At 39.2% G+C, this 243,793-nt stretch overlaps 1 protein-coding gene across 2 annotated transcripts; it reads right to left on the bottom strand.

Moving 5' to 3' along the window:
• Positions 1-418: 418 nt before the first annotated feature.
• Positions 419-205,039, bottom strand: RPS6KA5 (ribosomal protein S6 kinase A5). Of its 2 annotated transcripts, XM_036882248.2 has the most exons (17): positions 203,905-205,039; positions 138,215-138,286; positions 105,095-105,313; positions 83,629-83,744; positions 80,627-80,734; positions 46,765-46,848; positions 44,266-44,369; positions 26,376-26,526; positions 23,474-23,635; positions 22,230-22,355; positions 21,718-21,851; positions 20,956-21,049; positions 17,380-17,550; positions 13,643-13,834; positions 5,119-5,278; positions 3,629-3,792; positions 419-2,276 (listed from the first exon to the last, which is right to left on the bottom strand). In XM_036882248.2, the coding sequence occupies exons 1-17, from the start codon at positions 204,005-204,007 to the stop codon at positions 2,037-2,039; spliced, it is 2,400 nt and encodes a 799-aa protein (XP_036738143.2). In that variant the 5' UTR covers positions 204,008-205,039; the 3' UTR covers positions 419-2,036. The 2 variants fall into 2 exon arrangements, with proteins under 2 accessions (XP_036738143.2, XP_036738144.1); XM_036882249.2 differs by lacking the exons at positions 44,266-44,369; positions 46,765-46,848; positions 80,627-80,734; ... (2 more) ...; positions 138,215-138,286; positions 203,905-205,039 and adding an exon at positions 43,333-43,494.
• Between the last annotated feature and the right edge of the window lie 38,754 nt (positions 205,040-243,793).

Genomic DNA, 243,793 nt, shown 5'->3' with positions numbered 1-243,793 from the left:
TTTTTCTGGATCATTTTCCGGTAGCAACAAAGTGCCCTCAGTTTTTACTTTACAATTTAAGTTATTTACTTAGATCTTAATAAGTATTTTCTAGTAGGATGCAATGTTTTCTACTTGGATGCAGAGTCTCAAAAATGACTTGAACTAACTTACACATCTCCAAAGGTATTCAACAGAATGATAGACAGAATTAGACATTTTTCTTGACTATTCTAACTCTGTGCCTGATCGAATCACTTTATGTGAACTGGCTCTAGCTTGGTATTCAGGTAAGCTTCCCTCACTACTAGGAATGACTGAAAGCCGGGAGTACAAAACATTCGTTAACTCAATGAGAATTGTGTGGCCATTTTGTCCACCAAAAAGTACAAAAAATTATTTCCAATAACCACTGTGGACAAAAATGTGAACAGGATAATATATTTTGAAAATATTTTAATATTTGCCATTTTGATGCCTGTGCTATTAATATATACATTGATTCAGTAATAAATATACTATTACTATTACATAGAGTGCAATATTTTTAGTATTCATAACTGGTTGAAATTAATGCTGCTATTATCCTAAGAAAGGAATAAATAAATATCATGCCCAAATTCCAAACTAATGCTCAAGAGGTTGTCATTAACAAAGACTGTAAAATAAACATGTCGGACATTATCTTTTTAAGCATGATTCCTGTAAACATAGCAAAGATCACTTTTCTCAGTCCTGACATTTCATGTGATGGCTTTAAAAGAAAATATACAAATCCCATCACTTCATTTTTTTTTTTTTTTTGCATAGGGATTGAATTAGCCATATTTTAAAATGCAGCAATCTTTCACGTAAAATGTCTTCATCATATAGCAATTGTTTTCTGTATGAATTCAGAACTTGTGAGCAATAAAAGTGCTCTGTATAAGTTTATAAAATATGGTTTCTGGATTTAAAATTTAACGGAAAAATTTCAAAACAAGTTATAGTTATGATTCTAAAATATTATGTACATAATACCCGACTACAGGAGGAAATGCCTCCCTGTAGCACAACACAGTGTACGAATATTAAGCACAGTGTTGAATAGAATTTCCCTTTAGGTTTTCTTCACATCGTTGCCCAAGTGGCTAATGATTATGCCCATCTACTTGCTGCATACAAAGTAGAAGGGGGATGTTTTAAAGGAGGACAGATTTAAAGTAGATAATGGCAAAAATGGCAAAAATACAGTACATACATTTTCAACAGTGCACTTTATAAAACAGTTTGCTTGTTTTGATTCTTTTATAAAGTGCAGTGTTATTTAGAACAGAGACATGTACCTTAATATTCTGCAATAACCATTAAAACAAATTGCCAGGAAAGAGCAGTGCAAAACTTAAAATAAAAGGAGCTTAGCATGCATCTCAGATGGGTCCCAAATACAGAGCATGGGGCCTTAAGTTCTTACATATTTTTTTTTTACTTTTTAGAAAAAGATTAATAACAGCAGGTTATCATCATATGTAACTATAAAATAAACACAATAAGTTAAAATCCTTTCTCAAGAAATAAGTATACACCACACATAAAATTCATTACAGAATCTTTCTGAAAAACAGACCTTTTTCTCTGATAAATCGCTTTCCAAGGGCACAAATCTCTTAAAAACCCACTTTATCCACAATGTGAGACTAAGGTATCATCATCACAGTACAAGTGACTCTTGCTGGCAGATGTCTGAGAAACGTGTGACTCATTTCGTAAGCAGCTCAGATATAACCAGTCCCTAATAAGGTTTACAGACACCTTTGCTCTTTCAAGAACAGTCCTCTCAGCGACGTGCTAGGTCGCTAAAACAATATAACAGGTGCTCTGTTCACAGTAACACTCTCTGTCCAGTGCTTTTGGACAAGGATAACCACTTGGCTCTTCCTGAAAAAAATTCCCTAAGAGGCAGATTCCAATGAGACCACGGGACACATTTTTAAAAGCACAAAACCTGGCCTCAGGCACATGCTGAGGGAGTAAAGGTGCAAAGACCATCAGTTCCGTTCCCACCACTGGCACGTCACTCAGTCTGAGAACTGGAAGAGGGCCTCTGGGTTACTGCCCTCAGCAGGGTTGCTGGGCTGCAGCGTCTTTGTAGGTGTGGTTTTACCGTGAGAATGAGAGGAAGAAGAATGAGAACTTTCGCTCGAGCTGCTGCGTGTCTCCGTACTGGTGCTAGTTTTTTTCATTTTCCTTCTCTTCGCCAAAGGAGCCTTATCGACATTCTGAAGGCAAAACCCTTCTCTCTTGTACTTGTTGAAGGCCTAGGGGAGGAAAAGGGAAGCTCGGTGAAGGTGAGAGGACTGGTGGGTCTGTGGCAGTCACTCACAGCAGAAGACATTTTCGGTGGGTGGCCACAGCTCCAAGTTGTTTTGTGAACAAAGTCCTGAAAACCTTATATCCAAACTCCTGGCAGGGGACAGAAGTTCCTGGAAAGATTCCCAAGGGCTCTGTAAAAATCAAACTAGCCAGGTTGTCCAGGCATCCCAATTCTAATACATCTTTTGAAGAAATTAATACTGCCTCTCAGTAAAAACACATGGACTGACTGGAAATTCCTGAAGAATATCAGCAATCCAAAGGTCCCCTCCCATTACTTTTACTAGTTCTGTGTCTGAGATTTAAAACTCTGACCACAGTGTTCCAACTCAGAGCAGGCTAGACCCACTTTGGGGCCTCACCCTCCACCTCTGTGTCAATGTGATTTGGGTGCATCACAGACACTCCACAGAGAAGCTTAGCTCCCTGTACACACCTTAGCCTGGCTTTCTCTGCACAGCAGCCTGCCTGCTTTTCTTAGTTCCAATTTGGGCATCACTGAAAACCTTGCATCAAATGTCACTGACAAGACTTGGATCATCTGCCACAAATTCTTGCAGTTAATGTCTTCACACCTCAACATATCTTAGTTTATTCACTTTTTCATCCATTTCTGCAGATGAAGAGGAAATGAGCTTCTCCTTTCTTAAGAGAATCCCTTTGGAGGCAATTTTATTTCCCTCTAACTCATCTACTCCTTGTACAATTTTTTGTACAGGTTTTTCCCCTGCTGAGATTTGTAGGCTTGATGTATTTGCATCTGCTTGGTATAAATGTGCATAATCTACAGTTACTGCTATGTAGTCTCAGCCTTTCAAATACACAATTGAAACTTAAAACCAATGAACTCACTTATCCTTCACAGTCTCTAGGATATGTTATGTACACACTGGTTGCTAACTCAATGGACTTGCACATGTGCCTTAGTTCTTAATGTTTATTTATAATTTTTAAAGAAAATGACTTAGCTATTTGAGAGAAAGAAGTTCTAATGCTATGAATATTGTTTTCATTACCTATTGAAAATTTTCAACTTTCAAATATCAACCACTGCCTCATCTCGAACTCATTCTAAAAGTCAAATAAGTATTTTGTGGGTTAGCAGTGAGTGGTCTGGTCCCCATACACTTTCTGTTAATGAATGTGTTTACATCATGAAGGGGATTTACAAAAACATACCTAAAATCAAAAGAATACATTACTTTAAAGGCATTACTAAGGGTGCGTCTCCGAGATTACAGAGTAAGGACTTGTGATTCTTCCCAGCCCATCCTGCGTGGGCAGAGCGGGGCCTTACGTGGAAGGTGGCTTTCACACAGGTATGCACAGCAGCCCCTGAAGACCCGAGGATGTCTGGAGTCATCAGAGGATTGGAGGACAGCTGGCTGCCATCTTGAAGCCATTCATTGTATCTCAAATCTGACATTTTAAGCCTTTTATTTGGATCGACTGTGAGAAGTCCTGTGGGAATAATTAATATGTTTTTATTTTATGAATTGTCATTTCAAACATAGTTTAAAATCAACCTCACAGATAAATCTCAATTATATTTACATGCAATGATGGTTTCTGTAGCTTTAATCTTCTACAAAGATGGTAACATGTTCATATACACCCAGTCCCCTAGTGAATACTGGATGTTAGGGATAAAGCCCAAAATAGCCTGTTTCAAGGAGGCTGGAGGCCATTCAGTCAGGATGAGTTAGCCCCCAAAACAAAGACTCCCACTGGTGACTGGGTCAACTCCAAATGAACAAAGTGAAGCTAGATCTACTTCATTCGTGTACAAATAGCTTCTGCACGTCAGGGAGTGTAGGAAGGCACTAGAGATAAGGAGATGGACTCAAAGAGGAGCTATGAGGAGATACACAGACAAAACCCCAGCTATTATAACATCAGAAGACAAGTGTGATAGCAAAATCCACATGCAATGTGTCGGCCGGGCCCAGGGCAAGGGCTCAGACTAGGGAGTGTGGGCACCATAGCAGAATTCCAGAAGATGAGTCCTGGGGATGAGTAGGAGCGTCCTGCTAAGAAGAGCACAGGTAAAAGCACGCAGGATTCTGAAAGCTTGCAAGTGCTCTGCAATGGCAGCCCAAGGGGGCAGGAGGCAGGGGGGGGCAGGGCCAGGTCACGAAGGACTCTGAATTTTGAATGTTCTACTGTGGAGTCTGACCTGAAGCTAACAGAATTCTCCGCAGGATTTTTAATAGGAAAGAGGCACGATTTTAGGATAGGTCACTTAGCAGATTAATAATGGACAGGCAAAGTCAGAGGAAGTGAGACAAGCTGAAAGGATGTTGTGGGGTTCCAGGAGAGAAATGATGACAGGAACTAACTTGACGGCCGTGGGGTTGGAGAGGAGATCTGGCGAGGCAGGACGCTGCCTGCGCAGCACTGAGACACAGGCTTGGAAGGCGAGGCGGTGAGGGAAGGAGGATGAGGCCCAGGTTCCTGTTTAGTGATCTGGCTGCTTGGCAGTGCAAAGAGGGAGACGGGAGGAGGCACGTGTTTGGGGGAAAAGAGAGCAAAAAAGTACAGGTTGTTTTGGAGGCGCTAGATCAAGAGGCTGGTGGGTCCAAGCACTGGTTCACTCTGTGAATGTGGCTAAGATGACTAACGGACAGTGTTCAGATAGGAAGAAAAGAAGGCTCACCAGGGCAGCCTGGAAATCTTTCAGAACACCCAATGGTTCCTTGAATATTTAACAAATACATGTGTAATGGGTATGATTCCACTTCAACCAGGACCCATCATACAAAATGTAAAATCTCATTATGTTCTTACCTTGGATCAAATCTTTAGCCTCCTGGGATACATTCTTCCAGGCTTCTCCTTCAAAGGAGAAGTCTCCCTTTTTAATTTTCTTCATGATTTCCACTGCACTGGTACACGTCAAACTTCTGTTGTGCGACTGGAACGGGACTTGCCCTGACAGCATTGTATACTATCAAGAAAAGGAAGGAACAAACAGAATGTCTGCCAAAATCATTGTCAAAGCCATTCTGCTAAAATTATTACTAACTTCACCAGCACAACTCACCAAATATTATACCTAGCACTAGTGGGTTTAAAAGGTGATTGACTTCAATCACTGGAGCAACCAATAGATTTCAAAACCTTGTAAATAAAGTGAGATGGCTTACTATGATATTATGATTTAAAATCATTTTTGTAGCTATATTCAGAGCAAGAAGAACAAAAAAGGGATAATTCAACTGCTTCAGAAAAGATGGTATTAATGTTAACAGAAAATTAAGAGAGAGCACAACTTCCTAGTAACTAGTTTTTTCTATCCAATTCCACATATTCTTTCTGTAGGATATCAACTATGGTTAAAGACTTAACATTTTGTATTTAGGCCTCCCTATTTTGGTTCTAATTACCCGCCATTTTAGTTTTATTTTTCTCATTGTTGTGATAAATATAATGAATTCTCTATAACCACCTGTTTTCACTGTAGCCATCCATGTGTTTGAAAATTTATGTTTAAGGTTTCTGCCCTTTAAAAAGTCAACAGAAAAACTGAAAAGCTAAGACTTGTCTTTGTAGCACAGACTGGGTTTTTGAAAAGTGACCTTTAAACTTCTTGGAGGTTTTCTGGACACATCTCTCCAGGCAAGGGAAACAAAATAAAAATTATTTATCTGATAAGGGGTTAACACCCAAAATATATAAAGAACTCATACACCTCAACACCAAAAAAACACAAATATTATTCAGTCATAAAAAAGAAAGAAATCTTGCCATTTGTAACAATATGGATGAACCTAGAAAGTACTATGCTAAGTGAAACAAATCAGGGAGAGAAAGACAAATACCATACTATTTCACTTATTTGTGGAGTCTAAAAACAAAACAAAGTGATCAAAATAGCAATATATTCACAGACACTGAGAAGTGACTGGTGGTTACCATGGTGGGGGGGGGCGTTGAGATGGGTGGGTGGGGAGGGTGAGGGGGATAAAGGGGCACAAAAATTCTCAATCATAATATAACTTGGTCATGGGGATGGCAGCACAGCATGGAGAATATAGCCAATGATTCTGTAGCATCTTTCTATGTTGATGGGTACTGACTGCATTGGTTGGGGTGAGGATTTAATGGTGTGGGTAGCTGGTGAACCACTGTGTGTATACTTGGAACTAAAATAAGATTGTATACCAATTATACTTCAGTTTAAAAAAAACAACTTCTTGGGGTTTTTGCCCTGCTGAGAGATTCATAGGCTTGCAGAGATGGAAGGGGAGCTGTAAATGGTGGTGGGCTGGCTGGCACTAATGATGTCAGTGTGTCTGTGCAGACCAGACAGAACCAGGGCACAGTGTGAGGAGAGGGGGTGTATGTCAGCGGTAGCCCACTCACAACAGCAGGCAGCTAGGAAGGGACACAGAAGGAGACGTCCGTTTCAACCCCGGCCCTAAGGAGGAGTGCAGCTACAGAGAAGTCCCAGCCATCTAGAAGGACTCTGCCGTCTTTCTTGGTTGGTCGTAAGTCTGACAAGCAGGCTCACTCTTGTGATGACAAGATGGTGAAGCAGCTCTCTCAACACACTGGTTCTCAGGAAAGAAGCAAGTTTTTATTATCTCAGGATAACGTAAGGTACAAAGGGAAACCAGGAGACACAATCAGGTGGGCAGTCAACCAAACCTGAGCAAGGAGGCTGCAGGATGAGGCCCAGGCAAGAGGAGAAGCGGCTTGGCACCTCCAAGGGTGCCGGACACTAGGAGGCTCTAGGCAAATTTGGACTTTTTGAAAAAGAAAACTGTGCCTGAGAGAAGAAAAGCTATACTCAAGGGCATGGGGACTTTGAAAATAGAAGATGAGGAGGAGAAGAAACCTTAGTTTATAATTTGAAGCAACCTAGCAAGGAAGATACTTGCTCTAAGGAGGGAAAAGCTAAGACATCTGAAGAACAAAGACAAAACAACTAAAAAAACTCCAAACCTTCCCAAATCCTCGGTGTGGAAGGCAGGCTACGGCTGGATCTGACTGTAGTGCCCACGGCTGGGGGTAACTGCAGCCGACTCCCGCCTGATCCCAGGCTCTCCCTGCCCCTGCTAAATGCCTTCCCGCCTTTATCCTTCGTGCAGACAGGGGTACTTATACCACCGAGCTTATCCCAACATTCACCTTTCCAAACCCCTCCACTGGCCTCCCAACGCTTATCTGGTACCTTCCAAGCTCTGACTTCACCTCCCCTCCAGCCCCGGCCGCTCCCACATTCTGCACCCACGGGTCCGAGGCCTCCCTGACTTTGCACAAGTTACTCAGTCTCCTCAGAAGGCCATTTTCTTTCTTTGGCTGGCAAAGGCCCACCCATCCCAGGGTGTACCTTTCCAGGGTGTGTAACCAGGGCCTCTGTTCTCTGACATCACTGCTCCGGAGAGAACGTACATGGCATTGAAGGGGAGAAATGAGCTGCACAGTCAGAGAGACCTGGCTTCAAACAACTGCTTTTCTACTTACTAGCTTTTATCTACTAGCCTGGACAAATTAGTTAACCTCTCTTAGACCATTTCTTCATCTATAAAAGAAAAGTATCAAGATCATGTAACCCAGGGAGCAGTTCAGGGGTACACCCAGCTCACTGTTTTCCCTTCCTCCCCTTTCTTGAGTTACCGAGGAGCGCAGCCCCCAGGGGGAGGCCCTGGGAACGGGGAAGGGCGCACACACTAAAGGCACTGCAGGTCCTGCTAAAACGGGCCGGCAGGGATCAGCTGCCAAGCTGAATGTGGAGCAAGTCAGTACAGCTCTGGCACTGATGAGCACCCATGGGGTCAACGGAGTCTTCTTGCTTTCCATCAACAGGAAAGATAAAGCAGTAAGTCTTTACATGGCGAGGACAGCATTCACTGTCTTGCCCCAGAGCTTTGCTAACTCTCCTGCTCTGTTGCAATACAGTCTGTGGAGCTCCTTGGTCATCTTGACCTTCTAGAGAACCCTATGCTGGTTCTCGATGTTGAGGTCTTCGTTAAGTGAGCCCTGGAGAACAGGAGTTAGCAGGTATCCTAAATGGCCTATGAGCACACGAATGCCAGAGGGTGGGAGGTTAACTGCACACACATTCAGGGACAGTCACACTGGTAAAGACCTAAGAGCTCCCATGGTCAGGCGCATAGAGAAACTCCCCTCTGAAAGACAAACTTCTGTATCTAGTATCACTAAGAAAGAGCCACAGCACTGGCGGGCTTCTTTGGATTTTGGTGGCAGCATATACTGCCCCCCCAACATTTATCAAGTGACTTGGAACACTGCCAGTTTCAAGGGGGGCCCAGAGCAAAGACAGTTTTGCTATAGTCCCAAGAAGTAATATAAGCTGCCCTGCTCCTGAGGCCACAGGATTTGGCAGACCTGGCTGCTAGAGGTGGCTGGGACAGATGAGAATCTGTGTGCAATCTCTGGCACCTCCAGTAGAAGAGTCACAGACCTGAAGGACTCTGGTGCAAGGTCTCGTGGCAGAGAACTACTCTTTGAAGAACATCTCCAGGGAGGCTACTTGTTCTGAGTAGGTATTGCCTAAACCAGTGATACTGAGAGAAGTGCACCATGCGCTGGGATCCACAGAGACACAGATTCTTAGTCTCAGCAGCAATCCAGTGCACTGTGGACACAGCACACAAAACCCTGGGAGGTCCGGAAGGCATGAGTAAATTATAGGTCTAGGTGCAGGGCACCTACTTTTGTTGCACCAATGCTTTTTCCTTAACTCAAACCTCTGACCTCATTGAGCAGGGGTTTCCCTATGATTCACTGATAGAGGGAGAAAGGAAACTGGGCCTACTTGACAAATAGGCTGACACTTCCTTCACTTGGATGCAGCTGGCCTGGAGAATATGAAAGCTCGGTGAAGGCTCAGGACAGTATCCTGTGGGGCTGGAGCTCTGTCCTTGAGGACAGGTCAAACCAGGGGCCCATCTGTTGGTGCTGGGGCCCCATACCTAGATTCTGTGGGTGCATGACTCTGTGCCTGCAAACTTAGGGTCTGCTCAGTTAGAGAGAGGTCTTGCTTCCATTAACTCCAGTGACCGGTTCTACCTGGTAACAAAAGTACAACCCAACAGTGCACCTTCTGCTCTCCTTTCCAGGCCTGCCTCCTGCTTCCCTGGGATTATGCTCCTTGGGATATCATAAAACATAAACTTTGGCTTCAGATTTGGCTTTCAGGGTACCCAGACTAGAATATCTTTCTATTATTGATGAATATTTGTTTCCAGTTTGGAGCATTTTGAAATGTGTTGCTATCTATCCTCTTGCACATGTTTTTTGGTACATAAAAACACACACACATTTCTGTTGGGTAAATTCCTGAGAATGGAACTGCTGGATCATTTGGTCTTTGTCTCTTCAGTAGATACTGCCAAACAGTTTTCCAAAATCTACTCCAATTCTTATTCCCACCCTACTTCCTAGCAGATACAAATGTGGTTAAACATAAGAAAGTGCCCTTTACAAATACAGTTTTCTTACTTTCTGATGTGTAATAACACAACAGGCTGTTGGGTATCTAAAGGAGACTGGTGATCAGGAACTTTGTAGAAAAGATCCCTTTCTCTGGAAAAGGGAGAACTAAACAAACTTAAGACTTCTCTCAACTCCAAGTTCTTACAATTTAATTGTCCAGGAATCAACTTCTATTAAGAATAATTTTGTGTCTGCAACTCTTTTGCAAATAGTGTGTCAAAAAGTATCTATATACAAGAAGATATATATATCTAAATATATGTATGTATGTCTGTGCATAAGTATTATATCTATATATAGCTATTATATACATACAATAGGTATCTATTATATTTATACATATACATACATACACACAGAGAGTATGTACATGTGTGCACACAAGAGAGAATTAGAAAGAAAAAGCAAATGTGGCAAGATGTTAGATGTTCACAGTATTACTCCCTCAAATTTTCTCTAGGTCTGAAATCTTCAAAATAAAATTTGGGGAAGAAAGTAAAGAAATAAGGTCTCCTGAATAAAGCACTTGGAAGAAATATGTTATGAACAGAGTTATATACCACCCCACAGGTATGTTATGCCCTTGGGCAGCATATAATCCTACCCTACATTTTCTCAATACTGTGTGTTATGGACTGAATATTTGTATGCATCCAAAATTCATGTGTTGAAGACCCAACCCCAGTGTGACTGTATTTGGAGATAGGGCCTTTATGGAGGTCATTACAGTTAAATGAGGTCATAAGGGTGGGGTCCTGATCCAATAGAAACAGTGTCCTTACGAAAGGAGACCCCAGAGGGCTGGCTTGCTCTCTCTCCAGAACACGCACTGAGGAAAGGCCACGTGAGGGCACAGCGAGCAGGTAGCTGTTAGTAACCCAGGGAAAAGCCCTCACCAGACACCAACCCTGCTGGCACCTTGATGTTAGACTTCCCAGCCTCCAGAACTGTGAGAAAACAGTTTGCCATGGCAGCCCCAACAGAGTAAGATGCCATGTAAGCTCTGCATTAGGTAAAGGCCTGTTGAGTTTCTGACAGGGATGCACATCCATGAGGCAGACTGGGGTGTAATCAAAGCCACCTGGTACTACATGATGCAACTCCCCCAAGTATTTGTTTCACTCCTTGGGGGCGATATAATCGATCTTCCTGTTAGAATATTCACATTTGTGTTTATTAGATGCAGCATGCAAAAGGGCCATAGATTTCTAAGGTCAATCAGCAGACTCCAAATAAATTTTGTCTCTGTTGTGGCTGTGGGTTAACTCAGGCTTTGTATCCCTATCTTCTAGGGATAAGTGTTCATTTACATGGGAAAAAAGCATTCTTTTTTTGACAGTTGGATGCAGACAAATTGATTTTTTCTCTGTAAGTTTTTCATTATGTATCTCCAAAGGCAAGGATTTTTAAAAACCACAACCACACTACCATTATTGCACCTAAAAAAATTAGCAGTTATTTCTTCGTATCATTCACTAGCCAATCAATATTCATATTTCCCCAAATGTGTCACATATGCTGACATCTGTATGACATCTGTATGACTTCGATTTAGAGTTTGAATTTAATAAATAGAATTGAAATCAGAATTTGCCTGAATCAAAACTCAAGTAAGATGCAAACATTGTTTCTTAAGTGTCTTTTAATCTATAGGTTCCTAGGCTATTTTTTCTTACAGTTAGTGGAGAAACTGGGTTAATCATCCTGTAGAACTTTCAGAGTCTGGATATTGCGCTTGTACTCCTGTGGTATCGTTTAACTTGTTCTTTGTCTTCTATTTCTCTTAAAAACTTTACCACTAGATTTAGAGAGAAGCATAGCTTCTACCCATGCCACAATCAAAGTTATTTCCATAGAAATGGCATTTGGAAACTGTAAAATACCTGTCTGCATGTCTAAGACTGTCTTCTAATACCTTAGAAAGCATGATGGTTGTTATAATTCGCCTGTATTTAAAGTAAGGGTTCTTTTACTATGGGTAATTTTATATTATTATTAAAAATGAAAGGCTCTTTTTTATTTAGACTAAATTTTTAGGAGATGGCTACTAATGAAAATATAACCCAGTTTAAGCCCTTAAAACTTTCAAATCTACAGAAGTTAGTTGTTTACTTTTATTTTAAAAATCTTATACATATATATGTAATTTTAGTTTGAAAATGATAAACGATGACTTAAAAATTACTGAAATGAAAATGATATAAAGCTTAAAAATAAAAGAAGAGCCATTCTGCAGGAACAACTGCTCAGCGACCGGGGGGAAAATAAACCAACACCAAATAAATCCCACAAGGAGTGCCAATTTAAGCATAAAAATATAATTCTAGAGGAAAATTTTTTTTTTTTGAGAGTATTTTTATAATGTTGGGTTGGGGTAGGGGTAGGGGTGGGGTAAAAAATCCTGACATCAAAGTCCGATACCATAAAGCAAGAGAATGACATCTCTTACTACACAGAAATAAATAGTCTTTAAAACCCTTTCAAAACAAAAATAAAATCCTACATTACTATAAACAAAGTTTCCAAACAAATGACAAACCAGAAAAAACATTTCCAATATTAACGGCAGACCAAGGATTAAAATTAATGATACAGCTTTAAAATTCAATAAGAAACAATTTTCCCATAGGAAAGTGGACGAAGTTCATAAATAGCAATTCATTAAAGAGAAAATACAAGTGTTCAAAAACATGAAAAGATGCTCAAAACTGAGTATTCATCAAAGAAATGCATGCAAATTATAACAGGAGTAGGAAATAATTTAAGATTGAATCAATAGTATCTAATCTATATGCACACAGTTGATGAGAACATGATCTGATAAATTTTCTAGAACAAAATCTAGGCATACATGTCAGAATACAGATGAACACACCCTCCCAGCAATCTGTTTTCAGGAAATAATGAGCCAAGTGCAAGTACATATATAAACAATATTCATTTGTACAGTTTAGAATTAGTGAAAACCTGAAAAATGCTAACTGCTCATTAGAAAATAAATGGTTAAATAAACTCAAACTACATGTATATATAATCTCTTGTTAAAAAATTCAAAAATATGTATGTACATATAGAAAAACCTATAGAAAGATATAAAGCATGCATACTGTGGCAGGGCGGGGCACTCAAAGGAGAATGAAACCTTGCACAGTATCATCTCTGTACGATGAGATTAAGAGTGATTTCACTTTGTTCCTTGTATCTTTCCATATTGTCTGAAAATTTCTCCTTAATATTACGTATTATAAATTATATGCAGAAAAAGTAAAGATTTTTTTGAGAAAAATAAATAAGCTAGATTTTCCCGGCTTAATGTTCTGTTTCTGATCATGCCAGCCCAGCACATTTTGTAAAAACCATGCTTACCATGCCTACTATAAATTACTATAAAAATTTCTAATTTTATCTACTAATGTATCCTAAATGATATTCTTTCATTATAGTTTTAGTCTGAAAATCTCATAGAACGTATTTACTAAGGTTTTTCTGTTAATGAATCACTTTGCTATTTTCATATTATATCTAATATGTCTATCTTTTGGGTATTGTATCTATATAAACAATTTATACTATTGTTTCTTTTAAAAAATAATAAACTCTTTTAATCACATAAAACTCAGATGCCTTAAATATTTCAAAATAAATCAAAATAAAAATTCCTCCATTTTCTGCAATGTAAATTTTAAGAAAGGGAGATAGTCTTTGGTCAAGCTTTTAATTGGTTGTACAGAAAAGAAATCGATTTGCCAATTTTTCATGAATTTAAGGAAAACAACAAAGAGAGACATAGGTGTAGGCGACATTCAAGAACTGACTGGGCTTAATGGCTCTACTGTCATGAACTCACCAAAATGACGCCCAAGCTCCAGAGGTCACAGGACTCGTCGTAACCATTATGATTCAAGAGCTCCGGGGCCGCGTAATGAAGAGTGAAGCACGGGGTCTTGAGAGGCTGATTATCAGGCGGTTTTAAGCGTGCAAAGCCGAAATCAATAACTTTGATTTCCAAATTGTCGTTTTCATCAGTAAATAATAAATTCTGCAAGATACAAACACTTAAATAGTCCCTCATTACGATGCCCTGGGACTTAGTGATGTCATTTACGAAACATCCATCTACATCTATCAACACCGGATTCAGACACAGGGAGAGTTCTGATGGGGGGAGTCTGGGAGCTGGATGCCAGTATACTGTTGCTGTTGCTTTACATATATATTTTTTGTATTATTATTTTTATTGAAGTATCATTGATATACAATCTTATATTATTTTCAAATGTACAACAGTGATTCAACAGCTACCCATATTATTAAATCCTTACCCCCACTAGTGCAGTTACTATTTAACATAGGAAGATTTTACAGAATCATTGGCTATATTCTCCATGCTGTACTAATATCCCTGCGACCAACTTACATACATTTTTGAATTACCTCACTTTTACAGTGTCATGTGAAGCATTTTTCCACTGCACCATGCCTCTGCTGACGCCAGAGCCTGGGTCTCTGCCTTCCCCTCTGACTGAGTTTGTCCTCTACCAACTTCCCTTACGCCCTGGCTATGTACAGATACGTACCCCTCCTCTAGAGATACCATCCTAACTACGCCACTGAATTGAAGGTGGACTTCCTATATTTTCTCCTAGTAAATTTACTTCACTTCCTGGCACTTACCACCTCTGCATTATTAGTTCAATGTCCTCAACTCTAATAGACCATAATTCCATAAAGATAGGGACTATGTGTCCACCTTATTTATGAGTCATATAGTAGGTATTTTGGTGAATATTTGGTCACTGAATGAAGTCATAAATAAAATAGGTATATAATATCTAGAATAGCCTATTAAAGAAGACATGGTGGAGATATACATTACATTTCAGAAATATTTTCTCCAAAATGTTTAAAATACTTAGACATATTTTGATGCCTATGGATATTATTCCTCATGTATTCAGAAAACATTACTATTTTGAATCATTTATTCACCAAGCCTTCTCAGCCACTAAGGTTTTCCTGTAATACTTTTGTATTTATCACATTGAAGAAATCCTAGCTGCACTGATGCATGAAGCATCATTCTTATTAGTACATGAAGTGCTAGTACCCCCAGGAAGAGAATCTGATTATATTATCTTTAGACATCCCAACGAAACCTGCTATGCCTTTATATTCATTAAATTATTCCTCAGCTCCGGAACATCATTTGCTTTGGTAATATTATTCTAACTGAAATAAAAGACATCATAGAAAGCTTCAATCACACAAAGAAGGAAAATCTTTTAAGCCTTCCATTCAAAAGCTAAAAATGAATGAAGTGGGAGGACGGAAAAGCAAAAACTTAAAAAGTTTTCTTAAATTTTCTATCATATGCATAATCCTGAATGTGTGATGGAATTAAAATGTGGATATAATTAAGTGTAAGGCTTCATCACAATTGAAGTCACAGCTGGGGCCTGGGGGCTTGTACCTGGGAGAAGTCTTTCAGCAAATGCCCCCCCACCCCTGGCTCCACCACAGAGCGAGCCCTGTGCTAGGTACAGGGCAGGGAGGAGCCCCATCTGGCTCCTGCTTCACCGAGCCTACTAGATCTTTGGAAATAACTTCAGTTTATTCTGTACTAAGACTGGTGAACGGCTTCCTTCATCTTAGTGTTTGATATGGAGGAGACGTGGCCCTCCCCTCTCCATGTGTCTCCCAACTCTTAAAGTGGACTTGGATGTGTATGGCCAGAAATGGTAGGAAGTCACCATTCAACCTCCTTTTATCCTCGTCTCAAGTTCTACCTGAAACTAATTTGATGTAATTTTTCTTAATCTTGGAGTATGGGGGACCAGTATGAAAATACAAAGCAGCCTACTAAGAATGTCTCCAGTTTCTAAATTTGTGTGATTCTCACTTAGAACTTAGGATTTGGTCTATGCAGAAAATGAATGCCACATAAACATCTACCAAAATATATATAACCAGGTTTTAAAATGCTACATCAAGGGGAAAGGTGTTAAACTTTTAGTTTGGAAATAATATACTTTGCCATTTAAGTCACAATGAAAGCTATTTTATTATGAAAATGTTAGTATGAAGGCACATTTCATTTCTCTAAAATATATTTTGATTAGGATTATAATTATAGAATATCCTAAATTACCTGAAAATTCTTCATTTCAAATGACAACTTGAAAGAAAAGCTTTATAACAAGTAAGAAGAATTAAACTGCATAAGCATCTTTTTATCAGTAAAATAAGAAGGCAAATTTCAACTCTGCTGGAGAGGACAGTTGCAACATTTGAGACTCATGAGATGACAGATGGCCAGTTATCAAAGAATAAAACATGAATTCTATACAGTCATGGAACAGATCTTTTCGATTAAAAAAATGATATGCTTGTTCCTTGTCTATCAAGAAAACATTTAAGTGGTGTGCTTTCACATTAAATATAGAGAGCCGATCCTCAATGTACAGAGCACCGTATTTTTAGTGGGCGTTACGTAGGAGAGTGAGAACTAAGATGAAGGAAGCAGGGGAGTAGCTCTCATGGTTGCAAGTTCACAAAACACAATTCACTTCTGATTAATTACCAGCAGTATGAATAACAGTAATAGAAAGTACAAAAACAGCAGTTTAAATCCTTTAGGAAGCATTCAATTACATTTGAATGCATAGAATTCCATTTTAAGAACATCCTCTTCTCACCAATATGTTATCCAAGGTAAAAATGGTGCTTTTTGAGAAATATTCTTTTGTGGTCTAACACAAAAATACCAAAGAAGCTGTTATTTTAAACAGACTTGAAGATACATTATAATCACATGATAATTAAAATAGAAGTTCTTTCTTAAAGAGAAAAATATGTAATTTTGCATATGTTAAAGGATGATTCATAGTTATTCTTTTACAAATTTTTGGGTTTTGTTTTTCATTTCTCATTATTATTTTGACAATTTTCTAAAAGGAAGGAATTTTCATATTTTTGATACTAAAAAGGGATCATTCTAGAGTTAGAATCTTCTTTATTAACCTTTTGAAAGAATATATAAAAAGCTGCACTTTTACATTGCTACACAGTTCTATAAATATACAGCACATGAGCAAAGAAAAGCACAAAGATAGCCTATTTAAACTAAGACCATTTCTTATGTTTAAATATTTTGAACAGAATCATATACATTCCTATTCATGTGCTAATAAATTCGATTACAAAAGTGAAAAAATAAGCTTGCAAAATACATCATTAAAAAAACCCCTCTCAAATGGTATACATATAGAGGGGATATTATTTTCTGTTACAAAAATTTCCATTGCTATTTTTAGTCCACAACTGTTGCAATAAAGTATTTCTTCCATAAAAGGCTCTCACACTTACAAATATAACCTCAAGATGATCAGCTGGCAAGAAAAAAAAGACAATTTTATTTTAGACTGAAATAGAAAACAAAAAAATTCAAGAAACATGGTATTTGCAAGTATCTATTTAGCAGAAAGCCCTGAAAGTTAAAAAAAAAAAAAAAGAAGCCCACACATATTTAGGGGATGTTTAATAATGATGCTAGATTAAATTATATGAACACATGTTATTTTATACCTCAGGTTTCAAATCTCTGTGCACCACTCCAACATCGTGCATGTGGCTTACAGCTGAAACAAGCTTCCGCATGATGTAGCTGGCTTCCGTCTCACTGAAATGTTTCTTTTTCTTGATGCGCTCAAACAGCTCTCCCCCGTTCAGAAGTTCCATCACTAGAAACGTGTGAAGCTGCAGAAGAAAAAAAAATAATGTGGGGGGCTTTTATGAAGAGCAGCTTATTAATGTAGAAAACATTTATTGATTGCTAGCTATCACCAATAAATTTAAATAATCCCTTGTTAAAATAATCACAGCAAGCCTTGTATTTTAAAGGAAAGAGTTAAAGGATAATGTGGCTTTTTTAGAATTCTATTCTGGTAATGGAAAATGTCAAGTACTGCAAGGAAATCTTTATATATCCTTTCCTTGACTAATTCTTTCATTTGAATTCCACTCCAACCCTCTATCAAGTTTACATATCTTTCTTTTTTAAAGTGAGACCTAGTACAGATAATAATGTGAAGTCTTCTGCTTTAGATGATATAGGAGACTGCTGACAGAGTATGGGCAACCACCCATGGGAGGCCTGGCACATCCATTTAATGGCAAATTTCTTTTTAAAAAGGTACTGTTTGATGATGCCATTCAGAGCCCCTATTAGGGCTCAAGAGCTAAGTTTCAGGGTTCCTTGTTAATATCCATGGAAAGTACCCATAACTCACAATGGTTTTTCTCTAATAATTGCTTTTCATCCCAATGGTATTACTTAATTAAACAGCTTTAAAAAGTTATATATTTACTATGCTTTGCATGCATTTCCATAAAGAAAATAACATAGGAGCTATTAAAAAATAGAGGAATCATATTAGCTCTCAAATGAACACAAATCATTTAAAAAAGGGTATCAAATCAATATTCAGATTCAGGCACTACGCGTTATAGCACTCAACAAACAAAATAAAATGTGTTTCCTTTTGAACTAGCAAAATCCAAAAACAAAGTTTCATAAAAAAGACAGTTATAAATACATCATCCTGCGTAAGTTGGGCAAATTGTAAAGGGTGAGCTGCCCAAAGAGAATTGCTCCCAGGCTACTAGAGATCAAACTAACTTGAGTTTCTACATCAGACAAATAAGGTTAAAGTTGAAGGTCTGCTACAATATATGCTGGTGAACTTCAATAAAGCAAGGAGGGTAATACCTGCAGTGGTTTAAGACAGCTATTCAAGTCAGATGTGGATCCAAATTCCAGTCTACTGCTCATGACCTAGGGGACGTTACTTCTATGAACTTTAGGACCCTTACCAATAAAACGTAGATCAACAGTGAGAAAATGTGTACGTGGCAGCTTGAACAACAGCCCTCCAAAGCCGTCCATATCCTAAGCCCCAGAACCTCTGGGTGTTTACCTTACATGGTAAAGGGGCTTTGCAGGTGCGATTAAGGGGCTTTAGGTGGGAAGAGTACCTGAGTTATCCATCAGAGTCAACAGTATGAGACCGGACTACTGAAACGAGATTGGAGGGATGCAAGGAAGGGTCGCAAGCCAAGGAGTGTGGGCGGTCTGCAGAAGCTAAGAAAGGCAAACTGCCCCTCTGGAAAGAGCCAACCCTGCTGGGCGCTATGGCTTCATGCCAGGGAGGCTGGTTTGGAGCTTCTGATCTCCAGACTGTGAGATGATAAATTAGCATTGTTTTAGGTTTGTGGTAATTTGTTACAGCAGTTAATAAGAAACTGTTAAAGTGGTAAAGCAGAAATCAGGGTGCATAAAGAACTGTACAGCCTGCACAGAGGCTGAAGACCCACCCTCAGTCAACTTCACCCATCCATTGAAAAGAAGACTGTGGATTTGGGGATGTCGAGGCAATTATGTCACCATCACGAAACAAATAACTCAAGGCATCAACAACAATATTAGAGTGATAATATATTTACACTAGTATATATGTAGGGATATATCATTAAGACAATTTATATTCTAGTAACTCTTGAATATAAAAATAGCATGTAATAAATTTCATTTGTGACACAGAGAAAAGGTTAGGGGTGCAGTTCCTGAGACCTGATGTCAGTCTGAAGGTCAGAGAGCAAGATCATATATCTTTGCTGGGATATAGCTAGGGGCACGGCTGCAGAACCACTGGGGGCGTGGTCAAGGGCATCCACCAATCCCTTGATTGACGTGTGAAATCATCTTCAACAGGAGATTGTCCAGGCTCTGCCTAAACACCTCCAGTGGGCAGAGCCTCAGAACCTCCACTGTAGCTGAACAGAAGGGCTGGGAGAGCAGTTCCTCCAAATCCTTGCTTCAAAGATGCTTCTTTTCTGACTAGAAGAACAGAAGAGCAAGTGGATGGTGATGCTGTTTTGGGGTACTTGCTCACCTGGTGTGAAACCCAGACTGTGTTTCTGCCTCCCCTAAGGCAGCAGGGCCAAGTAATGAAACCCTTGTCCTGCGGCTGGAGTGCCTGGGCTCAAGCCTCTGCATGGGCACTTACCAACAGTGAGACCCTGTTGCTTCGCTTCTGTGCCTTTTGGTTTTCTCCCCTCATAGTTACTCTAGGACTGACCCAGATAATACAGGCAGTGTCTGGCACAGTTCCTGAAGCTCATGGGAATGCAGGAAGAAACAGCAGCACTTGTCACTGGTGACACTGCTGTTGCTGTCTGGTTTCACGTGATGCACCATCCCTGCACGCAGCATGTTAGATTTCAGTGGCGTTGAGAACGGGGCGCCGCTTCCTAGGGCATGGATGTGTGGCAGCACAATGGAGAGAGCCCAGAACCGGACGCCAGGTTTTCCTGACTAGATGTTCACCACCTTGCTGGGTGAGCTTGGACGAGTCTTGTGGCCTTCCTGAATCTTGGGTTCTTCTTCAGTAAAGTTATAGGAGACCACACCCAGGGTTGGGGTTGCCTTTTGCACCCCTAGCATGTTGTCTCGAGTAGGGCTGTGTCATCCCACCCAGGCCCAGGGAAAGACAACTGGAATGGAGCAGTTTCTGGCATGGCAGGTGGCAGTGGAGGGCTGGGGAGGAGACGTGGACCTGACACAAAGGCATTCTTCCAAAGTCACATGCCTCTGTGTTAGGTTCCCGTTGGAAAGCAGGGCTGGGAGAGGAGGAGGGGACAGCATGCTGGCCTGCAGTCTGAGCAGAATATGCCACCTAGAGTAAGGATGGAAGGGGAGCGAGCGTCTTCCCTTTTGCCTCCTGCTCCCATAGCTTGCACTAATTAGGCTTAAGGCTTTCTGAATTCTGCTTAGAGAAAGTTGAAGGCTGAAAATTACAGAGTACTGAGAGGTAAGCGGCAATTAAGCTGAGCAGGGCAGCAGCTGAGCTGGCTATTATAATAAGCAGAGAGTGCCACTGGGCTCCTGCCCTTCCGTCCTACCCCCAGGCCATCCGTGACAGCTGTGAGTGACAGAAGCTCAAGTGAAAGGAAGCACCAGCTGTGGGGAGCGGTGGTTCCGCTGCCCTCTCTGGTGGCTGGGTCACGTCCCAAAGCCCTGACTGGTGCAGCAGCACCAACAAAACTGGTGAAAGTAGAACCTTGTACGTGAACTAGTGTGCGCAGGAAAAAAGTGTGGCATACCTGGTCATGAAAAACTTCATGCAATTTCACGATATTGGGGTGTCCTTCACAGAGTTTCAGAGCTGTTATTTCTTTCTGAGTGTTGGCTTCCATCCTGCAAGATGAAGCAGTTAGCCTCAACATACCTCTTCACCAAGCTTTCATGTCAGTATTGTCCCAACCCTGATTGTATTTTTATTTATAAGAGATTCAGAATATAAGTGTCAGAGAATCAGAATGAAGTTTTCATGAAAAAAAATGAGTCACACTACCTACCAGAACAAGTGATGCATTATTCCTGAGGAAATGATTATTTCTTGAGTTAAAAAAGAGCTAATCATAGGAGGGGATGGATGCCTGGCAATTTGGCAATAAGAACACACAACCACAGAGGTAAAAATCAGTCACCAAAACAACTAGCTGGCTCTCAAAGCTACTAGCAGATGGCTAAGTAATTTCAGAAAAGAAGTATTTCAAATATACAACTAAGAGGAATGGCAAAAGCTGTTGAAATTACTAAGCAAGTCTGATGAAATACCACTGGCACAAGAAAGTTTTCTTGTAAGAACCTCAAAAGTGTATCCTACTATGATTTATGTCTAAGATGGATAACTTGATGAGAAAGATCAAGACGGACAGAGCTAGCAGTAGAACAGATCACCTGATGAGCCGAATGGCTAGACAGCCTTATGATATACCGTTGATTTTAAAATAAACAACTTAGTGTACCATGTTCACGGAATAAAATGAATACACAAAAGACACTGCCAGAAATGCTCATACCTGTTGCTGATTATTTTGACTGCAAATGCTTGGTTACTTTTTTTGTGTATGCACTTCCGACAAATTGAAAAGCTTCCTTCTCCCAGTGGTTTGTCCTTCAGATCTAGATCGTAGTGTTGATAGAATGGAGAATCCTGATAAAAAAAACCCAACATCATTTAACTTATGAAAATATTAGTAATAAACAGGGATAAGTAAAATTGTAAAGAATATTGTTAATGTTAATAAATATGCATGGTATACATTTATAATCTTCCAAAAATTCATCTTACTTAAGTTCATTTCTTACTTTCATCTATGTAATTTAACACACATAATTTTCTTTCATTATAAAAAGGAGCTTATTCAAATTGATAATTCTTCAGGGAAAATACTACTATTTCCATGTACTCATTTCTTAAAATTACATCTTAGTCGAATGGTAAGTCTATTAAATTTACTGGACTTGAGAATGTTAATTAGTGTTGGTATTTAAACCATAAACATGTCTTTAATAGATGACATCTATATACCTTCATCATTGCACTCCTGGCAACATTTGTCACTCCAGGACGGTCAGCCCCCATGTGGAACTGCAAAGGGTCTATGACGGCTGCATTACGCTTGAACAGAATAGAAGGAGCAACAAAGGAATAGCCCTGAAAAATGGAAAGAAAGGTAAAAAACAAGGATTTGCAATGTTCCCGCTTAGCCCAGACAAGATTGCAATAATTTTTCTTAAATCAAGAAAAAAGAATGAAAAATGCTCAAATATTTGTTAAGATCAATCTTATTTTATTTGTGATCCAAAATATAGTTATTTCAAACCAACAGAAAAATGCTTTTAAGAAGGAGATAATGCCATCTTCTGGTAGAATTAAACCAATTCAAAATTAAAGGCAGAAAAATACTTCTTCCTTATTCCACCCTCAATATCTGACTCATAGCTTTAAGTTTTTTGCATTGCTGATAAAAGGTTGCTTATAAACACAACTGACTTCTCAAAAAAGGTAGAGTTAAGGTATTAAGCAAAGGGGTCCAAGTGTACTGGTTTGCAAACTAGAAAAACAGCAAACTTCATTACAGTAAATTTCTAATTTAGCCATTATTGGACTCTAATTATATTTCCTTAGACTAATAAAATTTTAAATTGAGTTTTCGAAAAGGAATAAAATCAAGTAGCAGAATGATATGCTGGACGAAAAGTGGTTAAATGATGCATAATTAATCTGTTTAAGCTAGAACATTCACTAGTTCAATGAACATTATTTTTAAACATCTACCACGTGCCCAGCCATGTGCTAGACATCACTGTCTGGATGGCTAGATTAAGTCACACTTACATCATCAGACTTACGGGAGTCAAAGCTGTGATGCCAATTAATAGTTAAAATATTGTATCTTAAGTCTGAGAAAGATCCTTTCCTAAACATGAAATCCTTTCTATATTTTTTTTTAAGAGTCGGAAAGCAGTTAAGATTAGTCACTGAAGATAAAGAATCAGATAATACTGTTGATGAACTAAAGAATATTTTACAAGAACAGAGGAAAAATAAAGTAGTACTGTATTTTTCTATAAAGGATCCCTCACAGAAATAAAATTTCAAGCATAAAGTCAACATTTCCTTACAGCAAACTGAGCACAAACAATATCCCACTAGTTAACAAACCATCAGTTTCAGTTAATTTGCAGTATCTCTGTATTTAAATGGGAAGAGGTGTCTTTCCTTCCAAAGCACCCGGGCCTGGGTGCACGTGTGCGCTCTCGAGAGGTTACCTGGAACAGCCTCTCTGAGCTCGGTGGCAGCGCGGCTGGAGAATAGGTGGGGTCCATCTCCGTGAACTCTTCTGCAAAGTTACTCACATCTAATTCATCTCGGATGACTGGCTTAAAGGGTGCAGCCACTTTTTTGGCAGCTAAGTCATCCCAATTTATTTTCTAAAAACAGAGAAGGAAAGCTGGGTCACAGCAGAAATCAACAAAAGTCGAAATATATTTTCTAAGAATAAAAAAGATAGATTCAGATTTTAATTCATCTATAGGGAGAGAGGCACATATTCCAAACCAATGATCACAAAAATTCCTTTCCAAGCATGACTGCAGCTCAGCCAACACTGTGTCTGCAAGATGAGCTACTTTCCATCACTGTGGAGTGTTACCATGTCCTCTGGTGGGGGGCAGCAGGATGCCCCAGGTTACTCTTAGAGATGACAGAAAAATTACTTTTGTCCTGAGCCTCCTGAGAAAGGTGTTAGGCCAAAAGAAAACTAAACTAAAATAAAGGGTTTTACAATGCTCTTTGGTATGAATACTAACTTGGGAAGGCTATTCGTATTTTTCTAGAGGCAGTGTTAATTAGCTCTCCTCCTGTACTTGCTTTTCCTCCTGGTCATCTGGACAGATTAGAAAATAAACTCACTGTAAGTCATGCATTTATTTATGCCTATATGTTTAATGATACCATCATGCTGATGTAATTATTCTTTTCTCAGTCAAGTGCACTCAAGCATTTTAAATATTGTCTCTTCTCTCCCCCATGGGATAATCCAAGCCCCATTTCCACACACCCCAGATACTTACTGTCTGATAAACCACTATGTTTTTTATTATTCAAATTCAATTCTGTTCAGTTTTCTTTATGCTCGTTCTGTTATTTAAAACAACCTTCTATAATGCTTACTGAACTAAATCCTATAGATACCTTATTAATATATTTTTTCAAGTCTAAGATGTCATCATTGACAGTAAGATACACCATTATTTTATATACTGTTAAGAAATAAAAATCATTACCAATTAATATAATAAGATGTAGCCCACTGTAAGATGCACACTGCTTTCAGAGATGGCAAAATGTGAAACCTGCATTTTTTGTTTGATGACATTCAGTAAGTTTGATCAACTAACATAAAATGTTTTTATTATGCCCTCTTGTGGAGGCAGTGGAGATAAAAATCATTAGATTACAGATGTCCAAATTTCTCACCTAAAATGGGTTTGAGAGGTCATTTAGTTCATCTCTTTATTTGATTCAGATGGAGACTGAAGCCCAGAAATAAGAACTAACCTCTTCACTTAAACATTAGCTAGTGGAAGGGTCAACCTCTTGACTTTCTAGTTAGTGCTCTTTCCTCTATTTGGCTGTAATATGTTCCATTATAAACAAATCATTTGTGCTTGGCTCTTGTATATACATTAAGAGAAACTTTTGGAGTGAAGGACTCGTTAAAGAAATATGTTGTTAGCAGGAGAACAGTCCGTATGTGGAAAACTGAATGCTATTATGCTCCTCTCCACCTCCACTCCATTTAAGTCTTTACAAGCAGAATCCTGGTCTTTCCTAAAGTGTCTGCTATTTAAAGAGTCAAGGCAATTAAATGATCTAAAATTACTATTCCCAAGATAAAGAAAAGAGAAATTTCTCTATGTGAAAGACATACTGTAATATTCACAAATACAGGGAACCATGGAGAAAAAGATCCTAGGAAAACATGACTTGGGGGTATTTTGTTTGAATACTTTCTTGAATATTACCTGATTGTTAACTTTTGAGCCTAACTTCTGAACAAAGTATCTGAAATAGTGTGTTCAAATATTAACCTTAAGTCATACCAACCTATGAAATAAATGCACATACTGACAAATAAATCTTATTCTAAATAAATTTCTTACTATGTAACTGAATTTCTGGAAGACTTACAGAAATATTTTTTAAATGGTTACAACTAAGAAGTAAATATGCCCTTTTTTGAGCACAGAACTACAGAGATAATTCTTATTCTCAATCACTATTTGTTTTTCTGTATTTAAAAACAACAAACAACATGAAAGCCAACTCCACAACAGATTTTTTTACTTTGTTTTCTTATGCTATTTTCATCTGTTTTCGTGATACTAATATCAAGCTCAGTTTTCAGAATAAAAATAAAACTTGGATGGTCTCTTTAGACCATAAATATTTAGGTTTTTCTTGTTGGAATGATGAAATTTTATTTAAAAGTCATAAGCTCAGGGTTTTAAAAATCAAGGCCATGGTATCCCAAGTTGACCATTAGCCAACTCAGTCAACTTAACTTCTTTCCCCAATTGTTCAACATTTTGGGGATTTTTTTGACTAAATTGAGCAAACTAAGTTGAGCAAATGTCCTGGTCTCTGTTGAATGGTCTCCTTAGGCTTTTTCAGAATAAGCAAAGAAAATAAATTACTAATCCTCTCCATATTACAGATATGCAACTGAGAAATAGGTAGGTTTAGAATTCTAAGATTTCTCCTGGGAATAGATGAGCGGAAACCACTATCTAAAAGGTGGAACACATTGGCGGTAATAACAGCTCAGGAATTGAGGGAGAAGTAAATAAAAACGCCTCCTCTGTCCATACACCTAAATTTCAAGATCATAAATGGAAACTAATACTCAGAAACTCTAACCAATTAGTATGTAGAAAATTGAATGCTATTTATGTTCCTCTCCATTCTCACCTCATTTAAGGCAGGAAAAAAACATTTAGGTCTCTATTAGAGAACTCTGAATATTCCCAAAGGGTTCCTGTCATTTTTAAACAGGTGCTATCTATGAAAGTAGGGAGAAAATGTCCCCAAAAGGGACGATGTTCACTCATTTCTCCAAGAATGCTGAAAGAGAAAGGCCTATAAAACCATCTGTTCAATAAATTTCACCTGAAAAAAGAGATGTTCTTTGATTTCATCCGCATCTCGGGGACCACATCCCAATCTTTTCTTGGGATCTTTCATCAAAAGCCGCTGAATTAGGTCTTTAGTTAAAGCACTCATTTCTTGAGGATATGGAGGCTCACTTTTTAATATTCTCCTGTAGGCAGATAAAAACTTGCTATTAAAACAACCAGAGGATGAAGTCATAGTGATGGTATTCTTGGCAAAAACAAGTACAGTGCAACACACTTTGAAATTGAACTACATGTGAAAAATGGAGCAAAGATGTTTAAAATGAGACACCATGAAATCAAATTTCTGAAACTTAAACAGGCAGAAACAAAAAGTAGTAGACCATTTTTCAGCATAAGTCAATCCTAATGGGAAATCACAATCCCAAATATTTAATTGGAGGAGGCGGGGGCGGGCGGGCATGGGGAGGAAGGCTTGGGGCTAGATTAGACCTCCCATCTATGGACTAGACTCTGATTAAAGATTTCCTACTGGAAACAACTCTTAATAAACTCAGGGACGTGAATTCAGCACTCAGATTTGAAAGGGCAGAAGACACTTCAGCGTACTGCCTCACTTCTCTGTCCCTGGGTGCCAGTGAGCAGAAGGGGCCAGCAGGAAAGCAGAGGAAGCAAGACCGAGACAGGGAGAGTCAGAACTATTTGAATATGGCTCAACCCTTGATACCTGGAAATGAGCACCAGATCGGGGGCTTTTCACGGGATGAAAGCATCTGCTTCATTATCTGCTACTATAAAACAAGCAGGCACTACAAGGAACTCAAAGATGGAGTAAAGTCTACTATTTATCATGGAAAGTAAAACACTATGACAATCGAGTTTCTTGATGATATATTTAAATATATTCTAAGGTCACAGTAGAAATCAATCCAATCCAGATCTACCTGTGCCCATCTTAAAAGCCAGATCAATCATTTAATGAGAAAGAAATGTCAGGGACTGATTGAAATTAAGAAGCTTAACACAGTATACATGGAGATAAGAGAGTTACCCCTTTATTTGGGTTTGTGAAAAGATCTCCTGTTGTGCATTAAAATATTAGTAACTGTTAGGGAACAAAAAAAGTGTGTAAGAGACAGTACAGTGTGGTGAGTAAGAACATGAACTTTGGAGCCAGACTGAATTCAAATGCTGGCTTTGCTGCTTATTGGCTGTGTGACCTTCAGATAGTTCATTAACCTCTCAATACCACAGTTTCTCTACACTAAAACAGGCATTATGACATTTATTGAGTTAGGACATGATGGACAGTGCATCATTAGCTATGTACTTGGAATGTACCACATGCTGGACAAATGTGGGCTATGGTTACACTCCTTCATCAAAGGCAACCACAAAAAAACAAAAACAATCACCCACTTCCCCCCAGAAAACTAGACTGCAGCAAGTAGCCACTGAGAATCAGTGAAATGAGAGTGGAACTAAAAATTCTGACTAAAACTCCATCATGTTGTTCACTTTGAGGCCAATTCTACCTCCAGCAGTCCCTCCTGGGAACCTAGGAAACCGCTGGTGGAACACAGAAAAAATAAGCAGCACCCTCTTTTCTTTTTGATTTTTTTGTATTCTCCGATCACTCACTGCCTGTCAGGGTTTTCAGAGTTAGAGATAATCTTCTCAGATCAGGTGCAGGTGTATCTGAGAGAAACTGGGAGCCCCATCTCTCAGGGGAAAGTGAGCATAAGTCTTTTCCATTTTCTCCACCTTTAAGATATTTTTGCAGGCAAGAATTTTTCTGTATTAAAATATCAGGCAATAGATTCACTGTTGCTGACAGTCACTTTTGCTGATCAGGGCACAGAAATAAACACTGGGGGGACTGACTCTGTACCATTGGTTATTTCTTAACCTCAAGTCATCTGACGTTTATTGGAAGTCTACTCTGCCCCAGGCCCTGAGGAAAGGAAGAGTGGGTGATGGAGGCCGTGGTGGGTTCATCCGCAAAAGAAGGGACATGGAGAGAACAGTGAGCCCCAGAAAACAGGGAGGGTCCACTGAGATGCCAGGTCCAGAGGCAGGAGCAGCGGGAGGCCCATGTCCAACTAGGGAGGCGATCTGGGCACACTACCAACAGCCACCGTGTGCAGCCGAGGGGTGCGGCCGGTGCCACCGCAGGGGACTGGGGTTTTAGATTTGGATGAGGCCGGGGACAGATCAGGAAGAAATTGAGCAGAAGTCTCAAGGAACTTCTGCTGAAAACAGGGCTGAAGAGGGAACATGGAGAACTGGCGGTAGCCTCAAACCTTTCCCTTTCCTGAGGGGAAAAAACACGGCCAGGCCAGCAGCAGGCCCCTAGCAGGCCGTGATGCGCACCCAGCCCAGCTCGGAGAAGTGAGAGCAGGACCAGGCAGGAGGGACCCACAGCTGCAGCGGGTGTAGGCTCCCCACTGCCTTGGTGAATGGAGCGGTACAGGGGTTCCTTAGCGTGTGGAGAGGCCCTGAAGCCTGGTCCCGTCAGGAAAATGCAGTGCAGGAAGAAGACTGAAAACTGGGGGTGGGTGGTGAGGAGAAAGGGCTCCCGGTAGGCTTAAACTTTTTCCCCATGGGAAGATGAGCTCGGATTTACCTTCTTATATTGTTTCTTTGAAACATTCTGGGTCAAGATAAATGTGAAGCGTCAGCTGTACCTGGTCATTGTGGAGTTAGTCCTGAAGGTGAAGGGCACCTGGCCTGAGGGGTGTGAGCAGGCACGCAGGCCCTGAGGGTTTTCTCGTCCAGGACTATTCAAAACCCTTCCAGAGAACACGAGCTTCTGTGTTACCTCTTACACCCACGCCCCGCCCTTGGTGTCCTGCAGGGCCTTGGAAGCTGTGCTTATGGGCGTTAGAGTTCCTGGGTTGAGCTTTCTATGCTGGGGTGATGTACACATCTACCTGGTCTCATCACTACCGGCTGAGTGGGTTCTTTGTGGGTGAGAAGCCAGGCCTAAGTTGTTAGAAGGACCCCCGATACAGACGTGTGTGATGTCACGTCCACACACACTGTGCTTCCTGGCCTGTATTCTGGGAAGCTAAGTAAAACTGGTGCCAGATCCCAGACTACTGCGAGCTGTGAGCATGAGTGTGAATGCAAAGCCCAGACCAACATGGCAACGCAGAACGGGCGCTGTAGAAAGGGGGTGCGGGTGCAGGACCCCCCTGGACCTCTAGTCTGGTGACACCTAGAGAACCCTGCTACAATGGCGGGGAGACATTTCTCAGGTGGTGTGACCACTTCACCTCTTCCAACGTGTTCTTGTTTCTGAATTATAATAACTCAGAGCCATTTCCTTCTAGCTTCAGAATGAGTCTGAGAAACTCCAGAAATGAACTGCAGTTGGGTAGGGTCCCAATAAATCTTATGTAAGCCTTCTGTAAAATGAGACCAGGCTCTGAGTTGATATATCATGTTAAATACTTCTTGTGTGTTATTTAAATCCATACAATAAACCCATCAAAAAGCTGCTATTCTTCCTTGTTTAAAGATGAGGAAAGGTTCCTTTCAAATAAAGCATTAAACATGCAAGTAAATTAAAATTTCAACCAGTTATTTTAGAATATAGATGATTTTAATATTTATTCATAAGAAAAAGCACATGACACAGCTAATAAAATTTTGAAAAATAAAACAATCGGGGAGGATTTGCCTAATTACACATTAAATGTATTATAAAATGTAAAAGTGAGGTGCTAGCAAAATAAAACAATAACCAAATCAAATGAACACAAGAGACAAATTGAAACAATACCCAAACATACATCAAAACTTATACTTTTTTAAAAAAGTGACTAGCCAACATAGGAAATGCTGCCTTGTTTTGACAAGTCTGTTAGGGAAACAAGCTACTTGGGAAACAAACAAAGCAAGATCCTTGCCTGATGCCACAACTTGAAATGAACTCAAAATGGACTGGGGAATTAATTACATGTAAAAAGCAAAATGAAATAAAATTCAAATCTGTAACAATATATAACTGAATATAAACTTTCTTTCTATTCATGATTGTTAAGTTTCTGAAAACTGGGGGAAAAGAAATTCACAACTGATTAGCTTAAGAATTTATGGATTAAAAGATACAGACATCAAGATTAAAATTAAACCTCATTATGCTCAGTGAAATAAGCCAGGCGGAGAAAGACAAGTGCCAAATGGTTTCCCTCATTTGTGGAGTATAACAATGAAGCAAAACTGAAGGAACAAAATGGCAGCAGACTCACAGACTCCAAGAATGAACTAGCGGTTACCAAAGGGGAGGGAGGGAGAAGGGGACTGAGGGCTATTATGTTTGGTACACATAGTGTGGGGGATCACGGGGAGAACAGTGTAGCACAGAGAAGGCACACAGTGGATCTGTGGCAACTTCCTGCACTGATGGACAGTGACTGCATTGGGGTATGGGTGGGGACTTGATAATATGGGTAAATGTACAAACCACATTGTTTTTTCATGTGAAACCTTCATAAGAGTGTATTTCAATCATAACTTAATAAAAAATTAAAAAAAAATTAAGCCTATGACGGAGAGACGGATAGATAGATGGGTACATGTAAGCCAGGATGGTAAACTATTCATGGTGGAACCATGGCTGCGAGCATGTGGGTGTCTGCTGTTAACAGAGATTTGAAAATTCACTAATAAAATGTGGTAGAAAAAGTGAACTATGAAACTCTGCATGTGTCTGGTATGTTCACTAAAATATAACAATAAAGAAGGACCCAGCTGTTTAGTACAATGGTCCTGTCACTCCACTAACGTCTTCGCTCAACTGTCACCTTTTCAGAGCAGCCTCCTCTCACTATCCTAACAAAAACCGCTGTTTCCCCTGCACTCTTTGTCCCTTTCCTTTGTTTCATTTTCCTTCATGGAATTTATAGACTATGGTATATTTATTTGTCTGTTACTTATCTCTTCCAACTAAATGGAAGCTCTACGAGTGTAGAGATCCATTTTTTTTTTTAAAAAGCACTTTTTCATTGCCTTATTCCTGGGGCCTAGAACATTGCTCAGCATATAGCAAGTCCTCAACAGACACTTACTGAATAAATGACTGATCATTTCCAATTTTCCACACCTTCTTCAATCAGGATCTATCTTCCTCAGTTTCCACAGACGCTTGCGGATGACTGTTCAGCTGTGTGCAGATGGCACGCATTCTTACGGGCTCTTTATTTCTATCTGTCCTCCACCCAGAAGTTCACAGTTTTACCTATTTTGTGGCTTAACGTTGACGACTCTCACTTCCTGGTTCCCATAATTACCGAATTACTTAGGTGCCTTCCTGAGTCAGAAAGTTTCCAGTAAACTTGACTTACTCTAAATAGTTAAGACTGTGATGGTGTGTATACTCAATGGTATAGTTTACAGTCATTATAAAATTGTTCATAAAGAGTTTGAAATTACAGAATGCTTATAACTTTAAGCAAAAACTGCAAAATATGAAATTGTATTTCTGGCATAATCATAATAAGTACAGAGGTGAAAAAGACTAAAAGGAAATATATCAAAATACTAGCTGGGCTCATCTCCAGGTGTTATTACTGTTTTACTGTACATGTGATGAACTATAATGAACATTACTTTTAGAAAAGGAACAATAAAGTGAACTTCATTTATGAGATTGTGGACCCACTAAGGGCACCACATGGAGCAGCAAAGAGACAAGGAAGTTCTGAACCTTCCACATGCAGAGCCCTTTGGGGACTTTCCATGGTCTGGAAGGCATTTTCCTCTACCTTTTTAGCCTTTGCGAACCTAGTCGGTCCTCCCAGGCCTGGCCCCTGCTTTCTCTCACTCCCAGTCCCCAGGAGTCCACTTGGCCTTTTATTTCCATGGCATTCATCTTAGCAAACACTTGTCAAAACTCCCGGCTATTATGAATTGTCTATTTTTTCTGTATCTTCCCAAATAGTACGTACATTTTCTTAGGATACGAAATATGCCTGCATGTTTCTCTTTCTTCTCAGGAGTTAAAAATTACTCAACAAGTACTCCAGAGATTAACGGAATCAATCCCCCTGTTGTCTGGGGGCCCGTAGTTCGCAGTCCTTTCCTGAAATGAGCACCGGTCTCACCAGGAAAGAAAACAGCAGCACAGGAGTGATTGTTACCCACAAGAGAGCATGAAGCAACTTTCCAGCCACTGTACTTGACCCCAGTCCCACCTCCCGGCTGCTCTGAGTCCTTAGGTAAATGGCTCAGCTTCCAACTGGAGAACAGCACATACTGCTTACCTGTCTTCCAGCATTGCAAGGATTCTGGGTATCATCTAGTTGACTTGGCACAGAGGCTGGCCCACTGCTGTGCTTTGGTGACTGGTGCTCTGAGTGGGGCTACTCCACTGGAGTGTGCTTTCTCTGAGCCATGACACAGGCTGGACAGAGGGGACAGACCCATGCGGTCACTTCCCTCTGGGTGTTACTGAATTCTTCCTTGGTCCACCTACCCTGTGTTTCCCTAGGCCACATTGGGTCATCAAGAATGTTAAAATGAGATTCCTGACCTGCTTTTGCAAAATCTGTGACTCCATTCAAAGTCTCGTCCAGGAATTGCTGGGAGCAGCCAGGGCATGTCTCAGGTGAGCCACGAACCCTCCTCTTTGCTCTCACATAAAGCATCTCATTTCTTTCTTTTACCTAAACTCCTACCCCACTGCCTGGCAAGCCACCGGAGGGACTGGCCCTTCTGCCAAGGCTGCTGGTACAGATGGGAGAAAAATCTCTAATCCTTAGGAGATTATGGGAACCAGAGACGGATACTGGATCTTGTAAAGACTTTAGTGAAAGCAACTTTCTTTTCTTTTCAATTTATAGCATCTACTCCCTCAGAGTGATAGATACGACCTAGAATTTCCTTCCTTCTTAATGGCTCAGGCCTCCTCTGTGAGCTGAGCAGGCCTGCCCGGGCCCCTCTCCCTCAGACGCTCGTCCACTTGGATTACCGGTGGGTCTACTAGACTGGGTGATCAAACATGCCTGAACACTCCTTAATCTCAGCGTGGACACAGTTGAGGCTCGGCTGGGATCCCGTCACACTGACTGTGGCTTTTATTGGAAGACCTCTTCCCCATCCCTCTTCCTTTCTACACTGCTTGCTGAGGCCCAGAAAATGCTCTTGAAACTTGTACACCTCACCCACTCTAATATCTTATCCTAACAGGGGCAAGATGATGGGAAGGGGAAAGGGTAGAGACCACACACCTCGGGAGTTCTTGGCACCAAGTGGCTGCGTGTGTCAATGAACTGAGGTAGTCCCTCAGCCTGGAGTCAAGAACAGAGTAGAATGCAAGGAATTTCAAAGACATTGCTCAACAGAAAAGAACCGGCAGAGAGCAAGAGCCAGCGTCCAGAGCCAAGACTGTCATCCGAAAGGATGGGGCTCTCGAGGGATCCATGGAGAACCATGGGCGTGTATGAACGGCAGGTCACTTCAGACCAAAATACATGACAGTCATGAATGCAGAAGACCATTTCTTTCCCTCCATGGCCTTTTTCATTATGTATGAGGCTGACCTTTGGATAGCAAGTTGATGGGAATAGGGGAGAAATAGCTTGGGTGGAAATCAGAGGTGGCAGTAAAGTGCCTACACAAGGGCCTCACCTGGAAACAATGGAAGGCCAGGTCTCAGGTAGGAGCAGAGAGAGGCTGAGGGGAAGCACAGGAAGTGGCAACCGTTCTGATGGCGTGACTGAGGACCCTCTCCACAGCTGGAAGGATGACCCTATGTTCTATTCAGGGCTCTAAACCCTCCACCCCACTAGGAAGTGTTTCAGAGTGCAAATTAATAATACAGTTGATTCAGCTCTGCGCCCACATGTTATATGACTAAAGCAGGAGTAAAGAGATCTGAAGGATGATGAAAGGAAGTAAGATAGGAAGTGGAGGAATATGAGCACCAAGGGAAGGGTCATTTTCGCCCTGCTCCTATTCCTGTTCACCCCTCCCGTCTCTGGACTATGGTCTGGAGCTGCTGTGGTTGAGTGTAGAAGAAAGTGTAGATGAATAGCTACTGTGACAAACATTCACAGTTTTGGGGGAAACTACTAACAAAAAAAAAACCCCTGGAAACATAGATGCTGCTACTGGGTACAAAAATAACTTAAGAAAAGAAAAATGAACAGCATATTGGGAATCAAGAAAGCTTTATAAAATATGTCAATAAAGGATTTTATCATAAAGACATTAGGACAATAAAGCCAAGGAAAAATAAATATGATCTCTTAGAACAGGTTTAGAAATAATTATATTTGTAATTATTCTATATATAACTCTAAAGGCAAGACATCTATAAACAGAGTATTTTAAAAAATACAAGTGAGCCAATTCAAGGTGTTACTGATGAATCAACATATAGAAAATACATAAATACAACATAATTATTGTCCTGATTTTGTTATAGCATGTCACACAATACCAATGTATTAAATAATTACCTAAAGAGAAGCACTCCTTGGGAGGACAAATAATAAATTAATTACCTAAACGAGGGATTGGCAAACTCGTTCGTAAAGGACCCATGGTAGACAGACCTCTGAGACAGTCTGGAAGATCACTGTCTGCTTGTGCTCACGGACAGGTTGATCCCCTCCCCTTAAATGAGGGGCTGGACCTAGTGACTTTTTCATAACTAACATTATACAGTAAAGATGACAGGATGCCACTTTTATTATTAAGTTATAAAACATTCCATCTTCCCAGGAGACCCTGTTGCTGTCCCGGCTCACATGTTTTGATGAAGCAAGCTGCCAAGTTAGATGGGCCCACGTGGCAAGGAACTGGGGGTGGTCTTCGGCCAAGAGCCAGCAAGGAACTGAGGCCCTCCATCCAACCAGCCAGAACTCGAGCTGCCAACATCCACATGTACCTGGAAGCAGATCCTTTCCCAGCTGAGCCTGGAGAGAACTACATACAGCCCAGCCAACACTTGGATTGCAGCTGTGAGTGACCTTGAGTAGAGGACTTTGCTAAGCTGGGCCCAGATTCCTGATCCCCAGAAGTGTTGTTTAAAGCCACTAAGTTTGGAGGTACTTTGCTACTTAGCAATACATAGTGGATAACTAATACAGGCCAGATAATCACTACTTCAGGCTTTGCAAGTTAATAAGGTCTCTGCTGCAGTAGCATGAAGGCTGCCAAAGATGATACACGAATGAGTATGGCTGTGTTCTAATAAAACTTTACTGATGGACACTGATACTCGAATTTCATAGAATATTCACATGTCACATAATATTGTTCATTTAAAAATTTTTTTCAACCATTTAAGAATGTCAAAACCATTCTTAGCTCAGAGGCCGCACAAAAACAGACAGCAGAATGGATTGGGCCTGCAGGCTGTCATGTGCCAAGCCCTGACCAAGACAGCACTGGAGCTCTGTTTAACATCACCATTTTGATAATATTTAGGTCTGAATTTATGTAACACTGAACTTATAATATTACAGTGAAATATATTAGTAAAGCATATTTTATTGGGTAATGAAAAAATACCGAACAAACCTCTCTGGGCAAATATTTTCTACATTTAAAAGGCAGGCACTGTGCGACAAAGCAACAACCCTGTCAGTGAAGATGGAAGAGCTGCAAACAGAACCTCAGATTCCTAGATGAGGGTGGATTCAGTTACCATGCCCCAGGCAAGGAAAGGGCTCCTCGTTGGAGCGGCAGGAAGAACTGATGCAGACGCGCGTGACTGGGTGGACACCTGCCCGGGCAGCAGTAACAATCCCCTAGAGGTTCTACACAGAAAGGCAATACAGGCGAGTGGGAGACACACAAGTAAGAGGCTACATATATGAAATAAAAATAAGAAATACACTCACAGAGAAGTTAAAGGGCTATAATGTTGACAATTTAATATTTGTCCAAAATGACAAGATGTGAGGAATCTAGAAATGATTTTGTGTGAACTGAGAACTAGAAAGGTTTCCCCTAGATACAACTATCTTCAATACCTAAGGCAACATCTGGAAGGAACAACAGAACTATTCTATGATCTTTAGAGGACAGGACGTGCAGAGGTTAGAGAAGGTAATTTCAGTTTACCTTAAGGGGGGAAACTAAAGGTGTTTAAAACTATAGTTTAAGTAAAAACTAAAGCTGTTCAATAATGGAAGGGGCTTCCCTGAAAATACCTTACATAACAGAGCCACCGATTTACTGATAGGACACCGGTGGGAGGGGATTACAGGGACACTGAAGAAGATTCTTATGTCATGGAGAAAGTTTTCTTCTCATTCTAAATTCTTATACTTTGAAATTTGATATGCCAAAGAAAGTTTTGTTCTGATTTTAGGCTATCTGTAGACAACAGGCAAGTAGGTAACTTGGATAATAAATTTTTTGGAAGCATCTCAAGGGAAAACTGTAGAAAGCATGCAGAATTCAGGGAAGATTATAATAATTAAGGAATGGAAAAATTCAATGATGAGAAAAAGCCTTGATTAATTAAGACATTTGGGGACAAGAAAATGATACTTGATCTGAATGGTGTACCTTTTAAAAAGTACAGACTATGAAAGATTTTATACCAGGTAAGATAATCGGAATGAATATCTTGAAAGTAAAAGGTAATGTAGAAATAATTCAGTATTATACTGTTTGTAAAATTCATTAATAACAACCAAAAAAACCCCCAACAAAAACCATGGAATCATAGGTTGACACCAAGCTTTAAACAAAACTATAAACAACATGAAAAAGTGGATAGTTCATTGATTAAAGGAAAAAAATCTAATTTTTAATTCTTGAAAAGTCCGTTCTAGTTTAAGATTTTAGACAATCTGATTCAGGCTCTATTTCTCTTTCTAATACCAGAATGCCAACTGACTGATCTAATGGCAATAAAAACAATTTAAATTTGAATATCACTTGTTTCAGAATAATCCTGCCATAATAATCAGCAATATACTACCTCTGTACAGGCAGACCTGTGATGGACAGGAAAACTGTATAAAGAAGACCACTTATGTATGTGGAATCAGAAAGAGGGGCACCAGTCAGAGGAGCTACTATTTAATGTTGTCAGGTTAAGATGGCCCTTGCACCTGTCACCGTGACAGGAATGACCTTGCAAGGGGTCCCAAATTCTCAAGACTATAGCTAAGATTTCCTATAATTCTGAGGCATTTTTAATTGTCAAAAAGTCCATTTAAATAAGCAAGGTCATACTTAGGATTTTTAATAAAAGGCATGATTTTAACAAGAAATATTCCTTATCACTTCCCTTTGGTATTAAATAAGCTGGAATACTGAGAAATTATTTACTTCCTCATCTTTCCTGTAAAAGTATATTAAAAACTTTTTAAAGTTTTATTTAGTAAAACTATGTACAATAAACTTTCCACATCCAAAGTATACAATTTGATAAGTTTTGACATATGTTTGTGAAACCATTGCCATAATCAAGATAATGAACACACACAACACCCTCCAAATTTCCTTGTGTCCCTCTGTCATCTTTTCTGCCCTCCCCCTAACCAACTGCCCCTCAGTCATTTTCCACACTGGAACCACTTTACATACCCAGACCCTCTTTAGTAAAGGGATGGTGGGTCACCCTGAGGAATGACCCTGGAAATTATACTGTTAATTTTTTCCCCAGCCTTCCCCAAAGGAACCTATGGTTCTTTACCAGAGTGACTGTACACTGGGGAAAAGGAAATAATCAGACCCTTCCACGACTATTGGACACCAGTTCTGAAATGACACTGATTCCAGGAGACCCAAAACATCACTGTGGCCTACCAGTCAGAGTAGGGACTTGTGGAGGTCAGGTGATAATGGAGTTTTAGCTCAGATCCACCTCACAGTGGGCTCAGTGGGTCCCTAACCCCATCCTGTGGTTATTTCCCCAACTCCAGAATACATCACTGGAATAGACATACTTAGTTGATGGCAGAATCCCATACTGGTTCCCTGATCTGTGAAGCGAGGGCAATGATGGTGGGAAAGGCCAACTGAAAGCCATCAGAACTGCCTCTAGCCAGGAAAATAGTAAACCAAAAGCAGCACCACATTCCTGTGTGACTGCCAAGATTTGTGATGCCATCAAGGACTTGAAAGATGTAGGAGGGGTGAGCACCACATCCTCATTCAACAAGTCTATCCGGCCTGTACAGAAGACAGGGCATCTTGGAGAATAACAATGGACTAATGTACGTTTAACCAGGTGGCAGACTCCAGCTGCAGCTGCTATACCAGATGTATTTTTATTGCTTGAGAAAATTAACACATCCTCGGGTACCTGGTAGGCAGCTATGCATCTGGCATATGCCTTTTCCCCCATCCTTGCCCATGAGGCCCACCAAAAGGAGATTCTTTCAGCTGGCAGGGAACGTCCCTTCACTGTCCTTCCACAGGGATCTATCAATTCTCCAGCCCTATGTCATAATTTAGTTTGCAAGGCTCTTGATCTCACTTCCTTCCATAAGATATCACACTGGTCCATTACACAGGTAACCTTATGCTGGTTGGATCTAGTGAACAAGAAATAGCAACTACTCTTGACTTATTGGTAAGACTTTGTATGTCAGAGGATGAAAAATCTGACTAAAATTCAGGGGCCTTCTACCTTAGTGATTTCTAGGAGTCCAGTGGTGTGGGGCATGTCAAGATATCTCTTCTAAGGAGAAGGATAAGTTGTTGCATCTGACCCCTCCTACAACCACAAAAGAGGTACAATGCCTAGTGGTCCTCTTTGGACTTTAGTGGCAACATACTCCTCATTTGAGTGAGCTACTCTGGTTCATTTGCCACGTGACCCAAAAAGCTACTATTGAGTGGGACAAGAGAAGGCTCTGCAACAGGTCCATGGTGCTGTTCAAGATGCTCTGCCACCTGGGCCGTAGGACCCAGCAGATTTAATGTGATTTAATGGTGCTTGAAATGTCAGTGGCAGATAGGGATGCTTTTTGGAGCCTTTGGCAGGTCCCTAGAGGTGAAATGCAGCACATGCTCTCAGGATTTTGTAGCAAAAACCTGCCATCTTCAATACATAACTACTCCCCTTTTGAGAAAGCTGTTCATCTGCTACTGGGCCTTTGTAGAGACTGAACACTTAACTATGTGTTCCCAAGTTACATGTGATCTGAGATGCCCATCACAGATTCATCATCTGATGTTATCTGATCCATCAAGCCATAAAGTTGGGAGTGCACATCAATATTCAATCATCAAATGGAAACAGCATACATGAGATTGGGCCTAAGCGGGCCTTGAAGGCACAAGTAAGTTACGTGAAGAAGTGGCCCAAATGCCCACCATCCCCACTCCTGCCACACTGCCTTCACTCTCCCAGCCTGCACCTGTGGCCTCACGGGAAGTTCCCTGATAGCTGCCGGAGGAAGTGAGCCTCAAGCCTGGCTTAAAGATGCTTTTACACAATATCCAGGCATCACCAGGAAGTGGACAGATATGACACTATAAACCTTTCTGGGACATTTCTGGAGGACAGTGGTGAAGGGAAATCCTCCCAGTGGACAGAACTTTGAGCAGTGCACCTGACTGTTCATGATGCTTAGAAAGAAAAATGGCCAGAAATGATTTTATATCAATGGGTGGCAGCCAATGGTTTGGCCAGATGGTCAGGGTCTTGGAAGGAGCATGATTGGGAAATGGTGACAAGGAAGTCTGGTTCACAAAGATATTTGGGGAAGAGGTATGTGGACAGACCTCTCTGAATGGGCAAAAAAATGAGAGGGTATTTGTGTTCCATCTGAATGCTCACCAAAGGGTGATTTCAGCAGAGGAGGATATTAATAATCAGTTGGATAGGATGACCTGTTCTGTGGACATCGGTCAGTCTCTTTCCCCAGTCACCCTGTCATCACCCAGGGGGCTCATGAACAAAGTGACCATGGTGGCAGGGATGGTGGTTACACACAGGCTCAGCAACATGGACTCTACTCACCAAGGCTGACCTGGCTATGGCCACCCTGAGTGTCCAATCTGCCAGCAGCAAAGACCAATATGGCACCAATCTCCAGTGTGACTAGCCAGCCACCTGGTAGCAGGAAGAGCATACTGACTGCTTCCATTATGGAAGGGCAGCATTTTCTTCCAACCAGAACAGGTACTGGGTAGGGATATAGATTTTGCTTTCTGTGCCTGCAATGCTTCTGCCAAAACAACTATCTGTGGACTTATGGAATGTCTTATGCACTGTCATGGTATCATGTACATCACTGCGTCTGATCAAGGAACTCACTTCACAGTAAAGTAAGTGTAGCAATGGGCCCATGCTCATGGAGTTTGCTGGTCTCTCCAAGTTCTCCACCCCCTTGAAGCAGCTGGCTTGACAGGAGGGTGGAAGGGTCTTTTGAAGACTCAGTTACATTGCAATTACAGTTCCAGGAGGCAGTACTTTGCAGGGCTCTGGCAAGGTTCGCCAAAAGGCTGCGTATATTCTGAATAAGCATCCATGGGTGCTGGCTGGGCTGAATGATCCTGACTACCCAGGGGAATTGAACTACTACTCTACAATAGAATTGAGGAAGAGTATGTCTGGAATACAACAGACCCCTTAGGGTATCTGTTAGTATTACCACACCCTCTGAGAAGGTCAACTGAAAACTACAATTACTCAGTCTATCAGGACTTCTACTGGTCCAGATTTTTCAGAAATGAAGGTTTGGGTCATGCCACAAAGTATCTACTGAAGGTAAGTAATACACAGTGGGTGGTGGAAGAAGGTATTTATAAATACCAGCTATGATCTGATAGCCAATTATAGAAACAAGGATTATAATTGCCAGGAGTTATTTCTTCCTTATTTTGCTATGAATACATTTGAGTGTATGTATAAATAAATATATATGTACACACACACACACGTTATATGGGTATATGGATGGCTTTGTTTTCTTTCTTCTCTTTTTCCCTTAACATGTAAAATAAGAGGTATTGACTTTATATTGAGGTATTTAAGTATTGTTACTTTTGTAGCATAGTATTTAAGCAATTTCAAGGAGAAGTGTGAACACACTCAAGGACTCCGTCCTCTTCTGGGGAAGGGGATAGTATGGTTTTGGTTGTATGTGGGACAGTTGTATCATGTTAGATGGAATGGCCTTGTTACTGTCTTTATTTGGATATTAAGTATAGTTTAAGAGCATGCATATGGCTGTCAGGTTGACAAGGGATAAACTAGTGATGGTTAATTTTAAGTCATCTGACTAGGCCACAGGTTACCCAAATTAAACATTATTTCTGGGTGTGTCTGTTAAGGTGTTTCTAGATGAGGATAGCATTTGAATTGGTGGACTCAGTAAAGTAGAATCCCCTCCCCAGTGTGAGTGGGCACCATCCAGTCCCTTGAGGATCTGTTCCTGCCAGCCTGCTTAACCTGGGACACTGGTCTTCTATCCTTGGACTGGGATTTAAACCATTGGCGCCTCTCATTCTCAGGCTGTTGGGCTTGGATTGCAGTTACACCACTGGCTTTTTCCAGCTTGCTGACAGCAGATCAAGGGACTTCTCAGCCTCCATAATTGTGTGACTGATTCCTTATAATAAATCTCTCTCTCTCTCTTCCTCTTCCTCTCTCTCTCTCTCTCTCTCTCTCTCTCTCTCTATATATATATATATATATATATATATATATATATACACACACACACACACACACATACACACACACACATATATATACACATATATAATAAATCCCATATATATATGTGCATATATATAAATCTTATATATGTATATGTATTAAAAATACACATACACACATAGATACACAAACATATATATATCTCCTATTGTTCTCTGGAGAACCCTAATAATCGGTCTCTATTTTAGCCATTTCAGTGAGTATACAGTGGTATCTCATTTTGATTTAATTTGCATTTACCTATAGGCTAATGATGTTGGTCACCTTTTCATGTGCTCACCTGCCACCCACAGATCTTCTTTGGTGAACTGTCTGTTCAAATCTTTTGCCCATTTTCAAAAATGGAGAGTTTCTTCCCCTTGAGTTTTGAGAGTTCTTTATCTAGTCTGGATACCAGTCCTTATCAGATATACGATTTGCAATTTTACCCCAGTCTATAGCTTGTCTTTCCATTCTCTTAACAGTTTCTTTTGAAGAGCAGAGGTATTTAATTTTGATGGAGTCCAATTTAACAATGTTTTCTTTTATGGATTGTACTTTTCATGTCTTATCTAAGAAATCTTTGCCTAACCCAAGGTCAAAATGATTTCCCTTTATGTTTTGTTCCAGAAATTTTATAGTTTAAGGTTTTTCATTTAGGTCTATGATCTGTTTTTTAGTTAATTTTTCTATAAGGAGCAAGGTATTTATTAAAATTCATTTGTTCCCCATATGATAGCCAGTGATTCCAGCATCATTTGTTGAAAAGACTTTTTTGCTGCTAAATTGACTTTGCACCTTGGTAAAAAACAAAACAAAACATCAGTTGCCTATATCTGTGTGGTTCTATTGCTGGACTCTCCATTTCACTGACAATTTGTCTATCTTGATACAAACCACCACAGTGTCTTAATTATTGTAGTATTGATTTTGAAATCAACTTTGGTCTACTTTTTCAAAGGTAACTTGGCCATTCTAGGTCCTCTCCATTTCTATATGAATTTTAGACCTAGGTTGTCAATTTCTACCATTAAAAAAAAAGCCCGTTGATACTGTGATTGCAATTACACATTGCCATCTATAGATCAATTTGGAGAGAAATAACCTTAATTATATTGAGTGATAAACACCCACGTGTGCTTATAAGTACTTAGCTGAATGCTTGAGGGGTACCTTCTGCAAAACTCTGAGCTTCTCTGTCTCTGCCGCTTTCTCCTCTCCAACATCCAGCCCTATAAGCTCTACATGTGTTGGTCTTCCTGGACTCTCAGTTCCGTCTCCTCCACTCTGCCTGGTCTCCCCTCCCTGCACTGCAGCCTGGACACTCTCTCAAGGCAGTAAGCTGGGCAATCATAAGGCTCACCTCGTTTATTTTCCGTCTCTCAGTGTTCACTGTCCTTCATTGCTAGATGTTCAATGTCTTCAATACTGTTGTTTCATATATTTTGCCCATTTAAAAAATTGTTTCAGGCAGGAAAGTAAATCCGGTCCCTGTTATTCCATCTTGGTAAGAAGTGGAAGTCTCAATTTTTAATTTTTAATGTCAAATCTGTTCTCAAAGTTATAAAATTCAAGTAAAAACAGGACAAAAACATAACTAGTAATTAGTATAATGTTTTATCACTGTTCGTTTATTTGTTCATTAATTCATTTCATTCCAAAAATATTTATTGAATTCTGCACAGTAAGCACTGTGCTGGCTCCTGACCATACAATGCTAAGGATAAAGCCGGATGTGCCCCTTGCTCTCCCAGAGCTTACAATCTAGTGGGACAGACAGACATTAACTAAATAAGTATAAAAATAATTGCAACACTGCAATTGTGATACCTGCTATGAAGGAAAGAATAGAATTATGCTATGATAACCTATAAGAATGATGTTAATAGTATTTTCTTCTACTGAGCCTATATCCATGAGGTGAAAAATAGCACTACTGTTTATGTTAAAGTCACAAAGAAATTATTATTATATAGTGGGAAAAAAGTATCCTTCAAATAAACTTCTCAATATATAATATATTTACTAGGTTACAACAATGTGCTAAGTGCTTTGAAGCATATAAAAATTATGATACTATCTCCTTGAAGCTTAAGATCTAATTAGGCAAATAAAATATAAAGAAATATAAAGGTTAGGTATCTATACCCTATGTGAATATAAATGGAAATTTATCACTTAAACATCATTTTGTCTTCTCCCATTTAAAAAATTATTTTTCCACGAGCTTAATTACAGAAATTTGATCAGTTCTTTTGAGAAAACAATACATTTACTTTATTTTGTTAAGACTTACCTAGATATCTCAGCTTGGGAGTTCTTCTCTCCATCAACAGTGAAAGGAGATGCTCCAGTTAGTAATTCATACATTAGAACACCTAAACTCCACCAATCAACTGCCTATAAGACAACAAGAATTTCATTTTCTAAAATATTAACTAATGTATATTTTATGGGAAAGAAAAACAAAAGAAGCTATATATTTGGAAAATATTTTAACAAAAATGTTTTGTACAGTTTTCTATGTAAAGAGCATTCAATTAGCACAAGCAAGAAGGACACTTAGAGAAAAAAAACCCATGTATCCTCAGCACAGAATTTAAACATTAGTGAAGTCAATCAAGGGACTAAAAATGTTTTTAATTATTTCCTAGGCAAAATGTTTTAAGTTTGGTTAGTTTTTTTAAATGTTAAATTTAAAATACATTTATTAGACTTATAATAGGGGAAAAAAGTACCAATAAGCATTTTGTAAATTATTCAGCTCCCATGAATATTAAGAAATTCCTTAAAGTCAAAGAACAACAATAAAACAAAACCATCCAAAGGTGTTATTTTTCATAACTACTTAACTCAATTACAGAACTTTTCACATAAATCTAAGAGTCTTCATTTGTAGGAAGCATTAAGAGATTTAAAATAATATAAAATAAGATGTGATCTAAATTGGAAACCAATTTATAAATGTAATTACATGAAATGAGAGCATAGCAAGTTATATAATTTAAAGAGTCTTGATGTATAGAAAATCAGGTTTTTTTTATAATTAGGCAAATCATGATTTCAATAACCTGAATATGAGCTCATACCAAAAGGATACTAGCTAAAAATTTTAACTCTCTGCTTCCAAATTTTAGGGCCAAGGTTTCAGACAAATAAAGTGAAATATATGAGCCTAGGGATATTTTAAAGAAAATCTGTAACCAATGACATATAAAACAGGACCAGGCAGACTGAAATCATGAAAGGAAGAGTGAGGAGCCAGACAAAGTGATGAGCACTTTGCATACATTATCTCATTTAATGAGCTCAAAGTCATCAAGGTGCTCCATAAATGGAAAAGAATATTTACACAGTAGCTATATTCTGGACCTCAGGTTTGCAGAAATTCTGGGGATGATATAAACTTTTCCTTTCTAAAAATTGGTTCCATTAGGTCTTAGAACATAGTTTTCAAAGTTTAGGAGTTACAAATTCCTATCAAATTCCCCAACAGCTTCCAAGAATACCATGAAGCAAACTAAATAAGCAATTCAATTATTTTATTTATACAAGCAGTTTTACTGCCATCTGAGTCAGGACCCTCGGAATGTTTTATTGTTGGATTTGAAACCATGTTCTTAAATTGACACAGATCTAAAATCAGATTCCTAATCATGACCTAAAACCAATACCACACAAACTTGAAGAACAAGCTTTAAAATATATGATTAGTCATTAGAAACGAGACCAAAGATTCTCCACACTTAAGATATTTGGACTGAACATGTGAGATTTTGAAAGGGGAAGGAGAGACAATGAAAAAAAATATAGCCAGAATTCCTTATTTGGAGAACGTTACTAATAAAGCAAAAGTGTTAAGAAGACACTGCACAAATTTGTACCCCTTAACACTGAAGAAAAAATATGTGACTTAGATTTTATAACACAACTCCTTAGAAAGTCTCTTCTACAGTCTTCATTTTGTACATACAAAGGGAAACGAAGAACGAAATCAAGCTTTTTAGAGGGTTAGGAAACAGACTGTCTTGAATGCAGAATTTTTTTCTTTCTCCAAGGATTGTTACACTGGTTATTTCTGTTGAAAAGATATTCCACAGTCTCTAGTACCTTTACAGGGAAAATACAGAAACTGGGAATAAGGACATATGAGAGACTCCCTTTTTAATGATCTCTTAGAAAGCAAATACCAACTAAAGGGGAAACACTTGACTGTGTTTCGGTATGTTTTTCCAGCAAAACTCAATGATGCCAATAAATGCAGTCTAAAATCACTCAGCATGTCTCAGACAGGGACAATGTGCAGTTTATGCATTCAGTGGGACCTCTGTATTGAATTGTGGTTCAGGTGTATCCTAAAAGACCAGGTCCTGTGCAAAGAAAAGGAGTGATTTTTGTTTTAAATAGATTTACAACTGGTGCTTTGCTCAAGATATAGACTTTTTGAATGGAAGTAAAATAAAGATTATTATTTGAGGAATTATAATTTTCAATTTTGAGAAAGTTGGTTTTGATGTTTCCTTTAACATGAGGTGTTACCTATAAAACAAAAATTATCCTCACCAAAAAAAAACATTTCTGAAAAAAGATAAATTTAGGATGCCATAGCCTTTCTATTATCTCTTTCCTCCAAAACACTAGATATATCATGAGCTCATATATACAAAGCAAAGGAGAGAAAAATATGAAGGCTAAACAATATCAGAAAGAGGCTTTGCTATCCCAAATTATTAACTAGGATTCTTACTATACATTTTATAGACATATATAAAAAGGTGTCAAAAACAGAACATACCTTGTCATGTCCAGAATCTCCCCCTCTGACAATATCTGGTGCCATGTATTCAATAGTTCCACAAAAGGAATATGCTCTTTCATCCTTAAACAAACAAACAAAACAAAAGGAGATCAAACAAAAAGGGGTTTGATTTCAAGCTAGTATGACAAGTGACAGAAAAAGAAAGATACTATGTGTCAGTGGTTGAGATGGGACCACAGTAGCAAGGTGGTGGTTGGATCTACTTGTTAGACCCTCTTCTCATCAGGACAGACCATATACTCATCAGTGTATAAGTCCTGGATAAATGTCCTGCCAGAAAGCCTTCCCACGCCTGAAGCCCTACCATCATTCATTCATTCATTCATTCACCCATCCACCCATTCATGAATCCATTCATTCACTCTTCTTCTTTTTTGTACATGTGCATATTTCAGTCATTGATTTCTTTCACCATTCTTTTTCTTAAGAATGCAAATAGTCCCAGTAGGGTAGCATGGACTGTCTAACAATGTAGTATGGATGACTTTATTTCCTGTTGTCAAGATTGGGAAAACATCGGGAAATGTGAAGGAGGAAGGAAAACCAAATGCTAAAAAGGGAATAGGGAACCCAAAGATGAAAAAGGGTGAAAAGTATTTTTTCCTACTTTGCCATCTTGTCTAGGTTTGGCACGGCCAATGGTATGTTTAATGATGATGAACAAAACTGTCTTAAAAAAAGATTGTCTCTTATAGACAGTTATTTCTCTTTTACAGAACTTTAAAAGGGGCTAATTTACCAGCTTGAAAATTAATTAAAATATTTTTTAAATGACCAACTGTGTCATATGACTCATCCCAATATAATAATGGAGAGTAAATATCTAAATTGTTAAACAAATGTATTAAGTAAAGAAAAAAGAATTCTTTAATAAGATATATTTGTATGGTTACAATGAAACTTTAAAGGTGTTTTGTGACACTAAAATGTTTTAAAAACTATTTTAGAAGAACTTTTCCAATTTACACTTTGCTTCCACTATAAGGCTTCAAGAAAAAAAAAATCCTGTTATTTATCAATTTTAAATGTAAAGAACACTACTTTAGCAATGTTATAGAAGTGTTGTAAGTCCCCTACTGTACTGGCTGAAAGTTAAGCCCAGTAACAATGAAAATAATGAATTTATTTAAACACCATAGTAACAAATGTATTAAAAACACTTCATTGTTTTCTTGTTTACTTTATAAACACTGTATTGTTTACTTTTATCATAAAGGTAAAATATGTTTATGATTCATTTCTTTTTTATGTGCTACATATATTAAAAGATTACTATCCCCTACAAACTAAAAGAAATAGTTCAATTACGTTTAGATCTCCAGAAAAGTTTTTTATGTTAGCTAGCGTATTGTTACTGATAAATAAATCAAACACCAAATGTCATTATTTTTCTGCTTCATCATTTCAGTACCAAATGCTAATATTATGTCAAATTACTGGAAAGATTAAAGCTAAATAAAATTAAATTCCACATAAATTTGTGTATAAGAAATAATGAATAACTGATGTTAGACATGCTTAGAAAAAAATGTATTAGGAATCATTCTGTTCACCGAATTATTAAAAGAAATACTACAAAACTACTTAAAACCCCATACTTCATAAAACTAAATAGTACTTTTAAGCCTTTTTTTTGGATATTAAGCAAAAAGATGACATAAAAATTACTAAGTCTACAGTATTTATCATTTGACCTCATCTTGAAAGATAGCTCTAAAACATTATACGCCAAATCAAGTTTAGATATGCTGAAAAACAAAGATAAAAATAATTCTCCAAATTGGTTTATGAGTAAAACAATGAGTTTATATTTATTGCTTCTTTAGATTTTTATTTATTTAGGACACTAGTGTTTCTAGCAAATACAAATTTTAATTTCCATTTATAGGCAGCTCTATGGCACAAACCATTTTGAATTATGCGTATTTCCTTCTGAGTATGAGATAAAGACTTAATTTTACAAATTGAAAATCAGGAAAATCTGCATTCTCTTCTTCGAAACACTAGAAAGTCATAAGTTTTGTGCAAAAGGGTATGAAACATACAGATTCTATTGGTAATGCTAGAAAGGTCTGAGAATCACCACCATGTCTCCCTTTACCTGACAATGAGAACTACATAACTCTTTATTGTCTTGACACAGAGGAAGCTCAGAACCACGTAAGTGTTCAAAGATATGACTTCCACCTTCTTCACGTGACTTTTGAGCTCTCTTTTAATTCAGTTTAGAATGTCTGTGTTTTTTTGGGGGGTGGGCAGTAAGTATTGTCTACAGTAATAAATAATTAATGGCTAATTATTTATTTGATAGGAATTCCAGGAGACAGAAAAATTAAAGCTTAAGTGTTGAGAAGTTGTCACTGAGAAATAATAGTAAACAAAAACAAAGCATTTCTTAAGGCTCTCTGTTATTCTAAAACATTGCCACTTTAGACTCTTGAAATTCTCTACCTGTATCCTCTTCCTCTGCTTCAATGGAAGTGTCACTCCCCCTGGGTTCTAGTATTAAGTGTGTCAGCCTCCATTTCCTAACAGTTTATCTTCTATTTCTAAAAAGATCCCCAATGTTAACTTTTAAATTTGTGTTTATCTGCCTTGGGAGATTCATGTTATCTGCAGTGTATACTGAATGCCTTGCAAATAATCCTACCAAGAGGACCAAATCAGGTATTACAGGGGAAGGCAGGTAAGAGTTCAAGGAAATATTTTATGAACTATGATATGAAAAGGCTAGGATAACATAGCTAAATTCTATTATGATCATTATTATTTGTTCAAAATATCTTTACAGTAACTTTTTTTCAAAGAGACAGGCAATCAACCTAATTAGCATGTAAGTCCACACTATATTACAAGCAACATTACTTATTAAAGCTACCACAGAGTTAAATGACTGTGAATGAGAATTTCCCTGAATGAGAAAATAATAAAAGCAGCATGTGTGCACCATCCTGGCAGAAAATATGGAGTATTCTTGTGCTTAAGTGAACAGCTAATCAAGGAGGTTTCACTGTTCCTTAGAGAGAAGGATCAGATAACACTGGACATGAAAATGGTTTCCTTCTAAGGAAGAATCCAAAGAGGAACTCAACTGCCAAATCCTCAGGTGTTTCTCAATAAACACTAGATTTAATCATTACTAGCTTTCATTTGCTAAAGCTTTATCCTGATCATATCGGCTTATGATAGAAGAATTTGTGAGTTAAATGTAAAATAACAAGTGAAAATAAGTTTTTTCCCCTAATTCTGTATGCTTTTCCATCCTGATATTGAAAAAATCTCGTCAAAACAAATATCTAGAAATACTTGATTTTTAAAAAGAAGCGAAGAGAGGATTGGAATAAAGTTGGCAGCATGAGAGGTGAGACAGAGGCTTCCTCCTAAAACCACATATAATATGAAAATATAATTCATACTACTAATCCTGAAAGAGAAACAGGAAAGAGGGCTGTGCCAAACTGCATACACCTGGAGAAAAGAATAAACCTCAAAGAACAGGGTAACCTACAAAAGCTGTGGCCCGGCAGGACCCAAGCCGTTCCCCCACCCAGATCACCAGCAGGAGGAAGAGAAATGGAACGGGGAGAGAGTGGAGGCCTGGGGCTGCTGAATACTTAACTCCGGAGATCTGCTCTGGGAGCACAAACCTACATTTCATGGTGTATTCATGGTACTCTCGTGATTAGGGGGTTGGAAAGCTAAGACTGGCAGAATACCTGGAGAGACTGAGATTCCAGCTGCTTGCGGAAAGCAGGGATCCATACCTGGCTGCTCTAGGGCAAAAGAAAGGCGGGCAATCTGAGAGACTTCCTAACAGCAAGAGGGCTACTAAAGGGGCAAGAATAGCACAGAGCTTACTGCTCAGAAGAAAGGACAGGTAGACAAAATTGTCTGGGTGCACTCTGCCCAGCAGGTTGGGAACTTTCACGATCTTCAGGTGCTCCAGCTCCCTGGCTGGCTACAGAGCTCCAAGGACCCCCTCCATGATATGCAGCCTACTGCACCTTTCTCTAGCAAACCAGCAAATCCTACCTTGGCGTTAGGCCAGCCAGAGGGAAGCTCCATCTACAGCAACCACAAACGCAAAGCATAGAGGCTTATACCTGTGTGCACGGCCCACTGGTTCTGGCAGTGGAGGCAGGCATAGCTACCGGGAAGCAGGAAACAGCTCTTTCCTCCCACCAGACACCAATACCACTCCCCTGTGACCCCCGACATTGCTTCAGGGCCTGAGCAGCTCCAGAGAGTAGAGCTTCTGGGCACTAGAGGGCTCTACAAATATGAAACACCAAAGGAACCTTGTTCAAAGTAAAATTATGAATATTAACACCTGAGAAAGATTCAAATGAAATCGACCTCATGAATCTTCCTGAAAGACAGTTCAAAATAAAAATCATTATCATGCTCATGGAGGTACAGAAAATTATTCAAGAACTAAACAATGAATTCCAATCAGAGATCCACTCATTGAAGAGCACAATGGAAGGTATTAAAAGCAGGATAGATAAGGTGGGGATGATAAATGAAATAGAAACTAGAGAAGAGGAATACAAAGAAGTTGAGGCACAGGGAGAAAAAAGGATCCCTAAGAACAAAAGAATATTGAGAGAAATGTGTGACCAATCCAAATGGAACAATATTTGCATTATAGGTGTACCAGAAGAAGAAGAAGAAGAGAGAAAAAGGGATACAAAGAGTCTCTGAGTAGGTAATTGCTGAAAACTTCCCTAATCTGGGGAAGAAGATAGTCTCACAGGCCATGGAGGTGCACAGATCTCCCAACACAAGGGACCCAAGGAAGACAACCCCAAGACATATAGTAATTAAAATGGCAAGGATCAAGGATGAGGACAGACTATTAAAAGCAGCCAGAGAGAGAATAAGATCACATACAAAGCACATCAGGTTATCATCAGACTTCTAAGCAGAAACTTTACAGGTCAGAAGGGAGTGGCATGATGTATTTAATGCAATGAAGCAGAAGGGCCTCGAACCAAGAATACTTCATCCAGCAAGATTATCATTTACATTTGAAGGAGGGAATCAAACAATTTCCAGATGAGTAACAGCTGAGAGAATTTACTTTCCACTAACTGTCTCTACAGTCTATTTTGGAGGAACTGCTATACATGGAGGTGTTCCTAAGGTTTAATAGCTGTCACGAGAGATAATAAAACCACAGTGAAGAAAGTAGAACAGTTAATTACTAAGCAAATGCAAAATTATATCAACTATCCCCAAAGTCAATCAAGGGATAGACAGAGTACATAATATGATACCTAATATATATAGAATGGAGGAGGAAGAAAAAGGATGAGAAAAAAAGAACCTTTAGATTGTGTTTGTAATATCATATTAAGTGAGTTAAGTTAGACTCTTAGATAATAAGGAAGTCAATCTTGAACCTTTGGTAACCATGAATCTAAAGCCTGCAATGGCAATAAGTATGTAACTATCAATAATCACCCTAAATGTAAATGGACTGAATGCACCAATCAAAAGACATAGAGTCAATGAATGGATTAAAAAAACAAGACACATCTATATGCTGCCTACAAGAGACTCACTTTAAACCCAAAGACATACACAGACTAAAAGTGAAGGGATGGAAAAAAATATTTCATGCAAACAACAGGGAGAAAAAAGCAGGTGTTGCAGTACTTGTATCAGACAAAAGAGACTTCAAAACAAAGAAAGTCACAAGAGACAAAGAAGGACATTATATAATGATAAAGGGGTCAATACAACAAGAAGATATAACCATTATAAACATCTATACACCCAAGACAGGAGCCCCTACATATGTGAAACAAATCCGAGAACAGAATTAAAAGGGGAAATAGAATGCAATGCATTCATTCTAGGAGACCCACTCACTCTGAAGGCCAGATCAACCACAAAGAAAATAAGTAAGGACACAGAGGCACTGAACAACACATTAGAACAGATGGACCTAATAGACAACTACAGAACTCTACACCCAAAAGCAGCAGGATACACATTCTTCTCAAGTGCACATGGAACATTTTCAAGAATAGATCAAACATTAGGCCACAAAAAGAGCCCTGATAAATTCAAAAAGACTGAAATTGTACCAACCAGTTTCTCAGACCAAAGAAGTATGAAACTAGAAATAAATTATGCAAAGAAAATGAAAAATCCCACAAAAACATGGAGGCTGCACAACATGCTTGTAAATAATCAATGGAGCAATGACCAAATTGAAACAGAGATCAAGCAATATATGGAGAGAAATGAAAACAGCACAACACCCCAACTTCTGTGGGATGCAGCGAAGGCAGTTCTAAGAGGAAAGTATATAGCAATTCAGGCTTATTTAAAGAAGGAAGAACAATCCAAAATGAATAGTCTAAATTCACAATTATTGAAACTGGAAAAAGAAGAACAAATGAGGCCCAAAGTCAGCAGAAGGAGGGACATAATAAAGATCAGAGAAGAAATAAATAAAATTGAGAAGAATAAAACAATAGAAAAAAGTAATGAAACCAAGACGTGGTTCTTTGAGAAAATAAACACAATAGATAAACCCCTAGCCACACTTATCAAGAAAAAAAGAGAATCTACACACATAAATAGAATCAGAAATGAGAAAGGAAAAATCACTACGGACACCACAGAAATACAAAGAATTATTAGAGAATACTATGACAAATTATATGCTAACAAACTGGATAACCTAGAAGAAACAGACAACTTTCTATAAAAATACAACCTTCCAAGACTGACTGACCCAGGAAGAAACAGAGAATCTCAAAAGACCAATTACCAGCAATGAAATTGAATTGGTAATCAAAAAACTTCCCAAAAACAAAATTCCTGGACCAAATGGCTCCACCGCTGAATTTTATCAGACATTTAGAGAAGATAAAATACCCATTCTCCTTAAAGTTTTCCAAAAAATAGAAGAGAAGGGAATACTTTCAAACTCATTCTATGAAGCCAACATCACTCTAATACCAAAACCAGGCAAAGACCCCACAAAAAAAAGAAAATTACAGACCAATATCCCTGATGAACACAGATGCAAAAATTCTCAACAAAATATTAGCAAACCGAATTCAAAAATACACCAAGAGGATCATACATCATGACCAAGTGGGATTCATCCCAGGGACACAAGGATGGTACAACATTCAAAAATCCATCAACATCATCCATTATACTAATAAAAAGAAGGACAAAAATCATATTATCATCTCCATAGATGCTGAAAAAGCATTTGACAAAATTCAACATCCATTCATGATAAAAACTCTCAACAAAATGGGTATAAAGGGCAAATACCTCAACATAATAAAGGCCATATATGACAAACCCACAGCCGACATCATACTTAACAGTGAAAAGCTAAAAGCTTTTCCTCTAAGATGAGAACAAGACAAAGATGCCCACACTCCCTGCTTTTATTCAACATACTGGAGGTCCTAGTCACGGCAATCAGACAAAACAAAGAAATAAAAGGCATCCAGACTGGTAAGGAAGAAGTCAAACTGTCACTGTTTGCAGATGACATGATATAGTACATAACAAAACCTAAAGAATCCACTCCAATACTACTAGAACTAATATCTGAATTCAGCAAAGTTGCAGGATACAAAATTAATACACAGAAATCTGTTGCATTCCTATACACTGATGATGAACTAGCAGAAAGAGAAATCAGGAAAACAATTCCATTCACAACTGCATAAAAAAAAAATACCTAGGAATAAACCTAACCAAGGAAGTGAAAGACCTATACCTGGAAAACTACAAGACATTCTTGAGAAAAATTAAAGTGGACACTAATAAATGGAAATTCATCCTATGCTCTTGGGCAGGAAGAATATTGTCAAAATGGCCATCCTGCCTAAAGCAATCTACAGATTCAATGCAATCCTTATCAAAATACCAACAGCATTCTTCAACGAACTGGAAGAAATAGTTCTAAAATTCATATGGAACCACAAAAGACCCCGAAGAGCCAAAGCAATCCTGAGAAGGAAGAATAAAGCAGGGGTATTATGCTTCCCAACTTCAAGCTCTACTACAAAGCCACAGTAATCAAGACAATTTGGTACTGGCACAAAAACAGACCCATAAACCAGTGGGACAAATAGAGAGTCCAGATATTAACTGAAACCTATATGGTCAATTAATATATGATAAAGGAGCCATGGATATACAATGGGGAAATGACAGCCTCTTCAACAGCTGGTGTTGGCAAAACTGGACAGCTACATGTCATAGAATGAAACTGGACTACTGTCTAACTCCATACACAAAAGTAAACTCAAAATGGATCAAAGACCTGAATGTAAGTCATGAAAGCATTAAACTCTGAGAAGAAAACAGGCAGAACTCTCTTGAATATAAAAATGAGCAACATTTTCATGAACGTATCTCCCCAGGCTAGGAAAACAAAATAAAAAATGAAGAAGTAGGACTACATCAAACTAAAAAACTTCTGTACAGCAAATGGCACCATCAGTAGAACCAAAAGATATCCTACAGTATGGGAGAATATATTCATAGATGATATATCAGATAAGGGGTTGACATCCAAAATATATAAAGAGCTCATGCATCTCAACAAACAAAAAGCAAACAAACCAATTAAAAAAGGGGCAGAGGATCTGAACAGACACTTCTCCAAAGAAGAAAATTCAGATGGCCAACAGACACATGAAAAGATGCTCCACATCACTAGTCATCAGAGAAATGCAAGTTAAAACCACAATGAGGTATCACCTCACACCAGTTAGGATTGCCACCATCCAGAAGACAAACAACAACAAATGCTGGCAAGGATGTGTAGAAAGGGGAACCCTCCTACACTGCTGGTGTGAATGTAAATTAGTTCAGCCATTGTGGAAAGCAGTATGGAGGTTCTTCAAAAAACTAAAAGTAGAAATATGATTTGACCCAGGAATTCCACTCGTAGGAATTTACCCTAAGAATGCAGGATCCCAGTTTCAAAAAGACATAGGCACCCGTATGTTTATTGTAGCACTACTTACAATAGCCAAGACATAGAAACAACCTAAGTGTCCATCAGTAGATGAATGGATAAAGGAGATGTGGTACATATACACAATGGAATATTATTCAGCCATAAGAAGAAAACAAATCCTACCATTTGCAACAATGTGGATAGAGATAGAGGGTATTATGCTCAGTGAAATAAGCCAGGTGGAGAAGGACAAGTACCAAATGATTTCACTCATATGTGGAGTATAAGAACAAAGAAAAAACTGAAGGAACAAAAGAGCAGCAGACTCACAGAACCCAAGAATGGACTAACAGTTACCAAAGGGAAAGGGACTGGGGAGGATGGGTGGGAAGGGAGGGATAAGGGGATTAAGGGGCATTATGATTAGCACACATAATATAGGGTGGGGGTCACGGGGAAGGCAAGTATAGCACAGAGAAGACAAGTAGTGACTCTATAGCATCTTAATATGCTGATGGACAGTGACTGTAATGGGGTATGTGGTGGGGACTTGATAATGAGGGGAATCTAGTAACCATAAAGTTGTTCATGTGATTGTATATTAATGACACTGTACCATAATGAAAAAAAAGTTGTAGAGATCTCTCCAACAACGTGAATATGCTTAATAATACTGAATTGTATTAAAAAATGGCTAAGATAGCAATTTTTATGTTACATGTATTTCACCACAATTAAAATTTTTTTTAAGATTCAAGGATTATATATCCTGAAAGATTAGTGAATTTGATTATATTAAAATGTCAAGTTTGATGATGCAAAAAACACATTAACAAAGTTAAAGACAAGCAAAAGATTTCAAAAATAAGTTCTTAAAATACATAATTATGAAGGATGGGTAGCTAACATATTTACAGAACTCTCAAACCAATAATATCAGGAAAAAACTACAATACTGTGATGGAGAAAGCATAGAAACCTGTTATATCAGTAGGAGAAAGGATAAATAAACTGGATAATTTACATAAAAGATTATTATACATCAGCTAAAATGAACTTAACATTCATATTTATCAACTTGGATGAATTTCAAAAATCAGTCAAATAAAAAACAGTATGCAATATGCTATGCCATTTATGTGCATTTTAGGAACACATGCTAATATTATGTATATATTGTTTACAGATATGCACATACAAAGTTAGAGTATTAAAACAAGATTAAATTCAATCAACCATCCAGTCTTTGCCTGACTTGTACAGGTAAATGTGGTTGGAGAAACACAGAATCAGGTTGATCAATTTCACTTTAAATTCATGATAATGAACACCTCAAGTGGACCTTCAATGCCGCACAGCAAACATGCTCATTTCCTAATCCATTCACTCTCCCACTATCTTAGGGGCTTATTTTATGTTGTCTCCTACCTCCTCAAACCTCTGATGTTTCCCTTCCCTTCCTCACTCTCAGTGAGAAAACAGAAGCAATCAGAAAAGACCTTCTGTACGCCCCCACTACCACCTCTTGGCAGCCACCGCCATCTGTGCCCTGTAACTCAACTTTGTTCGTAAGGATGAAATGACCAAGTTCCTAGCTAAGGACTACATCTCCACTTCTGCACTTGAGTTTATTTCTCTCAAGGACAGTGTCCCAGCAATGTCCCTTGTTCTCTCTTGTATCATTATCCTACCTACCTCTACTTTATTTCCAGGGCGGTGCTCGCCAGTGTATGACATCTGTCATTTCTCCCACCTTAAAACAAAAATGTCACTCTTGATACCACTTCATCCTCTGCTATGCTCTCCACACAATTTCACTATTTCTTTTTACAGAAAAACCTGAGTTGTTTTTATTTGGGGATGACAATACATCTATCTCCATTCTCTCTCCCCGTAAGTTTAAATTGAAATGTTCAATTTCCAGTCCTTATCTTACTTGACCTACAACAATATTTGACATAGTCAACCATTTACACCCTTGAAACACTTCACTTGGCTTGCAAGACAACACCCTTGCCTGTTTTCTGTCCAACTTCCAAGCACCTTTTTCTCAGTCTCCTTTGCTGGGTCCTTCTCCTCTCCTTACTCTTAATGTTGGAGTAGCCCACAGTTCAAGCTTTGTCTGTTTTCGTTCTCGAGCTATAGTTACTCTCTTGGTATTCTCATTTATTTTTGTCATTTTATATATTACTTATATTTTGGCAAACTCCAAATTTGCACCTCTAGATAAGGCTTCTCTCCAAACTCCAGACTTCTATATCCTACTGCTCATTGGACACCTGCTTGTATGTCTAATAGCCATCTCAAACTCAGGGTGCTCAACTGCCCTCCTCTACCCACCCCAAACTCTCTTCCCAGCAGCAGCACCCCACATTAGTTAACGGCATCTTCATCCTTCTAGCTGCTCTGGCCAAAAACCCTGGAGCTACCTTAGGTTCCTCTTGCTCTCTCATACCCCACCATCCAGCCCATCAAGAAATTCTATTAGCTCCTATGTCAAGATATATCTAAAACCTGACTACTTATTACAACCCACTCTTGCTACCCTGGGGACTAGATCAATATCATCTCTTGCTGGAATAAATTCAATAACATCCTAACTGGCCTCCATTCCTCTAGGCTTGTCCCACTACAAGGCTGTCATACTTAGCAAACAGAATTACCCTTCTAAAATAAGTCAGATCACATCACTCTTCTACTCAAAACTCTCTAGTGGTTCCCCATTTCACTCAGAGAAGCTGTGGTCCTTACAATGGTCTCAATGCCCTCTGTGATCTGTACAGTCCTTCTTTCACATGATCACCTCCATGTCCTTATTTCCTGCCACGCTAACCTCACTCGTTCTACACACCCACATGGGCTACTTCATGGTTCCAAAAACAGCGGAGCCACCTTAGGGCCCCAACACTAGCTGGTGCCTCTACCCAGAAATCTCTTTCCTAAGATACTGGTATGGCTCACGCTCTCACTTCCTTTGTCTCTACTCAGCTGTCACCTTCTCAGCAAGGCCCTGGTCCATCACCTGATTTAAACATGCAACCTTTTGGAACACAACAGCAGCAGACTCACAGAACCCAAGAATGGACTAGCGGTTACCAAAGGGAAAGGAGTTGGGAAGGGAGGGAGAAGGGGACTAAGGGGTACTATGATTAGCACACATAATATAGGGGGGGCACGGGGAAGGCAGTATAGCACAGAGAAGACAAGTAGTGACTCTGTAGCACCTTAATATGCTGACGGGCAGTGACTGTAATGGGGTATGTGGTGGGGACTTGATAATAGGGGGGAATGTAGTAACCACAGTGTTGCTCGTGAGAAACCTGAGCATAATATTATATACCAATGACACCTTAAAATAAATAGATAAATAAATAAAATTTAAAAAAGGTGCAACCTTTTCTCACCCACCTCTTTCCTACTGCTTGTCTTGTAACTTACCACCACCAAACATCTTCCATATGTATTTTACTTATTTACTTGGTATTGTCTGCCTCCCTGTCTAGAGAACATTTTGTCTGTTTTGGTCATTGCTAGATTCTAACATCTACACAGAACAGTGCCTGGATCATAGTAGACAATCAATCAATATTTGCTGAATGAGTGGAAAAAAATCTCCACAAAATATTCATAGCTGCATATTAAATAGTGGATGCACAGATTCTGTTATATCTTTCTATATTTTATTATATTTGAAATATTTATAATTAAAAATATTTTAAAGAAATTTAGAAAATACAAACACTATTAGTATTCCAGGATGTCTTTTGCTAAATTCCCCTTATGGGTTCTAAAGTCCCTGACACTGAGCATAATTTCAAATCATTTTCCCTTCTTAAAAAAATAGATATCTGGACTGGTTAGCCAGAGACGGGTAAGATTCCTCAAGGGAGGAACAACCTAAGACAGGCACAGTAGCAGGGGGGTCATCAGATGAGAAATTGGGGATCAACAGAGGTGAGGCTTAGAACCTCACCCCCCGTGTTTTGAGAGAAATCTTCTGCATCCATGGATGTTTTGTTGCCCTTGTCTAGCTTGGATTAATACTTAGTCTATAGGCACACACCTGATCATCTACATTTCCCCTCTTACAGCACTAAATTATGTGTTCTACCTTTATCTTGCATCTACCTACCACTTCAGCATTTTATTAAAAAAAAATAATAATAATAATAAGGGAGAAATGTGGGATTCACATATAAGTCAAGTATAAAAATCAAACGAATAATCATAATTGACCTGATCGTTTATAGTTCATGATGAGTGATCAAAACTGAAAGTTTCTGTGATGACTGCCCTTGCACTGTTCACCATGTAAGAACTTATTCACTATGTAAGAACTTGTTCACCATGTAAAAACTTGTTTGTTATGCTTCAGAAGATTTGAGACTGTTGAGAATTAGGCTTGGGGTTGATTAATGATTGTGCATTGAGTCCCCTATACAGAATTTTATTGTTGTTAACAACCATATGATCAATAAATATGAGAGATGCCCTCTCAAAAAAAAAAAAAACACAGAGACTGTCATCCTAAATTTATTCATAGTGATTTTACTCTTTTTGATGCAATTGTAAATTGGATTGTTTTCTTAAATAAATGGGATTGTTTTATTAAAAAAAATCTTCAGGGGGCGGAGCCAACATGGCGGCGTGAGTAGGACAGTGGGAATCTCCTCCCAAAAACATATATACTTTTGAAAATACAACAAACACAACTAGCCCTAAAAGAGAGACCAGAAGACGCAGGACAGTGGCCAGACTGCAGCTACACCAGCGAGAACCCAGCGACTGGTGAAAGGGGTAAGATACAAGCCCCGGCCCGGCGGGACCCGAGCGCCCCTCCCCCCAGCTCCCGGCGGGAGAACAATAGGCAGAGCGGGAGGGAGACGGAGCCCAGGACTGCCGAACACCCAGCCCCAGCCATCCGGGCCAGAGCGCAGACACAGTATATGCCCAGGGGGCCCTGGATACTGGGAGAACAGGGGGTAAGACCTCAGAGCGGGTGCTGAAGCTGATGCCCCTGTGACAAAGAAAAGCGGGGGCTTTTTGAAAGTCTTAAAGGGACAGGGACTTAACAGCTTGACGGAAACAACCCAGGTCACAGTACAGCAGCTGGAAATTACAGGGAAAACCGGGTGCACTAACCCCCTGGGCAACAGCTCTGAGACCCCTCACGGAGGCAAACAGTCAAGCAGCCCCCCCATCCATCACCCCACCGGGCGCTGCGAAAGCAGAGAAGCAGCCTGAGACAAATTCCGCCCACAGAAAGGGAAATTTCTCCCTCCCGGCCAGGCAAGACACAAAGACCCACTCTACACGCAATTACCCAACACAAGCCACTAGGGGTCGCAGTTGCCCCAGTAAAGAAAGGCCAGTAGTAAGTGAAAATTTTGGCCCTCCCAGCTGACAGTCAATAGCACCTGTCAACATGAAAAGGCAAAAAAATATGATTCAGACAAGACTAACCCAGACAGCTTCGGCATCTGCTACATCTTCCCCTGAGAAGGAATCTGGGGAGATAGATTTAGCCAGTCTACCTGAAAAAGAATTCAAAACAAAAGTCATAACCATGCTGATGGACTTGCAGAGAAATATGCAAGAACTAAGGAAGGAGAATTCAGAAATAAAACAAGCTCTGGAAGGACTTCAAAACAGAATGGACGAGATGCAAGAGACCATTAATGGACTAGAAAACAGAGAACAGGAACGCAGAGAAGCTGATGCAGAGAGAGATAAAAGGATCTCCAGGAATGAAAGAACTTTAAGAGAGCTGAGTGATCAATATAAAAGAAATAATATAAGAATCATAGGCATTCCAGAAGAAGTAGAGAGAGAAAAGGGGATAGAAAATGTCTTTGAAGAAATAATTGCTGAAAATTTCCCCAAACTAGGGGAAGAAATGGCCTCTCAGACCACAGAGGTACACAGAACTCCCATGACAAGGGATCCAAGGAGGGCAACACCAAGACACATAATAATTAAAATGGCAAAGATCAAAGACAAGGACAAAGTATTACAAGCAGCCAGAGAGAAAAAAAAGGTTACCTACAAAGGAAAACCCATCAGGCTATCATCAGACTTCTCAACAGAAACCCTACAGGCCAGAAGAGAATGGCATGATATACTTAATGCAATGAAACAGAAGGGCCTCGAACCAAGACTACTGTATCCAGCACGAATATCATTTAAATATGAAGGAGGGATTAAACAATTCCCAGACAAGCAAAAGTTGAGGGAATTTGCCTCCCACAAACCACCTCTACAGGGCATCCTACAGGGACTGCTCTAGATGGGAGCACTCCTAAAAAGAGCACACAACAAAACACCCAACATATGAATAAGGGAGGAGGAGGAATAAGAAGGGAGAGAAATAAAGAATCATCAGATTGTGTTTATAATAGCTCAACAAGCGAGTTAAGTTAGACAGTAAGACAGTAAAGAAGCTAACCCTAAACCTTTGGTAACCACAAACTTAAAGCCTGCAATGGCAATAAATTCATACCTTTCAATAATCACCCTAAATGTAAATGGACTGAATGCACCAATCAAAAGACACAGAGTAATAGAATGGATAAAAAAGCAAGATCCATCCATATGCTGCTTACAAGAGACTCACCTCAAACCCAAAGACGCGCACAGACTTAAAGTCAAGGGATGGAAAAAGATATTTCAAGCAAACAAGAGAGAGAAGAAAGCAGGTGTTGCAATTCTGGTATCAGACAAAACAGACTTCAAAATAAAGAAAGTAACAAAAGACAAAGAAGGACATTACATAATGATAAAGGGCTCAGTCCATCAAGAGGATATAACCATTATAAATATATATGCACCCAATACAGGAGCACCAACATACCTGAAACAAATATTAACAGAACTAAAGGAGGAAATAGAATGCAATGCATTCATTCTAGGAGACTTCAACACACCACTCACTCCAAAGGACAGATCCACCAGACAGAAAATAAGTAAGGACACAGAGGCACTGAACAACACACTAGAACAGATGGACCTAATAGACATCTACAGAACTCTACATCCAAAAGCAACAGGATACACGTTCTTCTCAAGTGCACATGGAACATTCTCCAGAATAGACCACATACTAGGACACAAAAAGAGCCTCAGTAAATTCCAAAAGATTGAAATCCTACCAACCAACTTTTCAGACCACAAAGGCATTAAACTAGAAATAAACTGTTCAAAGAAAGCAAAAAGGCTCACAAACACATGGAGGCTAAACACCACGCTCCTAAATAATCAATGGATCAATGACCAAATCAAAATGGAGATCCAGCAATATATGGAAACAAATGACAACAACAACACTAAGCCCTAACTTCTGTGGGACACACCAAAGCAGTCTTAAGAGGAAAGTATATAGCAATCCAAGCATATTTAAAAAAGGAAGAACAATCCCAAATGAATGATATAATGTCACAATTATCGAAATTGGAAAAAGAAGAACAAATGAGGCCTCAGGTCAGCAGAAGGAGGGACATAATAAAGATCAGAGAAGAAATAAATAAAATTGAGAAGAATAAAACAATAGCAAAAATCAATGAAACCAAGAGCTGGTTCTTCAAGAAAATAAACAAAATAGATAAGCCTCTAGCCAGACTTATTAAGAAGAAAAGAGAGTCAACACAAATCAACAGTATCAGAAATGAGAAAGGAAAAATATCACGACGGACCCCACAGAAATACAAAGAATTATTAGAGAATACTATGAAAACCTATATGCTAACAAGCTGGGAAACCTAGGAGAAATGGACAACTTCCTAGAAAAATACAACCTTCCAAGACTGACCCAGAAAGAAACAGAAAATCTAAACAGACCAATTACCAGCAACGAAATTGAAGCGGTAATCAAAAAACTACCAAAGAACAAAACCCCCGGGCCAGATGGATTTACCTTGGAATTTTATCAGACATACAGGGAAGACATCATACCTATTCTCCTTAGAGTTTTCCAAAAAATAGAGGAGGAGGGGATACTCCCAAACTCATTCTATGAAGCTAACATCACCCTAATACCAAAACCAGGCAAAGACACCACCAAAAAAGAAAACTATAGACCAATATCCCTGATGAACGTAGATGCAAAAATACTCAACAAAATTTTAGCAAACCGAATTCAAAAATACATCAAAACCATCGTACACCATGACCAAGTGGGATTCATCCCAGGGATGCAAGGATGGAACAACATTCGAAAGTCCATCAATATCATCCACCACATCAACAAAAAGAAAGACAAAAACCACATGATCATCTCCATAGACGCTGAAAAAGCATTTGACAAAGTTCAACATCCATTCATGATAAAAACTCTCAGCAAAATGGGAATAGAGGGCAAGTACCTCAACATAATAAAGGCCATCTATGAAAAACCCACAGCCAACATTATATTGAATAGCGAGAAGCTGAAAGCATTTCCGCTGAGATCGGGAACTAGACAGGGATGCCCACTCTCCCCACTGTTATTTAACATTGTACTAGAGGTCCTAGCCACGGCAATCAGACAAAACAAAAAAATACAAGGAATCCAGATTGGCAAAGAAGAAGTCAAACTGTCACTATTTGCAGATGACATGATACTGTACATAAAAAACCCTAAAGACTCCACCCCAGAACTACTAGAACTGATATCGGAATACAGCAAAGTTGCAGGATACAAAATCAACACACAGAAATCTGTGGCTTTCCTATATACCAACAATGAACCAACAGAAAGAGAAATCAGGAAAACAACTCCATTCACAATTGCATCAAAAAAAATAAAATATCTAGGAATAAACCTAACCAAAGAAGTGAAAGACTTATATTCTGAAAACTACAAGTCACTCTTAAAAGAAATTAAAGGGGACACTAACAGATGGAAACGCATCCCATGCTCATGGCTAGGAAGAATTAATATCGTCAAAATGGCCATCCTGCCCAAAGCAATATACAGATTTGATGCAATCCCTATGAAACTACCAGCAACATTCTTCAATGAACTGGATCAAATAATTCAAAAATTCATATGGAACCACCAAAGACCCCGAATAGCCAAAGCAATCCTGAGAAAGAAGAATAAAGTAGGGGGGATCTCACTCCCCAACTTCAAGCTCTATTATAAAGCCATAGTAATCAAGACAATTTGGTACTGGCACAAGAACAGAGCCACAGACCAATGGAACAGACTAGAGAATCCAGACATTAACTCAGACATATATGGTCAATTAATATTTGATAAAGGAGCCATGGACATACAATGGCGAAATGACAGTCTCTTCAACAGATGGTGCTGGCAAAACTGGACAGCTACATGTAGGAGAATGAAACTGGACCATCGTCTAACCCCATATACAAAAGTAAACTCAAAATGGATCAAAGACCTGAATGTAAGTCATGAAACCATTAAACTCTTGGAAGAAAACATAGGCACAAACCTCTTAGACATAAACATGAGTGACCTCTTCTTGAACATATCTCCCCGGGCAAGGAAAACAACAGCAAAAATGAACAAGTGGGACTATATTAAGCTGAAAAGCTTCTGTACAGCAAAAGACACCATCAATAGAACAAAAAGAAACCCTACAGTATGGGAGAATATCTTTGAAAATGACACATCCGATAAAGGCTTGACGTCCAGAATATATAAAGAGCTCACACGCCTCAACAAACAAAAAACAAATAACCCAATTAAAAAATGGGCAAAGGAACTGAACAGACGGTTCTCCAAAAAAGAAATACAGATGGCCAACAGACACATGAAAAGATGCTCCACATCGCTAATTATCAGAGAAATGCAAATTAAAACTACAATGAGGTATCACCTCACACCAGTAAGGATGGCTGCCATCCAAAAGACAAACAACAACAAATGTTGGCGAGGCTGTGGAGAAAGGGGAACCCTCCTACACTGCTGGTGGGAATGTAAACTTGTTCAACCATTGTGGAAAGCAGTATGGAGGTACATCAAAATGCTCAAAACAGACTTACCATTTGACCCAGGAATTGCACTCCTAGGAATTTACCCTAAGAATGCAGCAATCAAGTATGAGAAAGATCAGTGCACCCCTATGTTTATCGCATCACTATTTACAATAGCCAAGAATTGGAAGCAACCTAAATGTCCATCGATAGATGAATGGATAAAGAAGATGTGGTACATATACACAATGGAATACTACTCAGCCATAAGAAAAGGGCAAATCCAACCATTTGCAGCAACATGGATGGAGCTGGAGGGTATTTTGCTCAGTGAAACAAGCCAAGCAGAGAAAGAGAAATACCAAATGATTTCACTCATCTGTGGAATATAAGAACAAAGGAAAAACTGAAGGAACAAAACAGCAGCAGAATCACAGAACTCAAGAATGTACTAACAGGTACCAAAGGGAAAGGGACTGGGGAGGATGGGTGGGTAGGGAGGGATAAGGGGGGGAGAAGTAGGGGGGTATTAAGATTAGCATCCATAGCGGGGTGGGAGAAAGGGGAGGGCTGTACAACACAGAGAAGACAAGTAGTGATTCTACAACAGGTTGCTACGCTGATGGACAGTGACTGTAAAGGAGTATATAGGGGGGACCTGGTATAGGGGAGAGCCTAGTAAACAAAGTATTCGTCATGTAAGTGTAGATTAATGATTAAAAAAAAAAAATGCAGTTCCTATGTGGTGACCTCTAATGAGTTCTACACAATGATATAAAGGACATATAAAAGTGTAGGCAAAGGGTCTGTTTGTGTTTATACAGAGGATCAAAGCCTAATTTGGCTACCCCGAAAATGAACTAAGAAACGATATGAAAGAGAACTTCCAACATCTGCACTCTCGGGAAGACTCATGCCAGAAGATGATCATCAAAAAACCCCAACAAAGATCCACGCACCGCTACAGCTGTAGATGCACTCATCCCACCAGCTCCTGGACTTGCCATGGGAATGAGGAAGGAGATATCTGAGCTGGCCTGTGCATACAGTAAAACAACAAATTTGACTGGATCTATACTGTTGGAACTCAACCAAGAATTAGGAGAAGTGCAAATTGTAGCGCTCCAAAATCTTACAACTACAGACTATTTACTGTTAAAAGAACATATGGGATGTGACAGTGCCCAGGAATGGGTTGTTTTAATTTGTCTGATTTTTCTCAAACTATTCAAATTCAGTTAGATAATAACCATCATATCATTGATAAGTTTTCACAAATGCCTAGGGTGCCTAACTGGTTTTCTTGGTTTCACTGGAGATGGCTGGTAATTACAGGTATGCTTTGGTTATGTAACTATACTCCTATTATGTTAATGTGTGTGCGCAATTTAAGTAGTAGCTTAAAATATATACATGCTGAAGTTACTCTACAAGAAGATATGTCAAAGAAATAATCAATCTTCCCATGTTTTCTCCCGCCTGCTACTTCTATAGCTTTTCTTCTTCCTTCCTAATTACAACGAATTCTTAAATAGAATTCGTGCCTCATATCAAATTTACCGAGTATCATAACTCCTCCAAGTGGTAAAGATACCTCAAGACAAATACTGGGCATAGAAGCCACAGGGCATAAATATGCAAAGAAATAAAAAGCTAACCATTTCAAACAATAAGGCTTCTCTCTCACTTACCAACTTAACATTTCCCTGTATGGCCCCGGAAGATGACTGGTTAGCCAGAGACGGGTAAGATTCCTCAAGGGAGGAACAACCTAAGACAGGCACAGTCGCAGGGGGGCCATCAGGTGAGAAATTGGGGATCAACAGAGGTGAGGCTTAGAACCTCACCCCCCCTGTTCTGAGAGAAATCTTCTGCATATGTGGATGTTTTATTGCCCTTGTCTAGCTTGGATTAACACATAGTCTACAGGCACACACCTGATCATCTACATTTGCTCTCTTACAACACTAAACTATGTTTTCTACCTTTATGTTGTATCTACCTACCACTTCAGCATCTTATTAAAAATAATAAAGAGAGAAATGTGGTATCCACATATAAATCAAGTATAAAAATCAAATGTGTATTCATATTTGAACTGACTGTTTATAGTTCATAATGCATGAGCAAAACCAAAAGTTTCTGTGATGACTGCCCTTGTACTGTTCACCATGTAACTTATTCACTATGTAAGAATTTGTTCTCCATGTAAGAACTTGTTCGTTATGCTTCAGAAGATTGGAGACTGACGAAAATTAGGCTTGGGGTGGATTAATCATTGTGCATTGAGCACTGACTCCCCTATACAGAATTTTATTGTTGTTAACAACCATTTGATCAATAAATATGAGAGATGCCCTAACAACAACAACCAAGAAAAAGTACACACTTCCAATTGTAAAATAAATAAGCAACCGGGATGTAATGTATAGCATAAGGAATATAGTCAAAATATTGTAACAACTTGGTATGGTGATAGCTGGTACTTAGAATTATCATGTATATAAATGTTGAATCACTGTGTTGTACACCTGAAACTAATGTAATGTAATACTGTGTGTCAACTACCCTTCAATAAAAAAAAAAAAAATCTTCAGTGTTAGAATCATATAACCAATACCTAGCCGACTATCTGATTCACACTAAGAACTCTACAAATGTTTGCTGAACTATACTCTTAGAAAATACTATGAAGGACAAATACTAGCCTGCAGATATTTAGAAATGTCTTCTTTTACTCTCAAATTTCAAAGGATTTATCAAGTTCTGTGGCTGAGAAAAGAATATATCAGTAAAAGTACCAAATTTGTAAAGTGTTCACTATCATACAAGATTTTTAAGGTTTCTAAAATAAATTAATTTTACCCTGTATATGATTCAGTTTAGCAAACTATAACCTAGAAATAATTATATGAATATTTGGCCAACACCTCTAGAATATAGGCTCATTGGGCATGGAAGTGGTTATGTTCACCACTATACTTCTAGGGCCCAGTACAATATCTGGCACATAGTAGGTACTCAGTAAATATCTGTTGAACTGTTAAATTAATGAACATAAAGACATGATATTACACCATGAGCAAAAACTTCAAACAAATATAAAAAAGTAAATTCCTTAAAATAGAAATACATTTCCCAGACCAAATCAGGGCTGAATTTGTAATACATAAAACTGTGATATCCTGCAAGAGAAGCAGATTTGGGTTGGGGAAGATTAGTTCAGTTTTGAAAATGCTGGGCTTGAGCAGCCTATGGGAGGCAAGCAGAGAAACACTATAGACATGTTGGGGCCTGGAGCCCACAGGTGGAGTCAGGCTTGGCCATATCTATTCGGGAATCGCCAACATACAGGGAGACAGGGTGGCATAACAAGAGAAGAGTACCTAGTACTGAATTGTGAGGAGCCCTCAGGTAGGAGAGGAGAACCTACAAAAGATGGTGGGAGAGAGAAGGACCCAGGGGAGTGTGGCACCAAAGAAGCCAAAGTGAGGGGTGATTTCCAGTTCAACACTACTAGGTGGTCAAGATGAGGACTCAAGGATGTTCTAAAATTCCAGCCAATAGTGACCCTCGTGAGAACAGGTTGAGTCAGTTGGTAGAGGGTGCAAGCCAAACTGGAGAAGGTTATGGAGTGAGTGACATGTGGGTAAGTAGAGAATGTGTAAACCAATATTGACAAAGGAAAACAAAAAGACAAGAACTGGTAGGAAATATGGGATTCTTAGGTTGCTTTTCTTTTTAGCTGTTAATTAGTCAGTCTATCCATCCATTCATCTCTCCATTTAAAAAATCTTAAGACATGAGAGATTAGGCATGCTTAAATGGTGAGAGGAGGGGCCCAAGGGGAAAAAGAGGTTCAAAGAAGAAGGAGCGAGACAGATACAGAAAGAGAAATATAACCTCCATATATCAACTAGAAACCAAGGAGGAAACTGTAAGCTGGAGTTTAAACTGAAAATCAGAGGTAGAACAGGGATGCACAAAAGAAACTCATTCTAAGAAAAATGGTATTTTCAGTGTGAGAGCCGGGCTGACACGTGAAACCAGAAAGGGATGCTAATGAATCAAAACCAGAAATTGTTTGGTGGGAATATTTTTAAGATGGAAAGTGTCTAGGGTCTAGGTAGGGAAACTTGCTGAATAGGTGCTGGGTGGAATCAGGGGAGCAACGGGCCATTCAGTCAAGCTGTCGGGGACTCAGGAAAGGCTGGTGTCTACCCAAGCCTGAGAGTTAAATTCGAAGCCGAGTACGGCCGTGTGTCTTCTCTGGCTAAGAGGAAGAATGGACTGGTGGTCTGAGAAGTGGGGAGATGAGACTGCATCGCTTAGTAACACATGACTGTATCAAATGCAGCTGGGCTGATTCCAGTGAATGATAAGGAAATCTATAAATTACGTCTCCACTTCTGATTAAGTCCCAATATTTCATTTTTACACTTAAAACAATTAAACACTCAAAAATTACAGCACCCACTGAAAACTCCCTATACTCCCTTGAAGAGTAGCTGTTGGCTATTAGAAAACACAGGTCTCTTGTGAGGAGTGACCGAGCTGGTGTAGAAGTACAGCACTTCTGACTAATTTGTTAGTGTATTATTGGATCTGAACAACTTGGATCCATGTTTGACTTTTGTTTATTTTTGTTTTGGTTTATAACAGTAGCGGTTGCCCAGGGCCAAAGTCTGCCAAATGACCAGCCACACATGCCCCAAAATAAAGAATTCACCATGTGATTATTTTCATTGTTGTGTTACCAGAACGTAGCCTAAGATCAAGCACATAGAAGACTGTCAACAAATTCTTAGGGAGTGAATGAGCAAATGTCTAGATGGTTCCATGGATTGAGGAAAAGGTGATCACCAAGTCTCTCTGCAGGGGATCCTTTACATGCTAAGGACCCTTGGCAGTGTGTTGAAGCTGACAGACCCCTTCTCAGAGTATTTTTAAATACATACTATGACAGAGAAAACTAATTATACTGAATACAGATAGAGGAAACTAGTTATATTAAAATATATTGAGATCAAAATATGAAAAGAAACTGTGACACTCTCACAAACATGCCCCTATGGCATAAGCTGGGCTTGTCAAGTCAAAGTCACAGGCATCGCTGCATGGAGGCCTGGCTGGGCCAGTTCACTGGCAACACCACCAAATGACATCTGCAGGCTTTTTGTTCGGTTTCTCAGACAGGAATCTTCCAAATTCCTGTCTAGGATGCCAGTGATCTCAGAGGGAAGTGGCGGAAAGAGGCCAGAGAAGTTCTCCGCTCAGTGAGTCAGTTTTCATATCGCCCACTAGTTCCCACGTGGTGTCATCACCCTCAGCTGTGCCCACTGTCCCCCAATCCACAGGCTTTCTGTTCAGCCTCTTCAGTCTGCACCAGGGTAAGAAAGGCATAGTTGTCCAAGTGAACAGGGAGACATGGGATGTAGGGCCCACCTGTTTCTTACACAGACCTCCAGCCAAGCCTCCTGGGGCCTGTATCACCTGCACTCCTGTTCTGAAGGATATTTGTGCCTCAATCCATGAGCCTTTTTGGGGGCCAGAGGTACAAAGGAGCCCGCTTTCAGACTTCTCACTTTACTCGCTTAGGATTCAGCTGTGATCAGAGATGCCTCATCAGTTACACCTAGTATTTCTGCTGCCCATCTCCCAAAATCGGGTTGCAATTTTCTTCTCTACCCTCTGAGTGCATGCCTATTTCCCTCCTTTACTTTTACCTATAGTGAGGGTTAGTGAGGAAGAAATGGTATATATATTTAATCTGTCACATTTACTGATGTTGCCACTTTTTTTTTATAAAGGAGAAAAAGTTTTAAAAATAAATCTTTGCAGTAAATTCCTCAAAAATGTATCTAACTTATTTTATCACTATGGTTTTTCTATTAAAGATAACCGATAAATTGTTAAAACCATGGCTTCACGAGGGCCGACACCATTTCCATTTTATTTACCACTGTACCTAGCATAAGAGGCAGTCAATAAATATTGAATACATGAACTGAATGAATATAGACACAATAAAAAATCGGGATCTCCTGTTTTAATAATTTCAGTACTTATCTAGTTCACCGAGGACTGCAATATTCCCAAAAGCAAACAGTCAGAAATAGGTACAACTAATTTGGAACCAAAGAATGATGGTTTTATAGTAACAAAGTCGTTTACTACAAAAATTCCACTCTGATTCTGTGTTCTATACTAATAATTTATTGGATAAAAATGAATTGGCAAGAGGGGCGGAAGATGGCGGCATGAGTAGAGCAGCCGAAATCTCCTCCCAAAACCACATATATCTATGAAAATATAACAAAGAAAACCCTTCCTAGAATAAAGACCAGAGGACACAGGACAATATCCAGACCACATCCACACCTGTGAGAACCCAGCGCCTCGTGAAGGGGGTAAGATACAAGCCCCGGCCCCGCGGGAGCCGAGCGCCCCTCCCCCCAGCTCCCGGCGGGAGAAGAACAGGCAGAGCGGGAGGGAGACGGAGCCCAGGACTGCCGAACACCCAGCCCCAGCCATCCGGGCCAGAGCGCAGACACAGTACGTGCCCAGGGTGCCCTGGATGCTAGGGAAACAGGGCAGCAAGAACAGTGAGCGGGCACCGGAGGCCGGGTGCCGGAGGCCATAAGAAAAGAGCGCGACCATTTTTTTTTTTTTCTATTTTGTTTTGGCAAGTGCTTTTTGGAAGTCTTAAAGGGATAGGGCCCCCAATACTAGGGAAACAGGGCAGCAAGACCGGAGAGCAGAGTCCTGAGGCTGGCGCCGGAGAATAAAGAAAAATGAGCGGCCAATTTTTTTTTTTTAATTTAAATTTTTTTTGTTTTTGCGGGTGCTTTTTGGAAGTCTTAAAGGGGCAGGGTGGGAAAAATAATCCAGAGGTAGGGAATCCGGGGATCTCTGGGCACCCTAACCCCTGGGCTGCAGGGAGCAGGGAGGCCCCTTACAGAGATAAATAGCCTCCAGGCCGCTCCCCCTCCAACGCAACTCCACCACTTTGGAGCAGGGGCCCGAACCAGGCCACGCCCACAGCAACAGTGGAGATAAACTCCATAGCAGCCGGGCAGGAAGCAGAAACCCTGTCTGCGCGCAGATGCGCAGCACAAGCCACTAGAGGTCGCTGTTCTCCCAGGAGAGGAGGGCCACAAACCAACAAGAAAGGAAGTCCTTCCAGCCGTCACTCGTCCCAGTTCTGCAGACTATTCCTATCACCATGAAAAGGCAAAGCTACAGGCAGACAAAGATCACAGAGACAACACCAGAGAAGGAGACAGACCTAACCAGTCTCCCTGAAAAAGAATTCAAAATAAGAATCATAAACATGCTGACAGAGATGCAGAGAAATACGCAAGAGAAATGGGATGAAGTCTGGAAGGAGATCACAGATGCCAGAAAGGAGATCACAGAAATGAAACAAACTCTGGAAGGGTTTATAAGCAGAATGGATAGGATGCAAGAGGCCATTGATGGAATTGAAACCAGAGAACAGGAACGCTTAGAAGCTGACATAGAGATAAAAGGATCTCCAGGAATGAAACAATGTAAAGAGAACTGTGTGACCAATCCAAAAGGAACAATATCCGTATTATAGGGGTTCCAGAAGAAGAAGAGAGAGGAAAAGAGATGGAAAGTATCTTAGAAGAAATAATTGCTGAAAACTTCTCCAAACTGGGGGAGGAAATAATTGAACAGACCACGGAAATACACAGAACCCCCAACAGAAAGGATCCAAGGAGGACAACACCAAGATACATAATAATTAAAATGGCAAAGATCAAGGACAAAGAAAGAGTTTTAAAGGCAGCTAGAGAGAAAAAGGTCACCTATAAAGGAAAACCCATCAGGCTAACATCAGACTTCTCGACAGAAACCCTACAGGCCAGAAGAGAATGGCATGATATATTTAATACAATGAAACAGAAGGGCCTTGAACCAAGGATACTGTATCCAGCACGACTATCATTCAAATATGATGGTGGGATTAAACAATTCCCAGACAAACAAAAGCTGAGGGAATATGCTTTCCACAAACCACCTCTACAGAACATCTTACAGGGACTGCTCTAGATGGGAGCACTCCTACAAAGAGCACAGCACAAAACACCCAACATATGAAGAATTGAGGAGGAGGAATAAGAAGGGAGAGAAGAAAAGAATCTCCAGACAGTGTATATAACAGCTCAATAAGTGAGGTAAGTTAGGCAGTAAGATACTAAAGAGGATAACCTTGAACCTTTCGTAACCACAAATTTAAAGCCTGCAATGGCAATAAGTACATATCTTTCAATAGTCACCCTAAATGTTAATGGGCTGAATGCACCAATCAAAAGACACAGAGTAACAGAATGGATAAAAAAGCAAGACCCATCTATATGCTGCTTACAAGAAACTCACCTCAAACCCAAAGACATGTACAGACTAAAAGCCAAGGGATGGAAAAACATATTTCAAGCAAACAATAGCGAGAAGAAAGCAGGGGTTGCAGTACTAATATCAGACAAAATAGACTTCAAAACAAAGAAAGTAACAAGAGATAAAGAAGGACACTACATAATGATAAAGGGCTCAGTCCAACAAGAGGATATAACCATTCTAAATATATATGCACCCAACACAGGAGCACCAGCATATGTGAAACAAATACTAACAGAACTAAAGGGGGAAATAGACTGCAATGCATTCATTTTAGGAGACTTCAACACACCACTCACCCCAAAGGATAGATCCACTGGGCAGAAAATAAGTAAGGACACGGAAGCACTGAACAACACAGTAGAGCAGATGGACCTAATAGACATCTATAGAACTCGACATCCAAAAGCAACAGGATACACATTCTTCTCAAGTGCACATGGAACATTCTCCAGAATAGACCACATACTAGGCCACAAAAAGAGCCTCAGAAAATTCCAAAAGATTGAAATCCTACCAACCAACTTTTCAGACCACAAAAGCATAAAACTAGAAATAAACTGTACAAAGAAAGCAAAGAGGCTCACAAACACATGGAGGCTTAACAACACGCTCCTAAATAATCAATGGATCAATGACCAAATCAAAATGGAGATCCAGTAATATATGGAAACAAATGACAACAACAACACTAAGCCCTAACTTCTGTGGGACACACCAAAGCAGTCTTAAGAGGAAAGTATATAGCAATCCAAGCATATTTAAAAAAGGAAGAACAATCCCAAATGAATGATATAATGTCACAATTATCGAAATTGGAAAAAGAAGAACAAATGAGGCCTCAGGTCAGCAGAAGGAGGGACATAATAAAGATCAGAGAAGAAATAAATAAAATTGAGAAGAATAAAACAATAGCAAAAATCAATGAAACCAAGAGCTGGTTCTTCAAGAAAATAAACAAAATAGATAAGCCTCTAGCCAGACTTATTAAGAAGAAAAGAGAGTCAACACAAATCAACAGTATCAGAAATGAGAAAGGAAAAATATCACGACGGACCCCACAGAAATACAAAGAATTATTAGAGAATACTATGAAAACCTATATGCTAACAAGCTGGGAAACCTAGGAGAAATGGACAACTTCCTAGAAAAATACAACCTTCCAAGACTGACCCAGAAAGAAACAGAAAATCTAAACAGACCAATTACCAGCAACGAAATTGAAGCGGTAATCAAAAAACTACCAAAGAACAAAACCCCCGGGCCAGATGGATTTACCTTGGAATTTTATCAGACATACAGGGAAGACATCATACCTATTCTCCTTAGAGTTTTCCAAAAAATAGAGGAGGAGGGGATACTCCCAAACTCATTCTATGAAGCTAACATCACCCTAATACCAAAACCAGGGAAAGACCCCACCAAAAAAGAAAACTACAGACCAATATCCCTGATGAACGTAGATGCAAAAATACTCAACAAAATATTAGCAAACCGAATTCAAAACTACATCAAAAGGATCATACACCATGACCAAGTGGGATTCATCCCAGGGATGCAAGGATGGTACAACATTCGAAAGTCCATCAACATCATCCACCACATCAACAAAAAGAAAGACAAAAACCACATGATCATCTCCATAGATGCTGAAAAAGCATTTGACAAAGTTCAACATCCATTCACGATAAAAACTCTCAGCAAAATGGGAATAGAGGGCAAGTACCTCAACATAATAAAGGCCATCTATGATAAACCCACAGCCAACATTATATTGAACAGCGAGAAGCTGAAAGCATTTCCTCTGAGATCGGGAACTAGACAGGGATGCCCACTCTCCCCACTGTTATTTAACATAGTACTGGAGATCCTAGCCACGGCAATCAGACAAAACAAAAAAATAAAAGGAATCCAGATTGGTAAAGAAGAAGTTAAACTGTCACTATTTGCAGATGACATGATACTGTACATAAAAAACCCTAAAGAATCCACCCCAAAACTACTAGAACTGATATCGGAATACAGCAAAGTTGCAGGATACAAAATCAACACACAGAAATCTGTGGCTTTCCTGTATACTAACAATGAACCAACAGAAAGAGAAATCAGGAAAACAACTCCATTCACAATTGCATCAAAAAAAATAAAATACCTAGGAATAAACCTAACCAAAGAAGTGAAAGACTTATACTCTGAAAACTACAAGTCACTCTTAAGAGAAATTAAAGGGGACACTAACAGATGGAAACTCATCCCATGCTCGTGGCTAGGAAGAATTAATATCGTCAAAATGGCCACCCTGCCCAAAGCAATATACAGATTTGATGCAGTCCCTATGAAACTAGCAGCAACATTCTTCAATGAACTGGAACAAATAGTTCAAAAATTCATATGGAAACACCAAAGACCCTGAATAGCCAAAGCAATCCTGAGAAAGAAGAATAAAGTAGGGGGTATCTCACTCCCCAACTTCAAGCTCTACTATAAAGCCATAGTAATCAAGACAATTTGGTACTGGCACAACAACAGAGCCACAGACCAATGGAACAGACTAGAGAAACCAGACATTAACCCAGACATATATGGTCAATTAATATTTGATAAAGGAGCCATGGACATACAATGGCGAAATGACAGTCTCTTCAACAGATGGTGCTGGCAAAACTGGACAGCTACATGTAGGAGAATGAAACTGGACCATTGTCTAATCCCATATACAAAAGTAAACTCAAAATGGATCAAAGACCTGAATGTAAGCCATGAAACCATTAAACTCTTGGAAGAAAACATAGGCAAAAGCCTCTTAGACATAAACATGAGTGACCTCTTCTTGAACATATCTCCCCAGGCAAGGAAAACAACAGCAAAAATGAATAGGCAGGACTATATTAAGCTGAAAAGCTTCTGTACAGCAAAGACACCACCAATAGAACAAAAAGGAACCCTACAGTATGAGAGAATATATTTGAAAATGACACATCTGATAAAGGCTTGACATCCAGAATATATAAAGAGCTCACACGCCTCAACAAACAAAAAACAAATAACCAATTAAAAAATGGGCAGAGGAACTGAACAGACAGTTCTCCAAAAAAGAAATACAGATGGCCAACAGACACATGAAAAGATGCTCCACATTGCTAATTATCAGAGAAATGCAAATTAAAACTACAATGAGGTATCACCTCACACCAGTAAGGATGGCTGCCATCCAAAAGACAGAGAACAACAAATGTTGGCGAGGCTGTGGAGAAAGGGGAACCCTCCTACACTGCTGGTGGGAATGTAAGTTAGTTCAACCATTGTGGAAAGCAGTATGGAGGTACATCAAAATGCTCAAAACAGACCTACCATTTGACCCAGGAACTGCACTCCTAGGAATTTACCTTAAGAATGCAGCAGTCAAGTATGAGAAAGATCAGTGCACCCCTATGTTTATCGCAGCACTATTTACAATAGCCAAGAATTGGAAGCAACCTAAATGTCCATTAATAGATGAATGGATAAAGAAGGTGTGGTGCATATACACAATGGAATACTACTCAGCCATAAGAAAAGGGCAAATCCAACCATTTGCAGCAACATGGATGGAGCTGGAGGCTATTATGCTCAGTGAAACAAGCCAAGCGGAGAAAGAGAAATACCAAATGATTTCACTCATCTGTGGAGTATAAGAACAAAGGAAAAACTGAAGGAGCAAAACAGCAGCAGAATCGCAGAACTCAAGAATGGACTAACAGGTACCAAAGGGACAGGGACTGGGGAGGATGGGTGGGTAGGGAGGGATAAGGGGGGGGGAAGAAGTAGGGGGGTATTAAGATTAGCATGCATGGGGGGTAGGAGAAAAGGGAGGGCTGTACAACACAGAGAAGGCAAGTAGGGTTTCTACAACATTTTGCTATGCTGATGGACAGTGACTGTAAAGGGCTTTATAGGGGGGACCTGGTATAGGGGAGAGCCTAGTAAACATAATATTCGTCATGTAAGTGTAGATTAGTGATACCAAAAAAAAAAAAAAAGGGCAGTTCCTGTGTGGTAACCTCCAATGAGTTCTACACAATGATATAAAGGACATATAAAAGTGTAGGCAAAGGGTCTGTTTGTGTTTATACAGAGGATCAAAGCCTAATTTGGCTACCCCGAAAATGAACTAAGAAACGATATGAAAGAGAACTTCCAACATCAGCACTCTCTGGAAGACTCATGCCAGAAGATGATCATCAAAAAACCCCAACAAAGATCCACGCACTGCTACAGCTGTAGATGCACTCATCCCACCAGCTCCTGGACTTGCCATGGGAATGAGGAAGGAGATATCTGAGCTGGCCTGTGCATACAGTAAAACAACAAATTTGACTGGATCTATACTGTTGGAACTCAACCAAGAATTAGGAGAAGTGCAAATTGTAGTGCTCCAAAATCTTACAACTACAGACTATTTACTGTTAAAAGAACATAAGGGATGTGAACATTCCCCAGGAATGGGTTGTTTTAATTTGTCTGATTTCTCTCAGACTGTTCAAGTTCAGCTGGACAATATCCACCATATCATAGATAAGTTTTCACAAATGCCTAAGGTGCCTAACTGGTTTTCTTGGTTTCGCTGGAGATGGCTGGTAATTACAGGTATGCTTTGGTTATGTAACTATACTCCTATTATGTTAATGTGTGTATGCAATTTAAGTAGTAGCTTAAAACCTATACATGCTGAAGTTACTCTACAAGAAGATATGTCAAAGAAATAATCAATCTTCCCATGTTTTCTTCCGCCTGCTACTTCTATAGCTTTTCTTCTTCCTTCCTAATTACAACTCTTAAATAGAATTCGTGCCTCATATCAAATTTACCGAGTATCATAATTCTTCCAAGTGGTAAAGATACCTCAAGACAAATGCTGGGCATAGAAGCTACAGGGCATAAATATGCAAAGAAATAAAAAGCTAACCATTTCAAACAATAAGGCTTCTCTCTCACTTACCAACTTCACATTTCCCTGTATGGCCCCGGAAGATGACTGGTTACCCAGAGACGGGTAAGATTCCTCAAGGGAGGAACAACCTAAGGCAGGCACAGTCGCAGGGGGGTCATCAGGTGAGAAATTGGGGATCAACAGAGGTGAGGCTTAGAACCTCACCCCCCCCGTTCTGAGAGAAATCTTCTGCATACGTGGATGTTTTATTGCCCATGTCTAGCTTAGATTAATACATAGTCTACAGGCACACACTTGATCATCTACATTTGCTCTCTTACAACACTAAACTATGTTTTCTACCTTTATCTTGTATCTACCTACCACTTCAGCATGTTATTAAAAATAACAATAATAAAGAGAGAAATGTGGTATCCACATATAAATCAAGTATAAAAATCAAATGAGTATTCATATTTGAACTGACTGTTTATAGTTCATAATGCATGAGCAAAACCGAAGGTTTCTGTGATGGCTGCCCTTGTACTGTTCTCCACGTAAGACCTTGTTTGTTATGCCTCAGAAGATTGGAGACTGATGAAAATTGGGCTTGGGGTGGATTAATGATTGTGCATTGAGCATTGACTCCCCTATACAGAGTTTTATTGTTGTTAACAACCATTTGATCAATAAATATGAGAGATGCCCTCACATAAAAAAAAAAAAAAGTATACACTTCCAATGGTAAAATAATAAATAACCGGGATGTAATGAATATAGTCAAGATATTGTAACAGCTTGGTATGGTGATAGCTGGTACCTAGAAGTGTCATGTATATAAATGTTGAGTCACTATGTTGTACACCTGAAACTAATGTAATGTAATACTGTGTGTCAACTACCCTTCAATAAAAAAATAATTATCTACAAAAAAAAAAAAAAAAAAGAATTGGCATTCAAATTAGTTACATAGCAGTAGTGTAAAACTACTAATAGTATAAATTACAACTGCTAAATAAAAAATATTTGGTTACAAAAGATGTTTAATTTAAAATGTCATTAATGCATTTGTAATATTAAACAAGTTCTAATCAATACTGGAAATGCAAAGATGATCTTCACATTAGCGGTTAAATTTTAGTTCATATGAGCAAAAACACAGCAAGATTGTTAAGAATCATGTCTGGCAGATCCTTGTCATTCTTTTCAAGAGAATTCAAAGGGTCATTAGACAAATCCAACTTTGTAATTATAACATAAGCTGTATGTGCTTTGCTTTGTAATTCTCAATTGCCTACCTCTAAGCCATCATTCTCTTCGAGGATCCAAAGGTCCTTTATTTATATTTTTCAGTTACACTTAAAGGGGAAAGCTATTAAATGCATAGTTCTGTTTTGTTTTAAACTGGGGAGTTCTGATATATCAAAGGTTTGCTCCAGTTCTAACAGAATGGTTCCATAGTAATTTTAAACTAAAAATGTTTATAGTCATTCACACAAAGATGTTCCTCCAGTAAACCTGCAACATGAATATATAATCCATATGGTCTATCCTGTTAGATGCTTATTCTACAGCGAATTTTTCATCATTGTTTGCATTTTGTTATTACTAACCTCAAATTTAAATATAATACTCACTTCATCAGACACAAACTCCTTACTCAGACCAAAATCTGTCAGCACCACATGGCCATTAGAATCAAGTAGAATATTCTCAAGCTTAATGTCACGGTATATAATCCCCAGCTGCGAAAAAAAACAAATATGCATCTTAAAATAACAGTTTTCAGAAAATAAATTAGGAAAGTCTTATCTACTTTAAAAACAAGTCTCACAAAGGCATTCTCCTGCTCAGGATGCTATAATGCCTCTTAGTCACTGGCCAGGGTAAATGTAAATTCTCCAATCTCAGGGCACATCTGCTGGGCTCCCTGGACCTTCCCAATCATGTCTTCATTCTCTTGTGTAATGAGGGTCCATTCCTACTGGACCAGCTTTTGAGGGTCTCCCCACTGACTACTGTTCTTTCCTGTCTCTGTACTTCTTGATATTTCATCCTCACTCCAGGAGATTTTAGCCAAGTCATGTCCATCACTTCCTAATGGCTTCAGAGGATTCCCCAACCAACCAGATCCCAAACTGGTCATTTCTTTGATTTTACTCCTACAATACCTATATTTACATTGTACTGACCTAACTAGTATTTTCTAGGTATTTCCTGTTTATCTTGATATAAACTTAACTCTGTTTTTTCACCTTAAATGCATTTATCTAGTATCTACTACATTGTCAGGTTATCAAGTGTAAACATATAATTAATAACAGCTTAGATTGAATAATAAGCTCCTAAACATTGAAGATCATAGGTTTATTCTAGTTGATCTTTAGTTCTAAATATGCAAGTAAGTCAATTAGATAATATTTACATGTCCCTCCATTTTGTTTTGCATGTTGTTTTATAGCAAAACACTTCAGCTATTACTTCAGCTTATAACATAAGTAAACTTATCCAAAACATATAAGTTCTTGATATATGTGAATTCCATGTTTCATGGTATGTTAGCCTGAATTTAATGTTTTTAAACGTAGAAACACAACACTAAAAATATGAAAAAGCAGATTCTTAATAATCTCTTAAAATTGAAATAAAAATTACACAAGGAAAAACACTAGGCAATTTTTCTCCAAGCACTTAAACAGACATTTCCCTTGAAATCTTGTAAACATCTAATAACCAGTACAACGTTTTTTTTTAAACCTTACTGGAAAAGATTTTAGGAATAAATAAATCATTTACTATCTGGTTTTTACCTCATCACTTCCAAGTAAACTCCCATTTGGTCTCTTCTTGGGAAACTCAGGATTAGTAGGTATATCAAGATTAATATTACCAGCTTTGTGTTACTCTTCTCTGCATTTGTTTTTTAGGGCAGTAAGGTTAAAGGAACTTAACTGAGATCTGGTTTGCTGTGTTACTTTCACTCATTATCAATTACATTTGTATCCAGACTCACCATGTTCTCTACTACTGCATTTATTATTACCCTGTTTTAATTAATAACAAATGTTCATGGTTTTTTCCTTTGATAAAAAGAATCAACAAAATTAAAGCGTTCACACAAATTAAAAAGTGAATTTACCAGCTGACCCATCAGAGCGTTGTATTTGGTTTGTTTTTACTCTGGTATTTATTTACAGCTAATGCCCCTAAGCATGACACTTAAAGATCTTTTCAGCCTGTCCCTCAGTCCAATTTGGTTCATGTATAAAGATATCCCACCTACTTTATACCCCACAAAAATCATCACAGGCATAAAGCTTGTCACCATGGTGACAGTTCTATCAAAAGGAACACAGGTGTCTGAGCAGCGCGGGCCCCCCCTTCTCGGTGCTCTTCCCTTTCTCCCCATGGCACGGCAGCCATTGCCTGAGAGCCTGTTCTCTTTCGGTTCTGTTCTTACACATGTGTCTCTCACTCCCCTAAGATTCCTCTTCTGAACCCCAGCTTCCTCTGCCTGCCCAGTCTTCTTCTGTTCTGGGCTACATCTGCCTTTCCTGGATCCCTCCTTTGCTTACATCTTCTCACGTCTTTTCTCACAGCTGCTCCTATTAATTGCCTCCATCCTGCAATTCTTGTTTTCCTGTCCCTTTAAAACTTCATCCCTCTTCTTTGCCTTTTTCCCTCCTTTCTGTCCATTCTTTTCTGTGCTCCATCATCAGCCTTTGGATCTGGCATGGGATCTGAATACAGGACAAAGGAGAAGAGTGGCTCTATGATGGACCTCTATCATCCTAATTCAGCGACTCAAGTCATGTCGGTCTCTTTATGTTCTCACACACTTAATAAAAATTACTCTAGTGCTTTCTAAAGAAATGCACACAAGCCTAGTATAAATATGGATTGTTTGCTTCTTCAGTAATGCTTCCTCATTAAGTAAAAAAATTCAGTCAAAATTTCTTGGATCAAGGTTAACAATACCTGAAATAATATATATTTTTTAAGTTTAAGTTGATTTTATAGAGCTCAAATAGCATCACAGACATGCATTCCATTTAAAGATCTGTATAACTGAGTTCATGTTACATGGAGGCAATGGAGGAGGAGGGAGGGAGAGGGAACAAGAGAGGACCTCAGGGACAAAACAAAGGGCAAAGAGAGCCAGAGAGGGAAAGACAGGAGCCTGGGAGGCGCAGGCAGGTCTTTTCAAATAACTCGTATTCTCCAACCTGATCAGGAAATACACCCTTATGATGTACAGGCAGAGCCTGCAGTGCAGTAAGTCACAATTGAGGAAATACATATTCTGACTGTGGTTTTATCTTAAAGATTATTTTAAGAATGAAAAGCTTTTATTCTAATGATCCTTTATGATAAGCATTAGGATTCTTCATGAACAAAACCAAAGAAGTGTTCAGGTTCTACCTTTTTAATCTGTATCCTAAGAACTACAGAAGGAAAGTGGATATTTAAGAACTAAGGAAAGGGGAACTATGCAATTGAGACAATTTGTAAGTCTATAAATGTGCTTTCACAATCTCCACGAAGACCATGACATGTAAAAACACAAACTTTTAGTTTCATCATTACCTTGGTTACTAGATTTTTCAAAATAGGAAATCCCAAAGATGGAGCATCTTACCTTGTGGAGATGTTCGAGGGCGAGCACAATCTCCCCAACATAGATCTGCACCTCGTGCTCCGTGAAGCGCTCTCTTTGAGAAAGATGAGTAAAAAGTTCTCCACCGTTTATGTAATCTAAAAATGAAATACATTTTTTCTTTCTTTGACTTATATTCATAAAATAACAGAAATATTTCCTTTTTAATCACTTTGGTTAACCATAAGGCACTGATTTTAATATATTATTCTTAGGATATAGAATACAGTTTCACACAGAATATAATACCAAACTCATACAGCAATACAGTTTCATAGGACAACTATCCTAAACTGCAATTAAATGAATTACTATACAGAGTGTGGCCATAAAACGACTACAGGAAATCTGCAGGTATTTAAAATATTTTCCTAATACAGAAACCTCTACCATCACCATGCAATACTGAGCTTGCTGTGGACTGTCAAAACATCAGCCACTTCAGTGACTAAAATAAAAAATGCACAAAAATCCCAGCCTTTCCTTCATAATAGTTGTCGGTCACTACTATTAAACAGACTCCTTATTTTCCAGAATTGCCCTTGCAACCTTCCAAATTTGTGTATTAGGTAGTGGGTAGCCTTCTTATTGCTCCACAGGCCCCAAAAGTAAAAGTAACACGACACAGCTGAATCAAAACACTTGTACTAAAAGATACCGTTTCCCTTATAATTGGCCTTATTCATCTGAAGAGGAATAATGAGACAAAAAGTCTATAGTGAGAAATACATACAAATATAAAGCTGTATAATAACAATTTAAAAACCCCAATACAATTATGTTTATAAATGGTTCTAATAAGGCATTTATTGATGAACTGATAGTAGTTTCATCAGAAAATAACCAATGCTACCTTAACATACATTAACACTTGTGTGTGAGAAAAAATATGTACCTAGAAAACAGCCAAAGTAGCTCAAAGCTTTTCTCCTAAGAAATTTGAAAAGCATGAATCCCTATTGTCAAGTTCATCACATTTGATAAAAGGACAAAGCAAAATCTTCATGGACTCACAAATTTTTGTTTTACCTTGCCCATTTATTATTTCCAAAAAGTAGATGCAACAGAACGGAAGAACTCTTTAAATAGCTGGTTGTTTTGCAATGTAATTTACAAAGCTCATGCTGGCAAAAAAACATTGCCCTTCTAAGGCTCCTGTGTTTTGCCAAGGGGTTTAATTATATCTTAACACAAAGCTAATTATTAAAAAGGTGTAAAGGAACACAACATTCCTGCAAACTAACAGTGAATTTTTTCTACCTTTAAGTAGTTATTTACTTAAATCTAATACTGATGCTTATGCATAAATGGTTTCCATGGTTAGATGTGACAGAAATAGGCACCCACAGGCCAGCTGACCAACTAACAAACTCCTACACATCCTTAAATGTCCTACTCAATTACCTCCTCTTCAATAACCACTCGAGCACTGCTGATCACTTCCTTTTATGTTAACCATTATACTTATTAAAGACTTCTACCACTGCAATTATCTTGCTGTGTTGAAATGTTTATTGCATTCTTGCTTTCTCTGCTAAACTCTAAGCTTTTAAAAGTCAGGATCAGTATATTCATCCCTACAAGTTCAACACAGTGCCTGCATGCAGTAAGCATTCAACAGATGCCTATTGCATTATTAATCACAAATTCTTTACATTAGATAAATATTAAGTACAATCTGAAAAAAAATTATTCTGAAACCCAAAGGCAAGTGTATTATAAAAAAAGATTGGATATACTCCAATCTTTGAGGCAACTTCATACAGTCCAAAGGACACAGACTTTGTAATCAATACACCTGGACTAGACAATGGCTCCACTGTGTCCTGCCTTGAGCGAATTAAATTTCTCACAGCTTAAGTGCTTTAGACAATGGGAGGAAGAGCTGCTATGGATTATTGTTGCTTGGAGCACAGAAAGTACTGAATTTTCCTTTTCCAGGGGAGACTGAGAAAAGGTAACTACACACCTGAGACGACAAAACTAAAACAACGTCAAGTAACTTACTTCCTACTGTTGGAACAGACTGACAGATAAGGTGAAGACTTGACACTCATAAAATAAATGTTTTATTTATAGGTACATGGTTGCACTTTACAAGGTGAATAGTCAACTGTATCCAGTCGTCCAGGCTGGTAAAGTAGATGCAGAGGCTGCCACAGGGCTCTGACGGCAGGAGCTGTGGGACCTAGAGAGTCCCTGTGGGGTAAGTGCTCGCATCAGTGGCCGGGATAGGAGGTCTGGGTATCTCTGTAAGGTAAGTAATTGGTACTATTCTCAGTCATCATGCTTTTGATGTTCTGTTTGGTGTGTAGTGGCATCTCATTACTATTTAAATTTGCATTTTCCTGAGTAATAATGACATCTAGTATCTTTTTATGACTCATTGGATATTTCTGTATCTTTTTTTTTTGTGAAGTGTCTATTACAGAGTTTTTTTTTTGGGTTTTTTTTGCCCTTTTTGGTTTTCTTTCTCTTTATGTGAGAAATAATTCCATGCCATGAAATCCACCTAATTAAAGTGTTAAAATTCAATGGTTTTTAGTATAGCAGAGTTGTGTGATCACCATCCCATTCAATTTTAGAACATTTCCATCATCCTACTCTCCCAGAAATCCCAGTTTATCTGTTTTTTTTTTAGTTGCTTATGTTTTTGGTATCATACTTAAGAAATCATTGCTAAAACCTAAGGTCAGAAAAATTTACCCGTTTTCCTCTAAGAAATCATAGTTTTAACAATTACTTTTTAATCTTTGATCTATTTTGAGTTAATTTCTATATATGATGTGAGGTATGGGCCCAGTTTCATAAGGGCCCATATGAAATTGGCTATCCAGCGTCCCAGCACCACTAGTTGAAAAGACTGTCTTTTCTTCATTGTCACCGTTGTCGAAAAATCGACTGATTTTTTGGTATAAGTAACAAAGTGCCAAGAGCCTGGGCAGGAGAGAGACTGGTATTCAAGGATCAGGAAGGAAGTCGGCGTAGGCAGAACAGAATCAACAGGTGAAGTATTGGGAGAGCCAAGTTCACAGAAGTAAGGAAGTAACGGAGGCAGGTGGTGGGGCAGCCTGTTTGGCCTCGCAGACCACTGCTGGGGCTGCTCTGTATGCCTGCACCGCACAACATACTGTGATTCAAAGCCACAGTGGCCTCTGCAATGGGGCAGCACAGAGGTTCTGGCCATTCTAAGGATTTCCCTTCTTACTCTGGAGTGGGAAGCCTTTGGAGGATTCTGAGTAGAACGGTTTGACCAGACTTGCATTTCAATAGGATCAGTGACTCTGGCTGCTGTGTTGAGAACAGCAGGGGTGGAAATAAAGAGATCACTTGCAATGAACAAGGTGAGAGACAATGGTGGCCAGGAGGAAGGTGACAGCAGTAGTGGTGGTAAGGATCCAGCCCTATATGAGCACCTGGAGAAATGGGGAAGGCTGAGATGGGGAGGCTGAAGCGGCAGAGGCTGAGGTGGGGGAGGCTGAGGTGGGGGAAGGCTGCGGCAGGGGGAGGTTGAGGTGGGGGCTGCTGACGTGGGGGATGCAGATGGGGGCGCTGAGGCAGGGGTGAGGCTGAGATAGGAAGGCTGAGGTGAGGGAGGCTGAGGCGGGGGTGCTGAGGTGGGGGGTGCTGAGGCAGGGGAGAGGCTGAGATGGGAAGGCTGAGGTGGGGGAGGCTGAGGTGGGGGGAGGCTGAGGAGAGGGAGGGCTGAGGTGGGGGAGGCTGAGGCAGGGAGGAGGCTGAGGTGGGGGAGGCTGAGGTGGGGAGAGGCTGAGGCAGGGAGGAGGCTGAGATGGGAAGGCTGAGGTGGGGGAGGCTGAGGTGGGGGGAGGCTGAGGAGAGGGAGGGCTGAGGTGGGGGAGGCTGAGGTGGGGGAGGCTGAGGAGAGGGAGGGCTGAGGTGGGGGAGGCTGAGGCAGGGAGGAGGCTGAGGTGGGGGAGGCTGAGGTGGGGAGAGGCTGAGGCAGGGAGGAGGCTGAGATGGGAAGGCTGAGGTGGGGGAGGCTGAGGTGGGGGAGGCTGAGGTGGGGGGAGGCTGAGGAGAGGGAGGGCTGAGGTGGGGGAGGCTGAGGTGGGGGAGGCTGAGGTGGGGAGAGGCTGAGGCAGGGGGAGGTTGAGGTGGGGGATGCTGACGTGGGGGTGCTGAGATGGGGGCGCTGAGGCAGGGGGAGGCTGAGATGGGAAGGCTGAGGTGGGGGAGGCTGAGGACAGGGAGGGCTGAGGCAGGGGGGAGGCTGAGGCGGGGGAGGCTGAGGTGGGGAAAGCTGCAGGAGGAACAGGTTTGGAAGGGACAATCTGGAGTTCATTTGTGAGTATGAGGAATGCTAAGTGTCTGACAAATAGTAAAAGCTCAATAAATGGGAGTTACTGTTATCATCCTCATAATTATTCATTCAAAGACTGTTAAGAAAAACAAGAGAGCCCTTCTGGAACCCTTTCAGGAAAAGGAAGGTAGATTTGTTTCGGCCAGTTTTAGAACATTAAGAGGAGGTTTTAGGAGCCATCCTGAAAGTGCTTTGTGTAAATTCCTTGAAATTATGTTCAATTTTTATTTATTTATTTATTTATTTATTTATTTATTTATTTATTTATTTATTTATTTATTTATTTATTTAAGGTATTATTGATATACAATCTTATGATGGCGGTCACATGAGCTATGTTCAGTTTTTTAAGTATATATAAGCATATATGCATTCTTCTTAGAAGAGGGGGACCACAGCTTTTATCAGATTCTCCAAGGAGTTGTAAGCCATAGAAGTTTAAGGAACGTTACCCCAAAGGCGGCTTTATAAATCGGAATGGAGAATTTCCTATAGAATTTACTTACAAACCAACCAATGAGTGCTGCCCGCCAGCACACAGGAACCGTCTGAGCGTAGCGTCCTGCAGCTCGCTGCCCGTAAGCTTGGTCCTCGGCCCACGCACCTAGCATCAGCTGCCCCTGCGCGCTCAGCTCACTTCTCCTTAACTTCTACCCCTGCTTGGCAGAGCTGTCCTGGAGCCTATTTGTATTTAGAATAGGACTGGTGAGGTTCAGGGCTTAAAGGAGTGAAATGGAGCAAGGAGTTTTCACTGTCAGCAAATCTCTGAGTATGGAGGGTGTGCTCGAACTGCATTCCCGCGGTCTCTCCACCTCTGTGTTTGTCAGGACATGGAGCAACTCTGTTAGGCTGAGGCTGGGACCTGCCCTAAGTAAACACAACTTAGCCAGACAGTGAAACAACAAGTAAAACAAAATTTAGAGAAGATCCAAGGGGTATTATTAAATGTAAGTCAAATTATAAGGTTTTTACTCTCTTGAAAGAGAACACTGGGATCAGGGATGCAGCAGATTCTGGCATAGAGTCTGCAGTGGCATAAATATGGTCAGTGACATCATGAAAAAACCTAGATCCTTGCTGACATCTGAGAGGATGATCTTTTTCAGCTTTGTAACTCAGGGAAACTCCCACTTTCCCCCCAACCTCATCCCTTTCCAACTGGGCAAAAGTTGTATTTCATCATATAAAAGACCTATTAAAAAGCTCAGACTGAATAAAGCACCTGAGTGGAAACTGGCTACTACTTGAATTATCTGAGGTTCACTCTGCCTGGTGGGCTCTTGGTCCACGCCAGCTTATCTACCCTGAAGAATTTTCTTATCAAAATTACAGACTCATTAGATTTCTAGGTACTTGATTTCTCAAGTTCCCAATTTCTTCCAAAACAAGTTACAAGTGTGAGGGGTTTTCTTTTTTTAAGCCTACATGACTGTGTTTATTCTTTTTATGATAGGAAAACTACCAGAAATAGCATGAAAATGTTCAGTTTTAACTGACGTTCCTGAGGCTTTTTTTCCCTCTGTGGTAATATGATGAAAACAGACTAAACAGTACACACTGACTTAATATATACCCCTGGCTACTGCTGCCTGCACAGAAGCAGCACCTTCACCCAGTTAGTCAGGGTAAGTGGGAAAGGGCTGCTGGCAGGGAAGAATTAAGTGACATAAAACAGGGTTTCTACTGGTCTCACTTAAAATCTGTATCTTGGCACTGCGCATGGCATTTGAGATTAGACAAAGAAGTAATACCACCCAGAGATACCAGGCACCTTCCACGTTCTTGTTCTGTTTCGATACGATAAGGAAGATAAAGAAGCTGATTCTCATGAACAGTGCTCTGGGGCCGTTACTATTATGGTAACAGTGAAATCCCCAGAGAAAACAGGGAATCTCTAGAGAACAGTGAAACCAGGAGTGGTTATATAAACCATGGGAGTGGCATATCCTCTGAGTGGGAGAAGGGTTATGGGCATGGGCAGTGCGGCTCCAACGACAGCGATTCTGTACGCTGTATTAGAGTTGCCCTCACCACCCCCCATGTGTTTTTACCATTGCTTAGGAGGAGCAGCCTCATCAGGTAGTTGGTCCTGTTAATTATGTCAGAAAAAATTGCCTTAAGATCGACTGTTCCCTCCTTCAAATATTTAAGTGGCTTAGAACCAATAATTCTATATATTTGGTCATATATATATTCATATAATTCCACTATTTTACCTGCTTTCCACAATTAGTTTTGGAGGGCTTATCAGAATGTCACAGCACTCAAAAAGACATAGTTCCACGGGTGCTCTACTGAGATTTCTTTTTAATGGCCACAGTAAACAGTAAGTGTGAATCTTTTCTGAGAATGTGCCAAGCTAAAATTATATCTGACATATTTATGGAACAGAACTTAAAGAGATAATTTATATCTTGTAGGAGCAGGCCCCAGGGCTGTTTTCTCAAAAAAAGTACTTGGCCTGGCCTGCAGGAAGACTCACTAATCTTTCCTAAGAGGTTATCACCCTACCCCACTTGCCTGTTAAAGCAAATGGATCTGAATTTGGCCACATGGACCAGCTACGTTCTAGGTTCTTGCCAGAGATTCAAATCTCAAATTGTCAGTAGTCCAAATCTCATCAGATGTTTAGTTGTGAGAAATAATACATACAAAGGACATTGCATGTAGTCTATACATCTTTCCTGATATGCTATAATGGCTTGGCACAAAGAGCAGGAGAAACGTACAAACTTGGATAGCACTGTTTTGGAAAAATTACACTCAGATCTTGCGCCAGCGGCTCATTATTATAAGGAATAGTGGCATGACACTTGGCATTGTCTTTAGTCAAAGAAGGCTGGTGAAAATTGTCCATTACATCTGGGCCCTATTTTTCCTAGTCACAATGCCTTACCTGTGGGTTTTATTCTTTTACACTAATCTTGATACAATTTCAAACTTACAAAAAAATGTTTGCAAGAATAGTACAAGGAATCCCCATATACCCATTATGCAAATTCGCCAATTGTTTACATTTCAGATCATTTGCTTTAGCATCCTCTCTGGGTTTGTATATGTGAATGTTTTTCCTGAATCATTTGAGAGTAAGTTGGACATTGTGCTTCTACCTCTAAGTCCTTCACTGTACATATCCTGAGAAAAAGAACATCCTTCCTTATAACCAGAGAATAATCATCTATATCTGAAACTTTATGATAAAAATATTATTTTCTAATCTACACTTGATCCAAGTGTTGTCATCTGCCCCACTAATGCTCTCTATAGCTACTTTTTCCAGCCTAGGATCTATATTATGATCACACAATGCATTGGATATCACAGCTCTTTGGTCTGCACCCTCTGTCTGTCTGTCTTGATCTTGACCTTTTTGATGACAGGCCAGTTACTTTATGGACTAACCCTCAATCTGGGTTTAATTGATGTTTCCTCATAATTAGATGCAGGTTGTGCATTTGTGGAAGGAATATCAATGAAATGGTGTTACCTGTCTTAGAAAGTATCAGGAAGCAGGTGATGCTAGTTCTCCCATAATGATCACATCATTAATGTGGAGTCACTATGTTTTCTATTGTAATTAATGGGTAAATTGTGGGGAGATGAATTGAGACTTGTGTGAAAACATCCTGTTCCTCATCAAACTATTACCTACCCATTTAGGATCCAATCATACTTGTTTAACTCCACCATTCCTTCTCTGTATTGTTTGGACACATATTTTGTTCACTTGGGCAGGTACACATTAGTTGGACAGATTCCTAAAGTTGGATAACTGAGTTGCAAAATACTTACATATTAAATTTAGATCACTTCTGCCAATTTTTATAAGTACTTTTGTAAGTTTCTCAAAAAGGCTATAGACATTTATATTCCCCACCATCAGGGAATGAATGCCTTAAAAAACCAAGTTCTCACCAACTCCTGGTATTATCATTATATGTAATTTTTTACTAATCTGATGAGCATTTCTAAGACACAGAAATTTTTAAGGTGTAGAAGAAAGAAGAGAAGCAGGAAATCTGAGAGTCTGCAGCAGCTGGATTTGATATATTTTCAATGCAGGTAGGGCAAGTGGCCACCTCAGACAGGCAGGAAGATGGTGATGGGGCTGCAGGGCTTAGAGGTAGTAAGGGGCTGGGAAAACTCATAAGCAGCTCACAAGAGAAGTAAAATGTTTGCTGACCTCTCGGAAGTTCTGTTTGAGATTAACAGCATGAATTTCATGCCAGACACAGCTGACACATTTTGGAGACATATGAGGAAAGCTTAGAAAGCTGGCCTCGGGGGAAAAAAGTTCAGCGAGTAATCCAAGTGACTGCAGTGGCTGGCCCAGAGGAAGGCTAACCGGGAAGTGATTCTAGTGTGTCAGACAAGGCAGGGTCCAGGCTGGTAAGAAGGCACATGCAACCTGAAGGAAGTGAACAAAAAGGTCCAGGAAAGATTGGAGGGAAGGCTAGGCTCAAAGAGGATTAAAGAACTGGTTCAGAGATTGAGAGAATGGAGAAAAATGGAAGATTATGATCAGAGAAGAAATCTGACTTTGAGGTCTTAAAGGTGCAACAAGTGTTAAGACCCAGTGTATCACTATGCTTATGAATGGCTGAAGTGAAGGTCAAAATGTCACAAGTCCAGGATGTTGGCATGGTGTTGAACTGGTTATCAATAGGGTTACTAAAATTAGGGAAGGGGTGCAAAAAAACTGGAGGGAAGGGAAGCTAAACCTGATGAGTAAGTCATCAGAAAAGGCAAGCGTGCATCCTAGGAGTCAGCTAACGATGGGACTGAGGCTAGGTGGTCAGAAGAGCTCCTTCCAACACAAGGCTCTGTTAAGAACTTCTTAAAGTGATGTTTAACTATTATCACTTTGTTGAGTGCAAGAAGCAGAATGGGAAGATAAACGGTCCAAGGACAGGGAGTTTCACTTAAGATGAAAGGATAAATAAAACTTGCTTGGCTAAGATTCAGAGAACTTGTGTGCACAGGGCTGTCCTCAGAGCACAATGGGAGGGACTAGCAGAGGATGATAAGCAAAGAGAATGAGGCTTAAATATTTAGGGGAAGAAAAATTTTTTAATTCCTAGAGACATTAAGAAAACCTCCAAAGCTTCCAAAACAGACATAAACAAAGTTAAGCTTTACAGAGAGTATAGCCCATAAACAGATTCATACCTCTCTAATGACATATTTAACTTTTAATTCCAGAAGCTAATTTAAATGAATCCTTCCCAGAAAGCAAAGTTGAAATCTGGCACCAGTGAGGCAGATCAAAGTCTCAGGGCAATTTTTTTTCTGCCAGGCACAGGGTCTAGCACTAGCAAATGTACAGCATGCACTAATATTGTTTGCATGAAATGAATGAACATGTAATATTCCACTTGCTGACTGCTATAGCCACACTGAGCATTAGGGTAGATTCTTCATCCAAGGTTTTAGTAACAACAAAAGTAGAAAGAAATAGTTAAATATTGTAATCACTAAAAATTGCAATTGAAATGGGTCAATGTGGCACAGAAAAGGGAAAAGAAAGGGACACAGTAATAACATAGTAAGAACACCTTTTTTGTTGGATATCTCTCTGAAGTTATGATCTCTTCCCCTGCTAAGAAAGTTTGGGATAAGTCTTAAGACTGAACTCTGTTCATAAACTAAAGAGAAGGGGACCATCAATAGAACATCTTCATGACAATGATTATACAAGTGAATAAATCTGTTATGTTCTCCAAAGCTGTGAGGCATATTTCATCAATGTGACACTTCCAAAATAAATTTATCAACTTATACTGGAAAGTTGATGCTATTTATTGTACAGTCCATACAATGGAGTATCTTATATGATACTTGTATACTGGTTCATTGATTAAACTTGAAGGAACTTCTTAAATGAAAATGTATCTCAATTATTTTGTATTTGATAAATGATCTTTATTTGTAGAATAGCTCACAATATATATCTGTAACATATTAACATAAATAATTCCAACTCCCACATAAGATTGACATGAGGATTAAATGAGCTATTGACAGTTAAACCGAGGCCAGACATACAGTAAACACTTACTAAATAGTGAGCATTAACTATTGCTATTTATAGACATCAATTACAATTTATGAAATAAAAAAACATTGCAAATATAACTATAATGATTAAAAATTACATTTCACATTTATGCTGTCCTGACTTCTCTATTTTCCCGATCATTTCAAGGCTTATAAATGTTTAACATATATTTCTATGACTAGGGTCTAATTTAATCAGAGAAATTTTCTTATATAATTGATATTTTAGCAATCCTCAACTTTTCAAATTGCAGAGATATGTGGATTTTATTCTAATTAACTTGCCTGTAAAGATTTTTATGTGACAGTAGTTGTGCCAGATGAAACGCTCTGATGTTGTCTCTAGAAGCATCAAAATAACACAGAAATCACACAAATAATGTGAAAATTAAAAAACAAATTTCTCCCATTTTAACACACACTATCATCTGCCCTAAATCCTGCACATCCCATCTTCTCTTTCTTCTTCTTTTTATAGCAAAACTTCTTTAGAGAGTGATCTACATGTCTGATCTGACTCTCCTTACCCTCTGCTTGCTTCCCCATTGCTGCTGCAACAAATTTCTACAAACTTGGTGGCTTTAAACAGCACAAATTTATAATTTTATGTTGTAGATTAGAAGGCTGACGTAGATGTCACTGGGCTAACTTCACGGTGTCAGCAGGGCTGCATTTATTCTAGAGGCTCTAGGAGAAAGTCTGTTTGGTGACCTTTTCCAGCTTCAAGAGGCTGCTCAGGCTCTGCCCAGGTGCCTGGCCTCCTCCTCCACCTCAAAGCCAGCAGTGGCGGCTGAACTGCTTTTCACACTGCATCACCCCACCCTCTTTTCCATCTCCATCTTCCTCTTATCTTCTGCCTTCCTATTCACTTTTCAACACCCCTGTGATTACACTGGGCCCACCCTAATAATCCAGGAAAATATCCCTACTTTAAGGTCAACTGACACAATTTTAATTTCACCTGCAACCTTACTTCTCGTTTGCCGTGTAACCCGACATATTCACAGGCTCCGAGGGTTAGGATGTGGGTGTCTCTGCGTGGCCATTATGCTGCCTTACAGCCGCTCGTCACCCTTTTACACACTACAGAAGAACTTCCACCTTCTAACACCACCACAGTCTAAGGTTAAAGACAACCTCATGTTACTCAAGTCAGTAGACGCTTTTCAGTCTTTTACTGAGTTTTCAGCTGTACTTTGTAACCCAAGAGAAAGACTATTCAAGAAGAGCAAAGTGAGACTGGCACAAGAACCATCCCTGTAGGTCCAGCCCAAGTTGAGTTTCCCAAAAATGGTTTTGTGAAAGGCACTTAAGTTTGGGGTAGTTATGCAGAAAGGGCCAACGGATACATTAGTAACTTGTAGATCATGCTTGTAACCAACTGACTTGCTCAAGATCACATAGTAAGTGACAAAGCTGGGATTTAAGTCCAAATCCATCAGATGCCAGAATCTAAAGGCCCTGCCTGATCTGACTTTACTACCACGCTGCCGCAGGACTCCACTGGGTTCGCGTTTACCTTTTTTTCAGTCCTCCAGAGCTCCACACGCCTTCCTTTCTTCAGGCTATCAAGAAGCTGGTGGAGCCCGGTGTCTGGACTGTTCTTCTATCCCCTCTTCTTGCTCCTCTAACTTCTACTTTTTCTCTTAAGTTACACTTTAAATGTCACTTCTATGGGAGGTCTTACCTGAGAACTCTCGAATAATCTTAGGTCTTTTTGTTATATGCTCTCATTAGTACCCTCTGCATTTCCTTCCAACTACTTATTTCAAGCGTAATTACTCAGTCACACACTCTTTAATGCCTGTCCCCCTTTCAGATTATAAGGCTCTAAGACAAGAATCTTGTCTAGGCTATTTGCCTCTATATCCAAGCACCTGCACACACAAAGAAGCCGTGAATGAAGAGTTTAAGGATTGACAATTTCTTGACGTGGTTCACCTGCTGTATCAAAAGGGTAGTACCTCACAGAGTCCTCCGGGAAACCTACACAATGAACTGGAAGAATCTGAAGCCATGTGTCATCTCTCGGATGAGTAGTCATTTGTTCTCTCACTTCTGAGTCCTGCAAGGCTGACTGTGTTTCTAAACTGACTCAGCATTAGCCTCATGGACTGTGCAGAAAAGGCAAAACCCAAAAGTTTGGGTGAAGTTTATGTCTAGAGGAGTAATGAGTTAGAGTGCTCAAGATGTCTACCAACGTGCAATAATCCTAGTACTGTGACACATTAATAATCTCCCTTTAAAAGTTAATTTTAAATTGCAATGTTACAATGCCAGATTCTTTATTGTCCCCTTTTAAACAAAAATCGTTTTTTCTATTTAACTATAATGATGTTCCTTTAAATTAGGCCAAACTTTTTTCATATTAGGGATGCAATTTATGTCTCATTTCAATGACATTTAATTTATACAGATATTTAACAAGAGCAAGTAGATTTTGTTTTGTTGTAAGGTTACCTCACCATCAATCATGTTTCCTTCTTGGATTTAGGACTGCACCTGTGCATGTGTGGGGGCCGGTGTGCTGGCCTGTGTACGTATCTGTCTGTCTGTCTGTGTAGGGAGGTGGGTAGAGACTGGAGGAGGGAGAATTAGCCTTTAAACTAGTTTTGTTTTTTAAAACACTGAATTAATCTTAAGAACTTAAGAGCCAGAGACGGGTAAGATTCCTCAAGGGAGGAACAACCTAAGACAGGCACAGTCGCAGGGGGCCATCTGGTGAGAAAATGGGGAGCAGCAGAGGTGAAGCTTAGAACCTCCCCCCTCATGTTCTGAGAGAAATCTTCTGCATACATGGATGTTTATTGCCCTCGTCTAGCTCGGATTAACACATAGTCTACAGGCACACACCTGATGATCTACATTTGCTCTCTTACAACACTAAACTCTGTTTTCTACCTTTATCTCGTATCTACCTACCACTTCAGCATTTTATTAAAAATAATAATAATAATAGAGAAATGTGGTATCCACATATAAATCAAGTTTAAAAATCAAATGAATAGTCATATTTGAACTGACTGTTTATAGTTCATAATGCATGAGCAAAACCGAAAGCTTCTGTGATGACTGCCCTTGCACTGTTCACCATGTAACTTATTCACTATGTAAGAATTTGTACTCCATGTAAGAATTTGTTCGTTATGCATCAGAAGATTGGAGACTGACGAAAATTAGGCTTGGGGTGGATTAATGATTGTGCATTGAGTATTGACCCCCCTATACAGAAATTTATTGTGGTTAACAACTATTTGATCAATAAATATGAGAGATGCCCTCACAAAATATATATATATATATATATTTAAACACACTTCCAATTGTAAAATAAATAAGTAACCAGGATGTAATGTATAGCATAAGGAATATAGTCAAAATATTGTAACAACTTGGTATGGTGATACCTGGTACCTAGAATTATCATGTATATAAATATTGAATCACTGTGTTGTACACCTGAAACTAATGTAATGCAATACTGTTGTCAACTACCCTTCAATAAAAAATAAAAAAATAAAAAAGAAAAAAGAACTTAAGAACTAAGAACTTAAAGATCTCCACAAAATTGCCAGGATTTCAGCAACTCCCTAAGGCAAAATTATTCAAACAGTTGACAGTACCTTATAGGGTAAGTATTAACAATACTGTGTATTTGAATGTTGTATATTTGATATCATAATATCATATATTTGAAAGTTGCTGAGAGTACATCTTAAAAGTTCTTACAAGGAAAAAATTTTAACTGTGTGAGGTGATGGATGTTAACTAAACTTATTGGGGTAATCATTTTCAATATATACATATATCAAATCATGTTGTACACCTTAAGCTAATATGTTAGATGTCAACTGTATCTCAATAAGACTGGAAAAATATATATCTTATGGGATTAACATTAGGGTACACAGCATCTGTTTCCAATCAAAATTATTATTTTCTAAGTGCATCTCATTTAATTATTTACATTTCAAAACATAAAAATTGGGGTTCAAAGTCACTTGTATTTACAACTTTTTCAATTCACACTACTAACATCACTGTTGAGAAGTCACACTATTTGAGCATTAAAAACATGGAACAAACTCACTTTGTTGCGAAGGAATATACATTGTTAGTTGGTAGAGAATAGTTTCAGTTGGTCAGAATCTCTGCGTATCTGATTTGAATTGAACTAGAAACCTCTCCACTGTTCGTAGTTGATATGCTTCTATTACCAAATGAAACAGAAGAAACTGAAATAGAAACTGAAATCCGCAGGAGACACTGTGTTCAATAAGCCTACAGAAACTACCGGAACAGCACTGTTTTCCATTGAGAAACCAAAACCATGGAAAGAGCTGGTCAACTTTTTAAGGCTATGCTTTGTTCTTGGAACTTCATGGAGATCGGCTGGCAGGAGAGGAAGAGGCAGAGTTAACTGACAAAAAGAAGGGCTAAATCCTGTATCTCCTGCTTTCAAGGAAAGATCCTCTGTTCTGCTTCTACTCTCCAAACACCTACTTATTTCTAGTAATACCCTGACCTCTAGTCACCTAACCTTTTTATCTCAAATTCCCTAAGAAATTCTCTCTCTCATATTTCTTCTTATGGTGACATATTCCAAAGAGCTAACTGCCATTAGCTGGTTCTTCCCCGGTGATTCAGACCCCGCCCCGCCCGGGCCTGCACTATTATTTGGGTCTTCTTTTCATCTTTTTTCCCCCTACAAACTTCCCTCTTCCCTCAGCTATGCCTCACACACATTAACTCCTACACATTCTGGGTCTCATTACCACCTCCTCTTCCTCCCTCAGACCACCTAAGACTCTCTTGATTGCCTCTCTTGTCTCGTATCTAAAATAACAGTCTTAACGTGCCGACACACACCTGAAAGTAATTCCCTGTCAGTGTCACGCCAGTCACGTCACTTTTTCTTCTTTTGGCTTTAGCTCAACCTTGTAATAGCGCTCCTGCAACGCATTCGGCTTATCAAAATCATTACAAAGTTCTGACTGAGGCATGTCTATTTATCAGTGTTGCGAATTAGTCTTACTCACTTCGAAGCAAGGCAGCGCTTCAGCTGCTTGTACTGCGCACGTCACGGACCGCTCTGTTACTGTCTCAGCAAGTATGCTCATCCTTGCAATTTTCAAGATGAAATTAATAGTCAAAAGGGAGACTTTCATGTTTTAAATACCTTTTAACTCATATTAAAAGGGTGACTCATGATGACAGACTGTCTACAAGGCTGGGGTGGCATTCATTACTGAGAAGGCTCTTTGGCATCACCTTTATAAACACTTTTGTGATTTGCTTCTTTAGTGTTCTTTAATGTCTTAATTCTACTGATTAATCTGACACTTTATACAGTCATAAATCAGCTGGTGTTTTGACAAAACTACCACTAACAGATCAGAGAACACTAAAAGAAAAATTGTTTTTCACAGATTATTTTTCACAAAGAATTCCCTCCCACTGTTAGCTGAAATGAATATGAGTTTTAAGGGAGAGAGGGAGAGAACAGATAATATTTCTTGTTGTAACCACGCAGAAGTATAGAAAAAGTTATAAAAGGAGGCATGGTCTCGCTGTTACAAGATTTGAAAAGGCCAAAGAAACCATAAAGAAGAAGAAAACTCATCAAATCCATAGGATATCACTAGATAATTGAAAAAGATATTGATATAGAATTAAAAAAAAAAAAAAGAAATGTGACTTATAACAGATGGGTTTACAGGAGAGGTCAATAAATTACAGCCCAGAGGACAAATCTAGTCCAGGGCTGCTGAAGACAGAGGTTAGCCGAACAATGTAAATGTATGTAAGGCAATTATAACTAAACAAAGCACATTGTAGGAAACAATCACACAGACGGTTCTGATGGAAATTCTATGTTCCATACCTGGCAAATGTCAAAGGTAAGGATCTGTCAAGATAACACTAGCATTATAATAATCTTATCATCTAGAGAGGCCTATGCCCATCAGGCAAATTCTATCCCTAAAGAATAAGCCTGGTCAGGAGCTGGCCAGTGAGCTGTGAATCCTAGCAGGGGAGTGATGTCAGCCTAGACCCCAGGCTCCGTGTCTGCTCCCAAAACACCTCAAGGAACAGCAAGAATGATTACAAATCTCCATGACCTATTCCTTCAGTAAGACTCTGAGACAAAGAAAACCCATACACACCCAAGAGCACGCACTGCGGGCAGGCTAAGAACAAGGCAGGACACAGCACTGCAGGGAGGTAAGAAAACACAGTAAGATAGGATAGAAAAATCAATGAACAAAGATCAATTGCGCTCAGGTAGAAGCTATGGTGGAAGAGAAGACTCTGTTTACAACAGCAACAGAGGATAGAATATGTGTGAGGAATTCAAGGAAAGTGGGCAGGAGTTAAACGAAAAATCATTCCTGAAGGTCCCAGAAGTAGATTTTACCATAAGACATACTATGTTCTTGAACAGGAAAAACCAATACCATAAAAATGTCAATTCTCCCTAATTTAATTTTTAAAATATAAAACAATCCCAATAAAACACCTTAACAAGTCCCCCAACCCAGAACTAGACAATTTGACCTAAAGTTCATTTAAAGAATAAGCATGATGAGCCCCCCAAAATCTGTAAAGTAATAGCAATGAAAGATAAAGGGGAACTAGTTTTGCCAGGTTTTACAGTAAAACATACTGTAAAACATTGACCAACTAGAAGAGTACAGTAGTGGCTTATGATTCAACAAACCAAAGAGAACACAGAGTCAAGAAACAGAACCCAAATATATTTAAGAATTTAAATATGAAAAAGGCAACACCTCTAGTTAGTATAAACTTGGGACTTTTTACTAAATGGTGCTGTAAAAACTCAGGAGCCATTTGAAAAGTTTAAGTTGGATACTTCCTTCATGTTATACCTAAAGAAAAACTCTCACGGACCAAAGTCCTCTATGCAAAAATAAAACTATGCAAGTAATGGAAAAAAACATCAGCAAATCCCTTTATTACCTCAGAGTTGAAGAGATCTTTCTAACCATCACTTAAAATCAGTAAGCCATAAAAATAGTTTTGAAATAAATTCCATTACACATAAATTAAAAAATTTTACATAGTCAAAGCATCATAAAGTTAAGACAAATGAAAAACAGGGAAATATTTACAATGCGTATCACAAATGAGTAATCTCCCTAAGACCTCCTAGGAAATTGAGAAGAAAAACTGGGCAAAGGGTAGAAATAGATAATTCTCAGAAAAAATACATGACCCTTTAAACATATTAAAAAGTGTTCAGCCTTATTAACAAGAAAAATGCAAATTAACTCTACACTGAGAAACCACTATTTGTCTATGAGACAGGCAAATACCCAGAACTTTGATAATATGCTTATGGAGGGAAGAGGCACTCTAATACACTGCTGTTGAGAGTATAAAATGGTTCAAGTCCTATGGGAGGGTATATGCAAAATTACAGAGGGCAGAAATACAGATCTAACAACCTCCTTCCAGGAATCAGGACTTCAGTTTATTCTATGCAAATGGGAAATGACATATGTACCAGTTATACCCTGAAACATCAAAATAAAAGACTGGAAACAGCCCAAGGATCCAGTCATAGAGAACTGGTTGAGCACACCATGGAATGGAATCCAACACTATGCAGGAATCACAAAGAATGGGGAAGAGCTTCCCAATCGGATACAGAATGATCTCTAGGATACATTGTTAAGTGAAAAAAACATCAGAACAGTACCCAGAGCAGGCTTCCTTTGGTCATGACTGATGGTGGTTGGTATCAGGGCCCCTGAAGTCACAGCACCATTTTAATTAGCTGTTCAACTTCTAACTTTGAATACTAACACTTCAAGGGAATGAATCTTGCCTTTCCATTTGAAATTGTATCTCAGGGTAACCAAAGATTTACAGTGGATGAAAGAAAGCCATATTTTACATAAGACTGCCAACTACTAAATATAGAAGAAATGACAGATTCAGAATATCACCATTTTGCAACTGATAATGAAATAATTGATTTAAGCAAGGAATTATCAAGTGTTAAATGTTAAACCCATCAAGTGTCAAAATATCACACAGGTTATTTTCACCTCTAAGGTAAAAATGTTAACTTTCTTATAAAGGGATCAGATTGTCATCTCTGCAATTCAGTCTTAGCATTACCAATGACTAGATAATAGATTTGAGGTGATACAAAATGAAATATGCAAAATCACCTATGGTACATCCCAGCTACAGTGCCACTCTATCAAGGTTTTAGGTCTAACTTCCCAACTACTGGAATTCAGTAGAGGGAGGAATAAGCTAAAAGGCACTTTTTACAAGATCATTTTTCAGACCAATAAACCAATGATACAAAAGACAGAACGTTCCAGATTAAAAGACTTTAAGGACATAACAACCCAGCCTTGATGTGAGTGCTCCTGGACTTGATCCTGGTTTGGACAAATCAGCTGGAAAGGATGTTATGTGACAAACGGTGAAAATGTGAATATGGACTTGTGCAGTAGCTCTGGCTATGAATTCTCTGCAATCCCCTCATCAGGAAGTGATGTCTTTGGCAAGGATGTGGAGAAAAGGGAGCTCTTATGCACTGTTGGAAGGAATGTAAATTGGTGCAGCTACTATAGAAAACAGTATAGAGATTCATCAAAAATCGAAAACAGAACTACCACATGATCCAGTAATTCCCTTTCTGGGTATTTATCCAAAGACAAAAACACTACCTTGAAAAGATATGCACCCCCACAGTTTACATTATTTACAGCAGCCAAGATATGGAAACAACTTATGTGTCCACTGATGAATGAATGGAAAAATTGTGGTGTGTACACATACACACACACACACACAGGTATATTATTCAGCCATTAACAAAAATGAATTTTGCCATCTGCAGCAACTTGGATGCACCTTGAGTGCATTACACTAAGTTAAACAAGTTGGACAGAGAAAGACAAACACCGTATGATCTCACTTATATATGGACTCTTAAAAATAACAATAAAAACAACAAAAAACCAAGCTCATAAATACAGAGAACAGACTGGTAGTTGCCAGAGGATGGGTGTGAGCGGTGGGCAAAATGGAAGAAGGTGGTCAAAAAGTACAAACTTTCAGTTATAAAATAAGTCAGTCACAGGGTTGTAATGTACACCATGGTGACTATAGTTATAATATTGTTATTGAATACTTGAAAGTTGCTAAAAGGGTACATCTTAAAAGTTCCCATTGCAATAACAAAATTCTGTGATCATGTATGTTGACAAATGTTAATTTGACCTACCGTGGTGATCACTTTACAGTATATACCAATGTTGAATCATTATGTTATACACCTGAAACTAATACAGTGTTGTAGTTCAATTATTTCTCAATTTTAAAAAATCTTAAAAAAAAAAAAAAAAAAAGAAGGGACGTCTGTTTTCCTGTCCATTGAATCTGGCTGGTCTTTTGTTAAAGGGGAGGCCATGCAGGTCCCAGAGCCTGGCCTCAGGAGGACTCGCAGCCTCTACCTCTGCCCTCTGGGCAGTCTTCACAAGCTGTCCTGAGGCTGCTGTGCTGTGAAGCTGATGGTGCCCTTAAGCTCAGATGTAAGCAGAGCTACTCATTTCTATTTGTTTCCCATTTGAAGGTTTGTGTTTTCATGTGAGGGAGGGTTCTGCTGCTGAAAGGTTTCAAACCACTGTATTAAAATGCTCTGTCCCTATAATCTACTGGGTAAACATACTGAAGGAATACATTCACAAATTGGTAAATAACACAGCTGAGCAGATACACACAGGAGGCAGAATGAGGGACCAAATGATACTGACTTGCTGGAACAACAGGCAGACGACAGTATGAGTGAGGACTCTGACAGGACAGGGAAAACATGACCTGTCTGTAGAAAGATTGAGGATTGTTTGTTCATGGTAAGCATTGCACGAGACTGAAGTGTAACCTTAGGACTCAAAAAGTGAATGCAATTTTAGGCATCATTAATAAAAGTGTAAGTTCCAAAATGAGAACATTCAATAAAATTGCCAAATATGTATTAAAAAAACCTGTTTGTACTATGAACAGTCAAAGAATACAGGCAGCACACTGTTTGGCAGACTTTGAAATGGGTCAGACCTGAGTTCCAATCTTTGTTCTCAAGCTTACACAAAACATGTAACTTTGGGAAACACAGCTTCCAGAAACTTCTGACATCACTAATGAGGAGATTTGGGTAGCGCTGTTGTGAGAGTTAGCGACACTATGCATAGCTTTGGCATTCTGGAGGCACTCAAGAAATAGCTAATGCTTACAGAGCACTCTGTGAAATTTTATCTCCTCTAATTCTTAGAATAGTTTGGTAACAGTATTATAATACATAAACGTAAGTTATCACCAGAATGGGATTAAAGTTGTAACATGAAATATTCAATGATGACAGAGTATAATGCTAGAAGTATTGCCATTTACTTCTAGTAGGAAGAGAAAATGGAACAACTTTTCAGCAAAGTAATTTGGTTGATGTGTAGAGGACTTTTCCAGAGTTCATATACAATGGTCCAACTCTATTTGGGAAAGGAAAGGATTTAGAAAGTGCCTGTGGGAAGAAGTGGGAGTGATCAAAGGGTTGACTGACTAATAGATATCTCCATTATATGCAGGTTTTTCACCAGAAAAGCAAAGCGTCTCTAAGAATAGAAGTGTCTCCTTTCTTTTTATTTTTCCCAGTTGCTGATTTCCATAAATATTGCATCAACCCAAACCTGTATGTTGTGACACCTCCTAAAGCAGGACTCTGTGGCCCACCTCACCATTCAGCTCCTCACATGGGAATGGAGCACCCTACCCAGGAAAGCAGACACTCCTATCTCAGGTGTTTTGTAAGATTAATGAAGGAGTGTGGAATAGAAGTATATAAATTCCTTCAGCTTGGGAGGCCCCAAACCCACAGCAAGTTGTGTTCAGGGAAATGCTGCCTCAAAGAGAAGAACCGTAGTCAAATTAGTTCATTTCTTCTAAGTCTGAAGTATGTTGCCCTTTGAATGAATTACAACTCAAGAATCCAGGAAAAATGTTTTCCTAAAAAGTTTGACAGCTGACACTTACCTAAAATGAGATGAAGTTTGGTTTCTGTCTGGAAGGCATAGTGCAATGTCACCAAAAATGGCGACTGCCGAATGTGCTCCAGAACTTGTCGCTCTGTCCTTGTATGTTCTGTAGTTTTGGCCTTTTGAACGATTGTTGCCTTTTTCAAAACTTTCATGGCATACAGCTTTCCAGTATCATGGCCACTTATTTTACGAACTAGAAATACTTTTCCATAAGCTGAAAATGAAGAGAAAAAAATGAAAAGAATTAAAATGCTACTTCAACAGAATGGTAATTTACTGGAAATTGAAAGTTACAGTGCACAAAAAAACACTCTTTGAATGAAAATGTTTCCTTAGTGCTGTTTCAAATGGTTCTTTGATTGACTTCTTCAATTCTATGCCAAATACATTTCTAGGTCTAACCCTTAGCATTTATATATCTAACCACTGTTCACGAAGTTATGCTTTCACTCTTTTGCTGTTATTCTTGCTTCAATATTTTTAGCTGTAGGAAACTCGCTGTTATTATGTGGTCAATTAACCACAATCCAATTCTGGAACTAGGACATTTTTAGACATCAGATAAAACCTCTAGGCTTTGCTATCGATGAAAACAGTTCTTAATAAGAATGCCATGCACACATACAAATAAAGTACCTCAAGTACGCTTCCATACTTAAAAAAAAACAAACCCAAAACTAAAGCAACCTAAGCTGACATTATATAAACAAAACAGGTCTTCAGATTAAAAAAGCATTAAAAGACACTAAATTGCAAGCAATATGGCAGAAGCCCCTTAACATCTCTGGACAGTAATTCATGGCTTAGTAGATCAACCTCATCGTGTTTTCTCTAAGTGAGGGCTCAGCTAGGCAAATCATGTGTGCAGCGCCAGTCCTGCAGGTGAGAAGTTGGGGTCACAGGGGCACTATGCCTCTGGCAGAGCATTTATTTCCTAGAGAAAGGGGAAGAGGGCAGAAAGAAGTGGGAGGGAGAGGGACGAGAAAGGGCTGGCAAAAACAGTGTGAGAGGGAAGGGGTAGGTCCCCAATTCATCCCGACAAGGTATGAATTCTTTTCCCTTTTAAAAATGTTAACACCTCCTGGGAAGGCTAGGCCCAGTCCACTCTGGAGTTGAAATGCTTTTTGCCAGACCACTCAGGAGCTAGCCTGAGTTCTGACCCAGAAGGGTGCTTCCATACACTCCACCCACACCTCTCCAGTATTCAGCATAGGATTCTGTTCTGATCCACCCACTAGAGTAAGAAAGCCTACAGGAAGGGCTCTTGTACCCTGTATAGTTATTCAGTTCAGTACTTTGGGAAGTAAATTAGTACTGACACATGACACATGATACAGAATTGGGTCACTTGCCCAAGATCACACTCCCAAGGAGGAGGAGAACCAACACTTACTAAGGACTGGTCTATGCCAGGCTCTGTGCTAAACACAGTCCACATACTGATTCAGTTAGTCCTTGGAACAGCCAATGAAGTTGGTACTTCTAGTAATTCCATTTTATAGTTGAGGAAATAGGTTCAGAATACCTACGGAACTAGCTGAAAGACTTGGGTAAGATGTGGATGAACTTATTCAAACTCAGGCAGTGTGACTCCAGGGACCACATTCTTAACCATAAATTTAAAAAAATTCTTTGTGAATACTAGAAATTGGACATTCTGGATTTTAATAAAATCAGCACCATAAACATACTAAACACATTCTGTATTATAGAAAAAGTTCACAATTGTTTGTGTCTTATCTCATTGTAAATAAAATCATCATAGATTGAGATTTTAGTAAGACAGAAATGAACCAAAAAAGGAAATGACAACTTTCAGAACCTACCAATTTAACCTAAAGTATAAACATGAAAAAGGCTCAGCTATTCAGAAACACTGAAATAAAGCTAGAAGATATTCTATGAAGTGTACTCTGTCCTCCACAGAGTAAGCCACTACACAAATTTGGAAAAGTGTAAAGTCCCTACAGATATGGGGCTTTTGTGTTTCCGACATGCACATGGCATCCACCTTAAATTCCTGTTCTCCGAGTCCTATGTCCAGAGTGCTGAGGTCCTTAGAGATTGTGTTACTCATCTATGCTCTCCAACAAAGAATATCTTTCTACAACATCACTGAGAGATGGCTGTTCGGCTTCTTTCTAGCACTCATATTTGTCTTTCAGCCTAGGTGTTGACCATGGGGCAGACTGACTGCAGGGTGTTAGTGCCTGGCATCTGAGCACTTGTAGGACACTTTAGAGATACATTAACTCACTTGATTCTTATTAATATCCCTATAAGGAGGTGAAAGATTACCTCCATTTTACATATGAAGGAAAGAAGTGTGAAAGAATTGGGTCACTTGCCCAAGATCACACTTGCCCACAAGGTCCTACTCCTGAGCTGGGTTCCCACTGCCTTAAGTGAATGACCTCATCAGCAAATAAATAAGGAGGCAGACTTTAAATTCAAGTCACAGTACAGATTCTGTGTTATAGTGGAGGAATGGACACAGTGCTACTACTTCCAAGAGAGAAAGGTTTGTAAAGGTTGTTATTGACTTGGGGCAGTGGAAGGGGGAAACCTAAATATTAGAAAATGTTCCTTATTTTGAGTGCAAACAGGCCTTTATATAATACTCATTTGTTGGTCCTTCTATAACCTCTGGACTTACAAAAAAGAGTATCACTCCTCTTCTGTAAGATAATATGTAAAATATTTTGAAACATTATCATGCCATCTTATCTGGGCAAAAAGTCCCTCTGTGAATTTGTAGATTTTTTATTTCTTTCTGTTGTTTAAAAAAAAAGTCATATTTCACTTCAAACATTTGTGAGGTAGCACAAGATGCTAATATATGTTGTCAAATAATATAAACTCATCCTTATTGCCATGTTATGTGCTATATGGTCAAATAATAAACAGTCATGTGATGATAATGCAGTTTTCCAATAACATGAAGACTACATATTCTGCCAATGATTATTTTCATCTATCAGAAAATGTCAGGTAAAAAAGTATAATGAAGTTCACAAATCTTTTGTTTTTGCTTTTATAACTACCATGATTAACTAAAGCTACAATACTTCTATCGCACAGTAAGTGCTAATAGATGCTTATGTCAACAAAATCAAGGAGTGCCTTACAGCGTCTCAAACAACAAATACTTCAGACTAACAGTGTCTTACTTATTAAGTAGGCTGCCTAACTAAAACATAGGTGCCTCCAAACAGCCTTGATTTTTGAAGCACCCATAAGGCTGCTTATCATATTGCAAAGGAGAAAGAACTACTGGAGAGACCTTGAAGAAGCCACCTTCCCGGTTAGGTGGTTTGCAGACTATACGGAGAGAGAAAGTGAAGTGGTTCTTCTGTTGAATAGTGCCATCAACTCAAGAGCCGCCTATATGCTTTCCAATATTTTAAGAGGGGCCATTGAAACTGGAACTGGCTTTTAGGTTGCAACTAAATGAGTGACTGACTGTCTTCTAGTGCATCCAGCTCCTTACTTTCATTTGTTATGTGTAGGCTGACATCATCAAAGAATTCCTATTTTGAAAGTCTTTTTTGGAAAGTGCAAAGGCTACCAATGGTGAAAACTCTTTTGGCCAAAAAAGATAAAAAATAGTACTTCCCACTCAGATGCCGTACCTAAAATGGATGTTTGGCTGTCACACACTGGGTTTTGCTGTTTAGGTAAAGAAACTAAGCTTTGTGCTTTAGCATGACTCTAATTTCTACATCAGCATGCAGTGGCTTCAAATGCTTCATTACCGATCTTCACAAAAGTCTTGTATATCTTAATTCCATCAGAGCCAGTGCCTTTTGAATCTTAATTTCTTCAGAGCCAGTGCCTTTTTAAGATACTCTTGTCAAGAAATGTGAGGAAATAAGTTCTGGGGCGCCCTGGTTTTCCAGAGGACTAGCAGTCTTGCAGCACTTGACTGAACCAGAAGTTTTGCCTATTTTGAAATTGAGGGGAAATACATTCTAAGAATAAATGACAAGAAGGATTAATCCAGACATCATATGTATGAGGTAAATATTTCAATTTTGGGCCCTACTGACACCATTTTGAATTCTGCTGAAAACCTGCATGCTCATTTAGCCAAGCAGCCATTTCAGAAGAGAACTGGATCAACACAACTACGTAAACTTCTCCAAAGCTGGAAAAAACTTGCATAGGTTGGAGGAAAACTACAGGTATCTTATGAAAGTTAATTCTGTGCAAACTGAAATGTGGGTTTATAATCTGAATCTACCTGACACAGCACAACGTTGACAAACCTTGTGGACAATGATTTCAATGGCTTGATAAAGAAAACAATGTAAAAGGAACAAAACAGAGTGCCACAGGGAGTATCTAGTTCCTTGGAGATCTTGTTCCTTGGAGTTGTATATGTTATTCTTATTTTATAATTTAACTAAATATTACATAAATTACTGAAATGTAAATGTGAAAGAAAAGAGAAAAATGAAGTTGAATGTTCTGGAAGAACTAGATAAAAGCAAGGCACTTAAAAAAAAAAAAGAACTGCTGAAAATTGAGGTGTGGGAGGAAAAGCTAAAAAAGGCTAGGGAAAAACTTGTGAAAATCTAGAAGGATTTTGTACTCAGATTATTTCCAATGTGTCTGGTTCTCACTCCACTTTGAAGACTCCAAAACTTAATTTTAGATGATGCATTCTAAGTGTGGTTTACACAAAATAAGCCATTGTTTAAGAACCGATTTTCAAAGAGAGTATTGTGCCTATATCCAAAGACTGGCAACTGAATATATACTTAAACATTTTAAGTGAAAAATAATACATTCAAAGTTCATATTTACACATATCTTTTTAAAATGATTTTTCCACTGTAACCAACTTTTTTTTGATTAACTGCAAGTACCAATCATGTCATATAAGAGAGTTTCCACAAACTAAGGGATCATATTCATCACTGCTGGGATTCATCGTCTCTCATCCTTCTAAATTTCTATATCAGCATCCAGCGGCTTCAAATGCTTCGTGGAGTCTTGTAAAGGGTGACTTGGCCACCAACCCTACTAGTTATACTTCCTGGCTTGCTTCCTTCCTCAATCTGGAAATCATACCTTGTGGGTTCTCCAAATTGCTGATAAAAATGTAACCTGTCTGGCTCAGAACATTTGAATTTTCATTGCTTTTAAATAAAGAGAATCCTTCAATAAAGAGGATCACTGCTCTTAAATAAAGAGAATAAAGATAATCTAAATTATCTGGCTTCTACCAACCTTTCTCCACCTTCTTACCATCTCATTTTAATTAACTCTTTCAGACACCCAGCCTTTCCTGACTTCTCAGACTAGTATAATTCCTCCAATTTCATGCTCTCATTATACCATGTGTTCTCTGTCATAGAAATTATCAGAAACACGCATTTTCACATTATCTAATGATTGTTTCATTGTCTAACTTCCACTGGATTGTAAACTCTACAAAACCTTGGACTATGTCTGATTTTACTCACTTTGTATCATTAGCAAGTAACTCTGGAGCAGGCACATCGTGGAAACTCAATGTTGAATGCATGACAAAAATGAACAAACAAGCTAGCCAACAGGTTAAGACCAAAGAAAGAGCTCCACAGCACAGAGCCAACTACCCTCCTCTCAGTCGATGATTCGGGTCTAAAGTTAAAGCTGGGTCTTCAGCAAAAGAAACCAGCAAAGCAGATCCGTGGTACAGGGCGATGGCTCCCAACTCTTTCCCTCTGGGAAAGGAATAGTGGGCTTTCCTGAAGTAATCCCTTTTAATTTGGGTGTTAAATATGATTCCTGACAACATTCCCTGGTGAAAGTGAACTCAGGATCCTTAGCCACCATCATTCTAGAGCAAGAAAATATCTTAACATAGTGACATCTTTATATGGCCACTGCTTTGTAATCTGCCACAACTACATTAGAACTAATCACAATGCCTGGTCACATCCCTTTCCCATATATAATTCAACCTGAGAACAGGTTTCTATCCTCCATATGTGCTATGTCCTGGGCACTGACAATCGTCCACCTGCCTTCCCTTCGCTCTTCCCCTGTAGAACTTCATTCACCCAAGAAAGCGATGTCGGAAATGGAACCACATAAGAAATACACTCTTGGAACTCTAAATTTCACTTGTCCCGCCCTTGGAAACTGGTATACTGGTTAAAAGGCCAGCCAAATGCACATGGTAAGTAATGCAGTAATGCTACCAAAGCGTCTTTCATTCAGGAAAACCACCATCATTGGAAGGATTCTCAGAGAAGCAGCTTCATTGCAGTGTCCCTGCAGCACAATCAGTACACAAAGAGCAGACAGGTCAATGGAATGACCATAATTTGGTACTTCTAAAAACTCATATCAATCATCTGATTGATTAGACTTCAGAATAAAAAAAAACATTACTGTCCATCCCAGTAATATTCTAAAATTTATCCTGTGTTAAGACAGGTCAACAGAAAGCACTTTACTTGGACCACAGTAGTAGCTAAGTTCTACTCAAAAACATGTTAACAAATTGAACTTTAATTTCCTGTGTGTCACTTGTTCAAGAGAATACACAAAATTGTTTTTTCAAGAATATCTCGATTGCTTAGACTAGAGGGGCGGAAGATGGCGGCGTGAGTAGAGCAGCGGAAATCTCCTCCCAAAACAACATATATCTATGAAAATATAACAAAGACAACCCTTCCTAGAATAAAGACCAGAGGACACAGGACAATATCCAGACCACATCCGCACCTGAGAGAACCCAGCGCCTCGCGAAGGGGGTAAGATACAAGCCCTGGCCCGGCGGGAGCCGAGCGCCCCTCCACCCAGCTCCCAGCGGGAGGAGAGCAGGCAGAGCGGGAGGGAGACGGAGCCCAGGACTGCCGAACACCCAGCCCCCGCCATCCGGGCCAGAGTGCAGGGCGCTAGATACTAGAAAACAGGGCAGCAAGAACAGTGAGCGGGCACTGGAAGCCGGGCACCAGAGGACATAAGAAAAACGCGCGACCTTTTTTTTTTTTTTTTTTTTTGCTTTTTTGCTGTTTTGTTTTGGCGAGCGCTTTTTGGAAGTCTTAAAGGGATAGGGACCCCAATACTAGGGAAACAGGGCAGAAAGACCGGTGAGCAGAGGCCTGAGGCTGGCACCGGAGAATAAAGAAAAACGAACAACCACCTTTTTTTTTTTTTTATTATTAAAAAAAATTTTTTTTTTAAATTAAAAACATTTTTTTCCTTTTCCTTTTTTTTTTGGTGGTCGTTGTTTTGTTTTGGCGGGTGCTTTTTGGAAGTCTTAAAGGGGCAGGGTGGGTCACTTAATCCAGAGGTAGGGAATCCGGGATCTGTGGGCACCCTAAACCCTGGGCTGCAGGGAGCAGGGAGGCCCCCTACGGAGATAAATAACCTCCCAGCAGCTCCTGCTCCAACGCGACTCCACCATTTTGGAGTAGCTGCCCGAGCCAGGCCACGCCCACAGCAACAGCGGAGATTAACTCCATAGCAGCCGGGCAGGAAGCAGAAACCCTGTCTGCGCGCAGCTGCGCAGCACAAGCCACTAGAGGCCGCTGTTCTCCCAGGAGAGGAGGGCCACAAACCAACAAGAAGGGAAGTCCTTCCAGCCGTCACTCGTCCCAGTTCTGCAGACTATTCCTATCACCATGAAAAGGCAAAGCTACAGGCAGACAAAGATCACAGAGACAACACCAGAGAAGGAGACAGACCTAACCAGTCTTCCTGACAAAGAATTCAAAATAAGAATCATAAACATGCTGACAGAGATGCAGAGAAATACGCAAGAAAAATGGGATGAAGTCTGGAAGGAGATCACAGATGCCAGAAAGGAGATCGCAGAAATGAAACAAACTCTGGAAGGGTTTATAAGCAGAATGGATAGAATGCAAGAGGCCATTGATGGAATTGAAATCAGAGAACAGGAACGCATAGAAGCTGACATAGAGAGAGACAAAAGGATCTCCAGGAATGAAACAATGTAAAGAGAACTGTGTGACCAATCCAAAAGGAACAATATCCGTATTATAGGGGTTCCAGAAGAAGAAGAGAGAGGAAAAGAGATGGAAAGTATCTTAGAAGAAATAATTGCTGAAAACTTCCCCACACTGGGGGAGGAAGTAATCGAACAGACCACAGAAATACACAGAACCCCCAACAGAAAGGATCCAAGAAGGACAACACCAAGACACATAATAATTAAAATGGCAAAGATCAAGGACAAGGAAAGAGTGTTAAAGGCAGCTAGAGAGAAAAAGGTCACCTATAAAGGGAAACCCATCAGGCTAACGTCAGATTTCTCAACAGAAACCCTACAGGCCAGAAGAGAATGGCAAGATATATTGAATACAATGAAACAGAAGGGCCTTGAACCAAAGATACTGTATCCAGCACGACTATCATTCAAATATGACGGTGGGATTAAACAATTCCCAGACAAACAAAAGCTGAGGGAATTTGCTTTCCACAAACCACCACTACAGAACATCTTACAGGGACTGCTCTAGATGGGAGCACTCCTAGAAAGAGCACAGCACAAAACACCCAACATATGAAGAATCGAGGAGGAGGAACAAGAAGGGAGAGAAGAAAAGAATCTCCAGACAGTGTATATAACAGCTCAATAAGCGAGCTAAGTTAGGCAGTAAGATACTAAAGAGGCTAACCTTGAACCTTTGGTAACCACGAATTTAAAGCCGGCAATGGCAATAAGTACATATCTTTCAATAGTCACCCTAAATGTTAATGGGTTGAATGCACCAATCAAAAGACACAGAGTAACAGAATGGATAAAAAAGCAAGACCCATCTATATGCTGCTTACAAGAAACTCACCTCAAACCGAAAGACATGTACAGACTAAAAGTCAAGAGATGGAAAAACATATTTCAAGCAAACAACAGTGAGAAGAAAGCAGGGGTTGCAGTACTAATATCAGACAAAATAGACTTCAAAACAAAGAAAGAAACAAGAGATAAAGAAGGACACTACATAATGATAAAGGGCTCAGTCAAACAAGAGGATATAACCATTCTAAATATATATGCACCCAACACAGGAGCACCAGCATATGTGAAACAAATACTAACAGAACTAAAGGGGGATATAGACTGCAATGCATTCATTCTAGGAGACTTCAACACACCACTCACCCCAAAGGATAGATCCACTGGGCAGAAAATAAGTAAGGACACGGAAGCACTGAACAACACAGTAGAGCAGATGGACCTAATAGACATCTATAGAACTCTACATCCAAAAGCAGCGGGATATACATTCTTCTCAAGTGCACATGGAACATTCTCCAGAATAGACCACATACTAGGCCACAAAAAGAGCCTCAGAAAATTCCAAAAGATTGAAATCCTACCAACCAACTTTTCAGACCACAAAGGCATAAAACTAGAAATAAACTGTACAAAGAAAGCAAAGAGGCTCACGAACACATGGAGGCTTAACAACACGCTCCTAAATAATCAATGGATCAATGACCAAATCAAAATGGAGATCCAGCAATATATGGAAACAAATGACAACAACAACACTAAGCCCCAACTTCTGTGGGACACAGCAAAAGCAGTCTTAAGAGGAAAGTATATAGCAATCCAAGCATATTTAAAAAAGGAAGAGCAATCCCAAATGAATGGTCTAATGTCACAATTATCGAAGTTGGAAAAAGAAGAACAGATGAGGCCTAAGGTCAGCAGAAGGAGGGACATAATAAAGATCAGAGAAGAAATAAATAAAATTGAGAAGAATAAAACAATAGCAAAAATCAATGAAACCAAGAGCTGGTTCTTCGAGAAAATAAACAAAATAGATAAGCCTCTAGCCAGACTTATTAAGAAGAAAAGAGAGTCAACACAAATCAACAGTATCAGAAACGAGAAAGGAAAAATCACGACGGACCCCACGGAAATGCAAAGAATTATTGGAAACTACTATGAAAACCTATATGCTAACAAGCTGGGAAACCTAGGAGAAATGGACAACTTCCTAGAAAAATACAACCTTCCAGGACTGACCCAGAAAGAAACAGAAAATCTAAACAGACCAATTACCAGCAACGAAATTGAAGCGGTAATCAAAAAACTACCAAAGAACAAAACCCCCGGGCCAGATGGATTTACCTCGGAATTTTATCAGACATACAGGGAAGACATAATACCCATTCTCCTTAAAGTTTTCCAAAAAATAGAGGAGGAGGGGATACTCCCAAACTCATTCTATGAAGCTAACATCACCCTAATACCAAAACCAGGCAAAGACCCCACCAAAAAAGAAAACTACAGACCAATATCCCTGATGAACGTAGATGCAAAAATACTCAACAAAATATTAGCAAACCGAATTCAAAAATACATCAAAAGGATCATACACCATGACCAAGTGGGATTCATTCCAGGGATGCAAGGATGGTACAACATTCGAAAGTCCATCAACATCATCCACCACATCAAAAAAAAAGAAAGACAAAAACCACATGATCATCTCCATAGATGCTGAAAAAGCATTTGACAAAGTTCAACATCCATTCATGTTAAAAACTCTCAGCAAAATGGGAATAGAGGGCAAGTACCTCAACATAATAAAGGCCATTTATGATAAACCCACAGCCAACATTATATTGAACAGCGAGAAGCTGAAAGCATTTCCTCTGAGATCAGGAACTAGACAGGGATGCCCACTCTCTCCACTGTTATTTAACATAGTACTGGAGGTCCTAGCCACGGCAATCAGACAAAATAAAGAAATACAAGGAATCCAGATTGGTAAAGAAGAAGTTAAACTGTCACTATTTGCAGATGACATGATACTGTACATAAAAAACCCTAAAGACTCCACCCCAAAACTACTAGAACTGATATCGGAATACAGCAAAGTTGCAGGATACAAAATCAACACACAGAAATCTGTGGCTTTCCTATATACTAACAATGAACCAACAGAAAGAGAAATCAGGAAAACAACTCCATTCACAATTGCATCAAAAAAAATAAAATACCTAGGAATAAACCTAACCAAAGTGAAAGACTTATACTCTGAAAACTACAAGTCACTCTTAAGAGAAATTAAAGGGGACACTAACAGATAGAAACTCATCCCATGCTCGTGGCTAGGAAGAATTAATATCGTCAAAATGGCCATCCTGCCCAAAGCAATATACAGATTTGATGCAATCCCTATGAAACTACCAGCAACATTCTTCAATGAACTGGAACAAATAATTCAAAAATTCATATGGAAACACCAAAGACCCCGAATAGCCAAAGCAATCCTGAGAAAGAAGAATAAAGTAGGGGGGATCTCACTCCCCAACTTCAAGCTCTACTATAAAGCCATAGTAATCAAGACAATTTGGTACTGGCACAAGAGCAGAGCCACAGACCAATGGAACAGACTAGAGAATCCAGACATTAACCCAGACATATATGGTCAATTAATATTTGATAAAGGAGCCATGGACATACAATGGCGAAATGACAGTCTCTTCAACAGGTGGTGCTGGCAAAACTGGACAGCTACATGTAGGAGAATGAAACTGGACCATTGTCTAACCCCATATACAAAAGTAAACTCAAAATGGATCAAAGACCTGAATGTAAGCCATGAAACCATTAAACTCTTGGAAGAAAACATAGGCGAAAACCTCTTAGACATAAACATGAGTGACCTCTTCTTGAACATATCTCCCCGGGCAAGGAAAACAACAGCAAAAATGAGTAAGTGGGACTATATTAAGCTGAAAAGCTTCTGTACAGCAAAAGACACCATCAATAGAACAAGAAGGATCCCTACAGTATGGGAGAATATATTTGAAAATGACACATCCGATAAAGGCTTGACGTCCAGAATATATAAAGAGCTCACACGCTTCAACAAACAAAAAACAAATAACCCAATTAAAAAATGGGCAGAGGAAATGAACAGACAGTTCTCCAAAAAAGAAATACAGATGGCCAACAGACACATGAAAAGATGCTCCACATCGCTAATTATCAGAGAAATGCAAATTAAAACTACAATGAGGTATCACCTCACACCAGTAAGGATGGCTGCCATCCAAAAGACAAACAACAACAAATGTTGGCGAGGCTGTGGAGAAAGGGAAACCCTCCTACACTGCTGGTGGGAATGTAAGTTAGTTCAACCATTGTGGAAAGCAGTATGGAGGTACATCAAAATGCTCAAAACAGACTTACCATTTGACCCAGGAATTCCACTCCTAGGAATTTACCCTAAGAACGCAGCAATCAAGTTTGAGAAAGACAGATGCACCCCTATGTTTATTGCAGCACTATTTACAATAGCCAAGAGTTGGAATCAACCTAAATGTCCATCAATAGATGAATGGATAAAGAAGATGTGGTACATATACACAATGGAATACTACTCAGCCATAAGAAAAGGGCAAATCCAATCATTTGCAGCAACATGGATGGAGCTGGAGGGTATTATGCTCAGTGAAACAAGCCAAGAGGAGAAAGAGAAATACCAAATGATTTCACTTATCTGTGGAATATAAGAACAAAGGAAAAACTGAAGGAACAAAACAGCAGCAGAATCACAGAACTCAAGAATGGACTAACAGGTACCAAAGGGAAAGGGACTGGGGAGGATGGGTGGGTAGGGAGGGATAAGGGGGGGAGAAGTAGGGGGGTATTAAGATTAACATGCATGGGGGGGTAGGAGAATAGGGAGGGCTGTACAACACAGAGAAGGCAAGTAGTGATTCTACAACATTTTGCTATGCTGATGGACAGTGACTGTAAAGGGGTTTATAGGGGAGACCTGGTATAGGGGAGAGCCTAGTAAACATAATATTCGTCATGTAAGTGTAGATTAGTGATACCAAAAACAAAGCAAAAAAAAAAAAAAAAGGCAGTTCCTGTGTGGTAACCTCCAATGAGTTCTACACAAGAGTATAAAGGGCATATAAAAGTGTAGGCAAAGGGTCTGTTTGCGTTTATACAGAAGATCAAAGCCTAATTGGGCTACCCCGAAAATGAACTAAGATACGATATGAAAGAGAACTTCCAACATCAGCACTCTCTGGAAGACTCATGCCAGAAGATGATCATCAAAAAACCCCAACAAAGATCCACGCACTGCTACAGGTGTAGATGCACTCATCCCACCAGTTCCTGGACTTGCCATGGGAATGAGGAAGGAGATATCCAAGCTGGCCTGTGCATACAGTAAAACAACAAATTTGACTGGATCTATACTGTTGGAACTCAACCAAGAATTAGGAGAAGTGCAAATTGTAGTGCTCCAAAATCTTACAACTACAGACTATTTACTGTTAAAAGAACATAAGGGATATGAACATTCCCCAGGAATGGGTTGTTTTAATTTGTCTGATTTCTCTCAGACTGTTCAAGTTCAGTTGGACAATATCCACCATATCATAGATAAGTTTTCACAAATGCCTAAGGTGCCTAACTGGTTTTCTTGGTTTCACTGGAGATGGCTGGTAATTACAGATATGCTTTGGTTATGTAACTATACTCCCATTATGTTAATGTGTGTGCGCAATTTAAGTAGTAGCTTAAAACCTATACATGCTGAAGTACACTACAAGAAGATATGTCAAAGAAATAATCAATCTTCCCATGTTTTCTTCCGCCTGCTACTTCTATAGCTTTTCTTCTTCCTTCCTAATTACAACCCTTAAATAGAATTCGTGCCTCATATCAAATTTACTGAGTATCATAATTCTTCCAAGTGGTAAAGATACCTCAAGACAAATGCTGGGCATAGAAGCCACAGGGCATAAATATGCAAAGAAATAAAAAGCTAACCTTTTCAAACAATAAGGCTTCCCTCTCACTTACCAACTTCACATTTCCCTGTATGGCCCCGGAAGATGACTGGTTAGCCAGAGACGGGTAAGATTCCTCAAGGGAGGAACAACCTAAGACAGGCACAGTCGCAGGGGGGCCATCAGGTGAGAAATTGGGGATCAACAGAGGTGAGGCTTAGAACCTCACCCCCCCTGTTCTGAGAGAAATCTTCTGCATACGTGGATGTTTTATTGCCCTGGTCTAGCTTGGATTAACACATAGTCTACAGGCACACACCTGATCATCTACATTTGCTCTCTTACAACACTAAACTATGTTTTCTACCTTTATCTTGTATCTACCTACCACTTCAGCATTTTATTAAAAATAATAATAATAAAGAGAGAAATGTGGTATCCACATATAAATCAAGTATAAAAACCAAATGAGTATTCATATTTGAACTGACTGTTTATAGTTCATAATGCATGAGCAAAACCGAAAGTTTCTGTGATGACTGCCCTTGTACTGTTCACTATGTAACTTATTCATTATGTAAGAATTTGTTCTACATGTAAGAACTTGTTTGTTATGCCTCAGAAGATTGGAGACTGACGAAAATTAGGCTTGGGGTGGATTAATGATTGTGCATTGAGCATTGACTCCCCTATACAGAATTTTATTGTTGTTAACAACCATTTGATCAATAAATATGAGAGATGCCCTCACCAAAAAAAAAAAAAAAAAGGACAGACTTCCAATGGTAAAATAAATAAGTAACCGGGATGTAATGTATAGCATAAGGAATATAGTCAAGATATTGTAACAGCTTGGTAGGGTGATAGCTGGAACCTAGAATTATGTATATAAATGTTTTATCACTGTGTCGTACACTTGAAACTAATGTAATGTAGTACTGTGCGTCAACTACCCTTCAATAAAAAATAATTATTTAAAAAAAAAAAAAAGAATATCTCTGTATCTTTTATCAAAGATGCTATTATCATGATATTATTTAATGCCCACTATATAGGAGCCATTTGATTACTTTGGTGCTTGTTAAAACATTTCTCTAGATAAGTTTTTTAAAAATTGTGGCTGTGACCCACTAGTGGATGATGGCATCAATTAAGTGGGCCCAACCAGCATTTTAAAAAACTAAAATAGAATCAAATACATCGTTAAGTATTTCATGAAACGTTTCCTCTTTATATACACGTGCATGTGTGTTATGCATGTATGAATGTAGACGAGTCTGAGCACATGGGAGTGAAAAAAAGAGTGTATAGAACAATGGTTAAAAACATAGACTCTGGGGCCAGACTCACCTGGCTTTGAATCCTAGGCATTCTAGTTAGTCACTGTGTGACCGTGGGCAAAATAGTTAAGATAAACTGTGTCAATACTATCAAAGGGATAGTTATAGTTCTTACCTCATACGGTTCAGGGAATAAGTCAATATAAGCAGCTAGAATAGGGTCTAGCAGATAACAAACACTATATAAGTGTTAGTGGAAAAAAGTGTGTGTATAAGACTATACACATACATAAATACACATACTGAGTTGCAACATAAAAATGTACCTATTTCTTCCTATGTGTTAATAGTCAAAAAAGCTTGAAAGACACTATTTAGATGAATTTATATGCCTTTCCCTTAAAAAAAAATTATGTAGGCCAAATAATTTTCCCTTTCTCCCTAAAACTTTCTTTCCCAAAACTCCCTTTATAACCTCAGAGTTAAATTTAAGACTCAATTACAATGACTATCTCATTCCCGATGTCTATAATATCCATTTCACTTTCTTTTTATCTGAATTTTGCTGTTTTTGAAGTTTTTTTCTTTTAAAGTTCCCTTTTTTATTTTCTATCTCTGGTAATTCCCTTAAATCTCCTTTTAAAAACTGTTAAATTTCAAAACACATTTAAAATAAAATGCACTTGATTTTACATATTTATCTAACAGAAGCATCGATTCATGATTTCCTTTATACAACAGATACCTTAATTGCACATTAAGGTCCAAATATTAAAAAATACATACCTATAAAACTAAGTATTTCAATATAATTTTAGAATGAAAAAGGAGAATTTGAGCCATTATTTAATTTTTAAACAATTTTTTAAGTTAGTCATAGTTAACTATTTTTAACTATTTTTTAAGTTAGCCACTGTTGCCAGAATCTACAAAATCATAAAAACAAAATTTCTAAGACTAATAAAGGTAGACTGATTAAAATAGATTATTCTTCTAAGATTATAAGGAAAAACTATGAACCCAAAATATGCCTGATTAAATAAGCAGATGCGAAAAGTAAACGAGAGACATAGCAAACGCATATGAAATCATAAGCAGTAATTTTTATAAAAAAGACTGAAGTAGTTCATTTCTTTTAAGCATAAACATTTATATCCTCTTCAGAAGACATATAATAAAGAGGATCTGGAGGAGACATAATGAAAGGGCAAGCATTCTAGATTCAATCCAATTATAGTTTTTAAATTAACCAGGTCCATTTGAATCATTTACTGAACTACTTTAATGGTCAAGAACAGATGTACAGCTGAATCAGGAATACAAACCAGTACATTTTCTCATGGATGGTGACAGCTTCTAAAAAAAGACTTAATATGTAAAAAGGTTGAAAATAAAAAATAGTTACAGAGTTAACTGCCTATGGTTCCATTTATGCATACTACATTACCTTGAATAATTAAAGACTAATTGTACAATAACCTTCTAGAACAGCACTTTTTACGTTTCAGAGAATGCCCTAAGACACTACCTGCATTAAACCAGCTCACAACTGCCTACATTTATGTGCCTGTGGCTGGCTCCTGACTATCTCCATATGGATGACCCATATCAACCATAGGCCATTTCTCACCCCTCGTCCCAGACGACTTGAAAACCAAATATTCTTGTCCAGCAGGATAGAAGAAAAAGCTGCAAAGGAAATCATGTCCTATGGTGAGCTCTAGACTTGGAAATGACTACCCTGGATGTGATTCCCAGAGGCTCTTACTGAAAGAACAATACAGGAAAACAAGGAAATGAGGACAACTAAGAAGCACATAAATCATTCTTTATACCTTAACAGACAAGCTGCTGGCCTGAACCATTATGTTCCAATGGCCAGTGCTAATGACCATCCACAGCAGATGCAAACATGCCTTGCCAGATCACACTTGTGTGGGCTGGTGTACCCACATCCCAGCTGCTAACAGCCCACACCTGCCCCATTCTCTGGAGAAAGGACTAGATAGACAGGAGCCACAACCTCACCTGAAAGGTTATATTCCACCATTCCCTACCCTGCGCCCTCTCAATAAGCCTGCAACCAATGACTGGTACAAAAGCTTGCCTCCTTACTCTTACTACAAAACTCCTCATGGGTTCAGGCTGAATTTAGTCCCCAGCTTAGACCACACGATGCTTAGGCTTTTCTCCTGCCTGCGGCTTCTCACTCTCTCCCGAGTGCACTCCTGGAGCAAATCACATGTGCCCCAAATCCCATCCAGGGCTCTGCTTCTTGTGAACATCACCTAAGACAGCATCAGTAAAAAACTGAGTACATTGACACTAGGGAGACAATGTCAGCCAAAATCTTCATATGGAATCATCTTTTGATTATGGCATAAAACATCACATTTAACTAAGATTTCCATAAACACTGTAGGCTTACACTAAAGCATAAGGTATAGTGGGTATACATAGATGTAAAATTATAAACATTTTCGAGTGACAATTTTGACAATTTAATGAAGACATGCTTTTAAAAGTACTATTTTAACAGGAATACTTCCCAAACACCTAAGAGAATAAAATGACAAATGATGACTAAGTCATCATACTTTTTAAAACAGTCTACATGACTCAACCAAAGTTTCTTTCCCTCTACCATTATCACCAAAAAGTATCTGTGCCTTTAAGTCACCTAGTGCAATTTCTAGCACCCTCTAGTGGCAAATTACTCAGGAGAAATAGAAATATGTCTTATTTTAATAAATAAAATGTGTTCCTAAAAAGTGTGCAGTAAAAATGTTTAAAAATTTTAAAAAAACTAAAGGCTGTCCTGTCAGGGATGACTTTTATAGAATCTGGGACCAATGAGTAAAGAACTATCAAAGTCAACATTTCAAGGATGACACTTAAGACTGGAATAAGGAACCCAAACATAGCCTCTCTGAAGGATAAGTATTTCCACAGAACAGTGTGCAAGATCTGCTGTTGATTAGATGAAAAAAAAAAAAAAACGTAAGGAAAAAGTGACCTTACAAGGGCACAGGGACTGAGGTAGATGCAAATGCTGCTTGTTGGACATTACTCGAGGCAAGGCATTTTCAATTTCTATACTCTGCCAGCACTCATTCTGAGGTTTCATAAACCCAGAAATAACTCTATATTAAATGAAGACCAGATCCATACATAATTTTTAGGCTTGTAAGTAATAAATTGTTGTTTTTTAATGTTCACTATTCCATTCTCAACACCCAAAGCTATTTGGCTCTTAATAAATACATGTGAATGAATGAATCCCAAAAGCAATGGGATTGAACTGAAAGATTTTAAATAAAGAACTGACATGATCAAATTTATACTTAAGAAAGATCGCTCTGGCCATAGTGTGGAGAATAATCAGGGAAAACTAGCCTGAAACCGGGAAGATCTTTTAATGGCTGTATTTTCCTATTGCTGGATGTATTTTAGGCTTTACAGTAAAATATTTGTTAAGAAATGACATGCAGAGAGAGGAAAAGATGGTGGCGTGAGTAGGGTGGTGGAAATCTCCTCCCAAAACCATATATATTTTGAAAATACAGCAAATACAACTATTCCTAAAAGAGTGACCAGAAGATATAGTACACCAGCCAGGCTACATCTGTGAGAACCCAACATCTCACGGAAAAGGGAAGGTCCCTGGCGGGACCCGAGCACTTCCCTCGCCCCAGCTCACTGAAGGAGGAAAAGAATCAGAGTGGGGAGGAAGTGGAAGCACAGGATTGCTAAATAACCACCCACAGACAGAGGAGATGGCTACAGAGTCCAGAAGGCATAAAGGGGCTCTGTTCTCACAACAGAACAAATGCCACTCACCTGTGACCACTGCCAGTGCCACAGGCCATCCCGAGGGGCACCCCACCCACAGCACGTTAGGAGATTAACCCAGAGGCTGCACCCTGTGTGCGGTTAACTGGCACAGACAGTGGAGACAGGCAAGGCGAAGAGCAAGCAGGAAGGGACTTTGTTCTCCCAGCTAACACGTGTGCCACTCGCCAGAGACCACTCCCATCACCATGAAAAGTCAGAAGAACCTGTTCAGTCCAAAATCCCTCAAACATCAGAGAGACAGCTTGGTGAGACTGAAATCAGCAATCTTCCTGAAAAAGAATTCAAAATAAAAATCATAAGCAGGCTGATGGAGCTACAGAGAAATATGCAAGAGCTAAGGGATGAATTAACAGAAATGAAACAAACAATGGAAGGATTTCAGAGCAAACTGGATGAGGTGTAAGAGACTGTTAATGGAATAGAAATCAAAGAACAGGAATATGGAGAAGCTGAGGCAGAGAGAGATAAAAGGATCTCTAGGAATGAAAGAATATTATGAGAACTGTGTGACCAATCCAGAACAGAACAATATTCAGATAATAGGGGTGCCAGAAGGAGACGAGAGAGAAAAAGGGATAGAAAGTGTCTTTAAAGAAATAATTGTTGAAAACTTGCCCAATTTGGGGAAGGAAATAGTCTCTCAGACCATGGAAGTCCATAGATCTCCCAAGACAAGGGACCCAAGGAGCACACCACCAAGACATATAATGATTAAAATGGCAAAGATCAAAGACAGAGTTTTAAAAGAAGCCAGAGAGAGAAAAAAGATAACCTACAAAGGAAAACCCATCAGTCAATCATCAGACTTCTTAGCAGAAACCTTATAGTCCAGAAGGAAATGGCATGATATATTCAGTACAATGAAACAGAAGGGTCTCGAACCAAGAATACTGTATCCAGCAAGATTACATTTAAATTTGAAGGAGGGATTAAACAATTCCCAGATAAGCAAAAGTTGAGGGAATTTACCTCCCACAAACCATCTCTACAATGTATATTAAAGGGACTGTTCTAGATGGAAGCATGCCTAAGGCTAAATAGCTGTCACAGGAGAAAATAAAACCCCAGCAAAGAAAGTACACCAACCAAATACTAACTAAATGGAAAATAAAATCAGCTTTCCACAAAATCAGTGAAGGGAAACAGAATAAAACACCTAACATATAAAAATTAAAAGTGGAAGAAAAAGAATCAGGAGAAATAAAGAATCATCAGACTGTGTTTAGTAGCATAATAAGTGAGTTAAGTTAGATGGTTAGATAGTAAAGAAGTTGTCATTGAACCTTTGGTAACCACGAATCCAAAGCCTGCAATGGCAATAAGTACATACCTATCGATAATCACCCTAAATGTAAATGGACTGAATGCACCAATCAAAATACACAGAGTAACAAAATGAATAAAAAAGCAAGACCCATCTATATGCTGCCCACAAGAGACTTACTTCAAACCCAAAGACATACACAGACTAAAAGTGAAGGGATGGAAAAAGATATCTCATGCAAACAATAGGGATAAAAAAAGCAGGTGTTGCAGAACATGTATCAGACAAAATAAGCTCCAAAATAAAGAAAGTAACAAGAAATGAAAAAGGACATTACATAATGATGAAGAGGTCAGTCCAACAAGAGGATGTAACCATTATAAATATCTATACACCCAACACAGTAGCACCTACATATGTGAAACAAATACTAACAGAATTAAAGGAGGAAATAGAATGCAATGCATTAATTTTAGGAGACCTCAACACACAACTCACTTCAAAGGACAGATCAACCAGACAGAAAAAAAGTAAGGACACAGAGGCACTGAACAATACATTAGAACAGATCGACCTAACAGACATCCATAGAACATTCTACCCAAAAGCAACAGGACACACATTCTTCTCAAGTGCACATGGAACATTTTCCAGAATAGACTGCATACTAGGTCACAAAAAGAGCCTCAGTAAATTCAAAAGATTGAAATTGTACCAACCAACTTCTCAGATCACAAAGGTATAAAACTAGAAATAAATTGTACAAAGAAAACAAAAAGGCTCACAAATACAGAGAGGCTTAACAATATGCCCCTACATCATCAATGGATCAATGACCAAATTAAAACAGAGATCAAGCGATATATGGAGACAAATGAAAACAACAACAGAACACTCCAACTTCTGTGGGATGCAGCAAAGGCAGCTAAGAGGAAAGTATATAGCAATTCAGGCCTATTTGAAGAAGGAAGAACAGTCCCAAATGAATAGTCTAAATTCACAACTATTGAAAGTGGAAAAAGAAGAACAAATGAGGCCCAAAGTCAGCAGAAGGAGGGACATAATAAAGATCAGAGAAGAAATAAATAAAATAGAGAAGAATACAACAATAGAAAAAATTACTGAAACCAAGAGCTGCTTCTTTGAGAAAATAAACAAACAGATAAACCCCTAGCCAGACTTATTAAGAAAAAAAGAGAATCTACACACATAAACAGAATCAGAAATGAGAAAGGAAAAATCACTACGGACACCACAGAAATACAAAGAATTTTTGGAGAATACTATGATAAAGCATATGCTAACAAACTGGATAACCTAGAAGAAATGGAAAACTTTCTAGAAAAATACAACCTTCCAAGGCTGACCCAGAAAGAAACAGAAAATCTAAAGAGACCAATTACCAGGAATGAAATTGAATCTGTAATCAAAAAACTTCCCAAAAACAAAACCCCCAAACCAGATGGATTCACCACTGAATTTTATCAGACATTTAGAGAAGACATAATACCCATTCTCCTTAAATGTTTCCAAAAAATAGAAGATGAAGGAATACTTCCAAATTCATTCTATGAAGCCAGCATCACTCTATTACTAAAACTAGGCAAAAACCCTACAAAAAAAGAAAATTACCAATATCCCTGATGAACATAGATGCAAAAATACTCAACAAAATATTAGCAAACCGAATTCAAAAATACATCAAGAGGATCATACACTATGATTAAGTGGGATTCATCTCAGGGATGCAAGGATGGTACAACATTCAAAAATCCATCAACATCATCCACCACATCAACAAAAAGAAGGACAAAAACCACATGATCATCTCCATAGATGCTGAAAAAGCATTCGACAAAATTCAACATCCATTCATGATAAAACCTTTCAACAAAATGGGTATAAAGGGCAAGTACCTCAACATAATAAAGGCCATATATGACAAACCCACAGCCAACATTATACTTAACAGTGAGAAGCTGAAAGCTTTTCCTCTAAGATCGGGAACAAGACAAGGAAGCCCACTCTCCCCACTTTCATTCAACATAGTACTGGAAGTCCTAGCCATGGCAATTGGATAACACACAGAACTAAAAGGCATCCAGACTGGTCAGGAAGAAGTCAAACTGTCACTGTTTGCAGATAATAAGACTCCACTCCAAAACTACTAGAACTAATATCGGAATTCAGCAAAGTTGCAGGATACAAAATTAATACACAGAAATCTGTTGTATTCCTATACACTAATGATAAGCTAGCAGAAAGAGAAATCAGGAAAACAATTCCATTCACAATTGCATCAAAAAGAATAAAATACCTAGGAATAAACCTAACCAAGGAAGTGAAAGACCTATACCCTGAACACTACAAGACACTCTTGAGGAATTAAAGAGGACACTAACAAATGGAAACTCATCCCATGCTCTTGGCTAGAAGAATTAATATGTGTCAAAATGGCCATCTGGCCTAAAGCAATCTACAGATTCAATGCAATCCCTATCAAAATACCAACAGCATTCTTCAACGAACTCGAAGAAACAGTTCTAAAATTCATATAGAATTACAAAACACCCTGAATAGGCAAAGCAGTCCTGAGAAAGAAGAATAAAGCTGGGGTATTACACTCTCCAACTTCAAGCTCTACTATAAAGCCACAGTAATCAAGACAATTTGGTACTGGCACAAGAACAGACCCATAGACCAGTGGAACAGAATAGAGGTCAGATATTAACGCAAGCATAAATGATCAATTAATATACGATAAAGGAGCCACAGATATACAATGGGGAAATGACAGCCTCTTCAACAGCTGGTGTTGGCAAAACTGGACAGCTACATGTTAGAGAAGAAACTGGATCACTGTCTTACCTCATACACAAAAGTAAACTCAAAATGGATCAAAGACCTGAATGTAAGTCATGAAACCATAAAACTCTTAGAAAAAAACATAGGCAAAAATCTCTTGGACATAAACATGAGCAACTTCTTCATGAACGCATCTCCCTGGGCAAGGGAAACAAAAGCAAAAATGAACAAGTGGGACTATATCAAGCTGAAAAGCTTCTGTATAGAAAAGGACACCATCAATAGAACAAAAAGACATCCTACAGTATGGAAGAATGTATTCATAAATGACATATCAGATAAGGGGTTGATATCCAAAATATACAAAGAGCTCACGCACCTCAACCAACAAGAAGCAAACAATCTGATTAAAATATGGGCAGAGGATCTGAACAGACATTTCTCCAAAGAAGAAATTCCGATGGCCAACAGACACATGAAAAGATGCTCCACATCGCTAGTCATCAGAGAAATGCAAATTAAAACCACAATGAGATATCACTTCACAGCAGTCAGGATGGCCACCATCCAAAAGACAACCAACAACAAATGCTGTTGAGGATGTGGAGAAAGGGGAACCCTCTTACACTGCTGGTGGGAATGTAAATCAGTTCAACCATTGTGGAAAGCAGTATGGAGGTTCCTCAAAAAACTAAAAATAAAAATACAATTTGACCCAGGAATTCCACTCCCAGGAATTTACCCTAAGAATGCAGGAGCCGAGATTCAAAAGGACGTATGCACACCTATGTTTATTGCAGCACCATTTACAATAGCCAAGGAATGGAAGCAACCTAAGTGTCCATCCGTAGATAAATGGATAAAGAAGATGTGGTACATATACAAAATGGTAATATTATTCAGCCATCAGAAGAAAACAAATCCTACCATTTGCAATAACATGGATGGAGCTTGAGGGTATTATGCTCAGTGAAATAAGCCAGGCGGAGAAAGACAAGTACCAAATGATTTCACTCATCTGTGGAGTATAAGAACAAAGGAAAAACTGAAGGAACAAAACAGCAGCAGACTCACAGAACCCAAGAATGGGCTAATAGTTACCAAAGGGAAAGGGACTGGGGAGAATGGGTGGGAAGGGAGGGAGAAGGGAATAAGGGGCATTATGATTAGCACACATAATGTAGGGGGAGGGACGGGGAAGGCAGTATAGCACAGAGAAGACAAGTAGTGATTCTATAGTATCTTACTAGGCTGATGGACAGTGACTGTAATGGGGTATGTGGTGGGACTTGATAATGGGGGAATCTAGTAACCACAATGTTGCTCATATAATTCTACATTAATGATACCAAAATAAAGAAAAAAGTAATAAGAAATGACATTCACTTATGTATCAAGCTAATCTGAGAACCTGGTAATACATTATATTAGCTCTTTTAGAAGCTGGGCTTCTTTCCCATTCAGCTGTATAAATAGCTGAAGATTATATAGCATTTACTATGTATCAGGCAATCTATATGTTGTATTACTCATTTCTTGCATATTTTAGCATAAGACTGTTAACCTAACATACACAAAAATGTTATTTAGAATATAAAATATTTGAATAGTTGAGAGAGAAAAAAAGAAATACAATTATTTTCTTTTGACCTGTTATTTTTAAGGTAATACACAAATCAACTTAGAAATGCCAATGAAATTTCATTAACATCTCATTTGTGAACTGTTTTGTCATTTGTTAGATTTTCATAATTACTAGAAATATAACTTTAGTTGAAATTACTCCCAACAGAGTGAATGACTAAATGAAGTAACTAATAATCTATCTTTGCATAAGTCCTAAAAAATTTTGTTCTTCTAATTTAGTATTCAGCTTAATAGTTGAGCTCCCTGTTCAACAAATAACCTCAACTGATGGTGTTTTGGCAATTGGCAATTCCTATCCAGTATTCCATCAGTCTTATAAGAACAGTGTGAGATAGGTATTACTAACTTACACCAACAGGGACTTAGGCTCGCAGAGTTCGTGTGATTTACCCAAGAAACACAAAAGGGCAACGGCAATGTCAAGATTCAAACCTGAGTCTTTTAAGTGACCCTCAATACCTACCCAAGTACCTCACAACTGCCAAAGCCCAAAAACTGGAAAAGGGAACCAACTCAGCTGTACCCTTTACAGTTACATGGAAAAACTTATCTTTCTTGTCATAACGGCAAAAGATCTCCAAAGTACCAGATCATGTATGATGAATAAAGAAAATTCAAAGAGAATACTTAAGTCTTTTAGCTAAGACCTTCATGCTCCACTTCAGCAGGCATCCGAATTCCTAATAATGCATACAGTGGGTGTGTTTAAAGACTTTCTTCTCTGATACTTGGATGAATGTCTCAAAGAAAGCAAAGTGGTCAAAAGGAAGGCAGCAGAAAAGTTAAGGAGAGAAATAAAAACGCAATCATTATTCTCAACAATAATCCAACATTTCATCATGAAACAAAATAATTCTAAAAGATGAATCAAAGGTATTTCCTGGACTTGGGACTATCAATCTCAAGAATAATGCTGAGACAAGAGCATAAATTACATACTTTATTTAGACTATTATTATGCTTCATTCTCTTATGGGCCATGGGGATGGGGCAGGGCAACAGGGTTAGAAAAATATATAGGAGTGACCATAAGAGTTTATAATCTAGAAGAAAATAGTAGATGTGAAGGAAAATTCAGAGAACCACTCAGTGCTATGTTCTTGACATAGCCTCTCAGTGTTGCATTTCAGAAAATAAAACAATTATGAGGATTTGGACAGGCAGAAAAGAGGAGTTGCAATAGGATGGGAGAACAAGATAAGGTAGGGCACCAGAAGATGGAAAAGTACACATAATTGCAGGGGTATGAAAGAAAATTAACCAAACCAGGAAGTAGGCAGAATATCAGGGTAACTGGAGAAATAAGGCAGGAGAAAACTGAGCTAAGCCTGAAAGCAAGATGAGAATCTGGACTTGCATAATTAACTAGAAAAAAAAGGCACTAAAAGTTCTGAAACCAAAGAATAGTGCAATAATATTGAATTTTAATGATGCTGCATATTATTTATAACAGAATATGTATAAAATGCATAAAATGGAAGAGAGAACTTGGGAGACAGACACACAAGAAAACCCCAACAATCCATGCATAAGGTAACATGAGTAGCAGCACTAGAAATAAAAAGGTAAATACCAGGTTCATTTTGAAGGAAAAACATAGGACTTTGTGAGAAACAAGAAATAAAAAGATCAAAATAGAAAAGAATCAAAATTGTCTCCAAGTTTCGCCTTAGGAAATTGATCAACAGATTAGTGATAAACCAAAAGAAACAAGAGAGCTGAAAAAAGAAATAAACCAAAACTCTGAATAAAAGTGAGTTTTTTCATAAATATTACATGTATTTAAGTATGAGATCAAAAAGCCAATCTTCTATATTCCAACATTCCATGAAGTCTTCAAGATATTAGATGAACAGCATTTCTTTTAGTTCAAAATATATAAAAATTCATCAGAAGAGTTTTCAGTTTCACTTCCAAAGAAAACCTGACATGACATGTAGAGACATCTGATGAGGCTTTTCTATTATTCTAATTAAAGGCCAGAAAAAAATTATCTTAAAAAGGTAACGAAATGGAAAGATCAGTGGTGAAATTTTTTAATAAAAATTGAGATTTTATTATATTCATAATAAAAGTTTCCACCTACTTCATTTAGTCATCAAAACTGATTTTCAATACAGAAATACCTACAATGACATTTCTTAGTTATTCCATCTTCTCATGCAAGCAAATATACCATCAGAGGACAAAAAGGAAAATCAGTATCCATGGCTAACAATAGGCCAATTTTAGGGTGGCAAAGAAGCATGAAATGCAAATGCAAGAGTAAAACATTACTAGTAAACTCTTTCCTCACCTTTGCAGAATCATCTTAAAGACCTGTGATCAAACCAGTCAAGAAGTTCAGATAGATAATGAGGCACAGTATTAAATGTGTTGAAAGACAATATACACACGGTTTGATTTTATAAATCTGGTATTAAAAATTTCACATGTGTGAAACTGGCCCATAATTTTCCTTCTGCATACTCTGTGTGTTTTTGGAATCAAGATTATACTAGCCAAAAACAATGAACTAGAGGAAATAATTCCACTTTTTTTGTTCTCAGAGTTTGTGAAGATTAGAATTATCTATGACTTGAAAGTTTGGCCTAACTTATTCTGAAAACTTTATCAAGTGTTTTCCTAGTCAGAGGATTTTTACTTACCAATTTCTTCATTATATGACTGTCTGGCTTTCTATTCTTTATTCAGTCATTTTGGAAATTTATAGATATCAAGATTCCTGTGCATGTTAAAGTTTGAGGAACCTACTTCTGAACACTAACTCCCATCACTTCTCAAACTATATGATATTTGTCCCAGTATTTCAGTTTTCTTTTGTTAACCTCTCAATTTCAACATTACAACTATGGTTTTACACTGACCATATTGTTTCGATTTTCTATGCTCACCAATCAATCCTTTTTGCATTTCAGAAAATCTCCTGATTTCACTTTGCTTCTCCCTACAAATACCTCTTTTAGAAACTGTTTTAGTGAGGACCTATTAGTGGAAAACACACTCAGCTTTACAAGTCTGAAAATGTCTATTTTGCTCTCTCCTCTGGAAAAAAAGTTTTGCTGGGTATACAATTCTAACTGACAGTTAATATCTCTGGGCATTTTGTAGACATTCTTCCACTCTCCTATGGTTTTCATGGTTGATGCTGGAAAAAAAAATTGCTAATCAAATCATTGTTCCTTTAAAATAAGTCTTTTCTCTGGTTGGTTTTCAGGTATCTCTCTCTCTTTCTGGCATTCAAGAGTTTTCCTATGAAGCATTTATGTGGGAGTTTCTTTATACTTTGGATTTGATCTGTTTCCTAAATCTGCAAAATTTTTAAACTTTTTTCCAGTTTTATTGAGATATAATTGACAAACAGAACTGTATAAGTTTGAGGTGTAGAGCATAATGACTTGACTTCATATATGTTGTCATGAGATATGATTTTATATTATATATAATTACCATAGTAAATTTAGTTAACATCCATCATCTCATACAGACACAAGAAAAGAAAAAGAAGTTTTTTTCTGGTGATGAGAACTCAGGATTTACTCTCTTAACAACTTTCAAATATACCATACAGTGGTGGTAACAACTATGGTCATCATGTTGCCCATTACATCCCTAGTACTTACTTATCTTGTAATTGGAAGTTTGTACCTTTTGACCACCTTCCTCATCCCTTAATTCTGGTAATCACAAAAACATGTTTTATTTTGATGAAGTCTAGCTTATCAATTTTTTCCTTTTATGGGTTGACCTTTTGATGTTATATCTAAAAATTCATTGCCTAACCCAAAGATCACAAAGATTTTCTCCTGATAGTTTTGTTGTGTTAGCACTTACATTTAGCCCTATGAGCCACTTTGAGTTATTTTTGTGTATGATGTGGGTTCAGGGTCCAAAATCAACCTTTTTGCAAGTTGATACCCAGTTGTCCTAGGACCACTTGTTGAAAAGACTATACTTTTTCCATTGAATTGCACTGGTGCCTTTATGGGAAATCAATGCTAATACAATGTCTTGATTACTGTAGTTTTATAGTCAGTAAGTGTAAGTCTTCCAATTTTGCTCTTTTTTTTCAAAATTGTGTTGGCTACTCTTGGTCTTTTGCATTTCCATATAATTTTAGGATCACTTTGTCAACTTCTGCAAAAAAAAAGCCAGCTGGGATTTTGAGAGGGATTACATTGAATATGTAATCAATTTGGGGGAGAATTGCCACATGAAAAATACTGAGTCTTCCAACCCAGGAACTTGGAATGTCTGTCCATTGTTTAGCTCCTTTTTTTTCTGAATAATGTTTTTGCAGTTTTCAATAAATAAGCCTATTTATGATGTTAGATGTATGTTTTCCATAGATGTCCTTTATCAGGCTGTGGAGGTTTTTTTCTGTTCCTAGTTTGTTGAGAATGATTATCATGAATTGGTGTCAAATTTTTTTCAATGCTTTTTCTGGGTCTATGGAGATCATCATGTGGTTTTTGTCTTTTTTATTGAGGTATCATTGATATACAATCTTATATTGGTTTCAAGTATACAACACAGTGGTTCAACAGCAACCCATATTATTAAATCCTCACCTCAGCTAGTGTGGTTACTATCTGTCAACATAGAAAGAAGTTCCAGAATTACTGACTATATTCTGTTCTACTATCCTCATGACCAAGTTATATTATGATTGAGAATTTCTGTGCCCCCTTTCCCCCTCCCCCTCCCAACTTTATTCCCCAATGCATCCCAATTACCCCACGGTAACTACCAGCGACTTCTCAGTGTCTATGAGTTTACTGCTATTTTGTTCATTTTGTTTTGTTTGTTTTTGCTTTTATATTCCACAAATAAATGAAATCACATGGTATTTGTCTTTTTCCACCTGGCTTATTTCACTTAGCCTAATAAGACCCCCTAGCTCCATCTATGTTGTTGCAAATGGCATGATTTCTTTTTTTATGGTTGAATAATATTCTATTGTGTATATGGACCAAATCTTCTTTATCCATTCATCTACTGATGGACACTTAAGTTGTTTCCATAACTTGGCTATTGTAAATAGTGCAGCAATAAACACAGGGGTGCATATATCTTTTTGAATCAGTGATTTTGTTTTCTTCAGGTAAATTTCTAGAAATGGAATTATTGGGTCATATGGTACTTTTATTTTCAGTTTTTTGAGGAATCTCCATACTGCTTTACATAGTGGCTGTACCAATTGGCTTTCCCACCAACAGTGTAGGAGGGTTCTCATTTCTCCACATCCTCACCAACACTATCTGCAAATAATATGTTCAGTCAATCCTAGTAAATTCTCAGCTATTATCTCTTTAGATAGTGTTTCTCCTTACTCTCTTAGCTCCTTCTGGGATTCTGATTAAGACAAATTTATTTCTTCTCTGTCTGTCCTCTTAATCTCTCTTTTATATATGCCACCTCTTTTGTCTCCATTCTATAGTCTGCATATTTCCCTGAAATTCATCTCCCAAACTGTTAATTCTCTCTTTAGCTACATTTCATCTGTTAGAAAACCATTAACTAAGCTTATAGTTTGAATTAACTTTTCACTTCTAGAAGTACTATTGGTTCTTTTCCAAATATGTCTGGTCAGTTTGTAAAGTGCCTTGTTCCTTAACATTACTATTAAATCTTTAATTTTAAAAACCATATAAGCATGTATATCATATTTCATATCTAACAATTCCAACCATCTCTGTGGGTCTCATTCTGCTGTTTGTTACTTTCACTTCTTTCACTTGTGCTTCTTTGCTTCTTGGATATCTGTGGTTATTGATAGTAAGATCATGTCTGTAAACTTTCTTTGGTACTTCTTTAAGGTCTGGGTAACAGTTTATTCTTCCAAAGGATTTCCATTTGCTTTTATTAGGCACTCGACAATACCACCACCTCAGTACTACTATAAACCAAATTCTTACTTGTTTTTTGTTCTCTGGAATCACACAAGTGCATATCAATTCAAACTGCAAAATTGCATGATACCTGTCTTATGTTTTGAATGCTCTGGGATGGATTTTGGTAATTTTTTCTTCCCTTCACAGCCAAATCTAAAATGAAAAGTTTCCTCTCCATCTCCCTTTGCAGGCTGGATTTTTTCTCATTTAGTCTTTTTCTGAGCAGTAGTCTTATCACCTCTTGGGAGCCTTAGATGTTCTCTCTCACACCAGGTGTGAAAATGGCAAATCCAGAGAACTAGCTCACAATTCACTGGTAGATTTCCCCAGCATAACCTCTGCCTTCAGGGAATGTACTTACTTCTTTAGATTCTGCTCCTGTTTTCCTTTTTGATACCAAGGATTTTCCTTATTCTTCCTTATTCCTTATTCCTATTCAACCTATACAGTTGAATAGAGTTTTTTATAAAGGTATTTTTAGATAGCATTCTGGAGTTTAAAAATAAGAGGAATATTCTAGGATATCTAAGTTGTCATCAGAAAGAGAAAATAAACTGCTTTTTTATTTCTACTCATCTATTTGGAATATACTGCCAAATATAAATTTGAGAGATGAAGGAACTGAATTAGTTTCATGACTCTTGTTATATACTATAAAATTCAGTGAAAAAATTAATACATACTACATTTTAATAAAGTGCTTGGGAAGATCTGTAGATTCAAGGTGTATTCTGCTATAGAGAAGTCTTCTATTGATACTGAAAAAACATGACCTTAATCTGAATTTTCATAACTTATTTTCTAAAAGAGCAGCTACAAATTTATTTTTTAAACAAAATCAGTAACAATTGGGTTAATCAAAAGCAAAAGTAAAAATGTAATAGTTTAATTAATTGTACTAATGTTTTTATTAAGTTTTTGCTTTTGCTAAAAAGCATAAAAGGTAACAACATTTAAATTTTAGTATGAAAAAGGATGTGATAGGGTGGAATGGGGCTAGTTTCGGGGGGAAAAATACATCTTTACAAATTATCTGAAGGACAGAATGCACAGGAACATTTTCCAGTTGACAATCAGTCTATATATACTCTTCCTGACAATAAAATGCTTAGTTGGTGAAAATAAACTCTAAGTCCTATTCACTGGCAGCTATGAAGTTTGACTCTATATAATATGTTAAACTACTAAGGGAAATGATGAAGACCTTGTATAGCAAAGCACTATGCATGAAGGCTCATTACCAAATGATGTAAAGACGAATTATATATATGAACTTAAACATACATGTAGAGCAGTGGCTAGGACTGACTGTGGAAGCCCAGAAGAAAGTAATTTGGAAAGTATGGGTAAATACCCTTAAAAGCTCAGAGGCAATCCATCCTGTTAGGGACTGGGAATCTAGGAAGGTACACAGGCACCTGAGAATGTGATACTAAACCTCAGTGGAAAAGAAGAATGGTCTACCCTTTAAGGGGCTCTCTCTTCTTCCAGGGAAAGAGACAACAGGTCTGCTGAAGATGGAAAAAAAAATTAATATCCTCTTTTTCACTTCTACCTCATGGAAGGAAAATGAGAGTAGCAAGATCTCACAGCAGTGTTGACTGCATAGCAGCACATTCCAGGAACACTCCTGACAGGAACAGTTAGGTAACTGACAGGATCAAGTGCAAAATGAACGTGAGGTGCCCTGTTCATGAATTATTTAGATTTCAGAACAGTGAAAGCAGAGCATTGAACCAAATGTAGTGCTCTTCTGAATGCAGGGATCTCTGGACTTCACAGGTGGCACACCCATGAGGCCCTGACTCTTGAGCAGCAAGAACAGGAGTAGCAAAAATTCAGAAGGCAGAGAAAAGCATAAAATCAAGATCACCTAAAATTGTATTTCCCAGGGACAACCACTGCTATCATTTTTGTGTATATCCCAGAGATTTTTCTATACACATATATACATGTAGACAGATTGATACTATTTTTTTTTTTATGGAAGTGGTATATTGTACATTCTCTCCTGTAGCCTTTTTTTAGACTTAGTACATTACGGAGAGCTTTCAAAAATGTTAGTAATCAGATAATTTCAATCTCATTATACAGATTGTATATATATATATATATATATATATATATATATATATATATATATATATACACACATATGAATGAATATATATAAGAACATACAGATCAATGTTCCATTTAACCAAACTCACAGATTTTTGAAGGGTCTTGAGTTTTTCATTATTAAAAAGAATAAGCACTGAATATCAATAAAATTGAGTGAGGAATAAATGAGTCAATCAGTATAAAGTATTTCACAGAATACTTGGCAAGTAACAAGCTTTCTATAAATGTTAGTGATTTTTTAAATATTGTGTGCTGTGTAAAGATTGAACTTATTTACATTCCCAAGAGCAGGGTAAAAAAAATCGGTTTTCCTAAATCCTTGCCAATTCTTTCAAATTTTGTCTTTTGTATTTCTTCTATGAACTGTTTGTTCATGTTCTTTGATAGTTCTCCTACTGGATTTTTTATGCTTTTTAAATTTGAGCTGATTTCTGTATTGGGGATTATCAGTGCTGTTATAAGAATAACAAGAACTTTTTTAACCTTAAAAAAAAATTAAGACTTACCTCCAGTTCCTAGGACCTTCAGAAGCTCAAAATTTTCAATTCCCACCTTCTCTGCATGTCCTGTTAAATTAGCTAAAAAAGAAAGAGGAAAAAGAAATTATTTGAGGGGATCAGTAACAGAAGGGGCCCACAGGAGCTTCTGAGGTATAAGCAATGTTTTATTACTTGATTTGGATGATTAAGCCAGGGTTCACATTATAGTTATTTGTTAAACTGTACAGCTATGTTTTGTGTAATTTTCTATATGTTATACCATAAAAACTTCTTTTTTAAGAATTCAGTAACTATATATCATTTGTACCAAAGGTTACATAAAAACAAAATGTTCATAAACTCTCTACTTAGCAATATGATCTGAAAATAACCACAAATTCTAATATATAGCTTGATATGTAGTAGAAAGAAAACTGGACAGATTTAAAAGATGATTCACATATTCAGCAAATATTTACTGTCTACTAAACACCATCCCCAGGTTTTAGCCTGGATTCTACTCCCATTTCTGCCACTATGTACCTGCGCATGATTTTTCCTGCATCAGTCACTCTGTCTCTGCTCCCTTATCTCTGAAATGAAAGCACTGGTCCCAATAAACTCTTAAGATCTCTGTCAACTTAAAATTCTAGGACTATGTTTAAAAATATAAACTTCAGAAATATATTGTCTTAAATAAACAAAATTAGGATATCATATAGATGAGCATTTTTAAAGTCTATTATATCCTGGTCCTCTCCTATGAGATATTAATAGGTGTTATGTTTGGGGGAAATGTGCTTTCAAGTCAAACAAAGTTGAAAATGGTTGGCTTAAACAAAGTTAAATGGGTTTCTTTACTGCTGAAGGTCACAGGTTCTGTGCCATGCAAATATGCATGTGAATCCAAAATTTCTCAATCATAATATGTTGGGCACAGGAATGGTAGTACAACATGGAGAATATAGCCGATGATTCTGTAACATCTTTCTATGTTAGCAGATCGTAACTGCATTAGTAGGTTGAGGAGTTATTAACATGGGTAACTGTTGAATCACTGTGTTATATACTTGAAACCAATATAAGGTTGTCTACCAATGATGTTTCAATATAAAAAATGCATGTGAATCTTCGAGACTGAGATACTGCATTTGTCAAATTTATAGGACCATAAAATTATTTTTTATAGCAATACCAATTAATATATGTAAACCAGTATTCTGTAGATGTGATTAAGGCAGGCTTGGTCCAAATCTTAGCTCTATCACTTAAAAGCTGTGAAATCTTGAACAAATTACTTCTCTTTGTCTCAGGTCCCTTTGCTATAAAATAAGGATAATAAAAATACCTTCCCTCAAAGTGTACTGATATCTGCAATTTACTTTGAAATGCATAAAAAATAAGATGGATTAATGGACGAATATAGGTATAAATACAGATGTGACATAAAGTAAATACAACAAAATGTTAATTATAGAATCTAGAGTGTGAAAGTAAGGGTATTCAAGATACAGCTCTTCCAAATTCTCTGTATATTTGAAAATATCCATTAAAATAGTAGAAAATAAAATAACACCTACTCATAGGGTTGTGATGAGGATTAAATGAGCTAAATTTATACAATACTTGCTGTGTACCAGTTGCATTATTGTAAGTGTTTGTAAATAAATAATGCTTTTGGGACTACAACTTCAAGAAAATTAGAACCAACTAAGAACTTCTAGAATAAAGTTTCAGGGGTTAGATAAGTTATTTCAGTATCTCTTCAAAGTTTAACTAAATTTTTTAAAATTGTGGTAGAAAAACATAACAAAATTTGCCATCTTGGTATAGGGGAGAGCCTAGTAAACATAATATTCGTCAGGTAAGTGTAGATTAGTGATAGCAAAAAAAAAAAAAGGGCAGTTCCTGTGTGGTAACCTCCAACGAGTTCTACACAAGGGTATAAAGGGCATATAAAAGTGTAGGCAAAGGGTCTGTTTGTGTTTGTACAGAGGATCAAAGCCTAATTGGGCTACCCCGAAAATGAACTAAGATACGATATGAAAAAGAACTTCCAACATCTGCACCCTCTGGAAGACTCATGCCAGAAGATGATCATCAAAAAACCCCAACAAAGATCCACGCACTGCTACAGCTGTAGATGCACTCATCCCACCAGTTCCTGGACTTGCCATGGGAATGAGGAAGGAGATATCTAAGCTGGCCTGTGCATACAGTAAAACAACAAAATTGGACTGGATCTATACTGTTGGAACTCAACCAAGAATTTGGAGAAGTGCAAATTGTAGCGCTCCAAAGTCTTACAACTACAAACTATTTATTGTTAAAAGAACATATGGCATGTGAACAGTCCCCAGGAATGGGTTGTTTTAATTTGTCTGATTTCTCTCAGACTGTTCAAGTTCATTTGGACAATATCCACCATATCATAGATAAGTTTTCACAAATGCCTAAGGTGCCTAACTGGTTTTCTTGGTTTCAATGCAGATGGCTGGTAATTACAGATATGCTTTGGTTATGTAACTATACTCCTATTATGTTAATGTGTGTGTGCAATTTAAGTAGTAGCTTAAAACCTATACATGCTGAAGTTACTCTACAAGAAGATATATCAAAGAAATAATCAATCTTCCCATGTTTTCTTCCGCCTGCTACTTCTATAGCTTTTCTTCTTCCTTCCTAATTACAACCCTTAAATAGAATTCGTGCCTCATATCAAATTTACCGAGTATCATAATTCTTCCAAGTGGTAAAGATACCTCAAGACAAATGCTGGGCATAGAAGCCACAGGGCATAAATATGCAAAGAAGTAAAAAGCTAACTTTTTCAAACAATAAGGCTTCTCTCTCACTTACCAACTTCACATTTCCTTGTATGGCCCTGGAAGATGACTGGTTAGCCAGAGACGGGTAAGATTCCTCAAGGGAGGAACAACCTAAGACAGGCACAGTCGCAGGGGGGCCATCAGGTGAGAAATTGGGGATCAACAGAGGTGAGGCTTAGAACCTCACCCCCCCGTTCTGAGAGAAATCTTCTGCATACGTGGATGTTTTATTGCCCTGGTCTAGCTTGGATTAACACATAGTCTACAGGCACACACCTGATCATCTACATGTGCTCTCTTACAACACTAAACTATGTTTTCTACCTTTATCTTGTATCTACCTACCACTTCAGCATTTTATTAAAAATAATAATAATAAAGAGAGAAATGTGGTATCCACATATAAATCAAGTATAAAAACCAAATGAGTATTCATATTTGAACTGACTGTTTATAGTTCATAATGCATGAGCAAAACCGAAAGTTTCTGTGATGACTGCCCTTGTACTGTTCACTATGTAACTTATTCATTATGTCAGAATTTGTTCTACATGTAAAAACTTGTTTGTTATGCCTCAGAAGATTGGAGACTGACAAAAATTAGGCTTGGGGTGGAATAATGATTGTGCATTGAGCATTGACTCCCCTATACAGAATTTTATTGTCGTTAACAACCATTTGATCAATAAATATGAGAGATGCCCTCACAAAAAAAAAACAAAAAAAAAAAAAAAAAAAGAAGGACAGACTTCCAATGGTAAAATAAATAAGTAACCGGGATGTAATGTATAGCATAAGGAATATAGTCAAGATATTGTAACAGCCTGGTAGGGTGATAGCTGGAACCTAGAATTATGTATATAAATGTTCTACCACTGTGTTGTACACTTGAAACTCATGTAATGTAATACTGTGTGTCAACTACCCTTCAATAAAAAATAATTATTAAAAAAAAAAAAAAATTTGCCATCTTAACAGCTTTTAAGTGTATAAAACACTATATGTACATTGTTGCAAAACAAACTCTGTATCATTGAACAGCTCCTCTTTTTCCCTCCCCCCAGCCTCTGGAACCACCTTCTACTTTGTTTCCAGGAGTTTGACTATTAATGCCTAATTTTATAGTGGGAACAAATCAGTGTGCATGGCCTGGAGTTCACAATGACATCAAGATCTAAAATGAATACCAAAAACATTGCTAGTACTTTACAGTGAACGCAGTACCATACCCTCCTGTAGTATGTCAAGCAGATTATGTTAAAAGCCAAACTCACAGGATACCACCAGGTTTGAAATAATGATTTGGCTCTAACTGAATGTTAAATTTTGTTATTTTATTATGCAAAGATAAAAAAGTGTAAGATATTATTAAGGAGCCATATGTTGAAATGTTAAAAATTATTATTCCTGATTCTCATGATTTAGGAGTCATCCTTTACTGTGAGATATGTAAATGCCCAGCTTTCCAAAAGCATTGTCCACATACTTCATTTCTCCCTTATCTATATTTGCAGTTAGACTAGGAAGAACTATTTTCTGATACACAGCCACTTTGGTAACTAACTAGCAGAACTGCTTCATAGGAAATAAAAGAGGTCACAGATTAATTCCACTTTGTTCTGAGAGCATACCGTCCAGGAAACCCTGGTTACTCACAAAGGTCTTTCAGAAGATCTGTGAAGGGCAGTTTTTGTTCATCATCTACTACTTCTATTATTTGGTTTCTGACATAAATGAACACTCTGCCTGCAAGGGGAGCTCAAAGCTTCCCCAACCTCCTATCCTGGGGTACAAAGAATTGACAGAGCTCAAGATAAAGGGAACTGATGTCTTCAGTACTTGGGGGTGGGGTGGCGGTGAAGGTTTCCAGGTGATAAGGAAGTTAGTTAGCTCTAGTTTCTTCAAGGTATAATCTCTTTGGGTTCTCCTTTCTTTGGCTTAGCTGTTGCAAATTTATTTACTCTTTGTATTACTTTTCTATCAAGATTGTTCCCAGGTTGCTGGTGAGGTAAGGCAGAGTTGGGAGAGGTTCTTCCTCCTTCATACCTCCAGCCCCAGGTCATGGGAAAACCCAAGAATCCTAGGCTTGAAAAGAGGTTAGTCCTGGGCTTATAAAAACCCACTCTTTGGCACCTCAAGTTTATCTTTCCTGGCATTTTGTTGCTTAAGAATGGTGAGATTACAGAGAACAAGCTTAGAGGCTATCCACTTACGGCATAACGCACCAATAAATCTTAGGCAGGTCCATGTCGTCCAGTGCAGCTCACCAAGGGCAAGGCTTCATTTAGGGATAAGGTAACAAAGATCGAGTTTGTCATAACATACTCCTTGGCTTCATTTTGTCCTGTCTTAATGGCATCTGAGGGCCAAGCAATTGTGACTGCAGAAGGCTAGGTAGGACTTAGAGATCTTAATTCTCACAATAGTTCTCAAAGCTTTTGCCTAGGATTGACAGACAACATTCCTTTGGTTCATAGCTTTTACTCTGAAGATATGAAAAACAAAAATTATTTATTTATGAAATTAATTATAATTTCTATGGTGTTGAAACAAAAATATTATTTACCATTTAACCTTGATTTTCTTTTCTCATTTTGTTTTTGAAGTGCTGAGAAATAGAAGCAAAAAGTTCATGGGTCAATTTTTGCTCAAGGGGAAAATTAACTGAAGATATTTGAGTACCAAAAATCTACAATTTTTAACCGATTTTTAGTTTTATTGAGATGTAATTTATATACAATAACACTCACTCACTTAAATAGTTTGATAAATTTTCGTAATTATGTACAGTCATGAAACCTCCACTACAATCAAGATATAAAACAGTACTATTGCCTTGCAAAATTTCAGGATATCCTTTTGAAGCCAGTCACCTCCCTGACCTGGGAACTGGTGCAGGCAACGAATGATTTAACTTCAGTCATTATAGTTTTAACTTTTCTAGAATTTCATATAAATGGAATCATACAGTGCATAGTTTCTTTGCATTCAACTTCATTCAATTAGTCTAATATTTTTTATTTTCATCCAGGTATGTGTGTGTGTGTGTGTTACTACTTCATTCATTTTTATTACGGAGTAGTATTCTGTAATACTGATATACCACAGTTTGCTTTTCCATTCACTAGTTGTTGGACTATGTTGATCAGATTTATGTTGCATGCAGTTTTGGGCCATGAAGAAGTATTTCTGTAGACATATACGTTCATTTCTCTTGGGTAAATACCTAGGAGTGAGACTTGCATATATGTTACATCCACATCTACCTTTATAAGATATTACCATACTATTTTATTAAAATGGATGTGGTATTTTGCATTCCCACCAATAATACATGAGAAGACCATTTGCGATACATCCTCTTGAAGACGTGGTAATATCAAATTTTTTAATTTTAATCACTCTAGTGAGTGTGAAGTGGTATCTAATTGTGTTTGTTTATGGACTCTATTTGTAGAGCAGAGTTAGGGTCACAGCAAAACAACAGAGATATACCCTCAGCCTCCACTCATGAATAGCCGCCTTCATTATCAACATCCCCCACCACAGTGGTACATTTGTTACAACTGATGAACCTACACTGACATACCATTATTACCCAAAGTCCATAGTTTACATTAGGATTCATTCATCACGCTGTACATTGTATGGGTTTGGGCAAATGTATCTCTCATTGTGGTATTTAGTATCATACAGAGTAGCTTCACTGTCCTAAAAATCCTTTGTGCTCCACCTATTCCTCCTTCCCTACCCCCAACCTTTGGCAACCACTAATTTTTTTACTTTCTCCATAGTTTTGCCTCTTCTAGAATGTGATATTGTATATATCTTTTTCAGATTGGCTTACTGCTTAGCAAAATGCAGTTAAGTTTCCTCCATGTCTTTTCATGGCTTGATAGTTCATTTCTTTTTGTGCTGAATAACAGTCTACTGTTTGGATGTAACACAGTTTATTAATCTATTTGCCTACTGAAAGACATTCTGGTTGCTTCCAGGTTTTAACAATGATGAAAAAAGCTGCTATAAACGTCCATGAGCAGGTTTCTGTGTGGACATAAATCTTCAACTCCTTTGGGTAACCGTTAAGGAGCACAAATACTGAGTTATAATGAGTACGTTTAATTTTTTAAGAAAATGCCAAACTGACTTCTAAAGTGGCTGCACCATTCTGAGTTCCCAAAAACAATGCATGAGATTTCCTGTTGCCCCACATGTTCCAGAGCATTTGGTATTCTCAGCACTCTGTGTTTTGGCCATTCTAATCATTGTACAAAGGCACCTGAATGTTTTTTTTTAATTATTTAATTATTTACTTTTATTTTGGCATCATTAATCTACAATTACATGAAGAACAGTATGTTTACTAGGCTCCCCCCTTCACGAAGTCCCCCCCACATACCCCTTCACAGTCACTGTCCATCAGCATAGTAAGATGCTGTAAAATCACTACTTGTCTTCTCTGTGTTGCACAGCCCTCCCCGTGCCCCCACACACACTATACATGTTAATCGTAATGCCCCCTTTCTTTTTCTCCGCCCTTATCCCTCCCTTCCCACCCATCCTCCCCAGTCCCTTTCCCTTTGGTAACTATTAATCCATTCTTGGGTTCTGTGATCCTGCTACTGTTCTGTTCCTTCAGTTTTCCTTTGTTCTTATACTCCACATATGAGTGAAATGATTTGGTACTTGTCTTTCTCCGCCTGGCTTATTTCACTGAGCATAATACCCTCTAGCTCCATCCATGTTGTTGCAAACAGTAGGATCTGTTTTTTTCTTATGGCTGAGTAATATTCCATTGTGTATATGTACCACATCTTCTTTGTTTATGGACTCTATCTGTCCATTCATCTACTGATGGACATTTAGGTTGCTTCCATATCTTGGCTATTCTAAATAGTGCAGCGATAAACATAGGGGTGCATCTGTCTTTTTCAAACTGGAGTGCTGCATTCTTTTGGTAAATTCCTAGAAGTGGAATTCCTGGGTCAAATGGTATTTCTATTTTGAGCATTCTGAGGAACCTCCATACTGCTTTCCACAATCGTTGAACTCATTTACATTCCCACCAGCAGTGTAGGAGGGCTCCCCTTTCTCCACAACCTCGCCAGCATTTGTTGTTGTTTGCCTTTTCGATGATGGCGATCCTTACTGGTGTAAGGTGATATCTCATTGTGGTTTTAATTTGCATTTCTCTGATGACGAGCAATGTGGAGCATCATCATTTCATGTGTCTGTTGGCCATCTGAATTTCTTCTTTAGAGAACTGTCTATTCAGGTCCTCTGCCCATTTTTTAATTGGATTATTTACTTTTTGTTTGTTGAGGTGTGTGAGCTCTTTATATATTTTGGATGTCAATCCTTTATCGGATCTGTCATTTATGAATATATTCTCCCATACTGTAGGACACCTTTTTGTTCTATTGATGGTGTCCTTTGCTGTACAGAAGCTTTTCAGCTTGATATAGTCCCACTTGTTCATTTTTGCTTTTGTTTCTGTTGCCCGGGGAGATATGTTCATGAAGAAGTCACTCATGTTTATGTCCAAGAGATTTTTGCCTATGTTTTTTTCTAAGAGTTTTATGGTTTCATGACTTACATTCAGGTCTTTGATCCATTTTGAATTTACTTTTGTGTATGGAGTTAGACAGTGATCCAGTTTTATTCTCTTACATGTAGCTGTCCAGTTTTGCCAGCAACATCTGTTGAAGAGACTGTCATTTCCCCATTGTATGTCCATGGCTCCTTTATCGTATATTAATTGGCCATATATGTTTGGGTTAATGTTTGGAGTCTCTATTCTGTTCCACTGGTCTGTGGCTCTGTTCTTGTGCCAGTACCAAATTGTCTTGATTACTGTGGCTTTGTAGTAGAGCTTGAAGTTGGGGAGTGAGATCCCCCCCCCACTTTATTCTTCCTTCTCAGGATTGTTTTGGCTATTTGGGGTCTTTAGTGTTTCCATATGAATTTTTGAACTATTTGTTCCAGTTCGTTGAAGAATGCTGTTGGTAATTTGATAGGGATTGCATCAAATCTGTATATTTCTTTGGGCAGGATGGCCATTTTGACGATATTAATTCTTCCTAGCCAGGAGCATGGGATCAGTTTCCATTTGTTAGTGTCCTCTTTAATTTCTCTTAAGAGTGTATTGTAGTTTTCAGGGTATAGGTCTTTCACTTCCTTGGCTAGGTTTATTCCTAGGTATTTTACTCTTTTTGATGCTATTGTGAATGGAATTGTTTTCCTGATTTCTCTTTCTATTAGTTCATTGTTAGTGTATAGGAAAGCTACAGATTTCTGTGTGTTAATTTTGTATCCTGCAACTTTGCTGAATTCCGATATTAGTTCTAGTAGTTTTGCAGTGGAGTCTTTAGGGTTTTTTATGTACAATATCATGTCATCTGCAAATAGTGACAGTTTGACTTCTTCTTTACCAATTTGGATTCCTTGTATTTCTTTGTTTTGTCTAATTGCCATGGCTAGGACCTCCAGTACTATGTTGAATAACAGTGGGGAGAGTGGGCATCCCTGTCTTGTTCCCGATCTCAGAGGAAAAGCTTTCAGCTTCTCGCTGTTCAGTATGATGTTAGCTGTGGGTTTATCATACATTGCCTTTATTATGTTGAGGTACTTGCCCTCTATGCCCATTTTGTTGAGAGTTTTTATCATGAATGGATGTTGAATTTTGTCGAATGCTTTTTCAGCATCTATGGAGATGATCATGTGGTTTTTGTCTTTCTTTTTGTTGATGTGGTGGATGATGTTGATGCATTTTCGAATGTTGTACCATCCTTGCATCCCTGGGATGAATCCCACTTGGTCATGGTGTATGATCCTTTTGATGTATTTTTGAATTCGGTTTGCAAATATTTTGTTGAGTATTTTTGCATCTACGTTCATCAGGGATATTGGCCTGTAGTTTTCTTTTTTGGTGGGGTCTTTGCCTGGTTTTGGTATTAGGGTGATGTTGGCTTCGTAGAATGAGTTTGGGATTATTCCTTCTTCTTCTATTTTTTGGAAAACTGTAAGGAGAATGGGTATTATGTCTTCTCTGTATGTCTGATAAAATTCTGAGGTAAATCCATCTGGCCCGGAGGTTTTGTTCTTGGGTAGTTTTTAAATTACCGCTACAATTTCTTTGCTGATAATTGGTTTGTTTAAATTTTGTTTCTTCCTTAGTCAGTCTTGGAAGGTGGTATTTTTTCTAGGAAGTTGTCCATTTCTTCTAGGTTTTCCAGCTTGTTAGCATAAAGGTTTTCATAGTAGTCTCTAATAATTCTTTGTATTTCTGTGGGGTCTGTTGTGATGTTTCCTGTCTCGTTTCTCATTCTGTTGATGTGTGTTGATTCTCTTTTTCTCTTAATAAGTCTGGCTAAAGGCTTATCTATTTTGTTTATTTTATCAAAGAACCAGCTCTTGGTTTCATTGATTTATTCTATTGTTTCATTCTTCTCAATTTTATTTATTTCTTCTCTGATCTTTATTATGTCGCTCCTTCTGCTGACATCAGGCCTCATTTGTTCTTCTTTTTCCAATTTCAATAATTGTGACATTAGACTATTCATCTGGGTTTGTTCTTCCTTCTTTAAATATGCCTAGATTGCTATATACTTTCCTCTTAAGACTGCTTTCACTGTGTCCCACAGAAGTTGTGGCTTTGTGTTGTCATTGTTGTCATTTGTTTCCATATATTGCTTGATATCTATTTTAATTTGGTCATTGATCCATTGATTATTTGGGAGCACGTCGTTAACCCTCCATGTGTTTGTGAGCCTGTTTGCTTTCTTTGTACAATTTAGTTCTAGTTTTATACCTTTGTGGTCTGAGAAGTTGGTTGGTAGAATTTCAATCTTTTTGAATTTACTGAGGCTCTTTTTGTGACCTAGTATGTGGTCCATTCTTGAAAATTTTCCATGTGCCCTTGAGAAGAATGTGGATCCTGCTGCTTTTGGGTGTAGAGTTCTGTAGATGTCTATTAGGTCCATCTGTTCTAGTACATTGTTCAGTGTCTCTATATCCTTACTTATTTTCTGTCTGGTTGGTCTGTCCTTTCGGGTGAGTGGTGTGTTGAAGTCTCCTAGAATGAATGCATTGCATTCTATTTCCTCCTTTAATTCTGTTAGTATTTGTTTCACATATGTCAGTGCTCCTGTGTTGGGTGCATATATATTTATAATGGTTATATCCTCTTGTTGGACTGACCCCTTTATCATTATGTAATGTCCTTCTTTATCTCTTGTTACTTTCTTTCTTTTGAAGTCTATTTTGTCTGATACTAGTACTGCAACACTTGCTTTTTTCTCCCTGTTGTTTGCATGAAATATCTTTTTCCATCCCTTGACTTTTGGTCTGTGCATGTCTTTGGGTTTGAGGTGAGTTTCTTGTAAGCAGCATATAGATGGGTCTTGTTTTTTTATTCAATCACTGACTCTATGTCTTTTGATTAGTGCATTCAATCTATTTACATTTAGGGTGATTATCGATAGGTATATACTTACTGTCATTGCAGGCTTTAGATTCATGGGTAGCAAAAGTTCAAGGTTAATTTCCTTACCACCTAAGAGTCTAACTTAACTCACTTAGTATGCTGTTACAAACACTATTTTAAGGTTCTTTTCTGTTTCTCCTCCTTTTTCTTCCTCTTCCATTCTTTATATATTAGGTATCATATTCTGTACTTTTTGTCTATCCCTTGATTGACTTTGGGGATAGTTAATTTAATTTTACATTTGCTTAGTAATTAGCTGTTCTACTTTCTTTACTATGGTTTTATTGCCTCTGGTGACAGCTATTCAACCTTAGGAACACTTCCATCTATAGCAGTCCCTCTAAAATAGACTGTAGAGATGGTTTGTGGGAGGTAAATTCTCTCAGCTTCTGCTTATCTGGAAATTGTTTAATCCCTCCTTCAAATTTAAATGATAATCTTGCCAGATAAAGTAATCTTGGTTCCAGGCCCTTCTGCTTCATGGCATTAAGTACATCATGCCACCCCCTTCTGGCCTGTAAGGTTTCTGCTGAGAAGTCTGATGTTAGCCTGATGGGCTTTCCTTTGTATGTGATCTTATTTCTGTCTCTGGCTGCTTTTAACAGTCTGTCCTTATCCTTGATCTTTTCCATTTTAATTGCTATGTGTCTTGGTGTTGTCTTCCTTGGGTCCCTTGTGTTGGGAGATCTGTGGATCTCCATGGCCTGAGAGACTATGTCCTTCCCCAGACTGGGAAAGTTTTCAGCATCTATCTCCTCAAAGACACTTTCTATCCCTTTCTCTCTCGCCTTCTTCTTCTGGTATCCCTATAATGCAAATATTGTTCAGTTTGGATTGGTCACACAGTTGTGTCAGTAATCTTTCATTCTTAGAGATCCTTTTTTCTCTCTATGCCTCAGTTTCTTTGTATTCCTCTTCTCTAGTTTCTATTTCATTTATTGTCTCCTCCACTGTATCCAACCTGCTTTTAATACCCTCCATCGTGCTCTTCAACAATTGGATCTCTGACCTGAATTCATTCCTGAGTTCTTGGATGTCTTTCCTTACCTCCATTAGCATGTTGATGATTTTTATTTTGAACTCCCTTTCAGGAAGGGTCACGAGGTCCATATCATTTAAATCTTTTTCGGGAGTTGTATTAACAATTTTACTCTGGACAAGGTTCCTTTGGCGTTTCATGTTTGTATATGGCGCCCTCTAGTGTCCAGAAGCTCTATTCTGGAGCTGCTCAGCCCCTGAAGCAATGTCGGGGGTTGCAGGGGAGCAGTATTGGTGCCTGGGAGCAGGAAAGAGCTGTTCCCCGCCTCCCAGCTGTTGTGCCTGTCTCCACTGCCTGAGCCAGTGGGCCGGGCACACAGGTATAAGTTTTTGTCCCAGAGCAGCTGGATATGGATCCCTGCTTTCCAGAAGTGGCCGGAATCCCAGTCTCCCCAGGAACTCTGCCTGTCCCAGCTTTCCAACCCCGTAATCAGAATATGATGAAAGCACCATGAAATGTAGGTTCGTCCTCCCAGCGCAGATCTCTGGAGCTAGGTGTTCAGCAGTCCCAAGCCTTCCACTCCCTCCCTGCTCAGTTTCTCTTCCTCCTGCCAGTGAGCTGGGGTGGGGGAGGGGCTCGGGTCCCGTGGAGCCACAGCTCTGGTACATTACCCCGTTCAGTGAGGTTTTCTCTTTTCTCCAGGTGTGTGCAGTCTGGCGCCGTCCTCTTTCCTGTTGCTCTCTCAGGATTATTTGCGCCAACTACATTTTCTAATTGTATCCAGTTTTAGGAGGAAGACCCTGTCTCTCCTCTCATGCCGCCATCTTTAATACTTTTAACTTAAGGATCTTGAACTTAATATCCATATGATTCTTTCTTTTACATTACATCTGTTAGGCAAAGTAAATTATCACACATGGGAGCAAATCAAAAGAAACTGTCATACTGAGGGGCATGGGGAGTATATATTTTTTTCACTATGTCAAAATACATAAAACCAAATAGTAAATATTATGCTATACAGAATCCTGAGCAATGAAAAACACACATATTGAGGCATGTGAGTCTAGGTGTCTAAATGGTTCTCATTTTTATGTCATTACTTGTCATTGTAATTAGAAGCCTTTGAGCATGAAAGTCTAAAAATAAACTACATTTCTCTTAATTAAATTGATAACCTAAGATCAGGAGCTCAAACTTCTCAGCAACAATACTAACATTTATTACAACAACACTTAAAATATTTTAACATTTAAAAAAATATTTTAACATTTTATTTCACCCTTAAGATGAAATAAATATCAGCCAATTACACAGATCTTCTGCATTTGTGAATCACTGCCTGTCTTAGTAAAGTCCAAAATGATATGTTGATCAGATGCATTCCTGCTTCTGCCTGCCTGTAGCTACACTGTACCAGAAATGGTCCTGCAGTGTTGAGAGAGAGAATTCTTCACAGGTCAAAGTAAATAGTACTCTATGGTGGTTGCAGGAGCTCTTTTTCCTGTGCCAGGCATGCCTCTACCCAACCCCATCTAGTTCTCCACAAAGGTAAGAAAACCTACTAATCTAATTATTTAGGAGTCCAAAATTCTGACTGGGCCCAGTGCACAGGCGGTGGAGTCACTGTGTTAAAAGAACCGTTTCCACACAAGGGCCATTGTTTGCTTCAAACATCTGGCCTGGCCTCCAGGGGAATGACCATCCTCTTCACTTTACCCTTCACCACATGGAGCAGCTAACTAAGTGGATTCAGAGGTTCTCCTAGGACCTGGTGTTCACTCACTAGTTTGTTCTCCCCTCTAACCTTCTAATACACCTCTACTTGCTGGTCCCAGGATTATGGATAGATGGGGCTGAGAGAGAAACAGGAGTCCTTGCATAGGCTGTAAGCCTAAACTACATGCACTAATGCTGCTTTTAAGCTTTTAAGTTTCTTAAACACTAAAACACTAAATGGTATGTTTGAAGTTTGCACAGCTTTTCTTAATGTGGTACTGTGAGTTCTTTGCAGACAGTTTCCTTGTGGATCTAGAAGGTGAGAGTAGATAATTGGCTGGGCAGAATTTGGGCATTTTTGGATTCTGGGCTATAATAGCTTAATGGCACCAAAACCTCATCCTCAGCCCTAAATCGTAACTAAAAGGATAATTCCTTTCCACACAAACAATGCCTTATTAAAACTCTTCACAAACATATAAAACAATAAAGAATGCCAACAAACTTTACAAACTTAGACTAGAGCTATTTAGTTGGTACATAACAGCATGACTACATCAGTTGTTTTTATCTGGCATCCATTTTGATGCCCACATCACATGAGTTGTTAAATATGAGTAAACTTGGACTAAAAACAATAAAATATTTTAAAACTTTTCAAGATCCATTTGAGGCTTAATCTCTATTGTTATCTTGAGGCTTAGACAGTCTCCTCTCACCATGTGTATTTGATTTTTCTTTTTACATTAATGTGTTACTAAGTCTATTCTTCTAGAAAAGATAGGTACAAATAGTTTTAATGCATTCACAAAGCAATTTCAACCAATTTTTTCCTATTAAAATATTAGGAGCCATCTCATTGAAAATCCTTCACTTATTGATTAGTGTTATTGCCCTATAATGCATACTTCCTAGTTAGGAAATTACTTTTAAGACTGACTTTGAACCCTTTATAGGAAGTCAATGGATTTTTAAAAAAATGTTTGCCACAACTCAGATGAACTGCAATATTTAAATGATTCCCTATAGAAAATTATTAACATTTTGCCTGAATTATTAATGGTTTTTAAGGGAAAATCTCATACAATGAATATAAAATTATATAATATAAAATATAAAACTGTATATTTGGTTCTTTACACTATAACTGGATTTCTTCAGCGCCTTGTATATTAATATTGTTAATTGCATTGTGGGAAAATATGGCTGATGTAATTCTTAAAATAATAAATTTAGGGTAATTGTCTTTTCTCCCCAGTTTAAATAGCTTTGTTGTTTATTACTATAAAATATTCCAGGTTCATGGTTTAAAAAAAATAGATAATATAAAGAGGCTTAAAGTAGACCCTGAAAATCTCCCATATTCCCACCATACTACTTTTATCTTCAGTATGTTTCTCCAAGATTTTAGCAATAAACCTAGGATTGATCAATGGCTTCTTAACCCAACTTTCTAGGCAATTCCATTACCAAACGTACTTTGTAATGCATGTTATCTATGATTATTTTTTTAAAGTTGTGAAATATTTAACTTGGAACTTCCCACTCTTATGGAGGAAAACAACCAATAAAAACACATTTTTTATTCTGTTGCTATAGTTTCTGCTAAGCTGCACAAATGTAATTACACAGAGCATATGCTGAAATCATTTGGTTAGATCAAATGATTCACTTGTGTTAAAGCTAAGAAAATGCTTAATTTAAAAGCACTTTTACAATTAAACTAGAAATAAAGAGAATAATGATGCTTTTGAAGCCACTTCAAGTAAGCTTGTTCGTATATGACTAAGATACTCATACACCAGATTTTATTTAATGAATTAATCACCTATGAAAACCTGCAATAAGCTATGAGAAATGTAATTTAATAAAAAGGATTATGGAGCCTGTGGACATTAAGGAGGATATCATAATGTGAAGCTAGTTAGAAATGCTCATTGAGAATATAAGTCCTCAATCACTCATTTAATAAACATACACTGCATGTCTGTTAACAAGCTAGGTGTCAGGTCTGTAGCTAAGAAGTACAGGATTTGAACTGGAAAAGATGAGAGAATGGCCGGGGAATTCAGGGCTAGAAGACTAGATGGTGCAAAAGCATAAGTAGAAATAAGTATTTTCCTTGTAAAGAATGATAAGAGGGTTGTTCTAATTAGCTATAATGGGTTTATATAAGAAAAACAGTAAAAATGTACCGTCAAGTAGGTACAAAAAACTAGCTGACTGAAAACCTGGAATGACAGACTAACTAGTTTTCATTGAATCCATAAGGAATAATGGCTCTTGACAAGAAGGAAGCAAAGTTTTAGGAAGATCACCCCAGCAGTAGTATGCCAAGTGTACGGCATCAAGGAAAGGCCGATGCTAACACAAGGTGCAGTTATTGCAATAAACTATATGTGCTGAGGAGGGTCTGGTCTGAGTAGAAAACAGAACGAAGAGGGAAGAATCAACCCAAGAATCACCATAATATGCAGTTCAAGAAACATTCGCTGAGCATCTGACTTGGGGGCAAAGACTACAGAAGCACACAGGACACGGTCTCCACTTTCCAAGAGAAATTCATTGAACTTCTGTTCCATTTTTTCCCCACTGACCCCACCTCTAAAGTACAAGAAGTGAAAGTCTGGTGAATGGTAGTATTACTGACAAAATTTTGTTGAAAGGGGAAGTTGAAAAGGAAAATTGAAAGGGGAAGTTTTGGGTTTCAACACTGATCTTGAAGTGATGGCAGGACATCCGCAAAGGGCTGCCATGTAGGCAGTTCTAGACAAGGAACTAAAGTTCCGCAGAAACAGCATGCTAATGAGGTTCAGGACATGCTACCCCCAAAATACAGCACCATGGCATACTGAGTATCTTACGCTGAAGGAGTGTGAAAACCAGCTTGTGCAGGAAGGGCTTTCTGACCTTCCCCTGAAGCAAGTCAGGAGACCCTCATAGGAGAGGGACCCTCCTTCTTTACCCAGAGGAAAGGAGGAGCCTTATCTCTGAAGATAAGGGACTCAGGGAGGAGTCTGAACAAACAAGCCTTGCTAAGTTTCCCCTGTTTACTACACTCACCTCATACCCTCTGTCATATCATGCCCTTTTGATGACTTTCTGCTCTCCATCAAACCTAATATGAAAATGCTCAGGTCTAACCATTTTTTCACATCTTCATTTTCTTATGAGGGCTCCCATGTCATTAATAGAATGTACATTAAATAAATCTGTATACTTTTTTTCTTCTTAATGTGTCATATGTTACAGGGGGTCCTAGTCAAGAATTTAGAAGGGTAGAGGGAAAAGATATTGTTGCTCCCGTCCAAAGCACAAAGATATCAGGAGTCGGGCAATGGCTAAAGCTTTGAGAAGAAAGCCCTTCAGGAGATCACACCAAAGAAGAGCGAGTCTTGATGGTGACCAGAGCTAGGATAAGAAGAAAACGAGCCAGAGAAATGGTTGGGAAATGAACAGCATAGAGAATCCAAGGGAAGACAGATGTATTCTGTTGATAAAAAACTAGTTACCAATGAAGTCAAACTGTGATGAAAAAGGAAATACATACTTGGTTCCTTACCCCAGGACCCTCGCACATCACTTCCTAAAGGTTTAGGAATATCCAGAGTGGTAAGAGCGGCTTTTGTATGTTTATGAGATGACCAGGAGGAGCCTACACAGCTTCAGCATAGGGGCTGGTTGCTAGAAAGACCTAGGGTTTTCAGCCCCACCTTCCTCCTTTCTCCTTCCAGGGAAGGGTTGGAAATTAAACTCATCACCAACAGCCAATGATTTAATCGATCATACCTGTATGAAGAGACCTCCATAAAAACCCCTAAAAAATGGCTTGGAATAAAAGCGCCATGGATATAGACTGGGGAAATGACAGTCTCTTCAACAGCTGGTGTTGGCAAAGCTGGACAGCTACATGCAAGAGAATGAAACTGGATTATTATCTAACCCCATACACAGAAGTAAATTCAAAATGAATCAAATACCTGAATGTAAGTCATGAAACCATAAAACTCTTAGAAGAAAACACAGGCAAAAATCTCTTTAATATAAACATGAGCAACTTTTTCCTGAACGCATCTCCTCAGGCATGGGAAACAAAATAAAAAATGAACAAGTGGGACTATATCAAGCTGAAAAGCTTCTGTACAGCAATGGATACCATCAGCAGAACAAACAGGCATCCTACAGTATGGGAGAATATATTTGTAAATGACATATCCAACAAGGGGTTAACATCCAAAATATATAAATAACTCACATGCCTTCACACCCACCCAAAAAGCAAATAACCCTATTAAAAAATAGGCATAGAATATGAACAGACACTTCTCCAAGGAAGAAATTCAGATGGTCAAAAGGCACATGAAAAGATGCTCCACATCGTTAATTATCAGGGAAATGCAAATTAAAACCACAAGGAGATATCACCTCACATCAGTTAGGATGGCCATCATAGAAAAGACTAGGAACAACAAATGCTGGTGAGGATATGGAGAAAGGGGAACCCTCTTACACTACTGGTGGGAAGGTAAACTAGCTCAACCATTATGGAAAGCAGTATGGAGGTTCCTCAAAAAAACTAAAAGTAGAAATATCGTTTGACCCAGGAATTCCACTCCTAGGAATTTACCCTAAGAATGCAGCAGCCCAGTTTGAAAAAGACAGATGCACCCCTATGTTTATTGCAGCACTACTTACAATAGCCAAGAAATGGAAGCAACCTAAGTGTCCATCAGTAGATGAATGGATAAAGAAGATGTGGTATATATACATAATGGAATATCATTCAGCCATAAGAAGAAAATAAATCCTACTATTTGCAACAACATGGATGGAGCTACAGGGTGCTAGGCTCAGTGAAATAAGCCAGGTGGAGAAAGACAAGAACCAAACGATTTCACTCATCTGTGGAGTATAAGAACAAAGCAAAATCTGAAAGAACAAAACAGCAGCAGAATCACAGAACCCAAGAATGGATTAACAGTTACCAAAGGGAAAGGGACTGGGGAGGGTGGGTGGGAAGGGAGGGAGAAGGGGAATAAGGGGCATTACGATTAGCACACATAATGTAGAGTGGGGGGGGCACGGGGAAGGCAGTATAGCACAGAGAAGACAAGTAGTGACTCTATAGTATCTTACTATGCTGATGGACAGTGACTGTAATAGGGTATGTGGTGGGGACTTGATAATGAGGGGAATCTAGTAACCACAGTGTTGCTCAAGTGACTGCATATTAATGATACCAAAATAAAAATAAATAAATAAATAGATAGATAGATAGATAAAAATAGCCAAAAAGGTTGGCAAAAAAAATGGCTTGGAGAGCTTTAGGTTGGTGCACATGGAGGTCACAGGTGTGCTGGCTGGTGGCGCTCCCTGGGAGAGCATGCAAGTATCCCATTCCCCACCCACATACCTTGCCCTGGGACCTGCTACCATTTGGCTGTTCCTGAGTTGCTGCATCCTCAAGTCTATGCAAGGAGGTCAGGGTGTGAGGATGGGAAAAACAACATCCTTAAAAGCAATGGATATAGGTCATTCTGTTAAAGGAATGGCAATATAAAAGGAAGGAATACAGGGAAAATGGGAAAAATTATGAAACTTTTTTCCAGCTTAGAGGGCAGATGAGAGAGAGGGCAGATGGACAAAGAGAATATAAGGAAGAATGGGAAAAGTGGAGATGGGAGGGGTGGTTCCTAAGGGAGCAGTTCTTTCAGGAGGTGATAAATAATGAAATCCAGAACATAAGTATTAAAGGACACAGAGAAGGATAAGGGTATGTAAAGGTGTAATGTATGGAAAAAAATATTATATAGAGACTTTTTAATAGACACAGATGGTCTCTGAAGGGAGTACCAGAGAGGAAATACATTGAAACAAGAGTAAAATGCTTCAGAAATCAGCCTGGCTAAAATATATAGCAGAAGATTCTGAAATGAGATCTATGAAATGTCACCTTAAGGGATAAAAATCACTATTGGCAGTGGAAAAGGATCTGAAATATGCTATTCAAAAGAGCTAAAATATTAAAAGAATGGGCAACAAAGGAGAGTCCAGACAAATGAAAATTAAAAGAATGCCAAATTGGGTAATGTATTTCTAACACTGTCCTGGGGACACCTATTCAGCAGCTTCAACCACCAGGTCCCCTAGGAAGGAACACCCCTCTCCTGGAGACAGCTGTACTTGGTCCTGAGCCTTTATTTTTTAGCTATTAGAATATACAAACAACTCCCTTTTTTCTAATTTATGCTCACCAACCAATCTAATTTTAACTTGATTCCCTTACCCAAAAGGAAAACTGCAAACACAAATGTTTCTGTACTTGTTTATTTGTATTTTCCACTGTAAATTGGTAAAGTGTCATCTGGGTTTATATATCAGTTTTTTTGTGATTATAACTATAGCTATACAAAGGAAATCAGAGCATGAAGAGAAAACATAAATAGCATAATGATTGAACATTGAATCCTATTTGCCACTATCAGGAAACACTTAATTAACAGCAATGCATACAAGATACTGTGACCTTGCCAATGGTTTTCTGTACATTTCAGAAGAAAAGGAGAACATCATAAAAAGCAACACTGTGAGATTTAGTTATGAATGCCATAGGAAATAGAGAGACTTACAGCTTGTTGCAGCTGAAACTGAAATAATTAAACCATAATTTATTATAAATCTATGATCTAAAGAACACCAGCAACGTCTAAAACTTAAACATTGTCTACACAAAACCTTGTCCAGTGTTCAAGTACCTAACATTTTTTTTCTTTGAGACATTAGCTCATCAATTAAAAATAAAAGAGGAAAACAAAGCATAACAAGCTAATAAAACAGTTCCTGGTTTTGGTAAAGAAAGGAGTTTCAGTTTCTGTGATGACTGCCCTTGTACTGTTCACCATGTAAGAACTTATTCACTATGTAAGAATTTGTTCACCATGTAAGAACTTGTTCGTTATGCTTCAGAAGATTGGAGACTGACGAGAATTAGGCTTGGGGTGGATTAATGATTCTGCATTGAGCATTGAGTCCCCTATACAGAATTTTATTGTTGTTAACAACCATTTGATCAATATATGAGAGATGCCCTCTCAAAAAAAAAAAAAGAAAGGAGTTTCAGTCATGGCCCAAATTCTCTATTCCTCAATAATTAGTTTCACCTTCCCCTTTCCAGCACCTTCAATATTAAAGAAATCAACATCAACCTCTAACTTCCAAGTACTGGTGTTTGAGTAAAATCACAACACAATATTGTAGACATTTTCCTCTCTTTAAAACTCATCTTTTAGACGGCACAAGATGGTGGTGTGAATAGGGCAGCAGAAATCTCCTCCCAAAACCATTTACATTTTTAAATATACAACTATTCCTAAAGGAGAGACCAGAAGATACAGTACAACAGCCAGGCTACATCTACATCTGCGAGAACTCAGCATCTCACAAAAAGGGTAAGATACAAAGCCATGACCTGGTGGGACCCGAGCAATCCCTCCTCCCTAGCTCACCGGAGGGAGAAAAAGAATCAGAGTGGGGAGGGAGTAGAAGCACAGGACTGCTAAATAACCAGCCCTACTAATCTGCACCAGGAGCACAGACACACACTGCATGGTATACTGGGTATTAGAGAATCAGAAATGTAAAATCCAAGATGGAAACTGTGAGCAGGTCCCCACAGCTGGCTCCTCTGGGACCAAAGAAAAGTGGGAGCTTTTTAAAAGTCTTAAAGGGACAAGGGCTAAACAGGTGGGCAAAATCATCCCAGCACACAGCCTAGCAGACTGGGAATCTTGAGGAACTTCAGGTGCCATAACTCCCTCAGGGGTAATGCAGCCCCAAAGCCCCTCACAGTAATAAGCAGCCAGCCATTCATTCCCCCCAGCCAGCGCTGCAAGCAAACCAGCTGACCTACCACAGCTGCAGAGCAGACGGAGAACAGCCCTGCCCACAGCAATGACACAGAGTCTTCTCCCAGTGCACAGCTAAATGGGACAGACCCAGAGGCTGCCAATGGCTCACAGCTACCCAGCACATACAGAGGAAGCTGGAGCAAGGTCTGGAAGGCACAAAGTGGTGCCATTCTCACAGGAGAACACATTCGGTACATTTGTGACCCCCACAGGGCCCTAAGGTTTCCTGAGGGCCACCCTACCCACAGCAGCTCAGAAGACTATCCCAGAGACTGCCCCTGAAGTGCAGGTACATGGCACAGATAGAGGAAGTCGGAGCAAGGTCCAGAAGGCACAAAGGGGCACTGTTCTTGCAGGAGAACACACCTGGCACGTCTGCAAACCCCCGCAGGGCCCTAGTCTATACGAAGGACTGCCCCGCCCCCAGCAGCTCAGGAGATTATCCCAGGGTGCAGGTAACCAACACAGGCAGTGGTGAAGGGCAAGGCAACCAGCAAGCAGGAAGGGACTTTATTCTCCCAGCTGACACATGTGCCACCTGCCTGCGACCACTTCCATTGCGATGAAAAGGCAGAAGAATCTTGTCCAGTCAAAAATCACTCAGACAACCCCACAGAGAGGGCCTGGTGAGAGAGATATAACCAATCTTCCTGAAAAACAATTCAAAATAAAAGTCATAACCATGCTGATGGACCTGCAGAGAAATAAGCAAGAGCTAAGGGATGAAGTCCACAGGGAGATAACAGAAATGAAACAATCAATAGGAGGTCTTAAGAGCAGACTGGACGTGCTGCAAGTGATTGTTAATGGAATAGAAATCAGAGAATAGGGATGCAGAGAAGCTGAGGCAGAGGGAGATAAAAGGATCTCTAGGAATGAAAGAATATTGAGAGAACTGTGTGATCAATCCAAACGGAACAATATTCACATTATAGGGGTTCCAGAAGGAGAAGAGAGAGAAAAAGGGATAGAAAGTGTCTTTGAAGAAATAATTGCTGAAAACTTCCCCAAGCAGGGGAAGGAAATAGTCTCTCAGACCATGGAGGCCCATAGATCTCCCAAAACAAGGGACCCAAGGAGGCCAAAACCAAGACATATAATAATTAAAATAGCAAAGATCAAAGACAAGGACAGACTATTAAAGGCAGCCAGAGAGAGAAAAAAGATCGCCTACAAAGGAAAACCCATCAGGCTATCATCAGACTTTTCAACAGAAACCTTACAGGCCAGAAGAGAATGGCATGATTTATTTAATGCAATGAAACAGAAGGGCCTTGAACCAAGAATACTGTATCCAGCATGATTATCATTTAAATTTGAAGAAGGGATTAAACAATTTCCAGACAAGTAAAAGTTGAGGGAATTTGCCTCCCACAAACCAACTCTACAGTATATCTTAAAGGGACTGCTCTAGATGGAAGCACTCTTAAGGCTAAATAAATGTCACCAGAGAAAATAAAATCACAACAAAGAAAGCAGACCAACCAAATACTAACTAAAGGCAAAAAATAAAATCAACTATCCACAAAAGCAGTCACAGGAAACACAAGAAAAGAGTACAGAATAAAACAACTAACATATAAAGAATGGACGAAGAAGAATAAGAAGGGAAAGAAATAAAGAATCATCAGACTGTGTTTATAATAGCTTAATAAGAGTTAAGTTAGACAGTTAGATAGTAAAGAAGCTACCCCTGAACCTATGATAACCACAAATCCAAAGTCTGCAATGGAAATAAGTATGTATCTATCGATAATCACCTTAAATGTAAATGGACAGAATGCTCCAATCAAAAGACACAGAGTAATAGAATGGATAAAAAAGCAAGACCCATCTATATGCTACTTACAAGAGACTCACCTCAAACCCAAAGATATACACCAATAAAAAGTAAAGGGATGGAAAAAGATATTTCATGCAAACAACAGGGAGAAAAAAGCAGGTGTTGCAGTACTTGTATCATACAAAATAGACTTCAAAACAAAAAAAATAATAAGAGATAAAGAAGGACATTACATAACGATAAAGGAAGCAGTCCAACAAGAAGATATAACCATTAGAAATATATATGCACACAACATAGGAGCACTGACATATGTGAAACAAATACTAACAGAATTAAAGAAGGAAATAGAATGCAATGCATTCGTTCTAGGAGAATTCAACATACCACTCACCCGAAAGGACAGACCAACCAGAAAGAAAATAAGTAAGGACACAGAGGCACTGAACAACACACTAGAACAGATGGACCTAATAGACATCTACAGAACTCTACACCCAAAAGCAGCGGGATACACATTCTTCTCAACTGCACATGGAACATTTTCAAGAATGGACCACATACTAGGTTACAAAAAGAGCCTCAGTAAATTCAAAAAGATTGAAATTCTACCAACCAACTTCTCAGACCACAAAGGTATAAAACTAGAAATAAATTGTACAAAGAAAACAAAAAGGCTCACAAACACATGGAGGCTTAACAACATGCTCTTAAATAATCAATGGATCGATGACCAAATTAAAACAGAGATCAAGCAATATATGGAGAAGAATGACAACAACAGCACAAAGCCCCAACTTCTGTGGGATTCAGCAAAGGTAGTTCTAAGAGCAAAGTATATAGCAATCAAGGCCTATTTAAACAATGAAGAACAATCCCAAATGCATAGTCTGAAGTCACAATTATTGAAACTGGAAAAAGAAGAACAAATGAGGCCCAAAGTCAGCAGAAGGAGGGACATAATAAAGATCAGAGAAGTAATAAATAAAATTGAGAAGAATAAAACAATAGAAAAAAAATCAATTAAGCCAAGAGCTGGTTCTTTGAGAAAATAAAACAGATAAAACCCTAGCCAGACTTATTAAGAGAAAAAGAGAATCTACACACATCAACAGAATCAGAAATAAGAAAGGAAAAATCAAGAGAGACACCACAGAAAAACAAAGAGTTATTAGAGAATAATATGAAAATCTATATGATAACAAGCTGGATAACCTAGAAGAAATGGACAACTTTCTAAAAAAATACAACCTTCCAAGACTGACCAAGGAAGAAACAGAAAATCTAAACAGACCAATTACCAGCAATGCAATTGAAGCAGTTATCAAAAAACTACCTAAGAACAAAACTCCTGGACCAGATGGTTTCACCACTGAATTCTATCAGACATTTAGAGAAGACAAAATACCCATTCTCCTTTAAGTTTTCAAAAAACAGAAGAAGAGGAAATACTTCCAAACTCATTCTATGACACCACCATCAATCTAATACCAAAGCCAGGCAAAGACACCACAAAAAAAAAGAAAATTACAGACCAATATCCCTGATGAACATAGATGCAAAAATACTCAACAAAATATTAGCAAACCAAATTTAAAAATACATCAAGAGGATCACACACCATGATCAAGTGGGATTCATCCAAGGGATGCGCAGATGGTACAACATTTGAAAATCCATCAACATCATCCACCACATCAACAAAAAGGACAAAAACCACATGATCATCTCCATAGATGCTGAAAAAGCATTCGACAAAATTCAACATCCATTCATGATAAAAACTCTCAACAAAATGGGTATAGAGGGCAAGTACCTCAACATAATAAAGGCCATATATGACAAACTCACAGTCAACATCATACTTAACAGCGAGAAGCTGAAAGCTTTTCCTCTAAGATCGGCAACAAGACAAGGAAGCCCACTCTCCCCGCTTTTATTCAACGTAGTACTGGAGGTCCTAGTCATGGCAATCGGACAACACAAAGAAATAAAAAGCATCCAGACTGGTCAGGAAGAAGTCAAACTGTCATTGTTTGCAGATAATAAGATATTGTACATAGAAAACCCTAAAAACTCCACTCCAAAACTACTAGAACTAATATCTGAATTCAGCAAAGTTGCGGGATACAAAATTAATACACAGAAATCTGTTGCATTCCTATACACAAACGTTGAACTAGCAGAAAGAGAAATCAGGAAAACAATTCCATTCACAATTGCATCAAAAAGAATAAAATACCTAGGAATAAACCTAACCAAGTGAAAGACCTATACCCTGAAAACTACAAGACACTCTTAAGAGAAATTAAAGAGGACACTAACAAATGGAAACTCATCCCATGCTCTTGGCTAGGAAGAATTAATATTGTCAAAATGGCCATCCTACCTAAAGCAATCTAGAGATTCAATGCAATCCCTATCAAAATACCAACAGTATTCTTTAACAAACTGGAACAAATAGTTCTACAATTCATATGGAACCACAAAAGACACAGAATAGCCGAAGCAATCCTAAGAAGGAAGAATAATGTGGGGGGGATCTCACTTCCCAACTTCAAGCTCTACTACAAAGCCACAGTAATCAAGACAATTTGATAATGGCACAAGAACAGACCCACAGACCAGTGGAACAGAATAGAGCGTCCAGATAATAACCCAAACATATATGGTCAATTAATATACAATAAAGGAGCCATGGATATGCAATAGGGAAATGACAGCCTCTTCAACAGCTGTTGTTGGCAAAACTGGACAGCTACATGTAAGAGAATGAAACTGGGCCATTGTCTAACCCCATATACAAAAGTAAATTCAAAATAGATCAAAGACCTGAATGTAAGTCATGAAACTATAAACTCTTAAAAAAAAAACATAGTCAAAAATCTCTTGGACATAAACATGAGCGACTTCTTCATGAACATATCTCCCCGGGCAATGGAAACAAAAACAAAAATGAACAAGTGGGACTATATCAAGCTGAAAAGCTTCTGTACAGCAAAGGACACCATCGACAGAACAAAAAGACATGGGAGAATATATTCATAAATGAAAAGGGGTTGACATCTAAAATATACAAAGAACTCACACACCTCAACAAACAAAAAGCAAATAATCCAATTAAAAAATGGGCAGAGGATCTGAACAGATACTTCTCCAAAGAAGAAATTCAGATGGCCAACAGGCACATGAAAAGATGCTCCACATTGCTAATCATCAGAGAAATGCAAATTAAAACCACAATGAGATATCACCTCACACCAGTAAGGATGGCCAACATCGACAAACAACAACAAATGCTGGCAAGGATGTGGAGAAAGGGGAACCCTCCTACACTGCTGGTGGGGATGTAAATTAGTTCAACCATTGTGGAAAGCAGTATGGAGGTTCCTCAAAAAACTAAAAATAGAAATAGCATTTGACCCAGGAATTCCACTCCTAGGAATTTACCCTAAGAATGCAGCAGCCAGTTTGAAAAAGACATATGCACCCCTATGTTTACTGCACCACTATTTACATTAGTCAAGAAATGGAAGCAACGTAGGGGTCCAACAGTAAATGAATGGGTAAAGAAGATGTGGTACATATACACAATGGAATATTATTCGGCCATAAGAAGAAAACAAATCCTACCATTTGCAACAATGTGGACAGAGCTAGAGGGTATTATGCTCAGTGAAATAAGCCAGGTGGAAAAAGACAAGAACCAAATGATTTCACTCATATGTGGAGTATAAGAACAAAGCAAAAACTGAAGGAAAACAGCAGCAGGTTCACAGAACCTGAGAATGGACTAACAGTTACCAAAGGGAAAGGGACCGGGGAGGATGGGTGGGATGGGAGGGATAAGGGGGAAAAAGGGGGCATTACAATTAGCAGACATAATGTAGTGGGGGGCATGGGGAAGGCTGTACAACACAGAGAAGATAAGTAGTGATTCTATAGCAGCTTACTATGCTGATGGACAGTGACTGTAAGGGGGTATGTGGTAAGGACTTGATAATCGGGGGGAGTCTAGTAACCATAATGTTGTCCGTGTAATTGTAGATTAATGATACCAAAATTTTTTTTAAAACTCATCTTTTTTATAACCTATAGCTGACAAAGTCTCAGGGGTAGGGGAATTGGGGGATGGTGCTCACTACCCCACCCATCCTAATGAGATAAGCAGGGAAATGGGACAAGGGACATGCCATTGTAAAATCTACTTAGCCTGTGAAAAAGACCAGGCTTATTCTTTAACTTAATCTTTATGCCTTTCTTCTTTTAGCCCCTTAATCAATTAAATAACTTTCTAACCAGGATGAAAGACAGACCTCCAGAGTATAAAGGAACCTACCTAGGTAAAGAATGCTGAGATCCAGATCAATAAAGTGACCTAAATAACCTTATTCTTAAGATAAAACTTCAAAGGAATTGTCAGTCACCTGCATACATCATACTTTCTGCAGACCCTTACACAAAGGTCCTATAAAACCCCAAACCCTAAACCCTTAAGTGCATCTTTCTGCGTTTGTGCACACTCCCATCTGAGTGTGTACTGTCTTATCAAATAAACTTTCTTGCTGCGTAAGCCTATTAAACCTGTCTCTGAACTCTTTTTCACGATAATAAAGACAAGAACTTGCCGACCTCCACCTCGGTAGTGTCTTTATCACTTCGCTATTTCACTCAGCATTGTGGTCTTAACACAATCCCTTTTCTCTCTCCCTGTTTTATTTCAGACCAGTAAGGAAGACGAAGTTCTCAGAACATAATCTCACTCCATACAGTGTTCTGAGGATCCTTCATATTCTGGGGTAGTAGGGATATAATTCCTGCCTAGTGGCGATCAAGCAGATATGGGATGCCAGGTGACCCTGGCTTTAGGAGTTGGCAAGGGATTTGAGCAGGAGTTCAATGAGCTTTCCTTTTCTTCCTCTGTTCTTCCTTGTTTTCTACTGCCTGCATTGCTCCTGATATTCGCCACTACTCTAGCAAATGAATTCCTTTCTGGCTGTCACTTGTTTGACCTGATTTCGAATTCTTTCCTGCTCAGGGTTAAGAGCCATCCCCATCTGGGGTTGAGGTTTCACCTAGTGCGCAGGGGGACTTCCCCAGATGGGCTGCCCGGCAGTAACTAATACTAGATACTCCCATTTTGTGCTTTCACGTCCAGCCTTTTCTTGTTGTGTATATATCCTAGTTGTTAGCTGAGGCTTTGCTGGCTCCTTATACTCTAGACTAAATGGACTCAAATCTGGCAGAGCCATGGTTTATGCAAGTCCAAAGCTGCCCCCTCCCTTAAGGTTTCTATTAACTCCCAGGAGGGCTGACATGCTCAGCACCCTCTGAGGTTCTTGGCTCTCATCTCGATTCTGTAGGGCACCAACCCAGACCTAACACTGGGTCCTTCTCTGAGTTCTCTAAAAGACAGTAACAAGAGCCAAGCACAAGCAGAAGGTGCTCCTTAGCATAAGAGACTCAGTGAAGTTCTCTGGGGAAACACAGAGGAGTGTGACACAGGGCAACAAGGGAAAGGGAACTAGAACTAGGAACATTCTTAATCTCTCTCCATCTTCCATCCTTGGGAAGACAGGTCTTTATCTTACCTGTTCCCTGGCTCTGCATCATTTTTCTGACCTTTCTCCTTGTTTGTACTTTCTCTTTCCCTATGAGGAATAAAACCAACAAATCTGTCCCCTTTTCCTCCACATCTGACCTCTTCGTCCAGCTAACACCCATACTCACATCCGAAAGTGAGCTTGACATCAAGGCAATACCCCAGGGCAGTTCCCTCCATACAAGAAATTAGGGTGCCCTTTGCCGTGAAAATATGTTTTTCTTCTCCTCACCTACTTTGCAGGTTTTATGTAGTCATCGTGCTCCGCATCGAACTATATAGTGCACTTAATGAACAAACACTCTGAATGCTTACTGGTATCCCATATTACGCAAAGCGTTAGGATCACTCCCAGATGCCCACAGCACAGGGACCAGAGGAGATCCTCCAGCAAGTGAAGAGGCCCCAGGAGCAAGCGCTGTTAGAGACATGTGCGGTAAAGAGAGTACCAAAAGAGCATCAGAGAGCATCTCACCGCATCTGAAGGTCTTGGTGGAAAAAAATCTGCAAATCAGAAGGAAACACACACAAAAGCATCTAGACAAAAAATGCCCTATCTGGCAATCTCCAGTTAGTGACACAGGAAAACACAGGGGAAGGAAGAGGAAAGAAGACACAGCAAGACACGAGGCAGGAACCAGTTCCTCAAAGACCCTGCTTGATTTGAAAAAGCATGTGTTTTGTTCTAAAGGCAATGAGAGCCAATGAAAGATGCTAAGCAGAGGATTAAGGTAAACAGTTCTGTACCTTAGAAGGACACCAGCAGCAGCATGGAAGATGAATTAGAAAGGAACTCCCATGGAAGACAGTGAAGCAAATACACAGGTTGACGCAACAGGCCGAGGCTAGAAATGATTAAGGCTAACTAAGGCACTAGAATTAGGACAGAGAGGAAAAAGCAGATCTCTTAGTATGGGACTTACTAACAATACTGAGCACACAGTGGGAACACTGGGAATTACTAGAATCATTAAATTCTAAATAGATACAGTATGATCTTTAAATGAAATGATAATCCTTAAGTGACCATGAGATTATGAAGTACTTGGAGTAAAAAACAAGTTATGATCAATGTTCAAAATGTTGTACATCGACTGTATTCATCTGTCAAAACTCAGAACTGTATGTCCAGAAAAGTGAATTTTACTGTATGTAAATTTTATCTTGATACAAAAAAAAATTAGGTATATAAATTAGAACTGCAAAAATATTTTTTAAACCTGATTATTATAAAGGAAAAATTTTCAGATTCAACAAGAATTTTCTTAATGTTTATTTGGTTACTGCTTTGCACATATATCTATTTACTTAGCAAAGTTAAAGTTTACTTTTTAGAAGAATCACATGTTTCTAAATAACAATACAAAGCTCCTAAGACATTTTTTTAAATGCACACATTTTTGGTACATCTGAACTACATCATCTAAGCAACTTGTTCTTCAATTTTACAAAAAACAGATTATTAGCTTAACACATTATTCTTAAATGCTGTAAGTTTTTCTGTCCTTGCTGTAACAGCATGTGATTTAATAGCGTATCACTATTTAGTATGCGGCTTTGTGTGTATGTTTATGTATGTGTGTGTATGTGTGTATGCACAGATTTGGGGAACATACACTTTATGAACTAAAAATAAATACATGAAACATCTGTGGGGTTTCCAAATGATGATGGAGAATTATTTGAGAATTGTTTTGAATATAAGATATTTGAAAATCTGCAATTATTTATGAAACACACAGCGTTAAAAGAACAGTCAACTCAGATACTTCACTTCCTGGGCATGTCATATGGCTAAACTTAATGGTCACAAAAATGTGAAGAAAAAGATAATTTAGGGAACAAGTTAGCACACCAAAAGGATTGCGCAAAGTTTTTAGAAGGCTTATTTTCAAAAGCAAATTCCCATATTATAATTTATAAATCATTACCTAACAGTTTCAAGACAATCATGCTTCACACCTAAATCTAGATAAAGAACAGAATGGGGCTGCTGACAACTCAGCACAGCTTTCCTTAACTTAAAGTATACTTTCATTTACAATGGAAATCAGACGTTAGTACTTTAGCAAACAAAAATTAGATAACTTACAAGTGATAACAACTTAAACAATCACAGGCAAGGCAAACATTCTGGCTTCCAAAGTGCTACCAAAATTATTTTGATATTTGTTGATATATTTTAAATTATATCTGCCATGCAAGACATAAAGTAGTTTTTAATATTCCAAAGTAATATTCCCAAAGGTCAGATTTCAATTTGATGTAAGAAAATACAGAGTCCTCCTAAGTCCTAACCTCATTTTTGCACTGCAATTCTACTGTAACCTACACTAATTCTATTACGAGTAAGTACTTTATCAACACCCTTTCCCTTTTCTATTTTCCAGACTACATGCTGCTAGTAGTGCCACTCTGGTTTCTATTAGCACTTACGTGCAGCAGCCTTGAATCAATCAAATGTCAGTTTGCAAAAATTTGTGCTTACAGCTGTACACTTACAGTTACGGTCAATTTGTTTTGCAGGACTAATCCTACTTTTAAAAGACATCAATTTTAACTCACTTTGAACTATCTAATTTCCTGCTATGTACCCTGGGGACCAAAGAAACTAAATTTATCCTGTCTTGTCCCATCTTTCCTCTCCTATCTCAGTTTTAACTGTTTTCCCCATCACAACCATGCTCTGAAATTTGGTGATTTAGAAGAAAAAGGTCAAGTGCTCTGGACTTGACCTCTGTGGCAGCATCCCTGCCTGCTATTCTTACTTTTTCAGTTTTTCAAACATGAAATGTGTAACCTATTATGTGTAAAAAAATTCCTGATTTTATGACAAGGGTTCCAGCACAATTACGTTGCCATATAAAAAGTTACAGATCTTTTGTGCCTCTAAAAACAATTACAATGCTCCCTGGTTACTTATATTTATTTTGTTTTAACATGATTTCAAAAATCCAAAGTTGCAAAAATAATGGACAACTCTCCCATTCATAATCACCAATTTTTAACATTCTGCCACATTTGTTTTCTGACTCATACACTCCCACATATACATACACACGCACATACATACACACACGCATATGACTTATTTTTTTCTGATCTACTTCAGAGTAGTTTGCACACATCATGCATCTCTACCCCTTAATATTTCAGTGTGTATTTCCTCAAACTTCTCCTTAGTAACCTCAGCATAGTTATTAAACTCAGAAAATTTAACACTGATAAAATACTTTAATCTGTGGTCCCTATTCTGATATGTCAATTGTCTGATGTTCCTTGTGATGGTTAATTGTGTTTCAACTTGGTTGGACCATAGGGTGCCCAGAAATTTGGTCAAACATTATTATGGGTGTTTCTGGATAAGATTAATATTTAAATCAGTAGACTATAAGTAAAGCTGATTGCACTCCACAAAGTTAGGTGTTCACAACAGCACTCCATCAAAAGGAAAAGGAAGTGGCACACATCAGACTGGGGTGAGGCCCTGAAGGCACAAGTCAGTGGCGTGAAGAAGTGGCCCAAATGCCCATGGCCCCCACTCCCGCCACACTGCCTCCACGCTCTCAGCCGGCACCTGTGGCCTCACGGTGAGTTCCCCAAGATCAGGAGACAGAAAAGGCAAGACTCAGGCCTGATCTACAGGTGCTTCTGCACAATACACAGGCACTGCCTCAATGTGGAAGTGACAACACTACAGCTCTTTCCTTGGACATCCCTGAAGGACACCGGTAAAGGGACCAAGTGACAAGTTACAGAATTAAGACTGCAATTGTCATGAGTATTTACTTTGCTATTAATGTATTTATATGTATATATAAAACAAGTATCTTTGTTTTCTCCCCTCTCTTATCCCCTTATACAACATATGATGTACTGACTTTATATCACAGTATTTAAGTTACAGAATATCAAGGAGAGTTTTAACTGTCACTTAAGGACTTTGAATCCTCTTTCGTGTTTTCAGTTGTACATGGGAGAGTTGAATCGTGTTAGCTGTGTGACCTTTTTATTGTCTTTATTTGGACATTATGTATGATTGAAGGAGATGCATATAGGTGCCCAGATATTTGGTCAAACAAACATGATTCCAAGTATTTCTGTGATAGTGTTTTTTATTAACATTGTACCTATGGACTTTGAGTAAAGCAGACCGCCCTAGATAATGTCAGCAGGCCTCTTCTAATCAGTTGAAGACATGCATAAAACAAAAAGACCAGCCTCCCCTGAGGAAGAGAGACTTAAGACTGGAATTGGAACATCGTTCTCCAGCCCATTAGCTCACCCTGCAGATTTTGGATTTGTTAGCCTTTATAATCACCTGAGCCAATTCCTTACACACACACACACACACACACACACACATCCTGTTCAGTTCTTCTGCAGAACCCTAATATATTTTTAACAGCACTTTTTCCTTGAGTACAAAATCCAGTATATAATCACACACTGCATTTATTTTGTCATGTCTCTTCAGGATTGTTTAATTTGGAAGACTTCCCCACCTTTGTCTTTCACAACTGACTTTTTTAAAGAATAGAGATCATTATTTTTTGTTTTTGAAATAGCATTTTCTGTTTGATGTTTCCTTATGACTCAGGCTATATACATGCCCAGCTGGGATACCACTTCAGTTGATGTATGCTTCTCAGGGCATCACAACCAGAAGCACACAGTGTCAGCTGTCCATCACTGGTGACATTAGCTGTGATCACCTCATTAAGGTGCTGTCCAGTTTCTCCATTACATAGGTACTAATTTTCCCCTTGCAATAAGCAATCTTATAGTGGAGAGACACTTATAGCGGAGTGACTCTTTAGGGCCATTAAAGAATTTTATGCCCATTAAACTCACGAACCTAGACTTAGCATCCACTGACGATTCTTGCCTGAACCAATCTTCACAAAATAATAATCTTCCAACTCTTCCACTCCGTCCACGTTTATCGGTCAGCATTGTACTGTGAGACGAGCCCTCTCTTCTCCCCATCTATAATCAAAGTATTCACAGATAACTATTTTCAATGGCTTAAAATTCATTCCTGTGCTTAATTATTTTAATGTACGAACTGACCTAGATTTGATCAGTGGAAGCATTTTCAAGTTGGCTTCTGTGTCCTTCTGACATGACTCCTTCCTTCCTTTCCCTCTCTCTCTTTTCTTACTTTCTTTCTTTCTTTCGCTTTCCTTTTTCAGCACTTCCTTGTTTTCTCTTACAAGGAGCCTTGACTCCTTTTAGTGGGAAATAGTATTAGAAATGAAAATCTGGGTGCCAGGTTGTCTTGCCTTTTAGGCTCTTTCATGAACAGTGCTAGGAAATGTATGTTTAGGTCATTTTATACATATTTAAATCTGCTGTACATACACAAATGCTGTATATGGACTCGTGCATATATGTGGTACGTGTGTTTCAAAATATGGAAGGGATGCCTCACTCAGCTGTAGTATAACCATTTGCTTATAATTTGCTAGCGCAAGAAATTATTTACATGTGATATTATGTGACCTTAAACTTTTTACTGGTTTAAGTCATCTCAAATGAACCAATAAGCATATGTCCAACCCAGAAAAATAGGAGTATGATAAATACAAGAGTAATGCTCTAACTCTGAACAATGAAACACAAATATTATAATACTGAGCCCATGGGATGAAAGCACATCAATAATGCGCATGTGGCTAGATGGTCTGCCATGCCATCACCAAGCCAGTTCTCACCAACCTGTGTGCTCACCTCCTGTGTACTTTAAAGAAACAAGAATGTCAGCAATCAGAGGATACTTAGCTGCCTCTGAAGCAGAAAAAGAGGCTTAGATTTGAGGAGTCAGGTCTTATACCCCTTTCCCACCATCTCTTTAGCTTGGAAACAAATACTTGACTCCGAGAATGTTTACATGGCTTGCAGGGTTTCTCAGAGTTGCTTCTGCATCCTACATCTCAAAGAACTAGATTTTTGCTGTGACCTCAAGTAAAACTGAATCTAAAATTGGAAATGAACATGTACACATATGCTTTATGCATACTTATGCAATGTAACTTACAAACAGTTATATGTGCAATGTAATTTATGGTTTACATGCTGTTCTTTTATCTGTGATCCCATCCTTGTTTCAGTCTCAGCTCCGTAAGTAAATAATAAGTGCTCACCACCAATGCTTTCCCCAGTCTGTTTGGATGAAACTCACTGTCCAGCAGATTCCTCAGGAGGACCACTTGTGTGGGGTATTGTCAGAGCTCTTGCGTACTCCAACTTTTTCTATAGCCTTAATCTTAAAGGCAGTTGACTCAATATAATTCTTGGTTTACATTTTCTTTCCTTCATTTTTTTTTTAAGTTGCTCCAGTGTTGCCTTGCTTTGTATGTTGCTTTTAAGAAGTCTGATGCCAACTAGTGATCCTATCATTGTGTAACTTATTTGATCTTTTGGTCTGAAGCTCTGAGAACTTTTTTTTATCTTTAAAGTGTAACAATATTACTAAAGGGTGTTTCCAAGCTGATCATTCAGGGAGCTGATCATTACAACAATACTAGTTTTTTCGCAGCACCCAGGGCCATTTTCAACGTGTAGACGCCAGTCTTCTTTTGTTTTTGGAATTACATTCTTGGATAGTTTACTTTTCTTCTTTAGGGGATTCCAGTTGTATATGTTACATATTCTTTGTCCTCTATTTCAAGTACTTTCTCTCTGACCTTTCTTTTTTTTTTTCTGTATCTAATTTTTAAAATATGTTTCCCTGCTTTTCTTCAATTCCTCCTATTAGATTTTCATTTGAATCTATTCTTCCCTCGGAACTTTGCTATTGAGTTTTCATTTCTGATATGGTTCTGTCTTTTCATTCATTTTTTCCCCCTTAATTCAACTCTTAACTGCATTTTTCTTTTTTGTCCATTTCTTTTTTAGTTTCTGAATATCTGGTTCAAGGTGTTTTTTCAACAATACCTAGTGCTTTCCTAAGGATATTATTCAGTGGGGGAGTATTGTGTTCCTGTTTTTCTTCTGCATAATAGCTATAGTTAGGGAAGACTTTGCATCAGCTAAAATGTTTTGATTTGCCCTTTCTGTTTTCTTCTGGCAGTTTTGTATTCAATTTTCTTTTTATTTCTAGGCATTTTGTGACCAGGGTTCCTACTGTAAGAGGGCCCTATCAGTTTAATGAGGTTTATTGATACTTAATGGATGATGGGGAGGGACTGGTGGGTAATTTTCCTTGTTTATGCAAAATCTGTAATTTCCTCCCTTCCTTTCTCTTCACTGGCCACTTTCCCAAGTTGCCAACACTTCCATATTTATTCTCTTCCAGAAGCAATGCTTTTGTAATGCTGCCACCTGTGAGCCTGCTCACTTTCAAGCCCTTTAGTTGGCCAAAACTGAGCCATCAAGTCCCACGGCAGGGATCAGTATTTTGGCTTATACTGTGACACTTTCTCTGAGGGTAATTTTTGCCTACGTTTTGTCTTAAGTTTTCTGTGCTTTTCTCTTCCTTGTCAGAGTCTCTGAAGACTCCCCTCTCACTCCATGTCCCACAGAACCGTTGCTGCAAGAGCACCACTGGAATTTGGTTTTTTCCCTTCCTACTCAGATGTAATCTGAAGATGATGATATTCTCAGTGAAGCTGACAGATGGGTCACAGGTGGTTTTATCTGAGCTTCGATATTTTTGGGGTTTTTTTCTTTGCAGGATATATAAGGAAATACGGAATCAGACAACTCTCATCATCCTGCAGACCTAGAATATCTACCCTTATTCATGGCTACAGTATCATTTCTGAAGCTCCCCCAAAACAAAAAATTCTCAAGCCAAGCTGGAAGTTGCCGGCTTGGTCTGGGAGTCTCTTGGAGGTGTTCCAAAAGTTTAAAACCCTCAAACCTCATCTCCACCTGCCCCTCAGTGGAAAGCTAAATGTCACTATCCTTTTTATCTTAAAACATGATAGATTCTTTGCAGCTTCATAGTCTTAAAAAAATTCTGAAAGGTTTCATACAAGACTTCCCCATAGGAGGTTTTATCACCTCAGAAGCATCTAAATTATACTGCAGAAACATATTACCCCTAAATTTCAGAGGCTTAAATCAACAGTGTTTTTCTCACTCATTCATGTCCACTGTGGGGTGCCTAGGGGTTCTGTTTCATGTCTTCTTTATTATAGTGCCCAGGATCACAGAGAAGCCACCATCTGCACTACCAGTTGCTGAAGCAGTGGGAATAAAAGCTTTGAATGGTGTCACAATGGCAATTAAATAAACCAGCCCTGAAGTCGTACATCAATTTCATGGACCAGAACTAGTCACAACCACAAATAGCTTTATCTTGTATCAGCTTTACCCAACCACAAATAGACTCATCTTGTATCAGAAGGAGAACCAGAAATCCCTACAATACAAGCTGCATCTTAAGCCTAAAATATTCCTAAATACTTCTGACAACAGAAAAAAGAAAATGTACTTCTTAGCATGTGAAAATCAGACTGACTCTGAATATTAAAATCAAAGAAATAACAAACTAATAAAATTCAAATGACATGCAGTAAATCCAAATAAGACCTGTCAAGTACACGTAATAGTTTAGTTGGCCAAATGATGGAAACTAAACTGCTTTAATTAGGATTTCCAGAAAACAAATTTAGCTATTGCCAAAGAAAGCTATTGCCAACTTTAAATTATGGAAGACAGTATGCATAATAACCTTATGAAGAGAATTACATGATTTCTAATAAAAAGCCCCACTAACATATGCACACATAGGCTTACTTTTATATAACAGAGATATTTATTCACATATTATCTAATTACCTGTTTGCTTAGCATTAATAGGTTAGTATATCTGAAGGGATAGTAAATGCAAAGGAAGGTATTTACTTAATCTTTTATTCATAGAAGTTCTTAATTCAGGCTATATAACTGGAAGATAAAAAGGCAAGATTTAAAGTATCTATACTATCAGGACAATAGTAGGTTGATAAACATTTTTGAGAAATTCAAAGATATCCATAGTAAAAGAAGATTAAGAATAGAAAAAAACTTATTTTTTTTCTGCTGTGCCTATAAAAGGGAATGTTAAAGGAATATTACAATAATTAAGAATTGAACATCCACAGACTCCTTATGGAAAATGACATTAAAAAATTCAATTTTGTTTTTCCCAATATTTGCCTTCCTATTGCCTTCCATTTTCTACAGCTATTAAAATGTGGATAAAAACATACTAACTTTAAAAAAAGTGGCTTCCACTTTGCTAAGCTGCTTTTATTTATGATACTGAAATTGACTCTGAAAATGCTGGGAGAATAAAATGATATTAAGATTTCACATAGAAAAGGATAGCAACTAGGCAATAGCTAAGCAAAAAGTATATCTATAAAAATATCACCTTCATGAAAAAGTTAAAACCCAGGGTATACTTTAAAACATTCATTCTACAAATATTTAACCAGTTCTAATTACATGTAGCTATCTATAACAGTAGTGGCTTAGAGTTTCACTGCGTAGGTTAGAATTCAGGTTCCATTTACTAGCTGTACATTCCAGACAAGTTGCTTTATCTCTGTACTTCCATATTCTCATCTGTAAAATTAGAACATTAATAGCCTTATAGGATTTAATGTGGGGATAGAAAGAGCTAAAGTATTTAAAATTCTTAGGAAAGTCAGTGCTTGGTACAAACCAGACATTGTGCTGATTAAATAAGATAATACCTGTACACCTCTTAGAATGGTGCCACATGCATACTAAGTGCACAATATACGTTAAATGTTTCTATAATTCACTGAAAGGAAATCATTTACTGACTTTCTATTTCAAGATGGTAAGACCTTTTTACATCCCAGTCTTTCAAAAAACTTGCTCCCAAACAAGGTAAACAAGAAAAATTCCACATTCACTGATACCCAAAGACACCTGTAATGCTAAGCTACAATGCATAAGGATAGAAAACATTTGAAAAAATCATATATGACTTAGCAGAAGGGAGAAGGTTCAAGCCAAAATGCCTGCAAAGGTAGCAGTTCACGTGAGCAAGCTGAATTACCCCGGCGAGCTCCAGAGGCTCTGGATATAGCAGTACCAGAAACCACGAGTGGCAGAGGAGGAGGCAGGTGAAGAAAGAAAATGGAAAATGTCTGAAAGCCTTTTAAGAAGTTTATCCCCCAGTCCCCACACTCACACAAGACAGGATTAATAATTTCTGGAGGAAAAGAACCAGATTTGGGGATATGAGACATAGTGAGGGGCAAGGATGAGATAGGAGACTGATAATGAAAGAACCGGGTGAAAGTCCACATGTCCCTGATGGCTCCAGGAAGCAGAGAGCCAGGCTGGTGCTCTCCACATGGAAGTCTGGAGGCTCCTTCTCTGGAGAAATGGACAACTGTGAGTAAAAGACCCACTGAATTTGACATGTGGGGTTCCCAAAGAGAAACTCCCAGCATAAGTCTCTAACTATCAAGGCAAATATCCCTTACACAGAGTTTCTAACCAGTGTCAGCATCTTTACTCATATTAACAGTCAAGGATCACCAGATGATTGAGAAAAATCCCTAACATATAAGATATCAAAATAAGTAAGAAAAAAAGGAATTCTGAAGAGGTAATTCAGGGTTCAAAGAAAATAAAACTTTATATAGAAAGTATAATTAATATTCTTAAAGAAATATATTTTAACCATAAAACAGAAAGAGGGTGCAATGAAATAAGCACAAGTTAAAACCAGCTCTTAGAAATTTTTTAATCTGAAAAAAAAAGTCTATTAGAGGTATGGCTGATAAATTTAAAGAAACAGTTCAAAAGTAGAGTAAAAAAAATGCAAGGAGAAGAACAATTGGAAAGAAAAATAAGAAAACTACAGAATCATCTTGGAAACCCAATATCAAACAGAATTTTACAAAGAGTAAAGAGCAGAGCCAAGAGGAGGAAATTACTAAATATATAATTCAAAATATATCCCCAGAACTGAATGAGTTTTAAGGTTGCACTCAGTGCTTAGCATAATGAATAAAAACGTGTCCACACCAAGCAATGTAAATGTGAAACTCCAAAATTCCAGACCAGGGATAAAGGGAGAATCCTAAAACCTTCCTGAGATTCAAAAAGTAAGTCTCATACAGAGCAATGGGAATCAGAATGGCATCTAACTTATTAGCATCATTAGAAGCTACAGGACAATGGGATATGCGTCAAAATCCTGAGTGACAATTCTGTCCAGAATTCTATACCAACTCAACCTATCACACATATGAGAACATAATGAAGACACTTTAAGATCTGAAAATTTCTTTAAAAGAAAGAAAGCCGCAGGAAACAGGAAACAGGATTAAGCACATCATTCCCAAGATGACAGTGAAATGAAGTCCCAAGATGACAATTAAGCAGTAGTTGAGGAGCAACCAACCCGGATGGAGAAGGATGGAGGGTTCCAGAATGAATGTCCTCAAGAAAAATGTAGAGCTCATGAGTTATCTCATCTACAGGAAATCATATTGAAAAGTATTTTACAGAGCTGTTAAAACATGTGGAAACACTTAAGACTCAAAGAAAAGTGGAAAGACTGGGGTAATTTAATTACAGGAAAAATTTTAAAATGTATGTAAGGAAGGAAACAAAAACATAGACTACTTGGCTCAGCAATGAATATTTACATAGCCGTTAAAGACTGAATATAGATTCAAGCAAATCTGCAGTATGATTTCACCAAACTAAATGGACAGAGAAATAAGGGTCTAAAATTGATGACTCAAGGGCTTTAAAATGCCATTTAAAGTTGGCAGACATTATTAGAAGAAAGTATAAACTGGGAAATGAAGATAAGAGTCAGAGACTGCTGATTTTGTTTTTGTTTTAGTATACATAAAAAAAAAAAAACAAGCCTTGTGGTGCTATGTAAGTATCTTCATGGATTATTCTGATAAAAATCTTAAAATTAAATGAAGAATATTTGCTGAGTACTCTTTATGGCAGACACTATATGCTGGTCCACTTAACACCAGTCTCCACCACCTTCTTCCTTACCTGGAAAGGTTGGGAAGCTAAATATTCCCTTTCACAGCCTCCCTTCAGAAGGGTGGCCATATAACACCAAGTGGTCAAAGGCAAAACATACAGAAAAGTCTGCTGAAGAGGATTTCAAATCCTAATCAGGAATGAAACACCTCCCAAACAGAAAGTGTTCTCCTCTCACCCCGTATTCATATCTGAATGTGGATAAGTCAACACTGAGGACAGAAGCCAACAATTAAAGGCTGGCAGAGCAGAAAAACACAAAAAGCCTAGGTTCCCAGGGGCATGAGCTGCCTGATTCCAGACTCCTTGTCGTGTGGGGTTTTTTAAAGTCTTATTTATTTATTAACCACTGTGTTGAGTTTTCTCATTATCAGTTACAATGATAGGTAGGCACTGAGAAACAAAGGTGAAGAAAATAGTTCCTCTCCCAGAAAGCTTATTATCTAACAGAGTAAACATAACCAACAAGCAACCATAATAGCAAACTAAATGCATTACAGCCAAAATGTGCTGCTGTAAGAAATCAGAGGAAGGAGAGATCACATCTAGTTGGAATAACAGAAAGCTTCTCCCGACACAGCTGACTGTTATGGGTCTTGCAGAACTGTATGAGTCTACAAAAAAAAAAAAAGAAAATACATTCCATGCTAAAGAAATAGCACAAGTAAAGGTGCAGGGAAAATACAGATCATTGTCAAGAAAGGCAAGGGCTTCTAGCTTCAAATCTCAACCATATAATTCACCAGATTTGGGACCCCGGAGAATATATTATATCTGACAAAGGATTACTATCCAGAATTTATAAAGAACTTCTACATAAAACCAAAGACAAACTACCCAATAGAAAAACAGGCAAAAGATGCAAACAAGCACTTCACAGAGAAGAAATCTAAGAGGCCAATAAATATACGAAAAATATCTAACCTCATTAGTAAACAGGGAAATGCAAATTTATAATTACAGCAAGTCACAGTAAGATTCACACCTCCTATACTGGCAAAGATATTTTAAAAATCTGACAGTAAAAACTGTTGGATAGAATGAAGAACAACCAGGTTAGTTATGCATGTATTTGACTTCCAGGTTATCTTAGAGAAACTATCATACATGTACACCATGAAAGATGTAACAAAAAATATTTACAGCAATGTTGCTTTTAACAGGAAAAAGAAAACAACTCAAGTGCCCATTGATAGAATGAATGAACTGTAGTCTTCATACATGTTATAACAGTTTAAAACCATAATAATAGATATAATACACCTCGATGCAACAACACAGACCAATTCAAGAACATAACTGGTTTGGTGAAAAAGTGAAGTTGCAGAGGAATGCATACAGCAGGATTTTATGTTCATGTTGTTTACAGACCACATAAATAATAAAACTATAGAAGTAAAGAAAGTGATCAACATAAAAATCGAGATAATGACCCAACCCCTGCAAAAAGGAAGGGATGGGATTGGGGAATAATCTGCAAAGTACTAAAAAAGGAATATTCTTTTTTATAAAGTAGGGGATTGACTTATGGAGGATTATTATAGCTTTATTCTTGGCACTTTACATATACTTTATAATTATTATTTTTAACCTATTCCATAGTTACGATAACTTTTTTTAAACCACAAGGGATCCATTTTGGACAAGAGCCATCCTTACCACAGTATAAGAAAACCAGAAAGACAAAAATATGCAGATAGTTTGAGACAGAGATTTAAACAAATATAAAATAGCCTTAATTTTGTCATTCAACTCATTCAGGGTATGTTACCAAAAGTAAGAGAGGTGGCATTAAACTCCATTGTTCATTCCCTCAAATATTCAAGTATCTACCATGTTCCAGTCACTATCCTAAGTGATTCAATACAATTGTAAACAAGAGACAGAATCCCTGTTCTCATAAATAAACATGGGGAGTCCAAAGCAATAGGGGAATAAAAAGTTTCAGAACGGCCAATATGGACATAAAAATTCAACAAGCAATGGTAAGCAGAGTAGAATCCCAGCCAACAACAAAAAATCAGAAAGAGTTCATTACTGATCCGGCTACACTCAGAAACCCCAAAGAGAAAAAAGTCACTTTGGAAAGCTGAAATTTAGAATATTTAATAATAATTTTTATGTTGGTTTACAATAATACATATCAATCCTAAAAGCTTACCATTACTACAGATAGGGAATATAGCAATGTTCACACTAACTTAGAGGTCATAGTTCAGCAAACCCAACCATCCAGCGTTTGAACATGGGCCCCAACTAAAAAAGACCCCAGAGAGGGCTCCAGTACTTGAAGAAAAGCGGTTCATCACAGCACTGTCACTTCACAAAAGACAACATAATTCTTAGAGCCTCACCCAGACAATTTTATCTAAAATCACACAGCAGAGTAGCAGCAAAATACAATGAAATCATCAAGAAGGGAAACGAGAAGAAAAGAAATATGGGAAGAAAAAGAAAATATTAAAAACAGTAAAAATTCTAAAAGGCCCAAGGAGTCTAGGGCCATTGGGTATGGGATACCAACAGTCTGATACGTCTGAGCACTGCTATCAAAACATGGCACAATAAATGTTCAGAGTCTTTTTTTTATATATATAAAAAGGTTAAATTATATCCAGAATACTCCCTTGAGAAAGTAGGGATACAAGGCATGTAACAACCACAAGGCAAACAGCATAAAGAACTACTTTTAAACAAAGACAGACAATCCGACAGAAACCCAGTTCTTAAGCGGGCAAATAACACAAACAATTTCACAAAAGGAAAATCAAATGGTCAATAAACCTATTAAACCTATCAGTTTCAAGGAAGTGCTAATTCAAAATGTGATACTTCTTCACTCCCACCAAATCAATAAAAATTAAAAAACCCGGTAATACCAAAAGTTGGAAAATAAAGTAAAATGAACTCCTGTGTTCTGTTGGTTGGCATGTGAACTAGCAATCAGTTTCAGAAGCAATTTGGCAATAATGAGGGAAGCTCAAGGTAGGCACACCTGTAACGCAGTGATTACACTCCTTGGTACAGAAGTACAATAATTTTTAATTGAAAAATAATTTTCTTTAGTTTTGCTATTCATATGATAATTTTTTGAACCGTACCATGCTATCTTTTCATCAATTTTGCTCTGTCAAAAGAAATGCTAAGAAAGCCACAGGAAACTAGAATTGTAGAATCATTTCTTTGGAAACATTTTAATTCCATGTGGACATTTTGAGAAGATATTACACTCTTGCATATGTATGTGGAGAAATATACGCCACCACAGTCACTGCACAATGGCAAAAAATTAAAAACCTAAATGTCTACCAACAGGACAACAGATCAAGAAATTATTATATAATCACACAACAGAAACCCATAGAGCAGTGAAAATAAGTTAATAAAAATTATAGATGTCCACACAAACAACTCACATTGTTAGCAAAGAAGGATATGGGTAACATGGATAGTAAGGCTGTGCATGTTTAATAAAGATGTCTATATAATATGATGTCATTTATGTAAAGAGAAAGGTATGCAAAACATTATTATGGACTGTAATTTATGGACATATAAATATGCTGTAAAAATATAAAAAAAATTATTGGGATGACAAAAAAATCATTAATTCAGGATAATGATGACTTTAGGAGAAGACAAAGAGGGAATGAGTTCAAGGAGGGGAACCTAGGTTTCAACTGAACTAGGAATGCTTTATTTCTTGAAAAAGATATGAATTCAACACCACAAAGTATTAAAATGAAATAATGCTAGTTGGTAGGTTTATGGTATTCACTCTACACCTATCAGAAAAGACCCATGCTTTTTAAAATGACCTCTTACAAAAAAAGTATCAAACAATTTCTAAAGATACAGAAACATTAGCTTCTCTTCCTTGGCTCACCATCCTTGCCCTTACACCACCCCCAATTCGAAAATAAAGAAATGAATAAATCTAAGTATGTTCTTCTCAAGCAGGGTGAAAAATTGATCACAGAAAAAGTATTAGGCACAGCAGTTTCTGGAGGGTAAATAACTGTATTCATACCCACTTTTGCCACTTGTAAGATGTGTGAACTTGAGCAAAGCCCTTATTAGTCTCATCTTCTAAAACACAAAGACAGTAACAGCACCAGGGCAGTTGATGTTTCTGCGTTACAGGGCAGTTGAACGCATAGTAAAGCACCTGCCTGAATTATACTGCTAGTAAAAGCAGTCAGAATCCAGTGGTAATACAGTCAATCTCATGCTCTGCTTCCAAGGATCAGTGGTTTGTTCCAATAATCTTCTTGGATGACTTATAGGTGACACTGTTTAGTATCTTCTCAAAATGTTCACCTGAAATTAAAGTGCTCCCAAAGAAATGATTCCACAATTCTAGTTTCCTGTGACTTTCTTAGTATTTCTTTTGACAGAACAAAAATGATCAAAAGATAGCATGGTACAGTTCAAAAAATTTTCATATTTTTTGAAAAGCAAAACTAAAGAAAATGATTTTTCAATTAAAAAAACTGCCTATACCTTATGGCACACAAATATCAGATGACTATCCATTCTGTGTTCCCTTTTCTGTTTTATTACTTATTAATTTCAGAATATGGCAAACTAACAATGTAGGTTCTGGTTCTAAACAAATTTATTTACAGAGGCAAATTTCCCTTCTGATCTGTACATCAGTAAATCAATGAGGTACATGTTGACTGATGCCTACTGTTTATAACAATATCTTTCCACAGAGAATTCTGGATGATTTCAGGGTTTTTTCTAATCCTGTGAACTACAAAAAAATGTTTATATATACACCTCTTATTTAACCGTCCAAAATGTTATCTAATTTTTGTGTCTACTAATCATGACCCAAAATACCAGATAGAGTATTATAAATAACAAATGGGTTAAATAGATACCTTGGTCTGAGAAGAAATAGCTCTCATTTTAAAAAAATGTTTATGTTATGAATACTTGGGTAGAAAAAAAAACCCCAATTTCTATCAATAGAATATTTAATAGTTACTATGTAAACAGCCTGAATTTTCAAACATCCAGTTTTCTTTGGGATATATACCTATATCGTCAAATTCTTTATTCAAAACCAGTTACAGAAAAAGCACAGGCCAGATATTTACAAGGCACTAAGTGAGCATTAACTCAGTGGCAATTACTGAGCAGATGACAGGATTCTGGCACACCTACACCAAAGCCAATCAGGTGAATTCAGCACTGTATATGTAAGAATTCAAGTTTGTTTTTCCATATGTAGAATTTTAGCCATGTGGCACATAAAATATGTCTCATATTAGCAAAAAGGTAGAAAGGCACTTATACATTAAAATGATCCATTTAAAACAATAATTTTGCAGAACCTTTTCATAGAGACTCTTAAAAAAACCATGAATCATTTCAGATTCTAGGGTTTTAGCCAGTCAACAACAATATTAGAGGCAAGAAAAGGTATATATGAAAATCATTTCAATTTTTAAAAATAGATCAATTAACATTATAAGCTCTATGGGAAAAAGTGGTCATCTTACTACCTTAAACTCCAATATTATTATAATATAAACCTATTAATATTCAAATTTTCTACTTATCTTCTTTTAAAACTGAAGATCAATATGATAAAATATATTCATAATCCCCATAGCTGAGAGAGGTGAATTCATCAACCGTTTCTTTTCTGCTTTAAGTAAATAAATCCATTTAGTGGGTACCTACTATGTATCACAAAAACAAACAGGTATTTTGCTGGTTTAAACACATTTACAATTTGATGGGGAGAAGGGAAACAAACAATATATAACTACAATGCAATATAACAAATATAACTAGAAGTAAAAGTACTTAGGAACACAAAGTAGCAAATATCTGAGCATAGAAATTGAAAACTATCAAGAAGACTTCAAAGAAGAGAAGATGTTAACGTCTGAGTGCTTAAAAGTACAGAGAAACTTCTGGGTTAGGATAATGAATGCTGACCAATTTCAAATCTTTCTGTTCACCCTCAAAAAAAATATCATAAAACCAACAAAGAAAGGAAATAATACCACATATGACCCATTCTTTTGGCAGTACTAGGAGAAAGAATTCTACAACCTTCACATGACCTGTAATAGAAAAACAGACCAAATTCCAACAGAGCTCCCACACCACCCAACAGCAAGTCTGCAGGATTGGAGAGGGGTAGGGGGAGACACTCAAGAACAATTGATACACAGAGGCACCAAGAACTTAGGCAAAGCAAGAAAACTCACCCCCAGAATAGGTCCAACAATAAAGTAAAAATTCTGCACACAGGTAAGGACCTATATGCTAAAGCATTGGTTAGGACAGAAGCTTGGGGGACAGTGGGAGTGGATGGAAATGGCAGCCTTGGAGAAGCACAGCTTTTGAGGGCAAACCAGAGAGACAGAAAGGGATGTACCACTGGAAACATGGCAGTGAAGAGAAAGAAGAGGGTAAGAGGGAAAAATTAGGGATCCCAGAGAAAGGAAAGAGAAACAACATTCCCCCCCTCTCCCAACACAACCTGTAAAAGAAAGTGCACAGAGGAGGGTGCTATAGAACTCTCTAAGTAGGGAATGAGCAGATATAAAAAAAAAAAAAAAAAGCAGGCCACAGACACAGAAAAACCACTGTGCAAATCAGAAAGTGCTAATAAAAGCATTTCAGCTGATGAATCTCTCCCCTTCTTTTTGAAAAGCCACAAAGCTAAAGAAAACAGGAACACAACACTCCAAACTGAATTTAAAAACTTCAAACAAGCATTTGGGATAAGAAAAACAAATTCTGAAGCAGAAATACAAACAGATATGAGCAAACCACCAAACAAAAAAAGGAAGAAATGCAACAAGAGCTGACTTAACTCAGAGAAGAAACAGAAAAAAGTACACATTTCCCAGTCGGACTGTGAGGCATGCATCTCTCCACAATGAAGCACAAGGAAAGGAAAGGAATTCACCTGCAAAGGGATGGGCACAGTCACGGCACAACTTGAAGACTGGTGAACTACCCACAGTCCCCTTTGGCAGGCAGGTAGGGCGGGATCACTGAGGATGCTGAGGGACCAGGTAAGGCCTACTGATTTCATCTTCAAAGGTGGGGAGGCAGGATGTCTTCAAGGAAGAAGAGATTGTGTTTTGGCTTCTGATAAACTCAATTTAGAACTCAAGCTCTACTATTCCTAAAGATGTGCTGAGCAATTATTTTTAACCCCTCTAAGCTCCTTATTTCTAATCTGTGAGTGGATGAAAGGATGGACGGACAGACAGACAAGTAGACAGTCACACACAAGCAATTGTACTTGTCTGAGGCTGGGCTCCTCCCAGAACAGAACATCACAAAAGGACTTGTATTCAGGAGATTTAACTGGTAGAGGAAACCAAGGAGGGTGAGCCTGGAAAGAAGCCTGAGCCAGTAACAGGGGTCCCTTACTGCGCTGTTCAGTGCTGTGGGCAACTGGAGCTCAATCTTGCTAGGACTTTGAGGAATGACTGGAAAGCTCTTAGAATTGTCTGTGCAAAGACAGAGAAGCATTTTTCCATTGGCTCCTAACCAGTCTAGTTAAGGGTTGACCCCATTAATGTCCAGGCACTTCCAAGCTGAACATGCCTTTGTGCCCCCCAACCTGCATCTCCTGCTGGGTGGGCCTGGAGAAGCCCTGGAGCAGGGAAAAAAGAAAAAAAAAATAAGTACAGTGACCACACTTGAGACAACATTTGAGGGGAAAGTGAGTCAAAGCCTGTATGAAAGAGTGAATATAATATAATATAAGGAGGTGGTGTTTTTGCGGCAACTGGTGGAATATGGCTCAAATCCCCTTCCACCCCAGTCACTGAATATACAAGCATCAAACACGCTGGGGACCTACACTTACATAACATTATATGCCAATTATATCACAGTTAAGCTGGAAAAAATGTAAACTGAGTCTTCAAGGAAGAGCTAATAAGCATTGCTACTACATAATGGTAACAGGGAGGAGCTTCTCCTGAACTCCAGGGATTTCCTAGGATGTCTGTTGTCGCCACCGTGGCTGGTGAACGATGCTGAAGAGGCATTTGGAGCAACCACAGTCCTAGAAGGACAAAGCAGCTGAAGGCTCAGACCCCTCAGAGCAAAGGTCTTAATCCTACAAGTCAAGTGACATCCTGGTCAGTTGCCACAGATCTCCGTGGGTCAAGACACCCTGAATGCCATTCCAACCCATTATGGTAATTATATCCACCTTGCCCCTGATGGTAAGTACCACCCACCTGGCCTTTGTTATTCCAGAACCCTATAATTTCTGTCGATACTGGGGAACCCAGTTCCATGGAATTCCCTATTAGCCCCACCCAGCCTGTTTCCCCTCACCAGAGCATTCTGTATTAACTTGGTGAGTCAAGTGTTTTCTTTGGACCCACCCAAAGAACATGGTCAGATAATATATTCTCCAGCCTCACAAAATATATCCATTTTAAAATCCTTTCTTCTCAGAGACTTCTGACCTTGATGCTCTGCCCAAGCAGTTCTTGAATATTTATCTAATTTACTGTAGGTCATATTCATGTCCAAGCTTCAAGAAACCACCCCAGTAGAATATTAGGACCAGGTTACTCGGATATTAAATCCTGAGTTATGAATAGCACTTCCATGTTAATAAATTCTCCTTTTCCAGCCTAATTCTGCCACTCCTGGCCAATGCCTTCAAGATCCACTCCCCCACATGCTCCTCCTATTCCTGTGCTACACATTAGCCAGATCCTGGAATTATTTTCCTGAGTATTTTCTCCCAGACAAAGAACAGCCCTGATAAGATTATGCTGAGATTGCATGGAGCTCTTCCAGGGGCAACAGGGGTGAGGGGTCAGAGCACACTCTCTGCAGAAGACATGCATCATCTTGGGAGGCATGAATCTCAACAGGATCTTTGCATGGTCTCTAGAATGGAAAGGCTGCTCTCTTCTAATAAGGCATTGATTCTGACCATCCAGAGGATCAGGGAAATTCAGGGAAACTCAGATGGAAACAGCCCCCCAGATGTTCCCATCTGAGATCTCTTGGTCCTACTTTTTCCATATTAGGGCCCTGAACACCTGTCAAGGGTGTATAGGAGAAGCAGAACCACTATGAATGATATAGAATGAGGGACTTGTACAGAGGTTTGACCTCACAAATATGGGAGTTAAAAAGTCTATATAAGACTGCTGCTTCTGCATCTGGAGCTGAGCCTGAAGACAGCAGAGCAAGTGGAAAGGAAAGCTGGACATGGAGTGGGAAGGAGCAAGTACAGAATGGAATCCCAAAGACAAGCTGGAACTCATGATACAAAAAAGAACCCATGTCTCTTATTCTCTTCATTCCTCCACCTTCAGTGATGCAGGTAACTGCAGAAAAGCTGCACACACTAGCCCAGGATTCTAAGCAGCTGATGGAGGTGATCCAACAGGAACTGAAAGAGCTGCAGGCCTGCCTAAAGCTCCATGCCCACAATACGACACAGATCTGCCACAACGCATCGAAGCTGCAACAGTGCCTAGTACCAACCTTCCTATGTAAAAGAAAAATGGCTGCTGCTCCACTTCTGCCTTTAAATACTACTCAAAATATCTCCTGTGGCCAGTGCTAACCCACCCCAGAAGGGAGTTCTGGGAAACATAATTCCAGTTTGGCTCAGTTGACATAGTACAAACCCACCAAAGAAGGTATACAGGTCTACCACCCTTAAGATTAAATTCTGCACCTGCTTTTTTAGCATCACCTGTCCTGTGGCTGCAGGCAATGAGGATCTTTTCATTTTCAAATGGGCCACAGAGGCCCTCTTTTTACAGCGTGCACTCCTTGATAACTGGCTGACCTACATCTGTCATTCTCTTGTTTTCAAAGTGTACAAAAGTAAAAGAGGTCAGTCAACTTCAGAATACTCATAATTGCCATTGTCCCCATACCACTCAAATCCCAGAGCTATGGCACAACCAAACACTTCACCTTTTAGTGCTAGTCCCAATCCCCTGCAGGTGACAGCCTCAGTAATCGTTCTGTCACACGTGCCAGGGGTTATCACCACCTACTACCCCCACCAGCAATGGTGTCCTCACTGCAGTCTTACCTGTGGGCGATGGAAAGCATAACTCCAACATCCCGTCTGAGGTATGCTGTCTAGAGCCACTTCAGGCACAAACTGTCTGAGCTGGGACTCATGTGCAAGTGGTTTATTTGGAAGGTAATCCCAGGGAGAAGGACAAACTCAAGAGCAGGAACTAGGGAGGCAGGAAAAGCCAATCTAAGGATGCATTATCATCTCAATCTAATCTGGACCTTTCAAAGAAGGCATGGACTGTCTCTCAGAATTTCCCATTCTTGGTTCAATTCAGAGAAGCATTTATTATCAGCTTCCATACTCCATTACCGAGGGCTGCCTTGGTCGGGTATTAACACCCTGCACTTCGGGGATATGCATTTGTGCCTGCTAAGACAGCTCTCACCTGGGTCCTAAACCTTGGAGTAGGACTCCTGGGGCAGAAAGTGAAACATGCAGCATGCAGGCTGAAAATTAGATGCCATTAAATCACGTGAGTTGAAGCCCATGCAGAACTGTTTGCCACTGCCACGCTGGACTTCAGACGGAGGCAGGGAGGATACAAGCTTGTGCAGCAGAGGAGTCCGCTACAACACTAATCCAAGAATTAAATGCTTGGCAGAGTACCTAACTCACAAAGCTCAGCAAATGACATTATTATCATTAGGTCAGATGCTGACCCACGACTGTAGTAGTGGGTAGAGGGAATGAGTAACAGATACAGGAGATAGTTGACTTACAACTGACACAACTGGGAGAACAAATGGCTGGGCAGGGAGGATGTCAGGTGGAGGAAGAAGTCCAAGATGTTTTTCACTAGGGCCCTGGCTGGCTGGAGAATGACAAAGCCACTAAATAAAACATGGAAAGCTGAAGGAAGAAGCATTATTCAGCTTGAGTGTGTAAGATACCTTTGGCCTATCCAAATGTTTCATGTTCAATAAGCAGGTAGAAGTAACCAGAAAGAGAGATAAGAGACTCCAGAAGAGATCTAAGCTGAGCACAGGCTTGGATGGTAGTTCAAGCCATGATATTTGATTTCCCAGTAAGAGCGTGCATGGTTGGTTACAAGAAAAGAGGGCTGACAACGGGTTACCAATATGTAAGAGACAAGTAGAGGGATGGAGGTTAGTGAGAGGGAGATGGGGCAGTCCGACAGAGAACAAGAGGAAGAGTCCAGGCTGCTGTGTGAAGGGAGCAGAGTGGCCACTCGCCAACACTAACTGCCCTGGAGAACGTGAGTAAAACCAGACAGATGTTTCCAGCAGATTAGACACACAGGGAAACATCAGCAACTTTAGAGAGAAAAGTTTCTGCGCAGTGACTGAGATGGAAGGCCGATGTTACAGCATATCAAAGAGTGAATGGGAGATAAAGAGGTAAGAAACAGCTGTATAAACTGCTCTTTCAAAAACTGGTGAAAAAGGGAAGGACAGCAAAAACCAGACGGCCAAAGGGTTTTGTCTTGTTTTGTTTTTAACAAGACAATACCACATGTGTTTGTGGGAAGCAGAGTCAAGGATCAGGGAAAGGGGAGAAAAAAATGGAGTAAATTCTCAAAGGAAGTGGAAGATTTCAAAAAGAGGTTAAGCATAATCTGACTCAATCACCTTTATTTAATATGCTTGGATTTGTTTTTAATGTATCAACTAGGAAATAGTTAGCATCTAATTTACTGAGACCAACTTAACTGGATGTAAAATAACTTTTCTTGTAAAACCTTACCTTCTCTTACTCAACATTACAAAAACAAACTTCCTGGACTAATTTAGTTTCAGTCAAAAGGTGACAATTGTATGCAGTGAGAAAAAATATTTCTCTGCTATTTTAGTTTTATTTCTTTTTGTCAGAGGGAAATAAATTATTTATAAAACATTTATCAGATAAGCTCTTATTTAGGGAGTGTCCAGAATAATTTTGACAACACACACATAACTCTGAAATTTAAATCTTTAACCCGTCTGTAGGGTCCAATTAGCTCAATTCTAGAGAATATATGAGCTCAAAAAATAAGCTAATAGCTAGCACACTAGGTTCCTTTTAACTGCCAGGTGGTAAGCTATTCTGAATCTGTTTAGATTTGTGGTTGAGCCTCAAACCATGTCTCTGGACAGCATTCTGCTAGAGACAGAACAGTTATATTTAATATCTATGTACTTAAAAACAATGCTGCCCACTTTTCTCTTATTGCTGGACTCACTTAACCTGAAGACTCACTGTACTTTTTATGTATAAAACAGCAATGTTTACCTATCCAACTGATTTTGGAATTACACGATTGAGCCAACATGAAAACTGAGTCAATAAGAAAACAAGTGTGTATAAAGCAGTAACAAACAGCCTTTTTTTCCCAATATGTGTACCAAATAAATTTAACTTAGGAGAACTGATCTAAATATAAAACACTTCAAAAAGAAGAAAAAGAACATTATGCTTACTAAGAATTTTGGCATGATCCACAGAACATGTTCAGGGAACTGACCTCTGTGGAAAGTACACAGCATTTAAATGGCTATGCTTGAAAACCTCTTTCCGTAAGTTGGTCTACAACATTCTATGACTTTTCATCTTATAGAGCATCTAAATTGTGTCAACTTTTTGTGTTTTTCTAGCTCTAATAATTTGTTCAGAAACAGAACAACAATTTTTTAAAACAAAGAAGCTATTTTTCTCTTCTTGAACAGAGAATTGCCTTTTCTTCACAATTCATACAGAGGGGGGAAAAAAATCCATGAGTGCAAAACTCCTGTATATTTACATTCACCTGCACCCTCTCCTTCTTCCCTCCTGTTATAATAGAAGCAATGTGCGTTCTCCTATCAGAGGCCAATATGCCCCCTGCCCCCCAAGTCCTCCTTCTCAGGGACCTTGATGCCATCAAGTTATCCCTTCTAAGCTGTGTAGTTTCAGTCTCAATCTCTCTGTCTCTATCTCTTAATGGATTCAAACTAGTGATATTTAAGCATGTTCTAACGTCGCTTATCTTAAAACAGCAAAAAAATAACAACTCCCTCCTATCCCCCAACCGTTTCTGAAACCCACAGTCCTCTCTGGCTAAATCTCTCTTTAACACCCTCCAGGACCAATCCTCTCAAAAGTTGTTTTCACTTGCATCCAGTCCTCAGATCTGGCTTCTCTCACTAAATCGCCACCATACTTGCTCTTGTAAGGTCATTAGCAGATCAGTAGGATCTGACACACCCCTTGAAATAGCTTTTCTCCTTGGCTTCCATAACAGCACAATGTTCCTAGGTTTTCTCCTCATTGTTCTCCAAGCTGTAACCTTTCTTGGCAACTCCTTTTCTATCTATCCTTACATTTTGGAGTTTTTCAGGGTTTAGTTCTTAGTCGTCTTTGTCTCTGCATTCTACAGTCTCTCCTAAAATGATCTCACCTACACCTGGGCTTTAAATATCATTTAAATGCCAATGATGCTAGCATTTTTACCCACAATGCAGACATTTTTGCTGAGCTCCAGGCTCTTATCCCACTGATGAATTAAAGCACAGTGGTTTAGATGGGCCTTGGGGCCAGACTGCTTGGGTTTCGAAACCAGTAGTTTACTTACTTTGGGGTAGATCTGAGGAAGTCGATCTAAGACTCAGTTTCCCCATCTGTAATATTGGAATACTAGGAACAGTACGCACTTTGTAAGGTTACTGTGCGGATTAAATGAGTTGATGAACTGACCTACTATGTAGCACATAGCAAGCTTTCATTATCCATGATTACCACTACCACATATGTCCATTAGTGTATGTCAAAGGCATCTCAAACTTAGTTTGATTTGTATAAAACTGGATCCTACTTTTTCTGCCCACCTTGTATCTATCATCCATGGTTCACCACCTATGAATTCTAAGGCACATTCTAAGATAACCCTTATGACCCTTTGCAAGATCTCCTCCCCTTCAGTGAGTAAATATGATGAGACATCACTCTTGTGATAAAGGGAATTAAGGTCCCAAATCAGCTGACCTAATGGTGATGATTATCTAGGGAGGCCTGACCTAATCACAAAAGGTCAGAGATCAGAGAGTAAGATCACACAAAGCATGGGAAGCATTTGATTCACCTTTGCTGGTGAAGCCAAATGAAAAGGCATGCAGATGGCCTCTCTGAGCTGTTGGAGCAAAGAAACTGGGACCTTAGGCCAATGATTATAGGAACTAAAAATCTGTGAAGTGCATTTTTAAGCTCACTCAAGTGGAGCTTGAAGTAGATTTTTACCCAGAGCTTCCAGATAAGAACTCAGTCTGGTTACCACCTTGATTTCAGCCATGCTGTGAGGGCTTTTAACTTACCAAACAGCTATGGGACTCATTTTTTACAATGCAAAACTAATCTCAATAAAATCCTTCAAAGGCATCACACTGCACTCCTTATAATACCAGAGCACCTTATCGTAACCTATGAAACCCTGCACGAAATGGCCCTGGCTACCTTTTCAGCCCTGTTTCCCACATCTCTCCTGCTTGGATATGATGCTCAAGCCACAGGCCTTTCCTACAGTCACCCCGGTGTGCTTAAGCCATTTCCTGATTCAGGACCATCTCTGTCAATCACTTCCTTTGGCAGAAATGCTTTTCCCCCAACTCATCAGACCACAATAACCAGGGCCACAGCCTGCCCACTGCTACTTCACAGAAGCCTTCCCTCGCCCCTCACATGATGCCAGTCTCTCTGTTAGACTCACAGAACCCTGTACTTCAAAGAGTTTATCACCACTGCACTCATAAGGTTAGTTGTGTGATTATGTATCTAAGGTCTTTCTCTTAGGCACAGTACACTGAGGGTAGGAGCCATAATTTGTCCCTTGCTAAAACCCAGTATCCAGTATGGGGCCAGGCACAGAGTAAGAATTCAACAAGTTCTTAATTGATGAATAAAACTGTGGCTGTTCTGCCCAACTTATGCATGGCCAAATTAGGTCAAAGGTGTAAGTCTGATTTGTGTGGGCCCCATTAGATTTGTCCTAATTAGCCCTAATTATGATGTTTCCTTACAAACAAACGACACTGGTATAAAAGAAGAACAATGGCAAATTCATGGGAAAGGGTTGTTGCAAATCTGCTGCTAAGATTCAGTGTCCATGCCCTCTTTAAGGCAGCATCATAGTTAGATATCAAGTGCAATAATGCCCTTATTACATATTTTTAATAGTTCTTCCTTTAGGAAATATATATAATTCCACTTTAGTATTGATGTGGTTAGAGGACAGAGCGCTTCAGTTAACTGAATTTTCCAGTTAACAATGGGATATTCCACTAATTTACAAAACTGCCTGGTACTGGAAGACAGCCCTGTGCATGATCTACACCTTTTTGCCAACAGAATTCATTCTAAAAGTATGCCTCTATTTTATTGATTTCTCATTATGTATTTTTTTTAAATCAAAAGCTCTACTAATCATAAACCTTACTTTTTTCATTGTAGGAGAAATGTAAAAATAGTAACACTGTAAGACATAGATTTTATTTAAGAAGCAAAACACTGGATAGAAAGTCAAATATCTTTCCAGACTGTCCATATTATTTATGGACTACACATATGTGTTTGCATATAATGTATTTAATTATAGGGTTACCTAATTCCTGCCTTAGTCCAGAAAAGATTTAAGGCAAATTACTTGGATTAACTAAAGGGTAAGAAAAGAAGAAAGATAAGGGCCATAAAATGACACCAGGAAAAGGCCCGAGACGCATGTGCCAAACCACAAGTACATGTGGTGCAGGCCTGGCATGAGCAGCTTTCTAGCCACGAACTTGATAAAAGAGGTCGGTTTGTTCAGGGACCTACTTCACAGCATTCCTAAGGAAAACAGAAACAGCTGGTCAAAAGCAGCTCAGCCAGGCGTGGTACTAAGATCAGAAAGGAATGTCTTCTTGGGAATTCCTTAGAGAGTACACCATTCGACTTCTACTAAGAACAACACTTGTTACCGTTTTCTACTAAAATACTCGTTTAAAGAACTGACTGCTTCACATTGCTGTCATCCTCAAGTTACCCAGGCATCTGGCAAAATAATCTCTTGGCTCATTCAATCTTAAGTAAGATGTATTAGTTTCCTATTCCTGCTATAAAGAACTAACATAAACTTCATGGTTTAAGAACATTAACAGTCTGAAGCTGGGGGTCACAGAGCTTAAAATCAAGGAGACAGCAAAGTTGTGTTCCTTTTGGACACTCTAAGAAAGTATCTGTTCCTCAGTTTTTAGAGGCTATCCATGTTCCCTGGTTCATGGCCCCTCCCAGCAATGACATCACTCCAATCCCATATCTCCTTCTCTCCCTCTGCTTCTATCCTTACATCAAACCTCCTGACTCTGACCCTCCTGCCTCTCTAAGAAGGCTGAGATGAAATTGGGCCCACCTGGATAATGCATGATACTCTTCCCACCTCAAGATCTTAACTTAATCACATCTGCAAGGTCTGTTTGCCACGTAATTCCCAGGTTTCAGGGTTAGGACATGGACATCTTGGAGGGGTGTCTGTATTCAGCCTACCACACAAGACTCCATCATTTACCTGTTTGCAGCTACCAAAATTGTAAGAATACTGTCAGAAAATAGCAACGTTAAGGCCAAATCTATGTAATATTAGTAAAGCCACAAATGGAGAACTTTATCAAGATTTTTTAAATCCAAGAGCTAATCATAGAATTCCTTTAAGTACTGAGTTCACCTTCCATATTCCAAATAACATGATATATAAAAATATTTACACAATTTTTTTGTCAGGAACACTGATTCTATAAAAAGAAACACACCACAAAAACTTGAGTTTGAAATAAAATTATTGCAATACCAAGTACTGTACTAAAAATCAGTAACTTCACCTCCCTATTTTCCCTGCAGTCCCAGAGGAGATTGCCTACAGACTATTAAAAAAAGAGAGAGAGCCAACTCACTCACAACCTTAGGAAGGAATCGAGTCCAGAGAACTTAAATGATTTTTGGAGGAATAACTATAATTGAACCCAGAAGGACATTGCTAGACACAAATATAATGTGTCTACTTGGGACCCTATTCATTTTCCCTGGCAAATGAGAGGAATGTAAGAGTGCTCACCTTTCAGGTACATAGAGAGATCTGTAAATCATTATGGGGCCTCAAAGTAGATAACTGCGACAAGCCCTCCCTCCCACTGCATTTTGGCAATCACATCTCTCAGCAGTGTACTTAATTGTGAAGCTTCAGTCAACACATGATGTTATTAGATTTTTCCCTGAGGAGTTTTCACCAAGCATCAGCTTCTATTTCACAGGAAGAATTCAATCCTGCCCACCAAACCATTATGTCTCCAGGAAGCTGAGGTTTCAAGATTCTTTCTTGCTTTGGAGTAGAGGTTAATGTTGGGTCTGACAGGACAGACTTGCTACTTGAGAAGGCTTTTGCTCCTAAAGAGTGCAAATACAAAATGTACCAACTCCTCCTTGACGTAAGGGCTGAGATGTTGCCTCCTTTGCCTAAAAAGATCATTTTCTTAAAAAAGATCATTTTAGGGAAAACTCGTGGAAAGTTAAGAAGGATTTTTTTTTTCCTTAGGCCTAGACTCCAGGGAATTAAGTTAGGGAACTATCAGTAACCTAGTTTTATTTTTAACCTTCCCAATGTATCATATAACACCAAAGGTACAGCACAAGTTCTGCCTACTCTTCTCAAGGTGAGAAAGGTGTGAAAAAATGGGGGAAAGCACTATAAAAAATATATGCACAAACATAAATATATATTTATGCATGTATAATATAAAAAGGAGAGTAGCACTGTTTGCACAGATAACTAAGATGGTCATTGAAATATGTCAAAGTGTCGTCCTATAGGTAATCATTATGTTCCTATAGAGATAATTATAATTTAATCATTACAAATGGAATCATACTCAAAAAGCATCAGGGAATTGTTGGTTTTTTTCAATGGGATTCAGTCATGAATCATTTGGTAAAACAAAATTATCTTTTAAATTAAATCCTGACTTGTCTATGCCAACATTTCCATAGATATTCCATAGAACACCAGCTTAATGTTGGTAAGTACTTTGGATATAACTCAGGCCAACACTTTTACTTTATGGATAAGAATAGGCTCAGAAAGGTGAAATGATATATCCCATATATTACCAAAGGATAATACACCATGACCAAGAGGGATGTATCCCAGGAAGGCAAGATTGGATTAACACCCACCTCCAAATTAATTAATGTAATAAACCAATAAAACCAAAAACAAAAACCACATGATCATCTCCATAGACGCAGAAAATGCATTTGGCAAAAGCCAATGCCTTTTCATGATAAAACACTGAAACTAGGAAAAGAAGGGAACTTCCTCAACCTCATAAAGGGCATCTACGAAAAATCCACACGTACTCTCATACATAATGGTGAAAGACTAAAGCTTTCCCCCTAACATCAGAAATAATACAAGGATGTGTGCTCCCACCAATTATATTGAACATTGTGCTGAAGGTTCTAGCCAGGGCAGCTATGCAAGAAAATTAAATAAAGGGCATGCATATTGGAAAGGAAGAAGTAAGACTATCTCTATTTGCAGATGGAATGATTTTATAAATAGAAAATCCTAAGACATCCACTAAAAAAACTATTACAATACACTAGTTCAGCAAGGTTTCAGTATATATTGCATATAAGATCAATATACAAAAAAAAGCTATATCTACATATACTTAAAATCAACAATCCAAAAATTAAATTAGGAAAATAATTCCTTTTACCATAGCATCAAAAAGAATAAAACACTTAGGAATAAATTTAACAAAGACATGAAAACTTACACTCTGAAAACTACAAAACGTTGCTGAAGAAATGGAAGATCTAAATAAATGGAAAAACATTCCATGTTCATGGATCACAAGTTTTAATATGCTAAGATGGAAACACTCCCAAAATTGATGTATGGATTCAACTCAATCCCCACTAGAACTGCAGATGGATTTTTTGCAGAAATTGGAAAGCTAACCCTACAATTCATATGGAAATTCAAGGGATCCAGAGCAGACAAAGCAATCTCAAAAAAGAACAAGGTTGGAGGACCCACATTTCCCAACTTCAAAACTTACTAAAAAGTTACAGTAGTCAAAACATAGTGTGGTACTGGCATAAGGACAGACATAAAAATTAGTGGAATCAAACTGAGAGTCCAGAAATAAACCCATACATTTATGGTCAATTGATTTTCTGTGAGGGTACCAAGACAATAAAAGGGGGAAAGAACAGTCTTCCAACAAATGGATCAAAAACCTACATGTAAAGGTAAAACCATAAAACTCTTAGAAAAGGCATAAGTCTTCTTGACCTTGGATTAGCCAATGATTTCTTAGATACAATGCCAAAACCACAAGAAACAAGAGAAACAAAAGATAACCTGGACCTCATCAAAATGAAAAGACTTGTACTTCTAAGGATATCATCAAAAATAACCCAAAAAGATAACCCACTTTATGAGGGAAAATATTTGCAAATCATATATTGATATCGATAGGGGTCCTATACCTAGAATATGTAAAGAACTCTCACACCTCATAATAAAAAGACAAATTAAATAAAAAATGGGCAAAGGATCTGAACAGACATTTCTCCAGTCATGCACAAATGGCCCGGCAGCACAGGAAAGATGCTCACATCATTAGTCATTAGGGAAACACAAATCAAAACCACAGTGAGATGCCACCTCACACTCAGGATGGCTATAAGCAAAATGACAGGCAATAACAAGTGTCGAAGAGGATGTGGAGAAATTAGAACCTTTGTGCATTGCTGGTGGGACTGTAAAGTGTTGCAGCCACTCTGGAAAATTTACAAAGTTAAACATAGAACTACCATGTGATCCAGTTTTACTCTTAGATTTTACTCTTAGTATCTACCCAAGATAGGTGAAAACATAGATCCACACAAAACTTGTACATATATGTACATAGCAGCATGAGTCACCATAGCCAAAAGGTGAAAATAACCCAAATGTCAATCAACTGATGAATAGATAAATGAAATATGGTATATCCATACAATGGAATACTGTCAATTTAAAAAATGAAGTACTGATAGATGCTACAACATGGATGAATCTTGAAAACACTATGTTCAGTGAAAGAAGCCAGTCATAAAAGGCCATATATTGTGAATTTCCATTATATGAAATGTCCCCAGGCAAATATAGAGACAGCAGAATTAGGGGTTGTCTAGGCCTGGGAATGGGTGATAGAAAGGTACAGTGACTAAATGGTTAAGACATATTTTTAGGGTGATGGAAATGTTTTAAAATTAGAAGTGTAGTGCTGGTTGTATAACACTAAAAATATATTAAATTCATTGAATTGTACACTTAAAACAAGTGGATTTTATGGTACGTAAATTATATCTCCAAAACACTGTTTAACAAAGAAGACTGGCTTCCACCTGGCTCTTTCTCTCTGTTCAATCACTTTCTCTGCGAGAGCCAGCTATCACCTCATGAGGACGTTCAAGCAGCTATAAGGAGAGGTCCAAATGGCAAGGCACTGAAGCATCCTGCCAATAACGTGAGTGAGCTGTCTTGGAGGGGAACTTTCAGCCCCAGACAGGTCTTCAGGTAACTGCAGTCCTGGCCAACATCTTGACTACAACCTCATGAGAGACCCTGAGCTCTCAAGCTCAAGCTAAACTCTCAAGCTAAACAACTCCTGACTTACCCATAAAAACCATGTTGCTGCAGCCACCAAGTTTTGGTGTGATTTGTTATACAACAGATAATGAATACCCCTTTCTTGACCCTCTCCTCAGCGTTAGACTCTCTCTCCTAATGATGGCTATCTAAGGAAATGTCTTCCCAGCAACCCTTCTTCTAAGAGTTTAGTATCCCTCCATGCCCCATCCATGTGTTCACTGCAGTAGCTGTCATGTTAGGAGACCATGATCCCATTCCCTGGCCGTAGCGAAATGATCTGAAAGTGGGCAACTGACCAAAGCCAGGCCAATTAAGTCCTTCCCTGAGATTTTATACCTGCAACTGATAAAAAGGCAGCATCTATCCAGTGCTTGAAGCTATAAGATGTTAAAAACTTGGGGTCTGTCAGCAGCTATGTTATTTCCCATGTGAGAAAAGGTGGACAGCAGTGAGAAAAAAATGAAGGTATCATATAGAGACAAGCAAAGATTCAAGATGGAAAGAGAATCAATGACATAAGTCTCTGGTTCCAGTTATTTTTTTCTGGATGGAAGACCATTTCTATCTTGCATGTAAATCTAAAAATCACTCCATAACAGTATCTTTATGTACTTCTAGTGAGAAGACTATTGCTGCCTTGTAACCCCAGGACCTACACCACACTCAGTGCATAAGAGATAATGAAATATTTATTCACAAATGAATGGGTAAGATAACCCAATATCTTTACAGTAATAACTTCTCTTCTTTTGTTGCTGTTGTTCAAGTTAGATTTATTTGAATCCTAAGACTCCTAACCTCTTCTTTGCTACCTTTATACTCTGTATGTCCCTCTATTATTATACTTACGATAATATATCCTAATTACTTGTTTACACAGCCTCCTCCCCGACTATCAGAGAGCAAGACATTTTCTTAGCCATGTTTGGTGTCATCAGTACCATTTAGCCTAGAATACAGAAGTGTCAAGAAATGTGTTTAACTGATCTAGTCTGTCCTTTACTCTTCATTCTTCAGCTTTTAAAGTCACTGTCATCAATTTATCAACCACTTAACATCTGCAAGATACTGGGAATACAAAAAACTGTTAGAATTGGTCGTGAATTTCCATCCAGCCAATGAATTCATACAACAAATACTTGAGTACAGGGGCTGAAAATGGACAAGGACATGGCATCTGCCCCAAAGGACCTTACAGTCTAGTGCAGACAAGTAAATCGATTATTACAGTACCATGTGTTAAATGCTGCTGAAGACATAATGCAGAGGCTGCTGCTAAGCAGCAGCACAGATCATGGGAGTTTTCACTCCACTTCAGAAGGCAAGACACATGCAGGAAAGGATGATAGCCTAGCAATGTGGCAGAGGCTGAGCAACAAATGAGTGACTTGTTTTCCAAGTTACACTGGATGAATTCACACAGTTTCAGAAAAGGTAACTCTTACGGAGTAATTTTCAGATTAACATGAAACCAACGTTTCCTGAGTCCCTAATGTGCCAAGCAAACTGCTTAGCACTTTTTCAACAGTATTTCATTAAATCTTGTCTGTAGATGAGAAAAGTGAGGCTGAAAGAATGATGTGACTTGCCCAAGTCCACAAAGCTAGTAAGTGGAAGAACTGGAATTTAGAATTAAGTCTTCCAATCCCACGTCCAGGTACACAATGTTACTCCTTCTACCCAACTGGAACCATTTCCATGTCCTTACATGTAACTTTTACTGCCTTTTCATTCATCCTACAGCGTTTAATACTGTTGGGCACAAATGGGCAATCACCAACTGCTGACTTGATACGACCATGTGCTCGTCCACATTTTGAGAAGTGAAGGACCACATAAGATCAAATTACATCCGTGCCTATTATAGCATCATGTGCTGACAGGAATACAGTTGGCTGAAGATGATTAAATCTTTTTAAGTTTTATTTTAACAGTGCTTTTCATCACTATATCGGTCAGTTGTTCCAGTATTCAGCAATAAATCAAATGACTATTCATTTCCTTTGACAGTTAACAGTAGAATGAATCCAGTATAATCTCACCATCCATCAGAAAAATTTCTAAAATGCAAACTTGAAGCTGATGAGTCATACGATTAGTAGAGAAAGGGAAATAGAGCAGTATTTGTTGTTTTCTACAAAACTAGCACTGTTTACAAAACCCAGAAACTGAGCAGTTGGTTTACTGCTAATAACAAGTAGATTGCTCCTTGGTCATTGAGCAAAACACTACTAGTTGCACCACGGTCAATGGCTGAGGAGCATATGACTTCCAGTAGCTTCTGCTGTACAGCATGATTCTACACATATAAATCAGTGAATTGTTATGTAAGATACGAAAAAGAAATTCAAAACCTCCACACCAGAAAGCACCTGACACTGAGCCTGACACAATCAGATATTAATACTGAAAAAATTATTTACTGAATAAATGCTTTAATAACTCTTTGAAAACATCAGCTGTCTATTAAATTGAGACCGAAAAAAATCAAACCAACCAAACCTACACAGGTTATTTTAGGAACTCAAAAAGATCATGGAGTAACTGGTTTAACATACACAATAAATTCACAATGACCAAAAAATGTTGAAATAAGTAAGTATGCATTTGACATCCCTCTTAAATTAAGTCACCACACTGGTATTCAGTGGAATGCTAACCAGTAATCATATGAGAAATAACAAAAACTAAAAGAACAAGTGACAGATCTAACTTTACAATCTGTTCAAAACAGTAACAAGGTGTATGAAGCATACACTTGAAACCTGCTATATAAGCTGTGTCTACATAACAAAATAATATCCCATTATGCCAAAGGATCTGAATCAAAAACCTTAATAAACGCTCACATGAACATTGAATAATGAACAACTCATCTTTAATATGTATTATCAGAAAGGAAAAAGTGCCATACAAGACTGGGATCCACAAATATAAACCCAACTGTACTAATTAGTCCAAACGAACCTTTTCCAAAATGAACAGCCTAGACCCAACATAACGAATTTAAGGAATCTAACAAGTAAAAAGCTTGGGACAACTCTAGGAATCTCAAACATTAAAACGTGAGCGCTTAAGCCGGCTGGTTAGTCGCTTTTACCTAGACCTTTAGATTTACAAAGCCTTCTCTACGGACCTTTCAAAGAAATTCAAGGCCAAGCATAGTATTTCATGACAATTGCAAATAAAAGCACTCGGTCCCTGTAGTCCGATCCCTCTTTATCTCACTAGAGACTGGACTCCTGAAAAGACAGGGACACAACCACCTCTTTCTCTCCTACAGGACCCCAGCACCTTAGGGACCCCAACCGGGACCACCTCTAGGGAAGCAGAGGGGAGAAGCACGCTCCAAAACAAAGCGTCGTTCACCCCATAGTGAGCAAGGCGCACATTTCACACTGGACAGGATGCAGTGACACATGTTATCACTTGTGCGGGAAGGGGGCACAGAGACGTCCTCACAGGCAGTGCCAACAGGCAGCTGCGGGCTGCTGCCCCGGCCCCAACGCCCCGCGCCCGCAGCTCATTCCTGGGCCCCGGAAAAGTTTCGGCCCGCACCCCCTGGGCGCGCCCCCACCTCCCGGGACCCCCGGGCTCCCGCCCGGCCGCGAGGCTCCGCCCCGGGCCCGCCCCCCGCACCCCCTAGCCCGCGCGGGCACCCGCATGCCCTGGGGCCGCGCCCCCGCGCTGGGCCCGGCCAGCAGAGGGCGGGGTCGCTCACCAGTCCGCAGCTCGTGCTTGACAGTGAGGAGCTGCTCTCCCACGGCGCCGCCGTCCCCGCTGGTCCCCGCGGCACCGCCGCCGCTGCCGCCCTCCTCCTCCATCTTCTCCCTTTTCCGAGCCGCTGGGTCCTACGAGGAGATCCGGGAGACGACGGACCCCCGGCCCCTCACCGTTCCCGCTGCAGCCCCAGGAGCCGGGTGCGGCGGCCCCAGAACTCGGACGCAGAAACGAGTCTCTTTCCCGCTCTGGCCGCTCGGCTCGCTTCTCCGCCTCCTCCCCCTTCGGCGGGCACCGCTAGTACCGCGCAACCAAACCGCCCCCCTGCTCCACCGCCTCCTCCTTCAAGCTGCTCCGCCCACAGCCAGCAAGGTAGAGGAGCCATTGGAGCCACCACCACTTATTGGGCACAGGGCGCGCGCATCTGCGACTGCCGGCTCCCATTGGGCAATCCTCCATGATGCCTCAAGAGCCGCCCCGCCCCGCTCCTCAAATTGTTGTTGCTTGGCGGGGAGGAAAGAGAGGGCGGAGCAGGAGAGCCCCGATTGGTAAAACCCGAGGTTTTTCCCCGCCCATTTCCCCGGTGCGCATGCGCAGTTAGGACCTTCCTCTCCCTGACCTCCCCAGAATGGTCACACCCCTTATTCCCCAGCTTGGATCTGTTAGTAAACAGTGTCTAGTAGTCAGGAGGTGCTTGGGGTCTGTGATTGGCTACTGCTGAAAGAGGCGGGGAGGGATGATTGGAACGTTTTGTCCGCCAATCAACATGGACAGAGGAGGGGCCTGGGAGGAAGCGCTTCTGACGCACGTGTTTGTAGAAAAACCGAGGGTCCCAGACTGCGATCCGCGGGTGTGTAACGAACTGGAAGACAACGGGTCTAGTAAAGATGTTACCCTGATGAGCCTTAAACAAGTTAAATGGAGTTTGTGTTTAAATACAGGCAGTACTTGGACACTGCAAAAATTCATATTCCCAGCTCTCAGTAAGGCCTTTTGCATATAACAGACATTTCCATTTTGTGCAAGACACATCCTAGGCACCAAAAGGATACAAAGATTAGTAAACTAGAATACAATCGCTGCCTCTAAGCAGCTTTCAACAAAACGTGAGAAGCAATCTGTGTATATACACAGGAAGCTATAAAACAGAATTTAAAATAAAACAGTCATAGAGAACACACAGATGGCATTAATTATCCTCAGTAGAGGAGCTGGGGGAGACTTTTAGGGCAAGGAGGCATTTGAGATAACCAACTTAAAGGATGGGTGTGGATAAAGTGTAAGTTCCTGTGGTCAGGATTCTCATCTGGCCATGGTTGACTTGCTCACTATACACATATGGGCAATAAGTGGTTATTGGCTCTATATAAAGAGCTCTGCCCAGTGGGCGACTCGGTGGCACGGCTGCAAGGCTACAGAAGAGCAGAAGCTGTTGTGGTGGCAGCGCCGAGGACAGAGACTGAGACCAGCTTGCTACATGAGGACTCGTTCTGACTTGGTGGGATTCTAGTGATTGACCTGCCACCGTGGGAATAAAGTTGAATATAACCCTTTCACTCCAAGAATATTCTGTCATTTCTTTGGTCACATTGAATCCATAGTGAACTTGTCGAGGGCTGAAACCCATTGGCAAGACAATGTGGAAGGTAGAAATACCAGCAGCAGACATTTCATATAGAAATGGTAACTGTGAGCATAGACATGAAAGTAGAGAAAGCAAATGTGGGTTAAGTGATTGATGAGGCTGGATGGAATTATATGATACTAAGAGATGCAGCTTAAAAGGTTAAGTCCAGTAAGATAACGAAGAACCTAACTACCATGCTAAGCAGTGCATATTTTATTTAGTACAGGATAGGGAGCCTCAAAAAGTAGTTAAAATATGAATGCTGTTATCTTTGGAAATTAACTTTGGTTGTTTTGAAGAGGCAGTCCATCTTCAGTACAAGAACAGAACTTGTGGGGGTCCAATTTCTGACACCAGTGGACATGAGAATGGGAAAAGAATAGGAGTTAAGGACATAATTCACAGAGCAGTAAACTTTTAAGCTAAGCATTGATTAGATCAGAGGTCAGGCAACTTTTTCTGTACAGGGCCAAACAGTAAATATTTTAGGCTTTAGGAGCCTTGTGGTCTCTTTCACATCTACTCGACTCTGCTATTGTAGTGTGAAAACCACAAACAGTAAGTAAACAAATGGATTTGCCATGTTCCAGTAAAACTTTATGGACATTGAAATTAAATTTCACGTAATTTTCATGCATCACAATATATTCTTCTTCCTTTAATTCTTTCCAGCCATTTAAAAACAGAAAAGCCATTCTTAGCTCTTGGGCCACAGAAAAACAGGCAGTAAACCAGATTTGGCCTGCAGGCCATAGCTGAAAGACTCCTGGGTTACATTGCCATGGAAGAAAAAACAGAGAAGCCTCTGCAGCCCTTTCAGGATGCCTGAGCTTCCTGGGCCTCTGGAACATTTATCACACTAAACCTCACTTCCTACTTGTCTTTCTTCTCCACAAGTAGTGTGCTCTTCAGAGCCAGGGAATGACTGTGTGCAATTGTTAATTTGTTCCCTCAACAACTGTTACACCAGTTATATACCAGGTACTATGATAGATGCTGGAGACACAGTAGGAGCAAAACATATGCAATCCTTACTCTCATAGAGCCCACAGTCTACAAATAGAAATAAATATTAAATAATCACATGAAGAAATGTAAACTTTACTGAAATGTAACCTTTCCATTGTGATGATGCTATAAGGGAAATTAAGGGGTGCTAAAATAGAATATATCAGGGGGCCTAATTTAGGTTAGTGGAGCTTGAAGTCCTTTAAAAGGAAGTATTTAGGCTGATTCTTTAAAGATGAGTAGGTTTAACCAGGATGTGGTAGAAACTGGCCTGATGCTCGTCAATCTCATTTCCTTTTCCCAGACACACAGGAAAACTACTTTATTTTCCCTTTGCAATTAGCTAGGATCATGTGACTGTGATCTGGCCAATGGGGTGTAAGCAGATAAGATGAGGGCTATTTCCAGGCCTGACCAGAAAATTCTATACAAAATCACTCACACTCTCTTCTCTTTCCACAGCAACTACAAAGGCCACATCTTGGTTATGGGGGTGCCACAATTTAGGAGACCCCCTGAACCCCTGAGTCTCCACTTGAAGAAGAGCCATCCTGACCTACTTCAGACTGATGTGAGCAAGAAATAAATCTTATTAGGAATAAGCTACCAAGATGTTGGGGGTTTTTGCTACCAAAGCACAATCTAGCCTACCCTATTTCAGAAGTGAATTGTTGCGGGAAGGAAATTCTATGAAGATGCAGATACAAATTCCTGAGGAAGGCAAGGAGCCTATTGCATTTTAGGGATTGAGAGAAAACCAATAGAAACCTACAGTAGTCAAGGGATGAGGAAAGGGAGGCATGCGGAGACCCAATCATGACATGTGTGGTAGGCCTTATTAATATTTGTGGAGTTTTTCCAGTGTGAAGTCAAAGCAATGGAAGGACTTTAAACAGGGGAATGATATAATTGGGGTAGTATTTTCAAAAGGTCAGTATGGTTGGTGATGGGAGACTGGGCTAGAGGGAGCAAGACGGGATATAGTTAGGTTATCACTGAGTCTGGGAAAAAGATGCTAGTGGGTGCAGTAGATATGGAAAGAAATGGAATGTTTCTAGATATATTTTTTGAACTTCATGAAAGATTGGATTTGGTGGATGAGGAAAAAAGAGGCATCTGAAATGACACCAGAGTTTCTAGCATGAGCAACTGGGTAGATAAAAGAGGAAGGTGGCACCATTTAATGAGAGGGATGAAATAATGGAAAAGCCCATATCTGAGAGAAGATCAAGTGTTTAATTTTGAGACATCTAATGCCAATATTAAGTATCTATGTGAATATATGAGTCTGAAGCTCTGCAGAAACACCTAGAATAAACATAAAAATTTAGGAATCACTGGCATATAGGTGGGATTTGAGGCCAGAAATATGAATAACTTTACCTGGGGAGAGAATGTACAGAAGGAAGAGAGGAGGATCCCAGGACTGAAGTCTAAGGAATTTCAACATTGAGATGTTGGAATGAGAAGGTGGAGCCAGAGGTGTAGGAGGAAAACTGGATACTTTTGTGTCTTGGAAGGCAAAGTGTTGCAAGATGGAAGGTGTGATCAGCACGGTCACATGCCCTGAGAGATCACATGAGATGTGGTCTGGAAAGAGCCCATGGATTTGCCAACTTGGATGCTGTGGATCGAGTGAAGGCTCCTGTGGCCAGGATTCTCACCTGGCTCTGGTCTGCTTCACACATGTAGGCAAAACATTGCTATTGACTCCATGTAAAGAGTTCTGCCCAGTGCTCTGGGTGACACGGTGGCATGGCTGTATGGCTGCATGAGAGCAGAGACTGGAGTGGTGGCAGTGCTGAGGACAGAGACTGAGATGGCTGCGGGGGTAGAGAGGCCCAGAGGCAGAGACGGGCTTGCTGCATGCAGACTCGCTCTGAGTGGACGGGATTCTAGAGATTGACTGACCTGCCACCATGGGAATGAAGTTGGGTATAAAACCCTTTCACCTCAAGAACGTTCCATTGTCGTTCCTCAGTCTCATTGAATCTATAGTGAACTTGCCCGGGGCTGAAACCCGTTGGCAAGAAAGATGCCATTCAAAGTCGTTTCGGTAAAGCAAATGGGAGATGAAGGAGTAGAAAAAGTGTATGTGGACAACCTTCTCAAGGAATTTGCCTCTGAAGGAAAATAGAGAAGGAAGGCCCTACCTAGAGGGAAGGATCTGGGAGTTTGTTTGTTTTTTTACTTTTTATTTTCAAGTAATTTTAAAATTGCAGAAGAGTTGCAAAAATAGTACAGGGTTTCCACATACCCTTCACTCAGCTTCCCCTGATGTTAATATGTCACATTCCATAGGTTAGTCATTAAAACTGAGAAACTAACATTGGTACAGTGTTACTAAATACAGACTACTAATTTCACCACTTTTTCCATAAAAATGGTTTTTATATTTTTAAGTGGTTGAAAAACAATTGGAAGAGTATACCATGACCCAGGAAAATAATGTGAAATTTAAATTTCAATGTCCACAAATAAAGTTTTATTGAAACACAACCATGTCCTTTCTCTGGGTCAGGATCCAATCCAGGATCCTGCATTACATGTAGTTGTCATGGCTCCTTGTCCTCCAATCTGCAGCAGTTCCTTAGTCTTGCCTTGCCATTCATGACCTTAACTCTTTTGAAAAGTTCTGGTCAAGTATTTTGTAGAATGCCCTTGCCCTTTATTTGGGTTTGTCTGATGTTCCTTATGATTAAACTGAAGTTATGCATTTTTGGCAAGAGTGCCACAGAGGTGATGTGCTGTTCGTCGGTTCATCATATTGGGGTACAAGAAGTTTATCTTCTTAATACTTGTTATGTTGACCTGGAACACTTGGTTAAGGTGGCATTTGCCAGATTTCTCTGCCCTAACGCTATTATTTTTCCCATTATAATTAATAAATATTGAGAGCGCACATGGATACTTTTAGACTTTGCAGAGATCCTGTTTCTACTTAAACTTATGCCCACTCATTTGAGCATCCATTGGTGGATCTTGCCTGCAGCAGCTAGGTCTGTGATATTCTAATGGTAATTTTCTATTTGATTGTTTTTAAGATGAAAAATACTGGAGTGCATGCTTGAATGGTGATGGGATGGGCGGATGGAGGAGTGTTTGGAGAAGCAATGAGGAGAATCTCTGAAAAAGTGGGAGGGGCTGGGAACCTGGGCTAGACTAGATGTTTGCCTTTGATTGGAGGAGGCCCCAAGTCCTTTGTTGTGTCAGGAGAGAGGGAGGAGTTGCTGGAGAAAGACATGGACCAGCTTGTAGACTTGGAGGTACCTTTGTCATCTCACCTTGGTATCCCTAGCATCTAGGATAGGTTCTAGCCCAAAGTGGGCTTGCAGTAAATGATTGTTGAATGAATGAATGAACGAAAATTGGAAACCTACATTTAAAGAGTAGACGAAAAGAGGAGCCAACTGGAGCATTTCTCTGTTTGCTAGATGGGATGCTACTCCATTCATGAATCACTTAATAAAACCAATTAGATCTTCAAAAATAAATAAATAAAAGAGGAGCCAATTGAGAGTGTAATCTTAGTAAAGCAGAAATAAGCCCTATGAGCTGATCCTACCTATAGACAGTTAAAACCACTCAGATGTGCACACTTGTAGCAAAGAGCTTATGTCAGAGTTGCAAGACCTGTGCTGGTGATAGGGAAGATGGAAAGAGATGGACTTGGGATTTGAAGATGGTGGAAACAGTTTGGAACAGTCACTGTTGAAAATAAATCAAGCAAGCCAGCTTGGATAATTGTTGACTAGCACTGGGGGCTCACATGGAATTAGCAAGCCTGAATCAGGATGGTTAAATGCCTTTCCCTAGCAACTTAGTTTTCCCTTGGGATTGGAGATTAGCAGCTGGGCAACAACCTGGTTGAAATGAGTGACCCTGGAACCCAAGATAAGCGTGAAGGCAGTGACACCAGGAATAAACTGCTAGCCTGGGCAAACACGGTGGAGTCTAGGAACTGGAGGTAATACACATGAGTAAAACAGCGATTTTCAACCTTGGCTGCCCGTTAGAGTCACCAGGGCTACTCAGAAAAACATTCCCACCCCTCAAAAGTGTGCCTTAATTGGTCTAGGGCAGGGCCTGGATTTTGGAAATTTTTAAAAGGCTGCCTAAGCAATGACAGTGTAGAACCAATTTCGTTACATATGACATTAGAGTAGAGAATGGTTAATAAGAGCAGTTGGAGTTTTGGAACAATAGCAACTTTTCAGAGGCTTTGATACTAAATAGGGTAGGGAGAAAAATTATAAATCAGTGGTTGAAAATACCGAATAGAATAGGTTGGGGGGCTTAACTGATTAGACAACAATATGAGAAGATGGCTTAGCATCGCAGGAGGAGAAGTTGTGTGAGCCAATGGATGGTGGTCTGAATGGAGCTGCTGGAATTGAGGAAATATCACTACTCCCTTCTGTCCTGAGAGACTGATACGTAGGAAGGGCAGGTCTGTCTGAGAAAGTGCCAGAAAAGGGAAGGCGTCCAGGAGGAAGTCAGGTCTCTGCTAAGGCCAGGTAGAGTGAAAGAGAAAAAAGCTTAAAAATATGTTTGTTTCCTGAGAAACCGTCTTTCACCAGGCCTGCCATGGGGCTCCCTGTTCACTTCCTTATCTTGTGGGCCTGTGACTATGGCACCATGGTATGTGGCCTCACTTATCCTTTGGGACAGAGCGCCAAAGCAAAGAGGAGAAGGACCTTGCTTGGCGTGAGCCATTAGTTCTCAGCCTTGGCTGCACATTGGAGTTGACTTTACAATCTCATCAATGCAATCGAGAGGAAGTCCTCACCTCTGGAATTATTAGAATTAGGAAACACCAGAGGCTCCCCACATAGTGCACCCCTTTAACTGGCTCTATCAAAACACTCAGATGTATACTTAGAAAAGAACTTTCAAAAAGTCAAAAAAAGACATTATCAACATCTTGATTCCGTTTTTGACTTGCACTGTGCAATATAGATCCAGTAAATTTAAGAGACTCACTGCAGGTTACAAGGACCAGCAAAGTTGGGTGTGACATTTGTACACTAATAATACATAAGACACCTGTTCACTTCTAAAGTTGACATATTGCCATTGTTCTCCATAGAGATGTTTAGAAGACACACTCACACCCTTCATTTCACAAATGGCAAGAAAATTTGGGGCGTGGGGGTGGGACAGCAGCATTTAGGCAGTTTTCTCACTCTGCCTTCTGTTACACAGGATGGGACCTTTAAGCTTTGAAACCTGAATGTGGCAGATGTGGAACACTCAGCTGATCCAGTCTGAGATCTGGCTGCGTGGACCAGTGCCAACAAGTGCACAGCTGGGAGAAGCTTCAGAGGCATACACATCACATATAGATCCAATTAAAGGTAGTAAAGACATTTTTACTATCTTCCTCTGCACCCCAACGGCCTGGAATCATCCGGAAGCAGAAAAAAAAAAACAAAGCCAAAACACAGAAAAAGCCCCATTTTTAATGAAACAAGGAACTCTCCAAACCTCAAACCACAACCCATGAAGTATGCCTGCCAAATACTGTAAAATATGTGCTGAAATTGGTGAAATGCTGAGAGCCAGTGCACACTGATCTAGTCTGAGGCAGGAAACATATTTCTGTAGATGATAATGTCACAGTCCTGAGGGACTAAATTATTGATCACTGGATTAGGGAGGGGTTTCCCAAAGGTGAGGGGAATTGTATTGCTCAGGAAACAGGAGATAAATTTAGGTGGTACACAGTCATTTAATTTAAAAAAGCGATTCCTTTAAGGTTCTCTTCAATTTGTGGTTACATCAAGAAGAAAGTCTGGTGCCACTGATCTTCAACTAATTTCAAATCTGTACTAATCTCTCTTTCTAGTCAAGAAAATATAGACCTTAGACTCAGGTTCTGGCACACAATTCTATCTAACTAGAAGTTGCCATCCTTGTTTTGTTTTCACTGCAATTATTTTAGTAGTTACTTCCTATTTATGGCAATGAGCTGGCTTTTCATTTATGATACTGCCATACATCCTTTATACTTATTTTTAAAATTTTTATTGAAGTGTAGTTAACAAGCAATACATTAGTTTCAGGTGTACAACATAGTGATTCAATATATACATTACAAAATGCTCACCACTGTAAGTGTAGTTACCATCTGTAACCATACAACTTTATTATAATATTATTGACTATGTTCTCTATATTATACTCTTCACCCCTTATGCTGATATATTTATTTTATAATTAGAAGTCTGTGCCTTTTTATCCCCTTCACCTATTTGGCCAATCCCTGGATCCCTTCCCTCCGGAAACCACCAATCTGTTCTCTGTGTTCATGAGTCTATTTCTGTTTTTGTTTGTTTGTTCGTTCATTTGTTTTGTTTTTATATTCCATATGTAAGTAAAATCATATGGGTATTTGTCTTTTTCTGTCTGGCTTATTTTACTTAGCATAATGCCCTCTAGGTCCATCCTTGTTGTGAATGGCAAGATTTCACTCTTTTTTATGGCTGAATAATATTCCATCATCTACATATATCACATCTTCTTTATTCATTCATCTATCGATGGACACTTAGGTTGCTTCCATACCTTGGCTATTGTAAATAATGCTGCCATAAGCATAGGGTCCATATACCTTTTCAAATTAGTGGGTGTGGAGGGGGTTTCTTCAGGTAAATAGCCAGAAGTGGAATTACTGGATTGTATGGTATTCCAATTTTTAATTTTTTGAATAACCTCCATACTGTTTTCTATACTGGCCACACCAGTTTATATTCTCACTAACAGTGCACAAGGATTCCCTTTTCTCCATATCCTCGCCAGCACTTGTTATTTCTTATCTTTTTGATACTAGCCATTCTGACTGGTGTACGATAATATCTCATTGTGGTTTTGATTTGCATTTCCCTGATATGAGTGATGTTGAGTCATCTGTATATCTTCCTTGCAAAAATGTCTATTCAGGTCCTCTGACCACTTTTAAATCAGATTATTTCAGGGGTTTTTTGGTGTTGAGATATATGAGTTCTTTATATATTTTGGATACTAACCCCTTATCAGATATGTCATTTGTGAATATATCCTTTCATTCAGTGGTTTGCCTTTTCACTTTGTTGATGGCTCCCTTCTCTGTGCAGAAGCTTTTTATTTAATGTAATCCTACTTATCTATTTTTGCTCTTGTTTCCCTTGGCTGGAGAGGCATATCCAGAAAAAACTTGCTAAGGACAATGTTTAAGAGTTTACTTCCTTTGTTTTCTTTTAGGAGTTTTATGGTTTCAGGGTTTAATTTAGGTCTTCAACACATTTCAGTTTTTATTTGTGTAGGGTATAAGAAAGTGATCTAGCTTCATTTTTTACACCTTCATTTTCCTATCACCATGTATTACATATTTTCCCTATTGTATATTCTTCCCTCCTTTGTCACAGATTAATTGGCCATATAAGCATGGGTTTGTTTCTGGGCTCTCTATTCTGTTCCATTGATCTATGTGTCTATTTTTGTGCCATTATGACACTTTTTTTATTACTACAGCTTCATAGTTACTTTGAAATTGGGGCACATGTTATCTCCAGCTTTGTTCTTTGTCGAGACTGATTTAGCTTTTGGGATCTTTTGTGGTTCCGTACAAATTTTAGGATTATTTGCTCTAGTTCTGTGAAAAATAAGATTGGTATTTTGATGGGGGTTGAATTGAATATGTAGATCACTTTAGATAATGTGGACATTTTAATAATATTAAGTTCTCCAATCCATGAGCATTTATCTGTGTCATCTTCAATTTCTTTCATCAGTGTCATAGTTTTCAGAGTGCAGGCCTCCCCTTTATTGGTTAAATTTATTCCTATGTATATTATTCTTTTTGATACAGTTATAAATGGGATATTTTTTTCCTAATTTCTCTTTCTCATAGTCTGTTATTAGTATATAGAAACATCACAGATTTCTGTATATTCATTTTGTATTCTGAAACTTTACCGAATTAATTCATTAGTTCTAACAGTTTCTTGGTGGAGTCTTTAGGGTTTTCTATATATAGAATCATGTCATCTGCAAATAGTGACAGCTTTAATTCTTCTTTACCAATTTGGATGCCTTTTACTTCTTTTTCTTTTATGATTAGTGTGGCTAGGACTTCCACGATGTGTTGAATAAAAGTGGTGAGAATGGACATCCTTGTCTTATTTCTGATCTTAGAGGGAAAGGTTTCAGCTTTGTACCATTGAATATGATGCAAGCAGTGAATTTGTCATACATGGCTTTTATTATGTTAAGGTATGTTCCCTCTATGCCCATTTTTTTGAGAGTTTTTATCATGAATGGATGTTGAGTTTTGTCCAATGTTTTTCTGCATGTAGTGAAATGATCATATCATTTATCCCTCTTGTTGTTAATATGATGTATCATGCTGATTAATTTGTAGATATCAAACTAACCTTGCATCTCTGGAATAAATCCCACTTAGTTATGGTAAATATCCTTTTAATGTATTTTTTAATTTGGCTTACTAATATTTTGTTGACAATTTCTGCATTTATATTCATCAGGGATACTGGTCTGTAATTTTCTTCTTTTGCAGTCTTTATATGGTTTTGGTATCAGGGTAATGCTAGCCTTGTAGAATGAATTTGGAAGCATTCCTTCATTTTCTATTTTTTGAAATAGTTTGAGAAGGACAGGTATTATTTAGATGTTTAGTAGAATTCATAGAAGCCCTCTGGTACTGAACTTTTACTTGTTGGAAGATTTTTGGTTACTGTTTCAACTTTGTTACTAGTAATCAGTCTGTTCAGATTTTCTATTTCTTCTGGGTTCAGTCATGAAAGATTGCATGTTTCTAGGAATTTATCCATTTCTCCTAGAATGCCCAGTTTTTTGGCATGTAATTCTTCATGGTAATCTCATAATCCTTTGTATTTCTGTAGTGTCAGTTATAATTTCTCTTTCATTTCTGAGTTTATTTATTTGAGTCCTCTCTCTTTTTCTTGATGAGTTTGGCTAAAGGTTTATCAATTTTGTTTTACCTGTTCAGAGAACTAGCTGTTAGTTTCATTGATCTTTTGGGGTTTTTTAGTCTCTGTTTCACTTTTTTATTTATTTTTTGCTTCTCTCTACTAACTTTGGGCTTTATTTGTTCTTTTTCTAGCTCCTAGAAACTTAAACTTTAGGTTTAAGTTTAGATTGTTTGAGATTTTTCTTGTTTCTTGAGGTGAACCTGTATCAGTATAAACTTCCCTCTTGGAACTGTTTTGGCTGCATCCCAAAGATTTTGAACCATTGTGTTTCTATTTTTATTTGACTTCAGGTGTTTTTTAATTTCCTCTTTGATTTCTTTATTGACTCACCAATTGTTTAGGAGCATGCTGCTTAGCCTCCATGTTTTGTGTTTTTTCAAGTTTTTTTCTTGTAATTGATTTTTAGTGTCATATTGCTGTGGTTGGAAAAGATGCTTGATATGATTTCAGTCTTCTTAAATTTATTGAGACTTGTTTTGTGGCCTAACATGTGATCTGTCCTGGAGAATATTCCATATTCACTTAAAAAAAGGTATTCTGCTCTTTTGGGATGAAATGTTTTATATCTATCTCGTAAGTCCATTTGGGCTAATGTGTCATTCAAAGCCACTGTTTTCTTAATGATTTTATGTCTCAACGATCTATCCATTGATCTAAGCAGGGTGTTAAACTCCCCTGCCATTATTGTATTACTGTTAATTTCTCCCTTTATGGCTGTTAATATTTGCTTTACCTATTTAGGTGCTGGTACAGTGGGTATATATATATTTACATGTGTTATTCCTCTTGATATAACTGATTTCTTCACTTTTATGTAATGCCCTTCTTCATCTCCTGTCACATTCTTGGTCTTAAAGTCTATTGTGCCTGATATAAGTATTGCTGTCCAAGCTTTTCATTTTCACTTCCATATGGAATATCTTTTTCCATCCCTTTACTTTCAGCCTATATGTGTGTTTAGGTCTGATGTGAGTCTCTTGTAGGCAGCATAGAGAAGGGGCTTATATTTTATTTAGTCACCCTCTGTGTTTTGATTGGAGCATTTAGATCATTTATATTTTGATAAGTTTGTGCTTATTGCCATTTTGTTAATTTTTTCTGATTGTTTTCATAGTTCTTCCCTGCCCCTTTCTTCTCTTGCCTTCTTTCCTTGTGATTGATGACCTTCTTTGAGGTTATGCTTGGATTCCATTCTCTTTATTTTTTGTGTATCTATTACAGATTTTTAGTTTGTGGTGGTTATCATGAGGTTCATATTTAACATCCTAAGTATGTATGTCAGTCTATATTAAGTTGACGCATTGCTTAAGATCAAATACATTTTTAAATCACTACATTTTTTACTCCCCCCTCCATGTTTTTATGTATATGTCATATTTTATATATTTTTATTTTGTGAATCTCTTAACTAATTTTTTAGATTTAATTGATTTTGCTACTTTTGTATACCCCTCACACACTAGCTTTTAAATGATCAATCTACTCTACCTTTACTATCTGTTTGCTTTTACCAGTGAAATTTTTTACTTTCATTAATTTTCTTACTTCTAGTTATGGCCTTTCCTTTTCTGCTTAAAGAAGTTCCTTTTACATTTCTTTTAAGGCTAGTAGTGATTAACTCCTTTAACTTTTTTTATCTGGGAAACTGTATCTCTCTTTCAACTCTGAATGATAACTTTTCTGGGCAGGCTATTCTTGGATGTAGTTTTTTTTTCTTTTCAGTGCTTTGAAAATATCATGCCACTCCCTTCTGTCCTATCAAGTTTCTGCTGAAAAACCAACTGATAGCCTTATGGGGTTTCCCTTGTATGGAAAACTAGTTGCTTTTCTATTATGGCTTTTAAGATTCTTTGGTTATGTTTAATCTTTGACATTTTAATTATTATGTGTCCTTAGGTTCATCTTGTTTGGGGCTTTCTATGCTTGCTGGATCTGGATGTCTGTTTCCTTCCCCAGGTTAGGAAAGTTTTCACTTATTATTTCTTCAGATAAGTTTTCTGCCCCTTTCTCTCTTTTTTCTCCTTTTGGGACCCCTATAATGTGAATGTTAGTAGGCTTGATGTTGTCCTAAGGTCCTTAATCTATATTCATTTTTTAAATTCTTTCTTTTCTTTTTGCTGTTCAGCTTGAGTGTTTCCATTATCCTGTCTTCCAGATCACTGATCTGTTCTTCTGCATCCTCTAATCTGCTGCTGATTCCCTCTGCTATATCTTTCAATTCACTTACTGTATTGTTCAATTCTGATTGATTCTTTTTTACATTTGCTCTTTGTTGAAGTCCTCACTATGTTCACACCCTTTTCTCTCAAGTCTAGTGAGCATCTTTATACCACTACTTTGAATTTTTTATCAGGTGGATTGCCTAACTCCATTTTGTTTAATTCTTTTTCTGAAGTTTCATCTTGGTTTTTTTTGGCTCATATTCCTCTGTCTCCTCATTTTGTTTGACTGTTTGTTACTATGAATTAGGTGAAACTGCTACCTCTCCCATTCTTGAAGGAGTAGCATTGTGTAGAAACATCCCTTATGTAAACTGAATGTCCTTGTGGCTTTGGCTGGCTGGCTGGAGCATGAGGATGTGCTCGTGAATTTTATATTCTGCCAGGTTGTCCTTTAAGTATAAAAGTTATTGGCAGTCATTATCAAGCATGAAAGAACTCAGGATTTCCACATTCTTAAAAAAGTTCTTTATACTGAAATCCAGTCAATGAAGGGATGAATCTAAAAAGGAGAAATTGAAGATTAAGACAAAAATACTGAAGATTAGTTTTTTTAAATTGTTTTCAATACAGAATTAAAACTGTAAAGCTGTGGAATTTATGATTAAAGAACATAATGTAAACATTGCAAACTTTTACACTGTAAAAATAATTATATGCCTAATGAAAATTGGGAAGTAGGGAAAGGAAAGTGGGGGTACTTGTAAGTATGTAAATCTACCCATCTTTAATGGCAGGGAAATAATCACTCTAAAAAGTGAATGCATGAATTAAAGCTTTTGAAAACAAAATTATTCCAACTTCTTGATTTTTTTCTACTAGTTTTTTTTATCTTTAAGGGGATATTTTAAGAATTTTTGTGATATAGAAACATTTAGCTGAAATTCAGCAACTTCTGTTTTACTTAAGTTTATTTTTCTATAAAATTCATTTTAATAATTTTACTTTAAAGTAATCTGCAGAGTAAAATCCCACTGTTGTCCATTGACTTTTCTGCTCTGTTTCTATGCACAAGGACCTGTTGAGATGAAATATTCCAAATGTTGATGGCTGTTTCTAGGAAGTAAGATTTGGGGCATATTTTTAAAAAACTTCCTCTTTGTACTTTTCAATATGATTTTATCATAAAACACTTCATATATAAAAATAATAGTAATTTTCTGAGTAATATAGAACAATAAAATGGTCCCCACCCACCCCATGACCTTTGTCCTCAGGTGTTATTCCTGTGATTATATTATGTAACATGAAAAAAGGATTTGACAGATGCAATTAAAGCTACTAATTAGTTGACTTTAGGACTGGGAAATGATCTGGGTGGGCCTAACCTAATCATATGAGCACTTCAAAAGCTGAGAGCTTTTCTAGCTGGTAGCACGAGTCACAGATTCAAAGAATGAAAAGGCTTCAGTACAAGAGAGAGATTTATGGCTGATTTTAAGATAGAGGAGGCCACATGGGAAGGCCCTGAGGGCAGCCTCTAGGAGCTAGGAGCAACCACTTGCCAAAAACCAACAAGAAAACAAGGCTTTCAGCCCTACAACTGCAAGGACCTAAATTCTGCCAATCTTCTGAATGAATGTGGAAGTAGATTCTTCGCCAGATCTTCCAGATAGGAGCCTAGCCTGACCTACACCTTGGTTTCAGTCTTGTGAGACACTAAACAGGGAACTCATTCTGGCAAGTTCTGACCTAGAACTGTGAATTAATAAATGTATGTTGTGTTAACCTGCTTAAACTTGTGGTCACTTGTTACACAGCAATAGGAAACTAATACAAGTCGTAAACATTTTTTCTCTATGCCAGATGAACAGAATTAGAATCAGAATCATCATCATCACCATTCCATCCTGACCCTGTTGCGGTTCCTTAATACTTCTGGATCTGTAGAGAGCAGAATAACTCCAAAAGCCCCTCATGCTCTGCGAGAAAATGGACCTTTTTATGTAACAGCCAAAACTGATTTGGATTAGATGTTTGTGGAGACTTTGAGTCAGATTATGTCTTTTGTTCTAGCTGACTTTTTAAACAAACAAACAAATTGCTTTCAAATGAGTAAGTAGACAAATTGGGGCCATAAACCTAGAGATGAGGGAGAGGGCATTGGGAATGGGTGGGGTAGTAGGTAGCAAAGCAACATGGTCAGAGGCTGAGCAGAAAAGCGTACTGAAAATACCCCTGCCCCACTTTACCTTTCTGCCAGTCTTGTTCCTCAGAAACAGTCATTTTAGCTCTTTTAGATATTTCTCCTTGTGTTATCTCTATTATCTTTAAATATTATGCTCCAGTCACTATTGATTGATTTGTTTAGTATTTATCTATTTTCCTCCTTACATAATAAATGGAGATTTAGCTCATTTTCACCAGCACCCCTTCTTCTCTTTATATAGTTACATAACTTCTTTGTTTCTTCATAGGTTACCTGTGTTATATTGATGCACCTTTATTTCTTGTTCTACCAACTGAAGGCTGTTTCTAGGATTAAAGGTAACAGCATACCTACACTTATCTTCCACATCTACCTCCCAACTTCTGCTGTATACAATTATAAGGATAAAAACATTTACATTCTATTCTTAATCATAATTAACTCTCCGAAAGACTGAACCTAAAGAATGAAAATCACTTAAACAACATTCACATTATTGTGACCCTGTAAATATTGTTCCCTGAAGAGGCAAAATGTTGGCAAAATGCTTATGGATATTGCTCTTCCTTTTATGGTATGCCTCTCTTTGTCCTTGGATTTTCGATAAGCTTTTCTTTTATCTTGTTGCATGTTTCTTTATTAGAGCTCATTTTTTCCCTTAGCTTCTTCATCCCATAAGCTATTCTGTTGAGTTTTTAAGCCCTCGCCTCTAAGGGGAGGAGCCCACCCTCCTGCTGCAAGCTGGCATGACGCGATTTCTCTTCACGACTTCCCTGAGCCAGTTCAAGGTTTTCCAAGATGTACATTTTCCTACTTTTTTGATTGTGCCTTTATTTTGTTGCAGCACATTTTCAAGTACCTTCCTAAGAAATGGTGTGTGAGGTCAATTTTCTGAGATCTGTTAGTCCCCAAACTAACATTTGGATGATAGGTTGGCTGAGTATGACATTATAGGTTGAACATCATTTTCCTACAGAACACTGAAGGCATTTCACTATTGTCTTCTAACACCAAGCATTGCCGATGAGAAACCTTTTTTTTTTTAAGATTATTATTTTCATTCCTTTATAGATGGCCTTTTTTTTTAACTAGGGAAGGTTTTCAATTGTTCTCTTTATCTTTGGTGTTTAAAATCAGGTTATGTGACTAGGCAAGTCTTATTTTCTGTTAGAAATGGCATAAAACTAAATGTGATTTATTCCCAGAGGAATTAATGTTTAAACAAAAGGTTGCTCATAAGAAGCCTAAATGTCAGAACATGTACCAGAGAGTCACTCCAGCTGCGAGGGGGAGGGGCATTAAGATAAGAAAGTGAGGGCTCTGTATCTCTTTGAAAAAAAAATGCAGCCAATGAAATTAAGCCAAATGTAAAAAAAAAAAGCCTAATATAGATATAATTTGCTTATAGGCAACGTCCAGGAAAGAATGTGAACCCTGTCATACTCAGCCAATGAGGAGCTAGAGGAGGGACTCGAGGGCTAAGGAATAAATTGCCTGTTGTAACCGCCCCGAGTGAGCCTGCTCATCAAACACCTGATCTTGCAAGACAGTCATAAAGCCTGGCTCTGTTGTTCTCTTTGACTAAGTTTGAACCAGTGAGCGCATTTCTCACATTTTCGAACTCTGTGTTTACTAGTCAACAGACCCTTTCTACCTAGAGATGTATGGCGTTCAGTACTGGAAAATAATCCTGTAGTGTTATCTTATCTTTGATACTGTTTTTACTCTTGATTTTCTTTGCTCCCTATTTCTGAATCTACTATTAATTAGATGTTGAACCATCTGTACTTATTTCCTATATCTCTTTTCTTTGTTCTTACTTTTTAAAAATCTCTTTGTCTTTGGTTCTACTTTCAGGCAGTTTATGTTTCAAACTTTCCATTGATTCTTTTATAACATCAGCAGCCATATTTTTAATTTATAAGAGCACATCTTGTTTGTCCTTTGTCATAGCATCCTATTCTCATGGTTGAAATAGCTTCATGAGTCTTTTTAAACATATTAATTGGAGGTTTTTGGTTTAGTTTGGTTTGATTTGAGTTCTCGTCCTCAAAATAACTGTTTCCTCCAGGATTACTGTTTTCTTCCTGTTTATTTTTTTTCCAGTTTCATTGAGAAACAATTGACATATATCACTATATAAGTTTAAGGCTTATAGCTTAATGGTTTGATTTGCATATATTGTGAAATGATTACCACCACAGGTTCAGCTAACATCCATTTTTTTCCTGTTTATTTTGTCTCTCTCTTATCATAGTGTTTTTCCTGAAGTGCCTAGAGATTCTTCATTGCCCATTCTTAATTAAAAGCAAAGCCACAAAAAAGCGGATTAGGACTTCTGTGTGCCTGGGCTGGTTGACTGGACAGCTCCAAGTGACTGGGAGTCCCTAATACTGGAGTGACCCCCACCCCCACCCCCCCAGGGATATTCAGTCCTTTTTTTAGAGTGAAATCTGTCAGTACCTTTCCTGGGTGATGAAGCCCCTGCTTCACGGATAAGGGTAAGATGGGAAGGCCCAATCGTTCTATGTGTAGGCTTTCAGTTAAAATTGTTATTTTAAACAAATTGTTATTTGTTATATTAAATAACAAATTTAATAACAATTCAGTAAAAATTGTTCTACGTGCAAGCTGTTTTCAGCCCTGTGTCTCTCATCCTCTGCACATTTGATGTTTTCACGTCCTGAGCTGCTTTGAGGGTCAGCTAGGAAGATCAGCCTCCTTCCACCTTACATCCCTCTGCATGTCCCCCAGAGAGTGGTCTCCCAGTCTCCTGCCATTCCTTGGATTGCTGCAGCCCACTTAGGGACCCACCCATCGAGACTGAATTTTTCTTCCTTGTCACCACAGAACTAATGAATGCCAGGGCCTGGACTCAAACCCACTCTCAGATTCCTAAGCTGAGGCTCCTGCCACTAACCACAGCATTCTAGTAGCTGCATGGTGAACAACTAATATAGAAGGATGAGAAACTTGGGCCTGTTTTTCAACAGACATAGATTTGTTCACTTTAAGTGCTTATTGTGCCTTAGGATCATATTCTTTCCTTCAAAGGTGTCCAACTCAAATACTTACAGAGGCCAAAGAGATGAAGTGAAGCAGCCGCTGGGAGTGGGGGAGGGGAGCACCCCCCATTGAAAGTGGTTGTCATTTCTCAGCGGCGGCAGCTGCCTCCACATAAAAGCGCAGGCCAACTAGCCTAATCTTCCCATTTTTTCAAGAAACATCAAAAGCCAAACTATTAAGCAATATTATTAAGTATGATTTAAAATGTTGGCAAATAATTCAAGTTCAACTGTGGCTGTAGGCCATCTGCAGTGACTAGTTTGGTGCCTCTTGACATTGCTTTTGGAAAAGGAAACCTGAAAGTAGATTGTGGAGGGAAAAGAAAGTGAAAGCCACAGCAAGACCCTCCCACTCCCACCCCAGCCAATCACGGAAGCCTGGTTAAGACAGACCCAAGCACTGGTCTTCCTGGAGCCCAGACACCCCAAAAGGTGAGTCTGGTGGTCACTTCCTGCCGCTCACCAGTCACTTCACTGCCTCTCTTAGAGCTATAACCAAAACCAGCTAGTTTCTCCCCCTCTCTTGGGTCATTTTGCTCAAAGAAATCGTCCTCCTTTTGGATGACAGAGCCAACAGCACATTTGAAGGACTCATAAATACTATATACAGGTACTGGAAAGGGTGGGGAGGGAGGCTGAGATCTGAAACCCTGAGCAGTACTTTGAGCCTTTGTAGCTGCTACGCTATGTTTGCAGACTTGGATGACAAGGGGCAGTTTCCAGCCAGAAGCCTTCCTCGAGACTGGGAAACAGACCAGAAAACATTTAACATCACTGAGCCTGATTTTTCTGCCTCTATAAAACTGAGATAATAAAAATAGCTGTTTGTACTTCAGTGTATTGTTCCGAGAATCAAGTGAGATAATGTGCAAGGTGGTGGTTTTGTGATCGCAAATAAACCATCGCCTCTGCAAGAAATTAAGAATGCATTTTGGATGTAAAAGGTGGGGGTAGGAAACAAACCTCAGAAATATGCCAAGGTTACTCTATGATGAAACTTCCAATTATTTCAAGATTGATGTCATCCCATCTGATGCAATGGGCTGCAGTTTATATAATTAAGCCTATTTAAATAACAAGACACCTAAAATAATGAGATACATTCAAAAAGAAGGTGAGCCTGTCATTGGAAGTCCTTGGAATACGCTGACTCCTGTATTCAAATGACAACAGGAGAAGAGCACTTCCAGAAGAAGTGAACACTTCTTAGTTTTCAGGAGCCCTGTTTCTGTGCCTATCTACTCCCAGAGAATCCCCTTTACACCTTACAGTCTTTTGGGAAACTTAACAGAGAATTGTAGTGTCAAGCAACTGAGTTCTAAGTCAACTTAGCTGTCAAGAGAGCAGGAACTTCTAAATTTCCTTTGGTTGGGAGATGATGACCTATGACTCAGGCAATGTCTGCTTTGCCAGTCAGTTTCATCATGATTGTGTACATTTCATATTGATTGGCACAAAGATTCATGTACAAATATTTTCACTCAAGCAATTTTTATAAGAGCAAACAATCTGAAAATGACATATTTGCTTAACAATGGGGGAGCGTTAAATAAATCATATTTTTATGATGAAAGATCATGCAGCCATTAAAAGTGAGTTTTCACAGTGGTTCTCTCTTGAGAATGGTTAACAACACAGATGTGGTTCTGCTGGACTGGACCAAGGTAGACTGGGAACATTCACTTCTGTCCAGTATGAGCTGGCTGAGACCACACAGAAGTATGACTTTAAATAATGCAGCACAGTTATGCAGTGCTGGTGAGCATCTGCAACCTTTGGACCGGTGGGGTCTGAAGCCATCAGAGTGGTGGCTGTTCATATCAGGCAGACACATCTGGCAAACTTCAAGGGGAAATGGATGCCAAAGACCCTGCACAGTCCACACACACTTGCACCCAGAAACCACCGATTTGCCTTTTCTGAGAAGGCTGCACATGGGGTCACTGCCCCATCAGGATGTTACCCAAAGGAAAAGAGCCAAGTCACCAGGACATAGAATGAAAGATCCAGAGGAACTCAGCTGGATATATCAGTGGAGGCAGAGCTCTGTATGCTTGTTTTAAGCTGTCATTCAGGGCAGAAGAAAGTCGTAATTGAATCATTGCTTTTATTCTTGACCGTTGAACATGTAACTGGATGTTCTTACCTCAGTTCCGAGTGAATAGGTTGGATAAGCTCAACAGAGGACAGTGTTCAGAGAAGCTAAAGAGCCTTCTGGAGTGAACGTGCCAGAAGCAGCAGCAGCCCAGGCAGGCTTAGAGAGATTTCCTTGATAAGAATGTTATGGTCATCCAAGAAACAGTGTGGTTTTGACGTTAGTCTCCTGGCTGGGCCTTTGAGGCTTCTCCTGGCTTAGGCCCCAGTGATCTCTCTGAATTCTGTGGGATAGGTGCTGACATGGGAAGGATTATTTTACCAGAAACTCTCTTAAATATTGGGCCATTAGCAGTAGTAGTTTGGTGCCCCTCTAATGGTGAACTATAGGATGGACCAGGCAGCCTCCCTCCCAAGTCATCCTGGGCAACAGACCAACAGCTCTGGTGTCATAGGTGGGATCTGGAGCCAGTGCATCAGTAATGGCAACACCATCAGACTCCACGGTGCTTGAGCAGGTGTGGGCCTGTACAGGTGGGAACTCCAGAAGTCACTGAGGGAGGCTTTGATAGGTCCCAAAGGCCCATTATGAGAAGGTGGGGAAAAGCATCAGGGAAACTGGTGACTCCATCTTTGCCCGCAGCATGTTGAGGCTTGAAAACCTAGTTACATACAGATAGGAAACTGAGGCACAGAGAGGTTAAATCACTTGCTCTATGTTATAAAGTGACACAACTCGGATCTTCTTGACTTCTGTTTGTTCTATTAGACCATGAGGCCTTTGAGGAGAAATCAGACAATGTCCAAGGAAAATCAGTAAAAAAAAAGTCATCAGGACAACAGCAATGATCAAAGCTGGTAAGATTTTTGGGACCGTATTGAGGGGTTTTCACCAATTGGGCAATAATGGAGTAATCCAGGTATCAGCAAACTATGGCCCTCAGGAAAGATATGCTAAATGTCTATTTTGGGGCCATAGATTAAGAATAGTTTTTACAGATAAAGATTTACAATTGATCTGATGATAGGGAACACTGATTTTGAACCCCACTCAAGTGAAATGTTATCCCACCAAAAAGAATTTCTTTGTTCTCATTAGAGGACTGGTATGACAAAATATTATATTCAGTTATTACATTTTTTATTTCATCAATAAAAATTGTGAAAATTTGTTTTCTTTCTTGTTATATGAATATCTATATAATATCCCTGATTTTGCCTCTAGCCCCACAAAGCCTAAACTCTTTACTATCTGACCATTTACAGAAAATTTTGCCTACCCCTGGCATAGTCTGTGATTGAAAAAAGTCACAGAGTATATATTTTTTAATTCCACACTCTCACCAGTAAAATAAAATAAGATAAAAACTCTGGGCATACATGTTCTATATACACATATTATTTAATATATATTTTGCACAACACTACTGATCTACTAATGCATGTAGAGTAGTTAGGGCTATGAATGTAGTTAGAGCTATGAAATCAGACTGAGTTCAAATCCCAGACCTGCCACCCACTAGCTTTATGACATTAGACAAATTTCCTAATTCTTATATCTCAGTTTCCTCATCTGAAAAAATGGGGATAATAAGAGAATCTATTTTACTGCATTGTTATGAGAATTAAAATAGTGTCTATACATGCAGTGCTTAGAAGTGTCCCTGAAACATCATAAGAACTAAATAAGAGTTATTAATAATGGTATGAACATTATAATTCATACACAACAAATAAGAATTTAAAACGAGGGAATGATAATAAAGTCCTGAGCTTTTCTTTTGGCACGCTAACGTGGTATCTCTCTCATCACCCCTGGGGTGTGCACAGAGCAGGCCACAGGTGATTAGGGTGACTTGTCAGGGCACGGAGGCAGGTTGGCAGAGGGACTAATTAGGAGATAATTATTTGGTTCTCAGAAGTAGGATGGCCTGACTTTGGAGCTAGCAGACTGTGGAAATGGTGAAGAGGAACTGGACTGAGGGCTGCCCCTTACTTCTGATCAAATTCATCTTATAATATCCACTTTTGAGTCAACTCTTGCTACGACTAAAGAAGCAATCCATGTTAGCCCTGGTGTTTAGTTTGCTCATTCAATCAACAGTCTTTCCTGAGCCCCTTCCGTGTGGCAGGGTTGCACAAGTTATCAAGATGAACCACAAACAGGCCTGCACTTAGAAAGATCATGGTTGGGCAAGAGGACATGAAAAGTGTGTGCAGTAGTGTCTTGGGGTTTCTGATAGGAGCCTGCTTAGAACCTGGTGGAGGTGAAAAGAGGCAAGTGCTCAAACTCATGGGGAGAGAAGAATAGGGTCAGGGAAGCCTCACAGGGATTAAGTATTGAGACATGAGAGGGCTTGGGCAAGGGGTGGAGTGGCACTCCAGGCAAAGGAAGTGGTGAGAGCAAAAGCAGAGAGGCAGAAGGCAGCCTGGGGAGTTTCAGACTGCAAATGCCCAGAGCCATGAGGCTACACACAGATGCGGGTACAGTGGGGTGGGGGGAGTCACATGCCAGGCCACAGGTCCAGGCCAACCCCACAGGAGCTGCGAGTAATGACAGAGTAATATTAATTTCTTTTTAATAACATCCTGCAAACACATACCCTGATTATAGTGTCTTTCTGATGCGGTAGTATTGGTGGGCCTTAAAAAACTGAGTAATTTTGTTTTAATTATTTTTAAAGGCAATATCCATGTCAATTAAAGTTACTTTGAATGTCATGTTAGTGAGCAACTAAATTGAGATCCCCTCAAAAACTGAATTTAATCACTTTGACCTACATTTACTTTCAAGGAACTTGGTTGTCTGCATCTATCTGGAAAAAGAAACTAGTGGTTTTAGAACCTAATGTGTCTGGTGAGGTTACACTAGGGGAGAATGAAACAGTTTCCCCCAGTGGGTCTCTTCCTTTGAGCCTTTTTCTCTACCCTTATGTTCATTCACTCGCTGAATTGGAACTGAACAAGTGAACCAGTGTATGCTACTTTTTAAAAACACTAGATTGCCCTCAACAACTAGGATTAATAAAAGTAGCAGTTGCTAGAAAAGAAGATTGCTCTGCACCCTGCAGGATGTGGCAGCCCCAAATAAGCAAGAACTATGTCACACTCAATTTTGGGGGCTTTGGGACATTTTGGGGTTTTGGTTTTTGGTCTTCAAAGTAATACATATTCTCTGAAAAAAACTGGAGAGTATAGGAAGGTAATAAAGAAATGGGGGGAAATAACCTTTATCCAACCATCTAGGGGGAACCTTGGCCACTATTTTGGAATATTTTCTTCTAGTATTTTTCTTCTAGGTTTTTTTATTTTTAACATACCTGGAAATTATACTATAATATACTCTGCCTTTTTCAGCTTAGCATTATATTATAAGCATTTCCTTATGTCAGTAAAATCTTTGGTAAACATGATTTCTAATGACAGCCTAAAACTTCTTAATTTGGATATATATGAATTTCTTAACAAATCACATATTAATAAACTTTTAAGTCTTTAGAATATTTTATAATGAGAAACAACATTGTGAAGAGCCTTCTGCAAAAAAAAAATTGCTCACATTTCATATTATTGCACTAGAGTAGATTCAGAGAAAAGGTTTGAATGTATTTTTTTACTTTAAAAAATTGTGGTAAAATATATATAATATTTATCATTCTAACCCTGCATAAGTGTACAGTTCAATGGGCATTAAATACATTCACCATCACCACTATCTTTGTGTAACCATCACCACTGGCTTTACCCAAAATATTTCATTATCCCTAACATAAACTCTGTGCCCATTAAGCAATAACTCCCCATTTCCCCCTTCCCTCAGCCCCTGGTAACCTCTATTCTATTTTCTGTGTCAATAAATTTATCTGTTCTAAGGGTATCATACAATATTCGTCCTTCTGTGTCTGTCTTATTTCACTCAGCATATCATTTTCAAAGTCCAGCCATGAGGAAGTATATCAAAATTTCGTTCTTTATAGCTGAGTGATTGTCAATTGCATGTATGTACCACAGGTTTTGTTTATCTGTTCATATGTTGATGGAAATTTGGGTTGTTTCCACCTTTTCACTATTGTGAATAATGCTCTTATGAACATTGGTGTACAGGTATCTGCTTGAGTCCCTGCTTCCAATTCCTTTGTATCCTAGAAGTAGAGATGTGGGATTCCATATGTTTAACCTTTTGTGGAACCTCATTGCATTTTACAGAGACCAAAACTGGAAATTTTAGGTGAAGTTTGGAAGGTACTTTTTGCAGAAATACTGAGAGGAGCTCCTTTTAGTGGAACTACTGGTAATGCATGTTCAAAGTCCTTGGTCGTCCATCAAAACTGGGTGAATGATTACATGTTTATATGTTTTAAGTTAAAATAAATGTTTCAACAATATGTCATCAGTCTTAATGGTTTTCCCCATTTTAGCCAGCCAGCCCCAAACTCATGATAAATGAGGCCTTCAGCTAAAATGTGAAACCAGTACAGAAGTGGGATTCTGATAAAAATATGGACATGCTGTAAACTTCAGGAAAATGATCAGCAAATATATGAGTACCTTTTGTGCAGTGCTCAATCTTATGAGAAATACAAGAAAGTCTAGAAAAAAATAGTTCCTTTTTCCCTCAGTTACTCAAAAGCATTTACTTAGAAAGTACCATGATGGGTAAAGTCCTGCTCTATGTTCTCTGTCACCAAAGTGCCACACTCATTAACCAGGGCAAGGGAAATGTTCAAGAATAAGATGGGAGGCACACCCCACAGCAGTGTGGTACTAACTTTCAAATGACTAAGTAACAAGTAATAGGCACTCCTAAACTAGAACAGTCCTTGAAGGCCTCAGGCCAAGACCTCTATCACCTTTCCGAAGGTTAGGGGATTTCAGCTGGTGTGGTACTTTCCTTTTCTTGTTGTAATAAATTGCCACATATTTTGTGGCTTTAAACAACACGTGGTATCTTTCAGTTCTGGAGGTCAGAAGTCTGAAATGGGTCTCGTGGGCCAACATCAAGGTGTCAGCAGAGCTATGTTCCTTCTGGAGGATGCAAGGGAAAATCTGTCTCCTTGCCCTTTCCAGATTCTAAGGACCATCTGCTGTCCTCAGCCTGTGGCCCCTTCCTCCATCTTCAAAGAGCATCTCTCCAAACTCTGTGTCCACTGTCACATCTCCTCTCTTCTCTCTGACCTTCCTGCCTCCTTCTCATTATGACCCTTGTTGGCCCACCGGGAAAATCCAGAATAATTTCCCCACCTCAAGATCCTTAACTTACTCTCCTCCTCAAAGACCCTTTCTAAGTAAGGGGACATATTCACATTTTACAGCTATTAGGATATGGTAGGATATGGGCACCTTTGGCGGCCTATTATTCAGCCTATCATAGCTGGGTGGGATTTGGAAAAGCAGAGAAGAGGCAAATTATGCTAGAAAGCAGGCAAACATCCATTGTTATTTAGGAGGGATTTCGAGATAAAGTGTGAGACTGGCTCCCGTCTTCCCTGAAAGACCCAGGTGTGGCCAGTGTGATGTTCCCACGCACAATTTTGACCAAATTGCTTTGCTTTTACTCAGCTGCTCTTGGCCTTGCATTTAAGGGCCTTCTAAGACACAGTCACATGGACCTTGTTATTGTGATTACTTCAGGGACATTGTTGAGAACCAAGTCCACCTCATCACATCCTTTATGAGGGGTAATGTCCTTTAGGTCTCAGTGCTAAGGAGAACAGCAATTCTTTTAAGCATATGGCTTATATTCCACTTATTAAAGTGTGGACTCCTGTAATCTGATATTTTCTAACCCTCATTGTAGGACTCCAGAATTCTGTAAAATTGAGACGAGCTCTTAGAGGCTTGAGGATGCCAATTAATCACCCATCTTCACTTCAGTTTTGGAAACCTATTAAAGGCAGACTCGAGGATCCCAGATGAAGTTCATGCTTGGTATAGGCTCTATTGTTCCCAGCACAGGCCTATAGTTAATTTTTTTAGAGATACAGGTTGTATATCTTTTGTTCAGAAAGGTCTGTAGGCATTGTGTGCCCCACCCCCATTTCAACAGTAAATCTATATCGGGAACAGTGGAGGGCAGAGAGCTGTATCTGTAGGCCTGCTCTGAGACATTCAGACTTCCATCTATTTGAGGGTTGGGATCTGTCTCACTCCTACAAAAAAGAAAGAAAGACCTAGAAAAGAATAAGTTCCAGGCCCTGACCCAGATGTCTGACTGTGGGCTGGACAGTCAAGAATAGAAGGAGCAAGAGAATATGCTCCTTGACATTCCTTTCTGGAGAACGGATATATCTCCTTTGCTTCTACATCAACTTAAGAACAGGGATGCCAGCAGTATTATTTCTTTAGAAATAATTTTTTTCATCTGTAAGAAACGTGTTTCTGCCTTGGGGCCTTCATATCTCCCCATTCACCAGTGAAGCATCGTTCAGCTGTCACTTCTTAGAGCCATTGCCATGACCCCCAAGCCTCCTTCCACCCTGCCTCACCCCCATCACTCTCCATCTCATCACCTGTGGATAAAATGAAAGTTCCTGTGGCCAAGATTCTCACCTGGCTCTGGTTGGCTAACTCACTACACACGTGTGGGCAATATGTTGGTATTAACTCTGCATGAAGAGCTCTGCCCGGTGCTCTGGGCGACACGGTGGTAGAGCTGCAAGGCTGCAGGAGAGCAGAGCAGAGGCTGGAGTGGTGGCAGCGCCAAGGATAGAGGCCCAGAGGACAGCTGTGCGGGCAGAGAAGCCCGGAGGATGGCTGTGTGGGACAGCTGTGCGGGCAGAGAGGCCCAGAGGCAGAGTGGCTTGCTGCATGCAGACTCGCTCTGAGTGGGCCGGATTTTAGTGACTGACCTGCCACCGTGTAAATAAAGTTGGGTATAACCCTTTCACCCCAAGAATGTTCTACTGTTATTTCTTTGGTCACATTGAATCCATAGTAAACTTGCTGGGGGCTGAAACCCATTGGCAAGACATCACCCCACTGTATTTTCTTCCCAGCATGGACCGCTGTCTAAAATGATCTTGGTCATATATTTATTTGTTTATTTGCTGCCCAGCTTCCTCTTCTAGCATGCAAGTTCCATGGAAACAGAGGACTTCTATGGGCTGTTCTTTGCTGTATTCCCAGTGCTTAACATAGTCTCTGGCACACAGTAGGACTAGCAGTACATATTGTTGAATGAATGAGCAGCACTGCCTGGGCCAAGACCCTGAGCTCCTGCATGCCCCATGTCTGCTCCAAGCCTTAGCAGTTCTCTCCTCCCTTACCCATCTCTAATGCCTCTCTTCCGCTTCATCCTCCCCTAACTCCCAGCACTAATGTTTTGCCCCTAAGGCAATTTTAATGGTTATAATTATTCTGTCCTCCACAGCCTGTATCCCACCCTGCCACCAAGTGTTCCTCCTGAGTCTCACCGTGTTGCTTCTCCATTTATAAGTCTTCCTTTCATTGCCATTCCATGTAAATTATGTACTGATTTCCAACATGGTGGCAGAGAGGGTCACCCCCAGGGGGAGACTAATTTGAGTTGGAGGTGGGAGTAAGTTTGTGCAGATTATAAACAAAGCAATGCTTTCTCCCACTAGCTCTGTTTTGTTCTGTACTCACAATACTTAATTTTTTATATTAAATATTGTTCAGGGAGAGCCTGAGATTTTGTGTTTATCAAGGAGGCTAGGGTGTGGTTTTTAAAGTTAAGAGAGCTGTCAGTTGCTTCTGTAGGGCCTCACCCCTTGTGCCTTCACCCATGCGGGCCCTCCTTCCTGATTTCTGCTTGGGGAAGTCCTGCTTCTTTTCATGGGTCAGTTCAAAAGCCATGATGCCAGCACGTGCATTTTTCTTCTTCCTCGGTAGAGCTAACTGCATATTCCCTAAGCTCCATCATGCTGTGTCCATAGATCTGATGGGTCATTATTTTGTATTTGTTCATATTCCCATCAGACTGGGTAATTCTTGAGGGCAAGGCACTCATATCTTAGTTCAGGCCGCCATAACAAGGTACTGTAGATGGCGTGGCTTAAACAACATTTTATTTTCTCACAGTTCCAGAGAGTGGAAGGCTGAGTTCAGGGTGCCAATGTGTTTGGGTTTGGGGGAAGCTCTCTCTCTGACCTGTAGTGGTCACCTTCTTGAGGGGTCCTCACATGGTGGAGAAGGAGAGGAAGCTCTGTGGTGCCTCTTCTTATAAGGGCCCCACCTGCATGAGCTTCCCAAAGCCCCCTCTCCAATATATGAATCTGGTGGGGTGTGGGCGACGGACATACATTCAGTTCTTAATACTTGGTAAATATTTTTAAATAAAGAGCTGAGGCTTCCTGAAATTCCTCTAAGGACACTGTGATCCCTGGGTCCAAAGTGGAGCTCTATCTATAGGTGTCTGCAGTTTGTGAGACCCATTGAAAGTCAGAGGCACAGAGTCTAGCAATTTGCTACCATGTTAATGTCAGCTGATCTTGTCACCTGATCTGCCTGTCACAGGCTGAGCAAAGTCAAGTCCCAGACATGTTCAAGGGACTTAGCCAATGTCTTATTCATGTAATCTGTGCCTAGAACCAAACATTGCTTACAAAGTCATCTCGGTCCATTCCAAAAACATTTACTGATCACCTACTGTGTGTGCCCTCCAGAAGCCTGCTGCCTGGTGGGTAGATAGTCTGGCAACCAGCCAGCCACAACAGTGCAGTGGGATCTGCGCCTCCAGACGGCCCAGGGTGGGGAGCCTCTAGCCCAGCCCGGGGGTCAGGGAGGCATCTTGGAGACAGGATAGCTGAGTGGATTTTCCAAGGACAAGGAGGAACAGACAGGCAAAAGGTCAGAGGAAGATGTTCCAGGTGGAGAAGGCAAGCCCGGAGCCAGGGAGAACTGGGCGCTGCTGCGAATTGCAAGTAATTACTGAGAATTCAGGGCATGTGCCAAGTGCTGTTCCCAGCTCTGGTGTAACAACAAACTAGAAAATGGATCCTGCCCACAAGGAATTTACAGTAAAAGATATGTGAAAAGTGAAACAAGTAACAGTTTGGAGCTTTATGTTCTGCTTCACCTCTCCGGGGCAGGGAGGGGTGGGGGAGGGGGCTACCTGACGAGATGCCCGCTGGAATAGCTTCTGAGCGCCCAGCCCGCTATCTTCAGAATGCGGTTGTTCCCTTCTTGGGGCACCTCCTTCCTCCACAATTCGTCCCACAACCCCTGGGGCCCTATTCGGTCCATGAGCGCAGTCCTGGTGACTCTGCCTCTCGGAAAGAAAATCAGAAAAACAGAGGGGCCCTCTGGAGAGTCGTGCGCTCCGCTGTTAGGTGGCTGCTGCCAGCAGTGCGTCTGCTGGCACGTGGGAGCCTGGCCTGAGCTGGTCCAAGGAAGAGACCTGGCCTGTGGCCAGGGAGGGAGGGAGGGAAAGAGGCCCCCTTTCCACAGGGTCACCTTGGTGGGGCATGCTGGGAGCCACAGGGGGCCTTGGCTCCCTGTGCCTCAGGTCCTGTGAATACAGACACACACACACACACACACACACACACACACGGACACACTCCCAGCCTAAAGCCACATGCATTCTGGGAACCAGCACCCTCTCAGGAACCCCACCCTCCAAGCAAGGAAGCCTTCCTTTGCTTCTAGCTCCATCTCCCACCCTAGGATAAACACCTTTTTGTGGGGAAGGAAGAGGAATACGACTGGTACCTAAATAACAACCACGTAGTCACCCTTCACCCTTCTAAACCTTGCCTCCTCCTCCTCCTCTCTCTCTCGTTCCCTAAGAGCCACAAGGTTCTGAGCCGCCCGGCCCTTGCAGCTGAGGTCAGCACCCCTCTGGTGATGGAAGCTGTCAAGCATACAACTCAGAGCTGGTGGCACCTCTGTCAGAAAGACGAGGGTGATGGTCAGAGAGGAAAGGACCCAAAACCTCAGGGAGAAGAGACAGCCGGGGGGGCCAAGATGGGTGCGAGCTCCTGGCTCCCACTGTGCCTGGCTGTCCGGTGGTCCTGTGGGAACAAAATCCTCCCTTTGCTTAAGCTACCTTGTGTGTTTATGTAAGTCTGTCCCTCATAAATAGAATCACCAAGTCATTTACTGTCCAACCAGGGCATTTTAAGCATGGAAGAGGTCACTATTAAGACTTACTCTGGGACAACACATGTAACCTGGGACGGTCCCAGGCAGACCGAGATCTCTGTTCACCCTCCTCATAGCTCCCCAGCACAATGATGGTGCCACAGACGGGGCCATGAACGTGGAGGGAACCCCTGATTGTGTAGGTCGGTAGCCAGTAGCTGCAGAACTGTGCACTTGGGTAGATTTTCCTTCCTCCCACGGGCTGGCCATGATCTCACTACACCAGAGAGAGGAAAACACCTTCTTCCAGGCTCGTTCCAAGACTGCATAGAGTTCTTGTGGGGAGAAACCCATCGATTAGACACTAGACCGGTTCCCGTCCTAGCCATGGATCTTTGTAAGGACCACTTACTCTCCCTGGACCCCAGTTTCCTCAGCTGAAAAAAAAAGCAGAGGGGAAGGAAGCCTGCTGAGTATCGTCCCCACATCCTCTGCTCTGCTGAGATACCATCCACCTGTGATTTTTTCAAAACCCTCCCTCCCGGGTTACTTTGACATTGAGCGTCACTCCTCATCTGAGCTGAGGCAATCCTGAGCGTTGGGCAGGGTCCTGCGTGGGCTCTGGGGGAGGCCTGTCAGAGTCAGGACACTTTGATGCAGGTCAGCTCTCCAGGACAGGTGGGAAGCAGGATGTGCCCTGCCTTCTTGTGGGGGCGGCTGTCTCCTCTATGCTGTCCTCGTCAGAATCCCAGGAAATGTCTGCGTTGAGGGCAGAGGCTGGGCCTCCAGGGCCGCTTCGGGTGAGCAATCAGGGTTAGCTCTGGAGGCTGCATCCTTACGTGTAAACCCACCAGTTAGTGGTTTCTCTCAACTTACTGGCCTCTTGGTCTTCCACCCTTGGCCCTCAACAAGAGTAGGAGGAAGTGTAGCCAATGTGACTTTACCACATGAAGGGCTATTGCTTTAAGGAGCACTGGGTGTGGATGACATCTATAAAACCAGGTTGGCAGATTTCCAGTCCATCTGTCCACTACCAGTCTATTTGCAGAGGGCAGAGGCCTATTCCTGAACCTGGACATAAGGCAGAAGTTCTGACAACTGGGCAAAGGTCTAGGCAATTCAAACTTGCATGTCCAGAGCCAACTTGCATGGTTGGTATAGAGGCAAAGATACCCAGGGCCTGTATAAGAGACCACTGTAAGAACAGACCCCTGTTCCATCCCTGAAATAACTACAGCCTGGAACTTATGTCCCCAAGTCCCCTGAGCCTATCCCTGGCTCCAGGCTCTCCTGCCTTAGCCAAGCTGACTTGCCTGGCACACACCTTTTATTCAACCATCTTCGGCTTTAAAACATCAGTGGCTTTTGACTGCCCATCAGTCATCTTTACAACTCTGGCGTTCTGTCCTCTGACCTCCTACCCATGGAAAGTGCCCACATATCCCAAATCCTACCCTGGACTCCAGACAAGCCAACCTCTCTTCTCCCGCATTCCTTGCTCATTCCTTTCTCTATTGCCTGGAGCCCCTGCCCCTTCCAAACCTTGCCCTTCCTTCAAGCCCTTCCTGAGGACTTCAGCCCACACTGATTTCATTGATTATCCATATGACTAATTTAATAGCTGATCATGATGGGGTTCAGGGCAGGCCAACCCAAAATGTGCCATGCTGACTCACTCATTATTTTGAATTAAAGTTACTTAGGAATCAGCTGGTGTAAGGACACCCTGAAACTCCTCTGTCCCCCTGAAAGCAAGAAATAAATTCCCCACGTGAAGGAACTTTCCCTGCCAGAGCTCGGGCCAAGAAGCCTGCATAAATAAGGGCTGTATAAACACGAATCTTCTACCCCAGTCCACACTTCTTTGTCTTGTCAATTGTCCACAAATTAACGGTTTCTTTGTCTAAAAGATATCAAAGTTGCCTGCTCCGTCACTTCTTTGGGTCTCCTATCTTTGGAGCCCCTGTTTATATGAAGTTAAATTTGTTTTTCTCCTTTAATCTCTTTTTTATTACAGAGTGTCTCAGCCAAGAACCTGGAAGGGTAGAGGGAAATTTATTTTTCCTCCCCGACAATCTCATGCAGACTCACTCTCTGCTCTTGCTCCGGCCGGTGTATCTGGTCTTTTCAGTTACAGATTGTGCAGGACAGAAACTACCTTCTGCTAATTCATACATCCACTCCCCCACCATGGTGCCTGGGACGGTACCAGACGCATAGTGGGTGTTCAGTCGACTCTTGTTAGTGGTTCAGTTTCCACACTAAGTTGAAATGCTTTAGTTTATTTTAGTTTTGTTGTGTGCTAGTGGTCTCTATTCTTTTCAGATATGAAGCCCTCCACATGAGCTGAGTGGTACTCTGAGCATTGCTAGTTTGAGAAGACACGGGGTGATAAAAAGCTTTGGACGACTTCTCTTTTATTCATCCCAACAGCAACTACCCACATTTGAGAAACAGTCATGCCTGTACATGCAGGAGAGTAAGAATAGCCCGTGGGCACTGCAGAGTACTTCTGCAGGTAGGGCTCAGGAACTCCTTGCTGAAACTGTGTAGTAGAGACCCCTTGGCTTCATGGCCCCCAGACTGGGAACTACTGGGGTACATGTCCAACACAATCCTTGCAAGTACCTGATCCAGGCATCTTTTCTCTGCTACTACCAAACCCTCATTGCATTTAAGATATTTTGTAAAACAAATGGGTGGATACAACAGAAAAAGGATGAGGAGGCATTCATATACTCATAATGATAATATTAATAGCATAGGATTAAGTACTAATTGCTAGGCATTTTTTATCACTTTACCTACTGTGTATGACAGAATCCTCACAGAATGCTATGAAGTATCATTATTCCCAGAAGGAAACTGTGAGTGGGGGTCATTGTGGAAATAGGAGGAAGGGGCCGAGCTTCCCATTTGGGTAGACAAAGTGCAAAACAGCAACAACAGGTAAACAAAATGTGGTGTATCCATGCAATGGGATATTATCGAGCCATAAAACAGGCAGAAGAACTGACATATCTTAGGTAAAATATGGATGAATCTTGATGCATTATGCTAAGTGAAAGAAGCCAGATATATTTCATAGGATTCTCTTTATATGAAATATCCAGAATAGGCAAATCTTGAGAGAGAAAGCATATCAGTGGTTGCCAGGATCTGATGGGAGGGGAATGGGAAATGGTTGCTTAATAGGTGTGAAGTTTCCATTTGGAGTGATGAAAAATTCTGGAGCTAGAAAGTGCTGGTGGCTGCACAACATTGTGTGACTACATAATGTCACGGAACTGGACACCTTCAAAGTGGGAAGTTTTATGTTATGTGTAAAAATTTTAGCACAATTCTAAACAAAAACAAAAATACCAGAGACCAGATCCTAGAGGTGGTGGTGACCATTCAGAAAGAACACTTTAGGCGGCTACAGACACAGGTGGGAGCACTGTGAGGTTCCTTCAGGCCCATGGTGGGAGTTTGGGCCGTGAGCTCATGAGACTTGGCTGTTGTCTGGCCCACGTGGGCACTGGTATGAAGGACCCATCATTTTGTAAGAGGATCCAGCACAGGCTATAATTAATGTGCGTTGGGCACAGGGGCCCTAAAGCACTGGCCAGGTGCCAGTCACCTCTCCTCCTCTCATGAAACTCAAGCATCATGTCCCATCCTGAGAGGGCAGCCCTGAGGAATCCCCTCCAGTTCTTTCGTCTATTACCTTGGTCCTGAAAGCAGAGCAGACACACACTCACTCAACACAACAGACGTCATTCCTTGGCAGTCCTGCCTTCTAGAGCGGCCTAATGTAGATTCAGAAAAACAGAGATTATTGCTAAGAAATTAATCCATCCCTGCCCAAAGAGCCTCCGAGAGACGTGGTTGGGAGGCACTGCTTCCTGGGGACACAAGGAGGGAGGACAGCTGGGCTCTGGATCCTCACAGGGTGCAGCTCTGCTTCCAGCCTGCACCCTGCCACACGGCAGCAAGTGACCAGTGACCCTGCCCTCACTGCTGTCTTTGCACATGAGGGACAGTGACTGTTAGATGCCAGCCACCTTCTTTCTTTTGCAAGGGAGTGTTTTCCTCTAATGGAGTCAAACCTCTTTCTGAAACACACGTACAGTTCAATCAGTTTCTTTTATGGATTCAAAAGAGAAGCTTGCTTCAGTTCAGAAATGTGGCAACAGTTGGAGAACAAAGGCATAGAACAAAGACTTAACAATTATTTGTCCTGTGGGTGGGGAGGCCAGAAAGAAGGCTGTGCAAATAGGGGAGAAATGGTAGCTGAAAGGATCAGGTTGAAGCAAATGCCCCAGATGTTTCCTCTAATGCTGGGACTTCTTCTTTCTACTTCTCTTCAGGGATACTCACCATTGGCTGGGCCCACCTTTCCCCAAAACACAATCTTTACAATCTAGAAGTACCACCACTGCTCACTGCCTACACCCAAACTTCACATCTCAATAACTCACTGCTCACAGGATCTAGTCCCTGTGTCCCAAGGTGAAATCATGCTGGCCTGGGCCTCTCACCTGGGTCCTTCCACTCCACCCAAGCCCCCATCACAAGACTCTAATCTGTGGCCTCTGGGAACAGTGGCGTAAGTTAGAAGAATCACAGGGATTTCAGGTGCCACTGTGGGCTGGCGATGGGCATACTTTGAGACAGGTGGGGTCTTCATCAAGGCCTCAAGGTGCACTGCAAAAGTGGTCAACTGGAACAGCAGAGTGATGAAACTTGGGGAGTGAGACCCTCTCCCACTCCTTCTGGGGCCACCGCATTAATGATGGAGCAGTCCATACAGCTGTACAGGCTCTGGGCTTCCTCAGAAGTGCCCGGGGGCTGACCACAGCAGTTCTCCAGAGAGGCCTGTCTGCCCTTGGAATACTCTGGGTCCACACCCACACCCAGGCCCCTGCTGAGGTGAGCAGCCCCCGGCTCGTTTCTCAGGATTCCTCCTCTACCAAGATCACCTTGCACCTTCACCCTGGGGCCAGCTCTAATGACAGCTCAGCTCATTGGTGTGAACTTTTCTCCCTGTCCTTCCCAGCCGCCCCTGGGATGGGCTGGGTCACTGATGGTCAGGAGGCCATTTTACTGACCTCCCACTGGGAAAATGGGTAAATTGTTGGACTGGCACAGAGCATGCAATCCATGAAATACTCTCTAAGATGAATTCATACAATTTCTGGTTTCCACATCCTCTTAAAAAAAATAGCATTAAATCCATAAAGGCAGAAAGTAGATTAGTGGTTGCCTAGGACTATGGGTGGGGAGGGGAGTTGGGGGGAAATGGGAAGTGACTCCTAATGGGTACAGGGGTCTCTCTGGGTGGCCGTGAAAATGTCCTAAAGCTGATTGTGGTAATGGTTACAAAGCTCTGTGAATATACTAAAAAAAAATCATTGAATTGTACACTTTTAAGAGGTGAATTGGATACGTATATAAATTTTATCTCACTAAAACTTTTAAACAGATAGCCTCATCTCTCCATCCAAAACCAATTCAACACTGACAGTCCCCTCGAGACAGCCTTATAGACAGATCTGCCCACCATTACCCTCAGCCCTCGGGGAGTTAGAGCCTCCCCCCTCCAAATGCTCTCAATTCCTCACTTGCTTCTTCTACTCCACACCAAGTCACTCTCAGGCAGTGGTCTGTTACTATCTGTTTAACAACCAGCTCTCCAGGGCTAAAAAAGAAGGAAAAGAAAACACCCTAGTTTGTAACGTTTGCCAGTTTCTGTGATGTAAATACTCCCACCACGGCCAAGGTCAAGCTACCGACCTGAGGCTCAAGCAGAGTTGGAAAGCGCCCAGCAGCACCCCACTGTGGAACCTCTCTACCACCTTGATCTAAGTAACCTCAAGAGCAGAGTAAAATATTGTAAAATGATTAGGAAGCGATATGTTTTGGGTGTGTATCACCTTTGATGTGTTTTCATCACCTTTGTGATGAGTTTTGAGCATGTATTACTTTGTCTTTAAATTATTTAATTGTAAATTTATATGATTTAATTTTTAATGATGGCTGCATTTAACCACTGGCTCACAAAATCCCTGGAAATTTTGTAACCGGCTCCGACAAGCTTGTGTGAGCCAGCCCCAGCCCCAGCACCCCGCCTGTCTCATCTTGACCGCGCCTGCCCTCTTGCTGAAAAGCATTATTTCTTGGAAGGCAGCCTGAACACTCTCAAGGGCAGAGACAGTGCCCATCTTGCTGATCACTGAGTCATGCGTGTGGCTCAGTGGCCAAGGGGACTAGGTACGCTCAGCATGTGTTCATTGACTGGTAGGAAGGGGCCATCTCTGTAACCACGCAGCAGTTAGTGTGGCCATTAACAGGTTCCTGAAAACACCAGCTGCTTGAACAGTGGAAAATAATGGAATAAGAGAAAATTTAATGCAAATAGGTCTTTAGCTTATTCAACTTAATAGGCTAAATAAAAGTAAAAGATGTCTGCTGTGCCCTGGGCACAGACACAGACCCAGCTCTCACTGCCTTTTGGGTGTAATGTTAGAGGAGAATGAGAGACAATGAGAGTAGCAGCCATCTTCTTGAAGCAGGAAGTCGCTTTAGAAGAATTGAAGCAAAGAAACTAGTCTACCCTCTGATGTACCCAAGAAAATAACCAGTTCAGAAGGACAATCACATGGCGTGGGGTCAGTGTTTCCAAAGTCTTTTTAACACATGCCTTTCACTGTCAGCATAAAAATCTCCCTTCTTTCCTCAGAGATTCTGATTCTGATCTGTCCGCCTAAGGAGTGTAATCATTGCTTTAGGAGGACAATCATTCACATTCCCAAATTCTGGGTCTCCCCACCAGGCCAGGGGATTTGCAATTTTATTTATGAAAGCCTGACATTTCTAACCCGTTGAGCTATTTGTTCAGCGACCTCCTGGACACTCACCTGTCCGGCTGGGAATCAGGACGTGGTGATGGTCCAGGGCCGGAGGGAGCACACCTGGCTTGCAGGTCTGCACCGGCCGTTTGACCCGCAGTGCCACCTTCGGCAAGTCATGGCCCCTTTCTGGGTCTCAGTTTCCTCACCCTTACCTCCTTCACCTATAACGAGAAAAATCAGATAGTTTTGAAGTTTTGTCTCAGCTCTAACATTCTATGAGCACAAGTTCATTTTTCATCCTGACCTAGATTTAGAGATAATGTACTTAAAATATTACAAAATTTGAAAGTGATCGGTTGTCTCCTCCGCTTGGCAATGTCATTGCTGGAAGTGCTTTGGTGGGTGGTGGGGGCTATTTTGGTGCCTGGATGCTCCGAAGAGGAGGAAGAGAGGGTGGAGAGATTACCAATTCAGTAACCTCCTCACGGCTTCTGAGGCCAAGTCGATGCTCGCCTTGAATGCCTGATCCAAGCAGCTCTGAGTTGTGGAGGTGTGTTAGAATAGTGGTAAAAGGAGCTGCCACGTTCTTGTACTGAGTGCCTATTTAGGGCCTTGGACTTGACAAGATTTCAACCCGATTTTCAAAACAAGCTCTCAAGATATGCAGTACAATCCCCACTTTTATAAGTGAGCAGTGGAGTGACTTGCCCGAGCTTCCACAGCTCCCTGGAGCCAAGATTCAAACTCTAATCTGACACCAAGGCCTGTCTTCATCCACTATGTCAGTGGTTCTAAAGTGTGGTCCCCAGACCAGAGACATCAGCATCCCCGGGAGCTTAAGAATGCCGATTCCCTAGGCCCACTGAATCAAGAGCCCTCGGGGTGGGGCTCAGCAAGTCCTCCAGGGCACTCTGTCGCGGGTTCCCACTTAAGATCTCCTGTATGACGTTAGGCTGCCTCTCGGCTAGCTGGGTCAGCGGTCAGACTGGAGATTCTCAGAAAGCCGACATTCCTGATTGCCTTACAATGATAGGATATTTCCACCAGGGTGTTGAAAATCATCCACCCCCTGGCTTGGGTGGAGGGGGGCAACATCCTAACCTTTTAGAGATGGTCCAGATGCTACAGACATCATAAAGTTGGCTTACTGAAGCGTTCTTGAGCCAAAGAAAAATAAACCATCAGAGACTGTTTTTCTTTCTGGCTCCAAGCACTCTGGACTTCTGGGTGTCTTTCTTACTCTTATTAAAGTTCTCTGGGAGAAGATGGATGGATTCCAGAAGGATGTATAAGGGTGAATTGAAATTCCTCTTGTAGAAATTTCCTTTTGTCTCATGTCTAGTCTTTAATAAGGACCTTCCTCATTAAGATGAGCAGATCCTAATGTATAGAATGTTGCAGGCTGAATCCTCCATGGACTCATTCCTCGTACCTGCTGCTCTCCCTCTGGGACTGGGAACGGGAGGCAGGCATGACTTGCAGAATTGTGGGGGCATCTGAATATGGAGGGTCAGTGGGCTTTGGTCGCAGCTGGGTTGGGTAGAATAGGGGCTTACAGGTGCACGCACAGAGAACAGGGACTCAGGGAGCTGGGAGTGGGCTGGGAGACGTGTGCATCTGCTCCTGGGGAGAAGGTGTTGTGGCCCCCCGCCGACGTTCTTGATCTTGAAGGTGTACAGTTACCCCTATATCTCCCTCTGGCTAAAGGAAGAACAACCCAACCTTCAGACCCTGCTCCTGCAGGCTGCCTGGGGGAGTGCTGCCAGTCGCCCAGGCTGTGTCCACCTGCTCCATGCTGTCCCCAGTACAGAGGAAGTTGCCGGAGAAAATCCACACACCACGTAGGCTGGCTTCA

This window comes from Manis pentadactyla, chromosome 11 (assembly GCF_030020395.1).
Source record: "Manis pentadactyla isolate mManPen7 chromosome 11, mManPen7.hap1, whole genome shotgun sequence".
In the NCBI taxonomy this organism is placed as follows: domain Eukaryota; kingdom Metazoa; phylum Chordata; class Mammalia; order Pholidota; family Manidae; genus Manis; species Manis pentadactyla.
Note: the sequence above shows the minus strand (reverse complement) of the source record. Positions and strands in the feature narration are given on the sequence as shown.

Bases quoted from the DNA above. Each gene is read 5' to 3' on its own strand.
- RPS6KA5 (XM_036882248.2), bottom strand. From the start codon at position 204,007: ATGGAGGAGGAGGGCGGCAGCGGCGGCGGTGCCGCGGGGACCAGCGGG. The intron at 138,287-203,904 runs GTGAGCGACCCC...TTTCTTTTTTAG, and splicing joins CAAGCACGAGCTGCGGACTG to CTAATTTAACAGGACATGCA. The intron at 17,551-20,955 runs GTATGCCACACT...TTTCTTCTGCAG, and splicing joins ATGAAGTTTTTCATGACCAG to CTTCACACGTTTCTAGTGAT.